At 40.5% G+C, this 281673-nt stretch overlaps 7 protein-coding genes across 19 annotated transcripts; 4 read left to right on the top strand and 3 right to left on the bottom strand.

Annotated features, from left to right (window-relative positions):
- Nucleotides 1-78923: 78923 nt before the first annotated feature.
- On the top strand, nt 78924-83487 carry ELOVL3 (ELOVL fatty acid elongase 3). Its single transcript, XM_051981296.1, has 4 exons — nt 78924-79267; nt 81229-81360; nt 81895-82046; nt 82619-83487. Exons 1-4 carry the CDS (start codon nt 79182-79184, stop codon nt 83041-83043), a joined length of 795 nt encoding a protein of 264 aa, XP_051837256.1. The 5' UTR covers nt 78924-79181; the 3' UTR covers nt 83044-83487.
- A 954-nt stretch (nt 83488-84441) lies between these two features.
- On the bottom strand, nt 84442-88822 carry PITX3 (paired like homeodomain 3). Its single transcript, XM_051981297.1, has 3 exons — nt 86274-88822; nt 85898-86103; nt 84442-85456 (listed from the first exon to the last, which is right to left on the bottom strand). The coding sequence occupies exons 1-3, from the start codon at nt 86389-86391 to the stop codon at nt 84863-84865; spliced, it is 918 nt and encodes a 305-aa protein (XP_051837257.1). The 5' UTR covers nt 86392-88822; the 3' UTR covers nt 84442-84862.
- Nucleotides 88823-108353: 19531 nt separating this feature from the next.
- GBF1 (golgi brefeldin A resistant guanine nucleotide exchange factor 1) lies at nt 108354-235459 on the top strand. 4 transcript variants are annotated; one of them, XM_051981277.1, is made up of 41 exons: nt 108354-108604; nt 129224-129329; nt 132919-132985; nt 201921-202052; nt 205185-205303; nt 206163-206271; nt 206870-206930; nt 208742-208796; nt 209526-209624; nt 213170-213308; nt 213892-214115; nt 215379-215547; nt 216004-216215; nt 216544-216642; nt 217246-217440; nt 217730-217919; nt 219397-219540; nt 220102-220190; nt 221202-221404; nt 222147-222270; nt 222587-222712; nt 225958-226040; nt 226665-226901; nt 227253-227346; nt 227746-227922; nt 228200-228264; nt 228358-228481; nt 228619-228690; nt 228780-228874; nt 229185-229338; nt 229747-229972; nt 230640-230800; nt 230968-231214; nt 231316-231521; nt 231780-231930; nt 232014-232144; nt 232397-232498; nt 232942-233055; nt 233341-233521; nt 233722-233859; nt 234537-235459. In XM_051981277.1, exons 2-41 carry the CDS (start codon nt 129234-129236, stop codon nt 234812-234814), a joined length of 5688 nt encoding a protein of 1895 aa, XP_051837237.1. In that variant the 5' UTR covers nt 108354-108604; nt 129224-129233; the 3' UTR covers nt 234815-235459. The 4 variants fall into 4 exon arrangements, with proteins under 4 accessions (XP_051837237.1, XP_051837234.1, XP_051837235.1 ...); XM_051981274.1 differs by lacking the exon at nt 209526-209624; XM_051981275.1 differs by lacking the exon at nt 209526-209624 and having other exon boundaries at nt 231316-231509.
- Nucleotides 235460-239320: 3861 nt separating this feature from the next.
- Nucleotides 239321-248553, top strand: NFKB2 (nuclear factor kappa B subunit 2). Of its 2 annotated transcripts, none has more exons than XM_051981298.1 (23): nt 239321-239425; nt 240574-240791; nt 241201-241279; nt 241397-241527; nt 241668-241766; nt 241856-242007; nt 242875-242981; nt 243556-243714; nt 243800-243904; nt 244053-244138; nt 244235-244373; nt 244484-244609; nt 244845-245060; nt 245184-245325; nt 245463-245577; nt 245647-245854; nt 246044-246213; nt 247062-247164; nt 247301-247452; nt 247541-247610; nt 247697-247869; nt 247954-248065; nt 248270-248553. In XM_051981298.1, the coding sequence occupies exons 2-23, from the start codon at nt 240771-240773 to the stop codon at nt 248389-248391; spliced, it is 2787 nt and encodes a 928-aa protein (XP_051837258.1). In that variant the 5' UTR covers nt 239321-239425; nt 240574-240770; the 3' UTR covers nt 248392-248553. The 2 variants fall into 2 exon arrangements, with proteins under 2 accessions (XP_051837258.1, XP_051837259.1); XM_051981299.1 differs by having other exon boundaries at nt 239349-239425; nt 240615-240791.
- Nucleotides 248554-249188: 635 nt separating this feature from the next.
- On the bottom strand, nt 249189-268096 carry PSD (pleckstrin and Sec7 domain containing). 5 transcript variants are annotated; one of them, XM_051981300.1, is made up of 18 exons: nt 267514-268096; nt 266612-266659; nt 265229-265991; nt 264878-264980; nt 263636-263984; nt 262630-263076; nt 261162-261356; nt 260747-260827; nt 260320-260432; nt 259833-259891; nt 259608-259697; nt 255919-255962; nt 251780-251970; nt 251494-251564; nt 251142-251299; nt 250871-251015; nt 250469-250618; nt 249189-249925 (listed from the first exon to the last, which is right to left on the bottom strand). In XM_051981300.1, the coding sequence occupies exons 3-18, from the start codon at nt 265892-265894 to the stop codon at nt 249692-249694; spliced, it is 3096 nt and encodes a 1031-aa protein (XP_051837260.1). In that variant the 5' UTR covers nt 265895-265991; nt 266612-266659; nt 267514-268096; the 3' UTR covers nt 249189-249691. The 5 variants fall into 5 exon arrangements, with proteins under 5 accessions (XP_051837260.1, XP_051837261.1, XP_051837264.1 ...); XM_051981301.1 differs by lacking the exon at nt 267514-268096 and adding an exon at nt 266867-266945; XM_051981302.1 differs by lacking the exon at nt 266612-266659 and having other exon boundaries at nt 249190-249925; nt 267514-267700; nt 268022-268071.
- A 2343-nt stretch (nt 268097-270439) lies between these two features.
- FBXL15 (F-box and leucine rich repeat protein 15) lies at nt 270440-273359 on the top strand. Of its 3 annotated transcripts, none has more exons than XM_051981308.1 (4): nt 270440-271333; nt 271643-271796; nt 272011-272545; nt 272922-273083. In XM_051981308.1, exons 1-4 carry the CDS (start codon nt 271293-271295, stop codon nt 272996-272998), a joined length of 807 nt encoding a protein of 268 aa, XP_051837268.1. In that variant the 5' UTR covers nt 270440-271292; the 3' UTR covers nt 272999-273083. The 3 variants fall into 3 exon arrangements, with proteins under 3 accessions (XP_051837268.1, XP_051837265.1, XP_051837266.1); XM_051981305.1 differs by having other exon boundaries at nt 270462-271333; nt 272011-272516; nt 272922-273359; XM_051981306.1 differs by lacking the exon at nt 270440-271333 and adding an exon at nt 271340-271551 and having other exon boundaries at nt 272011-272516; nt 272922-273359.
- A 180-nt stretch (nt 273360-273539) lies between these two features.
- Nucleotides 273540-280506, bottom strand: CUEDC2 (CUE domain containing 2). 3 transcript variants are annotated; one of them, XM_051981311.1, is made up of 10 exons: nt 280376-280506; nt 278872-278991; nt 276271-276358; nt 275654-275797; nt 275359-275420; nt 275112-275206; nt 274507-274686; nt 274240-274301; nt 273991-274051; nt 273540-273909 (listed from the first exon to the last, which is right to left on the bottom strand). In XM_051981311.1, the coding sequence occupies exons 3-10, from the start codon at nt 276342-276344 to the stop codon at nt 273763-273765; spliced, it is 825 nt and encodes a 274-aa protein (XP_051837271.1). In that variant the 5' UTR covers nt 276345-276358; nt 278872-278991; nt 280376-280506; the 3' UTR covers nt 273540-273762. The 3 variants fall into 3 exon arrangements, with proteins under 3 accessions (XP_051837271.1, XP_051837269.1, XP_051837270.1); XM_051981309.1 differs by having other exon boundaries at nt 275112-275254; nt 280376-280505; XM_051981310.1 differs by lacking the exon at nt 280376-280506 and adding an exon at nt 279991-280352 and having other exon boundaries at nt 275112-275254.
- Nucleotides 280507-281673: the final 1167 nt, after the last annotated feature.

Consider the following 281673-nt stretch of genomic DNA (forward strand, 5'->3'; position numbering starts at 1 on the left):
CTTTTCAGGTTTATAAATTCCTTTACGAAGAACCTCTGCGCCGCTAGGAGGGAGTTCCCCCAACTCCTTGCCCTGCGCCGAATCCTAGGGGGATTTAGGGAAGCCAAACTTCTTCATTTGGTTCCCTGAACCCCGAATCTGCTGCTAACCTCATCATTTAACTCCCTGACCACCAAGAACCCTAACGTCATCATTTGGTTCCCTGACTGGGAATCCCGAAATCTAGACCTATCACTATCACAGTATAGAGATTCCAGAGGTTAAAACTTAGATTTTATTATGTTTAAGCATATATTCAGAGTTCAGAAAAATAACTTCTAACAAATATTATGTATTTTCCAATTATATCAGAGAGAATAATTTTTGGTCATACAATAATCTCATACATTGGGTCATAAAAGTCACACAAATCTAGTCAAATAGAATCATAATTGATAAGATCATCACCAAATGATGAGGTTTAGCATCAAATGATGGCACTTGGTAGCAATTCGCATGTGAAGAATTCACAATGGCTTTCTGTTTGTCAAAAGGTACATTTAGTTATTTTTTATTTTTATTTTTTTAATATTTTATTTTATTTAATAATAACTTTATATTGACAGAATCCATGCCAGGGTAATTTTTTTTTAACAACCTTATCCCTTGCACTCGTTTCTGTTCTGATTTTTCCCCTCCCTCCTTCCACCCCCTCCCCTAGATGGCAAGCAGTCCTATATATATGTTAGATATGTTGCAGTATATCCTAGATACAGTATATGTTTGCAGAACCAAACAGTTCTCTTGTTGCACAGGGAGAATTGGATTCAGAAGGTAAAAATAACCCGGGAAGAAAATAAAAAATGCAAATAGTTCATATTTGTTTCCCAGTGTTCTTTCTTTGGGTAAAGCTGCTTCTGTCCATCATTTATCCATTGAAACTGAGTTAGGTCTCTTTGTCAAAGAAATCCACTTCCATCAGAATACATCCTCATACAGTATCGTTGTTGAAGTGTATAATGATCTCCTGGTTCTGCTCATTTCACTTAGCATCAGTTCATGTTAAGTCTCTCCAAGCCTCTCTGTATTCATCCTGCTGGTCATTTCTTACAGAACAATAATATTCCATAACATTCATATACCACAATTTACCCAGCCATTCTCCAATTGGTGGGCATCCATTCAATTTCCAGCTTCTGGCCACTACAAACAGGGCTGCCACATACATTTTGGCACATAACAGGTCCCTTTCCCTTCTTCAGTATCTCTTTGGGTATAAGCCCAGTAGTAGCACTGCTGGATCAAAGGGTATGCACAGTTTGATAACTTTTTGGGCATAATTCCAGATTGCTCTCCAGAATGGTTGGATTCGTTCACAACTCCACCAACAATGCATAGTGTCCCAGTTTTCCCGCATCCCCTCCAACATTCATCATTATTTTTTCCTGTCATCTTAGCCAATCTGACAAGTGTGTAGTGGTACCTCAGAGTTGTCTTAATTTGCATTTCTCTGATCAATAGTGATTTGGAACACTTTCATATGAGTGGTAATAGTTTCAATTTCATCATCTGAAAATTGTCTGTTCATATCCTTTGACCATTTATCAATTGGAGAATGGCTTGATTTCTTATAAATTTGAGTCAGTTCTCTATATATTTTGGAAATGAGGCCTTTATCAGAACCTTTAACTGGTACATTTAGTTATGAGGTTATGGACAAAATGAAGAGGTAAAATAGGCACCAGGAGTGATGAATATGAAATAGATTTGGGAGAGCATATGGTTAGCAAGGAAAGGGGTTTTAACAATTAACGGGGGAAAGACCAGTTCTTCCCACCCCTCACCCCCCACAGTAGATCTCATAATTAACCAGAAGAAAAGGATTATACCATAAAATGAGAATATGCCATTAACTGGCAGATTAGATTTATAGAGGAGTTTAGCAATCTAAAAAGAGTTAATTAGTTATAACACGGAGTAAGACACCATGAGGTGTGGAGGAGAGGATGAGAGGGAAGATTCACAGGACACCATTGCAGAATAACCCAAAAGGCTTCAGCAAAGATGTCATAGACCAGATTTATAGAGGAAATTTAATTTGTGGTGAGGGGCTTGACATCATAACGTGGCTTTCTGATTGGTTACAATAAACCTCCGTGGGAGTTGGGAGTGTAAGACAGAGCTGATCCCTATCAATGTCCTTCCCTGCTTTCCTCATAGAGTATTACAATCTTATCAGTACTTTAGGCTTTCTCTACCAACTTCACTTAATTACCCAGGACCTCATCAATAATCTCAAATATCATCTAAGGAAATAGACCCAGCCTATTTTGATCTGAAAACTCTTTGGGATGATGGGTAGAAACAGGGGTGAAGACTGATTTGATTTTTCCAGAAACAGTTTTTGAATCAAGTCCAACTCTCTGTGACTCCATTTGAGATTTTCTTGGTAAAGATGCCACAGTAGTTTGCTACTTCCTTCTGAAACAAACAGGATCAAGCGACTTGCTCAGGGTCACATAGTTGGTAACTGTCAGAGTGTAGGAGGCCAGATTTTAACTCAAGATGACAAGCCTTAATGACTGCAGCCCAGCATTTTATCCACTGCTCCACCTAACTGCCCTTCCAGAAATATATTATTAATTAGACTATGGTTCCTAGGACAATAGGTGAAATGGACAGGGAAGGGTAGATGAAGAAGACACCCAAGATAAGTAGCCTAATGGGATTTGCAACATAGTTCTGGCTTACATCTGAATCTAACTCAGTCACTAGTCAGAAAATCATGGCTCCAGAGCAGGAATGTTAAAGGAGTTTAGGATTGGAGGGTTGAGTTGCAAAGGTGAAAAACTAGATGAGATTGGTCTCTTTCTCTGGCTAGAGCCCCAACAAAGTGATGAAATAGGATATTTTGGTCCCCTGATGTTAGAAGGGTCCTGGGTCAGGAAACCCTGAATCTTCTGGCTTGAAGTCTGTTTCAGAAAACTCTCCTGATTCTGACTGTTTCTTAGTTTCTAGCCTCAGGAAACTCCTAGGATAATTATCACCCTTAATTCAGCTGGAGATTCCTTAGCCCATCACCCTGCACCTTTAATTCATCTGGAGACTACTTCCTAGTTCACCATCCTTAATCCATCTGGAGATTGCTCCCTAGCCTTGGGTCATAAAATCAATATATATTCCTTAGCTTTAGTCAATAGAAGATTAAAAAGCTGTTCTGTCTCTCAAAGCTTTGCTATTTTCCTGGCCTGCTGAAAATTTTCAGTATCAAAATAGAGTGAGAGAAAGAAAGACACAGACAATTTCACCCTTCTTTCTCCAGAGTGTTCACAGGAATATTCTGAAATATCTGAGAAGTAAAAGCTGTACTATTGTAGCTCTGCAAGGAGCTAGGCAGGCTTAGGCCAGGTATGATCTCTTTTAGCAAGCATCTTGATACCTCCTGAGCCTTCTCAGTCCTGCAGGGAAAAGCTTCTGCTCAATTAGTAAAGATATATTTGGAGTCAGTATAGATGTTCACTTTCATTCCCTTCCCGAGTTCCAAAGCTCTGGTTAGGGCAATGAGTTCAGCTTTCTGTGGAGAAATCCCAGAGGGCAGTGACTTAGCTTCCAGCATGCTACTGAGGGTATGTCTCCCACTAGTAAGCCACTGATGCCCTTTGGCTTCTAAAATGCTCTGGTGTCCTAAGGTAAAATTTGAGGTTTCTTCAATTAAAAGGTTTTGTAGCAGCATTGCTCTAAGGCACTAGAGCCCTTCTAGGAACTGAGTCTAATTCCTTTGAGAAATAGACAACCTGTCTGGCATCAGGTCCAAGAGCCCCCAGGGGCTGGCCCCATCTTTCATCTACATACAGAGTAAAAGGCTTTTCTAAATCAGATAGAGCCAAGGCAAGGGCAGAAGTCAGTTTGGCTTTTAGGGTAAAATGAAGGGTTTTTATGGTTGCATCTAGAAAAGCCTCTGGAGTGGGACTGCAGAGCAAGATAAGATTGCAGTTAAGTGGCTCCAAATCTCTTAACTAAAAGTTAGCTAAAAATTTGTGCTTAAATTTCTCAATCCTGACAGAGGAATTTAATTTCTCCCAGATTTAAGAGGGAATATGGGAGAGCTTTGAGAGAAGCACAAAAAGACTGAAGAAGGGAGCCCTGAAACTCTTTTTCTTTCTCTCTCTCGGACTTTGGGGAGAAAGCTTGGGAACTCTCTCAGAGAAGCCCTCCCCTGAGAGATCTGCCGCAGGAAATCAAGATAAAGTGGTTTCATTCTGTTATCTTGGTGGGACTAGTTGAGTCCAGGACCACTCCCTATTTAGCTCAAATTTAAAATAATTTCATTTAGCTGGAGATCTAGATTTCTATTGACCCTTATTGAGCTGAAAATTGGCTCAAAACCACTTCCAATAAGTGGCCTCATCTAGATCTGGGGGCAGTGACAGCATTGAGGGAATATCATTTGATTGAAACTTCTAGGTCAGATTTCCTTATAAAAACGGCAATTTTTAAACTCATTTCTTTGCAGAGGACCTAACATGCCATGCCAAGGATCCTCTCTCTTCCCTTGGCATAAGCTGCCACCCTCTGCCTGCTGAAATGATATTCTCTTTCAGCATTACTACCTCTTTATTTTTATTTCTTTATTTCCCTAACAAGACCTTATTCACCTCTCTGTTGGGATTTCTCTGATAGAAACTTAATCTTCCTTTGTCGGGACCTTGCTACCAAAGAATTCAGTCTTTCTATTCATGCACAGCAAAGGCTGATTTCCCAATGCCAATAACAAACTTCTTTTTGTCAGATTAGCTTTTTGGGTTCATAAATTCCTTTATGAAGAACCTCTGCTGACCAAAGGGGTTCCCACAACTCCCTCCTCTGCACCAAACCTCATCATTTGGGGACAGAATCCTGAACCTCTTCATTTGGCTCTCTGAAAATTGAGGGGAGCAGAACCTCATCAAGACCATCTAGATATCTGAGAAGAGAAAATTGGGTCCCCAATTTCACTATTAAATCACACCCCAATAAGGGAGCAGGATAGGAGGGAATAACAAGAAATGAATGTTTAAATAACAGGTCACCAAAGGCAGAGGGAAAATCTCAAAACAATTCTTTTAAGTTTCCCTTCAATCCCCATCCTATGGGGGGAGAGATGAGTGAGACCAGAGTGCTAGAGCAAAACAGTGAGAGAAGTCCCTATATCAAAAAGAAATTCAATGGTTTAACCTACCACATCCGGGTTTTGGGCTATGGTGGTAGAATGAGGGGGAGCTTGACCAAGCCTCAAACTCCTGCTGGAGGGTAGGGCCTTGGGGGGCAGCTTGTCCCCTGTAGACAGTCTCTCCTTCAGTGTCCCTCCTAAATGTGATGAGGTTAGCGGCAGTCAGAGAGTTTTTAAAATCCCCTTTTGTTTGGCATAGAGGTTCAATGTGAAAGAATTCATGAAACCTGAAATATTAATTGGCAAAAATGAAAGTTTATTGTTGGATAGGAAGCCAGTTTTGCTAAGAGACTGACTTCTTTCGTGGCAAAGTCCTATTAGGGAAATGGAGGCTGGTACTGAGAAGAGAACGCCTTCTCAGTGGGCAGGGTCCTAGCCACTATGCCAAAGAGGCAAAACAAGTTACTTTGGACCTTCTGCAAAGAATGACTTCAGAAACTGCCCTTTAAAAAGGAATCTTGAGGCTCAGATTTCCAATTGAAAAGAAAGCCAAAATCCCCAGGCCTAGATGCTTATCAATGTCCAGCCCAGATCTCCAATTGCAATTTAAAAGGGTCTGGCATCCTTAAAAGATCAATGGGGTGCCTTTTGACCAAGATTTGTAATTGAATAATGACACTTAACTTATTTGGGGAGATATGCTTTCCGAGGAGTGCCTGAGAAACTGTTTCATAGAAATAATTTTAAAGGGAACACAGTTTCATTCCCCCTTCAGTTGCACTCAGGGCAAGGACTGGGGAATTTCTGAGCACAGTTTCAGCCTGATGGCCCTGTCATGACACCTAAAGCACGAACCGTTATGTTTCCCGGAAACATCAGTAGCCAAAATATGGGACTATTCTCCATTTCTTGCTTTAACTCTGTGGTCTTTTTCCTGCTGCAGTTGCTTCCTATCATTAAAGACTTTAAAAGCTGTTTCTGAGTGGGAGAAGTTTGAGGGCCCAAAGCTAGCTTCTGCAGCTTCCTCTGTATATCTGGGGCAATTGTTTAATATTAACATCTGCCCAAGAAAGATCAAATTGGAGGGCATTGACCTTAGATCCCTTAATAGAATAGATGGGGTTGTCAGAGTAACGGCCAGGTTTTTCCTTAGTCTGGGAGAGATTTGACATTGAAAGAGGCACCTCTGTTCTGAGTGTCTCTCCCTGAGAGTCTGCTGCTTCTCTCAAGGGGCAGAAGTTGGAATCAGTATGTTGAGGAGAAGAAAAAGGGGTCCACTCCTTGTATCAGAGAGATTGAGGAGTGAGGGCTGGGAAGTCTCAGGATCTGGAGATGAGGGGAATAGAGTTAAAGAAATATTGTTGGACATAAGGTCTTGCCTTTGGTAAGGAGGTTGTTTTGAAAGGGATTCAGAGGAATCCTGTGTCCCTAGAGGAGTGGAAAGGAGAGAGCTATTTAAAAGGTTAGTATCTAATTTTGATTTCCCTTCAGCAAATTTAAGCAGCATCTTTCAGTGCTGTTTTAATTTAAGCTTTTTTATTTTGAGATCTCTTAAGCTGAATTTGTCTCTGTTTAAGAAACTTCCTTAAGGAGAATACTTAGTTGTGACGACTGCGCTAGCACCCAGGATATCTCAGAATCAGCCAGAGTCAGGATAAGCAAAAGTCCTTAATCTTTATTCTCATTCCTCAGACTCAGGATTGAACAGGATGGAAGCAGAATCTCCGCCACTGCCTTCTCCCTCGTCTACCGCCAAGAGTATGACCCTGACTAGCTCCATCTCCTCGACCCTCCTACAATCCTCTATACACCAATCATTGAGCTAGTACGGATAGTAGAAAGGACCATTTTCCAAGCATATGCCCATAGAGTATTGTCTAATCAGTAGTTAACTTCAAGCGCTCAGCAGTCCCGACCTCAGTACATCAACCCAATGGTTTCAGCTCTCTACACTTAGGAATAGAGACATAGGCAGATTGTCCCATTTTGCCACAAGTCTTAGATTTTCCTGGATTCTATAGTGCCCTGTCCTCCCAGGCATCCCTGGAGAGGGAGAAAGATGAAAAAAATTCCCCAAGTAAGGGACTCTTGTCAAATATGTAGGAATTTCCATTCTAGGCATCTGCAAGCCAAAGAATTCTGCTGAAGCATGGAGCTCCCGACAGCCCAAACCTTCCCAGGTATTTGGGTGTACCAGCTATAGAATAGACAACAGCAAGAGAAGGCTTACCTTGGCCAAATTTTGGGGATCCTTGTCCCAGGCCACAAAACATTGAGGTGTGAGAAATGAGGGTTGATATATCTCCTGGCCAGTTGCAGGCGATGTCCAGCCCAGATGAATGAGGTTTGTGGCAAAAATGGGTTTTATTAGGCTGAGAAGAAAATATCTTTATCATCAGGCAAAATCCTATTAGGATTATCTGCAAAGGTTTGGGCACATAGCCTTTGATTATATTGGATTTTTTTTGGCTCGGAGCTGGGGACCGTTCAATAGAGGGTGATGATTATGCCCTGGACCAGGATCTCCAATTGAATAGAAGATGACTATTTGGGAATTTTCCCTATGAACAGGAGGGTTTCTATTCAGGATCTTTCCAACCCTTCCCCCTCTCCCCCAAAAGATCAGAGGGACAATTTATATTACTTTCATCATGTGTTGTACCTCATCAATTATATAGTTAATTTTTTTTTTCAAAGCTGTACATAATAGAGATTTGAAGTTCCATAGACTTTTTGTTGTAGCTGGTTGATAGAAATTTGTATATTTGTTTGGATTTGTCAAATTTAGATTAACAAATTATTTTTTAAAAACTAGAAAATCAAGTCATCTTTTCACAAGTAGTCAAAGTATATTAAAAAAGTTGTCAAAAGAATTATAAAAAATTAACTTTTATTTTATTAAAGAATGTTCCAAATCGCTAATGCAAGTGAGAAATGTAAATTAATACAACTCTAAGGTTTCATCTCACTAGCAGAAAATTGACAAAAATAATAAAAGATGGACTTAGTTAATGTTGAAATTTGTGGAAAGAGAGTTATACTACTGCATGTTTAGTGGGGCTATGAATTCGTCCAACTACATTAGAAAGCAATTCCCAGTTATGTTAGAAAACTGACTAAAATGCCCATGTTCTTTTGCCCAAAGGGCCACTGTAGAGGGCCAGAATTCTGGGGAAGTATATTTGAAACAAGCTGTTAACTCAGTGGAACTGATAAGATGATGGTTCTCTAGTTCACCTATACGTAATACTGAGTATGGTGATGTAATGGTTCCCTAGTTCACACATATTCAGTGTGCTGTAATAATGTAATTGCACTAAAATATATAAGGGCTGAAAAGAACTGGAAATGAGACAGTCTATCTTTGACCATCCTTCTGGTGGCTCTCCTATCTCCTGCACTAAGAACAAGGACTCGGGCTGGTTCCAAGATCCTCCAGAAAGCTAGTCTGGACATTACATTTTGGAGCCTAAACATGGGACATTGAAAGAAGCATACTACATTTTGAGGCTCTGGATATGAGGCCCTACACTCAGCAGTTCGACTGATGCGATTGTAAGATCAGTGGAGAAGTCCCTATGTTTTTTCCACCAATGGCCAAGCTGAGACCTGGGCAGTGGATTTATTAAATGATTAACAAAACTTACACTTTCAGTAAAGGCATAAGAATTGTTTTCCCCTCCTCCTCTTCCAAGGAAGATCCTGCTAAAAAGAAGTACTAGAGTGGGGTGTTTGAGGCAGGCAGACAAAAAGACAAACTTCTCACACTTTACACTTGGCTTATTGAAATCCAGGAAGGGAACGAATACTTTCATCTTCATTTTCCTCTGCTCTGAGCTTCTTTCTTCTGTTTCTTTCTTCACTTTCCCCTGTCCCTCAATAGTGTAATGGCCATAACTCTGTACTTGAAACAAGGATTCTTACAAGGTGCTAACTCAGTGGAATTGATAAGACAATGGCTATCTAGTTTAGTATGGTGATTAATAATTCTCTAGTTCAGTATGATTGATTTAACCTTACAACAAATAATGGTTCCCTAGTGATTTAATTATTGGCTTATACTCAGTGTGATGAATAGATTTAATTGTAATAGAGTATTTAAGAGGTCAGAGTCAGACCTAGAGGGACCTGAACAGACTTGGAGAAGGTAGAAGACTGGAAGCTGATCTGTCTTCTTGCTTTCCCCATTGAGATCAAGGCCTGATTGAAGGGCCTCCAGAAAGCTAGTTGAGCCGCAGGCAAGGAGACAAGATTGTGAAGGAGATAATAAAGAATTTGGACTTTATCTCTGGCTATTCTCATGGTGATTACTCTGCTGAAACGTAGGCTGGTCCAAAGACTACAGAAAGCTAAACCAGAACATTGCACAATAGACTCCATCTTTCCCTTTCTTTCAACTTCTACCTTAGTCTCTAAAACAGGTCAGCCAAGTATGCTTCTGGGCTGAGCCCACATCACCCACCCACACCAGAAATCAGGCCCAAAGGAAATTCATAGAGGAGAGGAAGCCAAATACTAGCCTGACCAGGAAGATATTTGATGAGCTTGGCACTGGAAGCTGAGGAATAGCTAGAGTAGTTAAGGAATAATCCATCATCATCAGAGAAAAAAAAAAGATACCACCTTGTAGAACTCATGTAAGGCTAAGTAGCAATTAAAAAAAAAAAAAAAAGAACTCATGTAAAGTTCCACATTCCAGAGTTTCATTATCATTTCCTCCAAAAAATGCTTCTTTTCCTAACTTGCCTGTGTCTGTTTTATGTTTCATTTTGTTTCTAGGTTTCTATAATTTTTTTAATTTTAATTTTTTCAATCAACAAAAAACTGCTTCCTCTCCCTTCTACTTGTTCTTTTCACCTATTGAGAAAGAAAGAAAACAAAAAGAAAAAAAAATGTAGCCAAGCAAAACAAATCCCTTCACTGGCCAGGACCAAAAAAAGTATGTCTCAATCTATATTCTGAGTCCATCAGCTTTCTACGAGAACTGGATAGCATGTTTCATCATGAGTCCTTTTCAAGTGTGGTGAGTCAATGAATTGTTCAGTTACCAAAACTTTTAAACTTTGTCTTTACTAAGACTTTCTTTGTCTGTTATAAATCATTGCCCTGGTTCTTCTAATTGTGCTTGGGATAGGCACTTCTGTCTGCTTCAATTTTCTCAACTGTAAAACGGGGATAATAATAGCACATATCTTCTACAGTTGTTGGAGGACAGGAATAATAAAATACTTGTAAAGTGCTTAGTATAGTGGCTGACCTATAGTAGGCATTAAATAAGTGCTTGTTCCCTTGCTTTTCCATGATTTTTTGAAACTATTCTCTTCAAGATTTCTTTTTTCTTTTTCCTTTTTCTTTTCTTTTCTTTTTGCTGAGGCAAATGGAATTAAGTAACTTGTCCAGAGTCACACAGCTAGGAAGTATTGTGTCTGAGGTTGGATTTGAACTCCTGACTTCAGGGCCAGTGCTTCCTTCATCATTTATTATAGCAAAATAGTTATTTCATCACATTCATATGCCATTACTTGCTTAACTATTCCCCAATTTAAAAAAAAATTTTTAATTTTGAAAAAAATTTGTTTACAACATTATTCCTTGCACTCACTTCTGTTCTGACTTTTCCCCTCTCTCCCTCTACCCCCTCCCCCAGATGGCAAGCAGTTCTATACACGTTAAATATGTCACAGCATATCCTAGATACAATATATGTGTGCAAAACCAAACAGTTCTCTTGTTGCACAGGAAGAATTGGATTCAGAAGGTAAAAATAAACAGGGGAAAAAAACAAAAATGCAAACAGTTTACATTCATTTCCCAGTGTTCTTTCTTTGGGTGTAGCTGCTTCTGTCCATCACTGATCAATTGAAACTGAGTTAGATCTTCTCTTTGTTGAAGAAATCCACTTCCATCAGAATACATCCTCATACAGTATCGTTGTTGAAGTGTATAATGATCTCCTGGTTCTGCTCATTTCACTTAACATCAGTTCATGTAAGTCTCTCCAAGCCTCTCTGTATTCATCCTGCTGGTCATTCCTTACAGAACAATAATATTCCATAACATTCATATACCACAATTTACCCAACCATTCTCCAATTGATGGCATCCATTCATTTTCCAGCTTCTAGCCACTACAAACAGGGCTGCCACAAACATTTTGGCACATACAGGTCCCTTTCCCTTCTTTAGTATCTCTTTGGGGTATAAGCCCAGTAGAAACACTGCTGGATCAAAGGGTATGCACAGTTTGATAACTTTTTGGGCATAATTCCAGATTGCTCTCCAGATCAACCATTCCCCAATTGATGGGTAACCTCTCAATGACCAATTTTTTGATACCACAAAAAGAGATATATAAATATTTTTGAGTTCTTTTTATCTTTCTTTGATCTTTTGGAATATAGACCTAATAATTATTGGGTCAAAGAGTATGCATGATTTCATTCCAAATTGCTGGACCAGTTCATAACTCTACCAGTAAAGTGTCAATATCCCCATTTTCCAATATTCCCTATGGCATTTCTCATTTTCTTTTTAAATTTTCTTTACCAATCTAATAAGTATGAATCAATCAGAGGTGAAATATCAAAGTTGTTTTAATTTGAATTTCTCTAATTATGAATTGTTTACTTTTTATATGGCTATAGATAGCTTGGATTTTTTTCTTTGAAAACTACTTGTTTCTTTGACCTTTTAAACTTGTTGCAAAGGTTGTTTTCACATTTGATTGCTTTTCTCCTAATTTTAGCTATGTTGGTTTGGGCAAAACATTTTTAATTTTCTTAATTAAAATTGTCTTCTTCTGTGATTCTCCCTAACCTTTTTTTGATCTTGAACTCTTTCTCAATTCACATATCTTACAGGTAATTTTTCCTTTTCTAATGTATTTGTGATGTTACCTTTAGGTTGAGTTACATATTCATTTGGATTTTATCTTGGTATACTCTGTGAGATGACACTAGATATTTAGTATCTGTCAGAAAGATTTTCACTTTTCCTAAACATTTTTGTCAAATATTGAGTTCTTATCCTAATAGCTAGGATCTTTGGGTTTATAGAATGCTTGATTATTCTATTTCTTTGTTTTTTATGTTATGTATCCAATATATTTATTGGTGCAACACACAATATATATACACATATACCCCCCCCCCCCACACACACACTACAATCTTTTCGTCCCTTAAGATTGCTTGCTGACATTTATTTTTGTGTGTTTCTCTTGACTACTGTATTTGTATTTCAAAGTTTCTACTTAGCTCTAGTCTTTTTTATCAGGTATTCTTGAATTTTTTTGTGAAAATTATTGAAAATTATTTTATGAAATTTTTATTGAGTAAGTTATTCTTGGTTGTAAGTTTATATCCTATTCCAAGCTCTGTTTCTTTTAAATGGTAGCTGCAAAATCTTGTGTAATTTTGGCTATAGATCCTTGCAATTTGTACTTTTTTCTTCTCTGGCTGCTTGCATTATTTTTTTCTTTGACCTGGAATCTCTGGATTTTTTCTATAATATTCCTAGGAGTGTTCATTTTTGGGTTTCTTTAAGTGACCACTGATTTTTCTATTTTCATTTTATCATCTGTTTCTAAAAGATATGGGAAGTTTTCTTTTATGATTTCTTGAAATATGATGGCTAGGGTCCTTTTTTGGGGGGGAGGGGTCATGGCTTTCAGAAAGCATATTAATATTTAAATTTGCCCTTTTTGATCTGCTTTCCAAGTCAATTATATTTGCTATGAGATACCTTTAATTTTTTTTTTCTATTTTTTTATTCTCTTGACTTTGTTTTAGCATTTCTTGTCATAAAATCATTAACTTCTATTTGGTCCATTCTAATTTTCAAGGACTTTATTGCACACAATCACAGTTTTGTTCTTTTTTTTAGCTGAAGAAAAGATTATCAAATATATTAACAGAAAGGAGGGATGTTAATATAGTACTAACAATGTTAATTTATTTTGCCCAAAATTTTGTTACATTTTTTGTTTACATTGTTTACATTTTTGCCATCATTACATCATTGCTTTTTGCTTCTCCTTTTCTTGCTCTATATTATTCAATGCAATTCTTATATGTTTCTGGAATCTTTGGGTTTAGGATTCTTCAAAGATCTGGAGTTGAAAGTGAACTTGGAGGTTATTACATTCCAATTTCTCACTCTACAGTTGGGGAAACTGAGGCCCAGAAAAATTTGCCCAGGGTTGCAAAGCAAAATCAAAATTCAAATCTTAATTCCTGTGACTCTCAATATTATTGCTGAACACTGACATTCTTATGTAGCAGTTCATTCCATTTATATACCATGTTCATATGGCCATTTCTAAATTGTTGAGTATTTATTTTTTGTATGTAGAAATCTTTTCTTATTGTTAGCCTCTTTGGGTTTGGTTCTAGTAGCAGAAGCTCTGGCTTCAAAGGGCATTTTAAGTTTAAGAAGTTTAGCAACTTCTCACATAATTCTTATTTTTCACAATGTTTGAATCAGTTTACTCTACCAGTAGTGAATTAGCATGCCTATTTTCTTCTAGGCCTTCTGATAGTGAGATTTTTGTTGCTAATTTACAGTCTATATGGTGGTACTTTAATTTGCCCTTTTCTGATTACTAGAGACTTCATTCATTTGAAAATGGGTATTAATGATTTTTATTTCCTCTTTTACAAATTGTTTGTGTCTTGTGCCTGTTTTTTCACAAATAGTGAGTGGATTCACAAAAACATATTTATCTCAATTCCTTATAGATTTTGAATGCCATACTTTTGTCAGAAATATTTAATGAAAATATTTTCTTTATACTTTACTCTGGGTTCTGATTTTGTTGTTATTGTTGTTTTTTTTTTTTAAATCTTATATTCATGCTCTTGGTGTGTTTTTTTTTGGGGGGGAGGGAGGTTGTCCCTCTTTTGCTAAGCTGTTGTCATTCCAAATTACTATATCATATCTCTCATTTGTTTTGCTATTTTTCCCTCTGGAGGTTTCATTTAACTTATAAAAATATTTTCAACTCTTTTTAAAAAACCAAATAACTAAAAAACAAAACAATACAAACAAACAAAACAAATAACTCTTTTCTTCTCTTTCAGGAATTCTAGTTGAACTTGTGCTCTAGGTTTTTCTTTGAGGATTTATTTCTAGATGATTTGGAGCCATTCTTCTGGGTTTATTTATTTATTTTTTTTCGGTGTTCCTATCATCATAATAACTTTTTGTGATGGGACTCTTTTTGTTTCATTTATTTGTTCATTCTTTCAGTGCACTTCTTGATTTCAGACTTCGTGTTGGGATCAAGAAATATGTACTTTGAGAAGGAATGCCTAAATTGGCTCTACTGTTGCTCTCTTGGGGAACTGAGTGCTAAATGCTATTTCACACGTTCTCAGGTGCAGGGCAAAGTCTTATCACTGCTCTATGGTCTAAGCTCTATAAGTTCCTGACCTGGGTTTGTGTTTGAGCAACAGTCCTATAGGCCTCTTCCAGATTCCAATAGATTGCTTCTGGGTTCTATGAGGTGTTCAGTGGAGATTAGCACCTCTGGTAAGAGGATTTACTAAATCTTTTTTCAGACTCAATCGCCTTTGGTGTCCACCATCACCTAATTCTTCCCTGTGACTCCAAAAAGCTGGAGCATGAACAATGAGTTCACTTAAGTAAAACCAGTTCAGCAGATGGGTTAAACCAGGTTGAAGGTAACCAATAGGCCTCAAACCATAAGTGAGGTGGGAGGATGTCTACCCCAAGTACATGAAGACTTTCTCCAAAAGAGTGGGTAGATGGAAATGTTTTGTTCCAATAGCCATGATAGTGGTTGAAGCAGGTGCTGTGGAGCTCTTAGATCTTGGTCAGACATCCAAGACAACCAATGTCATCCACTGTATTCTGGGTCATCGCCAGTAGTCTTAATTTTTGTCTTGTCATTGGGCTTACATTACTATAGAAGAGAGAGCGAGGCTGATGACTTTTGAGACTCTGACGTACTTACATTCAATTCATAGGCAAGTCAAAAAAATCACTCATGATGTCATTGCTCCTCTTTGAAAATGAAGGATAAACAACATCAATAATAACTGGGCTTAGCTGTAATCAGCCATCTGGAAAATTCTGCTGGCCCAGAGTGACAGGATTGTAGACTCCCCATCACTTTGGGATTCCTGTCATATTTATTTTCTGTAGACTTCAGATTGTGCTGGAGATAAATACTGCTATTCTCTTTCATTCCTAGGGTCAGAGTCAAATAACTGCTGCTTGCTTCTGAATTTTCTTCTTGCTCAGTACACAGCCTAGGTCATCTGACTTTTCTTCCCTCTGAAACATCACTTCTAGCTGAAGATCTCCTCAGTCCACTCTGTATCTGCCAAGGTAAGGCTTCTCTTGTGCCAACTTTGGGATCTCTTCTTGCCCTGGTGCAGTTTTTTCTTGTAAGGCTCATTCCTGGCTCAGATAGCATAGCACGTTGTACTATGCATATATATGCACATGAAGAGAGCACACCATACTGGGCAGTCCTGGGCCAGTTCTCCCATGTTGCACAATCAATTCCAAAGTTTTTAGGCACTTGGTTAAATGTTTGTTTTCTTCTCTTCTCTTTCCCTCAAATTACCTTGTATTTACTTTTTAAAAAAGGTACTTTTTATTTTTTATTTATTTTTTTAAATTATAGTTTTTTATTTACAAGATATATGCATGGGTAATTTTTTAGCATTGACAATTGCAAAACCTTTTGTTCCAACTTTTCCCCTTTCCCCTCACCCCTTCCCCCAGATAGCAGGTTGACCAATACATGTTAAATATGTTGAAGTATAAGTTAAATACAATATATGTATACATGTCCAAATAGCTATTCTGCTGTACAAAAAGAATTGGACTTTGAAATAGTGTACAATTAGCCTGTGAAGGAAATCAAAAGTGCATGTGGATAAAAAGAGAGGGATTGGGAATTCTATATAATGGTTCATAGTCATTTCCCAACGTTCTTTCCCTGGGTGTAGCTGGTTCAGTTAATTACTGTTTTTTTGGAACTGATTTGGTTCATCTCATTGCTGGAGATGGCCACGTCCATCAGAATTGATCATCATATAGTATCATTGTTGAAGTATATAATGATCTCCTGGTCCTGTTCATTTTACTCAGCATCCGTTCATGTAAGTCTCTCCAGGCCTTTCTGAAATCATCCTGCTGGTCATTTCTTACAGAACAGTAATATTCCATATTATTCATATACCACAATTTATTCAGCCATTCTCCAACTGATGGGCATCCATTCAGTTTCCAGTTTCTGGCCACTACAAACAGGGCTGCCACAAACATTCTTGCACATACAGGTCCCTTTCCCTTCTTTAGTATCTCTTTGGGATATAAGCCCAGTAGTAACACTGCTGGGTCAAAGGATGTGCACAGTTTGATAACTTTTTGAGCATAGTTCCAAATTGTTCTCCAGAATGGCTGGATGTATTCACAATTCCACCAACAATGTATCAGTGTCCCAGTTTTCCCACATCCCCTCCAACATTCCTCTATTATCTTTCCCTGTCATTCTAGACAATCTGACAGGTGTGTAGTGGTATCTCAGAGTTGTCTTAATTTGCATTTTTCTGATTAATAATGACTTGAAGCATCTTTTCATATGGCTGGAAATAGTTTCAATTTCTTCATCTGAGAATTGTCTGTTCATATCCTTGGAACATTTATCAATTGGAGAATAGCTTGATTTCTTTTTTTCTTTCTTTTTTTTTTTTTACAAATGTAAATTTATTTTATTTTATTTTTTTTAAATTTTTATTTAATAATTACTTTATATTGACAGAATCCATGCCAGGGTAATTTTTTTTTAAACATTATCCCTTGCACTCGTTTCTGTTCCAATTTTTTTTCCCCTCCCTCCCTCCACCCCCTCCCCTAGATGGCAAGTAGTCCTTTATATGTTGGATATGTTGCAGTAAATCCTAGATACAATATATGTTTGCAGAACCGAACAGTTCTCTTGTTGCATAGAGAGAATTGGATTCAGAAGGTAAAAATAACCCAGGAAGAAAAACAAAAATGCAGATAGTTCACATTCGTTTCCCAGTGTTCTTTCTTTGGGTGTAGCTGCTTTTGTCCATCATTTATCAATTGAAACTCAGTTAGGTCTCTTTGTCAAAGAAATCCACTTCCATCAAAATATGTCCTCATACAATATCGTTGTTGAAGTGTATAATGATCTCCTGGTTCTGCTCATTTCACTTAGCATCAGTTCATGTAAGTCTCGCCAGTCCTCTCTGTATTCATCCTGCTGGTCATTTCTTACAGAACAATAATATTCCATAACATTCACATACCACAATTTACCCAGCCATTCTCCAATTGATGGGCATCCATTCATTTTCCAGTTTCTAGCCACTACAACCAGGGCTGCCACAAACATTTTGGCACATACAGGTCCCTTTCCCTTCTTTAGTATTTCTTTGGGATATAAGCCCAGTAGAAACACTGCTGGATCAAAGGGTATGCACAGTTTGATAACTTTTTGAGCATAGTTCCACATTGTTCTCCAGAATGGCTGGATGTATTCACAATTCCACCAACAATGTATCAGTGTCCCAGTTTTCCCACATCCCCTCCAACATTCCTCTATTATCTTTCCCTGTCATTCTAGATAATCTGACAGGTGTGTAGTGGTATCTCAGAGTTGTCTTAATTTGCATTTTTCTGATTAATTATGACTTGAAGCATCTTTTCATATGGCTGGAAATAGTTTCAATTTCTTCATCTGAGAATTGTCTGTTCATATCCTTGGAACATTTATCAATTGGAGAATAGCTTGATTTCTTATAAATTAACTCTTATAAATTAGAGTCAATTATATATTTTAGAAATGAGGCCTTTATCAGAACCTTTGACTGTAGAAATGTTTTCCCAGTTTATTGCTTCCCATCTTGTCTGCATTAGTTTTATTTGTACAAAAACCTTTCAATTTGATATAATCAAAATTTTCTATTTTGTGATCAATAATGATCTCTAGTTCTTCTTTGGTCATAAATTCCTTCCTCTTCCACAAGTCTGAGAGGTAAACTATCCTATGTTCTTCTAATTTATTTATAATCTCATTCTTTATGCCTAGGTCATGAATCCATTTTGACCTTATCTTGGTGTATGGCATTAAGTGTGGGTCAATGCCTAGTTTCTGCCATACTAATTTCTAATTTTCCCAACAATTTTTGTCAAACAGTGAGTTCTTATCCCAAAAGCTGGGGTCTTTGGGTTTGTCAAACACTAGATTATTAAAGTTATTGACTGTTGTGTCCTTTGAACCTAATCTGTTCCACTGATCAACTAGTCTATTTCTTAGTCAATACCAAATGATTTTGGTAACTGCTGCTTTATAATATAATTTTAGATCTGGTACAGCTAGGCTACTTTCATTTAATTTTTTTTTCATTAATTCCCTTGAAATTCTTGACCTTTTGTTTTTCCATATGAACTTTGTTGTTATTTTTTCTAGGTCATTAAAATAGTTTTTTGGGAGTCTGATTGGTATAGTGCAAAATAAATAGATTAGTTTAGGTAGTATTGTCATCTTTACTTTATATATATTTTATGTACATATTGTCTCTCCTGAAAGGATATAAACTTTCATTTTTGTCTTTGTATCACCAGTACCTAGCTTAGTGCTTGATATATGATAGATACTTAATCATAATAATAACCAATAGCTAGCATTTAAATAGTGCCTACTATAGAATCAGATGTATCTGATCAAAAACAAAATGTATCAAGCACTATGTACTAAGGATCTGCATCTGGATTTGGACTCAAGTTTTCTTGGTTAGGTTTCTATCCCTTATACTACTTAGTTGCCTTAAGCAATTATGCCTAGAGATAGAGAACCCATGAACTAACCTCTTCCCCTTCCCAAGAGTGCAAAAAACAGACTCATAATTGGATTCCATCAGCTCTTCTCTGATGAAGTCACTTTTAGATTCACTTCCTCTCTCTGGGTTATATTACCATCTGAAAATTAGCGGTAAAATTTTCAATCTCTTGGGAGAAGGGGGCATTGTCTTAGCACAAACAGAATGGCTGCCTAAGTCCTCACTGGTAGGGATTGGGACTCCTTCAAGGGCTTTCAGTGGACATAGGCCATCCCTGTGGAAGGAAGATTGAGAGGACCCAATAGACTAATAGGAGGTGATGCTTAGTGGATAGGTCTGATCAATTGAAAGAGAATGCCAGAGACCTGTGTCTAATATATCTCAATTGTCCTAAACTAGACCAAGATCGTACTGGTATGGGAACTTGAGCCACCAGGTCCCTGCAAGAAAAAGGGGGAAACTGTCAGTTTGTCAGAACCACCTTAACTTCTTCCTAAGCATATCTGGATTCTTGACTGCTGTGGAATTTAAAGGGGTGTGCCTTTAACTTCCACTTGCCCTCCTCTACTTTTTTAGGAGTTATTTTCTTCAATGAATTTTTCCATTTAGCCAATTCTACTTTTTAAGGATTTCTCTCTAGTGGATTTTTATGCCTCTTTTATCATTTGACCTACACTGTTTTTTAAAGTGTTATTTTCTTAAGTATTTTTTGTGTGTTTTCTTTATCAAATTGTTGACCCTCTTCTTCATGATTTTCTGGTATCACTCATATTTCTTTCCCCAATTATTTCACTATCTCTCTTATTTGATTTTTAAAATCTTATTGGGCTCTTTTAGGAAGTCTTTTTTGGGGGGGAGGGGCTAAGACCAAGTCACATTTTTCTTTGAGGCTTTGTATGTAGTTGTTTTGATTTTGTTGTCTTCTGAGTTTGTGTTTTGATCTTTCCTGTTACCAATTTTCTATAGTTGATTCTTTACTTTTTAATTATTATTTTTTTCTAGCTTATTTCTTGATTATGTTTAAATTGCATTATACTCCTAGTGCGAAGAGGACACTATTTTACTGAAATAATGAATTGTCTATAACTAAGTACTAAGTCATTTCTTCTTAGGGATGATGAAAAATAGATAACACAGTTAACAATGACTACTCTGACCTTTGCCACATGAAAACCAGCTTTCTTATATTTCAACCTATTCCTCCTGGGCTCTCTGTAGTTGTGAAAGTTAATAACTCTATGAGACATCAAGAAACAATAAAATAAAGTTAAAAGACAAATAAGGTAGAAGAAAATATGAAATATTACATTGAAAAAAACAGTGACCTAGAAAATAGATTGAGGAGAGTTGCTGGACTACCTGAAGGCCATGATTAAAAAAAAACAACCTAGACATCATATTTCAAAAAATTATCAAGAAAATCTGCTCTGATATTCTAGAACCAGAGGGTAAAATAGAAATGAAAAGAAATGTTTCCATCTTGAAAGAAATCCCAAAATGAAAACTCAAGGATGAAGAAAACATCCCAGGGATGAAGGTCTAGTTCACACAGAACAGGATATCATGCAGTAAATCGGGTGGGGAAGAGTCATTTTCCCCTGGCATTTAGTCTTTGTGGTCCTAAGAAACAGGCTTGGGTTTTTGTTCTTGTTTTATTTTTATTTTTCAATTTTAATTCAAGGAGCTCATCCCATGGGGATTCCAGGATTCCAGTCCAGCAGGAAAGCCTTGAAAAGGCAGGGTGCTGGAAGGTAAGATGGTGGGAGGAGAGGGGAAAGGTCTTTATATTGGGAACTTTGATGAGACTAACAGCTAATCCTCTTCTTTTCCCTAGAGATTGAGGTAATGTGAGGGTTCAGACTTCAGAATATTTGTGCATTTGTTCTTAGTTATGTTTTTGAAGTAAATATTCTTTTCTAAAAACTAATCTGATTGTAAAGTGGTTAAATGAAACTAGGGTGCTTAGACTCCTAAAAGTTGGGGAACAAAATAGGTGAACTAATGATAGAGAGATCTGTTCTCTTATACGTACCAGAGAACACATTTGATATGGTGTTTGATGCTTGACAACTCCAGAAGAAATGCTGGGAGCAGAACAGAGGTCCATTCACAATGTTTATTAATCTATCTAAGGCCTTTTATACTATCAATTATGAGAGCTTGTGGAAAGTTCTGAAAAAAATTGTTTACCTGGAAAAGCTCATAAGTTTTAGAAATCATTTTTGTGATGGCTTGCTTGCATGGGTTTTGGATAATGGACAATAATACTCTTATGCTTTCCTAGCCATCAGTGGAGTAAACTAGGTTGTGTCTTGTTCTTTTTAGAATGCTTTTTAGAATGACATTTTCAGCAATGCTGTCAGACATCTTCAACTAGCATGAAAATGAGATCATCAAGGTCAGCTACCATATTGATGGTAAATTATTTAACTTGAAAAGGTTACAAGTGAGATTACGTAGAGGGAAAGTTGGTGCATCATTGTTTTTGTTTGTTTGTTTTTTGTTTTTGGTTCATAGATGTACTTAATGGAGCCTCTGAGGCTGAGATGCAGCAGAGTATGGATTGATTCTCTGCTGCTTGTTCTCATTTTAGGCTGACGATACCAAAAACAGAGGTTCACCATTCATATGTGGAAACATTGATTATAGAAATGGAAAAATTTTGTATGCTATAAGTTCACCTACCTTGGCAGTATACTTTTCAGTACACATAATGAGGTTGCTACAGGCATTGCCAGATCTAGATTCTGAAAAGAGATTACCAAATTTGGTTGTTTACCAAAATGAAGTTTAAATAAAACACTACTTATTAGGACTGATTTAAAGACTCCAGTATCTAGCAAATAATCACAGAATGTGTCTTCAACCTTAAGGATGAAATGAAGTTCACTTTGGGAGAGAAAAATGGGTTAGAATAACAGGAACATCAAGTTCTGGAAGTTTCCCTAGAAAACTCCATGGCTATTTTTCTTTTTTACTTCTAAGGTCTTGATTCCCCTCCCTTTCACCCCACTTCTTCCCCCCACTCCCTCCCAGTCTTGGGCAATATAAACTCTTTTGTTACAGTAAGAATACACATGAACTCTGAGGTTTTGTGATTGCCCCTGACATTAACTGTACAAGGGCCTCTGAAACAATTTATAAGGGAGCAAGAAAGATTTAAACTGAAGCTGCCTTCCCTGATGTAATGACAACTTGTTCCTTCTATTTTTCCTGTTTTTTTCCTTCTCTTGTTTTAAGCCAGATATCACAAAAACTAATTGCTTGATTTTAGTCATTCCTGCCTTAGTTGGCAGTTTTCCCTTATTCCATACTTTAAGAAATCTTTCTTTCTAAAAGAGTTCCCTTTTCTATAGTATTTTTGTTCCTGTTAGGTCCCACTATAAAAGAAAAAGAAATTCTTAAATTTGACCATGGAAAATTCATCATTTATATACAAACACACATACACACACACACACACACACACACAGAGCCATAAGATAATACATATGAGGTATCCCTACTAGTGTTAATTTGAAACTTCAGTAGCAGCCTTCTGAATTTTACTTTTCCTTGTCAGGTAAAACACCTCTTCTGTTTGGAAAAGCTAAAAAGATATTTTACTAGTCCAATTTCCACTTGGGTTGCTTAATAGAGCTATAGTCTCTGAGAGTACCTTTCTAAGATTTTAATCATTTTTCAGGAATGTCTCCTGAGAGACCATGTGACTTAGCTGAATAGCCTTGTCAGGGACCTGTTACTCTGTTTATGAATCTAATAGAGATCCAGTAGTCCCTAGCAGTAGTTCAAGGTGTTAAAAACTGGAGTCCTATTTTTAGTACCAGAATTTGTGGTCAGTTAATGGCTAAGGAAAAACTTGCAACTTACTCAGAAATGTCAGTGCTTTTGGTATAAGTGAAACCTCCTGGGTAGATGTAGGACTAATCTATCTCCCCTTCTTTCTACAACTCAGCTCATAATGCCATATTCCCCTATTATTGATCTGGTTGTCAATAGGTTCAGTCTTTGCCTGGGGATCTAGTTCATGAACTAATAGAAGTCAATATTAGGGCCAAACTTGGAGACTGTCTCTTTCTCTACATGAATTAAAGGGACTAACATTGCTTACATCTAAAACAATCAAAACAAAAACCAAGCTTCTTAGTTGTCTTTGATTTGGTCACTAGTTGTCTATAAAGAAAATGTTATATCCCAGGCTGATCAGAGAGTTGGGGATAGGGACAATAATAGCTTGTTTTACACTCACACATATAAAAATAAAAATCACTTTCCAAGCCAAAAGTAAGATATAAATTAATTTGTCCCATATTTTACCTATTTTACCTATTCCCCACCCAACAAGAGGGAAAGAAGGCCTTCCTCAAATCTCAGGCTCTGAGGAACATTGATGGTGTCATGTTATGTAGCACTTTCTCAATTTCTCAGGCTCTGAAGAATGTTGAGAAAATGTTATTCACTACAGAGAGGACTGGCGAGACTTACATGAACTGATGCTGAGTGAAATGAGCAGAACCAGGAGATCATTATATACCTCAACAACGATACTGTTTGAGGATGTATTCTGATGGAAGTGGACCTCTTCGATAAAGAGAGCCTTAATTGATCAAAGATGGACAGAAGCAGCTACACCCAGAGAAAGAACACTGGGAAATTTATATAAACTGCTTGCATTTTTGTTTTTCTTCCCGGGTTATTTATACCTTCTGAATTCAATTCTCCCTGTTTGAAACTGTTCGGTTCTGCACACATATATTGTATCTAGGATATACTGCAACCCATTCAACATGTAAAGGACTCTTGCCATCTGGGGGAAGGGGTGGAGGGAGGGAGGGGAAAAATCGGAACAGAAGTGAATGCAAGGGATAATGCTGTAAAAAATTACCCTGGCATGTGTTCTATCAATAAAAAGTTATTAAAAAAAAAAGAAAAGAAAAAATGTTATTCACACTTTAAATTACGCCCAAGCAGAACAGAGCCAAAAGTCAATTCACAGCAAAGGTCCCTAGAAGAAACCATTTCTTCTGATGAAAAATTCCAAAGGAAAAGGGAGAAGTTCTGCTAAGGATGTTTGGAGTCTCAGGCTCCTTCCCTTGATCTCAATGGAATCTCCAAAACTGTGGCTAGTAAAATGAAACTGAGGCAAATGGGTAGTTTTTTCCTAGTGAGATAATAGTTTATTAATAATAATATGTGAAGTGGGACCTCTCAGTCAGATTAGGGATGTTGATGAAAAAGGAAAAATCTTGGTTTCGGAATATTACAGTTGGTCACCACTGGAGAAAGTAGGTTGGCTTTCAGATGTGGTTGATCAAACCCTTCTATGACAATTAAGGAATGGTAATTATTTTATGGGATTCATCTGCCTCTTAAAATTTTGGCTAGGAGACTGGAAACCAACTAAACCAGGATTACCCAGTTAGTTGTTTGCTTGTTGGAAAATCAAACCACCCTTAATTAGACAAGAACAAGGAAGGACTGAAAAATCATGGGGAATATGGTGGGGAGGGGTTCCAACTTAAGTTTTTTTGTTGTTGTTTTTTGTTGTTCTCAGGTGAAACTGATTAGCAAAAACCCAAAGACTATAACTTCTAGGGTGAAAACTCACTATTTGACAAAAATTTCTGGGACCAATGGAAAATAATGTCAGAAACTCAGCATAGACCTCCATCTCACACCCCATACAAAAATAAGATCAAATTGGGTACATAATTTAGGCATATAGGGTGATACTACAAGCAAATTAGAAGAGCAAGGGATAGTTTATCAATCAAATCTTTGGAGGTGGAAGGAATGTATGGCCAAAAAAAGAACTAGAAAATGTTATGAAGTACAAAATGGATAATTGTGATTATATTAAATCAAAAAGGTTTTGCAGAAACAAAACCAATGCAGCCAAGATTAGAAAGCAGAAAGCTGGGGGGGAATTTTTACAATTAGTGTTTCTGATAAAGACCTCATTTCTAAAATATAAAATTTCTAAAAATACAAGTCATTTCCCAAATGAAAAAAAAATCCAAACTACTGATTAGAGAAATGAAAAGTAAAACAACTCTAAGTTACCATCTCACATCTCTCAGATAGGCTAAGGTGACAGGAAAAGATAATGATAAATACTGGAGGGGATGTGGGAAAACTGGAACACTATTATATTGTTGGTGGAATTGTGAAATGATCCAACTATTCTGGAGAGCAATTTGAAACTATATCCAAAGGGCTATAAAACTGTGTATACCTTTGATCCAGCAGTGTCTCTATTAGATCTATATTCCAAAGAGATCATAAATAAGCAAAAAGGACCCATAGCATCTCTTTTTTTGTAGTGGTAAAGAAATGGAAATTGAGGGGATGCCTATCATTTAGGGAATGGCTAAATAAATTATTATATATGAAGGTAATGGATTATTATTGTTCTATAATAAATAGCTGATTTCAGAAAAGCCTGGAAAGATTTACATGAACTGATGCTGAGTGAAGTGGGCAGAACCAGGACAGAACTGTACATAGTAACAACAAGATTACATGATGATCAACTGTGATGGATGTGGTTCTTTTCAACAATGAGGTGATTCAAGGCAATTCCAATAGATTTGGGATGGAATACACCATTTGCATCCAAAGAGAGAACTATAGAGACTGAATATAGATTAACAGATCCTATTTTCATCTTTTTTCTTTTCTTCTGTTTTTTTCTCAAGGTTTTTCCTTTTGCTCTGATTTTTTTCTCTCAACATGATTAATATGAAAATATGTAAAAAAAAGAATGCACTTGTATAATAAAAAATTTTGTTTTATATGTAAAATTTATATTTTATTTTCTATTTATACTTATATATTTATATTTACATTTTACATATAACTGGAGGGAATAAAAATAATTTTAAATTAAAAAAAGAAAAAGAAAATAAAAGCTGATTAGCAAGCAGTTATCTCACAGACTGTACTATTATTATTATTATGTGTAATAATATTATTCTTTTTCAACAACTTCTTTAAATTCATCCAGTCCTTGGAAAGACCATGTTCTTGAGTTTAACTGAGAAATGTCAAAGAGCCCTTGACAAAATGGGGAATATGATCAATTATAGAACAGAATCAATTATTAAATGATATAGCATAATCTTGATTTCCTCAGGGCAAACTAAGATAACATTTGTAAAGTGTTTAGCATAGTGTCTACTTTATAGTAGGTACAATATTAATATTAGCTATTATTATTCATTTCCCTGATGTATCTAAGGAAAATTTCTGAATATACTTATTTATGTCTAGGTTTCTCTAAATGTGGGTAGCAGAATCTCTAATCCCACACCAGAACACATTTTAACTTCCATGAAAAAGCATAAAATAAGAAATAAAAAAGAAAAAGATATAGCCCATGAAAATATAGCCTATTAGCCTTTCCCCTTTGTGCTCCCCCCCAAAGTAAACAGATAATCTAGGGAACTTTCTTATCTGGCAAACTGGGTAAACACATGCAACAAAATGCTACTGAGGGAGAGGGAGAGAGAGAGAGAGAGGGAGTGGGGACTGGGGAGAGAAGGAGAAAGTCTTCTCTTTCCTTCCCTGCTCCCTCTAACTCTCCACCCCATATGGAATTTTGGGAAAAGGTACAAGGGAAATGTCAGAGAAGTTCCTGGGGGTGGGGGGGCGGAGAAAAAAACACACACACACACACACACACACACACACACAAAGACAGAGAGAGAGATAGAGAAAGCCAGAGAAAGAGAAAGACAAACAGACAGACAGGCACATACACACACACACACACACACACACACAGAGAGAGAGAGAGAGAGAGAGAGAGAGAGAGAGAGAGAGAGAGAGAAACAGGGACAGAGACAGAGACACACACAGAGAGAGAAAGAAACAGGGACAGAGACAGACAGACACATACACACACAGAGAGAGAGAGAGAGAGAGAGAGAGAGAGAGAGAGAGAGAGAGAGAGAGAGAGAAACAGGGACAGAGACAGAGACACACACACACAGAGAGAAAGAAACAGGGACAGAGACAGACAGACAGACACACACACACACACACACACACACAGAAACAGGGACAGAGACAGATAGACAGACGGACAGACACACACACACACACACATGTACACACACAGAGAGATTGAGAGAGAGAGAGAAAGAGAGAAACAGGGATAGAAACAGAGACAGAGACAGACAGACAGACACACACACACACACAGAAACAGGGACAGAGACAGAGACAGACACACACACATGCACACATACACACAGATTGAGAGAGAGAGAGAATATCCGTGAGTCTTCCTGGCAACTATCCTGTTTCTGCAGGAATAAAATTGGGAGACTGAAACCATCCCTTTTCTTTATTTATGACTATAATACTGAAGAGAAATGTGTGATGGATGGCTCTCAGCTACAAATAGCCTCTGGATATGCCAATTGTTTGTTGGAAAATAGAGTTGTGAACTCTGATCTTAATCTATTAATGTTGAGGATTTAGGAGTATAGGTTTCTCCAGAAATGGCAGATTACCAAAGTTTTAATATTCTTTTAAGTTCTGATTTGAATCTTTATACTGACTTAATGAATTATTTGTATGTTAATTATTGTCAATTTGGTTTGAATTCTCTTATCATGGTGTATATATATTAGCATGCTCAGTTCCCTGTGGTACTAACTGGATAGTATTTGCCTTTTCACTTGCTAATTGACAGGATAAGTTGTGAAATTCTTGTTATTTGCAATTGTTTGGTTATAACATGTTGCTTTGTGGTAACACTAATGTTATACACCACCTACATGTGTCCATTACTTTGTTATTGTTTCTTGTTACTGTTTGGTACCATATGTGACCTTTGATTTAACATTATTAGTTTGCTAAATGCAATTTTCAATCATATTTGAACAAAGCATAAGTTATAATTTTGGGAAAGCTTTATGAGACATTGGGTTTAGAAACACAAAGAAGTCTTCCAATTCTAGGAGCAGATCCTGAATGTTTACAAATAATGACATTGTATACAAAGCTATGGGATTCTACCAAAAGGGAGTGCCAAGACCACTTCCACCTTTGGTGCACCGTAAGTTTTTTGCCATGCTGCAGAAATGCCCTTGTTGAGTAAGGAGCAGTGATTTGTGATCATGGGACAGGGATCGGTCTGAGGATCACAGCTTAGTTGCTTGTAAGCAGGGATGCCTGAACAGGGCCTCTCACCTGTGTGCAGGTTGCTGAATTGCTGGATTGTCTCGCCTCCCATTGGTGGATAACATGCATACGCAATGCCCATGAGCTGCTTCTCTGAATGGTGATTGGGGATTGCTTACTGTTCACGGGCTGATCACGCTTTGCAAAAATATATATCAACAAATCTGTACAAAATAACGAATTGGAGCTCTTTTCACACTCTATGAGTCTTCCGCCTCATTCATCTCGCTTCTGAGATCAAAGGGCTCATGTGCTTTGAGCTCTTAAAAGACAGCCGCAACAACTGGTGCCCAAACAGGGCAGGAACCTAAAATGGTGCCAGAGCGAATACTTTGTTTATTTGTTTTTAAATTTTAGTAGCTTTTTATTTACAAGTTATATGCATGGGTAATTTTACAGCATTGACAATTGCCAAACCTTTTGTTCCAATTTTTCCCCTCCTTCTTCCCACTCCCTCCCAAAGATGGCAGGATGACCAATACATGTTAAGTATATTAGAGTATAAATTAAATACAAAATATATATACATGTCCAAACCGTTATTTTGCTATACAAAAAGAATTGGACTCCGAAATATTGTACAGTTAGCCTGTGAAGGAAATCCAAAATGCAGGGGGGCAAAAATATAGGGATTGGGAATTCGATGTAATGGTTCTTAGTCATCTCCCAGAGTTCTTTCCTGGTTCAGTTTATTACTGCTCTTTGGAACTGATTTGGTTCACCTCATTGCTGAGGATGGCCAGGTCCATCAGAATTGATCATGATATGGTATTGTTGTTGAAGTATATAATGATCTCCTGGCCCTGCTCATTTCACTCAGCATCAGTTCTTATAAGTCTCTCCAGGCCTTTCTGAAATCATCTTGTTGGTCATTTCTTACAGAACAATAATATTCCATAACGTTCATATACCACAATTTATTCAGCCTTTCTCCAATTGGGCATCCACTCAGTTTTCAGTTTCTGGCTGCAGAGCGAATATTTTGTGTCAAGCACTGCTAATTAATCAAAACAACCTCTATGAGGACTCCAGAGGGAGAGCCTGCTGAAGTGCTCTGTTTCTGGATCAGGCAGAGTGCAGTGGAGATGGTTAGTAACCTAATGGGGCAGAAAGTAGGCACCTTGCTCCCTTCAGACAGGGAAGCATATGTCAGGACTATATATAAATGATTAAAAGAGCAGGGGTGTACAGTTCAGTTAGGAGACATTAGGAAATTCCTGGACATTGCTTACAAAGTTTCTCCATGGTTACTCAGGAGGGCTGTTATAATTGTGATAGATGGATTGTTTTTGCTGGACAGCTCCGCTTATTATAAACAATGTCCAGGAGAAATACAAAAAAGCCATTTTACTATATATAATCTCATTAAACAAAGTCTGAAATCAGAATCAGAGAAGGAGGTCAGGAAATTGACAGTCAGAGCAAAGACAGGCCCATCTCTTAGCAAGTAGATGTCCTTCTCCTGAGCCTGAGCAGGATAATAATGAATGGCCTCCCCCACCTCCCTCATCTTTGGCCCTGCCCTACTTTTGTGTCTATACGGATCTACAGCCTTTCAAAGGCTCTCCTGTAATGCTGGAGAAACTGAGCAAGATAGAGATTAGAGAGTATTTAATAATTTATTAAATGACACTTCGACAACGATATTGTATGAGGATGTATTCTGATGGAAGTGGATTTCTATGACAAAGAGACCTAACTGAATTTCAATGGATAAATGATGGACAGAAAGAGCTACACCCAAAGAAGGAACACTGGGAAACGAATGTGAACTATTTGCATTTTTTATTTTCTTCCCGAGTTATTTTTACCTTCTGAATCCAATTCTCCCTGTGCAACAGGAGAACTGTTTGGTTCTGCAAATATGTATTATATCTAGGATATACTGCAACATATTTAACATATATAGGACTGCTTGCCATCTTGGGGGGGGCGGTGGAGGGAGGGAGGGGAAAAAAACGAAACATAAGCGAGTGCAAGGGATAATGTTGTAAAAAATTACCCTGGCATGGATTCTGTCAATACAAAGTTATTATTAAATAAAATAAAATTTAAAAAAATAATTTATTAAATGGAGAGATTTACTGGGATCAGATGGATCCATGGTTTGGTCCCAGGGCTGAATGAGACTATCGTCTCCAAGAATCCAGCAAACAATGAGAGTTCTCCATGACATATATACACATTGCTCAGACTCAAGGGGTAGACTGAAGTGAGGGGCAGAGTCAGGGTGCTGAGAGTGGGAACGGGACTCTCACAGGGTGGGGTAAGCCTCCAGAGATGAGATGACATAATCAGGGGAGAGACATCTTGATAAGACAGTATCTGACATTCTGATAGCTTGGGATGGGGAGAAGCATTCTGATATTCTACAACATAAAATCTTTTGTCCTTATCAAGTATTCTGATAAAGAGGGAGGGGAAGTTTTTCAGGACTGAGAAGCAGGGAAACTGAGTCAGGACTGGGTCAGGATAATTATGGAAACTGAGAACTATGGCATAACACTCCTAATGTAAAACATGAAATAAGCATTGAGGAAAAGCAGGATCAGAAATATAAAACAAAGATTGCAGAAATATTTAGCGAACAAAAAACAGCAGGTAATCAATTATATTCTTTATCTTCACTTCAAAAAGTTTTGCAACAGGCTAGAAATCAAGAAGAAGTTACGGAAGAATTATATTCAAGATGCAGATATGAACCACTTCCCTTTAAAGTTCTAACCCAGCTTAAGGACTCAGTTCATAAATATGCCCATAGCACCTTTTGTTATGTTACAACTTGAAACAATGTCATGAGCAATTTTGTGCCCCAATGATTGGAAAGCACTCACATGGGCAGCATTGACTTGAGGCTGGGCAGTGTTCTGGATGACAGAATTTTTAGAACAGACTCAGCTGACTGCCACTCAGGTTGCTCCAAAAGCAAGCATAAAGTTATACTTTGAGCAACATTGGGGCTCATGCAGACACAGACATCAAATTCATTTTACTGAAGAGACATGTCTCTGAATATCCCAATGTTCTAGAATAGCATGGAGTAGGATTCCTGTAGAAAAGGATGAAAAGGAAAACTTTACTCAAATAAGACAAAAAACCGGGGAGCCCTTCACTGATTTTGTTGCTTGATTACAGGATGCTGTAGCTAAGGCCATGGGAAGTAAAAGAGGTATAGATAGGATATTAAAGACTTTGTTACAGGAGAACCGTGATGCAGATTGTTGTAAAGGAATGATTATTACTGTCTACCCCCTCATGTGAAGTGCCCATTCAATAGTATCAAAGAGGAAAATAACTAAAAATCCTTCTTATAAATCCTCCACTACCCCAGTATTCATTAGCTAGCCCAATCATACAAATATATGAAGAAGTGCCTGTGTCTGTAACTATGATTAACACTGACAATATTGAAACACATCTTATCAAGGGAACTTACAGTTAAAACAGAAGATAATAATTGTGAATTAGCCCTACAGATGGGTCCAAATTCAGAGGCCGTTCTACAAATATTTTTTACAAAGGCTATCTCACTCACTTGGCCAATACTGACCCTAACTTTGAATAACCAACAGTTTGAAGGATTAATAGACACTGGAGCTGACTGGGCTGTGGTGGCTGCTTCTCAATGACTCTCTTTGTGGCCTATGACTTCAATTAACAATAGAATGCCAGGAGTAGGAAGTAGTAAGGAGACTTTGATGTCCACTGAACCAATAAATTGGCAAAAAGATGGAAAGACAGGTACCATTTTTCTTTTAATAATAGATGATTTACATATTAACTAATAGGGTAGGGATATATTATATCAATTAGGGATGAAAATCACCACAGATTTTTAGGAGAGATCATTGCTGCTGCAGCTTCCACCACTCCAAAAATGACTTGGACTACCGACACACTGGTGGAACAATGGCCCTTGACCAAAGCAAAAAAAGCCACTCTACATCAATTAGTACAACAATTAGAATTAGGACAGATTGAGGAAACAAATAGCCATGGAACTCCCCTGTATTTGTTATAAAGAAAAGCCTTGACAGCTGAAATAGCAAGGAAAACATTGCTCAGAATAATCCATTTAACAGGAGAAATAGGAATTATTTGGATTAATATAGACAAGGATAGATTAGACTGCATAATAGCTACTTAGGAAATCCAGTTGCCATTCTATGGACAGTGGCAAATTTCCCACAAAAACAAAAATACCTCCACTTAAAGGCCCTAATGTGTTCACTGATGGCACTAAGCAAAATAAAGTGGCCATATACTCCCCACAATTGGGCATCTCTAATGTATTTACTATACCTTACACCTCAACACACATACAACAGTAAAATGAGTTGTATGCCATTATACAAGCATTGAAAACAGACTCATCAATATCATTTCAGATATCACTATGCAGTTGAGGTGATCCAGAGAATGGAGACAGCATATATAAAGGTTCAAACAGGACCTATCTTTTCATTGTTTCAGGAAATATAAGAGATTATATATATATGATTTTAATGAGAGTCCACCTTTTTTATATAATGCACATCCTCTCTCATATGGATGGGCTGGGACCTATATTCGAAGGGAATAAAATAGTGGATGGTCTGCTTACACAATGTATTCTCTGCCCTCTAGAACAATCAATAAAAGCTCATGAACATTTGCATCTATCTGTCAGATTTCTCTGGAGATTGTATGGGGTATTCCTGGCAAGAAGCAACAAGCATAGTAAAAAGATGTGTAGCTTGTGTACCATATTTTCAAAGACTTGTAGGACTGGGGACTAACCCCAGAGATGACAGGCCAAATGATATATGGCAAATGGATGTTACACATTCATGTTACAGTTGACATTTATTCAGGTTTGTATTTTTCCAATGAGAGGAAGCTGCTTCACATATGATAAATCACCCATTTCATTGTTTTGTCTCTATGGGTATCCCACATACCACTAAGACTGATAATGGACCCTCATATCTCAAAAATATTAAAACAGTTCTTACAGGAATTCTTTATACATCATATTTTTGGGATTCCTTACAAGCCTACAGGACAGGCCATTGTAGAAAGGACTAATCAGACCCTCAAAAAATTTATCAAAAAACAAAAAGAGGGAGATGAAGGTAGTGTCACTCAGAAAGATATAAATAAAGCAGTGTACATTACAAATTACTTAAAATTTGATTCAAATGATTTAAGTCCAGCTATGAAATACTCTCTGTTGAACACAGAGAATCACTCAAGGATAATATCCCATCTTCATTAAGAAGACCCCCTAAGAACGAAACCATGGCAATGAAAAAGAGCCTTGAAGGATGGGAGGGACCCTATAGGATTCTAATGTGGGGACCAGCATATGTTTGTATCTCCATAGGAGAAAACCTTCAGCAGTGGATTCCTACCAGATATCTCAAAGTTGTCCATAGGACTGAAGAGAAAAAGAAAAAGGGGCGATTGTTCAACAGGAGGAGAAGATGTGCCCCCAAGACCATTAGCAAGATGTTAATGTCCCATTAGAAAAAAGAGATGTATCAGTTATGTCACATTAGGTATCATTATGTTGGTTTCACTTATAGTTTCATCAGTCTCTCTTGCAATATCCATATCTAATGTATAAAATAGTATAGTACAAGCTAGATATATAGTGGAACTAATTAGGAATGTCTCAGTGGGTTTTGCCCGACAAGCTAAGATAGAAGAACAATTGTATCAGATCATAAAAGATTTAAGAGAAGTATCATTGGAAATAGGAGCAGAAGTGGAGTTATTGAAACTCCAGACAATTACAATACGATTACAGATATACAAAGGTTTGTGTAACCCCTTTGCTATAATCATATAGGTCAAGATTATGATGGGGATAATATCAAGAGGCATTTGAATGGTTTATTTTTCAATAACACAATTGAAGGCAACATAGAAGGTTTATATAAATTAGCATCTGATATAGAGAAAGCTTCTCATGAAGATTTGAATCCAGATAAAGTTGCTGAAAAAGAAATCAAACATTGGTTTGATAATACCTCTTTAATTAGAATCATGGATTGCCTGTATGTTGTTATGTTTTGCTTTGTTGTTGCCCTGTAATTTTAGGATGCTTTATAGATCTGTCTCCATCCTCCTTTCAGAGGTTGCAGCTCAAGAAAGTACTTTTAATCTAAAAGATAAAAAGGGGCAATTACAAAGCTATCGAATTCTACTGAGAGGGAGTATTGAGGCCACCTTGACTATTGGTGCACAATAAGTTTTCTGCCACATTGCAGAAATGCCCTTGTTGAGCAAGGAGCAGTGATTTGTGACCATGGGAAAGGGATTGGCCTGAAGTTGACAGTTTAGTTTGCTTGTAAGTAGGGATGCCTTGACAGGGCCTTTTGCCTGTGAGCAGGTTGCTGAATTGCTGGATTGGCTCTCCTCCCATTGGCTGATACCATGCATCCACAAAGCTTATGAGCTGCTTCTCTGAATAGTGATTGTGGATTGCTTACTGTTCATGAGTTGATCACGCTTGCAAAAATGTATATTAACAAGGCTGTACAAAATAAGGAACTGGAGCTTTTTTCACACTCTATGAGTCTCCTGCCTCATTCATCTCACTTCTGAGATCAAAGGGCTCATAAGTTTTGAGCTCTTAAAAGACAGCTGCAACAATTATAGGATTTTTGAAAAGAGAGATAAAAGATTTGGAAAGATGTATAGTAATTAATAAGGGGGTCAAATCTGGAGATATCATTCAGTCTTTTTGGGGGGAATTATTAGTTTACTCAAAGATTGTGATACCTAGTATCTCTAGGTCAAAGGGTGCACAATTTAATAATTAGGGGGTCATTGTTTCAATTTGGTTTCCAGACTGATTGGACCAATTCATGTTTTACCAACCATATAATAATGTCCCTGTTTTCCCAAAGCCTTTTCAATACTTGTTATTTTCCTTTCTGGCCACTTTGCCACTCTGATTAGTGATTTAGAATACTTGTTCATACAGCTTTTGACAGCTTAAATTTATTTCCTTGAAAACTGCCTGATATATGCACTAATGACATAAAATTGATGGCATCAATGAGATTAGGGTAGCAATTCCTAATTCAAAATAAACGAGATAAATTCACAGTGGCCATCCTCTTTGTGAAAGGGTAAGCTTATTTAGGAGAAGAGGTTACAGACAAAATGAAGAAGTAAAATAGGCAGCAGGAGCAGCAAATATGAAATAGAGTTGGAAAAGCAACAGGGTTATTAAGGAAAAGAGTTTAGAAGAATCCATTAGATGAAAAAATTAAAGCCATTTCTAGTCATATGAAAAGGTGCTCTAAATCACTATTGATCAGAGAAATGCAAATTAAGGCAACTCTTGAGATACCATTATACACCTGTCGGGTTGTATAACATGACAGGAAAAGATAATGCGGAACGTTGGAGGGGATGTGGAAAAACTGGGACACTGAAACATTGTTGGTGGAATTGTGAATACAACCAGCCATTCTGGAAAGCGATCTGGAACAATGCTCAAAAAGTTGTCAAATTGTGCATACCCTTTGATCCAGCAGTGTTTCTACTGGGCTTATACCCCAAAGAGATACTAAAGAAGGGAAGGGAACCTGTATGTGCCAAAATGTTTGTAACACCCTTTTTTGTAGTAGCACCCTGAAAACTGAGTGGATACCCATCAGTTAGAGAATGGCTGAATAAGTTATGAGTTTTGGATGTTATGGAATAATATTGTTCTATAAGAAACGATCAACAGGATGATTTCAGAGAGGCCTGGAGAGACTTACATGAACTGATGCTAAGTGAAATGAGCAGAATCAAGAGATCATTATATATGGCAACAACAAGAATTTATGATGGTCAATTCTAATGGATGTGATTCTTTCTAACAATGAGATGATCCAGGCCAGTTCCAATGATCTTGTGATGAAGAGAGCCATCTACTCCCAGAGAGAGGATTGTGGGAACTGAGTATGGACCACAACATAGCATTTTCACTCTTTTTGTTATTTTTTATTTGCATTTTGTTTTCTTTCTCATTTTTTCCTTTTTGATCTGATTTTTCTTATGTAGCAAGATAGTTTTACATATATATATACATATATATATATATATTAGATTCAACATATATTTTAACATGTTTAACATTGGATTGGATTACTTGCCATCTATGGAGGGAATGGGGGGAAAGATGGGAAATTTTGGAACAAGGTTTTGCAAGGTCAGTGTTGAAAAATTATCTATGCATATGCTTTGAAAATAAAAAGCTTTAATAAAGAGAAAAGAGTTTCATCATTACAATCCCTCTATACCAACAGGATAGTCTGGGACTTGATTATGCCTAATAATCTTCTTCCAGGCTTCTTCCTGGCAAGGGAAGAGAGTAAACTCAAAATCTACATCAGATTGGCAGAGGTCCCCAGTGAGATGATTGCTAATATGAGAGATAAGGGACAGAAAATCCTAAGAAAATACAGAATCTGGACCACTTAGTCAAGTTTTGGGGAATACAGGGAGTAGAAAAATCTACAAGATTCCAGATACATTGCAGAATAAGCTACTGCCATTTGCTTTCCCAGTTTAAGAAATAAACACAGAGATTTATAGCCTTCTCTCTTATAAGTTTTGGATAATCCATAATTCTCACCTAGGTAATTCTGATGCTGCTTATTTACTGATTAGTGATTTAGACCTCCAAGTCTGCTCCTTTTAAATGGGGACAAGAATTGACTATACCCATAAAAGATATAAAACAGGCTGTTCATCAGTGTTTCCTCTTAGATTCTCTTGACCCTGAAAGACTTCATGTTTCTGGAAGTCTCTGGTCTTGCTGAGCAGACATTTTTGAATGGAGTTTTTGGAAGACATTAAGAGGTGACTATAGAATACCATCGTTAAGTTTCTGGAACTCTAAATTCCTCAGAGAACCATTTACTATATTACCTTTGAAATGCATTTATTTACCTACTTATGGGTCCTAGTTGCTACTAAATAAATGACACATAATCATTCTTTGTTCAGTTACCTATTATGGATTGGGTAATACAAAATGAGTAGAGCACAAGAAACTTCAATTGCTAAATGGAAATGGTACATTAAAAAATTATGCTTATCTGTGCCCTTCTGGTGTTAGTTCCCTTCACAGAAAAGTGGTAACTAGAGGAGTCTTGGCTCCTCTGATGTTTTAATGGCCTTCCATTTGATAAGGACTTGTTCCCTGGAGAATGTCATTTTGCATTGATGGTCACTATGACAGAGGCATACATTCAATTGAATTTCAACAGCCACTGATCTGGTAGAAGGGATACGCTAAGAAATGATAGTCTGGGCAAGTCCTTTTAGTGAATTTTCCAATTTCATGTAAAAACTTTTTAACATTTGGGTTTTTTTATATTTTGGGTTCCAAATTCTCTTCCTCCCTTTCCACTCTCCTCCTTCACTGAGAAGGCAAACAATTTGAGATAGGTCATATTTGTCTAGTCACACAAAGCATATTTCCATATTAATCACTTGAGGAAAAAAAAAGAGAGGAAAAAGGAAAAAAAATAAAGTAATAGTATGCTTCAAACTGTATTCAGACTCCAGGAATTCTTTTTCTGTATGTGGATAAATTTTTTCTATCATGAGTCTTTGAATTGTTTTGGATCATTTTATTAGAGAAGAGTTAAGTCAATCACAGTTGATCACTGCAAAATGTTGCTGTTATTGTTTAAAATGTTCTTCTGTTTCTGCTAACTTCACTTTGTATCAGTTCATGTAATTCTTTCCAGGTTTTTCTGAAATCTACCCGTTCATCATTTCTTTTACAATAGTATTCAATTATAGTTATACACCAGAACTTGTTCAACTATTCTCTAATTGATGAGCATATCCTTGATTTCCAATCCTTTGCTACCACAAAAGAGTTTACACACACACACACACACACACACACACACACACACACATGCGTCCTTTTCCTTTAAAAACTTTTTTGAGATACAGACCTACTAGTAGTATTGGTGGGTCAAAGGGTATACACAGTTTTAAAGCCATTTAGACATAGTTCCAAATTGTCTTCTAGAATAGTTAGAGCAGTTCATAATTACAGTAAGTGTTTTGGTGATTTTTTATTTGTCATTTTCCTTTTCTGTCATATTCAATTTCATTGCTATAAGGTGATAACTCAGAGTTCTTTTAAATTGAATTTTTCTAATCAGTAGTGATTTAGAGCATTTTTATATGACCATAGATAGTATTGATTTTTCATCTAAAAACTGTTTGTTCATATCCTTTGATTATTTTCAATTGGGGAATGATTTTTATTCTTATAAATTTGATTCAGTTCTCTATATATTTGAGAAAGAATCCTTTATCAGAGAGATTTATTTGTAAACTTTCTCCCCATCCTATTTTACTCTCTATTTATCCTCTCTTTCTTTTACTCTGTACTTCCTCAAAAGTTCTGCCCTTTTTTTTGTTCCCTTCCATGCCCCTTCCCTGTAGGGTAAGCCCTTTGAGACAATTCCAAGGAGAATAAAGATCAGGTAATATCTACTACTCTTCTCATTTCCCCCTCTACTTTTGCATGTTCTTTATAAGATAATTTATCTCATGCTGCCTCTTACTTTCCTCTTTCTCCCAATACATCCCTCTTTTTCACCCCTTAATTTAATTAAATTTTTTTTAGACATTATCCTATCATAATCAATTCATACTCATTCCTTCTATGTGTACATTTTCTAACTGCCCTAAAAATGATAAATTTCTTAGAACTTATAAGTATCACCTTTCTTTTATTTTCTTTTAATAGCCTTTTATTTACAGGTTATATGTATGGGTAACTATAGCATTGACAAGTATTATCTTTCTATGTAGGAATGTAAACAATTTAACTTTATTGAATCCTTCATGATTTCTCTATTCTGTTTATCTTTTTATGTTTCTTTTTAATCTTATATTTGAAAATCAAATTTTCATTTAGCTCTGGTCTTTTCATCAGGAATGCTTGAAACTCCTCTATTTCATTAAATTTCCATTTACTCTAGAGAGATTATACTTAGTTTTTCTGATAGGTTCCTCTTGGTTATAATCCTAGCTCCTTTGCTCCTTGGAATATCATATCTCAAGCCCTTAATCCTTTAACATAGAAGCTGCTAAATCTTGTGTTATCTTTACTATGGCTCCATAATATTTGAATTATTTCTTCTGTCTCCTGCTGTTTAGTTTCCTGCCTAATTTCCAGCCTTTAAAGGGAATAGGAGTAGTGGAAGAGAGTCAATCATCTAACCATCTGTCTTCCATCTTGTCTCCAGCCTAATTTCTTTTTTTTCCTTTTTTTTAAATTAAGGCTTTTTATTTACAAAGCATATACATAGGTAATTTTCCCAACATTGATACTTGCATAAGCTTTTGTTGCAAATTTTCCCCTTCTTTCCCTCACCTCCTCCCCATTTGGCAGGTAGTCCAATACATGTTAAATATGTTGAAATACATGTTAGATCCAATATGTGTATACATATTTATACAGTTATCTGGTTGCACAAGAAAAATCAGATCAAGAAAGAAGAAAAAAAAAAACTGAGAAAAGAAAAAAAACCCAAAATGCAAGCAAATAACAATAGAGAGAGTAAAAATGCTATGTTGTGTTCCACATTCTGTTCCCATGGTTCTCTTTCTGGATGTAGATGGTTCTCTTCATCACTACACAAGTGGAACTGGTTTGAATCATCGCATTGTTGAAGAGTTCACTTCCATCAGAATTGATCATCGTATAGTCTTGTTGCTGCCGTGTATAATGCTCTCCTGGTTCTGCTCATTTCACTTTGCATCAGTTCATGTAAGTCTTTCCAGGCCTCTCTGAAATCATCCTTCTTGTCATTTTTTACAGAACAATAGTATTCCATAGTATTCACATGCCACAATTTATTCAGCCATTTTCCACTTGATGGGCATCCACTCATTTTCCAGTTTCTTGCAACTACAAAAATGGCTGCCACAAACATTTTTGCACATACAGGTCCCTTTCCCTCCTTTAAGATCTCTTTGGGATATAAGCCCAGTAGTAACACTTCTCTGGCCTAATTTCTAGCCTCCTCTGAGAACAGAAGGTGATTCCTATTCAATTTTCTCTCAGTGTGTCTTTTTCTCTCTTTGGTAGCCTTATATATTTTTTTATTTTTTCATTTATATGTAACTGGGGATTTTTTCCCTTCTTGCTTTTCCACTCCCACCCCATTAAAAAGGCACATTGTGAAATTAAGCTAAACATTTCCATAAAAGTCATGTTGCAAAAGAAAACAGATTTCCTCACCCCCAAGGAAAAAACCCTTGATTAAAAGAAAACGAGAGAGAGAGAGAAAGAGAGAGAGAGAGAGAGAAGGAAAAAGAAGACTTCAGTCTGTATTCAGACACAATCAGTACAATCATTTCTTTCTCTGGGTATGGACATTTAAAAAAAATTTTTTTTATTATAGCTTTTTATATAGAAACATATGCATGGATGATTTTTCAACATTGATCCTTGAAAAAAACTTATGTTTCAGTTTTTCCTCTCCTTCTCTCCACCCTCTACCCTAGATGGCAGGTAGTTCCATACATGTTAAATATGTTAAAGTATATGTTAAATATAATATATGTATACATATTTATACAGTTATTTTGTTGCACAAGAAAGATCAGATTTAGAAAGAAGGTAAAAATAACCTGAGAAAAAAAACAGAACTGCAAGCAAACAATAACAGAAAGAATGGAAATGTGATGTTGTTGTCCGATATGGACATTTTTCATAATAAGTCCTAATGAAGAACATTCTTATCCTATATTAATCACTATTTTCTCTTTTCCCCATCTTGACATTCTCTTTAGTCCCCAACCCCTTTATCATATTGTCTATTTCATCATGCGAAGTCTCAATTTTGGATCACTCCCACCATCCACCAGCTTTGCTTCTACACATATTCTGCTGAATAAAGATGGAAAAAATCATTCAACTGTTCTGATTAGCTTCACTACAAATTTGTGTTATACAGTGTCAATTGGGTCTTTATCACTGCTTGATAATCTTACTATACTTCCCTTATGAATTCGCTATCCCATTCTCTACAGCAGCTCTTTTCATTCATCTTTAAACTTCCTATGGGTCTCTCTCCTTTATCCTATCTCACATGAGGTTATGGCCTTATTTTTTATCAGGCTAATTACTCTATCAGCACAAGTAATCTCATTCCATCTCATCTCCTCCAACATATTGTTTATATTTCATTCCCACTCTATCACTTATTTTTAATCTCTCCCTGGCTCCTTTCCTACTGCCTACCCGCATGACTATGCCTTCCCCATCTTGAAAAAACCCTCATTTGATTCTTCTAACTATGAGAGTTGCTAACTATGAGAGTATATCTCTTTTGCCTTACGTGGCTAAACTCCTTGAAAAGACCATCTAGAATAGGTGTTTCTATTACCTCCTCTCACTCTTTTCTTTTTTCTTTTTTTCACTTAATACATATAAAGATAGTTTTCAATATTCATTTTTATAAGATTTTGAGTTCAAAAATTTTTCTCCCTTATTTTCTTCCTTTCTTCCTTCCCAAGACAGCAATAATCTGATAAAAAAGTTATATATGGGCAAGCATGTATATTAATCCATGAATTTAATTACTATCTCCATATGGAAGATTCCCAAATCTACCAAATCCTGCTCTGATTTCTTTTTTGACCTTTAATCTCACATCTCAAATTGTTTTCCAGAATCTCTAACTGGATGACTTGTAGACACCTTAAACTAAACATGTCTAAAACTGAAGTCATTACCTTTCATCCTCTTTCACTTCCTGCCTTTCCTTTTATTGTAGAGGGAAACATGATCTTGATCTCTTTTAAATCCCAAACAAAATCCCATCTTCTATAGAAAGCCTTTCCCAATTTCTCTGAATTCTAATACCTTCTTTTATTTCCTATTTATTTTGTATATAGCTTATTTGTATATATTTGTTTGTGTCTTATATAATTGATTAAATTGTAAACTCTTCAAGGGAAGGGTATCTTTTCCCTCTTTTTGTATCCCCAAATCTTAGCACTATTCCTAGCACTCAACATTTACTGGCTTCTATACAACTTCTTTTAAGGTCACATAGTATATAATCAAGGAGTAAGCACTGGCCCAGAGGAGCTAGAGTCACTTCTGATTCTCTCAAGTCAAAAACCCTTTAAGATTTAAGGCCTTTTTCGAGATTTGGTATCTGTTATTGTTGGTGAACTTTGTCACTGTTACTAAATCTCTCAATGAATTGGTTTCTGGATATATGGTTGAGGGCAATTGGAAGCAGAAGGACAAGAAAGATTAGTTTGTTTTAAACTCTCTGAACCATTTTGACAACTGTGAATAAGTTTTAAAAACTTAGTCAATTGCCTCATACATGCACTAGCATTGGCTTGTGTAGGACTTTCTTTTTGCTTAGGGATACTATCCTGGAAAGCTTAGAATATTCCTGTACCAATGAGGTCCTGAATGGTGGGTTGGACTGAAAGAAACTAAAGAATTGATCCCTGAGGCAAGCAAGGAGAAGGCACTGATGGAGATCCGTTTAGCTTCATGGTTCCATCCTCTGAGGAGGACCTCTAGTCGAAATCCAAATTATGTCAAATCCCTGAGATCTTCCCTCTAGGTCCTGGTCAGCCTCACCTTGCCCTGCCCTGTGAAATCCCACCGTATCCTGAGGTTAAATTTTCCCTGGGAAATCTACTTATGGGCCATCCCATGGCTGCCGCCCTCCTTTGGGTCAGTCCATCATGACTTGTGGAGTCTTTATCCTCCCCCTTCCCCGCGCTGCATGGTATGTTTCTCACTCTGCTTCCCAACCCCACTTCTTCTCCTTACAGCTAACTAACTCTTTTAGAGTGCTAGGTCTTTCAGGATTTATCCTGCCAGCTAATGGCACGCCCCTCATGGGGTGCTCCCTTTCTCCTGGGTAACTGTGAGTTCCACTAGGAACTGGTCTCTAATATGCTCTCCCGCTTTATTTCATATTTATCATTCCTGGTTTCTATTGTACACCTTCACTTTATGTTGCGGCCATCTTGATTGAGAGCTCAAAGTATATGAGCCCTTTGATCTCAGAGGGGAGATGAATGAGGCGGAGACTCATAGGGTGTGAAAAGAGCTCCAGTTTATTAAGCCTTGTTGATACCCATTTTTGCAAGTGTGATCAGCACGGGGACAGTAGACAATCCCCAATCACCATTCAGGGAAGCAGCTGGTGGGATTTGTGGATGCACCGTTTCTGCCAATGGGAGGAGAGCCAATCGGGCCATTGTAGCCACCTGCTCACAGGCGAGAGGCCCTGTCAAGGCATCCCTGCTTACAAGCAACTACACTGTGACCCTCAGGCCGATCCCTTTCCCATGGTCACAAATCACTGCTCCTTGCTCAACAAGGGCAGAAAACTTATGGTGCACCAAAAGTCGAGGTGGCCTTGGTACTCCCTCTCGGCAGGGTCCCGTAACCTAGCAACTTTATCTGTAACCTATTCTCCTAAATAAATCTGCCTTTTGCCAAAGAGAATAGACATTGTGAATTCTTCACATAACCAAATCCCAAATTCTGAAGCCTACCATCATTCAGTGTCTACATCCTCTACATCAGTTATCAGAAACCTATTGCTTTTACTGAGAGGAATTATTGAGTGAGAGTCTCTATTCCTCTTAAAACTTGTCATTTTGTCAAAGGTCATTCTTGGCCTTGAAGTAGTCGCCCCAGAGAAGTTGAAAGATTATTCATATGGAAGTATTGGAGGCAGTTCTAATACCAGCATTCTCTGAGGTGAAGTTCCACAGCCCCTCTTTGTTCCATATGGAAAGCTGTCTAGTCATCAGAGCAAGATATGGTGACTCCAGTGGTCTTCAGACATTCACCAAGCTGAGAAACGTAGAGGCCAGGTGCATGGGGATTTTTATGCTTTTAAAGTAATCAGGATGCTGAGCCAGGACCAATCAGTTTCTTGGGGAAAGTTTTATCTTATTTTAGGTAAAGCCTTTCCATATTACTGGTGGGAAAGAAGCTCCATCAGGGAAATGCTGGGCTAAATTTCAAGAGTTGACCAACAACATTTGATTTATATTTTAATTCATGCCACGTTGGATGCTACCAGTCAAAGATGGATTGGATAGCAGCACTAGCTAACTGTGAGTTCATCATACATTCTTGGTCAAAGAAAACAATCCTGAATTCAGGCTCTGTGTCACCCTCAGCCTGAGGGAACTTTGATTAAGAAGTATGTATGAATGAAAAGGATGAAGCCTGAGGCAGCCTAATGTTTCTTTTCTGCCTAATGGTTCAGTCATGGAAATCCCCAAGGACCAAGAATACTGAGAGCTTGCTGAGATTATTTACAAGATTAAATTTAAGAAGACAGAGTTGTATGTCCGGAAATGTCAGCAGGTCTTTAACTTGCACTTGCAAAATTGTGGTAGGTGTCTCAAATTCCAAACGAAGAAACAAAGAAACAAAAGTCAAATAGTTTTTCTTTTTTTGCTGAGACAATTGGGATTAAGTGACTTGCCCAGGGTCACACAGCTGGGAAATGTTAAGCGTCTGAGACCAGACTCAGATCCTCTTGATCACCACCCTGATCCCACTGCACCACCTAGCTGCCTCTTCAAATAGTTTTAAACATCATAGTTGTTAAACAATCCTAAAATTCCATAGATATACCTTGTTTCATGTTCTCACACTATTAGGATCCCTCAAATTATTGCTAAATGGATGCCTATGTTCATTGTAGGACTAAGGAATCATGGTTCAACAGCATTGCCATTTCTAGAAAGGCATCCAAAACCAAATTGTTTACGCAGACATCATTCTCTTATGGGCCTTTTTTTAGGAGATACTGCCCTCCCAAGGCATTTGGGTTATGAAGATCATTTGCAGAATAAAAATATCCAGTCCTATTTAGGGGTTGAATATTACTAATTCTTCTGAATTTCTCCACTTTTCTCCATCTTCCAAAATTCAGTCTCTTCATGCTGCTTTGAAGGTAGACTGAGTTCTGAAGAGATTTCTTACTGGAGAAGGCTTATCTTACGAGTCTGGAAAGCCTCACAAAGCTGAAGGATTCCCTTCAGCTCTATTGGGAAAGCACCCCAGAAGGTATTAAGGCATTCTTTCCACAACCCTGATCTTTGAACATACTCTGCTCTCTGGAGTAAATTAAGAAAAGAGAATGTTAAAGAATTGTAGAGAGATTAAAATTCTACCTCACCTGTAGAAATGGGAGAAACAGCAATAGCTGTGAAGACCCCACACAACCTTGTCCAATCACCTCCCCAACTGATGGGGTGAACCCTGAAACTGTCCTCCTTGACTTTTGGGGTGAGTTCTGAAACTCTCTTAACAGAGACCCAACCTTCAGGGCAGTTAAGTGTTCTCATTCAGCTGGAAATCTAGGCCTAGGGGCATTGACTCTCTTTTCAACTGGAACCAAGCTTCAGACTTTTTATAAAAAGACATTTTGAACTCCAAATCTTTGCAGAAGTCTGAAGTAGGAATGATGCTTTGCCAAGGGACCTCTGCTCTTGGCACAGCTGCCTACTAGGACTCTTGCCTGCTGTGAAGATGCCCTCTTCTCAGTGATAACCTCTTGCTATTTCTCTGCCAGGACCTCTTGCCACTCAGAAGTCTGTCTTCTTAGCAAAGCCAGCTTCTCAGCCAACAATAAACTTCCCTTTTGCCAGTCAGACTTTTTGCCAGACTTTTTTTTTCGTGAATTCTTTTACATTAAACCTGCATCGACCAGAGGGGATTCCCACAGCTCTCTGCCCTGCTATGACCCACATCACAACCCAGCTTGGGAGAATGGGGATAGAGTAGGGGTCAGACCCCATGGTCACCATTCTGAGCCCTGCCACCTGAGACTACCATCAAAGGGAGATCCTGGCACAGTCCCCTCAGCCTTCAGCAGGCTCTGTCCAGAACTGCCTGGGAAGAAGCTGGGTGTCCCTGGCAATACCAAGCATGGCAGTGTGAGGTGAGAAAGCCAGTCAGCCTCTGCATTTGGCAAGCCCACCATTCTCTATTTCAGTTGCGGAAATGCATTAGCTTTGTAATTTTTGGCAAATTATTTTATCTCTGTTCAGTTTTCTGATTTGTAAAGAGAAATAAATAATAGTGCTTGTTGTTGTGAAGATCAAAATGCTTAGCATAAAATAAACCCCATATGAATTTAACTGATTTATTGGACTGTTTAGCTATTGCTTATAAAAATTCTAAAATTGTTAACTAAGTTCTTTTGACTTATTGTCATCATGTTAAATCTAAAATCGGTAAGTGCTGTGTGTGGAACAAGAGGGATGAGGTGAAAACCTTATCAGTTTGCCTTCAAGTCTAAGGGTGTGTAGCACCTTTTCCCTTGTTCACAGAGTAGATGGTATCAAACCACACAGCTCCTAGAAGCTGATTAGTTGAAGGCAACAGCAAGCTCGGCTCCTTTCCTGCAGTCTCTGTCAACACCTCTTAAGCTGTAAGCTTGCCAGTTTTCTTAAAACCATCAGGGTAAGCAAGGCCATTAGCCCTGAGAAATGAGTCTGTTTAGGATGTATAGTTCCTAAACAAGGAATGTGTTTATTAAGAATCTACAAGCTTGTTTAATGATTGGTCCTCACACCAAGATGAGTTTAAACTCAAGAAAAAGAAAAGAACACATGTTAAACAAAATCACCTATGTGTATGAGTCCTGATAAACTTTTAAACATAATGTATCTAGGGGCAGCTAGCTGGCACAATGGGTAAGAGCACCAGCTCTGAAGTCAGGAGGACCTGAGTTCAAATCTAGTCTCAGACACTCAACACGTTCTGGCTGTGTGACCCTGGGCAAGTCACTTAACCCCAATTGCCACAACAATAACAGCAAAATATCTAGGATCTAGTATCTAGCTGTGATAAGTAGAATTTGCTATTTGACATAAAATTTTCTTGGGATTGTAACTGATATTCTTTTGAGCTTTCAACTTGAGTATGATTGCCTGAAGAATCATTGTCAGTAACCCACCATTTGAGAGAAGTGCCATAAGTTACTCAGAGGGACACCTTCCTGAACTGATATGTGTAGATGTCTTATCTGGGCAAGAGCTGGGAGGACAACCTTAGCCTGTGCTCAAGGTTGGATCCTTCTGACTCAGTTTCCCAGTTTTGTTTCTTTGTTTCCCACCTGATTATTCCTGAGTCTGGCTATGAGGTGGAATTGACACTGAATAATTGGTTGTCAAACAGTAATACTTTCTCCTGTTAGGTAGGTGTTCTCAAGCTGAAACCTGAAGGACCTGTTTTGATACTATTATAATCACATCCCTGCTTTTTCCTCTTAGAGCAAATTTTTATAATCAGAGCAAGTGGTCAATAGAAGCCATGAGCACAATACAAGTATGTTGATGATATCTTGATCTGCAGCCCAATCCAAGAGGCTTTTCTGGCTGTAGCCATAAAAACTCTTAGTTTTCTGGGGCAATAAATGTTTCTTTGTCAAAGGCCCAAGTTGCCTGTCATCTGTTGAATATTTGGGCCATGAATTAATCCTCCCCCATTTTTGCCCATAGCAGAGAGGAAACAGACAATCCTATAACTTTCTGAACCTGCCTCAAAGAAACAACTGAGAACTTTCCTAGGCATGGCTGAATTTTGTCGGATTCTCAAAGAAACTTGGTGTCTTTCGGGACCCTCCTGCCTCAGAGCAGTGGCTGCCATAGCCTTTTTAATTGAGGAAGCCTTTAAGCTCACCTCAGCTCAACCTTTGGAAGTTTTAACTCCCCACCATGTTTAGAGCATTTTTGCCCTCACCAGAGCTTTAGAATTGGGGAAAGGAAAGAGAGTAAACATTTATACTGACTTCAAATATGCCTTTCACATTTTGCATGCTCTTGGAGCTATGGAAAGAAAGGGGACTTTTGATAGGAAAAAAAAATTCTCGCATTATGTGTGCAAGGAAAATTCTACAATTACTGCAAGCTGTCCATGGACCCAGAGAGGTTTCTGTCATCTTTTGTAAAGGACAACAGAAGGGGGATTCACTTTTGGCCAAGGAAAACAGGCTTGCAGATTCAGCCTCCCGTGCTGCTGCCCATTTGCCCCTCATCATGGCATCTTTAATTCCCCAACTCTCCATATGGGCCACCAAATGTTGAGGTCCAAAAGGAGACCCCAAAATGTTGGGGTTGCAGATCAGTGTCATGTGGTATCTCAAAAGAATTTGTAGGCTTGAACCCATCTCTAAGGCAAGGGCAAAGTTTATTGTAATTCTAACACCAATTGAAGCAAAGAACTAGGAAAAAAAGAAGATAACTTATAAGGCAAAGTTAGACTAAAACTTCAACTTACTTATTTGCTAATTCTATGGCTTACAGGTAGGTTTGAGGGGTGGTCTATTTACTATTGTCTCAGGAACTTGGTTAAGACTGACCAGCAAATTATTTCTCTGATAGTCAGCAATGTTTGTAGGACTATCCTAATGTCAGAAGACTTTAGAATCATTGACAGACAGATTGTTAGAACAATAACTCTCTAAAGTCAGAGGAACTCAGGATTATTGCTGTATCTTCCATAAAATCTAGGGAAAGAAATATATGACTATATTATTATATTTCTAGGACCAGAAGACTTTAGCATCATTGACAGATTGTTACAACAATAGCATTCTAAGGTCAAGGGATCTCAGGATTGCTGCTAGAAGCTGTACCCTATCAATAGGACAGGTATTGAAAATTTGAGTTGGTGCAGTTGAATGAAATCTCCAAACATTTGTAAGCTTCTCCAGCTTCTTGTGACAGTTTTGAATTAGTGAATCAGCCTCAGACAACAAAACCTTGAGGAATGTCTCAATACCTTTTCTTTTCCCCCTTTCCCTCCTCCCCAGTATTTTGCTTCTGACTACCACTTTCCTCAAGTAACCCTCTCCCTTTATAGTCCCTCCCTCTTTCTTATACCTTTACCCTACTATTTCTGTTTTCCCTTCTATTAGCCTCCCCTTTTTCTTTTCCCTTTCCCTTCCCACTTCCCTATAAGGTAAGAGAAGTTTCTCTGTGAAACCAAACATATCTAATATTGTCTCTTGTCTCAATACCTTTTAAGGGAATGAATATTTATTACACACCTTCTGTGTGCCAAACACATAGCTTTATAGCTTTTTAAGTATTATCTCCTTTGAGCTTTACAAGGAGAAAAGGAAAAAGAAGAAAGAAAAGGGGGAAAATGCTTAATAAGTTATGAGATTGGGTAGCATCAAATGATGAGTTTGGGTATCAAATAATGGGGTTTAGATAAGACGAGAAATGGATGAGCATTTGTTTTCTACAATTATTACATCTACAGAATTAATTTGAGAAATGAAACTTAAATTAGAAAACTGAAACCCACAAAGACATCAAGGAATAATCAAGGGTGGAGTTTATCTTCTCCCAAAAGAATGTAAGCTCCTTGGAGGCAGGAACTGACTTTTTAAATCAGGGATGATAGCCTGAGATTTGAAAAGAATATTTTGTTCTTTGCCCTTAGTTCTCTTCTGTTACCTTCATCCCTCTTCTAGAATGGCAGCTCCTTTGGTGCAGGGTCTAGTTATGTAATGAGGGGTGGAGATCCATGCTGTGTAATTTCTGAAACATTCAATTAATGAGGAATCAGGGGAAGGACTTGTGCTTCAGAATAGGAAATAAAATGCTGCCTTTGGAGTTTCAAAGGTGTGTCTACTCACCTAGGCACCTATTTTCTTGCAAAGATGTAAAATAAATCTTTCCTGCATTTGTCAGTGAGTCAGTGGAGTTATTGGTAAGACATTTTGTTTCTTACAGAATACAATCCCTAGTTAAAAATATGAGTGTCAATTGAAGGCACATGTGAAGAATCCACAATGGTTTTCTCTTTGCCAAAAGGTATCTTTATTTATAGGAAGGGTAATGGACAAAATGAAGAGGTAAAATAGATACCTGAAGTGGTAAATATGAAATAATATCAAGAGAGCATGTAATTAGCAAGGAGAGGGATTTTAACAAGTTTACAATGGAAAGGAGAAATTCCCTAGTGGAATACACAGGAGGAGAATATGTCACAACTTGATCCATAGAGGAGTTTAGCACTCTCTTTGAGTTAGTTAGCTATAGGAGAAAGATACCATGAGACATGTGGGAGGGGATGAGAGGAAAGACACTGGGAGACAGAATACTATGGCAGGCTAACCCAAAAAGGGTTCAGCAAAGGTGGCACAGTCCATGGACTTGGCTTATAACTTGGCTTTCACCTTGAATAGGTGAGGTGGAGTGTCCCAAGACTTCCACAGAGTGTGGGGCTGTCAGACTGAGCTCATTCCCATTAATGCCCTTCCCTGCTTGCCTCGAGGAGAATCTTATTAGTACCTCAGGTTTTCTCTGCCAACCCCACATAGTTACCCAGGACCTTATTGCTAAGTATGAAGGGTCTAAAAAAACAGATCCTATAACACTTGCCAGTGGAGAGATTTCTTGTCTACCACTCGATTACCTTTTTTCTATGATATCAGTGAGGGAGGCCATTGGCTCATCAACTAATTGCTATTTATCATTTGCTGTTTACTATGGTTGTTATAATAAAATGAACTGAGTTTAGCAAAAAAAAAATGAACTAAGATAAAGAACTTCAGGGACAAAGAGAGCTCTAGGGAAGAGAAAGAACAAGGTAATGTGATAGTGAGACAGTCCCGTGTTGCTAGGTAGGTTCTGTGATGTAAGAAAAATAGCTGCTAATAAATCTCAATCAATGGTAAATTAGATTGGGACATAGATATCAATATCTTGGTGCTTCCCTTGTTGATTTTTTGAACCCAGGTGGATAAGACAGGGACTTTCCAAGTATCCTCCATCTTCCATTTGTAACTCTGCTTTATTTGAACTCCCCAGAAGATTCCACTTTATTGTTCCTACCCCTCCCTACTTTCCTTTCCAGCTTCCTTTTGTATATTGTCTTCCCCCATTATGTTGTAAGTGCTTTAAAGGCAGGGACTGTCTTTCATTTTTTTTTTTTTTTGTATCTCCAGTGCTTAGCACAGTATCTTGCATACAGTAATAAATGGTTTGAGTTGAATTGAATGGGTATACAGTTGTTCTAGAAAATTCCTGATGAAATCATTTGGAAATCTCTTGAGTTCAGTTCCACCTGTTGGTCAAATTATGCATTACACTCCTTTTGCTGGCTAATTAATATGAATGTTGACAACATGGTTTTCTGTGGGCTTGCAGAAAGGTATAAGCTGCTGCTGTTGCCTCGGCAACAGCTCAGCTGTCATCTGAGATCCCAACCAAGTATATATTTCATCTGTACCACTTTCACATCAGCAAGTACGATCGATTTGTCTATAATGTGGTGGATATCCTTTGAGATATGTGTCTTTTGGGAAGGAGATATCCTTAATGGGAAATGGGGAGCCATTTTTATAAATTTATGAAGTGTTATATCCTGTAGATTTTTACATTTTAATCTTATATCATCCAAGCCAAATTCTTTATAACATAGATAAGCATGAAGATCTTTAGAGTGCTTCTAGTACATGAACATACTTAGGAAGGTAAACTTTTTTTTTTTTTTTCATCTTCAAGGGGCTTGATGGTTTGAGTACAAAGATCCAATTGATGACATACCCAGAGGTTTAATTTCAAATAGATGTTCCGGACCACATCTGTGAGAGACATGTGGACATTAAGGCTCATCCATCCCCCTGTCTTCCTGTGAGGCAAACATGAACTTAATTAGAGGATTCTTCATCTCTAGAATGAAGCTGTCGAATGTAGTGGCCAGTAAGGTCCTATCTATGATTCTATGATCTACTTGTACAATGTCTGGGCTAGCTCTCTGGAGGGCCTCAGGATCAGCTGAGTCAGGATCAGTCAAAGTCCTTGGTCTTTAGGAGGAGAAATGAAGGAGGCAGGCAAGCTGCTACGGGGCTTGCCAAAGATGGAGCCTGGATTCGGGAGTCTGAAGCCTGAAGTCTTCTCTCCTGAGCGTGCTGCGGCAGAGAGACTCTGACCCTCTCCCTCAGCCCTCCAATCCTTGCCTATGGTTACCTCACCACCACACATTCAGCAAGTGCCAATCAGAAGGAGAGCCATCACCTCACCTATCATCTAAGTATGTGCCTATAGAGCCATTATCTCACATTGAGCAAGTAATTAGCCTTAAGTGCTCTGCTATCTTAGATTCAAAACGCCTTTTCCAAGTTCCAGCCTTTTACATACTTGAATCAGATCCAGCAACCTTTTACATTTGAGTGTTCCTTACTTTCAGCCCAAACCTATATAGTATGTATCCAACACTGTTCTCTGAATTTCAAAATACTTGAATCTGAAGGGAGTTCAGGAACCATTTACTTGGAACCATCCCATAGTAAGAATTTTCTCTGTAACATCCCAACTGGGGGGATGCTTGAAAACCTTTAGTAAAAGGGAATCTAAGACATTCTGAACCAGTTGATTCCACTTTGTACAACTTCTCAATTGCTGGCAAGTTTTGCCTTTCAAACCTGTTAAAAAAGGTAAAAACAACATTAGTCCTAGTGAACTTGTCTGTGGCCTGCAGAAAAAGCCTAATCTCCCTGTTATATGATCATATCATGTCCTTTCTAAATCATCTTTTCTCCAAGACAAATAAATTTCCAGTCCTTTAACTGACTTTTATGTGACAGCATTTAGTCCTTTTGCCATCTTGATTATTTTCTGGATGTTCCTCAATTTATAAGTAAGTCTTATAAGTCTTTTAAGTATGCTTTCTTTGCTTTCATTCAAGTAATTGGTTTTAAAAAAACAAGTGTTATAGGGACTAAGGCCAGAGACAAATTCCTGAGATATTCCATTAGAGGATTCCCTCAAAGTTGACATTATTTTTTCAAGACAACTGATTGGGCCCAGTAGTGCAATCAAGTCCATATCCATTTATTTTTTTTTTTAAATCTAGGTCACATCTCTTCACCTTGTCCAACCTGTAGGAGAGATTCTGGTAATTTATATCTGTTTTATTGCCCTGGCCTACCATTATAGTTGCCCTGCTTATTTTTTTTAAAAGGAAAAAATTAGGCTATTTTTGGATGATCTGTTTTTGATGAAGCTATGCTGGTTTTTAGTATTCACAGCATATTTTTCTAGATGTTTATAAACCATTTCTTTAATAACATAAAATATAAATAATAAAAGATGTATATATATAACATTTGTATTATACAATTTATACATCATTATTACATTATTTATGTATGTATACTTTTTTTACACAAATAAAATAAATACTAAAATTTTAGAACTTTATTGGAAAGTGAAGCTCTGAGCTTTTGATCTGTAGATACTACTTCCTTCTCTTTGAAAATCAGGACAATATTGTCCTCCTCCTGCTCTGAAATGCTTTTCCTTCCCCATGTCTCTCAGTAATCATTGACAGTGACTGAATCATCATATCCAATGTTTCCTTTATTACTCTGGAATCTAGTTCTTCTGGACCTAGTGAAGAGACTAAAGAGGGAAACCCAAGTGCTCTCTGGTACCTATTAACTTATCTTGGGTTCCTATTCTCTATTAACTGTTTTTGTTCTATCCTTTCCAATCCAAAGATCATTCTCTGTGGCACAGAAAGCAGGACCAAAACAAGTGTTGAATAGTTCTTCTTCTCTTCATCATCCCCTGTTAGCAGCCTATCTAACTTCAAGCAATGATCTTATCTTTTTGAGCCTTCTCTTTTTCTCAACATATATATTTTTTAATTACTTTTTTGTTACCCCTGGCATCCACTCCTAATCTCATTCTGAACATTAGAACTATTGACACTAAGACCTTTTTACCTTCTATTTGGATTAGCATGCATGGTGGTAGGCCCAGTGCACAGCTGGAACTTCACTGGGCATAGCATAAAAAAACTGAAAAGCCCCTGTTACACAAGCTATTTTTTCCCTAAAAAAAGCATTAAACTAGGGGCAGCTAGTGGTGTAGTAGATAAAGCACCAGCCTTGAAGTTAAGAGGACCTGAGTTCAAATTTGGTCTCAGCCACTTACGACTTAGCTGTGTGACCCTGGGCAAGTCACTCAACTCCAATTGCCCCAGCAAAAAAACAAACAAAACATTAAACCATCTTTCAGATTTAATTTGTCCAGGGGACTACCTTTAACATAACCTTGTCAAAGGCATAAAGCCCAACACTAGAGCAGTAGGGTGTCCTTCCCACTGCTATGTAATCAACACATCTTTCTGATCAGACACATCATCACTGCAAATGTGCACTGAACTGAAATAACATCGCATCTTTACTGAACAGCCCTTTCCATACTATTGCTGGGTCAACCTCCTTTTGGTAAATGTTATGTGCTCTATGAGTTTATCATTTCATGTCAAATCTGAATCTGAACTAGCAGGCTAGGCTAAATCAGGCCTGGCTCAGAATAATTTCCATCCACTTTTTAATGTATTCAGCATTACATTTCCATTTCCATAGAAACCTTACCATCTTCTTGTTAGGCATCTTAGTTGAGAGTATTCTGTCTCTGAGTTTAATTTTTCTATTTCTCTAGCATTTCTTTCAGGCATAGTTAGATTCCCTTTCTCCCATCCCTGCTCATCTCCTGACCCAAGGACTTTGTCTGCTTTCTCCAAAGGCAAGTCACTCCAATTCTACTTTTTCTCAACTCTGAATTTTTGTGTCACTCAGTCTTACTCTTCTAGGATAGCTCCAGTCATTTCTTAAATATCTAAAAGACCAAAGGACAAAGGAAAGAATGGGAATGGGAAGAGGGGAGTGTCTACCTTGGGTTCTCCCAAAGTAAACAGGCTCAATAAATAATTGCCCTTCAGTACATACTAAATTTTAGAATTTAGAATCATTTCATACACGCCCTCATTTTATAGATGAAGAAACCTATGATAAGAAAGGTGAAAATAACTTGGCAAAAGTTACACATTGGTAGCTAAAGACTAGATCTTCTGACTGCCAATTCAGGGCACTTTCTATTGACCTATCTTGTCTTCCTTTGCCCTCAGGGATGCCAGAGACTTATGGGCCAATAATGAAGAAAAAAATCAGGTAAGTAGGTTAACAAGTCTTGCCTCTCAGGGATTAAAGATCAGGCTGGGGAAATTATACAGGATGCAAGAATTGTGTGTATGAAGAAAATTGCCACCTCTCCCCTAGTCACTCTAAGAATGTTTTCGTAAAGGAGGTGGAGAGGTTGTGGCTGGGTGGGGATGTCTCAAAGCTTTTAAATAAAGGCACAGTTTCTTGTGCCTTATACTTTATACACTATAAATTATCGTATACACAGACAATATTACAATTATTGCCTAAAAAGGGGGCAGAGCTTGAGATCACATTCAAAAATGTTCTCTGGTGGCAGAAGACATTGCACAAAAGTAGCATAAACAAGTTGTCATTGAGAGAACAGTCTGGGAAAGAGGACAGAAGATCTGAGGAAGTACTTGGTGCAAGTCCAGTTCCAGACTTCTTGGCTTTTAATTCATAAAATAAGGCTAGATCCAGAATTTCTCAGATAAGAGTCCAATGGGAAGAGAGGAGAATGTGGGTAATATCTGGTGGGTTGCTTTGTGGGAGCAAGAACAATCATTAAAGAAAAAAAGGTTTTGACATAGCAAGAATGAAATTATGTAATCTTGAGCGACAAAGAGATAACAACAACCAGATTCATAATGCCCAAGACTACAAAATCAACAACTATGTCTTCCTTGTGTGGCTCCTTCCTTGTTGTCTATTTTAGGTCTCTTCCCCCTCAATTCTCCTTCCCCAAAGTTTGTATTTATCAATAAATCAAAAAACATCTGCTGAAATCATGTTGAACAATAAGGTGGAAAAGAAGAGAAAAGAATTCCTATCCTTTGGGATGTTATAGTCCACAAAGAAAAACAATAATCATTATGAAACAGTCAAAGAACAATTAAATAATTGTTTGGTACTAGCACTAATGGTTTATAATGTCCCTGGTTCTAACGATTTAGGATTCTAAGCCTTGAAGTGCTTTAGGAACTGGGAGGAGAGAAAAATAAATGAGAGTTGGAGGTTTTGTGGAAGGCATGGAATTTGAGCTAGGCCTTGAAGGGCTTATATAACATTTGGATAAACAGAAAAAAGGAAGAAGGAATTCCAAATAGAGGGAACATGGGCATTTAGACTTTATTTTTATTAGTAGTAGGGAGTTATCGAAGATTTTTACAGGAATGCAAATGGTCTTTTGGATACAGAAGACTGGCTTCAATAAAAATGCATAGTGGGAAATACTTGTGAATATGGTTGGAAAAATAAACAAAATAGGACTAGATTGTAGATAGTGTGGATACTATGGTGAAGATTTGAGATTTCATCCCTAGTCAATGAGAGCCACTCAAGATTTTTTTTTTTTAAATAACTTTTTATTGACAGAACCCATGCCAGGGTAATTTTTTACAGCATTATCCCTTGCACTCACTTCTGTTCCGATTTTTCCCCTCCCTCCCTCCACCCCCTCCCCCAGATGGCAAGTAGTCCTTTACGTTGAATAGGTTACAGTATATCCTAGATACAATATATGTGTGCAGAACCAAACAGTTCTCTTGTTGCACAGGGAGGATTGGATTCAGAAGGTAGAAATAACCCGGGAAGAAAAACAAAAATGCAAGCAGTTTATATTCATTTCCCAGTGTTCTTTCTCTGGGTGTAGCTGCTTCTGTCCATCCTTGATCAATTGAAACTGAATTAGCTCTCTTTATCGAAGAGATCCACTTCCATCAGAATACATCCTCAAACAGTATCTTTGTTGAGGTATATAATGATTTCCTGATTCTGCTCATTTCACTTAGCATCAGTTCATGTAAGTCTCGTCAGTCCTCTCTGTATTCATCCTGCTGGTCATTCCTTACAGAACAATAATATTCCATAACATTCATATACCACAATTTACCCAACCATTCTCCAATTGATGGGCATCCATTCAATTTCCAGTTTCTAGCCACTACAAACAGGGCTGCCACAAACATTTTGGCATATACAGGTCCCTTTCCCTTCTTTAGTATCTCTTTGGGGGCCACTCAAGATTCTTAAAGAAAATGATATAATAAGAAAATGATCAGAATCATTCTCTAGGGAAATTATAGTGGGTTAAAAATATTTTGGAAAAGAAAAAACTGCAACTAGAAATATAAATTTGGAGGCTGCTGCAATAGTGAAAGTGTGAGCATATGAAAGTCTAAACTATTAATGAGGTAGGGAGAATGGAAGAAAAAGGATAAATTTAAGAAAAACTATGAAGGAAGATTTGAAAGAACTTCATGAGTGATGTGAAGTGAGAGAAAAATGTGTCAATTGACTAAAGATTCCAGCCTGAGTCATTGGGAATATAATAGATTCCTCAATGTAAATAGATATTTTGGAAGGAGAACCAGATTTTAAGGGTAAGATATTGAGGTGATACATTGAGTTTAAGGTGCCAGGATAATTCAAAATGTGGAGTCTTCTGATAAGGAGAAAGATTAGAACCAGATAATTGGGATTTATCTGTTATAGTTCCTTTCTCCTTTATGATCCAAGAACTCTGGGCTCACACAAACTGGGTCAGATCCTTGGGGCCTGACTCCAAAGAGTCTCCCTTTGGCTGGAGTTTTATTCTGGAAAAAATCTCAATAAATCTTTGTTATAACATGTCTAAGTCTTCCCAAATGGAGGTAATACAATCCTTATTCCTGACATGTGTTCAAAATATAATATGGATACCAGATGCGGAACAACACTGTATTTCCTTTATCATAGAAAATGGGGACTCACCCAATTAACAAAATACAGAAACATAATAGACTCAAATAGCTCATTATATTTGCTAGACCAAAGCTTCTTAAATTGTAGGTCACTATTATATAACTGAATATGAGGGTCATGAAAAATTTGGTAACAGGAAAAGGTATCAAATATTCCACTAAGATTTAATTCTTTATGTAAAAATAAACAAGCACATCCATCTAATTAGTAAGCATTGTTTTCATCTTTAATAAATGGCAAAATTATATGAATGCTAAAGAATTATTTTAAAATAAATTTCTTTATGATTTCTTTTTATTTTTTCCTAGTAAATTTATTTATTTTTAATACACATTGTTTTATGAACATGTTGGAAGAGAAAAATCAGAGCAAAAGGAAAAACCATAGGAGAGATAAAAAAAAAAACAGGGAAAAAAGTGAACATGGCATATGTTGATTTATATTCAGTCTCTTTAGTTGCAGATGGCATTTTCTATCCAAAGTCTATTGGGATTGCTTTAGATCACTGATCTGCGGAGAAGAACCAAGTCTTTCATAATTGATCATTGCACAATCTTGCTTTTTCTGGGTACAATGTATTCCTGGTTCTACTTGTTTCACTCAGCATCAGTTCGTGTAAATCTTTCCAGGCCTTTCTAAAATCAGCTTGTTCATTATTTTATTTTTATTTTTATTTTATTTTATTTATTTATTTTTAAATAACTTTTTATTGATAGAACCCATGCCAGGGTAATTTTTTACAACATTATCCCTTGCATTCACTTCTGTTCCGATTTTCCCCTTCCCTCCCTTCACCCCCTCCCCCAGATGCCAAGCAGTCCTTTACATGTTGAATAGGTTACAGTATATCCTAGATACAATATATGTGTGCAGAACCAAACAGTTTTCTTGTTGCACAGGGAGAATTGGATTCACAAGGTATAAATAACCCGAGAAGAAAAACAAAAACGCAAGCAGTTTATATTCATTTCCCAGTGTTCTTTCTTTGGGTGTAGCTGCTTCTTGTTCATTATTTTTAATAGTATTCCATTGACTTTATATACTACAACTTGTTCAGCCATTCTCCAATAGATGGCCATCTATTCATTTTCCATTTCTTTGATACTACAAAAAGAGCTGCTACAAACTCTATGTGGGTTCTTTTCCCTCCTTTATGATTTCCTTGGGATACAGACCCAGTAATAGTATATTGCTGGGTCAAAGAGGATGCACAGTTTTATAGTCCTTTAGGCATAGTTCCAAGTTGTTTTTAGGAAACGCTGGATTATCCAACAATGCATTAATGTCCTAGCTTTCCCACATCCCCTCCAACATCTATCATTATCTTTTACTGTCATATGATTTATTTTTAGGGAATGTTTGATTTGTATACCTATTTTATGTATTTAGATATTTGATGTTGCATAAAAATTTCTTGGGCTAAAAGGGGCCACTGGTGGAAAAAATATAAGAAACCCTGCCCTAGATTATTCTTTCACTCCAAGATAAAGAGACATTTTGGTAATGCTTAAGAAACACTTTATTCATCTTCTACCTACAGTGTCAGACAACTCATAGCCATAGGAGGGAAAATTGGTGGCAGTGTTCAGACCTTCTGGTCCCCAGTAATGCAGTTTAAGTCCTCAGCAGTTGCCTTCAGCTACAAGCATACTGTTGAGGAAATCTCTCTCTAGAAGGCAGGTGCTTGACTTGAACTCTGGAACTCATTATCTCTCTCTTTTTTTTTAATTTAAATTTTATTTTATTTAATAATAACTTTGTATTGACAGAATCCATGCCAGGGTAATTTTTTACAACATTATCCCTTGCACTCGCTTATGTTTCGTTTTTTCCCTGCCCTCCCTCCACCCCCCCCCCCCAAGATGGCAAGCAGTCCTATACATGTTAAATATGTTGCAGTATATCCTAGATACAATACATATTTGCAGAACCGAACAGTTCTCCTGTTGCACAGGGAGAATTGGATTCAGAAGGTTAAAAATAACTCGGGAAGAAAATCAAAAATGCAAATAGTTCACATTCGTTTCCCAGTGTTCCTTCTTTGGGTGTAGCTGTTTCTGTCCATCATTTATCCATTGATCATTATCTCTTGAGAACTCTAAAATCTGGGGATCCTCAAATACACAAAGTAATGTTTAGAAGCACCTGTTCTCATTATCATTGATCTTAGAAAAGTAACAGAAAGTCACTTTGTTGCAAGAGAAGCCTTCTCTTGCACAGTGAGGATGGAGGGAGAAAAGTGGGTTATTTAGAAAAGAATATCAATTAACCATTTTTAAAGCCCAGAGAAGAGAGCAAAAGTTGAGACCTACTGAATGAATTTCATCAGTCCTGAGATAATATGTTCAAGTTTGAAAGACAACTCAAGAGTTCATAGCTAACTGATGGTAAAGGGAGTAATCCTTGGCAACTACTCCATCACTCTTGGAATAGATGACAGTATGACAAAGAATACAAACTCTGACTCAACTTTCCAGGAGATATCTATGTTGAGAGTCAAGCTGAAAACCTAATTAGTTATGTAAACTGAGTTCTGTTTTCTCTGACAACTTGCTACATTAGATAAGGAATATATTTTAGCTACTATTCTGTCACATGTTTCAGTTGTTTTGGGCAAATTAGTAGTTTTATAATTATAAATGTTGGAGGGGATATGAGAAAACTGGAATGCTAATGAATTGTTGATGGAGTTATGAAATAATCCAATCATTCTGGAGAGCTATTTGAAACTGTGCCCAAAGGGACTATAAAACTGTTCATACCCTTTGATCCAGCAGTGCCATTTCTGGGTCTATAACCCAAACAGATCATGAAAGAGGGAAAAGGACCCACATGTGCAAAAACATTTGTAGCAACTCTTTTTGTAGCAGCAAGGAACTGGAAATTGAGTGGATGCCCATCAGTTGGATAATGGCTAAATAGGGTATGGTATATGAAGGTAATGGAATATTATTGTTCTATAAGAAATGATAAGCAGACTGATTTCATAAAAGCCTGTAAAGACCTCCATGAACTGATGTTGAGTGAAGTAAACAGAATCAGGAGAGTATTATACACAGTAACAGCAACATTATATGATGATCAACTATGATAGATTTAGCTCTTCTCAGCAATGTGGTGATCCAAGACTATTCCAATAGACACATCCAGAAACAGAGCTATGGAGCCCGAATATGGATTGAAGCATAGTATTTTTACTTTTTTTGTTTGTTTGTTTTTTGTAGTTTTCTTTGTTTCTCCTTTTGGTCTGATTTTTCTTGCACAACATGACAAATATGGAAATATGCTTAAAAGGATTGGACATTTTTAATATTTATCAGATTTCTTGCTATCTTAGGCAGGGGGGAGTAAGGGAAGGGAGGAAAATAATCTGGAATGCAAAGTTTTAGAAAAGTTTGTTAAAAACTATCTTTATATGTATTTGGAAAAATAATATTATTGAGAAAAATGAGTACTTTTGTTGATTTTTTTTGTGTTAAGCAGTGTGCATGAGTGCATGTGTGTGTGTATATTTGGACATGTTTGAGCACACAGCAAATAAATACTTGTCCTATATTTGATTTATATATAATAAATTTCTTTTTACTTTCTACCTTAGGAAGACCCTAGATATGTGCCAAAATTTAAGGTTTAAGTAAATTTTCCTTGGAACATTATAGTGGAAGTGTAATAAGTTTAAGAGTGAGAAAAAAGAACTTAACTCATTAGGGTCCAAGTAACTCAGGTCTGACCACCAGGTTGTGGATCTAGGAGAAAGGAAGAGATTGCCCCAGCCCTTCTTAAAGCTAACAATAGTATATTATTATTAGCTTATCTATCTATTTATCCACTTATTTGCTAATTTATTTATTTATTTTATGGAAAAAAAATTGAAGGCACCCAGGAATTGAAAGTTTAGAAATTTCCCTCTCAGATTCCCCCAGACTATTCACCATAAAGTTCTGCAAATTTCCATTTTCTGCTCCTGAGAGACAAAGGAGTTATTCTTTCCACCCACACTAACCCTCACTCCCACTGCTGCACTTTAGTCTACAAGTCCAAGGGCAGTAAAAGAAAAGGGTGAGATATTTCACAACTCACTTTTATAGAACCACAGAAGGAATGACTTCTCTTCAGTCAAATAATTATCTGTAGGCAGACCCAACCTCTGGAACCCAAGATATTTGGCATCAGTGTTCAAGTCCACTTCTTGGAAGAGATCCTTTAGATACCCATTGCAGGGTCCACATCCTGTAATACATCAAGTTGGTGTGTGTGTGTGTGTGTGTGTATGTTTTGTTGGGATAAGAGAGAACTCTTCAAATTGACCAGGGACTTCTGGATCAATTTCCTATTATAGATATAAATATTGGTTGTAGAAAGTCATAAACATTTTCCCCTCCAATTATGTTAAGGAATTACAGAAGAAAAGTGTCAACTATTATAAAAGATCAGCAGATTTTTTTTTCTCAACAGTATTTTATTTTTCCAAATACATGTAAGGATAGTTTCCAACATTCTTTTTTTTTGGTAGCTTCTCAATTTGTTTTCTTGTTTTTCCCCCTTTCTTTCTTAATAATAGCTTTTTATTTTCACAATATATACAAAGATAGTTTTCAACATTTACCCTTACAAAACCTTGTTTTCCAAGTTTTTCTCCCACCTCCTCCCCTAGACAGCAAGTAATGCAATATATAAACATTCATTTTTGTAAACAAGTCAAATTATTCCAAGGTCATTAATCATTGCCTCAAAGTAATATTTAGAACCAAGAGACTTCAAGGCATCACACCAGATCATTCAACCAGAATGGGATAATGGGGCATTACACTAGTTGTAATACAATGGTAGATTGAAGACTGGCAGTAAACCAAACATGCAGAGATTTGGAGTGGAGGTCACTTTACTTTTTACATAAATGTAGGTGAATTCTCATTTTGGGGGGTATCTAAAGTGTAGGGCTGGCAGTATTCAGGTTGCCTGAGACAGTAGCTAAGGCACAGGGAAAACCGGACCAGAGATAGCCTTGGATGGTAAGCTTATAGCACTAAGTAATGTAGGAAGCTGCAAAGAGAACCTTAATGATTTTCAGACTTCAGAGTTCATTTCCTGGTGATAATGATGACTGAATCTACAGCAGGTGGAATAGATTTGACATTCATCATGCAGAGACACTGTATTATGTCCCCATCTTGGGGTTCTGTAATATTGGGAACAATTCCCTGTTGTTCTTCATTGTAAACAATTCTTGAGTTTTCCTCTTGGAGAAAAATTATAAATTGAGTTGAGTTCAGATCTATTGAGAAGTGTAGTTACCTAGATCTGGGAGTTTTAATGATTTATCTTTTTAATTCTCATTTCATATAGTGAAATTTAAAAAAAATATTTTATTTTTCCCAATTACATGTAAAAGTTAATTTTTAATAGTCATTTGAAAAATTTTGAATTCTCAATTCTCTTTTTCTTTTCTTCTTGTTCCTCTCCCCCTGAGATGGTATATAATTTCATATAGACTATATATGTGCAATCACATAAAATATGTTTCCATATTAGTCATGTTGTAAAAGAAGACACAGACTTTAAAAAAACATAGAAAAATAAAAAGCAATAGTATGCTTCAAACTTCATTCAATCTCCATCAATTCTTTCTCTGGAGGTGGATGACATTTTTCATCATGAATCCTTTGGAAGTGTTTTGGAACATTGTATTGCTGAGAACAGCTAAGCCATTCAAAATCGATCAACATACAGTTCTATTATTACTGTATACAACATTTTCTTGGTTCTGCTCACTTCACTTTGCATTAGTTCACATAAATCTTTCCAGGTTTTTCTGAAATCAACCATGCAATGAATGTCTTAAAAGAGTTTAAGGCATAACTGAGGAGCATCCATAGGGGAATTGGGACACATTCTCTATGGAGCCATATAAACCGAGAGGAGTATCACTCAAGGAGTATCACAATCTTATCAAAAATTAGTACTTCTAGTAGTAAAGAAGAGCTGACTGAATTTAAGAGAGAATTACTGTTGGCCATCAAAAATCTAGTAGTGGTGAATGCTAGAAGCCTATTTAAGTTTACAACAGAGATACTGTGGGGAGGAACCCAAGGAGAAAAAGGACAATAGAGATTTTGTAGTACTGGAGGTGTGAGTGCATCAGCTACATGTATTCTCTCATTATCCATTATTTTCTCAGTTTGTGCCTACTTTTCTTATTTGTGGGAAAGAATACCCCAAATTAATGGAGGGATATTTTATAGCTGCTCTTCTTATTATGCTATATTAGTAAATGCTGCTGCTTTGAATTGTGTCTACTAGCTGTCTACTGTTTCCCTCTGGGGATTCAACTTAGGATTTAGGAGAGTTAGAAGAATATGGATATGGATATGGAAATGTATGCAGGTATCAAAGTATTTCTGTTTTGCATATATATGTATGTGGGACTGACAGATATTATATATATGATAACAATTTAGAATTATGCAAATAAAGTGGCTAAAATATCCATATCCTTTTCCCCAAAGATTCCATTGACAGGCGTATAATTTCTAGAATGTCATTGGTAAGAAGAAAAGCCCCATATACATCCCCAAAATATTTATAGTAGGAATTTTTTTGTGTGTGGTAGCAAAGACCAGGATACAAAATAGATCCTAGTCAAATAAAGAATGGCTAAACACATTGTGATACATGACTGTAATGGAATATCTGTCTGCAATTAAGAATTGACAAATATGTTTAAAAGAATTGTATATGTTTAACCTATATCTGATTGGGGAAAGAGACAAGGGAAGAGAAAAAGAAAAAATTTGGAACACAAAATCTTACAAAAATAAATACTGAAATCTATCTTTCCATGTACTTGAAAAAATAAAATACTATTTAAAAAGAAATTGACAAGTATGGTGAATATAGTGGAGCATGAAAAGATTTACATGGACTGATGCAAAATGAAGCAAACAGAGCCAAAAGAACAACATACACAGTATTCATGGGAAGAACGACAACTTCAAAACAATTGAAAATGAGTTTTGCAAAATTACCAAGAAGGTTGGTCCCAAAATAGAAATATGAACAGACACCTCCTCTTATTCTTTGTAGAGGTATGGATATGGAATATTGCATATGTTATTGGTTTTTTTCAATGTATTGTTAGTTTTGTTTATTTATTTTTCTTTTCTTTCTCTTTTTTCTTTTTAAAAATTTTGTTATATGAGATGAACTCTCTGGGAGGAATAAGAGGAAGGGGATGGATACAGAGGAAAATTAGGTGATATAAAAATGTCTCAATAGAATTTTATTGAAAAAAGTTCTTTTTAGATAGTTGAATAGAAAAGTTGGCAGAATGAGTTTAATCATTTACCCAACAACAAAAATCACAATTTTATAGATTATTTCTCATTATACTATTCATGATGAATAGAAGACTAGAAGACCATAATAAAGATGATTCTAGTTTATGTGCTGATATCTATTTCAAAGAATAAAGTAAAAAAGAATCCTATGATGAATTGAATATCGTCCAAAGTTCATCAACTTTAATAATGATACTATTTCTTTGAATTAAGAAATTAAAAAGTGACTCCGCACATGTGAGATTACTTGGAAGCATCATACCTATGATACATATTGTAAATATCCAAGAAGTGATTTGGAAGATACTGTATGTAGTAAGCAAAAATATTATCATATAAACATATAAAAAGAAAAGAAACTTTCTTGAGAAATAAATAATGGCTTATTATTAATGTAGAAGTCATTTGAGAATGAGTTTTCATTAGCAAAAGCAAAGATCAAATTTACCATCAAATTTGAAGAAAGAAGAAAATAGGGGGAGGAGGGAAGACAGGCTATATTAGAGAAATGTCAATTAAAGCTGCTCTGAAGCTCCATCTTACATGTATTGGAACGGCAAAAATAAAAGCCAATTATTCAGGCACAGGCTAAGCACTGATGAAACAAAAGGAAGCAAAACAATCTCAGCCCTCAAGGACGTCATACTGTAATCTGGGAGACAACATGTAAAAAAAGCAGGTGGACATTAAGGATAAACAGGAAATGAGAAACAGAAGGAACTAGCATTAAGAAAGATTGGGAAAGACTTCTTGTAAAAGAGATTTTAGTTGAGATTTAAAGGAAGCCAGGAAAGCCAGTAGACAGAGAGGAGAGGAGGGTCTTGCATTGATGTGTGTGTTAACAATCACAACATACTGAGATTCATGTGAAAGCCAAGTTTATTACAAGAGAAATAAACATACAAGTGGAAATAAACATACAAAGTTCACAGTCCTTACAAAATTTCCCTATTTTTGATAGAACAACAAAACGAAGAGGAGAAAATGGGAAGGCATGTCACGAGAAGACAAAAATGCAGCAAAAGCAAAAGAAGGACAAAACCCCTCCCAAGTGGGAGGGACAAGGTGATGACAAAAGCTATATTCGTTTTTTTTGGAAACTGCTAGACTATGAAGATAGGATCCTCTTATCTACAAAGGACAACAGTTGCACAAGCTTTTTACCAGCTTGACACAGCCTGGCTGGCTTCTGTCTTGCTTCCCAAGGACACATAGGGAATCCAGTTTGAGGTGCAAAGAACAAATTATGTCATCTTGGGATGAGGGTTGGGGCTTTCTTCCTTGACACATTCAGGACCTCCTGCATGTTTTGGGTCTAGTATTTATGAAAAATATGGCAACTTAAAAGACAAGTTTAGGAGACCCCCTTAACAGCCTTTAATAGATGACAACTAGAGAAAATGTCCAAAGCAGAGATAGCATCTTTTCTTGTTCATGTAATAGCCAGGAAGCCAGTGTTACTAGATTGAGGAGTAAATGTCAGAGAGTAAAGTGTAAGAAGACTAGAAAGACAGGAAGAAACTAACTAGTCTATGAAAATTTTGATAAACAGAAGTTTTTTCCCCTCTTTTAAAATTAATAGCCCTCTTTTTTTCAAAATACATGCAAAGAAAGCCTTCAACATTCACCCCTGCAAAACCATGCGCTCCAAATTTTTCTCCTTCCCCTCTTCCCATCCCCTCTCCTAGACAACAAGCAATCATACATGTACAACTCCAGCAGACATACCTTCACATCCATCATGCTGCACAAGAAAAACCAGATCAAAGAAGGGAAAAAAATGAGAAAGAAGAAAAAAGCGCAAGCAAACAACAGGTGAAAACATGATCTACATTCAATCCCCAAGTCCTCTCTCTGGATGCAGATGGTTCACTCCATCACGAGTCCACTGGAATTGGTCTGAATCACCTCATTGCCAAAAAGAGCTCAGTCCATCACGGTTGATTGTCACAAAATCTTTAAATAGAAAATTTTTTATTTGATCCTGGAAGTGATAGGGAGCCATTGGAGTTTATTGATTAGGAGAGTGATATATTTTTTAGAAAAATCAGGACTGGAGGATGAATTAGAATGGGGAGAGACTTGAGACAGGCAGACTTCTTGGTAAACTATTGCAACAGTGCAATTGTAAGGTGATAAAGACTTGTACTAGAGTGGTGATAGTGTCAGAGTTAAAAAGAGGGCATATTTGAAAAAAATTGCAAAAGTAATATTGATAGACATTGGCAATAGATTGGATATGAGGGGTGAGAAATAGTAAGAATTGAATTGATTCCTAGGTTTCAAGTCTGAGGAACTGGAAGGATGGGAAAAATAATGAGTTCCATTTTAGACATTCTGAGTTTAAGATTTTTTACTGGACATCCAGTTTGAGATGTATAAAAGGCAGTTGGAGATGTAAAACTGGAGTTCAGCAGATTTTAGGATAGGATAGATAAGGGGAAATAGTGTGATCGGATCTCAAATTTTATTATGAAATAGCAGTCATCAACTATCTGGTATTGGTTAAAGAATAGAGATAGATCAGTGGAAAAGAGATCAGTGGAACAGACTAGACAAAGGAGATTGGGAACATTAGAACTCAAAAATTTTACACTTAATAAAGTAGAAAATATTAATTTCTAAGAAAAAAATTTTTATTTGATTAAAAAACAAAAACAAAAGACTTCTGGAAAAACTGGAATTCAACCTGACAGAAATTTAGCTAAAATTAACACCTTACATCATATTATGACATACAATATATTCTAGCTGAAACAGAATCTTAAAGAGAATTTTATTGGAAAAAAAATTAGAAGAGAAATAAATCCTATACTTCTCACAACTATGGACAGAAGATATATTCTCAATCAAATAAGGATAGAAGCAATTACAAAAATTAAAATAAATAACTTTGATTATTTGAAGCTAAAAAGCTTTTGCTCAGACATTAATGTCACTAATGTATCTAGGATAAAAAGGAAGGTGATTGAACAGAAAAACAATCTTTGTATCAAATTCTCTAATAAGACTTTGGTATCCAAAACAACAGTATAGATGTATAGATGTATATATGTACATATGTTTAAATGTACATATATCCATAATAACTAATAACTATTCCATACATAACTAATGACTAATGGTCAAAGGATATGAATAAAGAGTTCTTAAAAAAACTGCAAGGTTTTCACAACTACATAAAGGAATGCTTTAAATCACAACTAATAAGAGAATTGTACATTAAAATAATACTGAGGCAATTAGTGGAAATCAGAAAAAATGGCCATAGTAAATGCTGGAAGGCTTGTAGAAGGATAAGCACACTCATGCATCATTGCTGGAACTGTGAAATGATACAACCATTTTGGAAAGCATTTTGGAATTAGACAAATAAAGTGACATACAAAGTATGTCCACATACTTTGAACCAGAGGTCCAACCAGACTGGGCTTATATCCCAAAGAAGCTATCAATAAGAAGAAAGTCTCCATATAAAATATTTACAGTAGCACTTTTTTCATAGATAAGAATTAGAAACATAGTAGATTTCCTTCAATTGGGGAATAGCTAAACAAAATGTGATACATGAATGTAATAGAATATTACTATGATATAAGAGATGATGTATGCAATGAATTCAAAGAAGCATGGCAAGATATATATGAACTGATGCAGAGTAAATTAAGCAGGGCAATGAAAACAATATATATGATTGTTAGAGTTCAAATGTTGGAGTTTGTTCTCAGAGGACAGCCGGTTTAGAGGCTTAGAGCCCTTCGGATGTCTCCAAATCCAAAGGTTCTGTCCTTCAGCCTCTGCCTCTGCCTTCTTCTGCCTCCAACAGAGATGGAAGATCTCTCTTATCTCCTTCTGGGGAGCCCAGCACCAACTTGCCGCGGAGAGAGGGCTTCTGGCGTAGCTCCACTGAAGTCCGTCAAAAGTGTTCTCTGCAGCAGAGTCGTTTCTCTCGAGTCTAGCGCGATCAGCCAGCCAAGAGGAAAAAGGTGTTCTGGAATGGCTGTCTCGCCTTATATCTGAACCTTCTGAGAGAATGGGATTATGGGTTTTCTCCCATAGTGCTCTCTGGCCCAAAGAGCTTTAAGGTGTGGACTTTGAGTAAAGGTGGGAACACAAGCCTTGTCTTGATTAGTTCTACTTAGTACCTTGTTTCAGGTTCTGGCCAAAACAACTTCTTGTAAGATTAGATCAACTCTAATTACTTAGCAGTTAGTAAGGATTCCAACATCTCCCCCTTTCTTTTGTTTTAAAACATAGGGGGTTTCTGAGGGGGTAGGCGCCAAAATGTTGTGATCTTTTTCTTCTCAAAAAGCAGCCAGGTGATAAAAGTTCAGATCTTTTATTATTTCCAATATAGCCCGGTTAGCTTAGAGGCCTATCTCTCTGCTTGGTTCCAAGAGCTCTCTCCAAATGTCTTTAAATCCAAAGGTCTGGTCCTTCAGCCTCTGCCTCTGCTTTCTTCAGCCTCCAGCCAGCTCCAGTCTTCATGTCATTCCGGTGAAATCTCGACTTGTAGCGTCTTCCTCTCTAGAACTCTCCGACTGGCCCATTGGCCTATTTATGCTCCTTCCAGAGAGAGGGATTATGGGTAGTTCTACTTAGTACCTTGTTTCAGGTTCTGCCCAAAACATCTTTTTGTAAGATTAGATCAACTCTAACTACTTAGCAGTTAGTAAGGATTCCAACATATGATAACTTATACTGTATTTTATTGTATTTAGTAAATGGAAAGGACGATTATGCCCCCCAAAATAAAAAAATAAATGTAATAAAATTATAAAGATCAAGCAGGACTCAAATAAAGGAATATAAGAAGAAATATCCAATCTACCCCTTTGAATAGAGGAGAAGTCCACAGATATTACACATTGTACACATTTTTAGGCTTTTTTAAAATAAATATATTGATTGGCTATACTAATTTTTTTTCCCTTCCTAAAAAATGATATTTGTTACATGGGATGTTACCTCTCTCTGGGAGAGGTTGAGAAAGTAATACTTGGGATAACTATGATAATTTAAAAAAAAAACTCAGAAGATATTAATGAAAAAAATTTAAGTTTGTGTAGAGAAAAGAGAGTCCTGTTCAATCATCTTCACAATTAGTGAATGTAGCATGGAGGAAGACATAGCAAAAAATACAAAAGATTAGTCAGATAGATAGTAAAGAACGAGGAGAGAAGTATCATGAAAAAAAGAATATCCAGAAGAAGATGATCAACAATGCAAAAAGGTCAAAATTAACAAGGATTGAGAAGAACCCATAGATTTAACAAATAGATCATTGTTAACTCTAGAGAGAGTAGTTTTGGTTAAATGATGAGATTAGAAACCAGATTACAGGAGTTTAAGAAGAGAATGAGAGGAAATAGTGAATGTAGATGGCTTTTTCAAGAAGTTTGACTAAATGAGGGAAGAAAAATAAAGCAGATATGATCAGATCAAGTAAGGATTAAGTGAAGTCATGCTCTCTTGCTGAATTGGCTATCAACAAACCAAACATTAAAGAGCTAGCCCGAAAGTCCTATTGGCAATACACAGGCACCTAGAAAATGATGTCCTTGCTTTTATTCCCCTAAATAAACCAAGTTTAGGTCTCAATATCTTTTAAGAAAATTAGCCTAATTTGCACAGTGTAGGGATTCAGATTTTGCTCCTACCATTCTCTGTCCATTAGTGGTAAGGTCCTTAAAATTTTCTAGTCTATGAGTATCAAACTTAAATAGAAACAATCTCTGAATCTGCATGTTGATTTAGAAAAACACTAATTAACATTATCTATGATACATATTTATTTATTTTGTTAAGTATTTCTCAATAACTTTCTGGTATGGCTTCACTCTAAAGTTTTTCTGGCCAACAGGCCGCAAGTTTGACTCCTCTGTTTTGGAGGATCTTCCATTATTTAAATGATTTTAAAATTGTTACTGGCTAGCCCTGACTTGCAAAGATATCTAATCCAGGCTGAAATGAAAGAGGAAGAAAAAAAATCTAAAACAGAAATAAAACAAAAACAAAACAAAACAAAATATCGCTTTCCTGAAGGAGTAACTAAATCTGGAAGGGTTCTATGAAGAACTGAGTACCAAGTCTGAGAAGCAGGCCTATGTGGTGATTAGATGTCAAGACTTTGAATTTACAGAGGATCTTTCAGTATAAAAATATAATCATCAAAGCAAAAATATCAGGAATGCAGTAAAAATGATGACATTTTCTGAAAAATCATCAATCTCATCACAGAATTTCCTGACCTACCAACCAGGACCTTGCCCCATCTTGGGAACCTCTGAGAGCAAATATTATACTATCATATTAATAACCAATTATTAAATTGGGATCCAGCCTTTTCTCCTTTTATTTGCTCATTATAACCCAGTTCTTGTTGTAGTTGATCTCTAAAAGATATGAGTGATTGATGAGTTTACTCCTAGTCATCAAGGAACATGCTTGTCAAACTTGAGTGTGAACTGACCCAACTATGAGACCTAATTTCTATCTAGACTATAAACAGAATCCAATTTGAACAAATCCTTACCCTGGGGAAAGCAGCCCTTGTCCTTGTACCCCTACATTAGAGTTTAGAGTAACCTCACTCATGAAGGAGAAAACCAGGCAGAGAATTCTGGATGTGGATGGGATTTCCCTGTCCATATTGTTGGAAGCTACTGAGTGTCACAATCAAGTCACATTTTCAACAGGAGAAGCTGCAGACTTCTAGTATCTCCTCATTCAATGTCTAACAATCAAGGTTGATTTTCATATGTGAAGAGCATTCCCTTTCAGAAAGGTATTAACAGCTCTCAGGATCTCCAGTGGGGATTTTGGTTACAGAGAAACCACTGACCATCAGTTTATTGATTGCCAGTTAACCTAATTTGCAAATTGATTATTAATTACCAAAAACTCTGTCTCTAGGGTTTTTCATTTGTCTCACTCCCTTCAGAGATAGTACAAAATTTTTGCTCTACAAGAGGACTCTGAGGGACTGCCCCCTTCTTCTGTGTGTTAAGTATTTTTTCTTTCCAACAATGCCATCCCGTTTCTCTCAGCTCTCTCTGGGAAGGAGTTGTACAAAGATCACTGGATATTATACTGGCATCACTGTGGAGGGGTCAATCAGTTTTACATTAGATACAATATTAGTTTCTGGGTGCAGCTAGGTAGATCCAGAGCCAGATGTGAAACCAGGAAGACCTAAGTTCAAATTTTAATTAAGATACTTTCTAGCTATGTGATCTGGGGAAAATCAGAGATTACTGTCTGCCTCAGTTTCCTCATTCATAAAACAGAGTAATAATAATACCTACTTCCCAGGATTATTGAGTATCAAATGATATAACATGTAAACCACTTTGTATACTTCAAGTAGCTGTACAAATGTTGGTCATTATTTCAGTAGGCAGTGGGCTAAAATGAACCTACCTTTTTGCCACTGCATGCACCCATGGACACCCTTCTGCCACTGTACTGTTGAGGGGAATTGATCTACTGTCCATTGCTGCTAAAGGCTTATTCCTGTTCCCTTTAGGGCCCACATCTGTGCTCACTGTCCTTTGGAAGGCACTCCTGGGACCAGAATCTCTGCCTCCTGCCCACTCTGCCAGACTTCAATTATCGAATCCAATAAACATTTATTAAGTGCTTACTGTCTGCTAGACATTCTGCTAGTGCAGGAAAGCTGCCACGAGTAAGGTCTAAGCTCTTCTATTTCATGCTGATCCTTAACAGTACTTTCAGCTTGAGAACCAAGCATTGATCCTGCTGGGGTTTGACTCTCACCACACCCATGGAAGGCATGACTCTGTCCCCCTTTGCAACAGATTGCTGCAAGCAACACTTATCTGTATTTTTCAGGTACATTCTGGAGGTGTTGCTACTTCTGGGCCTGACCCTATCCTCCTATGTTGGGTAAAGGTCATAAAGCAACAAAGTCAGAGACAGCTCACGGCCAAAATGTGTGGTCAATCTGCCACGTACATGCACTAGCCATTTCTGCTGGTGTTGGAAAAGTATGGCTGAGTATGAGCTCTTTGCTCTGCAGTAAGGGACTCCTTACTGAAAATTCAAGAGAGAGCGAGGGCTGCAATTCCTGTAATTTATAGTTTGGGTATAAATGTTATAAGTTGTGTCAGCATCCTTGTTTTTAGCTAACGAAATGGTAGGTAATTGGCACATGTTTACATCCCCAATTCCAGAAACCTTTCTTGACTCCTGGAGAAAATTCAGTTCTGTCCTTTTGAGTGATTCCACCAATGACTTAGAGTAATAGTGTCAAACTCAATTAGAAACAACTAATAAACTGTCTGTGAGGATCTTTGTGGACCACATTCTGACTTAGTGAATCACATATCAACACTCCATTACATTTTAATTTGATTCAGGTCTTGCTAGGGAGTATTACTCCTATTTGATACCTCATGACAAAAAATTACAATAAAATCCATGAAGTTAAAGTCCAGTTGACCTCTCACATTCCAGATTTAAAAATAAATATATAAAGTTCAAATAGTTGTTTTTTTGTTTTGTTTTAAGCAGTTTTCTTGAAGAAACTAAAATTCCATGGATCTGCATTAGTTTGCATTATTTCAGTATTAGGGTCCTTCAAATCACCAGTGAATGGCTGGCTATGTCCATATACAATTATAGAACTTCTCTAGGCTAGTCAAGACTCAAGCCAGTCTCTTGGTATTTTAGGTTTCATGTAAGCACAATGAGGCAATTAAAAATCACTTAACAACTAATAGATTTTCCTAGCTGTAGTGAGTTTCAATTTCTATTGTACTAATTTATTTTATTCAATTAATTTCTATTCAATAAAAATATCCATTGAGCTCTAAATCCCTATTGAGTCAAGAAATGCAAATTAAGACAATTCTGAGAGACATTTCACATACATCCAATTGGGCTAAGATGACAGATAAAGAATGATAAATGTTGAAGAGGATATGGGAAAACTGGGACACTCATACATTGTTGGTGGAGTTGTGAAATGACCTAACTATTCTGGAAAGCAATTTGGAACTATGCCCAAAGGACTATAAAACTGGAGAAAAATTTACCAAACTGATGTTGAGCAAAATAAGCAAAATCAGGAATACATTGTACACAGTAATAGCAAGATTGTGCAGGATCAACTATAAAAGACTTGGTTCTTCTCAGCAGTTCAGTGATCCAAGGCAATCCAAATAAACTTTGGATGAAAAGTGTCATCTGCATCCAAAGAGAGAACTATGGAAACTGAATGTAAATCAACACATGCTACATTAATTTTTTTTTCTTTTTCTTCTTTTTTCCCCTTTTGTTCTGATTTTTCTCTCCCTACAAGATTCATAAGGAAATGGGTTAAAAAATGAATGTATAAGTAATTTTTTTTTAAAGGAAAAAACCCTATGTATAACCTTTGTTCCAGCAGCGCCTCTCCTGGGTCTATATCCCAACTAGATCATAAAAGAGGGAAAAGGACCCACATGTACAAATATATTTGTAGCAACTCTTTTTGGAGTGGCAAGGAACTGGAAATTGAATAGATGCCTATCAGGTGGGTAATAGCTAAGTTAAAGTATATATATATATATATATATATATATATATATATATATATATATATAGTATATAATATAATAGAACATTATTGTTCTGTAGGAAATGATGAGCAGGCTGATTTCAAAAAAGCCTGGAAAGACCTACATGCATTGATGCTGAATGAATGTGTAGAACCAGAAGGTTATTGCACACAGTAATGGTAAGATTATGTGATGATCAACTATAATAGACTTAGCTCTTCTAAGCAATGTGGTGATCTAAGACAATTCCAATAGGTTTCTGTTGGAAAATGTCAATCACATCCAGAGAGAAACTTATGAAGACTGAATATGAACTGAAGCATAGAATTTTTACCTTTTTTCTCTGCTTTTTATTTCTTGTGTTTTTCTCCTTTGGGTCTGATTTTTCATACGCAGCATTTCAAATATGAAAATATGTTTGAAAAGATTATATGTATTTAACATCAACTTGCTTGCTGTTTTGGAGAGGGGAGAAGTAAAGGGAGGGAGGGAGAAAAAATTTGGAACACAAAATCTTACAAAAATTAATCTTGAAAACTATTTTACATGTATTTGGGAAAATCAAATACTAGTAAGGAAAAAATTTGAAAAAAATAGGCATTTATTAATTTATGCCTATTTAATAGGCATTTATATTATGAGTTGACACAGATGAGAAATTTCTTTCCTTTAGTTACTCACTGTGATCCACCAGGTGAGATAACAGAGCCAGCTTGGAGCTCCTTGTGTCTATTTGCTATTCAACCAACTAGAAAAATTATGTCTATAATCTGAACTTTTAGACTCTTGAACTAAGTTTGGAGTATAGTCTTAATATATTTTAAGGAAAAACTACCTTTCATGGAAAAAGGAGTTGGGATAGTGTTCCTACCCAAGGGGATGACAGTTGGGATAATCTCCTATAGAAGATGGGACCAAAGACCTATAGAGCAATTGACCCTGGTGAAGATAAAGTCCTCCTCTTTCTCTTCAGTGACTAAAATAAAAGGGGAAATTATGGAGAAGGAAAGGAGAGAATTTGGGACTCAAAATTTTAAAAAACTTAAAAATAAGTTTTAAAATATTTTCAGATAAGAACAGTTGAAGACGGGAAATATTCTACACATATTTTTGAAGAATATTTTATCTTTTCCCAATTACACATAAAAGCAATTGTTAACATTTGATTTTAAAAAGTGAACTCCAAATTCTCTCCTCCCTCCCCAAGTAAGCAATTTAACATAAATTATATATGTCTGCACATATTTTAAAAGTACCCATCTATGGTTAAGTCACTCCTGAACTTAACCCATAACTATATATTTTCTCCTCACAGGGTCATTGTGATCACATCTGCAACATCTTCAATGAGTCCAAAATTCATAACCTTTTCCCCCAAACCCAATTTTCCCTATTACTGTCAAAGATACCATTATTCTCATAGTCTTACTCTTGGTATCTTCCTTAATCTTCCTTTTCACTCTTTCCACATTTATTCAGATGCAAATCTTGTCCTATTTATCTCCATAACTTCTTTTCTATATGTTCCTTTGTTTTCATTCTCACAACCACCATCTTAGGTCAGTTCCTCATTACCTCTCACCTGGATTACTGCAATAGCCTTCTAATTATCTAACCTGCCTCAAGCCTCTATCCACTCCAATATTCCACATAGTTGCCAAGTACAGGTCATGTCAATTACCCTACCTCAGTCATTAAACTCTAGTTCTTCTCTATTCTCTCTGGAATGAAATATCAACTCTTTTGTCATTTAAAGCTAGATCCTTTCTATCCTTCTAGTCTTCTTATACATTACTCACTTCCATAGACTCTATATTCCAGTTATATTATTCTATCTGCTGTTCTTTACATACAACCTCTCCCTCCTATTTTAATATTTCCTATGTCTGGAATTCTCTCCCACAATCCACTTTCCACAAGAGATCATTCTCTCCCTCTTCCCATTTCCCTTCAACTGCTAGTGCCTTCCTCTCTAAGGTTACTTCCATCTATTCTATATGTAGAGACAGCTAAGTGGTGCAGTAGATAGGATGCTAGCCTTCAAATAAGTAAGAACTAAGTTCAAATCTTACCTCAGACATTTATTAGTTTTATGACCCTGAACAAGTTACTTCACCTGTCTCAGTTTCCTCATCTTTGAAATGAGGATAACAATAATATCTCCCAGGCTGTTGTGAAGATAAAATGAGTTATTTGTAAAAGCACTGTATAAATTCTAAAAGAACTCTTTGTATCTTGATCAAACTTATTTATAAGTATGTTGTCTGCCTATTAAATATAAACTTTTTGAGGGAAGGGACTGTTTTTGCTTTTTCATTGTATCCATAGAGTTTAGCACTAAGCACTTCCTAAATGTTTATCGATCAATTGATCAATTGATTGATTGATTCAAACTTTTTCTGGAATTTCCCTCTAGAGGGAAGAGGAGAGAAGGGAGGGAGCAGGGGTACAAGATTTTCTGTAGTGGAACCACTGTGCACAATGAATCTCTTTTTGCCCCAGTGCCCTGAGCTCTGCTAGGGTGGAGCAGGCTTAACCATTTGGCAATTAATCATCACGGGCCTTGTGTCATGTTTCTTTATTCATCTGATTAAAGTTCTTGAGATTTGTCAGAGAATTGAGCTATAGATTGTCTAATCTAATCTTCTCATTTTATAAATGGAAATAATTGGGGCTCCAGAAAGAGGGTTTCTCAAGAGCTATACTGCAGGTTAGAAGCAAAGAAAAAAGACCAGTCTAGAGATCTAGAGGTGGTAGAGTTTCCACTAAAACTGAAGGGTCCCAATTCCTAGTTTATTATCCTTTCCATTATACTACCCTCTACTACTTCACTATCACTACTACTACCTCTATTTTATGGTAGAAGGAACCCTGGTTTGAGCTATATGACCTTAGTATTTCCTTTACCCTCTTTGGTTTTTTTCTTCTGTATAAGTAAGATAATAAACTGTCTCCCCCCCCCCCCCACAGGACACTGGAAATAATAGATATGATCTAATTTAAAAATAATAGATATGACCTGATTTAGACACTGAAGTTAGGTAGTTAAGGTCATGCAACTTTTCACCTGCTTTCTTAGCATCTTCTTCAGGACCCAAAACCTAATTCAGAATAGCTATGGGGATTAGATTAAATTGGAGTCGACTGGCAGGGTGGGAGCTCACTGAGCTCAGAAGAGATGAGGTAAGAACATCCTATCCTTCCTGGGACCTGGGCCAAGATTGATCCTATTTATCTTCCTTTCCCACTGCCTCCCTCCAAGGAGAGGAAGCTTCAGAAATGATCAAGGAAATATGGAAGCTTCATCAACAATGACCCAAACAACACTGACAACAACCCAGCTATTAGTTGCTTCCTTCTAACCCTTCTTGAACCTTTCAAAAGAAAAACATCTTTAGTGGCCTGTTGTAGGTGACCAGGGAAGAGGTGTAATGAATATAATAAGGGAGCTGAACTAAATGATCTATAAGTCTCTTTCCGATCTAAATCCTAGAATCCTAAGGATTTTTGAGGGGTGTTCTAATGGGCCCTCCAAATTTCAGGTACATATTCGTATTCTGAGTGGGCTCAGCCAGTCCTGATCAGAGATGTTGTTCATTTTGCTTTTCACTTCCCACCTCCTGCCTTTCCCTAGGATGGACGTCTCCATCCCCACAAAGCTCTTAGTCTGGTCCAGGCCACGGGGTTTGCTCACAGAGGCAGAGGCAGCGGCAGCATACCTAGCCTCTACTCTCACTTGCTCTCAGACAGGAAAGGGTTAATTCCTCAAACATTATAAAATAGACCAAGAGGCAGTAATTAACCCGACAGGGGCCCTGGTCAAGGTTTTTGGATGAAAGGGGCAGGCTTGGCCAGGAGGTGTGGGGGTGGGAGAAGGAGAACGCACACACAGACTTTGAGGACCGGCACACGGACGCGGTCCGAATTCCGGGATAGGCCTGGGAACCTCGGGGAGAGACAGGGGAAAGCGGGGGCGGACTAAGAGGAGTCTGTGGCCTCAGACTGCGCCCAGAAGGGGCGTAGCCTAAGTGGTACCCTACTGAGGCAGCCAATCGGAGAACCGGAAGCAGGAGCGGAGCCAGGACAGGACTCCGGCCCACGCGCGGGGATTGGGTAACAGCCGGACTCTGGGTCGCTGTCCAGTTTCTTGGCAAAGCGGGCATATAAACCACTGTGAAGTGTCGCCTGTGGCACGGATTTTGCTGCTCTTAAGTGCTTCGCGGTTGCGAGTCTCCTGCAGTCATCGTCCTAGAGTTCCCGGGGCCATTCCATCTAGGGCACATTCAATACAGTAGAGCGGTTTATCCTTGAGTCATTTCCTCAAGTATCCCTTTCTGCGCAGCTACTCCCTTTCTTTGCTCCTTCAGGTACCGATACAAATAGAAATGAATGAAACGTTCGAAAATACGCTTATCCATAGCTACGAATTCGAGAAGGTGTCGGACTTTCGACCCTTGCTGTCTGAATATTGGTGAGTGAAATCCTCTTGTCCCTGCCCTGGGGCACTCTTTGGACAGGTACAATTGAACAAGAGTTACAATTTTAGTTCTACCTGGATGGTGGGGAGACAGGTTATGGGGCAGAGGAGAGAAAGCTGGGGAATGGGGCAGGAATCTTCAAAGGAACTGTTTGCTCTCTTCCCCACTTAGAGGAAATTCCATACTCAAAAGTGGGAGGGAGGGGAGAGAGAGAGAGAGAGAGAGAGAGAGAGAGAGAGAGAGAGAGAGAGAGAGAGAGAGAGAGAGAGAGAGAGAGAGAGAGAGAGAGAGAGAGAGAGAGAGAGAGAGAGAGAGAGAGAGAGAGAGAGGAGAGAGAGAAGAGAGAGAGAAGAGAGAGAGAAGAGAGAGAGAGAGAGAGAGAGAGAGAGAGAGAGGAGAGAGAGAGAGAGAAGAGAGAGAGAGAGAAGAGAGAGAGAGAGAGAAGAGAGAGAGAGAGAGAGAGAGAGAGAGAGAGAGAGAGAGAGAGAGAGAGAGAGAGAGAGAGAGGAGAATGGAGAAAAAAGAGAGGAGAGAGGGAAGAGAGGAGAGAGGGAGGTAGAGAGTCCGAGTTCAAGATCAGAGTGTTAAATAGAAATAGGAAAGGACTTTATAACTCATTTGGGAAATCAAGTCCCACGGAGTGTGTGGAGAGAGGGAGGCTCTCAAGAGTCCTTCAGTTGTCTTCCAAGGATTGATTAGATGAACATTCCACTCATCCTCAAAAGGATAGAAGTGGAGGTGAAAAGACATCTGGTACTTAAATAGGATGAAAGATGAAATAAAAAGAGAGACACTAAGAGAGCAGCACTAGCTAGTGGAGAATCAGATTGTATTGACCTGTTTCCCCTTTCCAGATCTCTCACCAGGACTAGCTTTAGAGGAAAAGACCCTATCTATTCTATATTCTCTTCTTTTTTTTTGCTGAGGCAATTGACTTGCCCAGGGTCACACAATTAGGAAGCTTTAAGTGCCTGAGGTCATATTTGAACTCAGGTCCTCCTAACTTCAGAACTGGTGCTCTATTCATTGAGCCACTTAGCTGCTATTCCAAACTCTCTTCCTCTCACCTTATTTTCTGGGAGGACCATGTAACACCTTTGTTCAATGAGACCTGTAAGTAGTTCTGGCTCTCAGGTGATGATAATTATGAATCAGGCTTAATACCAATCCTAATGAGGATCTCTTCTTCCTATATTTATTGCCTCTCTCCCTGGCTTTCTAGAATTTTATCCTGGAAAACTAGGAATCGCTAGTCTGACACAGTATGTTTTTCTGTCTATGTGCATGTGTATCTGTATATATCTGCAAATATGTATGTACAGCTGTCTCTTAATCTCTCTGTGTGGAGATAAACATGGGGCTACTAGAACCAGGCTGGGGTTGGCCCCTCTGAGTGAGCAGCCATCTTTCACAATTGGCATTTTATGCCCTGAATACTCTATTGTCCTGGAAACTGGGAAAGGAGGAGATGTCTGCTCTGCTCACTACTTCTCCCTCAATTTTCCTGTCCGAACTGCCCCACACCACACATGTCTGTGCCTGGACAGGGAAGCAGGAAAGACATTCCATTACCAATCAAAATCTCTGAAGCAGATGAGAGGTTGGTCTTGGCCCTGGCAAGGAGGGAGGGAGAAGACTCTGATTATGGAGATAGGGATAGTTTTCAAATCCTAACAGAGTAGAGAACATAGATCACTGGGGACAGCAGGATGTTTGTGAGTGTATAAATGCAAGGGCACAGATGAGGAAGGCACCAGTAATGTTCAGAAAGGTATGAATAAACCTTAAGATTTCTTAGCATCACCCGTTTTCCCTGCCAAATCATTAGGCTACCAAGATTTAGTTGTCTACATTTCCCAAACCTTAAGTGTAGAATTTGGGGGGGGGAAGTCCTTTCTAAACCCCAAAAGATTTCTCACAGTCCCTTAGTAATCCATTTCTCTTATCCTTGCAGGTCACTGGCCATTGTTTTGGCTCTGGTTTACCTCATGTTCATTTTCATGGGGCAGAAATATATGAAGGACCGAAAAGGCTTCAACTTACGATTGCCTCTAGTGACTTGGTCTTTCACCCTTGCCATTTTCAGGTATTGATTCCTACCTTTTTTTCCCAATGTTTTTCCATATCACATGGATTCTAGACTTTCCTAAGGTTTACCACTTCTATGCCTTGGACCTCCAATACCCTAAACTTCTTTAATCACTAGTGGCCTCTAACCATATTTCCCCATTTCTCAGACCATAACAAATGTCAAATTCTCTCACTTCCTGAGTCAATGCCCAACATCTTCCTTAGCATGATTCTACCATGATTCCCCAGAATCTCAAAATCAATTTTCCAGACACCTCCAAACCTACCCACCCTCTAAGTTCTCAATTTCCTGAACCTTCAATGCTTTCTGAGGAATTCCTCATCCCTGGAATCCCCACATTCATATCCTCATGGTCCTTGACACTCTCAAAATCCCTTAGGGCTCTCATGCCTTTCAGGCCTCCCATTCCCTGGGGACTAAAAGGTCTCCCACTCCTTTAAATTGAGACCCCTTTTTAAGTGGGAAGTGGGATCAGGAACACTCAAGGAAAAAGAGCTGATTAGAGGCTTTGGGCTAACCCTATTTCAGCATCCTGGGAGCTGTGAGGACATGGAAATATGGAGGAAATCTACTCATAATGATGGGGCTGAAGAATTCCTTATGCCACCATAGCATCGTCACTAACCCTACTGTGCGCTTCTGGGCCTTCCTTTTTGTACTTAGCAAAATTGTGGAGCTTGGTAAGTTACAGTTTCCACCAGCCAAATTCCCATGAAAGTTGTCCTCTTCCCACCGAGGAAAGGAATTCTCTCCACATTTCCCAGAAATGTTCTTCCCACTCTCAGGAAGCCCTTACTCTGAGGTAAAGTTTCCTATAGTGAAAAGAACGCTGATCTTGAATACAAGATCTGGGTTCAAGTTCAATTGTGTTACATAGAAGCTTCTTATCCATAAACTTAATCTCTTTAAGTTCCAGGTAATTCATCTAAAAATGGAGATAAGAATATCTATCTCACATGACTGTTGTGAGAAAGTGCTTTGTAAATGAAGTGCTACATCAGTGTTACTATTAAGAGTTATGATAATAATAGACCCTCTTCTTCCCTTGGAATCCTCACCCCCCCAGAATTCTTTTTCTTAATCTTTCTTTCTGGGACTTACCCTTTCCTGCTGTTCCCATTCATCAGGTATGGTGTGGGGAAAAGTGGAGCCCAGTGCTATATGGGGAAGGGGGCAAATGTTCTTAATGTTCGATGAACACGAGGATTCCCACTCATGACTCTCATCCTCCCTTTCTTCCCATTCCCCCCAGGGGACACTGCATTCATCATACTTCGGAAGCAGCGGCTCCTGTTCTTGCATTGGTTCCACCATAGCACAGTGCTAGTGTACACATGGTTTGCCTACAAGTATGCTGTGGCAGGTGGTTTCTGGTTCATGACTATGAACTATGGTGTACATGCTTTCATGTATTCTTACTACACAGTGAAGGCCTTGCGTCTAAAGCCCCCCCGAATTCTGCCCATGCTCATCACCACTCTGCAGATCACACAGATGTTTGTTGGGGCTTCTGTCAGCATCCTGAGCTTCCTCTTTCGAAATGACTGTGAGTGCTACACCTCTAAGCAATACCTCTTCTGGACTTTTGCCATGTACTTTGCCTACTTTGCCCTTTTCCTGCACTTCTTTTATAAGGCCTACTTCTCAACTTCTCAAACCAAGGCTAAGAGCCAGTGAAGTCAGAGATCTAAAGAAGTAAGAGAGCCAACTGCTCCTCTCCTTTGGAAGTGGACCTTTCAGGGAGGGGAAAGTCCTGAGGGCAGAGGGAATGAAGCACAGGTCAGGCTCTGGGGATAATTGTGTGGTCCTCTCCTACTCCAATGTGTTCTTGGGGAAATAAGGGAGATTTACCAAGATGCGCTCCCTTCCTTTGTGTGGGGTTAGGACTTGAGAAACCCCCTCCCACACATACACATAGGAAAAAGCCCCATAATTTGATATTTCTGATTTTAACGTGAAGTCCAGAGAGAACGTCCCTTTTTCAGGCCCTTAGGTAAGATGGAGGCTAGTGCTGGTCCTGTCACAGGGAAATAGTCCTGGCCTTCTGAGATTATTTATATTTCTATTGAGAAATCTTAATTCTTCTCGCTATATTTTTAAAAATTAAACATCTAAAAGAAATGTGCCTCCTTTCCCCTACCAGAAGTGTTCCTTGGAGTGGGACCTGCTTTGCCCATATAGCAAGTTTGGCATGAGAATTTGACATGAATGGCTGGGGCAGGAGAGACATGTGGGGGCCAGCCTAGGGGAGGATGTGGAAAGAACCCCCCTCCCCATTTATACGAACAACGACATACATGAAACACAGACAACCCTACAGACTCTGCTGGCCTTTGGCACGCACATGACTGGACTACACAGAAACACTGGCTGAGATGGAGCCTATCGGAGGAAATGCTGGCCAGAGCCCTGCGGACACGGGCGAACACCAACACTGCTAGGGGCTCCCGCACACACAACACAAATAGATGGGTCACTTAAGAAATGTTCTTTATGGACTCATAGAACCTTAGGAGTGGAAGGTAAAATGAGAGAGTGATACCGGGTGAGGAAATGAGTCCAGAGAAGGGAGTGACCCTTGGATAAAATAATTCATCAAATTAGTGATGAATCCAGGACTGGGGACCTAGATCTTCTGCTTCCGGGTCTCGGCCTCTTTCCACTGCACCACACTTCCTCGGTTTATGATGAGGTGACACACAAATGCACACGCCCTCTATCTTCTTATTTCAGCCATCCCCCGGCCCAACCTCTCAGGCCAGACCTGGTGGCAGTTCCCGTCGCGGCCACAAGGTGGCGCCGCGCCCGCGTGATTGTGGGAGGCAGAGTAGGCAGATCTCGCATCTCTTCCCCTCTGCGCTAGCCCTCATTCCCCGGCCTTTTCTCCTACTGAGCCAGAGCTTCTCTTCCCATTCTCCGTAAGCGTAACCTGAAGCTTGGAAAGTGGGGCAGAGAAGTGGGGGCTGAGAGCCTCCCCTAGCGAGGTGGGGGTGGGAGTCCTAGTTAGCGAGGGGGCGGCGGGATGGGAGGCTATGCTCGAGGAGGCTGAACCCCAGACTGAATCAGCAAGTGGCGGGGGAGTCTCCGGTTTATTTGATTTTTTAAAACCGGGATGGGGAGAGAGTCGGAGCTAACTGGAAGGGGCCAAAACGAGCTGGCCGGTGAACGTGGAACGTTTGTCTCCCACTTACATCCCCAGGGGGTTTCACAGCGACCTGGCTCCCTTCCCCCGCCTCGAGCTCGAGGCCGCTGTTTCTGCACCTCCGGGTCCGATTGATCACTCAGGGTACCGTTGAGACCAGGGGGTGGAACAGGGACTGCCCCCCGCCCATTTCTTCCCAGAGGAGGAGGGGTACTCTAGTCCAGACGCTGGGAGAGCTGAGGGGTCAAGCTGAGCAAACCCTGGGGAATTGCAGTCTAAGGCTGGGCTGATCGGTCCGTTGCCCTGCTCCTGGTGGGCGGGTGGGATTGGCTGGGGGGGAGAGGACCGGCCGGCTCATACTGGCCGCTCCACGGCGTACTGGCAGGGGCTGAGGTTGGCTGCGGGGGCCGGACCGGGCACTGCGGAATAACTAAAAGAGGCGTGCTGTTTGGCTTTGAGCCGCAGACTGGCCAGGCTTGAGTTACACGGGTCCCGATATACGTAAGGGGAAGAGGCAGCGGCGGCCGCGGCTGCAGCCGAAGCGTAGGGGCAAGACACCGCCCCCGAAGACACCGCAGCCGGGGCCAGCCCCGCAGGACCCCCGCCCAATCCCTGCAGGCCTCCGGGGCCGGCCACAGCTCCCGCAGCGCCGGCAGCAGCTGTGGGGACCATGGAGGCAGCGGTGGCGATGGAGCCGGGAGGAGAGAACACCGGCTGCGAGGCCAGAGGGCCCACATTGACCGAGTTGAAGGCGAAGGGAAAGGTCTTGGCTGCGAGCGGCGGGGCCAAGGCCTTGGGCGGCCAGTTCCCGTAGGAGTACCCGGGATATAGCTCCTCGTAGGGAGGCACCAGCCCGCCCAGCGACGCCCCGAAGCCACCTTTGCACAACTCGGCTTGCTGGCTCCTCTCCCGCTTCCGCCACTTGGCCCGGCGATTCTTGAACCACACCTGGGAACATGAGCGACCCGGAAGTCAGAAAGGGCAGGCAGCATGGGGGACCCGAAAAAATGAGAAACAGTAGGGGTCAGGTTCAAGGGGATACGGAAAATGAACAGGGCGTTGTTTCTAAGGGAAGACAAGGTAGAGGGAAGCTGTGGGATCTAACTTAGGTGAGACAGGAGCTAGCTGAAGAGGGGGCGGGGGTAGGGAGCAGGGAGACTATTGGCTGGACCAGATAGAGTGGAGCCAAGGGAGGCGGGGCAAAGCTGGCCCTTGGGGGCAAGGTGAGTCCAGGTATGTGTAGGTATTGAGAGGTATTAGTAAGAAGAAATAAGTAACCGGAGGGCTGGGCGGGGGAGAAGGTTAGATAAAGTTATGTAGGATAGGCTAGGGTAGCGTTGGGAAGGGTGCTAGAGAACTTCTGAGGATGGGAAGAGGTGGCTCCCATACCCTAACTCGAGCCTCGGTGAGGTTGGTCCACACTGCAATCTCTTCTCGCGTGCTCATGTCCGGGTAGCGGTTTCGCTGGAAGGTTGCTTCCAGTTCTTGCAGCTGCTGACTGGTGAAATGAGTACGCTGCCGTCTCTGCTTCTTCTTTAGGGAACCATCCTCAGTTGGGGACCCTCCGGGCAATTGAGGCGGAGCTTTCTCCGTGTCTGGATGGGAATGAGGAAGGGCAGATTAACTCTGGCCGGACCCAGGTCCCCCCACTAGGCCACTGTGTCCTCTTCCAATCACTGCAAAGATCAGCTTAGGGGGCCCAGCTAGCCCTTCACCAGGGTCCACCTTCTATTCTAGGCCTCTGAGCCAAGACCCTCTCACTCACCGCTATGCTCCTGGCCCTTGCAGCTGTGCTCCGGGTGAGGGGGGTGGGGAGTGCCGGCATCAGACAGAGACAGTGCAGGGCTTCTGGGTTCAGCTTCACTCAGCAGGGCAAACTCCATGGGGCCTAGAGCAGGATGGCTCTGGAGACGAGGAGGAAAGGTGATCAGCGGGAATCCTTAAATTGGTAATCTAGGCTCTTCCCCAACCCCCACCAGTATTACTTGACTCTTCACTCTCACTCTCATATGCAAACAGTTGCCAAGTGTTATTGATTCTACCTCTACATCTCATACATCTGTTCCCTTCTCTCTACTCTTTCCATACTCACCCTAGTTCAAGCCCTATCACTTATCACCTCATTATTGCAATTGTCAATATATTGGCCCTTTAGATTCTTCCCTTTCCAATCCATCCTCTATGCAACTAACTGCATGGAGGTGTTTCTAAAGCATAGTGACATAAAGCATGTCACTCCTCTGCTCAATAAACTTCAATTACTCCATCAGGATAAAATAATCTCTTCTGGATTCTCTTTCTAAACTATCTTTCCAAGCGGATTACATTCTCCTTCTACTCACACATTCTATGTTACAGCCAGATTGTGCTGTCTTCTGCCTGTGGGCTTTTAAATTAAACTATTCCCCATATACCTGGAATGCTCTTTCTCACCTCTACCTCAAGGTACCCCTAGTTCCCTTTAAAGTTCAGGTCAAGTTATATCTTTTAAGAGGTCTTTCCAGATTCCCCCAGTTATTGCCTTCCTTGGACTTAATGTATATTTATTCTGTAGAGATATTGCGTTTATTTTTTTGAGAATATGTTATATTCACACTGATATCCTATGGAACATAACTTCTTCAAGAGCAAGAACAGTCTCATTTTTGTATCTGATAGTGAGTGCAACTTTTTAAAATGGCTGTTAATTTATTGTTTGCACCAAAGTGGGATGCCTCAATATTCTTTATTGGTTAAATAAGATGAAGACTAATAGCATTGGGAGGCTGTGGCTATAGTTACTTCCATTTATACTAGTGTCCAAATCCAAGAAAGAAAAGTTTATCCTCAGAGGGCTCTCTTTGAACACACATGACACGAACATACACCCACACACAATCTCTCCGACAGACATCTGTTGATAGTCCCTCCTTCCTATATGACTACGTGCACATGCAGACACTAGACTAGACAAATGGTCTCCCTCCTTTATCCACACTTAAAACTCTACCACACACAGCTCACACTCTGTTGTTTGGAACCCTGGTATGATTTTACATCTTATGCAGAACTAAATGCTCTGTAAGTATTATACTGTATTCTCTTCCCAGTGATCTCATAAACACACATTCATAGATACACATGCTACCACAAATATTCACATATATATCCTATACACACCCCTTATCTATGACTCATTTTGGTCTTTTAAAGGCCTGTCTAGCAAGACTAGTAACCTTGGAGAAGCCATTGTCAGGCTCAGTCTAGTGCCATTCAATTCAACTTAACATTTATAAGTACTTGTTATCTACATTGCTATCCTGGAGACTGGAGGACATGATAAACATACTCTGCCCTCAAGGAACTTTTACTGTAAACTTTACATTTAGCTCCTACGGTATTTCTAACCCTAGAACAGATCTCCACATTCACACTGGTATCCCCCTATTTTATATTTTCCTTGATAGTGAACCCCTAAACTCTCATTCCTTAAGGGCCTTGAAGAGTTTATTCTGGGGGGGCTTCCCAAAGGAGTACAGAGATCCCAGCATCTCTTTATGGGAAAGAGAGCTGTCATTTGGACGTGATCCTAACCATAGCAGGAAGTAGGGAAGTGTCCATCTGCCATGTCAGTCCAGAGTAATGGTGGGGTGGAGTTCCATGCAAAATTCTGCATTATAGCATTAATATAGTGGACAAGCCCCAATTAAATCATACTTCACTTTGCTTCCTATGAATCTGTCATGAGTCTTTCTTGGGAAAGAACAAATGGATACTTATTTGCAGATGGTAATGCCCTTTTTCTCTACCCAACTCTAAAAGATCACAGCTGCCCTGTCCCCAACACAGTTACATCCTCTTCCTATCATTCCCTGGGTGTGCCAAGCCAATAAACCTTTTAACCACTAGTGCCAGCTACTAGTCATTCTCTCCAATCACTACCCACCTTATTTAGTCAAAAATCTCTCCCTTGTCTCTCCCCTCAATTTGTCCCTCCAAGACAAGGATTGGGGGCCAGAGTTAAAACCAGTTTTCCTATAGCCAGAGAAAACTTGACTCTTCACTCCACCCTCACCCTCAAATTATCTTTTTCTGAGTCTAGAGAAGTGACTCTGAAACTAGAAGAAAAGAACATGAAAGAACTGTGGAGGCTGAGGAATAATAGAGGTCAGGTAGCACAGAGGCCCATAAAACCCTCCTCTAGGCAGATCAGGTCACCTAGAAAGGATAAAGAGAAACCCCAGAATAGCCAATACATATCAGAGATGAGTCTTCTGGAAGCAGAGTCAATATTTTTTACTCTTTCCCTATTCAACTCTCTTGCCAATTCCTATATATTCACCCATTTTTCCAAGTTTCTAAGTATGAATGTTATCCAGCAAAAAGTAATTTATTCTTCAGAATAGGTTAAAAGTTCTCTTGCCTGGGTACAGATTATCTTTCTGAGAGTGAGGATGTGTAGGGCAGAAGGGTCATACATCTATTTCCTTACCAATTTAGGAGCTGTTCCCCACCACTTGCCCATTTATTATCTGAGTATGAGAATACAAGAGTAAAATAGAACCCAGGACTCCATGTGTTTCTCTCCTACTCCTTGTCTTCCTGATCTATTCCAGAATCTAGACCAGGCCTTCCCTTTCCTGGGTGAGTAGCTAGTAACACACTCCAGGATACTGCTGTAGCCATAAAGAGCAAGGGAGAAGGGTCCAGGGATGCCCCAATCTCATCTTAAATAGTATAGTAGAAGCCTAGATGGCATAGTGGAGAGAGTATAGGACTTGAGTTTGAATCCTTTCTCAGGCCCTTATTATGGGTATAATCCTGGGTAAGACATTTAACCTCTCTGTGCCTTAGTTTCCCTATCAGCAAAATAAGGACAATAGCACCATGTCTCACAGGATATTGTGAGAATCAAACGAGTTAGTGTTTTAAAGCTTATATAGCTTTATAAAAGCTAGCTACTATTAAAGAGACCTCATACTTTTGAGTCTCCCATAGTACCATGGATCTTTGAGTCTAAAATCCTGGGATTTTGTTTCTCTTGGACAATATCTACCTCTATCCGCAATCTTCCAATCTCTGGGCCCTAGTTTCTTCAGATAATTGGGGTGAATATGGTGAACATGTATAAAACTAGCACCCAGAGAAGAAAAAAGATGTGGGAAACCGGGGCTAATATTCACATAACTCAGAGAGTTCGTGTTGCCCATCTTAGCTGTTCATATATTTACATGAAGACAGACATGGTGACATTTGTACACATAACTGCCTCTACACACACTTCTCCAGAGATATAAATACACCCGACTCAAAGAAAAAGGTGCTCACACACAGAAACAATCTCATACGCATCTACTATTACATGCTATCATTCATACACAGAAATACTCACTGAGACACTCAAACTCAGACAGACATACCCACATGGAGACACAGCCTTCTCACCCTTGCCCTGTGACAGTGACAGCTGCTTTGGATGTTTTGGAGTCTGTGACTCTCCCTACTTGGGCCCCTTTCTGCCCCATCCCCCAACCCTTCAGCAGCCCGGCTCCAGGAGCTAACGATTCTCCAAGGGGAAGGGAAACATGGATGTTTTGGATGCTCAATTGGGAGAAAGCCTGCTAGGAGAAGGAATAAGACTCAGGCCTTACCAAGAAACCCAATGAAGGCACAGTACTTTGGCAAGCGAGAAGAAAATAGGATATGAGCCTATTTCATCCCTTGTCTTCCCAAGACTCCCATCCCTCGTTCTCTTAGCTATTACAGCAGCATCCCTGTTCCCAGAGCCCCTGTGGAAGTACAGTCTTACTCTTAATGAGAACAATTATGGGTTTGGGGAGGATACATTAATCTGAGCTCAGCAGTGAATGCGTGGATTCTAGCAAACAATAGACTTAAGTGAGTTGAGAACTACCTCTGGAACCAAGGATGGGTCAGAAGTGGGGTCCAAATGAAGATAACCATTTGTGATCATATCATGGGGAAGGAGGATAACAGGAGAAACAGAAAAGATCCTTATGTTTGGAATAAAAAGGAAGCCAAGAAAAAAGAAAAGATAAGACCACTAAGGTAGGCACCTTGTAAAGAAAAGAACAGATCGCTAAACTAGAAGAGAAGGTTCCTAGAACCGGCCATATCAAAAAGCAAGGAGTACAGGGAGGAACACTGGAGCAGGGAGCAGATGGTAATTAAGCAGAACTGATCAATTGAGTGGCGGCAGTTTATCATTAATCTGAGCTAGACACAGGCTGAATGTGAAAGATCCTGCACTTTATAGAAGTCAGAACAAACCAGGACTCTGGAAGTGAGGGACAGAGAACAGAAACCAGCAGAAGGCAGAATTTAGCAGATAAAAGAAAATGTTGATGTTTGTGAGTTAGTAGGGCTAAGACCCAACAAACAAGTTTTGATGTAACTCAAGATACCACCACAAACATGAACCCAGAATAGGGTATTTATTCTTCCCCTTTTTACTTTTTGGTCAGTGTGGGTGTTTTCTAGCTCTATGGGTCTGTGCAGGAAGAAAGGAGAGCCAGAAGTAGTTGGAAGCCTGTAGGGGGGCTGAGATCCTGCCTGGAGCTAGGATTGCAGGAAAGTTCTAAACAGAGAGGGAAGATCAAAATAGCCAGTACTCAATAAGGAGAGGACCAGACTGTGCTACTGGTCAGGGAGAGAAAAAAGAAAGATGAAATGTTTGGGGAGATGGCACGATGAGGTTGATGCCAAATCCTGTCAAAGCAGGAGGTCCCAGGTCAGGGAAGTTTTGCTCCCAAGCTAGTAGGACAGAGAAAATTTGAATTTGAGCTTGTTTTCAAAAGAAAATAGTCTTTCTTTCCTTGGAGGCCCAAACAGAGTAACCAGAAAGAAATCTAATGACAGGGTTACAGTGTCATTGTCATTTTGACTTGAATCCTGATGGGAAGACTTGAAGTCTAAATTGGAGAGAGACTTCCTCTTTCAGAAACCAAATAGGAGGAGCTCAAGCTGGGCCTGTAGGCAGGTATAAAGGAAGGAGAGAAGAGGTACTTGACTCATACTGTTTTGTGGCACAGCATGGCAAAGAAGTACTGAGAAGTACATGAAAGCAAGGGGCTCATAAAAGATTTGGTCAATACTGTGAGAATAAAACTCTACTATTCCCGGAGGCAGCAGCTTTCATCCCAGAGGCTACAAACACATTCAAATTGTATGACCTGCTGTGTCCTGAAACCCTCTGGATTGAACTGATCCAGGTAGGAATTACCTGGAAAGGAGTATGGGATCCAAAGCCTCAGCCCAGAAAGAACCTCATGTCCTCAAGGTGGTAGCAGTGTGAAACTGGGGAATTTAAGTTACAAAGAAGTAGGTATAAAAGGTTGCGTGTAATTAGATTCACCATTTCATCACACTTTTTATGTAAATCGCATTTATGACAAGAGGCTTTACACATAGTATATGCCATTTGCTGAGGAGGAAATAAGAGATATGTCAGATAATTCTTATCCTGACTTCTAAGAATTTCTAGCATAGATGAGAAGACAAGACTTAGGTAAGCCACAATATAAAACATCATGTAATTAAATTCCTGAATGAGTCTGGAAGATTTGCTGTGGTCTAATATTATCTGATGTGGCTTGAAACTTGATGAAAAAGATAGTGCCTGAACTGAGCCCCTAAAGGCAATGTGAAATTTTGTTAGTTATTGAGTCATTCAGTTGTATCCAACTCTACATGATCTCCATTAGGTTTTCTTGACTAAAGTGGTTTGCCATTTCCTTTCCATTGTGTCTCCATTTTACAGATGACAAATTAAAACAAATAGAGGTTCAGTGACTTTCTCAGAGTCATATACCTAGCATGTGTCTGAGATCCAATTTGAATTCACATCTTCTTGGCTTCCAACCCTGAGTTCTACTGATTGCACCACACTAGCTGCTTGAAATTTAGACAGACAGAGAAAAGTGGAGAGCCTTCCAAAAGAAGAAAGCGAATAAAGAAGAAAATGAATAAAGAAAAAAGTGAATAAAGGTGCTAAGTTGGAAATAAACATGGTTTGTCTGAAGGATAGAGAGAGCCCTAACTTGTCTACATATAGTACACATGATAAAGAAAAGTGTATAAACTGGCAGGGTGGGTGGGGACCAATCCAGGCTAAGATGATGAAGTTTATTCTGTTGAAAATAGTGGAGCCACTGAAGGTTTATGAGGAGAAGAATAGAATAGAAGCTGTAGTGCAGGAAGATTTATCTGGCAACCTAAGCATAATGGACTAGAAGGAGAGAGCGAGTCAGACAAAAAACAAGGAAGTGGGGGAGAGAGAAGAGAGTGAGAGTGAGACCAAGAAAGAGAAACAGAGACAGAGAGACAAGGAGACAGAGACAGATATCAGAGATTGGGAAGAACTATACCAAATCCCTCCAACAAGAATCTGGGACTGTCTTAGGATGAATGACAGATTTTGTCGTGCTGAATAACCGAACTTAGCTAGGGTTCTATTATTTTTTATTGGTAGTGCTTCATTGCTTTGGTTTCAGAAAAAAAAAAAAAAAAAGATGGACAGCAATACACAGGGGAAGTGCAGGGTGTTGTAATTTGGCAGATAGTGGAAAACTTAAAGTAAGAAAAGCAATACATTTTAGGATCAAATATTTAAGTTAACTTATAGAGACTGAACTCACATATTATTTGACTTCCCTTTGCTACAGAGAACTCCTAATAAGGAGACTTCGAATGAAATTTGAAGCTCAACAATATGGGATTGAGAACAAAAGGAGAGGGACTTAAGGCATCCATCTTAATGGGAACTGTGGGTTGACTGAATATTCCTGACTTTTCATTTCATGGATTACACAGTGTGTGGCCATCTCCAAGAAAGTTATTAGAGGTTAAATGTGTGAAATGATTATATTGTATCTCATCTTTTCAGGCTGCTTCTCAATGAATATTAAAAAAAATTCTAGGAAAAACTAGATGGTATTTGTGTTTTTACTTTATTTTGCCCTTTTTCTTCATGATGTTGCTAATAGCTCCATCCAAAGAATTTCTGTATTTGGATCAAAGTGGGAAGTCAAAATGGAATGAGAGACTCTCATGGGGAAAAAAAAGTTAAGAAAAAAGTCTTTATTCTTTAAAATGCTATTTGGTGTAACTTGGCTTTCAACAACCATATGTTCAGTGAAGACCACCTTACCTTAAAATAAAAACCTTTGAAAATTCTTGAGGGGTTGGTGATTTTTTTTTTTTGTTATTGAATAAAAAGTTTGGTTTTGTAAACTTCTTGAGGGGGGAAAATCCCAAGTTTGCTAGTCAATTTTTAAAAAATAATACTATTTTAGTAATAATAGATTATGTTTGAGGTTTATTCAACTTAATTCAAAATCTGTTAGCCAATTTTTCAGTTTGCTGTAGCCTTTCAAGGTTTCTCTGAAATAAGTGGGATTCTAAAAAACAAAATCTATAGATGTGGTGAGGAAATTAGCTCACAAAATATCCCAAGATACACTCAGAAGTGTAGGATATTCAAATCTATTAAACATTTGCAATAATTTTGTTATCTAAAAATATTAATTTGACCAAAATGCTTGATATATGTGATTTAGACTTTTCATAAGCATTTTTGAAATGTTTTGAGTGACAATGAAGACCATATTGGATAATAAGAACAAAGGTAGTCAAGACTTGTGAATAAAAAAGTGAAATTGATTATATTTCCCTCCCCCCAAAAAAGGAGGGAGGGAGGTACAGCCAGGTGGCTCAGAGGATAGAATATCAGCTCTGGAGTCAGAAGAACCTGAGTTCAAATATGGCCTCAGATACTTATTAGATATGTGACTTAGCAAGTTACTTAACTCTTGACTGACCAAAAGAGGGTAGCAGTATGTTGAAATAGTCTGGATGTGAAGTGAGGAAGACTAAAGTAGGGGCATAGCAATGGAAAAAGGGGACAGATCTGAGAGAATCTCTAACCTTTGCCTTTTCCTCATTTTCTATCACCTACCCTTACTATCTCAGGGCTGAATAGATGTAATACCAAAAAGGTGACATGAATTCGAGTCTTTAACCTTGTATATGGGAACCGTGTCATCTCCAGATTACTGGGGGTGACTCACAGGTTAGTTTTAATGTTAATCTTAGTCCTTGACTAGCCTATATTGTCAGTTATGGCACAGAAGGTGCCTGATATAAAGTGGGGGAGGGCAAATAATGGGAATGTGGGTGATTAAAAAAACAAATTAAAAAAAACTAAAAGCCCAGGACCTGACCCTCTCCCCCACCTCTGAGGTTTTGGCCTGCTGCCCTTGTTTTCATTGCACAGGAGTCAGGGCTGGAGGTGAGTTAGAAGTGGGAGGAAAAGATGAACCAGGAGGGATTTTTTAATGTGAGAGAGATTTCCAATCCAAATGTCTCTTAGGAGAATCCAGGGAACATAGGACTAAAACCTAAGTCAATAGTGTCTTCACCATCTTATCAAGGATCAACCAATCTTTAAACATTTAAGTCCCTTCTATGTACCAACCATTGAGCTATGTTCTGAGAATACAAAAATATCAAACCCCTAAGGTTAGGCCCCATGATTCATTTAGATCAGAATTCTGCTGTCAACTGCAGCTCTGAACAACATGTCATGGAGTACAGGTATCATTGATACCAGCTTTCAAATTCAGGCATATTTCACTTCTCTTAATAGTCATCAATTTCTCCCAATCCATTTCATTCCATTTATACCATTTCATTCCACTTATACTTTGTTCCTGAAGCCACCTTTTATGAAAGAGAAATTCCCTAAATTTATTACCTGTATAGGGCTTTCTTTAATTTGCCTTATATTTAAATCACTTAACCTTCAAGGAAATCTTAACTAGTTTTGGGATTTTATCCACAATATTCTTCTTGTTATAAATTTTGATTCTATCCCCTCTCAGACTGTTTTTCCAACTAAATATTTCCAGTTTTTTTCAGTCCTCAGACAGCAAGCAGTCTTTGTCTGTTCCCTATCCCTCAGATAATCCTAGTTGCCATCACTGGGCCTTTACTAGTTCCATTTCATGTTTCTTGAAGAGACCAAAACTGCACACAGAAAACACTGTTGTCTGTAGATAGGCAAAGAGAATGCTAAAGTTGGCTTCTGTGCCCAAAGCAAAGAAATCGATGTTCTGTCCATTCTTTGTGATTTTCAGTGACTGATTCCTGAGTCCTAGTTGAGAGTTTTGAGCTTTACATTTAGAGTTTGGAATTTTTAATCCCTTAAATAGACTTATAGTCTTTGCTTGACCATATGAGGACTCTATATTTATGATTCTATTTCACTTACCTACATCTTTTTCATTTAGTCCACAGATCTTTTCAATCACCTCTCTCTCTACTTTTCTACCCCAACATATGAGTCTCAACAGTGTCTATTTCCAGAAGAGTGAAAAAAGAGCAGGATAGAGGAATCAGAGAATATAAAATGAGTTTGGAGCTCAGAGACAATTTTATAATTCTAGGGGACTTAGGGTAGAGGCATGTAATGGCAATGTAGATGGTAAAATAGAATCCTATAATATACAGACAGCAAACTGAGCCTTACATATTCTCAAACAGACGTTTAAACCCAAAGATCATTCTGCTTCCTCTTCTTTACACCCAGGTTTAGGAGGCTGGGAGTGGGAAGTGAGGTCAAGAGTTAAGGAAAATTCAGAATTCCTATGCTCTATCCATTTTCCAGGGAGGGAGTAAGCCTCACTTGGTCAGTTATGTGGCTCTTTAGTTTTTTTTTTTTTTTTTTTTAAACTCAGTTCCTTTTTCTCTGAATAAGTATAAAAATGAGAAGGAATCATAGGAAGGCTCTGGAGTCTGTACTCATGGAATGAGTGTGTGTGTAGGAAATTATCAGGAAAATGGGAGTCTGAGGGTCAGGGCCATTTGAGTCTCTTTAACAGCTAGAATCTCCAATTTCTCTTTTGTATCCCTTCCTTCCTTCCTTCCTTCCTTCCTTCCTTCCTTCCTTCCTTCCTTCCTTCCTTCCTTCCTTCCTTCCTTCCTTCCTTCCTTCCTTCCTTCTTTCCTTCCTTCTCTCTTCCCTCTGGCTTTTTGGCAGTTCTTTCTCTAGGCTCCACTTAAATGTTCTCTTTCTGCTTCTCTTTTCACCCTATCTCTGGATGACTGTTTACAAATGGGTTAAGGATTATCTTTATTTCCCCCCAGGACAGAAAATGTCAGCATCTCCAGAAATAGAGGTAGGGATCCTCTTTTGGACAAGGGAAAGCACCGAAAAACAAGCGATTGTGCCTGATGATCCAGATTTTCAGGACTCTGCCTATACTCAATCTGTGTGCCTCTCTTTTCCCTTCAGTGAAGTTCTACCCTCTCGGAAACCCATGCAAAGGGCTAATAAGCGTAAGAAGAGCTAAGTTCGATCCCGTCCTGAACGCCCGTGTAGTGTCTAGTACAAACGCATTACACCAACCGGGATGCACAGCCCGGCCCAGTACACAAGAGTCCCCGGCAAGCAGCCGGATCCCGAACCCGAGCCCTCCACCTAACACCTCCAGCCAGGACTTCTGGAACGTTATCTACAATCCTAACTCGAAACACAGAGAGCCCTGTTCTTTCTCCGAGCTCCCAGTTATAAAGCGTTCTGCCCAACGGGCCCCGAGGCTCCGGGTCTTCTCACACAATGCACAGTCCACTTAGCTCTGAACCCACCTCCGTGGATATATAGTCCCATCTGGAGCCCAGAGTTCTGAACACCCCTTTTTCCTGGACCTCCACCCGCCAGTCCCAGGGACATTGCTCGGGAGATTTTGTCCTCCTGGGATTTCTGCTGATCCGTTTACAATGATAAAAGTTGACCTGGACCCCGGGAGAAGTAAGCCCATGATGGAAACATGTCAGGAGAATCTGAGGCTACTTTCCTTTAGGACAATCAGCGCGGCCGCCCCCACGGAGACGACCGCATTGCCTAGGCGCCTCCATTTCTAACTCCTCTAACTCTCTTCACTGTTTCCCCTTCTCCTCATCTGTCCCGTCTCCCCACTCGGTCCCTTTCTCTTATGCCTCGGCCACTTTATCCCGGATACTTCGCGGCAGCCCGGGTACTCGATCCTCACTCAGCTCCCCACTCTCCCACATCCCGGGTCCCGTTTGCTCCTCTTCCAGTCCCCGCTTCCCCTTTGCCCAGCCCTAGTCCCCATGCCTAGTCCCTCAGCCCCTGCAGCAGCAAAGCAGCGCGGGCACTCACAGTGCGTCCAGCGGCGAGCCAATTCCCGACTGTCCCGGGGGACTGGGAACGGAGTGGGGGGGCTCCCCCCAGCTTCAGGGCCGCAGCTCCTCTGGAGCGGTCCGGGACTCACGCAGGGAGTTAGAGAGAGAGACCCGGAGTGGACTGACTCCCCCCCGCCCACGCCCATTCACTTTATGGCAAGTCCCCGGCACCCCCAGCCCGCCCGTAGCATAAGCGCCTTGCCGCCACGCCCCCTTCCAGCTGCGCACCCAGGATCCTGCCCCTTTCCAGCTGTGATTCCTCGGTGCCACCCTCTTGGGGTGGGGCCAGCCTTCCCTTGACCGTTCCGGGGTGACATGAAGTCCCACCTCCTGACCAATGGAAGGCAGCCCTGAGTTATTTAGCCTTGCCCTCTGCCCACGTGGCCTTGCCCAAACCTGATAGAGAGAAGGGACTCCAGCAAAGGCTGACTTTGAAGAGCTGTGGGTGGCGTTGCGGGATGGAGATCGGGAGACCCGGTTGCGGGGGGTCTAGGGGTACAAGCGGAGAGAAGAGGGGAGCCTGAGGGTGACCCTGCAGTTGGGCGGAGGTACAAGAAGAGCTGGCGGACTGAGGGTCAGATCTGGGGATTGAAGGGATGTGGGGGGCGTTTAGAGAAAAAGAAATGAAGATGAACTAATTCTAGAGGCAGTGGAGCTTCAGGGGCAGGGGACAAAGATACAGGGGCACCTTGGTAGCAGCAACTGGGAAGGGACGCTGAGATGCTGAATCCAGATGGAATCGAGCAGATGCAGTAGCCCAGGACTCCAGTTTTTCTTGGGTTCTCACATTTCTCTGATTGTCTTCGTTTCTTTTTTACTCTCTTCTCTCTTGCTCCTTTTGTCCCCTTCTCTATTTTCTTCCTTTCCTAGCCAGCGCCTCTTCCATTTCTTCCCTATATTTCTTTGGAGTTTTTTTTTTTTTCCTTCTTTTCCTCTTTCCCTTTTCTCTTCTTTCTTCTTTCCTTTCTCTCTCTCTCCAGGTCCATTTCTTCCCTCTTTCTTTCTTAAAATAACCCCATCACCATTTAGTGGTCTATCTTCAAAGCTTAATGGAACCACTGGAATGGAGAGTGGGATTAATAACAACCTTTAACATTTATAAAGCTCTCACTCTGTGCCAGGATTCTCATTTGATTCCTGCGAGGTAGGTACTCTTATGATCCCAATTTTTACAGTTAAGGAAACCGAGGCAATGGTTAAGAAACACAGTTTACTATGTCGAAGTCGGAGTGAACTCAAGTTCTCATGCCCGACAGATCTCCACTATGTCACATAATTCTTCTGCTTAAGGATTAAAGAAGAAACCAGGGGGCAGACTCTGAGCTCAACGATTCCCTGAAGTGGAGCACTTTGCTCTAAGTGATAAGAAAGTAATTTAACCCTTTTCGCCTGCAGTTTTTTCATCTATAAAACGAGGTGACTGGACCAAATGGCCTGAAGGTCTCTTCCAGCTCTAAAATCTATAATCTTATGATTCCACAGCTTCAGAAATTGGGAGTCCTGGAGCCAGGGTCAGCAAAAAACAGGCTTTTAGCTCTAGGGCTGGTGATAACTCTCAAGTCATAAGAACATAGCTTAATACCTACAAGGGACCTTAGAGGTCATTTTGTCCAATAACTACATTTTACAAATAAGGAAGAGACCAAACAATGTTAAATGACTAGTTTAAGGTCACACAAGCAGAGCCAAGATTTGAATTTAGGACTTCTAATTCCACATCGAACACTCTTCTTTACTAACCTGGACCATAGGGTCTAAGAGTTGACAATTCCCTCACTCATATTTAATTGTGTGGTCACAGGCATGTCACTTAACTTCCATGGGCCTCAATTTCTTTATCTGTAAAATGGGAATATGTATAATATTTCTTTCATGGAATTTCTCAAGGCTCAAATGAGATGATGAATGAAAGTTTCATAAACATTAAACTGCTATGTAAATTTCAGCAAGTATCATATCTTTTGGGGTTCTACCAGTTTCTTCCAGGAGTGTAGCCACCCTAATCTTTGAAGCTCTGAACATTAAGTAGATTCATATGAGGCTTAGTTTACTAGGTTTGGAGAAGAGAGAGTAGGCACTGACAATGGGGAAAGGAGTCACATTGAACAAAGCTACTCTCAGATCCTCTCAGAATGTGTTCTCCTTTTAGACCCCTGTCTTCTGGTGATAGCCACAGGATTTCCCAACAGGTCTGAGAATTCAGAGGGTCCAGGTAGGACTGAATAGAAGGGCTCTGACTACCTCTTTTCCAAGAAAGGAGATTCCTCCCCATCTCTCTGGATATAGGGATAAGAAAGCATGGAGAAATGTCAGCTATTTCTCTGTTGTTGTCTCTCTGTTGGTAGCCATTTCAATCAGGTCTCGTCTTCCCTGCTCTTCTCATTTCATTCTCTACTTTCTTTAAGGTACTAAGAAGCCCAACATTGCTCTGTTCTCCTCTTGCAAGGAGAATAGGATATGACAGATTGCAAAGGAAATAAATTCAGACCCCCACCCAACTTAATCAGACAGAAAACAGGCAGCTGAGTCCTTTCCTGGCTGGGTGTAGACTCCATTCCTGGTGTCTGTAATTCCCATCAATTCTGGAATTCCACCCAGAGGTAGGGCCAGAGGTTAATGTCCTTTGGATATGTTGGGAAGGAAGATCCAGGGTACCCCCTTCCTTCTCTCTTAGAGCATAGACATAGGTATATCCTTAGGAAGACTAGAACAGTCTGTTTGCCATGTGTCTGTGGGAAGTTTTGAGCTACAGTTCAATTTAATTCCAATCAACAAACATTTATTTAGACCTGCTTCCCAGGAACAAGGAAAGCATGGTGCTTCAGATTTTACTGTAACAGAATGCATGCAACAATTTATTACATAATAAATACTCACATGCCATGGAGAGTAGAATTTCCAGGAATTAAAAATGTGTTTATAAAAAATATTTTTTATTGCACATCCTTATGACAGAGATATGCCAGAACCAGATCTTCAGTGGGAGCACTTCAGAAATATTCGAATACTACAAATCTGGATTTGGTTCATTATTTTGTTGATTGTCTAGTCTTTTTTTAATCTTTTTTTTCCCCTGAGGCAATTGGAGTTAAGTGACTTGCCCAGGATCACACAGCTAGGAAGGGTTAAGTGTCTGAGACAGATTTGAAGTCAGGTCCTACTGATTTCAGGGCTGGTGCTCTATCCATGTGCCACCTCACTGCCCTGCTTGTCTAGGCTTAAGAAATGATGGAGAAAATGTAAATAATATACATTCAACTTGAAAGGTATAGTACATACATTTCTTTCCTACTCCCTCCCCAAGTCAACAATAAATGTTTATTAGCACACCTCTGACCAGTGTGTTACATCCTGGATAGCTGCTTATCTTACATATCACTAGTCTGGGTTCTAGCTGGACATCAGGAGAGGTGGGTAATCCTGAGTGAGAGGGAGGAAATAGTGCACTCTGTTCTTTCAACCAAATAATACAGTGCTCAAAAGAGCACTAGTCTGAAAGTCAGAGCTGGATTCTAGTTCTGACTAATTTGTTATATGAACTGGACTTGTTTCCTCATCTGTAAAAGAGGAGATTGGACTAGCTGAAACTAAAGAACTTTCCAACACTAAAATTTCATTGTTTTAGGTGTCTCCCTGTCAGGTGGCTGTGCCAGATGATTCCTTTCAGAAAGGGAACCGATGACTCTGTGAATTACAGATGGGTATATGTAGCTGTGAGTGGTGAGATATAAAAATAAATATAGAGATGAACTATCATATAAAAGAAACATAAGGACATCTATACTGATAAATACGCATATAGAGAGAGGCAAGTAGACACACACATATATGTTTAAATGTACTGGGAAAAGGAGTAAGTACCATGATATAGGTATTTACTTCAGATATTTGAGGCTAGATTGAACTCAATCCTTTTAGACTCCAGGTCCTCCATTGTGTCATTATACTACCATATGTGCATATACTTATATATGAGGCTGCCTGTTATAGTAAGTAGAAATCTACTGACTTTAAGTTAGAAAAATCTAGGTTTAAAACTTGTCTGTGATACAAGCTACACACTGGCTGTGTGACCTTGGGTTAGGTATTTAACTTCTAAATATCCCAGGCAATTCTTCAAGAACTATAAATTACCCATCTTTAGTGATAGAGGGAGGGCAGCTGGGTGACACAGTGAATAGAGGGCCAGGCCTGGAATTAAGAAAATCTGAGTTCAAATCTGACCTCAAATACATAGCTGGGTGACCCTGGGCAAGTCACTTAACCCTGTTTGCCTCAGTTGCCTCATCTGTAAAATGAACTGGTGAAAGAAATGGCAAATCTTTTTGCTAAGAAAACCTCAAAAAACCTCAAAAGAGGTCACAAAGACAGGAATGAAAATGACTAATACAATATACATACTCTTTCTAGGATTCCATTCAAACCAAAAGCCCCTTTTTATATTTTAATTAAATTTTATTTTTTCAATTGTTAAACATATATTTTTTCTGTCATAGCTTGCCCCCCAAAAAGAGAAACAAAAACATAATCCTTGTAACAAAAAACATAGTCAAACAAAAACAAATTTCCATATTTGAAGGGCTCATTTTTCCCCCAATACTAACAGTCCATCAGTGTTCCCATATGGTAGGGAACCGGTGAGATAAAGCTGCCTCTTAAAAACTAAAATTGAATTTTACACACAAGACAATGGAAAGCCACTTGGTAGGTGTGAGCAATTTGTGATATACAACCAACATGGAATTCTGAAGAACAGGAATAAAAGATTTTATCAAGGAAAAGGATGACAAGGAAGGTCACTAGCAGGTTGGATGGATCCCCTGTGTTGATCTTTTGGAAGAATATGGATAAAAATTCTGTAAAATGGGTAGCATGAATTGGATTATGATGTGCAAGTAAGGAGAGAATTCCCTAATTATTGGGTCAATCAATAGCATTTATTAAACATTACTTTACCCTTGATATAAAGATAAAGCAAAAGCAGCTGTTTCCCTTAAAAAATTATATTCTAATATATATAAATAGGTACATATTATATATATCTACAGAGTAAATAAATAACTTTAGAGGGGAAAGAATTAAGTGGGAATGGGGTTGGAGATGAGGGAGAAACTAGGAAACATCTACAGCAGAAGGCATTTGACTGTCTCAGAGGAAACCAGGAAAAGGTGAGGAGAAAAAGAATATCAGGCATGAAGAGGATGGGAGGAACATCCTTTGCAAAGGCTGAAGGTAGAAGGTGGAATGTAATGTGTGTGTTTTATACTAAACAAGAATACTGGAAAAGAAAGGAAGGGAAAGATATAAAGAACCTTAAACAGAGGTTTGATTTGATTTTAGAAATTAATAGGGAACTACTCTACCCTGGCCACCAATTTGCAACATATTTTGACTTATTAGAATAGAAGTTCCTTGAGGACAGTAATTGTTTGCTTATCTTTATTTGTATCTTAACACATTACTCATTATTCACAGTAGAGAACTGATACATTCAGAGCTGTGTTTTAGGACAATCCCTTTGTATCTGTATGAAGGTTAGATTATAGTGAAAAGACACTAGGCAGACTAGTCAATGAGAAGGTTACTTTAATAAACCAGCTAGAATCATGAGGGCTTGTATTAGAGTAGAAGTACACACATATGAGAGATGTTTTAGATATAAAAGTGACAGAAGACTGGTTGACTAATTGGGAAAATGGGATGAGAGTAAGGAGTTTGGAATGACATTGAAGTTGTGCACCTGAGTATCTGGGAATATGGGGTTACCCCTAACAGTAATAGGAAAGTTGACAGTAATAGGAAAGTTGAAAAGAGAGGAGTGGGGGGCAGCTAGGTGGTACGGTGGATAGAGTTCTAGCCCTGGAGTCAGGAGGATCTGAGTTCAAATTTGACCCCAGACACTTAATACTTCCTATCTGTGTGACCCTGGGCAAGTCACTAAACCCCAATTGCCTCAGCAAAAAAAAAAAAAAAAAAAAAAAAAAAAAAAAAAAGTGGGGGGGAGAAGGGTTTGGGGCGGGGTAAGGAAATTCTCCTTTGGACATGAGTTTGAGATTTCTGTGTGAAATATATCCAATAGGCAATTAAGGAACTGGAGTTTCAGGAGAGAGATTCATATCAGATATATGGACTTGGGAATCTTCTAAAAAGATAGATGAAATTATGAAAATTGATGAATTCAACAGAGAAAAAGTGAAGGAAAAAAAGAGAAGCCCAAGACAAAACCTTGGGATATAGTCACATTTGGTGGTCATGACATAAAGATCCAGCAAAGGAGACTTAGTTAACAACTGAGAGCAGTCACAAAAACCTAGAAAGGAAAGAGTATTAAGGGGGGAAAGATGATCAACAATTATTAAACACATTAATATGTAATTTTTTATAGGTGTTGTGAGCTTCCAGTGAGAGTTCTTTTTTGAATAGTGATATCTTTTCTGCAATTTATAGTCTGAAAAAATCTAATATTTTATTTTACCCAATTACATGGAAAAAGAATTTGTGAATTCATTAAAAAAAAAAAAAACTGAGTTCCAAATTCTCTCCCTCCTTTATGATAAGGTAAGCATTTTGACAGAGGCTACACAGGTGTAGTCATGCAAAATATATTTCCATATTACTCATGTTTTGAAATAAAACAGACCAAAAAAACCCCAAGAAAAATAAAGAGTTTAAAAAATATGCTTTGAACTGTATTCAGATTCCATCAGTTTTTTCCTCTGGAGATAGATAGAATTTTTCATCATAAGTCCTTAGGGATTGTCTTGGATCAATGTATTGCTGAGTTTACTTAAGTTGTTCCCAGTTGATCATTGTACGATACACAAATTATAATCTAAAATAGTTTCCTGGGGCATCAAGATCATTAAGTGACCTCCCAGAATTTTATTCTTGGACTTGGAGATAGGGACAAAACCTGTGATTTCATTGGCATAAAGAACTCTCAGATAAGGACCCTCTCTACCAATGCAATCTCTGCAACTAAGTCTTTTTTTTTTTTTTCCCCTGAGGCAACTGGGGCCAAGTGACTTGCCCAGGATCACATTGCTGGCACATATTGAGTGTCTGAGACCATATTTGAACTTAGGTCCTCCTGACTTCAAGGCTAGTGCTCTATCCACTGTGCCACCTCACTGCTCCTTATGCAACTAAGTCTTAAAAAATTCTCTATACTATAGCACTGAAGTAGTCACTACAATTAATCCCCTTTGCAGGTGAGGAAAATGAGGCTAAGAGAGTCTGAAAGGTTTGTCCATATTTTTACAACTAGAAAAGAAGTGAAACATTAAAATGTGAAAAACTAATAGTTGAATGGTGTCCAGGGTCTCACAAACAGATAAGTGTCAGAGACAAGACTTGGAACTTAGGTCTTCTGATTCCAAAGCTAGTTCTCAAACTACTACATCATGATGTCTCTCTATTTAGAGAGGACCTCACATATATACGCATATAGACAATAAGATAAGCTAATAAGATAATATAGTCCTTTAAAGTTTGTAAAGCAATGTATATGTATGTGTGTGTATATGTGTATATATATACATATATATATATATATATATATATATATATATATATATATATATATATATATATATATATAATGTATATAGAACCCAGGGTCCATGACATCTATCAATCAAACAATAAGTATTTGGTATTTTATTATAGACTACTTATTTTAAGTTATATATTTATATTATCATCTATTCACTACCCCAAGCTGGATATTTATGATCACAGATTGAAAGTGGATGGAAGGACATTCAGACAGATAAACACAGGCAGACAGGTGTACAGACACATCTGGTCAGAAAAAAATGCCATTATTTGACCTCCGCAGTACAATTAAGTTCTTTTTTTTTTTTTTTTTAAAGCAAATGACTAACATTTATTTTCTTTTTAAAAAATTATGTTGAAATACATGTTAGATCCAATATATGTATACATACTTATACAGTTATCTTGTTGCACAAGAAAAATCAGATCAAGAAGGAAGAAAAAGAAAAACTGAGAAAGAAAACAAAATACAAGCAAATAACAACAGAGAATGAGAATGCTATGTTGTGTTCCTCACTCTGTTCCCATTGTTCTCTCTCTGGATGTAGATGACTCTCTTCATCACAGCACAAGTGGAACTGGTTTGAATCATCATAATGTTGAAGAGAGCCACGTCCATCAGAATTGATGTTGTTGTTGCTGTGTATAATGATCTCCTGGTTTTCCTCACTTCATTTAGCATCAGTTCATGTAAGTCTCTCCAAGTCTCTCTGAAATTCTTCTGCTGATCATTTCTTACAGAAAAATAGTATTCTATAAAAATTCATATACATAAGTTATTCAGCCACTCTCCAAATGATGGGCATCCACTCAGTTTCCAGTTTCTTGCCACTACAAACAGGGCTGCCACAAACATTTTGGCACATACAGGTCCCTTTCCCTTTTTTAGTATCTCTTTGGGATATAGGCCCAATAGAAACACTGCTGGATCAAAGGGTATGCACAGTTTGATAACTTTTTGGTCATAATTCCAGATTGCTCTCCAGAATGGTTGGATCTGTTCACAGCTCCACCAACAATGTATCAGTGTCCCAGTTTTCCCACAACCCCTCCAACATTCTGCATTATCTTTTCTTGTCATCTTAGCCAATCTGACAGGTGTGTAGTGGTATCTCAGAGTTATCTTAATTTGCATTTCTCTGATCTATAATGATCTGGAGCACCTTTTCATAGGACTATAGATAGTTTCAATTTCTTCATCTGAAAATTGTCTGTTCATATCATTTGATCATTTATCAATTGGAGAATGGCTTGAATTCTTATAAATTTGAGTCAGTTCTCTATATATTTTAGAAATGAGACCGTTATCAGATCCTTTGGATGTAAAACTGTTTCCCCAGTTTATTGCTTCCCTTCTAATCTTGTCTGCATTAGTTTTGTTTATATAGAAACTTTTTAACTTAATATAATCAAAATTATCTATTTTACGATCAATAATGGTTCTCTAGTTCTTCTTTGGTCACAAATTTCTTCTTCCTCCACAAATCTGAGAGGTAAACTACCCTATGTTCTTCTAATTTGTTTATAATATCATTCTTCATGTCTAGATCATGAACCCATTTTGATCTTATCTTGGTATATGGTGTTAGATGTGGGCCTATGCCTACTTTCTGCCATATTAGTTTTCAATTTTCCCAGAAGTTTTTGTCAAATAATGAATTCCCAAAGCTGGGATCTTTGGGTTTGTCAAATACTAGATTGCTATAGTTGTTGACTATTTTGTCTTGTGAGCCTAACCTATTCCACTGATCAACTTCTCTATTTCTTAGCCAATACCAAATGGTTTGGGTGACTGCTGCTTTATAATAGTTATAGATCTGGTACAGCTAGGCTGCCTTCATTGGCTTTTCTCTTCATTAGTTCCCTCAAAATTCTTGACCTTTTGTTCTTCCAGATGAATTTTGTTATTTTTTCTGGTTCAGTAAAATAGTTTCTCAGGAGTTTGATTGGTATAGCACTAAACAAATAGATTAGTTTAGGGAGTTTATTATATTCGCTTGACCTGTCCACAAGCACTTGATATCTTTCCAATTGTTTAAATCTGACTTTATTTGTGTGGAAAGTGTTCTATAGTTTTGCTCATATAGTTCCTGACTTGCCCTCGGCAGATAGATTCCTAAATATTTTATAACATCGATGGTTATTTTAAATGGAATTTCTCTTTGTATTTCTTGCTGCTGGATTTTGTTAATGATGCTATGATGATTTATGTGGATTTATTTTGTATCCTGCAACTTTGCTAAAGTTGTGGATTATTTCTAATAGTTTTTTAGTTGATTCTCTGGGGTTCTCTAAGTATACCATCATCTCCTCTGCAAAGAGTGATAGTTTGGTCTCCTCATTACTTGATTTCCTCATTACCTACTCACAATTAAGTTGTAACTTAGCTCTTTGTGAAACCATTTTTTTTCCGCCTAATGGATTGTAAACTACCTGCGGGGTCGGAGGCAGGCTGGCTTTATTACGGTGTCCCCAGTAATCAGGCTGTAAATCGCTCGAGTTGGTTGAATTGAATGGACAGGCTGGCTGACAGTATTGCAATATGCAAGTTCAAAGTGAGTTCTGCAGCAGCCTGAAGAATGGCTTTCTCAGTCTTGATTGGGTAGGCCTCGTGGGGGTGTGGTCCTGACTCAAATGCCTCTGATTGGGTGTGGCGAGAAGGCCTGAAGGACTGGGCATCCCAGAATTCGGGTCGCGGGTTGGAGACTGTCCGGATTTGCCAAGAGTTCTAGCCTCAGTCCCTCTTCCCACAATACCCTGCGGTCACAGTCGTCCCGGCGCAGTGCAACCGAACTTGCACTAACTCCACCTCCGTTCCAACCGCCCAAGTACAATTCCTCATTTTCTATTGGTGCTTTCCACTGCTACTCTGTAGCTGATCACTCCCGTTGGATATCTATCACCTATCCTTTTCCAGTTTCTTTTGTAATCCCACCTTCCCCGGAAAGGTTCCCATTCCTAAGGCCAACTCTCCTTCTTTGATTGGATGATCGGTGCCAGACCCGGCGGGGATTGGCTGTGTATACTACTAGACTCGCGCAGTTACCAGGCAGCGGCGTAGGTTGCGCCTGGTTACCACGTCAGTGAACTGACAGGGAAGGGAGCCGGTTCCTCCGCCCGTCCCGGGGCCTGAATCGTCACTGCAGCTGCTATCGCTGGCCCCATCCCACCCTTTTGCTCACCGACTCTTGTCTTTGGTCACCGATTCCCATTCCTTTTCCCTCCTTGTCGCAGAGTCGAGGGAACTGTTTGGGGTCTCCGCCGGCTCCCGGGCCGGACATGAATTGTGGCCGCCGGCCCTGGGACTAGGCCTCGCCATTTTGGATCCGGTGACAGGTCAGCGAGAGCTTTTCCCGGGAAAAGTCCCAGGGTCTCCAGGGCCAAGCCCCTATCGCACCTGGGAGCTAGGGAGGCACAAGGCACCGGTTGGGTGATGGGGAGAAAGAGGGGAATTATGGGAAGGAATTAGGAAGGCAATCGTGGGGGGCAAAGGTTAGCCTGTCAGTCCTGGGAAGGCCTATTTCAACTCTGAGTCCTCCGGCCACTTACAGATTCCTTGAAAGATGCTTGAATGTCTCCTCGGTACGTCCACTCAGCCCTAGGTCCTGTCAGCCCTTTACTAAGTCTTTGCCTCCAGGAAAGAGAGCCTGAGGCAGGGCCTACTCCTCTCCTGGCTCCTCACCAACTTTCAGAGGGTAGCCCCGAGATTCCCGAGTTCATGCAATAAACTGCCGGCCTTGGTGTGCAAGAGAAAGTAGAAGCTGTAGGATCTCCTTTCAGATAGAGAATGGAAACCATGAGATTGCATTGTTTTAAATAGCCTCAGAGTAGATTATTTTGCTGCTTTCATGTGGACAATTTTTTACTTTCTTAGTTTCCCTTTGGTTATTCATATTTCTTCCTGCCACTTGGTTGTTTGAGTAGTGAAGAAGTTTTAACTTCAGAAAAACTCCAAGAGTAATAGAAGGGTTTTCATTCTGGTGTTTGTAGCTGGTGATCCTCTGTTTAGTGAATGAAAGCAAGATGTAGAGAATTTGACAATTTAGACTTGTTGGGGCCAGGGCACAGGACAGTTGATAGAAGGAGGCCTTAGCCCCAGTGAACCAGGCACTGAGGATAGATAGAGTTCAAGTTGTGGTAAGAATTTGGACTGATGGGTTGCGGTTTATTTACAAAGTATATATCATATATATAATCATAAGTATAAGTGTAATCATCCCTATGGTGATAGTGGAAATGCGAATTTAATAAGTCTATTACTCTGTAGAAAGCCTTGAACAGGCCATGAAGAAATGTGCATTTATTAGCAAGGCATTGATCTAGATTCTGTGGGAATTACAGATATTTTTGCATCCCTCTGTCTTGGTTTTTATTCTGACCAGTTTGTGGTATTTCTTTATAAGAGCAGTACAAAACTTGAGAAAGTCTGTAGTAATAATATAACAGGATTTGGGTATGATCAAGAATTGCAACTTTGGCCAATAGAAGTACCAAATCATAATAAAAATATACTGTATACTGGAGGAAATGATCTCTGAGGTTTTGAAGAGATTGGAATCAGGCAGTGACAGATCACAGAATTGGCGAGGACCTTAGAAACCAGTTTATCCAACTGGTACTGAACAAGAAGTTCTACCCATTACTTTGACACCATTTATTTGAAGACCCTCCTTAAAGGGGAAATATCCTAAGCAAGGTTATTCAACTTTGAATAGGTCTTAATTGTTAATTATTTGTTTCTATGTAACTTATATCTTTTGCTTCTATATCTGCCCTCTGGCTCAAACGAACAAACCATTCCACTTACATGGGACAGTTCTTTAAATTCTTGAGGACATCTATCATATCCCTCATCCCACCCCAAAACTTTTCACCAAACTAAGCATTCTTAGCTTCTTCAACAGCTTTTCATATGGGAGGACTTTTGAGACTTCATTATCCTGATCATCCTTCAATTTATCAGTGGCCTTCCTAAAATATGGTGTATACCACTGAACATACATACAATCTGACTAAGGCAAGATAGAATAGAATTATCCCCTTCTTGGACTTAAAAATTCCATACTTATTATATTGTAGCCAAAGGTGGTTATCTTTTTTGGTTGTCATTTTAAGTCATTGCACTCACAGTCTGCTAAAACAAGTCAAATCTTTCTAAGAAAATTTAGCCATGTCTCCCTTTTGTATTTTGTGAAGTTAATTTTACATTTAATAATTAATTTAAATTTCATTTCATTTTTTTAGCCAGTTTTATGTTGTTCCCTGTCATGTTCTTTTTAGATTCTAATTCTGTTCATGTCTATCCCTCATATTCTCTATCCCTCTGAGTTTTGTGTCATCTTCATGTGTGATAATTACATACCTTTTCTCTAAATCATTATTGATTTTAAAAAGAGATTAAACAGCACAGGGCAAAGCATAGATCTCTGTGATACCTTCTTCCAAGGTGACATCTAACCATTGATGATTACTCTTTGTTTACTCATTCAATTAGTTTAGACTCTCTCTTACTGTACTTTTATTATTCCACATCTTTGCATATTGTCCACCAGAGTAAAGTGAGAGACTTTGTAAAATCTAGATAAACTAATATAGTGTTTGATCTACCAGTCTGGTAATCCTGTCAATGGAGAAAATGAGGTTAGTCTGGCATGACCTGTTCTTAATGAAGCTGTGTTGGCTCACTGTAATCACCACTTCCTTTTTTAGATGTTTACTACCCATCCCTTATGTGTTTTAGAATTTTGCCAGGAATTGAAGTCAAGGTCAATAGTTTACAATTCACAGATTCTACTGTTTTGTTTTTAGAAAATTGGAGCCTTATCTTTGGTCCTTTTCTGTTCTTCATAATCTTTCTCTTTTTAAAGTATACATTACATTTAACCTATTATTAACAAATTGCCCTATTTAATTATGTCACTTTATGAACTTTTTGTTTACTATGTTTTAAATGTTTTTCTGATCTTCTTTTCTATCACTATTTTCTAAGTTTTCTCAGCATAATCTTGGGTTATAGTTTATCAAGAACAACTAGGATTTCTCATATAGTCTTACTAATCTTGACTCTCAATTCCTAGTGGTAATTTTTGTTTTGTTCTTTCCTATTCGAAAATCATTATGTTTGTTAAAGAAAATGAAAACGGGGCAGTTAGTTAGTGTAGTGAATAGAATACCAGCCCTGAAGTCAGGAGGACCTGAGTTAAAATCTGACCTCAGACACTTAACACTGTCTATGTGACCTTAGGCAAGTCACTTAACCCCAATTGCCTCAGCCCTCCTCCCCCAAAGAAAAGAAAAGAAAATGAAAACAAATTAAAAGTTGAATAGTTCTCTTTTTTGTTATCTGTTATCATCACTCCATCTACCCTGAGCTACAGTTCAGTTTTCCTCACCAATCTCAGCTCTTTCTGACTTTTAGAAGTCACCATACTCTTTTTATAGGACTTTTGTACTCATTTTCCTTTACTTAGGGTTTTAAAAAAAATTAAGTTCTCTGGATTTCCACGTCAATTTCTTTAAACACAACTTCCTTATCCCTGTCATTGGAATTCTTTCTCTTTGTGTCTTTAAAATTTAATTCCTAAGATCCTTTCCTCTATCTTGGGAAGAGTTCTCTGTAGAATTTTAGTTCCAGGGATCTTATGTATCCTTTCTTTGAATCTTTTGAAATCTCTGTCCCAAAATACAGGGGACATTTGTTTTTACTCCCATTCTGAAATCAGTTTGAAGATAAAGCATTCCCCTAAAAAATTCCTATCATTTCTATCCCCAACAGTCAGTTTTTCTGTAGTATTGAATATTAGGTTCAGTATATCATTTTCTTCTCTTGGTTCTTCTATTTTTGAAAGATAACATCATTAAGTCAAGCCAAGAAATTATTAGCAGCTTTGCTAGAGTAGAGAGAATGGATCAGCAGTTATATCTTAATGGACCATAAAACTCCATACTACGGCTGGAACCAAATTAAAATGTAATTGGAAAATGTTTGGCAAAATAAAAAATAAAACATAGTGTTAATTTGTGGTTTTCCAAGTTAATATGTGGCCTACAGGGATCGTTTTTGATGATATGCTTTGATTAGTAGCTTTGATGCTACTAGCTTATAAAACTGAGGTCCCCTTCACCTACTGTATCATTTTTTTGTTGCCAGGACTGTAATCTTTTTTTGAACTTACCAAATTTTTTTTTCTGAATGACAGACCACCTGTCTGTACATTCTGAGAACAATATCTCTTTTTCTACCTCCATTGATTTTTTTTTTAATTAAAACTTTATTCATGTCTTTTTATCACTATACTTTCTTCTAATATCTGTTCCCCTTGCCCTCCTAGAACAAAGAGTATTTTTTAAAGACAGAAGAAAAAGAAGAGAATAAATCAGCATAGTGGATCTGAAAATACATGCTATGTGTAAACCTTTAAAGATCTCCTTAAAGGGATGGAATGGATGATTTTTTACTTAAATCTCTTCCTTTGAGTCATGCTTGTTTTTCATAGTTTTGCAATATATGCTGTGGATTTTTTTGGGGGTGGTGGTTTTTTCTCTATACTGTTATCATTATGTATATTGTTTTATTGGCTCTACTTAATTTGCTCTGCATGAGACCACCATTAATTTTTTTTAATTAAAATTTTTTTCAATTAGCTAAAATAGATTCTTCCCCCTCCCAGTTCATTTCCCAAACTCCAAATGAAAAAGAAAAAAAAGAAAAAAACAAAACTCCTATTACAAGCATGTATATCCAAGCAAGACAAATTAGCATTTGGCTATGTCAAAAAAAAGTAATTGTTTCATTTTGTATTCTTTGAATCTTTCATTTCTCTGTCAGGAAATTGGCATTACATTTCATCATTAAATCCTCTGAATTCACAATTGGTCATCACACTTATTAGCGTTACTAGTTTTTTCAAAGTAGTTTGTCCTTGTTTGCCATTGTTGCGATTGTATAAATTGTTCTGTTATTGCTCACATCACTTTTAATCTGTTTATACAAGTCTTTCCAGGTTTCCCTGAGGTGTTCTCCATAATTTACTTGTGTTTATATACTATAACTTGTATAAATGTTCCTTTATTGATGGGTTCCTCCTCAATTTCTAATTCTTTGACACTGCAAAAAAAGAGGTATAAATATTTTTGTGTCTCCTTAAAGTTCCATATTTCAAATTGTGAACCAGAAATCTATATAGTCATCTTCTTGCCCAGCAATGTCCAGCAACTAAGTCCAACTAGTTATTATAAAATAGGGAGCATAAAATTTATTAATTTAACAAGTAGGAAAATGGTTATAGGGAACAAATACTTAAATTTTAATTGCTCAACCTGAATATGGCCATTTTCTAAAGAGAGATTTAGATTTAACTAAATTGGAAAATGAAATGATAGCCTATTTTTTTTAGTCCATTAATTGAATGAATTTTTCTCACTTTTCTAGATTATAGCCTTGGTAAAATAGGTATGTGTTTCATAGTAGGCTATCTAGATTATTGAATGAATAGGATCAGTAAATGTAACTTTTTGATAATAGCACACCTTCTAGGTCTGGGCAGGATCTGTTGAAACTGTAGAAGCCTTTTCTTTTCTTTGAGAAAAAATTTCAAATAGGAATAGTTCAGTCCTTTAAAACAGGTGGAACTTGACTCTCCTCTAAGACCTTTGAAGTGCTAGCATGAAAGTAGACTGTATGTTTAGTTCTTGGTTAAAAGTGATGCTCCTTGTTACCCTTGGGTGCCTAGGTGTAGACAGAGTTTCTTTTGAATAGTTTGACATAGCAAAGGACAGCCATATTTAGTGGGCTTAAGGGCGATGAAAAGCCTCCAAAGAAAAAGCCTGGGAAGGAACAATTGGACAAATAGAAAGAGAAACAGAAGAGAGCATTGTCAGAAAAACCTAGAGAGGAAAGAATATCTAGTAGGAGATTCTTAGCAATGTTGCATGCTGAAGAAAGTTCAAGAAGGAAGAAGACTGAGGCCACTAAATTTGATAAGTTTGAAGAGTGTTGTATCAGTGGAATGATAAATTTGAAAGTTAGATTGCAAAGGTTTAGAAATGAATGGGAGGAGAGGAACTAGAGCCATTAAGGGTGGACAGCTGTCTCAAGGAACATAACTATGAAGGGGAAAAGAGTTATAGGGAAGCCAGCAGGAATTATTAAGTAAGGAAGGATTTTTTTTTAATGTCTAAGGAACTTGAACTTATTTATTGATAGAAAGAGTCCGTATATAAGCAATGATTTGGATGCAAGAGGGAGCTTAGGAATGATAATGGGGACAGTTTACTGGAGAATTTAGAAGGAAGGGAATAGGATCAAGGATGCATGTATAGGGGTTGGCTTTGGCAGAGAAGGACATTTTTTAAATTTTAGACGGGAATGTAGGAGAGAATGAGGAAAAGTGCATTAGTGATGTCTTATGAGGGAATATAGGAAAGCATTAGGCAAATTCTATCCATTGAGCCACATTGCTACCTCGGGCGTTGGATGATGGGAATATTTAAAGATTGGGTGTTGGCAAGTGTGATAGCCAATAAGTCTAGGAGGTAAGAGATTCTGATGTAGAATTAAGTTGGTTTACTCAAGCAAGGGGTCATTTTTTTTTTTCCAGTGAAATGTGAGGTCAGAATCTCAGTTGATGGAGTGGCAGAAACAAATACCATGCTAGGTTTAAGGAGAGATGAGTTTTAGAACAGTCTTTGTGGAAAGTGGAAGGGTGAATCAATTAAGATGAATAGAACATTTATCTTGAGGTTCCAATTGAGATTAGATAATATAAATTTGTATTTGACATAGTTATCATAGTATTGTGATTTCCAACCTTGTTCAGTAGTACAAGATTAGGAGTACAAGATTACATTACATTAGTAATGTAATTAGTACATTAGTAGCTAGCATTTATTCAGAGCCTTAAGATTTGCAAAGTGCTTTACATGTTATTTGATCCTCAGGCTAAACCTTTTAGATAAGTGCTATTGTCACTTTTATTTTACAGATGAGGAAACTGAAACTGAGAAGGGTTAAGTGGTAAAGTTTTGAAGCAGAGTTTGTTCTTAGGTTTTGTCTCAGGTGTTGAGTGGTGGGAGTATTTCAAGTTGGGTATTGAGAAGGCATGATAGACAATATATTGGTCCAGGAGGCAAGAGATTCTAATGTAGAATTGAGGGGGCCATGATAATGAAGGAAGGAGAGGATAGTAAAGTGCAAGATTATGACCTGGGAAAGGACAGGGGGATGGAGGAATAGAGTGGTAATCACAACAGGGTTAGGAGTTACAAAGTTTCAGGAAAGATGGAATGATAAAAGATTATGATCAGATAAAGGAATTTTGGAGTTCATGAACCAGGAATAGAATACTTGGGGGTAATGGGCAATATGAAGAATGTGACCATCTCTGTGTTTTTAGGAATTTAGAGTATTAGAAAGAACATTGATATGTATGTTGAAATCCTTTTTATTGAGGACTGGAGTGGAGAGAGCGGGGAGAGAGGGAAAGAAAGACAGTTGTCTATGTCTATATTTCAGGTTTCTTGGAATTGTCTTTCCAACTTACTGTCCCAAGTCTCTGTGTCTTTGTCTATGTCTATATCTTTACATTTGTGTGTTCCAAGTTCCCTTGAGTGGCTTTCTATCCTACTATCTCAGGGTGTGTGTATGTGAGAGAGAAAAAAAAAGAGAGAGAGAGAGTTGGGCAGGGGGGGAGAGGGGGCAGGAATTGTGAACCAAGCACTAAGCTCATTGAGCTAGGAAATGAATGTCATGGAAGTTGATAGATAACTATTAGGATGTGGATTGGGTGATATATTTAGGCATTGTGAATCTTAAAGGAGAGATCATTTAAAATGGGAGAGGGAATGTCTGGAAGTAGAAATGGGGTGCAAGGAGTATATATAGCAATATGGTAACATACTAATCACTGAGCAGTGAGTCCAGAGAGTGTCACTAGAGTCAGGTCTATTGAAAAGAGGCATCTGATTAGATTATTTGAAGTCCTTTCTTGAAGTTCAACCTCTTGGCAGCAGGTATTGATGTTATGTCTTGTGAGGCCCCAATAGACTTGTCTTATAAAAAGTTTTAGCTAACACATAGATGTATAGGAAGCTAGACAAGAGAATGAGTAGAAGGTCCTATGGGACATGAAATAGAAGAGGTCTTGTCCCTAGAGGGCAGCTGAGTACTAGAGATGGTCTTGGGGCAGAATTCCATTAAAGCTGGGGAGATGACAGAGACTAGACCATTTTTCCCCCATGCCCATTATCCTGGGGCAAGATCTTAACTAGAAATTGACATAGTTTGCAATTCTGATAATTGTTCTTATTCTTTGACCACTTATGCATTCATTGGAACATAATTTTTAGTGTTGTATACTTAAAACTTCACTAAAATTTTTGGAACACTGTATATTTGTGTTAGTACCTTATTTATTTTGAATAAATACAAATTACAATTGGAAATATTTGTAAAGATTTTCCAAGTCAAAGTGTTGCTTTTTCCATTCTAGTTGCATTGAATTTGTCTGTGCAGAAGTTTAAAAAATTTTTTTTTGGTAATCAGAATTATTCATTTTATATTTTGTGACAGCCTCCATCTAGTATTTGGATAATATTTCTCCTTTAGTTGTAAGTACCTTATCTGATTTTCTTCAAATATTGTTATGATACATTTATAGTATTTAGGGTCCATTTTGAATTTAATGTATAATATATGATGAAATCTGGGAATTTTTTAAGTCTTGAGTCTTCAAAACTGCTTTGGGCAGTCCAGAAAAAAGCTACTCAGCCATATCCTAGCTATTCAATTCTATAGACCTAGCCACTTCCCCCACCCAGTCAGTCAATCATTTAACTTGAACAATTCATGTTTTTGTGAATATTTGTCTAAATTAGCTTGTCAGTTTTATTGGCAAATACTTGGGCAAAATAATTTTTAGTAACTTATTTCTTCATTGGTTGCAAATTCACCTTTTTCGTTTTTAATACAAGTAATTTGATTTTATTTTTAAAAATTAAGTTAGCTAATGGCTGGTCTTTTCTATTTTTTGTTTTCTAAAAACCAACTCCCAATTTTATTAATTCATTGCTTTTTTGTTCATCTTTTCTTTCATTTTTCAGAATTTATTTGATGTTTATTTTGTTGGCTTTCCAGTTTTTTAAAAATCTCTTTTTCTCTTTTATTGATGAAAGTGTGTAGAGATAACATTTTTCATATAGTGACTGCTTTAGCTACATGTCCAAAATTTTGCTGTCTTGTCTCATTGTTATTTTCTTTAATAAAATATGGATTGGTTCTATGATTTGTCCTTTCTTCCACCTATTCTTTAGGATTTTGATTTATTCACCAATAGGTTTTTAATTGTTTCTTCAGTAGCCTTTTGTTGAACATGTTTTTTATTGTGATCTGTAAAAGTTGAACTTAATATTTCTATTTTTTTTGCATTTTAAGTTTTTTTATTTCCTAATATGTGGTCTGTTTTTTTTTGAAGGTACCATGTACTTTCTGAGAACTGAGAAATTTGGGTGTCTCCTTTTGTTTGTTCCTATTGAGTAATCTCTAGAGGTACTTTGTCTAACTTTTCTAAAATTTTATTCAGGTTCCTCACTTCTTTTTTATTTTATTTTATGGTGGTGAAGTGGATAAAGCTCTTGTTCTATAGTCAGGAAAAACTAAATTCAAATTGGGCCTCATACATTCACTAACTGTGTGAACTTTTGGCAAGTCACTTCACCTGTTTGCCTCCATTTTGTTATATGTAAAATGGAAATAATAGGAATAATATTTCCTAGGATTGTTGTAAGGATCAAATGAGATAATAATTGTAAAGTGCTTAGCACAATGCCTAGCAAGTTCTGTGTAGATGTTTAACTAGATCAGAAAGATGTAAACTCCAGTTCTCAATTATTATAATTGTATTCTTTATTTCTCTCTAGAACTCATTTAACTTTAAGTATTTGATGCTGTGCCCCTTGATGCATATATTTAGTATTGATATTAATTAATAATTGAAATTAATTTTTGATAATAATTGTTTTTCAGTAAAATGGTTTTCTCTTTATCTTTTTAAATTAAATCTATTTTTGCTGTTGTTTACTTCAGATAAAAGATAATATATTTTGCATTTGCTCTTTATCTTAATTTTGTGAGTATCTTTCTATTTCAAGTGTGTTTCTTGTAAATAGCATATTGTCTGATTCTACTTTTTAATCCATTCTGCTCTTTTCCTTTTTTATGGGTGAGTTCATCCCATTCACATTTCATTTTTATGATTGCTCATTTGTATTTCTCTTTATTCTCTTATTATTTTCCTTCTCTTTCTTTCCTCTTTCTTCTTTATAAAGAAGTTGGTTGTGTGGGAGGAGTGAGCACAGCACTAGTATTCTGGATTTGGTATAAACTGCTTCTCTTCCCTTGCCTTTCTTTCCCTCATCCAGGGGGGATGGGGAATAACATTTTTTTCTTTTAAATGCCTCTTCAAAATCCACCCTAGTTAGAGTTCATTTTGCTTGATACTAAACCATTCTTAATCTAGCCTCCTTCATATTTCCCTCTTTCCCCTTTCTCTCCTGTTTCCCTAGTGAGTGAAATGTATTTCTATACCTAACTGTATGTATTCTTCCTTCCTTTAATCAGTTCAGATTAAGATTTAAGTGTTGCCCACTCATTCTTTTATTTTAGAAGACTTCTACTTCTGCATCCCAATTATCGGTGATAATTTTTCCCATCCTTACTCTTTCTTTCTTCCTATAATAGAGTCTTCTCTTCCCTTTCCACTTGTCATCAAGAAACAGAATTAGACTTAGTTTTTCTGTCTGATTAGATTCCTTCCATGACTTTTAATGATAATAGAGTTCAGAGGGGACACATGTATCATGTTACTGTTTTAGAATGAAAACATATTAGTTTTGTTTATTCCCTTATGATGGTTATTCATGTTTATCTTTTTAATCTTTTGTTTTTGACTCAATGTTTATATTTGAGTTCCCCCATCATGAATGCTTAGAAGTTCTTTATTTAATTAAAGACTCCCTCCCCTTTGTTTTTCTTCTGTAGAATTGTACTTGGATTCCTTGGATGACATTCCTAGTTGTAAACCTCTATTTTTTTTCCTTCTGGAATATCATATTCTAAACTTTTCCCTCATTTATAGTGATGATTGCTAAATCTTGTATAATATTGACTTTGGCTCTTCAGTACTTAAATTCTTTCTTTACCTTTTGCAACATTTTTTCTTTGACCTTGACACTGGATTTTGACTGTATTATTCATAGGAGTTTTCATTTTGGGGCTTTTTTTAAAGAAAATGATCAGTTCATTTTTTCTAATTCTATTTTGTCTTCTGGTTCTAAGGGACCTAAATAGTTTTGTTTTAAGATTTCTTGAAATATGATTTTTAGGCTCTTTTTTTTGTTCATGACTTTCAAATAGTCTATTGATTCCTAAATTGTCTCTAATTTCCAGATTAATTGTTTTGGCTAAGACATATCTTATGTTTTCCTCTTTTTTTTCCCCCTAGTCTTTTGATTTTGCTTTAATATTGTGTCATGAAGTAATTGACTTCCATGTAGTCCATTTTCAATTTTCAGGGAGTTTGTTACATGGGCAAGGTTTTGTATTTCTTGTATAAGCTGTAAATTCTCTTTCTTCCATAATTTTCATTTCTTTTCCAATTTTTTTCTCCTATTCTTTCCTTGCACTCATAAAACATTTAAAAACTTTTCATCTCTACTAAGATTTGTTGAATTTGTACATAAACTGTATTTTTCTTTGACTTTATAAATATTTTGGGGTCATCTTCTTTTTCTGGAGTTATGTCCTGAGTTTCTCTGCCACAGTAATAGCTTTTTATTGTGGGATTCTTTTTTTATTTGTTCATTTTTCCAGCCTACTTCCTGACTTTGTACTCATTATTAGGGTTGGACTTTGTACTTCGAGATGGAAAGTCTGGACTAATCATGTTGCCACTTTCTTGGACTGTTGAATGTTGTGTTATTCCAAGATTTTATTTACAGCTTAGGCAGGTAAACCACAAGTTTTCAGTGCTCTTTTCCAGGGTAAAGTCTGATTGTTGTCTCCCTGGTCTGATCTCTGCAAGTTTCTGACTTAAGTTTAGATCTGATCCATAGTCGACTTTTGCTGGATTTAGTCACTATCAACCAGCTGGAAAATATTGCTGGTTCAGAATGACACAATCGTAGTCCCTTTGGTCTGTTTTTGGGATCCAACCATGCTTTTGTTGCTTCCTTTTAAATCTACTCTTTTCTATATCATATCATATCATATCATATCATATCATATCATATCATATCATATCATCTATCTATCTATCTATCTATCTGGACCTACAAAATGCCACCCGTGGATGCAGGTATCTTTCATCAGTCAAAACTCCAGCTTGAACTCTTGTCTTTGAGATAGCTCTGTAAAAAGCACTAGGGAGAGATACAAAAGGAAGTGATGACAGAAGCACTGTTTTCAAGTAATTAAGATCCTAACAGGGAAGTGTATACAAAATAAACATTTTCAAGAGTATTGACCAAAAAGCTGTATACAGTCATGGGAGAGAAAGCAAAAAAATATAGAGACACAAATAAATAATTGAAAACTGATGATATGAAATCAGTCAACAGAGTTTTGTAAAGCATTTCCTATGTGCTGAATGCTTGAAGAAATAACCTATGGAAGGAGAAAAAAAATTATCTATAGAAGAAATGCTCTGTAGAACATGGAAATGCTTTGTAAAAGGAATGAGGAAAGATAAGTGATGGACATTAACTGATTAAGAAGAAGAAGGTGAAGGGACAATTTTGAGGCTCTTATAACTAAGATTAATGCTTAATTCTTAGGTGAGGAAAACAACAATATGCATAAAATGCAGAAGTGATAGGTATAAGAATGATCAGTCTACAGAGATTTTGGGGTGAAGATTTTCTCTGAAAAATTTTTTTAAACAGAGCTTGAGTACCAAATTTGTAGCTTGGCAAGGTGGAGAAAGACACCAATTTTTCTTTGGTCTGTTGTTTTTTTTTTTCCTCTTCCTTTTCTGATAGGTAACATGACATACTTTCTGTCTTTATACAAAACAATCACTGGAATTATGGTACCTATAATATTTAAGTTTAATTTTTTATTGATTTCTTTTTTTTATATTTCCTTTATTTCTGAACATATTTATTCCTTTACCCTCTTCTGCCAATTTAGCAATCCCTTTTATTTATTTATTTATTTTTTTTTAATTTAATTTTATTTAATAATAACTTTGTATTGACAGAATCCATGCCAGGATAATTTTTACACAGCATTATCCCTTGCAATCACTTATGTTTCGTTTTTTCCCCTCCCTCCCTCTTCCCCCCCCCCCCCAGATGGCAAGCAGTCCCATATATGTTAAATATGTTGCAGTATATCCTAGATACAATACACATTTGCAGAACCGAACAGTTCTCCCGCTGCACAGGGAGAATTGGATTCAGAAGGTAAAAATAACTCAGGAAGAAAATCAAAAATCAAATAGTTCACATTCATTTCCCAGTATTCCTTCTTTGGATGTAGCTGTTTCTGTCCATCATTTATCCAATGAAACTCAGTTAAGTCTCTTTGTCAGAGAAATCCATTTCCATCAGAATACATCCTCATACAATATCGTTGTCGAAGTGTATAATGATCTCCTGGTTCTGCTCATCTCACTTAGCATCAGTCCATGTAGGTCTCTCCAAGGCTCTCTGTATTCATCCTGCTGGTCATTCCTTACAGAGCAATAATATTCCATAACATTCATATACCACAATTTACCCAGCCATTCTCCAATTGATGGGCATCCATTCATTTTCCAGTTTCTAGCCACTACAAACAGGGCTGCTACAAACATTTTGGCACATACAGGTCCCTTTCCCTTTTTTAGTATCTCTTTGGGGTATAAGCCCAATAGAAACACTGCTGGATCAAAGGGTAAGCTCAGTTTGATAACTTTTTGGGCATAATTCCAGATTGCTCTCCAGGATGGCTGGATTCGTTCACAACTCCACCAACAATGCATCAGTGTCCCCGTTTTCCCGCATCCCCTCCAACATTCATCATTATTTTTTCCTGTCATCTTAGCCAATCTGACAGGTGTGTAATGATATCTCAGAGTTGTCTTAATTTGCATTTCTCTGATCAATAGTGATTTGGAACACTCTTTCATGTGAGTGGTAATAGTTTCAATTTCTTCATCTGAAAATTGTCTGTTCATATCCTTTGACCATTTATCAATTGGAGAATGGCTTGATTTTTTTATAAATTTGAGTCAGTTCTCTATATATTTTGGAAATGAGGCCTTTATCAGAACCTTTAATTGTAAAGATGTTTTCCCAGTTTGTTGCTTCCCTACTAATCTTGTTTGCATTCCCTACTAAACTAATTCTTCTGTTTGTACAAAGGCTTTTTAATTTGATATAATCAAAATTTTCTATTTTGTGATCAGTAATGGTCTCTAGTTCATCTTTGGTCACAAATTTCTTTCTCCTCCACAAGTCTGAGAGATAAACTATCCTATGTTCCTCTAATTTATTTATAATCTCGTTCTTTATGCCTAGGTCATGGACCCATTTTGATCTTATCTTGGTATGTGGTGTTAAGTGTGGGTCCTTGCCTAATTTCTGCCATACTAATTTCCAGTTATCCCAGCAGTTTTTATCAAATAATGAAATCTTACCCCAAAATTTAGAATCTTTGGGTTTGTCAAACACTAGATTGCTATAGTTGACTATTCTGTCTTGTGAACCTAACCTTTTCCACTGATCAACTAATCTATTTCTAAGATACCAAATGGTTTTGGTGACTGCTGCTTTATAATATAATTTTAGATCAGGTACAGCTAGACCACCTTCATTTGATTTTTTTTTTCATTAATTCCCTTGAGATTCTCGACTTTTTATTGTTCCATATGAATTTTGTTGTTATTTTTTCTAAATCATTAAAATATTTTCTTGGAAGTCTGATTGGTATAGCACTAAATAAATAGATTAGTTTAGGGAATATTGTCATCTTTATTATATTCGCTCGGCCTATCCAAGAGCACTTAATATTTTTCCAATTATTTAAGTCTGACTTTATTTGTGTGAAAACTTTTTTGTAATTTTGCTCATATAATTCCTGACTTTCCTTTGGTAGGTAGATTCCCAAATATTTTATGCTATCAACAGTTATTTTGAATGGAATTTCTCTTTGTATCTCTTGCTCTTGGATTTTGTTGGTGGTGTATAAGAATGCTGAGGATTTATGGGGATTTATTTTGTATCCTGCTACTTTGCTAAAATTATGAATTATTTCTAATAGCTTTTTAGTAGAATCTCTGGGGTTTTCTAGGTATACTATCATATCATTTGCAAAGAGTGATAGTTTGGTTTCCTCATTGCCTACTCTAATTCCTTTAATCTCTTTCTCGACTCTTATTGCGGAGGCTAGTGTTTCTAATACAATATTGTATAATAATGGTGATAGTGGGCAACCTTGTTTCACTCCAGATCTTACTGGGAAAGGTTCCAGTTTTTCCCCATTGCAGATGATGCTTACTGAAGGTTTAAAATATATGCCCCTAGCTATTTTAAGGAAAAGTCCTTTTATTCCTATGCTCTCAAGTGTTTTTATTAGGAATGGCTGTTGGATTTTATCAAATGCTTTTTCTGCATCTATTGAGATGATCATATGGTTTTTGTTTGGTTGGTTGTTGATATAGTCAATTATGTTAATAGTTTTCCTAATATTGAACCAGCCCTGCATTCCTGGTATAAATCCTACTTGGTCATAGTGTATTATCCTGGGGATGATTTTCTGTAATCTTTTTGCTAATATTTTATTTAAGATTTTAGCATCAATATTCATTAAGGAGATTGGTCTATAATTTTCTTTCTCTGTTTTCAGCCTACCTGGTTTAGGTATCAGTACCATATCTGTGTCATAAAAGGAGTTTGGTAGGACTCCTTCAATCCCTACTTCTTCAAATAGTTTATTTAGCATTGGAGTTAATTGATCTTTAAATGTTTGATAGAATTCAGATGTAAATCCATCTGGTCCTGGGGTTTTTTTCTTAGGGAGTTGATTGATAGTTTGTTCTATTTCTTTTTCTGAGATAGGAGTGTTTAGGATATTTACTTCTTCCTCTGTTAGTTTAGGCAAGTTATGTTTTTGGAGGTATTCTTCTATTTCATTTAAGTTGTCGAATTTATTGGCGTAAAGTTGGGCAAAGTAACTCCTAATTATTGCTCTAATTTCCTCTTCGTTAGTGGTGAGTTCTCCCTTTTCATTTTTAAGACTAACAATTTGATTTTCCTCTTTCCTTTTTTTAATCAGATTTACTAAGGGTTTGTCTATTTTGTTGGTTTTTTCATAGAACCAACTCTTAGTTTTATTAATTAATTCAATAGTTTTTTTACTTTCAATTTTATTGATCTCTCCTTTTATTTTTTGAATTTCAAGTTTAGTGTTTGATTGGGGGTTTTTAATTTGTTCCTTTTCTAGCATTTTTAGTTAGCAATCCCTTTTAGTATGCAAAGGAAAAATAAACCATTTAGCAAAACTAAGCAGTATATCAACTGAGTCTGAGAATATCTGCATTTTTCCACATCTATCATAGTCCACCTTCCTTCAATGAAAGGAGAAAGGCATATCGTCTTATCTCTTCTTTAGAACTAGTCTTGGCCATTATAATTACATAGTGTTCAGCATTGTGGAGGCTTTTTTTGTTGTTCTTTGTGTTCTTATTACTTACATTGTTGTAGCCATCATATATATATATAGTTTTCCTAGTTCTACTTGCTTATTTTTGTATTACTTCATATATCTTATGTATCATGTATCATAATTATTTTGCTCTGATTCTTCATTTTCATTATTACTTTTAGTACAGTAATATTCCATTTGTTCTCAGTTAGCACATATCCACTTTGTTACCAAAAAATTCTGCTATAAACATTTCCTTATCTTTAGGGTTGAATCACTATCTCACCAGATAATTTTGCCTTTTCCAACAAAACTACTTTGTATTTATTTTGTGTATGCTTTTATGGGTGCAACTTGTCTTCCCCCAATAGAATGTAAGCTCCTTGAAGGTACGGACTATTTCAATTTTATCTTTATTCCTGCTTAATAATAAGCACTTGATAAATGCTTGTTGCTTAATTGATTTGATTCATCTTTGGGAGGGATACATTATTTTAAACATTTATAATTTCATAAATTTGAGTAATTCTTCCAGTAGCACATATTTTAACCCCTTTATAACCTTAATAGACAGTTTTTGTGATTTGTGCCCCCCAAAAAAGTCATTATCAGGTCTTCAATTATGGGGTGATTAGCCTCTGCAAAATTAGTTGTACTAGTCCTTGGATAATATATTCATATATTTTACATATACCCCCCCACCCTCTTTCCCTTTTTCCTTCATCTCTTCCCTTCCTTCCTCCTTCCTTCTTTTTTTCCCTTCCTTCCTTCTTCCCTTCCTTTTTCCTTCCTTTCCTTCTTTCCTTCCTTCCTATAGACCTGAAACTTGTTTTCTTTCTTAAGAGTGGCAGTCATTGAAGGAGCCATTCTTCTTTGTAGCTGTCCACATCTTTCCTCCTTGGAAGGAGAGAATATGAGAATTTTAGAGTGGCAGTCAAGGTTAGGGACAAATCAGTCTTTATCCTGCATTGAAGAGGAAAAGGAGTCAAGATACTGGATTCTCTCTGTTCTCATCTAGCATAGGAGAGGAGTTTGAGCAAGAATTCAGACACTAATTATTTTCAAACAGACATGATAGAGATTCAGGGTATGGTAAGGGCAGTTCAGGAAAAGCCTAAATCAAAATCTCAGTTCTCTATTGTGTGGGGAAAGGGGAAGAGAGGTATAATATAGGAGTTGGGCTTCATCTGTCCTCAGCTAGTAGAGAAGGGGTAAAACAAAATCTAGATATTAACTACTTTCAAATAGATATCATAAGGATTGTAGGGATCTGGTGAATATTGATTAGGGAAGACATCGGTCCAAGGCTCTGTTCTTGGATTCAGCAGGGTGAAGTCCAAGGATACTGGCCCCGCTCTGCTCATTTCCATGATTCCAGAAGTTATTTCAGGTTCCAAGTGTTAAGGAGAAATGATGCCTATTCTAGTATTAGGTACTTTGAATCAGATCTCATAGGGTTATCTGTGGAAATATCAGTGTCTAGATGGGAACAACCATTGTCCTTTATGGGCCTTTGGCAGTTCTGTCAATTCTGAGCTTCTAGTTGAGAAGATAACTGGTGCCTGCTTTTGGCCCAGGGTGATGTGGCTTCCTCCACTGGCCTTTGTGCTGCCTGAGGGGCTCATGTAACAAATGACATACTCCAGATAGGCAGATGCTCCTCAGATCTCCTCATACATTTCTGTCTCCAGTAGTGCTTGAATGAGTTTTGCTATGGCCATGCTACCTGAGGGGCTAGTGGAGATTGGGAAGGAAGAAGGGGTAGCTCCCAGGGGGCTAGCAGACCCTGAATCTTGTTCTCTGCCTCTTTTTGTCCTAGCAGTCTACTGCCCTGCTTTGTTCCCAAATATTTTTGATAACAGCATTATATATAAAATAGGGAATTAATTAAGATAAATAAATAGTCATGCTTCAATAGTCAAAGTATATAAACAAATAATTCTCCAAAAATTTGCAAATTATTAATACCTATGAAAGATTATCATAGTTTACTTGAAAAGGGAGTAATATTAAATAAGGCTGGAAAGGTAGTTTAGAACTAGATTGTGGTAGATATTAAATGGCCAGACTAAGAATTTGTATTTTATTTTTAGTTCTATGTGGTGTTCTTTTTCTTTTATATATAATATATGAGGGTTCTCTCTGGGAGCAGGTTTCTTGGGGAACTTTTTCTGGAGGCAGCCTTAGTTTCAGTTCAAAGTAATAATCACTTCAAATGCAGCCAGCTGGTAAAATCCAAACATTTATTTTCTTCTTCCGAGTCTTATCTCTTTCCTTGGGCCCTGTTAGCTTTTTTAGAGGCCTCTCTCTCTCCTTGGTTCCAAGAGCTCTTGTAGTTTGTCTTTTAGTTCATCCAGCTTCTGCCTCTAGCTCAAATCTGACTCGTGGCTTCTCTGTCTCCAAATGATGCTCTCACTCTGTCTATCTTCTGAACTGACTGACTTCACTAACTCAGCTCCTTTTTATGCTCTTTTAGAGGTGTGAACTCAAAGATTGACTCCTCCGAGAGTGGGATTATGGGTTTCTGACTTGTGAATCTCATACTGTATTAACTTGTGAATCTCCCCAAAGTGTGAACTCCAATGAGTACATTAGTGAGCTAGAGAATTTGCTAAGTACCATGATATATTAGACAACTGACATTACTTTGTAAGGATTCTAACAGTTCTATTTAAAAAATATTTGCTAAATGCTTGTTACAGAAGGGCCTTTATTCTAGGTGCTGAGAATACCAAGAGGAAATAAAAATAAAAACTTTTTTTCTTTAAGGATTTTCTAGGGGAGATGGAATCAATAGATAAATCAGTCCGGTATAATTTAAGAACAGGAAAAACACAACTATTGGGGATCAGGAAAGGTTTTTGAGCAGGAAGTAGTACCTGAGCTAAAGATTCAAAGATGATGGCCTAAAGAATACTTCCGCACCACTGAGAACACCATATGGAAGTCAGATTGTAAGGAAATTTAGGTTTTCTTAGTGTGCAATTCAGGACATCACTTCTCTCAGCCTCAGTTTCCTTTTTTCTAGAATGGAGATTATTAATATAATAGCGTTAGCATTTTCCCCTCAGTAGTACAAGTAGAAATCCTGCTCTGGAGATAACTTGCTGCTTATAAATGAGGCTCCTTTCAGTCCATTCAATGCAGTTCTTGGTTCCCTTCACTTTGCTATAGGTATACTGGATTTTCAAGTCTTAAGAGAGCTGTATTACTCTGTATCTGTAATCATAGAATGCCAATGTGTTAGAGCTAAGAAGTATCTTAGAGGTTGTGTTGAAGTTCAGCCTTTTCATTTGTGTCAGATGATTAAACAAAGTGACATATAAGGAAGGTATTTACCTTAAGGTCAGCTGGTTAGTAGCAGAACTGGGACCAGGACTTGGGTCTTTTGGCTCTAAGGTCAGTATTCTTTCTATTCTATGACAATATAGATACTTTAAAAAAATGGAAATAAACTCAGTTTCATCATGAAGGACACTCACTTTCCTAATGATCTCTCTAGACTTCTCATTATTTGAGGAAGGACAAAGAGGAATAGTGAGAAAGTTGGAACATTGTCTTTAACAAACCAACATTACTTGTTGTTCTCACAGACATAAAGGCCTCACCAAGTTGTCCATTGAGACTCATTACTTTATGTCCAGAAACAAATGTATCTACTGGAAATTGGCCTTAGGTATATAAATGTCCTATGGGAAACACTTTCTGTTAATACCTGCTGGCTTACAGTGAATCGCTTGAGCTGGGGAGATCTAAGCTGCAATAGGGCTAAAGCTGATTCGATACCTGCATTAAGTCTTGTACCAATATGAAGAATCTTTGGGAGCTGCCTAAAGAGGGGTTACCTCTTTAGAAAATGGAGCAGATCCGTGCTTCTGCCTTTACTCAATAGAAGGGATTTAGCCTGTGAGGGGCTAGTGCTGGACTTCTAGGCTGGGCAAAATATTGAGACCCAATTTCAAAAAACAACCAAAAAAAACTTATTGGCTTAATCTCAGCTTCTGCGATTTTTCAGAAGGAAACAAAATGATTGTGGTCATTAGAAGCAATTAATTTCAATTTGAAAAGGCATTTAATAAGGTGTTTAATAAATATTTGGTATTTAGTAAATATTTGGTGAATTGAATGAAATGTTTATCCCAATTTTAATAATATTAACTCCTGCTTTCCCTATGGGCATGAACTGATGCTTTCCTCATATGATTGGTTGCTCAAGGGACAGGCTAGGAGCAGCCATGCATTAATCAGCTTTCCCTCTTCACTTTTCTTGGCAGGTTTGCCAGAATGGTGGATAAGAGTATTTACATCATCCAAGGGGAGATTAACATTGTGGTAGGAGCCATCAAACGGAATGCCAGATGGAGCACTCACACCCCTGTGGTAAGGAAGGGAACTGGATAGAATTCCAAACTGTGTTGGTTTAATTTGCTAATTTGCCTTAAGGTATTACTAAGCATTTTCTTACAATTAATAAATGTTTGGTGAATTACACTAGTTTCTTCTAGTTGGATTTCCAATAATTGATGAAATATACTTTGTTATATTTTTATAATATATATATTTCTGAAAGTGCTTTCATATACATCATCTCATTGGTTCCTCTCAGCAATCACGTGAAGTAGACAAGTATTATTTCAGCATTCTATAGGCGAGGAACATCAGGCTTAGTGAGTTTAAGTGTATTTTCCACTTCTAGGTGATTCCATTTCTGGAATCTACTCTATGACTACTGAGCCAGCATTAGAATTTAGTATTTATTTTTCCAGAATTCAGGATTTCCCTCTGCATTCTCCCAGGAATCTTTCAATTTCCTTTTAACGAAAATACATGTTTTGTTTTTTTTTTAAACTCATGTTATAAAAGATTTCCCGATTCTTACTGATTTTTCTGGTTTTTCAATCCTCAAATAATCACACTTTTAAGTATATGTACTAATAAATGTACTATGTACTAACTAAATATGTAATAACTAAGGATTTGAACTCCTGTCACTCTTTCTTTTTCTCTGCATTTTCTTACCTTATTGTCTCTGACAGATCTGTAGGTGGCAAGGCCAAGAAAGCATTCTGAGCTCTTGAGTTTTGTTGACTTTAGTACACTCTTCCTTTAGACTTAGCCTGTCAGCCTCTAATGTCCACTGAATTGGTCATCTCAGTGTCCTGTATTATGTAGACTAGACTCTGGGAAAAACTCCTTTTGGCTCTACTTTACACTGGAATCATTTTGGAAAGTTTTGTTTAAAGAACTGAGGCTTAGTGAACAATTTTCTCTGAAGAATGGTATATATCTTGTTATAAGAATACTTGTTAATGTGAAAATTTTACAAAATGGATAAAGTAGGGGGTGAATATTTATATCATGGAAACATTTTTCATTTTGCAATAAGGATTTGCCAAAGGATTCCTTTAAAAGGTAAGTGCTCTTGGTATATCCTTCAAGTAAAGTTTGACTTAATACAAATTTGAATTACACAAAATTTTCTATCTCTTACATAAAGTAAAATATCTGTATTACTTCTGCTTTTCACAATGTTAGTTAGAATACTGCCAAATTATGGAAGGTTCTTTTATTTCTTACAGACTTCACTTCCCCAAAACATTTTTTCCCCAAATGCTTCAAAAAGTTGCGTGTTTATACACATTTCAGACTATTGATTGGGAACCCTTTATGGCACCCATGAGTAGTCGTGGAAGACCTGACTCATTTTGCCATTCTTGTTAACTGTATCTTAAGCTGCCAAATTCACCTAAAGGAGCTTGACTGATTAAATGCCTGGTGATTTGTCTGGAAATGAAAATTGTCTACAAGTGTTCATTTATGCAGTATGTCTTTGTGCTGAAACCTTTTGTTTGCAGATTTCTTTTCCCCTCTAGAAACTTACTGTCAAATCTTGTTAAAGCTAAAATCTTGACTATCTGTAAAGCAACCCTACAAAGAAACTAAGCCAGTTCCAGTCTGATGAATAAACTTTTGTTTAAAAAAAAGGTGGAACTTTTATTTATTCAGAGAAACTATTTAATTCATGGCACATTTGAAGGTTTCTAAACTTGCTGTAACACCCTTTGGAGACTAGAGTGGGGAAAACAGATTGCATGTAGGGAAATTATTAAAATGTAATGTAATGTTGAATGTGTATGTTTAACAATTGTCATGAAAAAGAAAAAAGATAGAAGAGGACAAATATGTAGGAACCATATAGACAACCAAGAGGATAAATATGTAGTGACCAGCAACTATAATGACTCTTGATATGGGCAGAGTTCAGATTAAGAGCCACAGATTTATTATGCTTTGGTCAAGTTCTATACTGGATTTTAAGTTAGGAGGATGGAAATAAATACATTTATTGACAGGAAGAGGGTCAGGAGACATAAGATTTATGGGCAGCAGCAACCCATAGATGATAAAGGAAAAGCGTTTGAGCAGAAAATAGATTTCTGTAATAGAGAGTCACTGTCATACATGGGGAGTCTGTAGTAAGTTAATTGGTATTCTGCATTATGACCTCAAAAACTTTGGTTTGCATTTGAATCATGGTGATTAGTAATAGTCACATTTTGTTTTAGAAAAGGTAGTATGTTATGTAGTGAAACAAGTATTGGACTTAGAGTGAGAAGGCCTATATTTTAAACCTGGTTCTTGTACTTACTAGCATTGTCACCCTAGAGAAATCACTTAAAATCTTTGAGCCTCAGTTTCCTCATATGTAGAATGTGAATAATACTTACTTTACCTATTTCACAGTGCTATTGTGAGGTTCAAATGAGATAATATAAGTGAAAATGTTGTGTAAACTATGAAGTACACTCAAAGGTAAGGGATGATAATCATAATTATTAAGAAAATATTGATATGCCTTCATTTGTTGGTTAAGAACCACAGTACCAGCAGCCTGATTAAGTTTTTAAGGCCCTAAATGACTTCCTTTTAATGTGAAAGACTTAGTTACTTTGCTTAATATCTAGCATATAGCCCAGGAATGATTTACTCTTTTATCTAGATTTTAACCAGTAGTTCTATAATTACACTATTCAATTATTATTTATTGTTTATTATTGTTTAAATTTATGCCTGGATGTTCCAAGGCCTGATAGCATAGTGTCTATCTGTGAGAAGAGATGACTTTTACTATATGAGAGGCAATATAATATAGTAGAGAGTTAGCTTTAGAGTCAGGAATGCATGGGTTTCTCTTATACTGTTGACACAGACCAACTATATGACCATATTACTATCATCGTTCTCTCAGACAACTTTTAAGATTATAAATTGCAGAGATGTTGATCTGTATCATCATATAGTTTCCATAGTAGTAGTTGTAAACATGAATGAAATCATAGAACTTAATCCTCTCTTCCTCTCTCCATTGACTCATATGGTTTCCCAAGCTCAAAGCTGAATTTAAAAAAAAAAAAAAAAGATATTTTCTCCATACAACTTCATGACAGAAGCAATAAGAGCCTCATCTCAGAGCCTGATAAAGCAGTTGAAGAATTGTGAATGATCCCAGTTTTGAAGTTTAAAAACATAATGCTTAGGTGTCATTCATAACTTTTTAATTCATCTTAATAATTCTTTAGAAGTTTAGCCAGAAGAGAAATTATATTGGATCTTGGGGTTCAGGGATAATTTATCTTGTAATAAAATAGTTACTAAAAATGGAAAAGGAAGTGTTAATGAAGTCAATATAAATGTCCCTAGTCAGCCTTAACCCAGTGATCTATTTCTTAAAACTATCTTATAGCCTTTTCCTTTGTATTCTCACATATTTGTTGGTTATTTCTTTATTCAGGACAAATGAGGTGGTGTGAAAGGTGACTAGCTTTCCTTTTATGTTAAGAAGCAAACCTCTGACTAGGTATTCTAATTGGGATCAGAAAAGGAGACCTAGTTTTTGTCTTCTTGATGTATTTTTCATCAGAATTCCCTTTTGGCTCAATAATGACTTCTGTTTCTATGTGATCTACAGGATGAAGAGCGAGATCCCTTGCTTCATAGTTTCAGTCATCTAAAGGAGGTATTAAATAATATAAGAGGTAAGTTTCGCATTATAAAAGGGAACTACTTACCTGAGTCAGAGAATATATATGTACATTTTAGTGTATAATTCATTTCTAATGTCCAATATCTTTGCTAAAGCTCTGACTGTAATGCCACATTCCTAGTGAACATTGATTGTTCATTCATTCCATTCTTTTCCTCACCTTAATATATTCATTTGTACTGTTTAAAAAATAATATACACATCCAGACATGTACACAATTTATCTCTCTGTGTGTCTCTGTCTCTCTTTATCTCTCTGTCTCTCTCTCTCTCTCTCTCTCTCCCATCCACATCCTAGTATACACCAAAGTCCAGAAGTTGCCTGTAGAAGTTGGGTACTTATTGTTCAAGACATTTACATATCTTTGCTTGGAAACTGTTTGCCATTTTTTCCCTCCTAGTGCAGGAATTTTTTTAATCTAGTGTCTTTGAACTTTTTAAAAAATATTTTGATAATTGTATTTTTTTAATAGCTTTTTATTTACAAGATATATGCATAAGTTATTTTTCAGCACTGACAGTTACAAATCTTTTTGTTCCTACTTCTTCTCTCCTTTCCTCCACCCCTTCCACCAGATGGCAGGTTGACCAATAGATGTTAAATATGTTAAAGTATAAAGTTAAATGCAATATATGTATACATATCCAAACAGTTAATTTGCTGTATAAAAAGAGTCAGACTTTGAAATAGTGTACAATTAACCTATGAAGGAAATAAAAAATGCAGGCAGATAAAAATATAGGGATTGGGAATTTTATGTAATGGTTCATAGTCATCTCCCAGAGTTCTTTTGCTGGGTGTAGCTGGTTCTATTCATTGTTGCTCTATTGGAACTGATTTGGTTCTTCTCATTCTGGAGGTGGCCACATCTATCAGAATTGATCATCATATAGTGCTGTTGTTGAAGTATATAATGATCTCCTGGTCCTGCTCATTTCACTCAGCATTAGTTCATGTAAGTCTCTCCAGATCTTTCTGAAATCATCCTGCTGGTCATTTCTTACAGACCAATAATATTCCATAATATTCATATACCACAATTTATTCAGCCATTCTCCAATTGATGGGCATCCACTCAGTTTCCAGTTTCTGGCCACTACAAAGAGGGCTTCCACAAATATTCTTGCACATACAGGCCCCTTTCCCTTCTTTAAAATCTCTTTTATCAAAGGATGTGAACAGACAATTCTCAGACGAAGAAATTAAAACTATTTATAGCCATATGAAAATATGCTCCAAATCATTATTAATCAGAGAAATGCAAATTAAGACAACTCTGAGATACCACTACACACCTGTGAGATTGGCTAGAATGACAGGGAAAGATAATGCGGAATGTTGGAGGGGATGTGGGAAAACAGAGACACTGATACATTGTTGGTGGAATTGTGAATACATCCTGGAGAGCAATTTGGAACTATGCTCAAAAAGTTATCAAACTATGCATAACCTTTGATCCAGCAGCATTTCTACTGGGCTTATACCCCAAAGAGATACTGAAGAAAGGAAAGGGACCTGTATGTGCCAAAATGTTTGTGGCAGCCCTGTTTGTAGTGGCTAGAAGCTGGAAAATGAATGGATGCCCATCAGTTGGAGAATGGTTGAGTAAATTGTGGTATATGAACATTATGGAATATTATTGTTCTGTAAGAAATGACCAGCAGGATGAATACAGAGAGGACTGGTGAGACTTACGTGAACTGATGTTAAGTGAAATGAGCAGGACCAGGAAATCATTATATACCTCAACAACAATACTGTATCAGGATATATTCTGATGGAAGTGGATCTCTTTGATAAAGAGATCTAATTCAGTTTCAATTGATCAAAGATAGACAGAAGCAGCTACATCCAAAGAAAGAACACTGGGAAACGAATGTAAACTGTTTGCATTTTTGTTTTTCTTCCCGGGTTATTTATACCTTCTGAATCCAATTCTCCCTGTGCAATAAGAGAACTGTTCAGTTCTGCACACATATATTGTATCTAGGATATACTGTAACCTATTTAACATGTATAGGACTGCTTGCCATCTAGGGGAGGAGGTGGAGGGAGAGAGGGGAAAAATCGAAGTGAAAAAAACAAGTGAATGCAAGGGATAATGTTGTAAAAAATTACTCTGGCATGGGTTCTGTCAATAAAAAGTTATTTAAAAAAAAAAGAAAAAGAAACTACTAAAATTAAAAAAAATAAAATAAAATCTCTTTGGGATATAAGCCCAGTAGTAACACTGCTGGGTCAAAGGGTATGCATAGTTTGATAACTTTTTGAGCATAGTTCCAAATTGCTCTCCAGAATGGCTGGATGTATTCACAATTGATAATTGTATTTTAATCTACTAGGTCTTCTTTAAAATACTATTTGTTTTATTTTATAAATTTAAAGACATTGTTCTGAGAAGAGGTCCATAAGTTTCACCAGCCTACCAAAGTAGTATGTGACACACACAAAAAGTTTAAGAACAACAGAAACTAATGTCAAGTCTTATTGAAGACAAAGTCTTAGCTATTTGTAATGCAATTTCATTTATCTATGTGCTGCTCAGTGTTTTTATCAGTAATTTGGATGAAGGCATCAGTAATGTACTTATTAAACTTTCAGATAATGCAAAAATGAGAGGGCTAACAAATATTGGATATGGAGTAAGGATTCAAAAACATTGGGATGAGCTATAATTGTGTAGAATATAAAGTTCTATGCTTGTGAAACTAATTATTTTAATCCAAGTATGGATATGAAAAGATCTGTGTTTTAAGTGTTTTGCAGACTCAGTATAAGTCATGAATGTGATTTTGAGGAGACTCTAAGGGGAAGGAACACTACAAGACAAAGAGCTCTGAAGGACCCAAAGTTGGTCCTGGCTCTGCCATTCACTGCCCATATCATCTTGGCAAATCATTTAGCATCTTTGGGCCTCAGTTTCCTCATCTATAATGAGAGAGTTGGACTAAATTAGCTCAAGTTCCCTTTTAACTCCAGTCTATGATTCTAAGTCATTCATGATTAACTAAAAAAAAGTTAAAGCTCTTTTAGACTGTAAAAAGAAAGGAATAATATGTAGTTTGAAGGAAGTAATAATTCTGATATACTCTCTCCTGATCATATGACATCTGGATTACCATATACAGTTCTAGACACTTTATTTTAGAATGAATATCAATAAGCTGGAAAGCATCTAGAAGAGGTCGTTCAGGATAAATGATCTGAAGACCATGGGAACCATATGAAGATTGATAGAAGGAACTGGATTTGTTTAGCCTGGAATAGAAAGATTTGGAGGGGAGTTTGCAATAGTAATTTTCAGATATTTGAAGGTTGGTCACACAGAAGAGAAATTAGATTTTTGTATTTAAAAAAAAGGAAACCTTTTTTAACAATTGGAACTGATTAACAATGGCGTGGGCGACATTATGAAGTTATTAATTCCTGTCCCAATAGGTATTTAGCTGAATGCTGGATGGACAAGTGTTGTGGGTCAAAGAGAGGGATTCATGCAAGAGAGTTGAATAAAATAGTTTCTGTTGGAATCTTTACAAACTGCTAACTCATTAGAGTTGATGTTTTGGGTCCTAACCTGAAACAAGATACTAAGTAGAACTAATTGATACAATGCTTGTGTTTACATCTTTACTCATTGGAATTCACAAGTATGGGAGATTCACAAAGTAAACTTTGTAACTTTGTGAATTCACACCTCCCTTGAAGCTCTTAGGGCCAGAGAGCACTCTGGGAGAAAACCCATAATCCCGCTCTGTGATATATAAGAAGAAAGCAGAGGCCCAGTTGGGGAGAGATTCATTCCATTTTCCACTTGGCTGGCTGATGGCAGAAGGGAGTTCAGCTGAATTACATTTTTGGAGAGGACCACTCTGGGAGAGCCAGAAGCCCTCTCTTGGAGGCAAGAAAGATTCATTACAACTTTTACCTTGGTGCTGGCTGGAGGCAGAGGCATAAGCAAAGGACAAAGCTGCAAGAGCTCTTTGGAGGCAAAACAGATTCAACTTGGTACTTGCTGGAGACTGAAGGAAACAGAGGCAGAAGCAAAGGACAAAGCTGCAAGAGCTCTTAGAACCAAGGAGAGAGAGAGAGAGGCCTCTAAGAAAAGCTAACCAGGCTATATTGGAGACAATAAAAGATCTGAACTTTTATTACCTGGCTGCGTTTTGGGTGATTATTACTCTTAACTGATACTAAGACTGCCTCCAGAAAACCTCCCCAAGAAACCTGCTCTCTCCCAGAGAGAACTATTATGTTAATTTAAAAGAAGAAAATCACCACAGTTTCTAAGGTCCTTCCCAACTTGAGAATTGAATGTTTTTGTGGAACATGTTCACATATGGTTATCACAGTCTTATTTGTACTCCTGCACTTATGTGTGTTATACTTTTTAGTTGTTAAAAATTGGTTTGTTTGGGGAGAAAAAGGATTCCTGGTCAGGTCTGAGGTTTCTTTCAAATCTTAAATTCTGTCATTAGGCAAGTATAATCCTTATTTCACAGATGAAGAAACTGAAGCTACATTTCAAGCTTTTCCCAAGGTTGCATAGCAAGTGAATGACAGAAGCAGGACTAAAACTCAAGTCTTCTGACCCCTCTTTTTACTAAAATAGTATTTTTATAAATGTAGCCAAAGTACATGTATCTGACATACCCTATCCTGCCTGTAATCTAAAAGAGAAGAATTCTGATCTGTATTTCTTTACCAGCTGATAAAGAATTGTAGATAGATAGAAACTTTCTGAAGTCAGTTCTGCTTAGCATTTTTTTTCCAAAAGAAGTTCCTTTGGGGTGATAATTATTAGAAAATTTTAGCCAAAAAAAGGATCAAGTAAAAACAGCCCTGAGAATAATTTTAGTTAATTTGTAATGTCTGTACATAAACTATATTGTGTTTCTATCTAATAAGTAATACTATCATATAGGATCCATTTATTTTATGTGCATAATCCTAAGGAAAAGGAACAAATTTCGTTCTTAGAATGAATCTGAATAGGTTGTGAACAAAAGCTGTTGTGCATGAGTTGGGACCAAGCGTGTACATACCTGCATGGAGCCCTTTATAGAAGCAGAATGATCAAGCTAGGAAACTGACCCAGTTTATCTTTTTGGTGTTTTGAGAATCTTGACTACCAAGAACAATATTTCCCTACTATGGTCTACTTACCTATGGTCTGATTACCGACTATTGTTTTATTACCAATATATATTCCAGATAATGTTTTTATTTCTTCTCTTTCTTACTTGGGCTAAGCTGAAGTGCATGGACCATATGTACAGTGTGGAATACTTCAGTGGTTTAATATGTTTGATATTAGAGCTACTCATGTAAGTCTGCTGTCTAATTTCTTTTTCACCCTTGAACTAGATCTATTTGTCTAGTATAGACAACTAGAAACTAATGAAACCAAAATGTTCTGGGGATTCAGTTCTATTAGATGGCAGAATTGTCAGACTGTTGCAGTGGGGAAGGAGGTGATAGCATCTTCCAGTGGCTAGCAGCTGCAACAGTTAATGACTTCGATTTATGCCAAGGCAACCTTGTTGTTTTGGATTTCTAAAATATTGTACCTGCTTGAGTGAATGATAGATTGTAGCCAAAACAATTCATTTTTTGTGGTCTTTTAGAAAGTAGAATTGGTTCTGTTGGTGATCCCACATACTGTTGGCTCACAGAATCAGGTTTATGGGTCAGCTGCCCCTGTGGTCTTGGATTCTTCAAGCCATGACAAATTTTTTGTTTCTTCTGCTGAAGCAAACAGATTTTTTTGACTGGCAGTGTCAGGAGGGTTGCCTCCCTGCTAATAAGAGGAGCTAGGAAATAGTTCTCAACTTGGAGAAAGGCATTTAAAGGGAATCGTGACTTTTTGCTTGTCTAGAAGTGTTTTGCTTAGTTTGGGACAATAAAGACAATTCTTATACTTTCATTCTGAAGTTGAGCACACTAAGTTAACTTGTACTTCAGCTTCAATACAAAATCCTTGAATGTTTGAATCTGGTTCTGGGCTATAAATGTTTGTTGATTGCTAGCTTTCTGGAGTTGAGGGAGAGAGTAAGATATTTACTATAAGGATAAATTAATTTGTACTATGTTATCAATAAACCAAAGCAAACTGCTGCTTTTTTTTTTTTTAAACAAATGTTCAGAGTAGTTTAATGGGAGAGAGTTTGGGATACATTGGCATCATCTGCTTCTGTCTCATGGAAAGGGATGAACCAGTTAAAAATATAGCTTGGTAATCATCACAGTTCTCTAAATTTGAGACTACATTTGTAATCACTGTTGATGAAAAGAACTGCTTGGTTATTGTATAATCTGTGGAGTTATTGTATAATTGTATAATCTATGGAGTCTTACAAATTAGGATATTGTAATGCAGAAGTCAGAAGGCTTGAACCACCAAAGGTTTAACATGAAAAAAAACCACATTTGACTGAGAGCCCTTTCTCTGATCTTAGTGGCCTAGATGGTTCATATATAAGCAGAGAGTTCTTTTTCAAGACTTGGTGTTAAAAGTCTCTGTCCACATCATCTTCCCGTTAACCCTGTCTAATAGTTGTCCTGAAGAAATTAATGTTATGGCCAGGAGCTGGAATGAATTCATAATGTTTGACTGCAGATTCTGAGGCTAGAATGAGTAACCTCTGGCTAGATTTTCCCACAGTGCTCTGAACCCATTGCCTCCTTCAGGAAGCATGAGGCTCAGTTTAGCCTCCTGGCCCAGTTTGTCTTTTTATGTCTCTCTCATTAACACAAGGAAGCACATGGCTTTTATATTTAAATTTATTCAAGCTGTAATCTTTGACATTTGAGTTAGCTTTTAGTACAGTTTTGCATTTATAGTAATATATATTATGTATTTTCTCCATCCCCAAAGAATCTGTTTTAATCTTTTCCGGATGCAAATTTCATGCTGTCTTGTCCTGTCTCCCCTCTTCTGCTCTCTTTCCCCTCCCCCCATAGACTATGTTTGATCAGGTGTGGCAGGAATATCCACTGTCAAGCTGCGCCCTTTATATTAGTCAATATTATCCTTCTCCCCCCCTCCCTGTCTGCCTGGCCCTTTGGGCTTTCCCAGTTGATTTATAATTTTGGAATTCTCATCGGAGTCTGTAATACAGTTTGTTCATTATTTAACCAAAACCTGTTTAATGAGCAGAGAGAGGCAATGTAAATGTTAGGCATGTTGCAGTGAAGTACCTTTGGGCTCCTCAGGGCTGGTGGACGTTAACTCTGTTGTGCCTGCGGTGCTGGGTGCCCTAACAAGGGTGGGGCTTGGGAAGGAGAAGGGTCATTGCTCCCAACCTCCTTCCTCTTAAGTACAGTCATGGGCACAAATTTCAAGAAGTTATTCTCATCCCACTAGGTGGCCTATTGTGTCCTTTTGAGCTCCTCTTGTTGGAATTGCCCCTGTCACACTAAGACCATGCATAGAATCTATGGTTTGGAGAAAGTAGAGTGCCTAATACTTTCCTTGGTTTCAGACTTGTTTCAGACAGATTGGAAGGGAGATGATCTATGGTCTTGATTATAATTATTTTTTAAATTCCAGACTTTTTGAGTCTGTGTAGGGCTCTGTGGCCATGGGCAGGGAAACTGTGATTTCTGGTAGTTGAATATGTTCAATATCTTTGCTAGTTGATTCTTGAATCCTGATTTTGCCCTGTGGTAGAGGACATTGACCTTTGACCTAGATCACTAAATAGGAATTCCTTTTTTTTTCTTAGTGAGCCATTCAGACTGCCTTTGGAGTTAGAAGCTCAGATGTTTTCTAGTCTTAAAAAAATAGATCCTAGAGGAATAGAATGGGAAGCATGATACTTTATGTGTCTCCTGGGTATTATCAGGCTTTAATGTATCAGTCTATAGGTCCAGGGCTGAAGCAAGAGCCCTCATGATGGTATTTTTGGAAAATAACAGGGTATAAATTGTAATTAAGAATAGAATATTCTGGCACTTCAGAACAGTATCTAAGAGGGAAGATCCACAGAAGGGGAATTGCATGAATGTTTTTTTTTTTTTTTTTTTTCTCTCTTTCACCCTTCTACCCCTTGTTTAGTGTTGGCTCAGTTCCAGGAGTGTAATATGACCTAGGGTCACCTGTTCTCCTGTTATTCCAGATGATTTATGGAATCCACTTTGGATTTTGTGCCTGCTTCTGAATAAGCAGGGTCCCTGCTCAAATCCCTATTTCAACCCTGAACTAATCTAATGCTTGAGTGTATTTACTTTTTGAGAATTTTTTCAGTTAGTTTGACTCCAAGGATTTTTCCTATTTCAGTTAGGTCCAGAGTCATCCCAAAATGCATTCAGATCTTTCTTTCAGGGAGTGGGTCCCTTTGTTCCTAGGAAATTACTTCATAGAAAATAGTTTATGAATGAAAGATTTGCTCCTCAAAAGAAGCACATATAGATTGGTTGTTTTGACAAATAAAGGAGCTATGATCAGAATTGTTTTTCCCAAAGTCATTTGATGGTGTGCAGTTATTTGAGGAAATAAGCAGGTTTTTTAACCCAACTCACCTGCATAGCAGGACTCTTTATTTTAGTGCAAGAGGGAAAAGCAGGTGCCTTGAGAACATATATGTGTCAGTAGTTTATTTAAATTTGATTTATCCTGGGCAAACACACCTGTGTGTCAGTGTCAATTCTGAGTTTGTGGATGCAGAACCAGAAGGTTTAAGTCTATCTAACCCTCCAGAGGTTAGTAGAACATGTTTAAATAGAATCTGAAAATCAGAATGGAGAGGATTATATAATTTATATAATTCAGCACCTGGTCTAAGCCTCTTAGATTCAAGCTTCAGGGTTGAAATGAAACTATTGGGAGTATACTTCTTATCTGATGTTTATTTTATTCCTCCAGGGAGATAAGGAATTGGAAAAAAGAGATTTCAGTGGTCATTGTGGAGACATTGTGTATTTATTTGAATGGTATAGAAGGAGACCATTTTGCATGATACACAAAAATAGTCATACTTTTGATCTTGTGATCTCCTACAAATCCAACACTTTTATGTTCATGAATTTTGAAATTCCTTTATCTAATCATAGTTTGTTCCCATTCTACCTCCCAATCTACTATGAAGCCTTAAAACTTTTTTGTCACTCTGAGCATGCCCTTCAGTCTCTCCCCTTAGTTCTTTACCAGGCCATTGCCTCTGCATTGGTAACACTCTCTTCCTTTCTTCATCTTGACTTTTTGGTGAATCAGTTCCATTCTGTGTTCTCTTCTTCTCTTGAATTTTTTGCTCTTTTGTCCTATTAAAGATTTTTTCCCCATCAGGCTTTAATCTTGAATCATACCCTTCATCTGCTGCTTTCACTTTTACTTGTGGCTGAAAGAAGATGGAAAAGTCACAAATTTATGCAAACAGCCCACTATAAATTTCATGTTATATAATCTCAACCAGGCCCTCACTGTGTCAAGCCAATACTTTATACCTCCCTAATTGACTTATTTTCCCATTAACTAACTGTAAATAGCTATTTCCAATGGTTTTTTTCCTTCAAACTTCTCAGTTCCCCTGCTCCCACAAGCTCAGATTAAAATCTTATCTCTTATTTTATAAATAAGAAAATTAAAGCCATTCACTGAAAACTACCTCTTTTCCCCTCCTCCTTCTCTCACATCATTAAGATGGCCTTCTACTTTCTCCTTCACCCCTTGTCTCACATGAAGAGATGACCCTTTTCCTTGCCAAAATAAGCTTTTCTTTTTTTTTTTAAATTTTTATTTAATGATTACTTTATATTGACAACATTATCCCTTGCACTCGTTTCTTTTCCGATTTTTTTCCCCTCCCTCCCTCCACCCCCTCCCCTAGATGGCAAGCAGTCCTTTATATGTTGGATATGTTGCAGTATATCCTAGATACAATATATGTTTGCAGAACCGAACAGTTCTCTTGTTGTATAGGGAGAATTGGATTTAGAAGGTATAAATAACCCGGGAAGAAAAACAAAGATGCAGATAGTTCACATTCGTTTCCCAGTGTTCTTTCTTTGGGTGTAGCTGCTTTTGTCCATCATTTATCAATTGAAACTCAGTTAGGTCTCTTTGTCAAAGAAATCCACTTCCATCAAAATATGTCCTCATACAATATCGTTGTCGAAGTGTATAATGATCTCCTGGTTCTGCTCATTTCACTTAGCGTCAGTTCATGTAAGTCTCGCCAGTCCTCTCTGTATTCATCCTGCTGGTCCAAAATAAGCTTTTCTACATGCACCAGTCACCTCATTCCATCTTACTTTTTTTTTTTTTTTAGCAGATTGCCTTCTCTCTCATCCCTCTTTTCTCATTAATCTTCAATTACTCTCTATTTACTGTTTCCCTATTATTTACAAACATGTCTCCATCATCCTCAAAATTATTCCCATTTGACCCATCTATACTCGCTAACTGTCATTTTATCTCTTTTGCCTTTTGTTTCTAAATTCCTTAAGAAGGCTGTATATGACCAGTAGCCCCACTTCTCTCTTCTTAACTCCTTAACTTCAGACCTCATAATCTAACTGAAAACTCTTTCTAAAGTTACCAATGATATCTTAATTATCAAATTTACTGTTCTTTTGTAATAACTTCTTTGCAGTCTGTGACAATTGTCAGTCATCCTCTTCTTGATTTTTTCCCATTCTCTAGGTTTTAATGAAACTATTTTCTTTCTACCTGACCATTCTCTTTAAGTCTTACTAGATCTTACTGGATCTTAATTCAGGCTTACCTGGAATCCCCAAGACTTTCTCTTGGACTCTCACTATTTCCCTTGGTGATTTTATCAGCTTCTGTAGTTTCAACTATCATTCTGTGACGATAATTTTCAGATACGTTTATCCCACTTTAACCTTTCTCTTGGCTGTTGTTTCCAACTGCCTTCTTGATATCTTAAACTGGATATCTCATAGACATCTTAAGCTCATAGACAACTTAAAACTGAATTTGATATCTTTCCCCTCAAACCTCTCCTTTTCCTAACTTCTCTACTACTGTAGAGAACACCCCATCCTCAAAGATATCAGGCTCATAACTTAGGTATCATTCTCAACTTCTTTCTCTTCCTCACATTCCATGTCCAATCATCTGTCAAGTTCTGTTATTTCTACTTTTGTAACATCTCATATATATAGCCCTTTTTCTTCTGTGACACTGCCACTGCTACCACCCTGGTGAAAGCCTTCATCACCTCATGCCTGGACTATTGAACAAATCTTTTGGTTAGTTTCTTTGCCTCAAATCTCTTCTTATTCCAGTCTGTCTTCTACTTAGTGGTCAAATTGATCCTCCTAAAATGTAAATATGACCATGTCCACCCTTACCTCACTTCCCCATTCAGGCGATATTGCCTTTAGGATTAAATACAAAATCCTCTGTTTGGCTTATAAAGTCTTCTACAACCTGTCCGGTTCCTGTCTTTCCAGTCTTAGACTTTATTCTCTCCCTATCTCCATCTACATACTTAGTAATCCAGTGGCATTGACTTTCTTGTTGTTCTTGAAACTCTCTTTCTGACTGATTATTTTTACTGGCTGTTTCTTCTGATTGGAATTCTCTTCCTTTTCATTTCTGCCTTGTAGCTTCCTTTAAGTCTCAGTTAAAGTCCCACTTTGTGCAAGAAACTTTTCATGTTCTCTTTTAATGCTAATTTCTCCACTGTTGATTATCTCCAATTTATTCTGTGTATCTAAATCCATCTGTCTATCTATATATCTTGTTTGTACATAGTTTTCTGCTTGCATGTAGTCTCCTCCATTAGATTGTAAGCTTCTTGGGTCTCTAGAGACTTGTCTTTACCCTTCTTTGGATCCTTAGTTCTTAGCACAGGTCCTGTTACAAAATAGGCACTTAATAAATTCAAGCTGACCCATTGGTATTGTCCCCTGCCTAGAAATGAATCATATAGTTGTTTTTGCTTTTGGAAAATGCAGGTGTAAGATAAAGGCTAAGACACTACTTGATATGATATTATGAACCAGAGGAAAGATACATTAAGAAAAGGAGGCAGCTTTTCCAGTAGAAGATATGTTCTTCTAACAGCATAAATAAGCAGATAGTGGAAAATAAGTAAGATAAAAATTAAGGGACAGTTCCTTGAGTGTTGGGAGTTGTGAGGAAGGGCAAACTTGTACAAGTTTCTACTCCTGCTTGTTTTAAAACCTTGTTCTTGTTTAAAAAAATTTTAGAAATTTTTTGGTAATGTTTGAGGATGTAACTAAAGTTTGAGTCAAGAAGTGGTTCTTTCAGGATTCTTAGCAACACTGGGAAAAACTCAATAATTTTAGAAAAAGTGAGGGTGGAATGATTTTCTTCCACGAAAACTTTTATTTGCCACATGGCTTCCAAAGGTTTGCATTTTGATAAATTTTATCTTTTTCCATTGATCTTTCTTCTCAGATGTTTCACTGATTTTTCTTAGTTTGACAGTTTCCAAGAGGAAAGGCGTGTTTGTCCTTGCCTTTTTCTGTAAGAATACAAGGGAGCACAGAACAGTTTGTTTTCTCCTGAGCCTAGATGTTTCTTCTTTTTTTTCTAACATGTAGATATCTTTAGATCTATAGACTTTTAATGTAAGGCGATTTTTTTGTTTGAAGAACTACCTAACATGGTCCTCAAAAGCAAAAGTAAAGGACTATATGATAGTGCCATTTGTGGAAGGTACATAAGTGACTGCCTCCTTTTGGCATTTTCAGTGCCCTCTTTGGCAAGGAAATCTCTTGAGACCTGAAACCTTCTCTCTTTGGTAGTGGGCCAAACTTGCAGTGGCAGCAGTCAAATGAACAAGGAAGGGGAAAGCCAGCTGCTGCTTTGTTTTCCACAAAAAAGCCAGGCAGGCAGAGGATCCCTTTCCACCCACTTAAGCCTGGAGGGATGTGCCAAGAGGGTCTCAGAAGAAACCAACTGTTGTGAATTCCATGTGAATTTGGGGTTGGGAATGAAGGGCTGGGAGAGACAGTGAATGATAAGGTTGTCTTGGTTCCATATCCACAATTCTGTGACATTCTCTTGGCACATAGTTGCTCACCAGCTTTCCTTAATTTGTGGAATGACTTTTGATGTCTTTATGAGAAAGAGGAGTACATTCTCTGGATTTTACCCTTTGTCTTCTATATGCAGTCTTTATAACCTGAAAGTAGAGCTGGAGTTAGATCATAAATGGGGAAGGATGATCTATGCGTAGGTCACCTTATTAAATAAGAGTGGAGAAAAAGAAATGATTTTTTTGCTGCTTTGCTTTTGCTGCTATGCAATACTTTAGAGAGGTGGGGAGGAGGTTTTTGTGGTTCCAGTTGTGGGTCTTTTGTTTCCTGCTCTTTATTCCTTGGGGTCCCAAAGATTTAGATGGACAAGCGCTCCTGGCTGTTTGTTGGCAAGGTTCCAGTTGCATACTTGCACTGTAACACCAGCCCTCTGTTACTACTTCAGGGTTGGGCTGTGAAGAGCTGCCACATGTGCAAAGCTCACAACTGACCCTCTCTTGTTCCACGCTTATTTAGCAATTACTTGCCCACTTGTGGGGTATACCATTATTTCTTTGGATTCCTTGCCTGTGTGAAGTGGGGCCACTAAGGAAATTGCCTGATGGACTGTACATCAGACGGCAATAAATTGGCATTTGATTTGGTGGAAAGGCAAGGCCAGATGCACTGTGGGAGCAAAGGTTCTTCTGTAGTCAATCGTAGCAGCTTGCTTCCAGGTGCTTGTGTGCAGATTTCAGCTTGAGAACTGGAGGTTAGATGGGATACTTATGGTTGTGTGGGTAATGGAGAGAGAACATCAAAGAGATAATAACAACTAACATTTATGTAGTACTTTGAGGTTTTCAAACTGCTTTACACATATTACTTTATTTTATTTTCACAACAATACTGTGAGATAGAGAAGCTGAGGAGAGATAAATTACTTGTCATGTTGCTAATAAGTGAACTGAAACAGGAATGTGACTTAGATTTTTCTATCTCCCAGTCTAGCATGATATCCAGTACACTACCTTAACTGTCTGTTATCTGTACTGGGTCCAAAACTTATAAGGTACAATTACTCTGAAGGATACTTTTTACTGGGTACATCTTGGATGTTAGGAAGATAATACTGAGGGATTGCCTAAAGACAGAAGTCATGTGTAGAACAGGAAAACCTTACTCTTACAGGGCATATGCAAAACTTTTTCAAAAAATAAAAAACAACCCAAATAAAAATTTTCCTCTTTAATCAAACAGTGTATCTTTTTTTTTTAATTTAAGAAAAAAATTATTGAAACATTTTATTTTTGTTATCACTTCCATTCCAGAACTGAACTAAGGAGGTCAGAAAATCTGGGTTTGAGTGCTGATTCTATTATTACCTGTGTAGTAACTGGTAATGACTGGACAAGTCATTTGATTTTATGGATCTTAATTTCCTGTGTAAAATTATGGAAGTGGACAAGATAATTTTTACTACCTCTTCCAACTCTAAATTGTAGTATCCTTAACATAGCATTGTACTTGTTTGTATAGGTATTCTATTACTGTTATTAGATACATAACTGTATAATCTTGTTGAGGAGCAGGGACTGGGTTGTCTTTCATCTTTGTATCTTCAGTGCTCACTTAAACCTTACACATAAAAGTTATTTCATAAATGCTTAATTGAAGAAAGCAAATCAATTATATGTGAGAATTTAAATATTAAGATGTAATTGTCATACATAAAGTCAAAGAGATCCTTTCTGGCTCTTGTTTAAATGTCTTTTCACATTATTGCTGCTTCCTTTTTCCCTCCGCCTCCCACCCCACCCCCCATATTCTTTAAAAAAAATTTTGTTGTGAATTTAAGTTAAATGCTATTTCCATGTACATAGTAGAACAAAAAAGATTTTGTATGAATACTGCAGATAACTTTTATGGACAGCTTTTCTTTAATTTTTATGTATTAAAATTAAAAGAAAAAAGCTTTTCTTTTTAAATATATAATCAATTGATCATATAATTTTAAAAAATTTTGAAAAAAGCTTTTCTTTTTAAATATACAATCAATTGATCATATAATTTTGAAAGCTGTTCAGCTTGTCCGTGATTCTTATTTTCTTTATATTAAACTCTGTGCATATAAAAATACTTGAATGAATCTCTTTAGCTTTTTTTTTTTTAACAACTCCTAACCTTTTCTCATTTTCCAATCCTAATCCTTTTCCTCTTGAAAAATAAACAAGCCCCCCTCACACACACACAAACAAATCCCTTGTTAAAAAAAAAAAAAAAAGCATAGTCAAGCAGTACAGACTCCTACATTGGTCTTGTCTGAAAATTTCTTATTTCTTATCTTCAGTGTATCATCTTTCTGTCAGGAAGTAGATACAATGCTTCATGTTAATGGGCATATGAAATCAGTTTTTTTGTTTGGTCAGTACATTGATCAGAGTACTTAAGACTTTCAAAGTTGTTTGTCTTTTAGTATTTTTTGGTATTGTTTTCATAAAGCATTCTTTTGTTTCTTTTCATTTTACTTCAGATATCTTCCCAAATTGGTCTGAAATTGTCTCGTTATTTCATATGGCATAGTTAAAATATTAATGTACTATAACCATTTGCCTCTTGATGTGTACCTTCTTGATTCTAATTCTTTGCCATAACAAAAATCATTTTCATAAATATTTTTGAATATTTGGACCTTTTTCTTCTTTTTGATTTCTGAGATAGAGGTCTGATAGTAGCATTGTTGGGTCACAAATTATGCTCAATTGCATAGTTTCAGATTTTTTTTAGAATCATAGCTCTGTCAACACTTTATTAATGTGCCTATTTTTCTATAGCTCCTTCAACAATTGTCATTTCTCTTTTTGGGGGGTCAACTTTGCTGATCTGAAGTGGAGTTTTAGAGTTGATTTAATTTTAATTTCTCTGTTACTGATTTGGAATATTTTTCATATGCTTATTGATATCATGGAATCCTTTCTTTGAAAATTTGAAAATTTTTTGAGAATAAGAATCTTCATATTCTTAGATTATTTATCACTCACTTCCTTGTATCCCTTATCAGAGAAACTTCCTGCATAGATTTTCCCCAGATTACTATTTTCTTTCTAATGTTAGCTCTATTAATTTTGCCTGGGCAAAATCTTTTTCATTTTTTTATCTCAAAATGAACTCTTTTTGTTTTCTGTGATTTCTGTTTGGTTATGAAATTCTTCTCCTATTTTAAGATCTAAAAAATAATTTCTTACTACTAGTTTGTTTATGATATCACCTTTTATATCTAAATTATATATCTATTTAGAGCTTATTTTGTTTGTGTATGGAACATGGTGTAAAGTGTTGCTCTGAACCTAATTTTTGTCAAACTATTTTCTAGTTATCTCACCAAGTTAAGATGAATAATGAATTCTTTTCCTAGGAGCTGAAGGCTTTGAATTTATCAAACACTAGACCTTATATGTTTTTCTTCTGTATATACCTGATTTATCTGAACTACCAATCATCCTGTTTTTTAACCATTACCAAATAATTTTGATGATTACTGCTTTGCAGTGGAATTTGTTTGCTAGTATGTGTTATATCTGATATTGCTACACCCATTTTTCCTTTCCTTTTTTCATTATTTCTCTTGAGATTATTTTTTGTTTCTCCAAATTAATTTTATGAATTTTTTTTTTTTAGCTATAGTAAATTTTTGGTAATTTGATTGGCCTGGCACTAAATAAGTCAATCAGTTTAAGTAGTATTTTTTTTTAATCATATTGACTTGGCCTACCCATAAACAATTATTTTTCTCCAATTATTATTGTGTCTTTATCTCCATAAGGAAGTTTCATTCATATAATTCCTTTGTATGTCTTGGTAGATAGACTCCAAGTATTTTATATATTCTGTTATTTTAAATGGAATTTCTCACTCTTCCTTGTGGATTTTGTCAGTAGTACCTTCCAATACTTTGGAAAATTACCTACTGTATCCTACTGTCTTCTCTTCTCTAAGCTAAATATTCTCAGTTTTTTCAGCCATTCCTCAAGTGACATGAACTCAAAAATCCTTTCTCCATACTTGTCCTTATTGGGACATTATCCAGTTTATTGGTATCTTTCCTCACAATATTCCATACTATATTTTGATCAATGTGCTATAATCCTCAGAGTATGATATCTTTGAGAACAAGAACTGTATAATTTTTTCAGTTTGTATCTTGTAATATTTTTTAAAATGTACTCATTTTAATTCAGCCCATCATCAAGCATTTTTTGTTTTGTTTTGTTTTGTTTTGTTTTTTAATGTGCCAGACATGGTGGTAAGAGCTGGAGTTATAGAAGCTCAAAAAGTCTTGTCATCTAGGAGTTCACATTCTAATGGGGAGGACAACATGTAAATAACTATACAGGTACCAAATATATACAGTATAAATGGGGGCGGGTAATCTTAGAAGAAAGGAAGTAGCAGTAGAGGGAAATGAAAAAAGATCTCCTGCAGAAAGTTAGGATTTTTAAATCAGTCTTGAAGGAAGCTGGTAGGAGGAGGTAAAGGAGAAGAGTGTCCTAGACTTTGGGGCAGCCAGGAAAAAAGGATGGAGTCAAGAGATGGAGTCTCTTGCTTGCATACAGTGCCTCTGAAACTGAATTGGAATGTACAAACTCCACAGACTTCCTTTATGGCTTTTGTAAGTAATTAAGTCCTTCAGGATCCTAGAACTGACCTTTTAAAGAACTGAAGGAAAGGCAAAATGGATGCTGTTGTGGGCTCTTCCTCATGCATGGATTGCTCTCTCCTCATCTCTACTTCTAGGCTTCTCTGCCTTCCTTCAAATCCCAGCTAAAATTATTTTACAGAAAGCCTTTCCAATCCATCTTAATTTTAGTGTCTTCTCTCTCTGTTGATATTTTCTTACATCTCCATAGCTTCCAGCAGATCAAAACTGAACTGGTTGAAAGGTACCATAGGAGAAAATATGACTGGCTGATTGTCATTTTCAATCATATTTAACCTTCCATTTGAGGATTCTTAAAATTATGATTTAGTTTTTGCTTGTTTCATTCTTTGACACAGTTGTTAGGATTTTTAAGGCCAGGGATACCTGCTGTTAGTTGCCTATAAGAATCAGGTGCAATATTCTTTGAATCCAATATCTAATAATTAAAATCATTTCATAGATTGCATGAATGTTAAGCAATTTGTCCCAGTATTTCTTTGCATTTATCCCATTTTTCTCCCCCTTTCCAAATCATGTTGGTTAGTGATAACTTACTACCCTTAAAACAAGGCTTCCTACAAAGAGAGGCATGTTGTACATAATTTTAAGGAAATTTAAAGTCAGAAAGTCAGGAGAATGCTCCAAGACAGATTAAAGTTCATGTATTTAACCTGTAGGAGTAGATGTGGCAGAAAGATGGGGCTGAATATGAAGGTTACTTAGCACATGGAAAGATATTAGAAGCATTTTGAGGTAAGAGGAATTGGGAAAGAGTAATTCTTTACTTAGAGCTAGTTTGTTTGATTTTTTAAAAAACTATTTTGATAATTGTATTTAAATATTATTGGTTTCCTCTGTAATCCTATGTCTTTTTAATGTATTTAATTAAACATGAGATGTCCATAGGTTTCACTAGGCTATCAATTATGTTTATGACACAAAAACAGTTAAGACCTCTTGAACTAGGCAGTAGGTAAGAGCTTTCCAGCATTCCAGATTCGAACTTGGAATTGATTTAAGTGAATATTTTCTTTTAAAAAGATCTATGGCCTCTAATTGGTATGCAATTAATTTAATTTAATCCACTGAAGATGAATTTTGTAAGGTTTCTTAACAACATTAAAAGACCTTGTTCTCAGATGTAAGTACAAACTATCTTCTTAGTTTTCAATTCTGCAGTAGAATGTGACTTGCTTTGGAACTAGTTATGAGTTTTTAGGATCTGTATTCTACAGAGACTTTTAAGAATGTGATTTGTTGCAAAGTGTCATGATTGGAAAACTGGGAGGTTTAATTTCAAGCTTTGTCTAAAAAAATCTTGAACTTTTCTCAGGTTTTTCTAGTTTTCTAGAAAGTTGACAATATTATTTAAAAAGAAAAACCAAAAATTTGCCTGCAATACCATTATTAGGCCTTATACCTCCAAAGAAAAAGGAAAAAATATTTATAATAGCTCTTTTTCTGGTGGCAAAGAAGTAGAGACTCAGGGGATTTCAATCCACCTGGGAAATAATTGAACAGATTGTGGTGTATAAATATAATGGAATACTATTGTGCTATAAAAAATGATAAAAGGGCAATTTCAGAGAAACCTGGGAAGACTTATATGAATTGCTGCAGAGTGAAGTGAGCAGAACCAAAAGAAAAAATTATATATACGGTGAACTATCATTTTCTTTATAGCTCACTGTGTTTTGAAGTAAAAATGAATTAAAGTTCTTCCTTTCTTGCTTTTTTTTTCTAGCAAAATTCCACATTAAAGTCACAGCATTGTTCTCATAGCACATAATTATGTTTCACTATGAAAGCTGTCAGAAAAGACTGTCAGAAAACTCTGGTACCTTTGTGGGCTGAGAAGGGCTAAGTTGTTGGTTTAACTCATCTGGACAGAAGTATTTTGGGAAAAGTAATAAAGGGGAAAATTAATTTATGTTGTCAGAATCTAAATATGGCTCATTATTCCTCCGGAGTTGGCCTAAAATTAGCATTTTAAAAACCTAATTTAAGGGACTTTAAAGACTTGTTCTGTTCTTTCTACGTTGAGTGAAAAAGAACATGGATCCTGTTTATTTCAGTAAAATACAGGTATATACACATGTGAAAGAGTTTCCCATACCTTAAATAAGCTACATTTCTTAGCAGCTATCTAAACTGGTCTTCATCACTAATGAATTACTAACCAGGCTTTGAGTAATGTTTGTATAGTAGCTATAACTGTCTTTTTAAAGTTTTGAAGGGAAAGAGAAAGCTGACCATTCTAACATAGTCTATTTTATTGCTAACTAGAATATCACCTCCATTCCCTGTGGTAGAACCCTTGGTTTTTATGTCTGGAAGGCTTCAGATACTTACTAGTTGTGTGGTGGTCCTTGGCAAATCACTTATCCTCTCAGTCTCAGTTCCTTCATCTGTAAAATGGAAATAATAATAGCACCTACTTTACCCTGTTGCTGTAAGGATCAAATATTGTAAGGATAATATTTGTAAAGTACTTTGCTAACCTTAAAGAGTTATTTATATGCCTGCTATTCTTATTCTTACTATATCCAATTGGTATGCAATTAATTTAATTTAATCCACTGATGATGAACTTTGTAACGTTATTTAACAACACTAAAAGTCCCTGCTCTCAGATGTAAGTACAAACTATCTTCTTAGTTTTCAATTCTGCAGTAGAATGTGACTTGCTTTGGAACTAGTTAAAAGTTTTGAAGATCTGTATTCTACAGAGACTTTTAAGAATGTGGTTTGTTGCAAAATGTCATGATTGGAAAACTGGGAGGTTTAATTTCAAACTTTGTCTAAAAAAAGCTTGAACTTTTCTCAGGTTTTTCTAGTTTTCTAGAAAGTTGACAACATTATTTAAAAAGAAAAACCAAAAATTTTTACTAAGTACCTACCACGTGCTTAATAAAATCTTGAGTTCTGAAGGGGGGGGACAGTGATAAATAATATATAATTCCTGCTAGCACAGAATTTATAATTTAGTAGGAGAGATAACAAAGCATTTATATAAATAACTAGAATACTAAAATGACAATAAATGTGTTAATAAATAATTGATAGCAAGTCATTAGAGTGGTTATCCATATTAATAATATCATAGATATGTTTGAGTTTAAGGAAAGCATAAACAAGGGGGGACACCATTTCTGGTGGGGAAAATCAGGCTCCCCTGACTTTGTGGTGTTTGACTTGAACTTAGAAAATGGGGTATGATTTCAGCAAACAGAGTGAGCAGAGATAAGCTGGGAGATGATAACAATGATTATAATTCATATTTATATAGCATTTTGTAGTTTACAAAGTTCTTAATATGAGGTCTTAAAAGTTATAGCTGGAATGGTCCCTAGAGATCACTAAGTTTAATTCCCTCACTTTCTATATATTTGCCCTTCACCCTAGCTCTGTAAAGTAGAGGAGAGTATTAGCACTTCCATTGTGAAGATTAGAATCCCGAGTGTTAATGGTTAAGTGACTTACCTGAGACCCCTAGTTAATGGAAGTGGCTGAGCTGGGAATGGAATTCAGATCCTTCCACTCCACATCCATTGCTTCTTCAGCCCTGCTTCAAGGGCAAAAAGTGGTTTGGAAAAAACAGATAGTCCTATTTGGTTGAAATGTAGTATAGAATGAGTCTGCAGAGATAGCTTGGGGCCACACTGTGGAAAGCCTTTAATGTCAGGAAAGGATTTTGAATTTTATTAAGTAGGGAGCTGCTGAAAATTTTTGAGCACTAGTGTTTGCCCTTCACTCAGGGAACTAGCAGTAGAAATGCTATCTGTCTGGCTTAGTCCTGACAGCCAGCTGACATCTGATTTCCTTTCTGCTTGATCTTAATGATATGAAATTTACTATGAATTCATAATCATATTAATCTGACATATATTTAAAACATTGTACCTTTTCAGAGTTTTCACTTAGATATTTTAAATAAAATATGAAAGGATTGAAAGTACACAATGACTAGTGGTATCAGAGGACATAGATAACTTTTTGAAAAATACCTTTTGAAGATGACAATAAGTATTGGAGAGGTTGTGGGAAAACAGATTCACCAATGCAGTGCTGTTGGAGTTATATATTGGTACAGCCATTTTGGAAAGCAGTTTGGAATTATGCAAGGAAAGTGAAGTATCCTTTTGACTCAGAGATTCCATTGCTAGACATATACACTAAGGTAGTGACAAAAAGAAAGTTATGTATGTCATATGAGAAATATGAGAAAATATTTATAGAGGCATTTTTGTAGTAGTAAGAAACTGGCAACAAAGTTGATACTTTGAATATATGGATTAGTTGATACCCATTGACTGAAGAATGACTAACAAATTATGATACATGAATATAATGTAATATTACTGTGTTGTAAGACACAGTGAATATGATGAATACAGAGAGAAACAAGGAAAGATATGTATGAACTGATAATGCAAAGTGTGAAGCCAGCAAAACCAAGAAATTTATTTATCTATATATATATATATGTGAAATAAACATGTACACGTAAAAAGAAATGTGTATGTCCTCTGCATATGTGTGTGTGTGTGTGTGTGTGTGTGTGTGTGTGTGTGTGTATACTTTTAAAAATAAATTTATTAAAAGAGATGATTGATTAGGCATCTGTAGTGTTGATAGAAGTGAACTATTTAACAATTTCAGAAGAACCATATAAATCAATGAGGCTTATCTGGAAATGAATTTTTCTAGTTGTGATTCTAACTATCTTAATAAGTATTCAAAACAGAACCCATCTCTTTCAAGTTCTTTTCTCTGTCTCCTTTAATTATGTCAGGACACACTTTCTCAAGTGATTTCACATTGCTGATTGTGGTATGTATTTACACCCACATACACAATGACTGCAAAAGTGTGAATACGTAGAACAACAAAACAATCAAAATTGAATGCTATGGAATTACAATGATTTAGCTTAGCCCCCCAAAAGAAATATGAGGAGAAATACTTTTCCCTCTTTTTTTCCAGGATCAGCATACTATGGTTGAGGCATTCTGCATATAATGTTACGCTTTTTTGATCTGTTTAATTTTGCAGAACTTTTTTTCTTCCTTTTTACTTTTTTTTTAGATAGCTATTTAGGCGGTACTATGAGAAAATACAATAGAAGGTGTAGATAATATAAAAAAATAATAATTTTTTAAAAGAAAATCTTCATTCTTTGTGCTTTGTTTTATTTTCTGTTTATTTTCCCTCTATTTTCCTACATAATTCTTTTGCCTTAACTTTCTTTTCCTTCTTTTGCAGTATGTATGATCAAGCTTCTTTGAAAACAAAAGGAGAAAAAGGGAGCACTCTTGCCTTTTGAGTCTTGGACCTTTTGTTATAGTGAAGACGCTACTTGATATGGCTATTGCAAATTACCTTATTAGGTATAACTTCTACTTAGTTGATTCCACATACTTATAAGAAATGGGTAAAAGAAAAGACAGGAAAAGGAGTAATTGGGAAGAGATTATATAGAGAGAAAAAAGTAGGAGGTGTGTTAATGGGAAGTAACCAAGAATAGAAAACTTTTGAGGATAGGAAAAAAATGGGCATTATGTCCAGCAGATCTTGTATTTATTGGCAATATTTGTGCTATTATTTTTCCCTCAAATGTGCTGCTGGAGAAGTTGGGTTGCAGCTAAATAGGGGTAAGTTCAAACATGTCAATAAAAGGCTCAATCCCTGGCTCATCAGATTTCTTTATCCTATGGAGAAAAGGCCTTACCCTGGGATAGGGTGATTTAATGGTCTGATCCTAGCAAGCTGGGTTTGCTAGTTGCTTTTGGTCAGCTAGCATTGATGGAGTTATTTTTAACTATCCATGTCAAATCTTTCATTGTCTAGGTGTCCTCAGTGATGGCCACCATGATTAAAGTTGAAATTAGTATCTATAAACATGAAAGAAAAGTATGAAATTAAAGTTGAACCAGCCACTTGCAAAATAAACAGGGAATAAATACTCTTCTCATTTTGTCTCATTTTACTTCTGAAAGAAAGCAATAAAGGAAGCATGGATTAGTTTGTAGTGATTTCTAGGCTCTGCCCTCTGGATGGATTTCTCTCTATGTGCCTGGACTGAGTGACAGGGCCATGTGGCAGGAGTGCAGCTGGAAGTATATCATTGGCAAATTTGGGTTGGGTAAATATAGCAGGAGCAGGATGTCAGAGTGGGAGATGGATTGTTCTGGGAAAGGAAGTGTTGTCTTTCGTCTGAGAAACAATTTCCTGCACTTCTGGGACTCTTGCTTTCTTCTTTTTTTCAGAGCAGAACAGGAGTTGGCAGCAACTGGGTACACTTGCTATGTTCTATCTCACTGGTCTGCCTGTTCTTACACTTGGGGTTGGAAGCAGAAATCAGATCTATTTCAGCCTGTTAGAAAGAGAGTTGATAGATAACCCTTTCTGTGTCCTGCAACCCACTCTCCAGTGTCTTAAATTACAGCCCATACTTATTTAAGCTTATTTTTTTTTTTAAGTAACTGCTCTCTCAGAGAGTGGGACAGATAGGACAGGAGGGAAAAATTATTTGAAAAAAATTCAATTCTGTTGAAAGTCTAACCTGAGGAACCAGCTGGCAGAGAGCAGCTGGGGTGTTTCTGGGAGCCAGACATTAAGGCCTCCTCTATCGTATTGACAAAACCACCACTATCCCCTCTCTTTATGACCTCAGTAAACTCCAGTGGCTCCCTATTGCCTTTAGGATAAAATATAAACTCACTTGGGAGAAGATAGTTTTTAGCTCAGGTTCTTATGATGAATGGGTATGTTCCCAAGGCCATTGTGAGAGTTCTTATTATATTATCATTGTTGCCCCCTTTCTTTAACTCTGAGAGAAAGGAAAGCTAGATCTCCAAAAAGAAGCACTGAAGGAAGGAATGGTCACTATTTAGACTTCAAAATCATTAAGAGTTGCCTGCAGCCTATTGCTGGAGTAGGGAGAGAAGAAGAAAGAAATTAAAAGCCATTAACCACAAAAAGCACTCTTAAGAAAAAGGAATGAAAAAAGTTGATGGCTTTTCCTGGACTTGAGGGAATATGTGACAACTGGAAAAAGTATAAACTTAACTGCTTTCTTTGAAAAATGGCAGTTCTGCCTCAGTAATACAAACATGTCAATAAAAGAAGAAAGTTTTTGTTTTTGTTTTTTACATAAAGGAGTTTTATCCTTCTTCAAAGAGAACCGTTGACATCATCTTATAATGATGTCTTGATTCATTCATGAATTGGATTTAAATGAGGCATAAAGTCAGCAGTCTCACACTCTTCAGAGTCATCAAAATTCAGTGGCAAGACAAAAATCAAGATGCTTGGTGATGATCTAAGATTCAGGAGATGACCCAGGTGTCTTCACTGTGTGATCAAGCTCTAAGCACTCCACAGCACATGCTTCAGCCACCTTCATGGCCATTGGAACAAATTGTTCTCATTTACCCGTCCTACCAGACGAAGTCTTCACATGCTTGGGATGGACAGCTCCCTAACTCACAGATGGTTTTGAAGCCCCCTGATTAGCCTCAAAAGGTGATAGATAGTGATAAAGGAATGATGGTAATCCAATATGCTAATCCAAACAAATTCTAGACTGTCATGAGAGATAAATGGGAGAGGGAACCCCAAAATTTCTCTCCAAGAGTAGAAAAATGAAATATGTGTATCTTGAAGCAGTATTGTTTGAAGAAGATGATAGAGAAATACATTCCCTTTTCAGGGACACATAATGGAAAATTTTCGTGTCATCTCAACAAAGGTTGTTACATGAAAGGAGAAGGTTTTAACACCCCCAAAGAGCTCAGGTTGTTCAGGCCTAGACTAGGTAATAATGCAAGAAGCCAAATAAAAATAGTTGCTTGACATCTTTTTTGTATCCTTTTAATATCATCTGATTCTGGAGAGCTAGCTAGTTTGTAGGAATCCAAGGCACTCTCCTAGAAAACTGAAATAACTTCTCAACTCTGCAGAAACTATAGAGGAGGCAAGATAGACACAGTTGAAACTTGACTTGTTGGTTTTACTTTGATTTCTTGGAAGGGAAAATCACCTCGTGTTAGAGCACTTGAAAAAATATAAAATAAAATTGGAGATAAGAGAATCTCCCTTAACTTTCATCATTTAAAAGTTTTTGAAGAAGGTCAGGACTTTGATAGTAAAGCTTTTGCAAGCCCACCAGACTCTCCTGACATTCTTGTCTTTGCCCTGTTGTATTTATAGAGCTTTGCTGCACCAAATATGTTACTGGGGGTTAAGCTCATCCTAAATAATGACTTCCTTTTACAATCTGCAATAATCACAACAGACCGAGATTTTCTAGTCAGGGTTGAAATCTATTCTTGTTATAGAAAAGAACTAGCTAGGATTTGAATTTGGGTGTAGACTGGGATGTCTCTGTTTTAATATGCAAGCAAAATACTAAATCAACCAATAGCCTATATCTTAATTTAGAAATTTTATTTTGTTTCCAGATTGCCAGGTTAGCAGGTTACCTGTAGAATATCCTTTTGAACATTATGTTAGATCTTTTTCCTAAAAGATGTACTTTGAGCTGATTTAGTTCTTGATATTTGTGTGGATTAACTTAAGATGTTACTTGGACACTGCCAAAATGACTTCATATACAGATGTTAGAAATAAAACTCTTTTAACTACTTTAATTATTACTGGGTCACTGTTCTATCCCTTTGACATTTGGCATCAACCCCTTCTTTATATATTCTTACTACTGTTGACTTTTTAAGAGTTTTTTTTCCTTGTCTCTTTTCTCTTTCCTATTTATCAATTTTCAGTATTTAGCACTAAAATCTTCTTTTTGTTATGATTTTTCTACTTAGTTCTTTGACGTAATAATTGTTGAAATTCATACTTAATAGGAATTTATCTGTTTCCCCTCACCTTTTTTTTTTTTTTTTTTTTTTTAAATCATGGGCAAGTGAGAAATTACAAAAATAAGACTGAAATTCAGAACTACTTCATCAGAATTTCCCTGAAAATTCAGGCTGATTTAAAAAATTCTCTCTGAGTATTTCCATCTTAGGACTTATCTTTGCTATTTTTCACATTAACTTTTGGTTGCCATTTCTGGAACAAATTTGAACCAGATTTCTAAGTGAATACAGAGTTGTAATATTTTCTGTATTTCCCGAACTAGAACTGGGCCTTTCAAATGCTCCTTCACTATTTTGAGCAGTGAGCACTTTGGATGACTTTATAGCCAGAGGGGACAGATGACAGATGCATCTGGATTTGACTGAAAGATACTTCTGAATTTACAATAAAAGCATACAGGCTTTCTGTTTTTCTTTCTTCCTTCAATAACACTGCAGTTTGTAACAGGTTGAGTTGTAACATTCATTAAAGTACTCCTCACACTCCCTGTTTTCAGAAGCTTATCAGGCCTGCTTTGATTTAGTTATCTGGACCCCAAAAGGCAGTTCGTGGAGCCTGTGCTCAAGCTGTGCAGCAGTAATATATGGGAGATCAGGCTCAGGTCCCCAGTGGATTATTCTTCAGGATTTATTTGTGTGGCAGTATACAGAGGAGCCGAGAAGTATGTATGGAAAGCTTTGCTCAAATGCAAATTGGACCCATTTTGCTCAGACCTGTAGGGGATTTTCACTGCTCCATAATTTTTCAAAGGTTTGTTATACATCAGGCAGTGACTGCCTCTTCTTTAAAGCTTTAAATCCCCCCTCTTTTTCCTGTTGTAAAGGTCAGATTTTTTTTGACAACTGTGTGCAAGAACAAGATTTGCTAAATCCCTTCATTTTTATTCATACAAATATCGGCATTCAGTGAACATTGGTTGTCCCAGCACTGAGAGGCAAAGAAAACTCAGAGAGAGCCTTGTGAATCTCAGCTTAGTGCCCCATACATATCCCTGGAGTTAAGTTTGCTAACCCAACTTTAACCCTTGGCTTTCCTGATTTGGGGAACATGCTCAATGTGTCTGTCCTGTTTTGTAGTCCAGCCCCAATATTCATATACATATTTCCTGGTCTGATAGCTTTCTAGAGGAGAATGGTTGGGAGGTAATTGTCTTAGTTTAAATTCTTGCACTGGGAGCCTCTGGATGAAAAAATATGAAGATTAGAATCAGAAAAGGATTATGGTTCATCCTGTCTTAAAGAGCCACTTTGACCTCAGCACATTTATCTTAGACTATTGAATCACATTCTACTTCTAAAGTACTTTATTTCTTTACCCTAGTAAATGAAATTATGTCTTATATGACACAGATCTCTGAGGATATTTAATTTGATTTTATTTCTTCATGCATGATGTTTGGTTCTTGTCTCTGAAGAAACAAAACAAAAAAATTTTAGATGTTTACTTGGGTTTTATGTGAAGCAGTCTGCTTTTCTTCCCTTTCCCATTGACTTTTGTGTCTTTGAGGTTGTCTAGTGGGATAATAACAATAATTCACATCTGTGTTGCACTTTAAGATTTACAAATTGGTTTACAAATGTCAAAATGTTTTGGATATACCTTGTTTCCCCAGAGCTTAGTACAGCAAGCAGTACATTCCCTGACTGCAGGATGTATCCTGAGCTCATCATAATAGTAATATTTTGTGCTCTGGATGACCTTATCCTCTGACAAAGTGTATATATTTTTTTTTTTTGACCAGCACCAGGTGTTCACCGAGGGATTTAATTCCCCCTATTTCCCAGGGCCACATGTTCACAATCCTTGTTTTTACCAGGTCCTGGTAACTTTTATTCCTATCACAGAAGTCAAGTTCTGTATCCTGTAGAGTAATCATGATCCCCAAGACTTGGGATAATGACTATTTCCAGGAGACCTAAAAACCGATTCCAACTTACAGGTTGAAACTGCTCTTTTTGTACTAGCTAGAGAATCCAGAAAAAGTGATGGAATGAATTGAGCACCATTTGGACTTATTTGTTACTCATCACCTTCCTGCTATAAGTAGGAAGTCGCTAATTGTCCTAACTAGCCAAGGACAGTTGGACCTTGGCCATCCAGCTAATAAACTTATCCCATTTCATTCTATTCCATCTCAATGCTTAATAAACATCCTGGTTGTACTATAGAGATCTCATTTCTCTCTAACTCTTATTCAAAATAGGAGAAGTCTTTGTTATGGGATTAAATATGTTGAACACGCAGGCTTAAAAGGATGGGTAGAGACTGTTTTCAAACTGCAATGGCTTTTTCCTACTACTTGGGGAATAGATTGAAATTATTATGGGAACTTTGTCTTCTAGTTCCTATCATCCTTGACTGAGCTAGAAATCACTTTGGTAAATACAGTTGCTATGTTTTAGGTATAAGTTTGTGCTGAAGGTATCATTTTAAAATTTTTATCGTTATATTTATTTGTTTTTATATCATATTTATTTCCTAACCAATTCCTTACATAAAGCATCCATTTTAAGGCAAGAGGCTATATAAAAGAACAACAGTGTCTTTGATTTTTACATAGTTATAAATTTATTTATAAAAGGGAAATTTTTGGAAATGAGTTCTTGACTTTGTGTGTGTATGTTTGTGTGTTTATGTGTATTTTTACTATTTAGAGAATAGGTAGGAGGCAATATTTAGATAAGCTACAACTCACTTATAAATAACCTAAGGTTTAATTGTACTTTGAAATAGACCATTTCTATTGTAGATATGGTTGTATTTGTCTTTTCTCCCCTACTTTACTATAATTATTCTCCACGAAGGTAGATACCATCTTTTATTCAGCAGACAAGAGATTCCTATGTTGCTGTTTTGTCTGCCTTAGAGAATGACCTTTTCCCTAGAAATGATAAAACAAAAAATGAAAAATGGAATTGATACTTGAGAGAAGTAAGAGAGCATGTAACTGCTCTTCCTGAATCCAAATCACTTGGCCCAGATGTATTACTTTAGGTATTGGAAGAACTGGCTAACATGATTGCGGAACAACTGTCATGATATTTGAAAGATGATGGAAAATGGGAGAAGTTTTGCAAGACTGGAGATTGGTAAATGTTATAATTTTCAAAAAGGAGAACAAAGTCTGAAAACTATAGACAATGAGATTAACTTTAAGGCTTTGGAAATTCTAAAACAAATCATCTATAAGAGTAACAGTAATTACAAAGAATCAGCATAACTTTGTTAAAAACAGGTCATACCAGGATAAATTTATTTTTCTTATGACAGAATTACTTAACTTATTTGTGAGGTAAATGCTGTGGATATAGTTTACCTAGATTTTAACAAACCTTTGATAAAATATTTCATTCTGTTCTTGTGGGAAATATGGAAACAAAAAATCCAATTGAAAAAAATAAAATAATACTTTTTTTAAAAATTGAGGTGAATGCTGTGGATATAGTTTACCTAGATTTTAACAAACCTTTGATAAAGTATTTCATTCTGTTCTTGTGGGAAAGATGGAAACATCAAATCCAGCTGAAAAATAAAATAATACTTTTAAAAATTTGATACTTGATTTCAGGTACCTACCATGAATGTACTTACTGTGTACTTTATGTTATATTTTTATTTCCTGTTTTTACTTAGTATATACACCACGAGTTGATAACTATTTTTATGTTATGGATTCTTTTAGCTGTATAATCATACCTACAATTAATCCCTTCTGAGAATAATGATAGATTATAGCTAATGATCAGTAACATTTATATAGAGTTTTAACATTTGCAAAGCACTTTACAAATATTATTCATTTCTTGTTCATAACAACTTTGAGAAGTAGGTATTATTATTATCCTCATTTTACAGATGAGGAAATCGAGGCAGAAATAAGTAAAATTACTTTCTCAGGATCACAGAGCTAGTAAGTGTCTAAGACTGGATTGAACTCAGATCTTCCTAACTCCCAAGTTTTATATACTAATTCCACTATTAATTTTTAAAATCCTACTTACCATAATGACTATTCCAGATTTTATCTTTTCTCTTCAAGTCTCTCATATTACTCCCTCTCTCTACTCTTTCTGCTGAGGACTTCATTTTAAATTTTACAGAGAAAATCAGTCGTTTTATGTACATGCCTTCTTTCCCCCTTTTCCTCATCCCATAACACCTGAGCATTGCTTCTTCAACCTCTATTCATTCCAGTCTCTCCTCAAAAGGTTTTCTTCCCTCTTGATAAGGTTAACTGGTTTATGTGTAACTTTTTTCCCTGAACTTAACAAAAATCAACTAAAACACTTTCACAAACACATTGAAACACATTAACAAAGTGTACATGAAATTCTGAATCCTCTCCTGTGTAGCTGACTTTTCTTTTAAATATGTATTTAGCTATATTAAGTAACATGTAACAAATCAACATGTTACATGCTTCAACATCTATCTTTTGTAATCATGGTTGGTCATTTCAATAATCAGAATTAAGTCTTTCAAAGTTGTTTGTCTTTATGGTATTTTTTTTTATAAATTGTTTTTCTGATTCCATTAACTTCTTACTTCACTTCAGATAGGGTTTGTTTTTTTTCCCCCCTGAAATGGTCTCTTTAGACTATAATTTGTTTAGTCATTCATCCCTTTTGCTTGACCTGATTGATACCCCTTTTGCCTTTTTTTTTTTTTTAATGGAGAGTAACTATAAATATTATTGTATGGGTGGGCCTTTTTTTTCTCTCTTTGATATCTTTGAGGTATAGGACTAGTAGTGAGTCAAAAGGGATGTACAATTTAGTGATTGAACACAGTTCCAAATTGATTTACAGAATGACTGGATCAATTCACCGTTCTGCCAACAGTACATTAGTGAGTCTGTCTTCTCACAGTTCCTCCAACAATTGTCATTTTCCCACTCGTTCATTCATTTATAATCATTTATTTTCTATCTTTGCCAGTCAGATGAGTATGAGATAAAAACCTCTGAGTTATTTTTTCTTTTTCTGATAATTAGTGATTGGAACATTTTTGTTCATATACTTGCATAGATTTCTTCCTCTTTTTTTTTTTTTTTTGGCAAGTCTGCATAGATTTCTGCTTTGAAAGTTATGTGTTTACATTCTTTAACCATTTGTTGATTATGGAATGACTCTTACAAACTTGAATTGGAATCTAAGTCGGCCAAGAATAAGCTAATTCTTTTCTATCTGAATTTTTCCTCTTTGACCATTCATTCCCTCTATTTCTTAGTCTCCTTTACAGTATCATTGGCTTCATCATTCTTTGAATGGCTTTGCCTTTGCTCTTCTTCTTTATATTTTCTTAACTTGGTTGGCCTTATCTGCTACTATAGGTTCAATTATGATCTCTGTGTAGATGATTCCTTTATCTGTACATTTAGTCCTAGTTTTTATCCTGAGCTCTAGTCCTGCATCTCCAATTGCTTTTTAGATATTTCCAGTTGGTTGGCCCCTAGACATAAGACTATTAGAAATAGAATTTGTTATCTTTTCTCAAAAACTACTCCTCTTCTGAACTTCCCTATTTTTGTTGGGAGGTTTTTCAGTATAATCTTACATATAACCTTTCCCACTTTCCATTCACATAACTACTACTTTGGGTCCACATCTCCTCTTTCCTAAACTACTGTGTTCTTCTCAGTTTCCTACTGGAACCACCTGGATTTTTGATAGTAGAGCTTTCAAGTTATATTGCCCAGAACTCACTTCTCACCTATTTTCACCAGGAATGTAATCTCTTCTCTCCATACCCAGCTTTCTAACTCCCCTTTATATATTATTTTCCCCCATTAGAATGTAAGCTCCACAGGGGTAGAAACCCTCTTACTTGCTCACATTTTGTACTCTCAGAACTTAACCTGATGCTTGGTACATAGTAAGTACTTAACAAATTCCATGTAATAAATCATTCAAATAGTATTCTGTGAATGGCAATTGGTGTCTTTACCACTCCACTCCAGTCCTTATTCTACACACCTGCCACAGGGATTTTCCTAAATCACAGATCTTACTATGTTATCCCAGTTCTTAATAAATACCAGTCCTCCTTTTTAACACTATTGGGGGAAAAATTAATTCCCTTTTTTTTTTTTTTTGGCATTTAAAACTCTTCCTAAGTAAACAGAGTCAAGAAAACAACATATATGTAATGGCTACAGCAATATAAATTAAAAGGTCATCCACAAAGAATTGAAAATATATGGTACAGAATTACAGTTTATAAACTTAGCCCTCCAAAAAGAATATGACAGGACTCCTCCCTTCATTTTTTTGTAGAGAGAGGGGTAGGGTGTGGTGTGAAGTATACATGTGGAACATTGCATTTATAAGATTTTTTTTTTTTGTTATATTTATTAGTAATTTTGCTGATTTCTTTTTGAAAAATTTCTTTGTTAGAAGGTAAAGCTCTGGGAGCAGCTAGATGGCGCAGTGAATAGAGCACCAGCTCTGAAGTCAGGAGGACCTGAGTTCAAATGTGGTCTCAGACACTTAACACTTCCTGGATGTGTGATCCTGGGCAAGTCACTTAACTCCAATTGCCTCAGCAAAAAAAAAAAAAAAGAAAAGAAAAGAAAGAAAGAAAAAGAAAGAAGTTAAAGCTCTGGGAGGGAATCGGAGAATGCTGCAGAAAAAAGTTTAGCCAGTATAAAAACATAAGATAATTTTTAAAATTTATTATCTTTACATTAGCACAACTTGGTCTCAACTCACCTTTCAACCTGATTACACTTCCATACTCTACAACATGAGCCAAACTAGATCTTTTGCTATCCCTTATAATATTCCATTTCTTTACTTTTGTCCTAAATGTCCTTCATGGCTAGGAATGTATTTCCTCCTCATTTTTGCCTCTTAGAATCTTTAGTTTCTTTCATGACTCAATTAAGTGACATATTTTGCATGAGATTTTTCCTGGACTCCTAGTTGTTAGTGCCCTCTTTCCCAAACTTACCTTGTGTTCTCTTTTGCATCTCTCATTTTATGTGCCTGTTGTCGCTGACATTAGAATGTAAATTCCTTGAGAATAAAGACTGCTTCACATATTCCTTTGTTTCCTATTGCCTAACAGAGGAGTTAAATGTTTACTGATTAATTATGTCACAGTAGTACTTTTTGTGATAATGGAAAAAAATGGTACCTATAGGTCTAGAAATGACTAAACAAATCAAATATAATAGAAATGTAAGAAATGGAAAATATAAGGAATTAAGAGAAATATGAAACAACTTGTATAAATTGATGCATAGTAAGGAGAAAATCAAGATAACAATATATATGATGCATAAAGAAATATGTATTTTAAAAGTTAATGTAACGTAGAATCATAACCCAATTTTTTTTTATTATAGCTTTTTATTTACAAAACATATGCATGGGTAATTTTTCAACATTGATCCTTAAAAAAACTTCATACAGTATCGTTGTTGAGGTGTATAATGATCTCCTGGTTCTGCTCATTTCACTTAACATCAGTTCATGTAAGTCTCGCCAGTCCTCTCTGTATTCATCCTGCTGGACATTTCTTACAGAACAATAATATTCCATAATGTTCATATGCCACAATTTACTCAACCATTCTCCAATTGATGGGCATCTATTCATTTTCCAGCTTCTAGCCACTACAAACAGGGCTGCCACAAATATTTTGGCACATACAGGTCCCTTTCCCTTCTTTAGTGGCTCTTTGGGGTATAAACCCGGTAGAAATACTGCTGGATCAAAGGGTATGCACAGTTTGATAACTTTTTGAGCATAGTTCCTAATTGCTCTCCAGAATGGCTGGATGTGTTCACAATTCCACCAAAAATGTATCAGTGTCCCTGTTTTCCCACATCCCCTCCAACATTCCTCATTATCTTTCCCTGTCATTCTAGCCAGTCTGACAGGTGTGTAGTGGTATCTCAGAGTTGTCTTAATTTGCATTTCTCTGATTAATAATGATTTGGAGCATATTTTCATATGGCTATAAATAGTTTTAATTTCTTCGTCTGAGAATTGTCTGTTCATATCCTTTGATCAAAGAGATTTTAAAGAAGGGAAAGGGGCCTGTATGTGCAAGAATATTTGTGGAAGCCCTCTTTGTAGTGGCCAGAAACTGGAAACTGAGTGGATGCCCATCAATTGGAGAGTGGCTGAATAAATTGTGGTATAGGAATATTATGGAATATTATTGGTCTGTAAGAAATGACCAGCAGGATGATTTCAGAAAGGCCTGGAGAGACTTACATAAACTAATGCTGAGTGAAATGAGCAGGACCAGGAGATCATTATATACTTCAACAACAGCACTATATGATGATCAATTCTGATAGATGTGGCCACCTCCAGAATGAGAAGAACCAAATCAGTTCCAATAGAGCAACAATCAATAGAACCAGCTACACCCAGCAAAAGAACTCTGGGAGATGACTATGAACTATTACATAAAATTCCCAATTCCTATATTTTTATCTGCCTGCATTTTTGATTTCCTTCACAGGCTAATTGTACACTATTTCAAAGTCTGACTCTTTTTATGCAGCAAATTAACTGTTTGGATATGTATACATATATAGTATTTAATTTATACTTTAACATATTTAACATGTATTGGTCAACCTGCCATCTGGGGGAAGGGGTGGAGGAAAAGAGGGAAAAAGTTGGAACAAAAGGATTTGCAACTGTCAGTGCTGAAAAATAACCTATGCATATATCTTGTAAATAAAAAGCTATTAAAAAAATACAATTATCAAAATATTTTTTTAAAAGTTCAAAGACACTAGATTAAAAAAATTGTTCTCCAGAATGGTTGGATTTGTTCACAATTCCACCATCATTGTATCAGTGTCCGAGGAAAAAATAAAACAATTAATAGAAAATATATGTACATGATAATCAACATTGTAAGTGAAAATATCTCTAAAATGCCATTAAACTTAGGTTAATTGAATTAATAGTGAATCCCACAGAAAGAGGAAGTAACAGATATTTCCCTTATCTTGATAGAAAATTGAATGCAGGAGTAAAATCTTGACTTCCAGGTATAGTTGCTTTCTTGATTAAGTTTTATTCATATTTTTCTTTGTGAGCATTCAGGAAGGAAGAGAAGTAAATAGACTGAGAAACAATGTTTAAAAAGGAATAATTAAAATATATTAATTAGGAAAAAAAACTTAAAGTGACTCATTTGTCATTTGAACTATATAGCATTAAATCTTTGTTTTAATTTGGAAAATCTTAACTTTTTTTGCATTAGCTTGACCAGTTCAAAGGTTCTCTCTCCATTTAAGTTCTTGTTTCTTTTCCATCAAAATTATTTTAAAGTTGTCTTGATGTTGAGCAGTGATGTCAGACTCAAATAGAAAAGGATACAGGCTACATATTGGTTTAGAAAACCACATCTCTGGTTTTTTTGTATTTTATTTATTTCGTTAAACTTTTCCCTATTACATTTTAATCTAGTTTGTGTCACATTGGTCCTGCAAGTTTGACACCTCTAATGTAGAGTTTGTGTGTTTTGGTTGGTAATATTTAAATATTTAATGCATTTTTGTCATCATTGTAAGTGACCTTTTTCTTTACCAATTTTCTCTGATTTTTGCTAGTAATAAGATAAAAGTGTGCATTATTTTGGGGTTATCTTATATACTGCTTCCTTACTAAAATATCACTTGGATTTTTAAAATATGCAATTGTATTTCTTTTAAATATAATTTAAATACATATATTTTAACTTTTTATTTTCATTCCTTTTTTTTTTTCAATTTCTTTTTTTCATTCCTTATTGATATAGTTCCCTCACTAAAATGTTACTTTGCTGCCTCACTATGGCATAGAAATAGCCCTGGAATTTTTGGTTTTCTTCAAGAACCAACTCAAGTGCTACCATTTATATGAAGTTTTTTCTGATCAATATCCTCCTCTTATCTCTTCCCCTCAACTGCTAGTCCCTCTCCTCCCAAAACTGCATTATTTTTAATCAGTATATATTTATATGTGTACATGTTATCTCATTAAAATGTAAGCTCCTTGAAGGCAGGGACTATTTTATTTTTGTATTTGTCTTCACATTACTTAGAATAATTTTTGGTAAATGCTTATTTTTTTTTTTTTTTGATCTTGGTGCTATGCCAACTACATTAATGTAGAGTTCATTATCTGTCTTCAGTTAATTTTTGTGAAGGCATGTTTATTCATGTTTTTCTATGGGCCAGGTAACCCAATCTGGATTTATCTTGATAACATAAAAGGAAGTTTCTATTCTTTAACACAAGATAGTAGGAAAACTTCTTGCTAAGCAGGATCTATGCTATGGAGTCCCGCGTTGAGTGAAGTTATCAGTAACTAACTTTCTTTGTTTTTTTTTTACCAGTTTAGTATTAAAATCTGGTGTGTTGACAAGTAGTCTCTTAAGAATAATAAGAATAGCTAACATTTATATGATACATTAAGGTTTTGAAAGAGCAGCAATAGATGCTTTGCCTTAAGTTTTCTGCTTAGCCTATTTCTTCTCTTGCTTTACTTAAAGCCCAGTCCATTTTCTTGAATAGTTGTCTTATGATAAAGCTTGAATGAACTGGTAAATTGCTATTGGCACCAATATTTATAATATTTACATGTTTGACCTGAAATCATGTATTGGTGCCATTTGGCAAAGTAGGCAGGGTGCTTTTTAGGTTTGCTATCAGGACTGATGTTAAGAATGATATCTACATTCTTGGGCAATTATTAGACAAAAAATTGACCACTTTTATTGCCTCTGCTTCTTAATGGCTAGAACATGGACCACCTTCCCCTCCCTTAACCTTTTCTCTTTTAGCATCCATCAGGATGACAAAACATGTCTTTAATGGTTTTAGAGAACCTGAATCCAGGATCCCAAGAATTTGTTGTTGAAGAAGTTTCTAGATATCAATAAGAATCTAGAAAATCCTATTACTTTCAGTAATTTAGGGTAATTTGACAAACTTACATGATACATAGTATTATTAAAGCCATGTAGTACAAGTCAGAATCATATTGGTTGTTACACATTGTGCTATACAGAAATCAAGCTGAAATAAAGAATTCTTTGGAAGTGGAATTTGTATGAGAAATAATGGTGAACAATACAGATATTCTGGACCAGATTAGCCAAAATAGCTTAAAGAATTCAAAGTTATAATAAAAAGAAGTCCCTCACTGCTACCTCTTGGCTTCTGGCTTCCTTGAATTTCTATCTAGAATTTTACCTGCAAGAAACCTGTCCTAGTACTCTTCAGTGTTAGTGTCTTCCTTCTGAGATTATATACAATTTATCTTTTTTGTGCCTTTTTTGGTACATCATTGTCTGTATGTTGTCTCACTATTAAGATGTGCGCTTCTAGAAAGCAGGGAGTGTTTTGGCCTTTAAATTTCAGTGATTAACAAAGTGCCTGGCATATAGTGAGCACTTAATAAATGATTGCCAACTTGACTAGTAACCTTATGAAACTCAATATAGCAAATGAATTGAATAAATTCAAAATATTCCAGGTAACATTCATAATACGTTATTTAAAGAAAATCAAGGATATTTGAGATCAATTTTTAAGGTTGATGTTATAAAGGAAAATGATATTTCAAAACTATCCAATAGGTGCCATTCACAGAAACAGAATTCTGAATTGTTTGGACTTTATTGCTGATTTAATCTGGCCATTCTTTTGTTTTTATATTTATGTCCACTGTTTCTTACTGATCTAAAATAGTCAGTGACATAGACATAGAGCATGGTCTGTACCAAACCTCCAATGAAACACTACAGGGAAATTAAAGTAGAATTAGGAGCTTTTTAAAAAACAGTACCCCTTACCCTGCCCATTTTCCATTTTTCACATTTTCATGTTTAATTTTCAAATTAGTGTGGCTATAGTAGGTAGGTAGCCAACCCCAAAGCCAGGAAGACCTGAGTTCAAGTCTTACCTTGGACACATTTAGCAGTGTGACCTAGGGTACTTAATCTCTTGGTGTTTTAAGCATCTTTCTAAGACTATAAATTGCAGAAAAAGTGCTAACCTGACTTGACAAATCATGAAAGTTTCCTCATCCAGAAGTTCCCTCTATCAATTAATAAATAGGTCCAGTCTTATTTTATCTCACTCCATGTGCATTTGTTTGTTGTACATGATTTAGATCAGGGTCTGAGGCTTTACAAGATGGAATGGAAAAAAGTCTTTCACAGAACATTACCCAGTTATGACTAAAATGTGTATCCTACCAAATATCTTTTTGAGGATGAGATGAAAGTGAATTACCAGTTTTCTCAGGATTTCCTAGGAAATATTTACTTTGTAATTGGGAGTGTCAATGATGTAGCCAGCAAACTTAGAAGGATAGTATCTTATAGCCAGGATGATGATTTGAGATACCACAGCTATTATTTTGAGTAATAGTAATAAAAACAGTTCACATTTATATAGCATTTTGAGATTTACAAAGCATTTCCCTCACAAAAACTATGAGGTAGTACTAGCATTACTTCCATTTTGAGATGACAAAATTAAAGTTGAGAAGTGAATGTTAGATATTGACTTAAATGCAAGTCAGACTCTCCCAGTCTTATGCTGCTGTTTGGAGAGAGATTGCCACAGTTTTTGCTGTGGTCAAATTGGATATCTTATTGAAATCATGGGGTCTGCCAGAGGTCTAACTAGCACTCAAGTCAAATATGGGAAATAAAGTAATCTCCTTTATTTCTACACCTTATCAGGCTCTGACTAATGTCCTGAGCCATGTGTCTAGAATATGGTAGCAAGTAATTGCTGACATTTTGATTAACTGTGCCATGTTTCTGAGACTGACAAGAATGCCAGTAATTATGAAGGAAAGCCAGCCAAGAATCTCCTTGCCTTAGATAAATGGGAATAATTACTAAGTTTAGTTGATATTAAGGTATACATTATTTGAATGGTAGAATATTCAAAGTTCACATAGAATTTCCATTTATAAAGGAAACACTTACCTAGAGAGTCCTTATTTCCTTTTCTTTCTTTTGCCTTCTTTTTTGTTGCTGATTTTTCATGTTTTATGAGGAGCCTAAAATTTTAATGCATCTTACTATTCTCATGTTTGTTTATTTTTAAGGGTTTTGTTTTTAATTTTAGTTTTCAGTTCGAATTCTCTCGCTCCATCTACTCCCTCTTCACATATGTGAAGTTATGCATATCATATTTCTACATTAGCCATATTGCTAAGGAAACAAAGAAAAATAAAGTGGAAAAAAAATATGCTTCAATTTTACTCATAGTTCATCATTACTCTCCCAAAAGGAAAATAGCACTTTTCTTCTTGAGTACTTTGGAATTTTTATGGTTTATTATAGAGTAGCTAAGAATTGATTGTTGTTAAATATTGCTATTTCTATGCATCAACTGGTAAAAGTCTTCCCAGGTGTTTTCTTTTAAACCATCCCCCTCATCATTTCTGGTAGCACAATAATATTCCATCACAATCATATGCCACAATTTGTTTAGCTGTTCTCCAATTGATGGACAACCTCTCAGCACCCAATTCTTTACCAATACAAAAAGAAGCCTATAAATATTTTTGAATATATTAGTTCTTTTCCTTTGATCTTTTTGGGATATAGACTACCCTGCTATTTTTAAAGACTGTAGAGCTAAGGACCCTGAAAAAGGTATCTGGAGCTGCTTGGTAGAGAGGTCATATGGTGATAATTTTGTCTAGAGGACCACTGGAGAAGAGATGAAGATACTTTAATCCTCTATACTGATTAGTTGTTAAGGCTTTGGGAAGTATTGAAAGATGGAGCAACAGAAAACATGATGAGTAGAAGAATCTACTCCACTTACTAATGGTGATTTTCCTATGGAACATGCCTGTTTGATTACTTGTGCTTTCTCAAATTCAGATTTTACTTTTAAAATACAGTTTATTTCTTTCCTTTCAGAGACCCCCTTTGTACCTCCTTGATGTCACAGCCAGAAGTGCTTTATTAGTCATCCTGGAGAGATAACTGAGACTAAGTAGGCAATACTCTCTCTCTAGCTTTGATCAGGCCTACTACTTCTCATTGGCTTATTATTAGTTTAAGACTCTTCCATGCTGAGAAATTCAGTGGGCTTTTATATGAAAAACCTGCACACTGCTTGATTAAATTGTGTGTTTAATTTCTGATTTTAGACTGTAGCAATCAAAGGAGAATTTGACCAACTGGACTAAAGTTGTAAATTGACTTCTTAGCCTGGAAGGTATAGTGTAATAAGGAGAAGACTGCTTTTAGACCATAGTGGTATTTGGGTTGATTCTTAATAATGAAAGTTATAAATTGAGAAATCTGGTTCTAATTTAACCTAGTATGTTTGGTGTCAGATTGAAGAGTGTTTCTGTGACTTAGGGAAAGACAAGAGAATTTACTGAGGGTGGGAAAAGTTGTATCTTGTGCATCCTGATGGCTAAGCATGAACTTTATTTTCAATTCAGCAAACATTAAGCAGGCACTATGCCAAATACTGGTGATAAAACACAAAAATGAAATAACTCCTGCTTATTTTTCTAAAAATATTAATATCATACTCCTGCCCTTCTAGAGGGTTTTCTTAGCTTTAACCTTGATTTTTCAAATTTTCCCATTCAAAATACATATCAGATTAAACATTTCAGGGTCCCTCTACCACACTTGTTTTTGTTGAGGTTCTCTCTTGCTATTCTGTATTGGATTTCTAGATTAAATTGGGTAGTTCTATATAATCTGTTTTCCATACTACAGAGATGCTGCCAAGCAAGGTAGTTGCTGATAAGTCTATCCAAAGAGCTGGTGTAGCACTAATTGGAACGTGATTGAGGGATTACTGGAGCCTTGGGCAATTAATCAATGGGGGTGTACTCTGATGTCTTTCCCTTCCTCCTTTTTTTTGATTTGCCAGTCCCAGTCCTCTATTAAAGACTCTGTGTGTGTGTGTGTGTGTGTGTGTGTGTGTGTGTGTGTGTGCATGTGCATGTGTTAGGGTGGGGGTGGAGGTGGAGTTTCCCAATTGCTGCAGGGGGTGCATAGGAGTTGGGGGGATTTTGATTGTTGTCTATTTATTAGAGGTGACATGAGCAGTGGGGCATCGGCAGAGAGGCTGTGTTGCTATTGCTAAATATACATCCCTGACAGTTGGATAATAGGTTCCAGGAAGTTCAGTGGAAAATTAAAACAAAGCAACATTTATAGCTGATTGAACTTGAAAAGCCATTTTGGTGTTGAATGGCAAATATGTGGACTTCAGCATTCCAGGAGCCTGATGCACCACTAGATGGGCCTGGCCTTGTGAGTTTGATGGCCTGGGGATACAACAGTATGCAGGATTTTTTCCTTTAGAGAGCACTTTAAGGGGAAGAAAAATGTGTTCCCTTTAACAAAAGCCCCTTCCCACAGAGCTTTATGACATTAGTTCTCCATGTCCAGAAAGCATCTTTCTTCTGATGGTTTATAGTCTGTTAGTAGTTTGTAATACAAAAATATCTGGCAAGTGACAGTTTAGCTCCTAAGTACTGAAAATATTCCCTTTCAATCTACACTGGTGCTGAAGCAGAGACTCTGCTGAAGTATGTAATATATTAGTATGTATATGTATATAGTAGTATGTAGTATAGTAGTATATAATCTGACCATAGTGTAGTTTGTTACTTGTGATTCAAGTTAGTAGGTTTACATTTTTATAGAGAGAGCTTTGGATCCTATGTATAGGAAATGATTAAGGTACCTTGTACCGAAAGATTCCATAGAGTTTGAGGACTTTTGGAACTGTGTTATATGTAGAGCTTCATGTTCCCTTTTCTCTCCAAAATAATCATGCTGCTGTTCTGTAAGTGTCCAGTGAAAAATATGAGGGGTGTACCCAATTTGAGTGTTTTGCTGGCAAGAATGACTTGACTATGGCACTTCAGAAAGCAAAACTAAAGATAGTTTAGACTTGCCAGCCTTTATCAGCTTATTTGATGTTTCCCTGAAGCCTAATATTTAGGGAAATGTGCTTTTTTCTTCTTATTGATCCATAGACTATTCATTGGTTACTCATTCAAAGATTCCACAACTTTTTTCAATTGAAAGGTTTTATTTTTTGCTTTGCCAACTAACTAAAGGTTTGATTATGAGGTTTCTCTATTGGCACTTATGTGGAAATTGTTTTCAAAATCTCCTGGGTCAAAATCCTTTCTAGGTGCTGGCAACTTCGTGCATGTGACTGTGCACATGGAAATGAGTGGTTTTGTCTGTTTGAAAATTTTTTCCAAAAGAAAAACTCATCTCACATTTTTCAAATCTTTTCCTATTCTAATCCATATTCTACACAGATGCCAAAGTTCTTGTCCTAAAGCACAGGAATGACTTTGTCATTCCCCTACTCAGTAAAGTCCAGTTGCTCCCTATGACCTCTAAAACCAAATATAAACTGTTCTGGTTGGGGTATAAAATTTTTCACATCTTGGTCCTAACCTACCTTTCCAGCTTTATTTACATCACTCCCCTTCACATACTTTAAAGTCTCAGTCTAGCCATACTGGTCCTCTTACTCTTCCAAACCATACTATCCATATTCTGCCAAGCTTTGTCTTCTTTTCTCTTCTCTCTGGAAACTGGACTTTACCCCTGAGACCCGGGGCTCTCATGGACAAGCTTTTACCTTGTGTTTATATCCAGGCCTTTATATCACTTATCTGCAATTTCTAAATCATGCACCTGCACATGTACCCCTCCTCTTCTCTAACTTGACTTTTCTGTATTGTTTTCCCTCTTTAGAATGTAAGCTTTTTGAGGTCTGTGATTGTTTTGCTTCTTTGAATTTGTATCCCTAGCACTTAAGAGAGGTACCTGGCACCTAATAAGGACTGAATAATTGCATTTTCATTCACACAGTCCTCATATATAATTTCATCTCCTGCCACTATGCACTGGTGCCTTCTATTGCTGAAATGCATTTCCTCTTCACCTCTACTTCTTAGAATCCCTAATTTCTTTCAAGACTCATTCAGGTATCACCTTACGCATAAAACCTTTCCTGATACTTCTCCTTCAGTTGAGATTGCCTTCCCTCCAACTCTCTCCCCATTACCTTCTGTACATTTTGTATATCTCTCTTTATGTGAAGCTCTTCTTTCTTGAGAAAATGTATGTGGCTAGAGGGTATGAACTATTTCCCGTTTGTCTTTGTATCTCTGGTGCCTAGTACAGTGCCTGGTATAAAAATACTTATTAACTGATTGATCTTTTCCCATCTGCTCCCCTATTGCTATGGCAACTCCACACTCGGTCTACTGCTCCACAGACTCAAGCTACTCACTAACATTAGCTCATGTACTTTAGCTAACATGGCACTAGGCTGTCAGCTTAGTTAAATTTTCTAGTTCTTGAAGTTTGGCTTTTTATTCAGTGCCATTAACTTGAAGCAGTTGATAATTACTTTGCTTTTTTAATTGAGGAGCTCTGTCCTTTGACAAAGGTTCTAAGTGGCTGATCTTTCTGACTGACTTTTTTTTAGGAATAGTTATTGAGAACACTTAATCTTTGCTTATTTATTATTCAGGACATACCTATATTTTATACTCTCGTAAACTGTGATCTTGTCATGTGGAAGGGGCTGCTTTAAGTCTGATTTAAATTCTTCATAAAAGTTTATCTAGAAAAATCATTATTTTCTCAAGAAACTCTGGTTGTGATGTTTTTTTTTTTTTTTTTTTCCTGGATATGAAGTCCTTTAGCGTCAAAGCTGTGTCCCCTGTCAGCTAAAAATCTCACCCAAGGCTAGGTTTAACTAGATACTCTACTTGAAAAATTAAGGCTCAGAGGCCATAGAAAATGTTTGTTCCTCTTCTCTCTTTAGTTCTAACCATTAATCCTTCCTAGTGTGTATTCATAGGTAGGTAAATGAACTCTGGAGAGTAACATCTGGATATGTATATTCTGTAGAGATCTAGCACATTCTGTTTGCTATTTGAATAGGAATTAAGTATTGTATTAATTGTAACAATTGTATTGTAATTAAGTATGAATAATTAATGAAGGTGAAGAAAAGTTTCCTGATTTGAATATAAGTTATATTGGTGCAGCTTGGTCATATTTATAATTTTAAAAGAGTGAATCCACTGCTTTTATATTGAATCAAGGAGTCTTGTATTCCTTTGAGCACATACCTTCAACAAGGCAGTTAATACTCTCCTCTTATTGAAAATAAAAAGTGATTTATGAGATTTGTGCCTTTATTTGGAAGAAAACAAAATCAGTTGATAGGGGGAGGGACCTGTAAATTCCTCCTTCATATTGATGGTATGTATTACAGATAATGAGTACAAACTTTCTCTTTCTGGGGCTCAGCTACCTCAAATACTTGTGATATTGTGTGTTATTTATGAGTCTGGGATTCACTTCCCTATCCCATGCTAGGTAAAGATGTACAGGCAGAATGTGGAAGTCCTTATTAATCTTCTTGTTCTAACTTAGGATTTCTCACTCGCTTTGGCTTCTGTTGAAACAGACACTGGCCTTTCCCTCTGAACTGCAACAGCCCAGATTAATATTAATCCTTTTAATACGGTAGCTCATGATATAGTCATTAGGTGACTTGGAACTAATCCTGCCCACCTAACTAGTGTGATTTATTAAATACACATGGAGGATTGAGTCTGAATGCAGCCAGACAGAATCAGCAGCAAATAAATACCTCTGTGTATCTGTGTTAATACTGGTCGATTGGGAAACAATTGCAGGCTGAATTGGGGAGAAATAGGGGTGAAAAGAGGCTTATGTTTTTATTTTTTTTAATCCTTCGAGTAAGTGGGATTGAAGTTGCATGAGTATTTGGGTATTCTGGAATCAGAAATATTTGATTCAAAATAAGGAAGATAATCCTTCAGATGCATTTATTCTTTAATAGTTTTCCTTCTCTAAGAATAACTGTTCCACTCCCCCCAAATAACATTTTTTTAACAGCCTAACTTCAGCAGGTTACTTAAAGTTCTTCATCTGAAAACTCCTTCCACTCAATTAAGTCAGACTGAGAAGCTAGGTAATGGATGCCCTTATTTTTCCTTAGTCATGAGGATCTTGTTTTCGGGGAGAAGTGAAATAGCCTGCTGGGGACCTACATGGAATGATAACAGCTTCCTTTTACCAACATGTCAGTCCCAACTAGAAAACTTACTGTCTTTCATAAATATCACATTTTCTCTCTTATTATTTCCTCAACCCTTCCCCTACTTCCTCAGTCTGCTCTTTCAGCAAAAGAGGGATGGCATTAGTATGAAAAACATTTACCTTGTTGGAGAACTTTAATAAACCATCTGATATTTGGGAAACCTTCCATCAATATTTTCCTGCAAAACACAGTAGAGAGCCTCTGCTTCTTTTTCCTAAGAACAACTATCTCAAGGTTTATACCACTTCTCTTCACCTTTGGTAAATTGGCAATGTTTTCAGAGATATTATTTCTTTCTTAATGATCAATACTGGCCAACAACTACTGAACATGTGGAATTGAGAAAGATGTTAATTTTCTTTCTAGAGTTATCCTATTCCTTAGTTAAACTCTTTGCCCATAAAACCATATTTTGTAGCAAAGATTTTTTTTAAAAGCAGTTAAGCATAACCAATCAATTCATTGATTATGTCTGATAACATACACTGCATACCTTAGACCCCCACCTTTGCAATGAAGGGAAGGAAAGAGCTATATTTTCTTAACTTTTCTGAACTAAGCTGGGTCATTATGATTACATAGTGTTCAATTTTATTGGATTTTGTTGTTCTATTAGTATACATTGTTATAGTTGATATTATATATCATTCTGAATCAATTCATACAAGTCTTCCCATGTTTTTCTAAATTCTTCATATTTGTCATTTCTTATGCGAGTGATACTCCATTACATTCATGTATCACAATTTGTTTAGTCATTCCACAGTCAATGGGCAACTATTTTGCTAATAGTTACTTGATACTTTCAAAAAACCCACAGTGAATATGTTGGTATATTTTTCTATCTTTCTATCTTTGATCTATTTGGGGAATATATTTAGTAATAGAATCAAATGGCATAGGCATTTTAATCACTTTTTAACAGAATTCCAAATTGTTTTTCAGAATGGTTAGACCACTTATAGTTCCAACAACAGTATATTCAGACAGTGAGCCTGTCTATATCAAAGACTTTCCAAAATCGAATGTTTCCATTTTTCATCCTCTTTGTCCAATTGTTTACATGTGATATGAACCCTCACAATTGCTTTGATGTACATTTATCACATTATTTATTGTTTGGAGCATTCTTTTTTGTGGTTAATAGTTTACAGCCCTTTTGAGAACTCTTTCATATTTTTTTTGATCACTGTTACTGAGGAATGGCATTTGATTTTATATATGTTGTTTATTACTTATATATCTTAATACTAAACTCTTTTCAGATTAATTTGATGTAAAGATTTTTTTTTTCCATTTGACCACTTAACCTTTTTTTAAAAAAGCCTTTTTTTTTTCCCAAAATATATGCAAGGATAGTTTTCAACATGTACCCTTGCAAAACCTTGCATTCCAAATTTTTCTCCCTCCCTCTCCTGACCCCCTGTTCTAGACAGCAAATAATCCAATGTAGGTTAAATACGTGCAATTCTTCTAAACATATTTCCACATTTATCACGCTGCACAAGGAAAATCAGATCAAAAGGAAAAAAATGAGAGAAAAAAAGCAAGTAAGCAAACAACAACAATAACAAAGGTGAAAATACTATGTTGCGATCCCCATAGTCCTCTCTGGATACAGATGTCTCTCTCCATCACAAGTCTATTGGAATTGGCCTGAATCACCTCATTGTTGAAAAGAGCCACATTCATTATGGTTCATCATCACATAATCTTGTTGTTGTATACAATGTTCTCTTGGTTCTACTTATTTCACTTAGCATCAGTTCATGTAGTGTCTCCAGGCCTCTCTGAAATCATCCTGCTGATTATAGAACAATAATATTCCATTACATTCATATACCATAACTTATTTCAGCCATTCCCCAACTGATGGACATCCACTCATTGTCCAGTTCCTTGCCACTACAAAAAAGGCTGTTGTTAACAAACATTTGTAACTTGTCTTTTGAATTCCTCTAATTTAAAATCTGACTTTAACCTATCTTTCCAGATTTTGTATGTGTGTATGTCATGCCTTTTCACTTTCTGATGTTATCAGTCCTGCTCCTGAAAACACTTTCCCCTATGGTATTAAAAAACTTTAGTGAAGGATCCTAGGTATAGAAGCAGCAAGCAGTGAGTAACTGAGAATTTTCCATATTCTTATTTTCTGTATATATTCTATGTAGTCTCTTCCCTTCCCTTGATTCCACCCAATAGTCTTCTCTTGAACAATATCTGGAGTTAACATGTTTATCAGTCAGTCAACATTTATTAAACAACCATGATGTAATAGGCAATGTCCTTTTTTTTTTTTTAATAACTTTTTATTGACAGAATTCATGCCAGGATAATTTTTTACAGCATTATCCCTTGCACTCACTTCTGTTCTGATTTTTCCCCTCCCTCCCTCCACCCCCTCCCCCAGATGACAAGCAGTCCTTTACATGTTGAATAGGTTACAGTATATCCTAGATACACTATATGTGTGCAGAACCGAACAGTTTTCTTGTTGCACAGGGAGAATTGGATTCACAAGGTATAAATAACCCGGGAAGAAAAACAAACATGCAAGCAGTTTATATTCATTTCCCAGTGTTCTTTCTTTGGGTGTAGCTGCTTCTGTCCATCCTTGATCAATTGAAACTGAATTATCTCTCTTTATCGAAGAGATTCACTTCCATCAGAATACATCCTCAAACAGTATCGTTGTTGAGGTATATAATGATCTCCTGGTTCTGCTCATTTCACTTAGCATCAGTTCATGTAAGTCTTGCCAGTCCTCTCTGTATTCATCCTGCTGGTCATTCCCTACAGAACAATAATATTCCATAACGTTCATATACCACAATTTACTCAACCTTTCTCCAATTGATGGGCATCCATTCATTTTCCAACTTCTAGATAGGCAATGTCCTAACACCAAGGACACAAAGACAAAATGAAACAGTCCCTGTACTCAAGGAGCATACATTTCTGTTGGGGAAACATGTAGACATATAAGTATATACGGTATATGTGCAAATAGTTTGGAGGGAGGCACTAGTGGCTGAAGCAAAAGTCTCATGTAGGAGGTGGCATTCAACCTGAGCTTTGAAGGAGGCTAGAGATTTTAGTTGGTTCCAGTCTTATTATCCTAAGTTCTTCCTTTCCTCAGGGAGCATTGCCCTATCATTTCTGCTTCCTGATGGAAGTCCCAACAGAATGTTTCTTTAAGCATAATTTGCCTAAAGCAGTGACTTAGGCCATCAGACCTGATGGGAAAGAGGACAAATTGCTACTTTTTTCTCTCTCCCTCTCTCTATATTCTTGTTCTTACCACCTTTTCTGGTTTCTGGCATCAAATGTACAATGAGCAAAGACTATTGTCTGCATCTCTTCATTCCCTTCTCCCTAGAGCTTAGATGCCTGGGTATGAAGGAAAGTAGCAGGTGGGGGAATACATAAAGGATGTGGGAAGGCGGGGTGGGGAAGCTTTTCACTTAAACTCTGGATGTTGCTCAACAGAATGGGTGTGAAATTTAGTCAGAGCCACAGCATGTGTTACAACTTTTCAAATACTCCTCCCCTCCTCAAAGTATGTTTAACCCTTTCTTTTCATGTATCTTCCTTCTTCCATAACTGCCATATAATCTCCCATAATTGCCTGAGCAATCTAAAATGAGTTGTGAGATGGGTATTGTTATTTACTTGTTCCCACTTTGGGAGTTAAGATCTCTCTGTTTCATTTCTAGTCTGCTGTAGAGACTGCTAATATTTCTGCTCTTATGCTTTTCCAGTTATGACTTGTTTAGACTTTTACTTCTCAAATTTGTGGATTTCTCTGAAACTAACAATACCTATACATCTGGGAGGAGTATAATATTTAGTGCTAATATGAATAGACTGTTTTGGGGTTATTAACTTCCATGGATATTGATGGGGGAAGAGGGAGGAGTTCAAAGATTGCTTTCCCCCATATACCTTAGGGAGCTAGTTTAGCTCATAGGAACACTTAGCCCCATGTTAGGTCAATTATACATGATTCTCTTAAATTAATGCTTTGGGCTTAATACCTACCACTGTCTGGATTTCCTTTAGAGAGGTACAACTACATTGTCATATATCAGTGTATTAAAAAAAGGACCTTTCTCTCTTTGAGAATTGTCCCATGGGCAAAAGCCAACTTAAGACAATATGTAGCCTGGCTTGATACTTTTACTGCCCTGGGAATGGAATGGGCTGCTAGCCTTGCCTGCCAGTAAGATGAATTGAGAAATTAAGCTTCCATGGAATGCAGGCAGTGTTGGCTCTCATATATGGGTCATGAAGCCTCCTCCTTTAGCCCACTGCATTTTGATCCTCTGTGGGCCTAGTTTTTTCAACCTGAAACTTTGGCAAGAAAAGATATCCACATCACTAGATTCTCTGCTGTCACATCATACTGGCCTCTATTGCATACTTGAAAAGCTGGAGCAGGTGGTGGAAATCCTACTCCAACCTTCTTTCTTTGTGCCAACACTCTGAGAGGTTTGGCCAGCAGGATTTGGGGTTAGTTTAATAGATGGTGGATTAGGAACATTTTCAAGACAGAGAATCATTGGATTATTGTAATATGTACATGGGGTAATATATGTGTTACCTTTGGAACAAAGAAATGGATTATTTGTTAGAGTGTAGTTGACTGACTTTTAGTAGCCCTGAATCTTCTTGAACAAGGTGCTGTTAGGTTATATAGACTAGCAGCTTTTCTCCCATTTATCATATTTTAACCCTTAAATTTGTGGGCAATGGCATCCAATTGTTCCCCTTTTCCCTTTGAATGAAGAGTGGCTTAGTGGCTTTTGTCAACTAGGATTTAGCATTTTATGTAGTTAATTATATGCATATAAACTGACTCTTGCTTCCTTGTGATTACATTGTCTAGATCTTTTCCAGTTTGGGGAGTCAATCTCTATTTTTTTTAAGAGTTTAAATCAAAAAACTAAATTACAAGTCTTTAGTTTTCCAAAGCCAAATGGACAAAAAGTCTAAGTCAGTGACTTCTCTGTCAGTAGCATAGGCTGTCCCCCTGATTTGTGATCATTGAGTTAATTGAATATGAAGCCCCAACTTCACCTTCAGAAGAGGACTCCCCAGAAGAATGCTTTGTTGCTCAGAATGCATTATTGAAGTTCCAAATTGCTATTGGCTTAATTAGACAATGTTGCAGGAAAATATAATGGAAGAGGGGGAGCTTACTATATGGATGATGCCAGTCTCTGCATACATTTCTGAAATATGAGAATTCACTAAGAACCTACCATAGACTAGGCACTATGTTAAGATCTGGGGATACAAAGAGAAAAGAATGAAACAGTTCTTTCTTTAAAGATTACATTTTTTTCCCATAGGAGATGGCACATACAAATATAATAATACAGAAAATTATACAAATTAAATACCAAGTTATGGGAGAGGCACTAACAGCTGGGGGATTAAGAAAGGCTTCATGTAAAGATAGCACTTAGGCTGAATTTTTAAGGAAACTAGGGATTCTTAAGAAAAAAAGATAAGCCAAAAAAAAAAAAAAGTCATTTAGAGGATAGACAGTGCAAAGGCATAGAGATAGAAAAAGTATCAGGGGTGAAAAACAGTAAGAAGGCCAGTTTAGTCAGATCATAGTGTGTGCAAAAGGTGGCAGTATAAAACAAAACCAGAAAGGTCATTGTGAAGGTCTTTAAATACCAAATAGAGAAGTTTATATTTGATCATAGAAGTAATAAACAGTCATGGGAACTTACCAAATTAAGGGACTGATATAGTCAGACTTGTTCTTTAGGAACTTCTCTTTAGAATATGGAGGATGGGTTATAGTGAGGAGAAATATGAGGCAGGAGATAAATTAGTATGCCCACTATAATAGGCAATGAGCACCTCAACTAGGGCGGTAGCTTTGTGAGTAGGGAGAAAGGAGTGAATGTGTGAGATGAGTGTGCCTCCAGAGTGATGGGGAAATTTGGAAGAAATCTGAATTTGGTTGAGAGATGAGTTCTATTTAGGATATGGGGAATGCCTATGCAACATCACATTCAAAATGGTCGGTAGATTTTTGGTAATGCAAGACTAGAACTCAGGAGAGCCACTGAAACTAGATAGATAAAGGAGAAATTGCCATTAAATGATGATGAAAACCTTGGGGATTAATGCATTTATCAAGTTAAAGAGAAGAAAGTCCAAGACTAAACCATGGGGTTCACCCACGGTGAGGGAACTGTTATATTGATGTTCCAAGAAAGAAGACAGAGAAGGAGCTGTCAGGTAGGAGGAGAACCAAGAGAGACCAATGTTATGAAAACCCAGAGAAATGAAAATATCGTGAAAGAGAGTAGCCAAGAGTGTCATGCTGCAGAGAGGTTAAAAAGGATTAGGACTGAGAACAAGCCATCACTTTTGGCAATCAAGACATCACTGGTTTTGGAGGGAGAGTTGTGAGAAAGGGAGGGAGATAATGTTAAAGAAAAAAATAATACACATTTTAAACTTGAAAGAAGGAAGTTAAGAAAGACAGAGACAAGCAAGTCAGTGTTGTTAACACTTTTTTTTAAAAAAAAAGAATCATAGATTTTATTTAAGTTTATGTTTAATAGATGAGTTTTATTCTTAACTCATTGATTTTTCAGTATATCTATCCCAACTCCCTCATCCATTGAGCCTTCCCTTATAAAACTTTTGAAAAGTTTAGTTAAGTTGGTGAATGATCCAATCCAATCAATATGTATTAAATACCTGCTATGTGTCAGATGTTGTGCATTAATTGTTTGGGATACTGTTAAAAAAAAAAAATGACAGCCCCAAGGAGCTTACTGTTGAAAGGGAGAGACACACAAAATGGGCAAGAAGAGGGCATAGTGAAATGATGCTCAGTGGAGTGAGCTGAGATCAATTTCTGCTCTTTATAAAGGAAATTATTGGGAGAAATTTGATACTTAGCCTTCCAATCAGAGCGAAGAGAAGATGGTATCAATCAAAGCTCGAGTTAGCAGTAGGGTGGTGAGTTTTATATGTGATGAGTTTGAAGTTGAAACCAGGTATGGTAGCAGATGCAAAATGCAGTGAATTATTATTTGATCATATCTGACAGTACGTACAGCATTCCATATGTATTCTCCTGCCTCCTTTTTAAAATTGAATTTAATTTTTTTAGTTATCAAAAATCTACTTTTTCTCGCTCCAAATTTCCCTCATTAAAAATAAAGAAAAACAAACCCTTTGTGGGGGTAAATTTAATAATTTTTTTTGAAAATACCAAAGCATATTTAATGTAGATATACTACATTATTCTAGTAATTGCATTCCAGTTCAGGGTGCATCTATATTCTTCATATATACTCCTTTTCTATTCTTTGAAATGTAGAGAATTTTAGGGGAAAGATCCTTAAGTAGTTTCAGTTGAAAGATATGGATATCTCAGATAGTAATCCAGCTTCATTAAAGTCTGGATGTTCCCATTAAATACAATCTACATGTGTCATCAAATACTTTCCTTGGAAATTCCAGTTCTGGTTTCATGTAGATTCAGTCAATTAAGTAAGAGTGAGACTGAAACTTACTGGCTTCTCAGATACTAATTTATCCTTTGGGGCTCTGGTCAGGGTATGAACTGGTCAGAGTTCACTTCCTCTGATGCTCTTTCTCTTTCCAAGAATTATCATAGCTGTTTCCACTATTCTTCTCTGGGTTTTTTGAATTTGGAGTATGTTTTAGTGTCCTGTGAATGAAACACACATTATTTGAAAGTTGATTGAGCATAAAGTATTTCATTATTAAGTGGCCATCCATCACAAGGAGGCATGTAGGCTGTGAAAAACATTAACCTTGCACCCTGGACTGGAATGCAGTTACTAGAATAATGTAGTGTCTGTGTTAAGTTTTAGGAGAGTGTCTATTCAGGGAAACAGGTGCTGATTGGGCTAAGGCTTGAGAAGTTATTCCTAAGTTAGGTCTAGTACCATTAGAATCAGCTGTCTTAAAAATTCTCTGGAGACCAATCCCTGGCACTGTGATTCTGTGTATCTTTCAAAATAAGAATGTACTATTGTATTCTTAGGAGAATTCTTCTTTTTGTCCTTTGTTTCAGAATATATCTTTTTAAGAACAGCAGTGTCTAGTGATTATATTGTTTCTGTGCTCTTTGAACTAAAGTTTGGTGCCTTGATTTCCCTAAATAGTTCCATTAAAAAAAAAATGTGTCGAGTAACTACTGTGTGCAAATCACTTACATTTGCTAGGGATAAAAAGGCAAAAGGAAAAAGAGTCCATGCTTTCTATTAGCTTACATTCTACTAGTTAGCAATAAAATTGGAGAAATTTATTTATCTTTTCTTCATATAAAAACACTGATCCTGTAAGTAAATAAGTGGGTAAAAATTTGGATTGTTCTGAATCTTCAATGTATTTGTTAGATTTCTGCTCTTACCAGCTTTTGTTCCTATTTTGTACTATTTTTACTTCTTAGATAAGGTCAAGTTGACAGGATGCCAGCTAAGGGATCCTACAGATTAGGGAGTAGATATTTGGTGGCCACCACATATCAGGCTCATCTTCTGAATACTCTGGCCCCAAAGCCCCAAGAATACTCTGGACTTTCCTTGTCATTCCTCAGGGATTTTTTGGCATTGAATTTTCTCTTTGAGGATCTTTTGTAATTTGTGGATCTTTTCAGTGCAGAATTAGAATCTTGTTCTATTTTATTATCTTTCGTTTACTTTTCTTGTTTTCTTGGATTCCTGGAAGGATGGGGAAACCAAAAAGGGGAACAGTTAAGGAAGTAATTAATATTAAAACTATAGTTACTCTCTTCTTCAGATGTATAAATGTGGAGGTTTTCGTTAGTCTGTGTAAGGAATTTTCAATGAGGAAAGCTATTCCACATAGAACAACCATGTAAATCTAAAAAGAATAATTTTGCTTTCAAAGCATAACAGCTGAAGTTATTTGTCTGCTTCATTTTGGACCCACCCCTGTTCAGGGCATGCAGAAAATGCTATGATGTAGGGAGGACCACAACTGCTTCAGCTTTGGCAGCAAGTTACAGCCTAATTGCTCTGCTTTTGATATGTGCCAATTTCCTTTAGAAGGAAGAGAACTAGTGCTTAGAGTTGACATGCATCAAACATGGGTTGTCAGTAAGACAGATGGATCAGTCTGTCCTCAGGGCTCCGTGATATTTTTTAAACCAATCCCTAAGGGCTTCATTTAGCCCAGCAAGCCTTGTTAAAGAGGCGTTTTTCCCCCTACTTGGATTAGGAAGGAACATGGGCAAACCCAAAACTAACTCTAATTTGTAGTAGCACTGAAATCAGTTAACTAACCTTGTTCAATGGAAGGAGAGGAGGCAGGGCCTGGCTGGGACAGTGGCCCCCAGGGGTGGTTTTACTCTAGGTTATTTAGGCTAGATAATTTAATTTGCCATTTAAATTTTGGAAAACTACATGACCCTGGAACTGACTACTGAGGCAAGTCAGAGCCATCTGTATGTTGTTCTGGCTTATCCTTTGGTCTCAAAGATGACCATAACATGGATGATGGCATGACATGCAACTGAATTGGATTTCAGTGAGGGAGGGTTATGTAAAGTTACCAGCTTCAACTTTATCCGTTGGAATTCTCTGGGTCCAGTGGCAAGATATTGAGCAGGATGACAAGAAATGGTTCTGGTTGAACTGGGAGACCTTGATCTTTTTAAGCTAAGATCTTTAACAGGTCTTAATTTGACTGGGGTAATGTCTAATCAGTAATTAAGACTAGGTAAGAAAGGCATATGCTCCTAGCTGAAGATTGGGAGGCTACTGCTAATAGAGTTTGGGCTATTTTTTTTAAACCTTATTATAGTAGTAAGGTGCTATTGTTATCCCCATTTAAAAGATGAGGAAACTGAAGCTGAGCAAGGTTATATTTGCACAGTCACACATCGAGTATCTAAGCAAGGATCTGAACTTAGATCTTAAGTCCAATTCCTGTACCATATCCACTACGCCATCTAGCTGTTGTAAAACGCAGGAACAATCTAAATGGGAAACTCCTTTCTCCAAACCAAATCTATCCTTCAAATCAGCTTTAGCAATCTGTTAAGACTTTTGTAGATGCTGTTTTTGTTGTCTATCTTGACCTATGACATAAAAATAAGGATTTTAGGAACTTCACCAAAAGGAGTTTGTTCCCTGCCCCATACAGAAATTCAAGGCTAAAAAAAAACATATTTCATTTATTGAATCCAATTGATCCCTGAAAAAAAAAATGTTCCCCTCTACAATATACCCAAGTGAGTATTTAGCTTTTTCTTGCAGATTTTCAAAGAAAAGGAGTCTTCTACCTTCTGAGACAGCCCGTTTCACCATCAAATACCTATAATTGTTAGATTTTATTGATATCAGATCTTTGCTACTTTAACCCATTAGCCCTAGTTTTGCCCTCTTGATCCAAAAAGAACAAGTCTAGTCTTTCCTTCAAATATATGAAGATAACTATCATGCTCCTCTTTCATCCTACCAATCTTCTGGTCTGGTCCAGTCTTCTTTTCTCCAAATTAAATCTTCCCAATTCTTTCAACATATTTTTATATTGCCTGATCTCAAAACCCTTCACCATTCTGGTTGTGAACATTATATAACTTACATATAGCCTCTGATTGAAGTAAAAATTACCTTTACTAATTTCAAAGAAGATTGTTGGTGATTAAAGTCCTTGCTATTGCCTTCTATACGTAAGCCCTATGTTCATTTTGTTCTTCAATCTTTTTTCTCTTTTTTCCTTCAATATATCTTCTGAGTAACTTAGTAGACATAATGCTAGCTTTGCATCTGAAGGTCTTGAATTACTTCCTAGCTGTGTGACCTAGCCAAGTCATCCAGTCTCTCCTGGGCCTCTGTTTCCTCATCTGTAAAATGAGGAGATTGGATTCAATGATATCCAAAATCCCTTTTTAGTTCTAAAGCTGTTATTTTCCTAATGTAATAGTTGAGAAATAGTGTAACCCTAGTACAGAAGAGTCCTTTTCCTGGAAACTATGTCTCTCAATACATACCAACATTAAGTTAGATTTTTTTTTTTTTTTATTGTTGCTGTATTGACATTGACTTTGCTATCCTCTAAAACCTAGCGGATTGTTTTTTGGTGTGTGTGTGTTTGTTTTTTTCAGATAAACTTATCTAATCATGTTATCCAATCCCCAGCTTGTATTTTTGAAGCTGATTTTACTTTATTTGATTCTGCACAGTATTCTTGTTTGTTGAGATCTTTCTGGATCTTTATCCTCATCTATTGGATTAGCTGTCTCCCTTTACTTTCTGTCATCAGCAAATCTGATAGAAATTTAGTCTGTTCTTTTATCCAAGTCATTAATCAAAACAATGAACAGCTCAGGACCAAGTACAGATTCTTAGGAGAATACTGGATCCTTTCTGTCAGGTTGACATCAGACCATTAATGACTATTTTTTGAGTCTGGCCATGCAACCACTTTTGAATCTATCCAGTTTTACTTCTCCACATCTCTCTGTCTTTTGTACAAAACAACATGAATTATCAAGGGCCTTACCAAAATATAGGCAAGATATATACATATATTTAATATTGTCATGATCTACCAGTTTAATAGCCCTATCAAAAAAAATCTTAGTCTGTCATGATCTGTTCTTGATGAAGCTATGCTTTCAGTAATCTTTGCTACATTTTCTAGATATTCACTAACTATCTCTTCAATTACTTGTAGAATTCTGAGATGTTTTAAGTTCAAACTTGTTGGTAAACATTGCAAACTCTGTTCTCATCTATATTTTGAAAATTGGGACAAAATCTGCCTTTTTTCTAATATTAAGGTACCTCTCTTATTTTACTGCCAAGTACTCTGAGAACAGGCAGAAAGAAAGAAAGAAAGGCCTTTTCTTCTTTTCTCCAAGAAATGTCTGGTTAAGAGTTTTAGTCCAGAGAGTACCTAGATGCCTAATACCATTGGAAAGCTTTTTCCAGGTGACCTTTGGCCATTTGCACACCAACTATTTAGGCAGTTGGATTCTCATGTCATTTCCAGTCTGAGTTGAGCCTTCCTAGACATGACCCTTTGATAATTACTTGTCAGTGAAAGTTTAAAAGAAATTTTGTCATTCTTAATTTCTAGTGTTCTCAGGTTTCTGGCAAATGAAAAACATTTTCAGGTCGGAATATCTTATGTTTGGTCAAATAGGCAAATAATCAGGGTTTAGTGTTCCAATTCATGAAAAGCAGGCTCTTTTCTTTCTTGAGGGAGAGTAAAATGAATGTAAAGTTTTGAAAAGTTTAGTTATAAATAATTACTTTTATTACTATAAGTGAATGGCAGAATTATCTTTGACTGCTTATCCCAGATAGAACTAGATTCTGTGGGCTTTATTTGATCTACTGCTAAACCTTGACTCTAATGGACCCAGAGTCCTAGAATCTCTTTAGATCTGCCACCAGTAAAGTAGTTATTGGGGAAAACATCTGAATGATAACTGAAAACAGTAAGGTTATTTTTAGAGATTCAGGTAATCTTACAAGGCTGGTCTTCCCAGAGGTTTCCTTTCAAGTTAACTCTTGCTGTTGTTTCTGTGAAGTTAGGCTAATTCCCAAGTGGCAGGTCGACTGAAAAACTTGGTTTTATCCAGTTGATCAGTTTTCATTTTATAATGAGATGAATTCACTTGCAGACAGACAGTCCTATAGCAAGTTAGTGGCACTAGAGTAACTATAGGTCTCCTGCCTCATATCCAGTATATAGCACTTGTCCTCATGGGTGTAGTTGTGCTTCAGAAAGCCAGAGCAAATGCCTGAGGAAGCTGCTTTTTTGGGGGAGGGTTATTAAATCTTTTCCCCCAGCCTGAATCTCTCTGGGAGCAGCCACATGTTAGGCCCCTTATTTAGAATTAGTTTCCTTACTTGCTACTCACAAGTCTGAAAAATTTGGAAGCTATGAAACAGAGCTGATAGCAGATGGAGCAGATGTCCCCACGTGATCCCAATTGGAGTGAGCCAGACTGCAGACTTTTCCCAAACTTAGTTCCATTCATCTGTTTGACCTTGTGTTTTTCTCCAACATATATGAAGTTGTTTTGATTGCCATGGGGTAAGGAATTCCTGGGTATTCTGCATAAACCTGATTGGGGGGGGGGGAATGATTGTGCTTTTATTTGGCAGTGGACCTCCTCATGAGCAAGAAATAGACAAAGTGTTCAAAAACCCAGGAAGTGGAGACTTCTGCTTTCAGATAAAATGTTAAAAAAAAAAAAAAGCTGAAGAGTGAAGAATTCATCCTGTATAAGGCTATTTAATAGTTTAGATTTCGATATGCTATAGAAAAGTCAGGAAAGCCAGATTTCTTAGTACTTTATGATTACCATGCAGTACATGATTAATAGATATTGACTAATTTATTGGTTACTCTATAAGTCGAGGACTTTTAGTCAATTCTCCGCCTCTTACTAGCTCTGAGACCTTGGACAAGTCACCCTCTGGACCTCAGTTTCCTTCTCCATAGGATGTAGGCTGTACAAAGTGACTCTAAACATCAAATAAAAGAATTTATTAAAAGGTTTAGACACAGAAAAGCATGTGCAAGTTGTAGCATAAACATCTGAGATTTAGAGCTAGAAAAGATAACAGCACTATTTTTGTAGAGTAAGATAATCGGTGATCGTAGTTTCCCTCTAATAAACCTGAGTCTGGATTTTCAGAGGAAAGAGCCTAAAAAGAAGCTGAAAAGGGATATTATTGTGCCTTTCCTGAGACAGTGAGAGGTTGGGGGTAGGTGAAAGGACACTTGGTTCCTTGGTGTGTGAAAGGAATGAGGTAGGCATTAGTAGGGCAAAATAGTGTTGAAATAACATGTCACACGCCTTTTTCCTAGTCTGTATAATCCAATTGAGAACGCCTAACCGCCCTTGATAAGATTCATTCAGGAGTGAAGAGCTTTTACTACCAGGGAAAGTAGCTTATGTGGGCATTTTGGCTCAGGAATGTGCCAGCTGGGTGCTGGTCAAGAGAGAAGGGGCTGCTACAGGCAGAAAGGACACAACTCTCCTGAAAAGGTGGGAACTATTCCTTTATAGGCAATGGGACTTCTGCCTGACCTAGGACAAAGAAGCCTGCAGGCCGTCCTGCTAATAGAAGGCATCACATGGTGTGTATGCAGAAAGAAGTCAGAACAGTTAGCTACAGAGAACAAGGAAAGAATATAAATAATCCAAGGATTTCCATTTAGCCATTGTTGTTGTTTAGTAGTTTTAATTGTGTCTGACTTTTTGTGACTACTTTTTGGGTTTTTTTTGCTATAGGTACTGAAATGGTTTACCATTTCCTTCTCTAGTTCATTTTACTGATGAGGAAACATGCAAATGGTGGGATTAAGTAATTTGCACACAGCTAGTGTCAGATTTGAATTTGGGTCTTCCTGACTCTAGGCCTAGAATTCTAACTATTGCACCACCTACCTGCCCCATTGGACATGGCTTTATATATAATGTCTGAGGTTTCTTATATTATTTGTGATTGTTAAGGTGACTATCTGCTGAATTTGGAATTTCTTTACCTCATTATCTTTACCTATAATAAGGGGAAAGTTGAACACCTCTCACCATCCCAAGTAAGAGACAGAGGAAAGGGGTAGTGCTTAGTAAGCGAGAACAATTCTAAAATACTGCCTTTTACTTAGGGTTGATCTGCATTGTGGATTTCTCCAGTCTCTTCAGCCATTGGCTAACTGAAGGGTGAATCTGGGCTGGGCCTTTGAAGCAGATGACCTACCGTGTTTCCCTGATAATAAGACGCTGTCCTATTATTTTTTTTGGACAGAAAAACACTAGAGGGCTTATTTTCAGGGGAGGGCTTATTTTAATGAACACTGACAGCAATTTTAATAAACAGGTAAATGTGAACAAAAAAAAGTACCTTTATTCAATAATGATCATGTCATCTTCTTCAACAACATCGTCATAAGTGTCCGTACCCTGAATTCCGTCCTGGATGTCTTGCGCCTCTATTTCCTTCAGAAGAAGTGGACCCAATCTGTCATGTCCAGCAATATAGCTCTCTTTAAATGAATATGTCTTGTCCAGGTAACCTGCTCGTAGTGCCTTGGCGACACAGCTGTCAGTAATTTTATCCCATGACTTCTTCACCCAAGTCACAACTTCTTGCAGACAGGGCTTCACAAAGTTTCCACGCTGATTTCTTTCCATTCTATTTTCAATGTAGTCATTGACTTCCATGCGCAAATGGTCCTTGAATGGCTTGTTTATTGCAATATCAAGGGTCTGGAGATAGGCAGTCATTCCTGCAGGAATCATTACTTGATCTATTCTTCTCTCTGCAAGGAAGTTCTTCATTTCTTTAGTGAGGTGAGTGCTGGCTGAATCCCAGATTATCAGACCTCTTTGGTTACCTCGCATAACAAGTGGCAGCATTAAATCAATCCACTTTCTTATAACGGCCTGTGTACACCAGGCTTTTTCAGTTTCAAGAACGTAAATGCCTGATACACGGTCAATCTTATCTTTCTTGCCCTTGCTGATGATTAGAGGTGTGGCTTTCTTTCCATCTGAATGAATTGCCAAAACACAGGTGACCCGTGCACTTTCATAGCCAGTGGTGGGAATGTAGATTGACGTTGCATCCCTGTGATGAATTGTTGTTTGAGATCCTTGTTTCATAAACACTACAGTTTCATCCATAGCAATCATATTGCAGGTTTGGTACTTGAAAATGTCGATCCTATCAATAAAGGACTTGAATGCAAGTGCACGTTTAATAACTTCAGCATCTTCCAGCTTAAACAATGTTGTTGATCTTCTTAGGTACAGTTCATACCGTTGAAGGAAACTGTCCAACCAGTGTTGTGATGCTTTGAATCTTTCTGAGACCATTTCAAACTCTGGTGCCATTAAAAGGGCAAATGCTTGAATATCAGCCCTGTGTACAACCAAGGCCTTTGCTCTCCTGTCAGCAATCCATTCACCAATGAGGATCTCCAAGTCAGGATATAAGGGTTGCTGACCTGATCCACACCTGCGCTTTTTCCCTTTTCCCTAATCCACCTGTTGATTGAGGTTATTATAATCTGCTCTCCATTTTCTGACCATTCAAAGATCCAAAAGTTTTTCTTTACAGAAAACTGCAAGATTCTTGGCATGTGACTCCTCTACAATTGCTTTCTTGTACTCAACAGTATAGCTCTCATGTCTGGGGGTCAAAACAGACAGAATAATAATATTATGACCATCAGTCTTTCTTTTCACTCCATCATGTCCCTCAATAATGTTTTAACCCCATCATGCTCCCTGAGTGCTCCTTCTATCCTCCATGATGCCCCCTGAGTTCTTCTTTTATCCTTCATCCTGCCCCCTGAGTTCTTCTTTTATCCTCCATCATGCCCCTTTTATCCTCCATCATGCCTCCTCACTCCTGCTTACATACTGGGGTTTTATGTTGTCCTGCCTCAGCTCTCCTCTGCGGCACTGCTCTCAATGGCACCAGCAAGCAAATCACTGGGGAAGAACAGGATGATGCGCTCACTGCTGCAGCTCTGATTGGATGCAGCTCAGAGCACGGCATGTGTTTCACCCTGGGGAAGGGAGGGGGGGCGGGGGACGGTGCATACAGAGGGTACCGTAATGTAGCGTGTAGCGCAGGAGATCATCTTCACTACAGCAGCAATCTCAATAGGGCTTATTTTCGGGGGAAGGCTTATTTTAGAGGAATCTTACACAGTAAGAGGAGGGCTTATTTTCAGGATAGGTCTTATTATCGGGGAAAACACTATAGTAGTAAAGAGATCTTATGCTTTTCTATTCTAGCAGTAGTTTAAGTTTCTTCATTGCTCTTTTTTTTCCTACCCCAGGAATATTAACCAATTGCCTACAGAGCAACCTTTCACCTGTAATTTATTTACTGGACTGTTTGTACTTTGAGGTTGACAGTTTTCCAGAAAGATTTGGCATCTTTGTTGAGGTTGTCATATCTTCTCAGTTGTTAAATGCCTCTGTCTGGTCCACTTGAGGGTCACCATTGCACTTTTTGCCTTCTGAACCCAAGTAATCTTCCATACTATTCACATTGAACTTTACAATTCCTAGGCAAGCAAGGCCAAGAATTATGAACTCCTATTCAAACTGCTCTTGTAGGGCATCTTTTCTAAAAAAGCATAGTAAGATTTTTTTTTAATAGTTTAAAAGTTTATTTTGGTATATTCTTCTTAGTTTAAAAAAAAAAAAAAAAGCAGCAGCAACAGCAGCTCCATTCTCTGTAACTCATGTTCTGCTCACTTTGGAGAAAGCAGGCCTCAAGAGGTCAAGCAGATCCCTAAAGTTGGCCCAGATATAAGAAGAAATTTTCAAGGGGCTTCATGCTTGATAATCTATTCCTTTGCTGGTTGAATAATAAATGATTCAAGAATTAACCTTGCATTTTAAAAAAATATTCACTCTAACTTCATTAATGGGGGTAATTTAAAAAATATACCCACCATTGAATTTGGGAGGAAAAAAGTCAAAGGTGTGATTTTTCCAGTAGCAATACATGGCTGTGAGAGTTGGACTATAAGAAAAAGTTGTGTCACAAAAGAGGAGGTTAGCCCAGATAACTCCTCTTTCAACTCTAAAAACCTATGACTGCGTGATTTAGGTGAGTTTAGAGATAGCAATAAGACTGCTGCTCCTTGTAAGAAATTAAATAAAAACTACAAAAGGCTGGTACCTTTTAAAAAGAAAAAAAAGGCAAGTATGGTACTATTGCTTTGTCTTGTTCAACTCTTCAAGACCCCTTTATCTTCCACTATCTCTCCAAATCTGTCCAAATTCACTTATAGTTTCTATGATATAGATTCTATGATATGAAAAAAACTTTCAAAGAAGATTTTAAAAGCCCTTAAAAAGGTCAAGTTCAGTACTTAAATAAATTAATTCAGGTTATTCATTGCAAGGTCAAATACTGAAGCTAAAGTTTAAATATTTTGACTATGATATTATGAGAAGATGAGACTCATTGGAAAAGACCATAAAGCTGAGAAAGATTGAAGGCAAAAAGAAAAAGGGATGGCAGAGGATAAGCTAGAGTATCATAGAAACTATAAGTGAATTTGGACAGATTTGGAGAGATAGTGGAAGATAAAGGGGTCTTTTTTTTTTTTTTTAAATTTTATTTTATTTAATAATAACTTTGTATTGACAGAATCCATGCCAGGATAATTTTTACACGACATTATCCCTTGCAATCACTTATGTTTCGTTTTTTCCCCTCCCTCCCTCCTCCCCCCCCCCCCCCCCCAGGATGGCAAGCAGTCCTAGATATGTTAACTATGTTGCAGTATATCTAGATACAATACATATTTGCAGAACCGAACAGTTCTCTTGTTGCACAGGGAGAATTGGATTCAGAAGGTAAAAATAACTCGGGAAGAAAATCAAAAATGCAAATAGTTCACATTCATTTCCCAGTATTCCTTCTTTGGGTGTAGCTGTTTCTGTCCATCATTTCTCCAATGAAACTCAGTTAAGTCTCTTTGTCAGAGAAATCCACTTCCATCAGAATACATCCTCACACAATATCGTTGTCGAAGTGTATAATGATCTCCTGGTTCTGCTCATCTCACTCAGCATCAGTCCATGTAGGTCTCTCCAAGCCTCTCTGTATTCATCCTGCTGGTCATTCCTTACAGAGCAATAATATTCCATAACATTCATATACCACAATTTACCCAGCCATTCTCCAATTGATGGGCATCCATTCATTTTCCAGTTTCTAGCCACTACAAACAGGGCTGCTACAAACATTTTGGCACATACAGGTCCCCTTCCCTTTTTTAGTATCTCTTTGGGGTATAAGCCCAATAGAAACACTGCTGGATCAAAGGGTATGCACAGTTTGATAACTTTTTGGGCATAATTCCAGATCGCTCTCCAGAATGGCTGGATTCGTTCACAACTCCACCAACAATGCATCAGTGTCCCCGTTTTCCCGCATCCCCTCCAACATTCATCATTATTTTTTCCTGTCATCTTAGCCAATCTGACAGGTGTGTAGTGATATCTCAGAGTTGTCTTAATTTGCATTTCTCTGATCAATAGTGATTTGGAACACTCTTTCATGTGAGTGGTAATAGTTTCAATTTCTTCATCTGAAAATTGTCTGTTCATATCCTGATAAAGGGGTCTTGAAGAGTTGAACAAGACAAAGCAATAGTACCGTACTTGCCTTTTTTTCTTTTTAAAAGGTACCAGCCTTTTGTAGTTTTTATTTAATTTCTTACAAGCAGTCTTATTGCTATCTCTAAACTCACCTAAATCACGCAGTCATAGGTTTTTAGAGTTGAAAGAGGAGTTATCTGGGCTAACCTCCTCTTTTGACAGATAATTCATTACTTTCAGGACTTTACTTTGGAGTTGCCTGAGTGTAAATTCAGAGATTCTATATAAATGAGTTTGGAAGGACATTAAGTATACTCACTTACGCATTCTAGAATCACTTTGAACTCTGTGGTTTTTGTCTAGATCCCTTGTTGAGCACCTTACTTATTCCTTCTAAGGTCTCTTAATGTTCATTTGACTATAGTTCTTAAGAAAAATAGACCTACCTGGAGCTGTTCCTTTCACCTTGATAGCCTAATTCTGTACTTTCCCAGTGAGGGAAATACTTTGAGTAGAGATATAGGTGTTAGTATCTCAGGATAGATCAAAGTGTGGAGAGATGTCTTTCTAGAAATATGAATTTGAAAATTGGCAATGTTCTTTGTTTCTTTTCTAATGATTTTGTTGAGTTTTTATGAGGGGAAAAAAAACAACAAAGCAATATAAGTAACATTTTTACCTAATTTTTCCTAGGTTTCCCCCTACTTAACCTTCCTATCTCTATTTAAGATGTTTATAAATAAATTATACATGTTTTAAGATTGTTATATTCTATTTTTTTGTTATTCCTCCAAAAAGAGATTTCTTCAGGCTTTTAAAAGTTAAGTAGTGACTATAAGAAAAAGAAACATTTCATACAGCTGATGAAATCATTGTAGAGTCAGTCTTGGAAATACTTTGGGAGCTAGTTAACTTAAAGCATTAATCTGAGGAGCAGTAGAACCCAGTTATACAATGAAGGCTGGAGGAAAAGAATGTGATCAGAGATGGGGATCTTCCTGTATAGCAACAATTATACAAGAAACTCAGCTTCCTTTGGTCTGTAGCAGTTGTGGAGCTGCCGTTTCAGATTCTTGCAAATTTTCATGCTTGTCTGAGAAATCAAAACAGGTCAGAGTTTACACCTTAGAAACAGATGGAGAAGAGGTCTATCAGGTTGGGTTGGTTGCTTGGATCACTGGTAAAACTCTTCGGTCTTGAAGTCTCTTCCTTTTTACAAGTGAGAGAAACTAAATAGAAACTGTATAGTCTCAGTGTAAACTGTATAGTTTCTCAATGACTTTTTGAGAGAGTAGTCTCATGATCTGGCCTTTCATTTGCAGAAGACTTGAAACTGAATGGGATAGTATTTGTCACATTGTGGGACAAAGTTAGGATCCAAAAAGATCTTGGAGACTCTTGAGCCAAATCTAATAACATCTTAGTTTCAATAATCAACTATGCCAAGTACAAAATAGAGAAGATTGGGGATGGTTTGATGGCTTGACGCTAATTCCTTGGAGAAAAAGAAGTCTTTGAACACTGTGAAATTATAATTACCAAATTTCATCTTAGAAAAGAATGATATATTTGATTTTTATGTATGTGTGTGTGTGTATTTTAACATGTTTAACATGTTTAACATATATTGGATTACTTGCCATGGGTGGGGGAAGGGGGGAGGAAGGGGGGAAAATTTGGAACATAAGGTTTTTGCAAGGGTCAATGCTGAAAAATTATCCATGCATATGTTTTGAAAATAAAAAGCATTAATTAAAAAAAGAGAAAAGAATGAGACAATTTACCTCTCCATTCATTGGAGATAAAAAGACTATAATATGAAATATTGCATATACTGTCAGTTGTGTTAATTTTCTTGAACTGATTTTGTTTTCCATTTTGTTTTTCAATCTGTATTATAAGAGGTTGTTACTGAATAGGACTAGGAACAAAGGATTTATTTGGAAATGTGATTTTAAAAATCGATAAAAATAAAATAACTTTTTTAAAATCTTAAGTTTTAATGAAGTATAAGATAAATAGTGTGACAAGATAATTTAAAAAGCCAAATTGATCATAGGTTGCATTAATAGAAGCATGGTGAACACTGCATATGGTGTCAGATTTTTAAAAATGTATTTATTGATCATATGGCTGAATTTTTTCTCATTTAAAAAATTATTATAAAGGATGGCTTTTTATGGAAGAAAATGGAGAAGCATACAAAGTAAAATCTAGGTGATGAAAAAATATCAATGAAAATGTTTTACAAACAAAATATAAGAGTACAGAGTACTATAGGGAGGGAGATGATAGCACCACTATACTCCATCCTCATCATATTGTGTTTGATTTTAGAGGCCACAGTCTTGGATGGAGCAATTATAACAGAGAAAACATTTAGAAGAGGGCACCCAGTTCTAGTGAGGAAACTGAAAACCAACTATATGAGTATTAGTTGAAAGAAATGGAGATATTGTTTATCCTGGAAAAGGGAGATCAGAGAAGACATGATAACCCCTTTTAGGTGTTTGAATAGCTATTTTTTAAGAGGAAGGATTAGATTTATTCTTGGTCCCAGAAGACAAAATTAGGAATAATGGATAGAAACTGCAGAGAAGCAGATTTAGACTTAGCGTAAGGAAAATTTTGAGGTATCTGAAAGTGAATATCAAAGCAGTTAGTGAGGTTTTCAAATAAAGGCTGAATAACCATTTATTGGGGTGATATTATAGAGGAAATTCATGTTCAGTTGAGTAAGTCCATGATAAATTAGGTGACTTCTAAGAGGCATCCCTCTAACTTAAAGATTTGTAATTATTAAATTCTCTAGGCAGGGCTCCACAGATTATAAACTAAGTTAATGAGTGGGAAATGCAAGTAGCTTTATCCTTTCTTTCTTTCTTTTTTACTAAAGCTTTTTATTTTTTAAAACATAAGCATGACCATGGGAACAAAAGGTTTTGTAAGGGTTAATGTTGAAAAAATTACCCATACATATATTTTGTAAATAAAAAGCTTTAATAATTTTTTTAAAAGGATAAAAAATAAAATATATGCATAGATAATTCTGCAACATTAGCCCTTGCAAAACCTTACGTTCTAGCTTCCCCCCACTACCATCCCTCTCCCCTAGATGTCAAGTAGTTCAATATATATTAATCACAGTAGAAATATATGTTAAATCCAATACATGCATAGATATTCATACAGTTATCTTGCTGTACAAGAAAAATCAAATCAAACCAGAAAAAAAAAATGATGAAGAAAATAAAATGCAAGCAAAAAGCAAGAAAAAGAGTGAGAATGCTATGTTGTGAACCACACTCAGTTCCCACAGTCCTCTCTGGGTGTAGATGGCTCTTTTGATCACAAGAATATTGGAACTGGCCTGAATCATCTTATTGTTGAAAAGAGCCACATCCATCAGAACTGATCATTGTATAATCTTTTTGTTGCCATGTACAGTAATCTGTTCTGCTCATTTCACTTAGCATCAGTTCATGCAAGTCTCTCCAGGCCTTTCTGAAATCATCCTCCTGATCATTTCTTACAGAACAATAATATTCCATAACATTCATGTATCATAACTTGTTTAGCCATTCTCCACTCAGTTTCCAGTTTTTAGCTACTACAAAAAGGGCTGCCACGAACATTTTTGCACATGTGAGTCTCTTTAAGATCTATTTGGGATGTAAGCCCAGTAGAAATACTGCTGAGTCAAAGCATACACACAGTTTGATAACTCTTTATAGCCCTATCCTTTCCATCCATTCTTTCCTTCCTCATTAAAGAACTGCAGATCTCAGAGGACAGGCATACTTTGATTAGAGACAGACCACTTTGAGTGTAAAGGCTAAAGACCCAGTCAGAGGGCCGATTCTGCTTAGCATCCCAACTTTAGGCCTCATAACTAGGTAGCAGCTGGCTCTTCTTGTCCAGATTGCCAAGATCTGTTGGGAATGTGGAAGTGGGGGAAGTAATGAAAGATGGAGTTTGCCAGAGATTTAGGGATCTGATTTTTCATTGACCTAACAACTATGGCCTTTGGCTAAATATAATAGCAAGAAAAGTTTGTTTATAAGGAGAAGGAACTGTGCCTATCAAGCAGTATCTCTTCATGGACTCATTTCTTCCTCTATAGATCTCTCTGAGATTGAGCCTAATGTTTTCCTTCGACCATTCCTGGAAGTTATTCGCTCTGAAGACACTACAGGTCCCATCACTGGACTAGCACTTACCTCTGTCAACAAGTTTCTGTCGTACTCACTCATAGGTAAGATTTTAGATCCTCTTTGGGCAACCAAACTCGATAACTTAAGGATTGTCATGAGAAGTAGTATCCTGCTGTTTCCACAATCCCTTTCTTATAAGAGATAAAGTTATTATTTTTCAGTGCTAATTGCATACAGGGTAATGGGAAAAATGGAAGGGCTGGAACACTCAGAGCCCTTTGCCCTTTTCTTTTATTCAGTAAGTTTAAGGGTTAAAAATGCAAGGTCTTTTCATTTAATTGGATTCATTAAAATTATTTAAGTCTTTGTTAATAGGTCTCTTTCCTTAACCCATATTCAGGGATTAACCAGATATTTACCTTTGTTGCCATATAGACGGATTACAGGAAAAGAGATACTATTCATGTCTCAGCCAATTAGAAAAGAAAATAAGGAGGAAGAGTATAAGACTGAGATGAGACCCAGCTCCCCAGAAGCTGGCTTTTTTGAACCTTCCCTGAGCTTAAAATTACCTCCAAACACCTAGCTTCCTGAATAAGGTTTCTGGGTACTTCCTAAGGTGTGTTCCAGAAGCATCAGGTTCCCCTAAGTACTGTAGCCCTTATCTCACATTTGGATCCTTTCTCTACAACAAATTGAACCTAGGCAGCTCCTTCTTTGCCCTCAGCACCACCTGCAGGCTATTCTTCTGCACAACTTCTGACTGTTTGTACCATCTGTCACTGTCTTTTGATGATCTCTATACCTTACAAGCTTCTTTGATCAGCAAGCTATTCAAGCCTTTGTCAGGAAAGAGAGCCCATTCTTGGCCCACCATAGAGGTGGTTTCTGGTTGTGCAAGAGATTTTGCTAAATATAGTTATAATGGGGATGAAAGTGGAGCTGGAGGGGAATATAGAATGATAAGTGAATGCAAGAGTATCCACAGACATGAAGAAGTCACAGGTTTTCCTTGGGATTTAACATGAATTTCTTCCCACTGCCATTCTAGACCTGTGTGGGCTGGGGGAAATGGTAAGCAAAAGTTCAGAAAGGACTTGGGAAGACTAAGGAAAGCCCTAAATGGCAGGAAAAAACCTCCCTACCTGCTCATGTGAGAACCCAAAAGGACTTTCATTTGGCCTGCAGTTCTGTAAGAAATCCTGATGTAATAGTTTTGGAGGTGGCCATAGGTCCCAATTACAGGATCAGCCTTTTGTTTAACTCTACATATTGCCTGGACCAAAATTTATATCGATTATTGCATGCTACCTTAGTGGACCTCCTAATGATTGCTGAAATTCTTTTACATAGCTTTTGGGAAAATTAATATTTTATTCAGTCTTGAGTATTACGTGTTTTAAAGTAAAAAGCAGAGCTAAAGAAGTTTTTAACAAAGGAGTTTTGCCCAGATGACCTATAAAAAGAAATCATTTGTCCTCCCACATCTTTCCATTTATCCTCTTATCAGTCCTCTTCCCTTTCCCTCAACAATATGAGGATGGGATTTAGGAATACCAGTTCTGGAATTGGAAAGACCTGAGTTCAAATCTGGACTTAGACACTTACTATGATCCTGGGCAGTTAGTTCACTTAGTGTTTCCTCAGGTTCCTCATCTGCAAAATGGGAATAATAATAGCATCTACCTCTCAGAATTGTTGTAAGGATTAAATGAGAGAATCGTTATAAAGCACTTAGTATAGTCCTGGCACAACATAAACATTATATAAATGTTAATGATCATTATCATTAACCTTGATCATCACCTAGAGCTAAAAGGAAACCATAATCCCAGTGGAAGAATGAAATTCTTAGGGAATTGTGCAAAAGGATGCTCAACAGTAATTCAGGGCTAAGACATGGAGAATTGAGGAAACCTATAAGGATCATAATTCCAACAGCTCACAGCTCACATGCTGGCATGAAAGATAACCTCTTCACTGCTATAATTTGGCCTTTGGCCTTTCCCTGTGCCTCGTGAGAGGGCTATTGGACAGGGAATAAATAGCCTTCAGTGAATTTTGCTGGGAAGGATCCCAGGGCAGAGAGGAAAGAAGATTTCTAACAAAGGTCATCTTAACTCAGATGCCTGTTAGAAACCCTTCTCTCTCACAGTTCAGAGTACTCATTTAGTTCTAGGTAGCAAACCCATAGAGAAGCCACTTTTCTTATAAGTCTCTGAATTCTAGCACCACTCTGTACTGGTTTTCTAAGAGTAGGCCCTTGTTTAAACACTAGGTGCTTCATAAACGTAATGATCTGAATTGTTGAGGAGTTCCTCCTGTTCTCTACTCATTCTTACCTTGTCCGGCCTCACTTCTTCCAGTGTCCTCTAACTCCTATCTTAATAATACTTATTAATTTCCTCATCACTTTCAATCATTTTTTTCCCTTTTCAGCACCAAGCAGCCATGATACAGGACTTAGAGCAGGTCCATGAAACTTGGCACTAGGGTAATACTTTGCCTTAATAGTGACAGTTTCCTTTCCTTTTTCCTTTTTTTTTTTTTTCTTTTTTCTTGCTTTTACTTTACAGATGTCATAGAACTCACTATCCTGGATCTTAGTCTAGCTTCAACTTTATTTTTTTATTCTGAATGGAGTCAAGAGATCCTGTTCTCTCCCACCCCACTAATGAGCTACATCTTACTCTTGTTTCATGTTTGTTCCCTTCTAATAACTGTTTAGTTAAAATAGCAATAGGAACCACAGTCAGTGCAGTATTGTATTAAAGAAGATTGAAACCAAACCAGAATAAGGATTCTGTGGCACCAGATATGATTACTGGCAGCAGTTTCTGTCCAGGCCACCCTCCAACCCTCCCAGGCTCAGCTGTGCCTGCCTTGAAGCTTCAAAAAAGCCTGAGAAAAAGCTGTGTTGAAAGATGTAAAGGAAAAGGCTACAGATTTGGCACCCTTAACTTAGTTCTTACTCATTTCTTTTCCTGGGAGAAGCCCAAAACAGGAGTTCTGAGCTTCTTCTTGTCCAGCATTTCCTGGCCAAAAGGAATAACCCTACCTATTGAAGTTTGTTCCAGGGCACTTAATCCATAGAGCCATTTATAGGCAGAAATTCCCAGAGGAAGCTGGAGCAGGACAAAAAAGTTGGAATCCTAGAGAGATGCAGCCTCTAGAAAAGATGACCATGCTTTTGTCCTCCACTTGACTCAATCTCTCCTTTGTTGGTGGAGCAGATCCTACTCATGAGGGCACAGCAGAAGGAATGGAGAACATGGCAGATGCCGTCACTCATGCCCGTTTTGTGGGTACAGACCCTGCCAGTGATGAAGTTGTCCTGATGAAAATCCTTCAGGTAAGTAAAGGAAAGAGTAATTAGGCTAATAGTGCCACTTGATCTAGTTAATCAGGACTCTGAGTAGAAGAGGACTGAGTTGAGTCTGTAAGAGCTTCCTCGTCCTCTTTATTTTCAAACAGGCAGATCAGGTACCCTAAATAATAGGAGGTGAATAAAGATTGCAATAGCAAATATAGGCAGTTGCGACAGGAAGCCAGCTAAGAGAGAGCGACGCGAGCCGAGCCAACCGTGGCAATGGCAATCCCAAAAAGTCTCTCCTCCCCTTCCTTTTCCACTCCCCTGCCTCCACCCACCAAAATCGTCATTTCCTATACAACACATCAGGACTTGCACAAAGAGTGGGTGGGGGCCATTCTTTCTCCAAGCTTATCTATTAATAGAGTATGGTCCAATTACTATTTAGCCTCATGTGCTTGGGACCTCAGTGCATCAACTCAAGCCTCAGCCCATTACAGAAAGCTTTTAATAAATTGATTTCAAGTGCCAGAAGCCCTTGATACATTATAGATGTGACAAGTCAGATCTGTGCTGACCATCTGCTGAGCTCTGGAGAGGACCATGAAAGAGATTCGGCTTTTCATTTGGACTTACTGGGTCACAAAATAGAGAAGTGGTTCCTATATTAAGGTCCTTAGGAGTCCAACAAAATGAAACCTGGGCTCTTTAGGTTTCGGTTTCCTTATCCATAAAATGAGATGGTTGGACTAGATGACTCCTTTCCAACTTCAGAGCTGTGATCTTACAAGCTCTTAGGCCCTCAGAGACAAGTTGTGTGAGAGCATCTTTGGAGTTCTCAGGCCCAGCCCTTCCCAGGGTACCTCGTATTATCTTCTTTGAAAATTCCTTCTTCTTTCAGGTTCTCCGGACTCTGCTGCTAACCCCTGTGGGTGCCCATCTGACCAACGAGTCAGTGTGTGAGATTATGCAGTCTTGCTTCAGGATCTGCTTTGAGATGAGGCTCAGTGGTAGGTGGCTTTTATATCAGGCTAGGACCTCTGGTCAGTTCCATCGAGACTGACATTAGCTAGCATTCATATAATATTTTATGGTTCACAGAGCATTTTACATAGGTCATCTTGTCTGCCCAAGCATTGGAGAGAACAAAAACTCAGAGCTTTTCCATTTCACTTTGGCATAGGTGAGGCTGATCAGAGGCCTCCTACATTAGGCAGCCTTGGCTAAAGACCTCAGCTCTTTCTGAATAAACAGAGAAGTCTAAATGAATCCCACTCTGTCTTTTGCTAAGCCATTGGTCACCCTCAAGGTTTCTTGGGCTCCTGCTTGCCCCTCAGGTCTGTTGTGGGATGGAGGCGTATGATTCAAGGTGGAGTAGAAGTTATCCATGTCTGCCCAACCTTCCCCCCCCCATTTTTTTCCCATGACTCAGTGCTGCCACCTTGTGTCTGAGTGCTGGCATGGTTGCAAAGCTACAGTGGAGCTGGTTTTAATAAGTTTGGTGTAATCCTTGGTAAACAAGGTTTGGAGGGGAGTCTGCTCAGAGAAGCCTCCTGATAATAGCACAGCAAGTAATGACACCTGTGTTATTTGTTTTTGTCTGTGCAGAGTTATTGAGAAAATCCGCAGAGCACACTCTCGTCGACATGGTGCAGCTGCTCTTCACAAGGTAAACCTGCTCATGTTTGCCTCGGCTGGGCTGCCCTGGCCCCCTGAGCCTGCCTGCTTTTCCACCGCCACTTCAGGGACCCAGCTAGCCTTACAGCCACATCAGATGCCACTTGAATTGATGATGGGGGCAGTTCTCTGAGCTTAGGGTTACAGAGAAGAGGGAATAAAGAACTGGCCTGACTTACAAGAGAAGGGAGGGTTTTATTTGTTCGAGACAGATGGAGATGATTCTGCTTCCTAGGCCAATGTCTGTTTCTATACAGGTAACAGCTGGGAAGGGCAATCCATTGAGAGAATTGAGCAGAAGATAGGTTTCCAGACTTTGGCTTGATTTCTAAGGGAGAGGGATAAGACATTCAAGTCTAGGCTTCCCCGGGTCCCTGGTTGTGGCCCAGGAATCCCTGCTGAGGTGGACAAAGCAGTATCCTTCTTACAGCTCTCCTTAGTAGTTGTAACTTTGGGGGAACTAAGGAGATTGCCTTTGTTCAATATATTCTTGACCTTCCTGGTTTAATAAATAATAATGATTGGGCATATTTCCAGACCTGCTATGAAATAAAGGCACCTTATATTTAGTCTAGGATCATTTATTGATTCCTAACTTGAATATTTCCCCTTTTTCTCCCTATTGGATTCTTAGAACATCTCATTGGGATGTGATATGTGACTCTCATGTCATCTCCCACGTAACACCAATCTCAGCCAGGTTGATACTAGTATAAATTAGGTCAGGAAACAAAAGGACTTTTAAGCTCTTAAAGCATCACTCTTGTGCTTCAAAAACTTCAGTGGCTATTTACTACTTATGCAGACTTCTTTGTTTAATCTTTAAAGGCCTTCACAATGTCACTCAGCCTATCTTTCTAAACTGGTTCACATTATTATACCACAAACACTGTATGTTCCAGTCAGCTGGCTTATTTGTTGATCCCCATATATAGCATTCCATTCCTGGCCTCTGGGGCTTTTGCATAGCTTGTTCCCCGTGTCTGGAATGTATTTTCTCCTCACCTCTACTCTCAGAATCCCCATCTTCCCTCAAGGCTTAGCTCAGGTGCCCTTTTTCCTTTAGTTGATGAAGCCTTTCATTTTCCTACAGTTGTTAGTACTACCATACCTCCCTCTACCCAAGAGAACACTGTGTACTAACTTTTGTATGTTTAGTATTTTGTACTTAAGTATTCATGTACATGTTGTTTCTCTATCCTCCCTCTCCTGGAGCAGATACCATTTTGTTTTTGTCTTTCTATGCACAATACCTGGCACATAGTAGGCACTTAATAAACACTTACTGAATTGAATCTCCTTGACTCCATGTCGTCACCGTTTCTTTCTGGAAGTGCCTATAACGGGTACATCCCAGTCCCCGAGAAGGTCTCAGCTGTGCTGTTGCAGGAAAGAGGAAGGGCATGGTTATTATAGTCCTTAAAGCTATAGAACTATCATATTAAAGATGGAGTGAGTTCCTTATTTTATAGATGAAGGTACTAAAAGAGAAATGAAATAACTTGATTAAAGACACACAATGAATTAGTGACTGGAAACCTAGAATAAATTCTAGCTCATATTTCTAGTCTAATCCTTTTCCCACTGTTCCATTCCTTGATGAGATAAAGCACATGGTCATTTGTGTCTAGGTTGAATGGGGCAGAGATCTATGAGACTTCAGCCAGTTCTTCTCAATCTTTTCTGGGGAATAGGCAGACTGAATCATTACAACACTGAATGCAAGCCAGCCTGCAGGAGGACATTTTTCCTTTTACTCTACTAAATCTTTGTATTCCTTGGGGCTGGCTTTCTATCTTATAGGTTACCTCAGTTTAAAGAAGAACCGAAGAACTATGTAGGGACAAATATGAAGAAGGTAAGCCTTGACTCATGCCTTCTGCCTAGCTTTCTTTTCCCCTCAGTGCACCAGGTATTTTCTTGGAACAACTTTATTCTGTAGAGATGTGTTTTTGTTTGGAGAGATCTGCTTAGAGTCTAAGAATAACTATCACATACATGGGCTCTGAATACCATTGGAAACACTTTGCTACCCCTGATGCTTCTCCCTTCCCTGCTCTTCCATTCTGACCCATTTTTATTCCATTATATTGGCAAGGACTTACGACCTGGGCTTTCCTTCCATAAACTAGGAAGATGATCTCTTCAGGATCCTTGTAAAGGTTTTAAAGGCCATGCTGAATGGTGTGTGGGCAGAAATAAAAATTGCTACTTCTCCATAAGGCTGAGTGCTTCATTTCAGATCAAGATGGACCCTGCTATGTTGCTGGACTTATGCTCTCCCCTCTGGAAAGTTCAGAAGTACCTGACCTATTAAGGGTCTGCAGGTCATCAGACCCCTGACCTTCTGCTGCTTAGACCTGAGAAACTGGACTTCCCAGAACTCACTCCTGGGTCTCTAAGGGGCACACAGGAATAATAATGGCAACTCTCGGCCTCATGAGACTCTGCCTATCAGGCCTGGACAGCAGTGCCCATCTGTTTGGTGCATGTCCCTCCCTGCCCAAAATACTGCCCTGGATCCTGTTGCTATGTCTCTGGGTTGATTTCACTTTGTTAAAACCGTGCATTTGCCTGTCTTTCACAGATTTCTCCATGTCTCCTCAACAAACTGGAACTAAGTAGTGGGGAACAGCCCAAAGCCCTGAACCAGTTAGAGAGGGTACTGCTCTTTAAGAACCTCAAGGTCTCTCTCTCTCCCTTTCCATTCCCTTCCTCTTCTTTTTTTTGCAAGCACCACCTGGGTCCTGGTCCTTTTGTGTGAAACAAAATTTCCCCTTCCCTGGTAACACAGCACGGCTTGGGAAGGTGCATGCAGTTGTTGCTTTGCAATGTTGGGAATCTGCCTGGATCAAGAGAAGAACTAGTAGAGAAGGTAGTGGAATTGTGCCTAGGCCTGCAGAAAGAGAGCTAGCCCCGCTAGCTCATCTCATCTTCCAAGGAGTCAAGCACAGATATCGCTAGGAAAGTGGGAAAGACCTCAAGATAGAAACCTCTCCTCTCCTCCCTTTCTCTCTCCTCTTCCTTTTTACTGTCATAACTGACAACAGAATCCAGGCAATGTCCCTTGTTTCCTTCTGATTGATTAAGCTGGATTTGGAAGAGGTGGGGGAATTATTAGACTTGGAGTCACCTGAAGTGCCATGACTTGGGGTGATTTAGGCTGCTGGGAAGTAACAGGGTGGTGCCCCAGCTCCCTTATATAGCTGATGTCTTTGAATATCTACTCTTATTACTTAAGGCATAAGATACAAAACCAGAGAGATGAATAGGTTTAAGATGAAACCAGAGAGAATAGATTTAAGAAACCTTGTTTCATGACTTAATTTTCCTCTGCTTCCATAAGCCAAAGAAATAATGTTTCTATCCCTTGATGAAGAATTTTCCCACTAAAGAAAAGGTACATGAAGCTGTGAGAAACTACGTGACTGGTGGGCTTGGGACACAAACCTATTTTCTCAGCATGCTGTTGTCTCTTGAATGCTAACTGGTCTGCTTATCCAATCTTGAGTGCCATCTCCCTCAATTAGCCAAACTTGGTATATAGCCATCGTCATTGATATTGTACCCTACCCTTCCTCCTCCCTCCTCCCCCCAAATATCACACTAATCTCTATAAACACAAAAGTAAACAAGTATGGTGATTTGAGATTCCTCAGCTCACTTAAACCCTGAGGTGAATAGCATCACCACCACTATCTTGGGACCTTCTCCTTCTGCTAGTAGAGGATTTCCTTTCCTTTCCTGCCCCAAAACAATCTGAGAAGAATCTCTTCCTTTGCTAAGAATTATCCTTATCACACTTTTATTCCTAAATTTGTAGATTCTTCCCTTAAACCAAGTGTTTATTTGACTACTTAGATGTTATAATTAAAATACTAAGGCTCTCTTAGCACCCACCCCAGCTAGAAATCAAAGAGGGCCTATAGAAGTAGGTGAAGCTGTAATTGTTGAGAATCCAGAAGAAGGCAGTTTAGTGTAACTGGTCTCACTGTGGGAAGGTATCAATGCAGTAACAATAAAACTAGGCTCCTGACAAGATGGGAGTTTACTGAAGAGAAAGGAGATAGACCAAGAAAAATTAGGCCAGGATCTCGGTACTTTTTAGCGATTGATGGCAAGTAGATCATTAGTTCTCTCTCAACAAACTGCGCAGTTGGCAACTTGTCAGCGCAGCTTACAGGACTTTGACTTCTTCCAATGATTCTTGTATATCTTACTGGAGGGATGGAGGGAGCTTTGGATGACTTTTCTGTGTAGTCTTCCTGCTTCTACAGGGAAGTCTCTTCTAATTTATCTATAAATACCAATTCTGGTAGACAACTTCCTGGGAGAGAAATCTCCCTACCTTACTGAGATGTTCAAAACCCTAAAGGTGTTTCTGACATAGGCAGGAGGGCTCTAGGAGTTTCAATATCATGTTTCAGAGAACTGTGGGCTGTTTCCTAAAGTTCTCTCACTTTGGAGGGTTATAAGTAGGGAACTGGATAATCTGTTGTTTCTCAATAAAGTGCATTAAGCAACCTTTACTCAGTTATTTCAAAACCCTCCTTAAAAAAGAAACTATATATATCTATGGAAGAACATTGGTTGCCCTGCCCAAATCAGGTGATAGGGTCATAGATTTAGAGCTAAAAAAAAAAGACCTTAGGAATCACCAGATTTACTTCTCTCATTTTATAAACAAGAAAACTGAGTACCAGTAAGGTTTACTGATTTGCCCAAAATCAAATAAATGATACAGGCAACTCGACTCCAAATTCAATGTTCTTTCCATCATTCCACTGTTATTTCTCAGTTGTTCAAAAGTCTTAGAGAAATTAGAGAAATGAAATCTGATAGGAGTGAGGAAAGAACAAGGCAAGGATAGTATCATCTTATCTGCTCAGCCCTTGGGAAATAGAAAAGTTTTCTCTTCAAATTGATAGGCTCTAGGAGAAAGAAAATTGGCCTCTAGGAGGGCCAATTTGAGAAAGGTCAGTCAGGGAATAAATTATTTGGGGTTACATTGGGGTACAGTTTACAATGAGGAAGGTATCTGAGTTTGGGAAGAAATGAGCCTGGATGGAATAAATGAGTTCATAGTAAAGAGAAGATCAATAAACCTAATATTAAGGACTCATGGTAATCAACAGGCAGCCAAATTAGAAACCCACTTTGACTAAAAAGAGGCTATGAGAACAGCATTCTAGCACTTTGGGTGACTTAACAGGATGGAATAAGGTTTAGGGAAATAAATTGATTTGGGGGAATGCAAAAGTGTACTGAAAGAGGCAAGATCTAAGATATGACAGGAATGGTGAACTGGTGCATCCATTCAGCAAATAGCAATTGCATTGGGATTGGAAGAATTTTGAGTAGTCATGGGGCACAGTTTTAGCTGGTATGCTCTTCCATTTTTACAGAGGAGATCCAGTCTCATGCAAAAAGCCAGGGAATAAGGAGGAATGCTTGTTTGGGATCAGAAATAGAGAGCCCTGAGAAAAGCTTGAGTGGGAAGAGTACAAGAACTTTCCACCTCAGGAATCTCCCCAAGGTTGGATTTAGTAAGACAGTTGAGGGAAAAAAGTTCCTGAGGTTCTGGACTATTGGGTCTGGAGAATGCTTCCTGGCAAGGTGGTCACTACTAATGATTTCCTGACCCCTTTCTGCATGCCCACTTCATGCACTATATAGCTTGAAGCAAACTTCTGCTAGAAGACCTTGGTCCTGTTGCCTAAGCCAGTTATCCCTAGGAATTGTATAAATATCTGCACTGCTCTACCAAAGTCCAGTGCTAGTAGACTTGTCTGACTAAATGCAAAGATTGAGGAATGAAGCATAGGAACAGCCAAATGTTCATGAAATTTTTGATTCCCAATTATGTAGTCTCAAGCTGTAGTCCAAAAAAGGTTTGGGACGGGGAATTAGAGACCCATAATCTTCCGACTATAGAGTTCTTCAGATTTAAGAGTGGTTGCTGAGATGAGGCTGCCTCCTGTATTTTAGGAGTGGGCTAGCCTGTTTGGTGTGAGCAAAGACATTTGGTAGAATAATCAGGTTAGGATGAGAATGTGACCCACTGATTTAGGTGATTGTCACATGGCCATGGGTAGGGAAATGGATGGACTGGGGAGAAGATGCTTTAGGCTGCTTCCTGTGGTCAAATGGGGCTGCCCCTGAGGGGCGGGAAGGGTTCTAACAACTGAATCCTAGTTCAGATGACAATTCAATGAGGTATGATATTTACAGCTAAAAATGAGAGCAGGAGGCATGAGTGATTCATCCAAATGGAAAAAGCAGAAGAGGTCTCCACGACCCCCACGGCATGTCACCAAAGTCACAGAGTCACCCACTTCCAATGGAGCCACACTGTCCTCCAACTTTACAGGTAAATTTCCTTCTAGCTCAGGCTACACTTTGGTGAGAGGTTTCTGAATTGCTTTTGAATAGGATAGCATAGGATGATGGTTTCTACAAAGAAGACATTCTTTTCTTGATGGAGTAGGGGACTAGTGACATCATAATAACCATGATCTATGTGCTGAGAACAGATGCTTTCATTTTAATCAAATGGAGTATAAAATCTCTGAGCTCTTGTGTGCTGCACAATTTCAACAGTGACTAAGTTCTTTGGAGGTAGGATTTGTCCTGTATTATTAGAAACTCTATAAGGGACTTGTTATTTTAATCAAATGGGGTATAAAAATCTCTGAGCTCTTGTGTGCTGTACAATTTCAACTGTGACTTCCAGTATTTTGTGACCTTTTGGCAACAATGCATCAGTTTTTCAGTTCTCTTGTGCCAAAGAGAACCCTGGATACCTATTGTGCTGAGACAATAACTTTTTAAAGAGTATTGAGATCAACACACAGAATCAGAGATGAAGAAGTTATGACTTTCCACAACTTTTGGAATTACTGCATTTCTTCCCTTCTAGTATATATTCATTTTCCAAGGGACTCTCTTTGCAGGTGCTGTGCCCTTCATAGATGCCTCCATGCCTAGCTCCTCCACAAGTTCTGAAGCCACTTCCACAGCTGTTAGCCTCTCAACAGACAGTGGTCTTGATCTCTCCTCCCAGACCACATCCAAGGAAGACCTCACTGATTTGGAGCAGGCTGGTTCCCTGGGATCCAACACAGCCATAGTGCCTATAAACAGCGAACTGAGCTCCCCTGAACAGTCAGACCCCCAGGTGTAGTATCTCTCAAGATCCCTAGCTTTCTCTTTGAGTACTGGCCACTTTCTTTGATCCTTTGCAGTTTTTTCCAAGCCATGGCTGATGGAAAAGGATAGGAAGCCTTTTTCCCTGCTGGTGACATGGTAGATGGAGTCAGAAAGATGCCTCTTAAGTTCAAATCCATTCTCAGATACCAGCTATGTGACCCTGGACAAGTCACTTAACTTTTGTTTTCTAATCTGCAAAATGAAAATATTTATAGTCTCCCAGGTGGTTGTAAGGATCAAATGAGATAATAATCATAATGTGCTTAACAAAGTGGCTGGCACTTAATAAGAGCTGTATTTGTGGTTCAGTTGTTTCAGTCATGTCCAACTCTTTGTATCCCCATTTGGGGTTCTCTTGACTAAGATATTTGAGTGATTTGTCATTTCCTTCTCCAACTCATTTTATAGATGAAGAAACTGAGGCAAACAGGGTTAAATGACTTGTGCAGAATCAACAGCTAATAAGTGTCTAAGGTTTGATTTGAATTTAGGTCTTTCTGACAACAGGTCTGCTACTTTACCTGCTGTACCACCTACCTGCTTTTAAGAGCTATATAAATTTCAGTATTATTACCTCTTTATCCCAATTATATTTTTTAAAAGGCTTGGCTTATTTGGAAAGGAGTGGACTAGTTACTCTGTATCCCAGGATAGTGGGGGTGAGGAAGCCAGGCAAGACCCCAGCTGCTTAGTAGAAGGTTCTGAACTCAGATTCAATGAAAGCTATTACTACTTCCATCTTTCCATACGTACTATTTACTGCATCATGAGAAATTTGTCATGGCCCTTCATCCCTCAGAAGTTAAAAATGGGGCCTTGGCATAGTTAGCACTCAAATGTTGAATGAGAAAATTTTACAAATAATATAGTTTTCATATAAACTCATAGAGTTAATAAAAACTTGAGATGTAAGGGACAAAAAAGTTTCATGTTTGTAAATCCCCCTTTTTAACAAATGAGGAAACTGAGGCTCAGAAATGTGAAATGGTCACCCAGCTTCAAAACCAAAGGGTCCCTCACAGACCATTTCATTTGAAAAGAATGAGAAGAGTCTTAATACCTCCTGTATATATTCCAAAGGAGGACATTTTTAGAACTCAGCCTTTCAGGATGAAACTCTTTGGCTTCACTGGATCTCCTCACTTCAGCTTATTGTAAAATAAAAGGCTTGTCCTGGATGAACTTTCACTTCCATTTCAATTCTTAAGAATTCTGTAATCCTGTGCCATAGCCTGAAATGTCCCAAGTGGAAAAGGTCCAGTCAGCATCAGTGGAATCCATCCCTGAGGTGTTAGAAGAGTGTACTTCTCTAGCTGACCATTCAGATACAGCCTCTGTCCATGACATGGATTATGTCAACCCCCGTGGTGTTCGCTTCACACAATCTTCCCAGAAAGAAGGTAAGTATTGCCAGGCTAGTTCTTCTTTTTCTTCTCTTTCTCCTCTTCCCACCTTCCCAAACTCTAATTTATTAAACTGCCCAGGAGGCTCAAGATTTTCGAGTAATAATCACTTGCTAAGCTAAATTCTCTACCCATCTTTGCTCTAATCATCAGAGATTTGAAATTGTTAGAAAGCCGTTCAGTCCATAGAACTGAGGGGATCAAATTTTGAAAAGCAAGGTTTTTGTTTTCCTGTTAAAAAATAAATTTTTTTGTCTTGTTTTTAATGTCATATCCATTCCTTCATGTATTCTTTCCCTTCCCCTACCCAGCAGGCCCTCTCTTGAAACAAAAATTTTAAAAGAAAAAGAAAAATGCAATTTGTATAAGTTCTTTGGAGATAGGATTTGTCCCTGTATTATTAGCAAATATATAAGGAACTTGTTATTTCTTTTTCCTCCCTGTCTTTTCTAGGTACAGCATTGGTTCCTTATGGCCTTCCCTGTATCCGTGAGCTCTTCCGCTTCCTTATCTCTCTTACCAATCCTCATGACAGACACAACTCAGAGGTCATGATCCACATGGGATTGCAGCTACTGACTGTGGCCCTTGAGTCTGCCCCTGTGGCCCAGTGCCAGACCTTGTTGGGCCTCATCAAGGATGAAATGTGCCGTCACCTATTCCAGGTGAAAATGGGAATAATTGAGAGTGTGGGAGATAAAATTTCATTAGCAAATGTGTCAATATATGACAAAGGTGATAGAGTATGGAGCACTGGGAAAGAAAAGTTTGGATTATCTATGAGAAGGATGGGTGGGACTTCCTGCCCATTGCCATCCAACTCAGCCTCACGGTTCCCTAGTCATCATCAGTAATGCTAGCGCAGGGAAGAAGTGTGAGAATTGCCAAGTACAGGCAACTCTTAGAACCCTGCACTTGAAGTAAAGCTTTCTTATGGCTAAGCAGTGGCAAATGTCAGAAAAATTCCTGACTTTTGCTACTTTTTTTCTCTAGCTGCTAAGTGTGGAGCGACTAAGCTTATATGCAGCCTCCCTCAGGGTGTGCTTCCTGCTTTTTGAGAGCATGCGAGAACATCTCAAATTCCAAATGGAGGTGAGTCGTCTGAGCCTCTTAGGGTGAGAAACATAGGGCACTGGAACTGGAAACTTTGCTCCTTCTTGAGTGGGATTCAGGAATTTGTAGGTTGACCCTCTAAGAAAGAGTTCGTTGTAGAATAGCTGTCATTTCCTTTGGGTAGGGCACAATTCCAGAAAAGAATCAAGGGAATGCTCTTATAAAATGGAGACTACAGTGGTGGGTAGGGGGTCTTCCAACTTTGAGACTAGCTTGTTTACCTTGCAGTCCCTTTCAAACCCAAGCAGGTTGGAGGAAGGAACTGAAAACAAGACTAGATCATATCATCAGCTATTTGATAAGATAATCAGCTCAATTGAATAGGCAACTTTGGGCTATAAAACCAGAGGTTGAAAAATCACAGTTCATTCCTGAGTAAAGTTGTCATGGTGTGTGCCTGGAGTTTGGGAGCAAGAGATGAGGTTCCCTAAGATGAGTTTCCATAATACTCGATACTCAGTCTTGATAAGCAATAAAATGCTTACTAATATAGTGCCTTCCCCTCTCATTATTGTTTTTTCTATCTTACTAATTTTTTTTTTCCTTTGTTCTGTTCTGTTGGAAATCTGTGATTGCTTTTAGATGTACATCAAAAAACTCATGGAGATAATCACTGTGGAGAATCCTAAGATGCCTTATGAAATGAAGGAGATGGCACTAGAAGCTATTGTCCAGCTCTGGAGAATCCCCAGCTTTGTTACTGAGCTCTACATAAACTATGACTGTGACTACTACTGCTCCAACCTCTTTGAAGACCTCACAAAGCTGCTGTCCAAGGTGCTGAGGGCTTCTAAAGTAGAAAGATCAGAAAATATTGAAGAGGGGAAATTTGTTGGGGATAGGACAGGGAGGGAGAAACAGGTCACAGAAGATGGAAGGAACGTTTGCTAGGGAAATATGGGAAATTGCAAGATTAAAGGTGTGTGTGTGTGTGTGTGTGTGTGTGTGTGTGTGCTCAATGGCAGTTAAGATTGGGTTAAAATATAAGGGATGTCCCTCTACATTAGGTAACAACTTTGGAAAGTATGTTGGATCAGGCTCTTACCTTTCACTATTTATTTTCCAGAATGCCTTCCCTGTTTCTGGGCAGCTTTATACAACCCATCTGCTCTCTCTTGATGCATTGTTGACAGTAATTGACAGTACTGAGGCCCATTGTCAGGCCAAAGTTTTGAACAGCCTCATCCAACAGGAGAAGAAAGAGGCAACTAAGCCCAGTCCTGAGATGGTGGATGGCACTAAAGAAGTCAGCTGCAGTGAGAGGCCTTTTTCTTTCTTAGACCCCTAGACCCCAATAGCTTGAGTTCCTTGCCCCCATCCTACTTTACCCAGTGTATAGTTTCAGGGTTTGAAACTCTTGAGTCATCTCCTCAGGCAGAATGTTTGCTCTGTAGTATTCATCTTCCATTCTCCTAGAGGTCCCCGACTTTGTTTCTTTGATATTTTTTGACTCAACTGATGTGAGCCATTATGTATCTGTTATGAACTTAAGTTTCTGCTTCTCTGGGAATGCCTCTCCATTAGGGATCATTGTAGCCTTCCTGGCATGGGAGTCTAGTGGAATCCTCCCTGTTCCTCTTTGCTTTCCTCCTGCAGCTCTTCTCTACTGTCCTCCCCCCTTTGCTGAATTTTTCTTACCACTTTTAAAGAAAATTCCTAAGGACTCTGCCATACCCCATGATTTTCCTAAGGTATGAAATCAAACTTAAGTCCACTCCAAGGAAGAAACCTGATTCCAGGGTCAACTCTTTATTTGTGATTATTTAGCCACAAAGCCAATTGAAACTTCAATTCTCTCATCCTTAGTTTACTTTCCTAAACCCCAAGCTGCTGCAGATACCTGTAGATCCTCTTACAATATTTAATCTCCCTGCCTTTTTACAACCAAGTAAATGTAGGAAATTTTTTGTTTCAATCTAGATAATTAAAAAATAATATAAAAGGAATATGAAATCAGACTATGTAACAAGTGATCTGGCCAGAACTGAGCTGTTTGGCATTAAACTTGCTCACAGAAACAAAAATAGAATTTTCAATAAACTACTGGAATTTTATTGGTATAGAGAACTCCCCAGTAAGAAAAACCCCTCCTTCTTTAGGTCTGTACCATCTCTGTAACTCATAGCCTTAGAGAATTTCCTAGATCACTGACAGGTAAGTGATTTGTCCAAGGTCATACAGCCAGTATGTGTCAGAGATGGGTCTTCCTGAATTCCAATCTGACTCTTGATCCACTATACCATGCTACTATAGAAATGTTAAATATTATGATCATTTTTATTTTTATTGCTCAGCACATAGCAGGCACTCAATAAATGCTTGTTAACTTGACAGGAATGTGACACTCTTGGATTAAAGGAAAGTCACAACCTAAAAACTGCATTCTTTTAGTGTCTGGCTAAAATGATGGAGGTTCTTCCCAACAGTTTCTGTACTGAATGTTTCTCTCCCCATAACCCTATCCCCCTTCTCCTCCCCATCCCAACTTCTGGTCTTTGTGTTTTGCCCATTGGTAGTATTTAACTAGTGACTACCACTAGTTGAGTCTTTGCTTCATTTGGGCATTTACTCAGACATACTTTACCTGTCTTTCCTTTACCTAGCAAGTGGGAAGAGGTAAAGGAGCATCATATCCATATTCATATAGATAATTTTCCTTCAACCAAAAAAGAACAGTTCATCCAAAAATTCACGTTGAACTCTGATTCTTCACACTTTTTCTCTCACCTACAGGCAGTGATCAAGCAGCCACTGATGGAAAACACCCAGGGACAAACCCAGATCATCTGGGGTTGCATCCACCTGGGGGAGGGCAGCTGCTGGCTGAGCAGGGAAAATTGGGCTGCAGTGACCTGGAGGAAGGTGGTGATGCAGGTGGTGGGTGTTGGGTCCCAAAGGGCCTTCTTGGGTAGAGGGCTTCTCAGGAAAAGACAGAAAGAGAAAGAAAATGTTTGTTGATTGATTGAAAAATAGAAAGCTTGGGAATTATCTTACTGGGCCTTGGCTTCTCATCATCCCCTCAGACTCTTGAAGAAAGGGAGCTCAGGATCTTAAGGAGTTGCTGAAGGCTACTGTAAGACTTCTTTACATTTTTCAAAAGGAAGGCATTATTACGAAGAAGAAGCAGTCTAGGAGTAGCATATACTTGTGAGAATTAGAAGAAAGGGAAAAAAAAAAAGAAGGAAAAAGTCATTGATTTGCTGGGCACTAGAAAAGTTAAGTGGGAAATTTTAGGATTGTAGAAAAGGGTGTTTATGTAGGTGGGATAATGAAAAGTTATATTTGGATTCTACAAGAGAAATAGAAGAAATTAAAGCAGGAGAACTGGAGAGAACCAGGAAGTCCTGGAGGCATCTTCAGCTCTCCCAAAGGAACAAATCAATTCTAGGGCCTAGAAAAGGGAAATGAAAGAGGTTCTCATATTCTTTTTCTCCTTAGCTGACAAAAAATCTCCCCGGAAGCCTCCTCGATTTTCCTGTCTCCTTCCAAATCCTCAGGAACTGATTGAGATTAAGAGCAAAAAAAAGGTATAAAAATCAATTATATTGTTTCCAATTGTTCTTACTGTAATGGTTCATGGAGGATTTAGCAGTTCATTCAGATCATTGAAGGAAACCTGTTAAGATTCCTTAATTATTATCTCCTTAGGACTTCAGTAACTTCAAGTTCCTTTTGGGTCTTCCCCCCATTTCCTGAGACACTTATGTTTGGGCACAATAACTAGGACTAGATTATTTGCCAAAACCCAAAGTCTATCCCTTCACCTATGTCTGTAAGCAAGAGATAGACTGAGTTGGAAGAATGGGAGTTGATGAAAATAGTAGGAACCAAGATTGCTAATATTATCTTGGTCCCAAAGAAGGTTCAGTAGGTCATTTCTATGATTGTGGGAGCTACAGGGAGTTGACATTTATTCTGGTGCTTTAGTAAAGTTCATGTAGATGTTTGTGCTTTTGAGTTTCTTAATGAAATGGAAACCTTTTTTAAAACACTTCTGCTGTCCTCTCTCACCCTCTTCCCCTCCTCCCCGCCAATTGTCTGCTTTGTCCCAGTGGCAGACTGGTATATTTGGTTTGTCTGTTCCTGCTCATACTTGATAGAACTGACTCTCCACATGCATCCATCCCCAACCCTCAACAGGAGGGCACAAGACAAGCAGCACCCAGGGAGGACAGGTGAAAATAAGTTGGAATATAATAGGCTGTCATGCTGCTAAGAAAGCCAAGGGAAAGAGTTAAGGCTAGAGAGCTAAGAAATTTTCTTTTGGCCCCTTTTTCAACTGTTTCAAGGGTCATACCCACTATATCATGGACATTTATTTAGTACATGGGATATTCATCCCATTCCCTTTAGAGAAGGCAGTTGAAGTTAAGAGACTAGATGATCTCTTAAGGCTTTGTTTTTGGAGCTTTTTATCCTAAGAAAATAGGATACTACCTGACTGAAGGACACAGAAGCCATGAGAAGACAAGAAGAGAGCCTGACCATTTATGGGAATGGAAGCAGAGGGATCTAATGCCTTGAACCTTTTCTCACAGCTACTGATCACAGGCACAGAACAGTTCAACCAGAAACCAAAGAAAGGGATTCAGTTTCTACAGGAGAAAGGACTTCTGACTATCCCCATGGACAACAACGAAGTTGCCCAGTGGCTCCGAGAGAACCCCCGTTTGGACAAAAAGATGATTGGGGAGTTTGTGAGTGACCGAAAGAATCTTGACCTGCTGGAGAGCTTTGTGGGGTGAGTCTACAGTGGGCACAGCCTCCTAGGCAGTGAGGAGCAACCTGACCTGGGATGAAGCAAGTTGCTGACTTTCCCCATTGCACTCTTCAGTTCACAGGGATCAGTATGGGGTCCTCACTTGAAGCTTTCCCTTTTGGGGAAGTGGTTCCTTTTTTGGCTAGAGCCCCCGACAGTGCTCTTTGCATTTCTTACCACTCCTTGGCTGTGTCACATGATGCCCAAGGCAATCTTAAGTGCAAGATGGGTCAGATACACCCCATTCCTCTGTCTGTTGAGGCCTCACTTGGAAGTGAAAGAGGAGGGTCCTTTCGCTTCAAATTGGATAGGAATGGTATTAAAGCACTAGAACAGGGATTCTTTACCTTTTTTGTGTCAAGCTTCTTTGGCAACCTGTTCAAACCTTTGAATCTTTTTCTCTGAACCATTTTTGAATGCATAAAATAAAATATATAGGATTGCAAAGGAAAACAATTATATTGAAATACAATTGTCAAAATATGGGGGAGATGGAATTTACTAACTCCAGATTAAGAGCCACCATGCCTAGAGGTGGATGACTATGGATACAAAGTACCAGGAGTTTGGGGCTAGAAGTTATTAATATGATGGGGAGGACTAAGATGTTTCCTCACTTATCTTGGGAGAGCAAATTAGAAGACCTGAAGCATATGGAAAGGCAGATCTTTTGCTCCACAGTCAGCTGCTTACTAACTTTATTGCCTTTCCTTCCCCCATTCAGCACCTTCAGTTTCCAAGGCCTACGACTAGATGAAGCTTTACGCCTCTATCTGGAAGCCTTTCGCTTGCCAGGAGAAGCTCCAGTGATTCAGAGACTACTGGAAGCCTTTACAGAGCATTGGATGGTAGGTTTGTTTGTTGGGGATCAGAGGAGGGTCTATTTGGGGAAACAAGCTTGTAATTTCAAGTGTGACTGAGAAACCATTGCCCCCAATACTATCTCCTGGATAAGTTGAAAATCTTGTGGCATTGGCTAACAATCCCTGTGGAAAAGGAGGCATAGACTTCTACCCAGGAGTTGACAGGAATTTTATATGTTTTGTCTGGGCACTTACTGGCTTCTATGTAAGCACCAGCCAGTGGGTTAGGGGTTAGACAGAGGTTAACTGCAGAAAGGACAGAGACTTGGACACTGATAGTTGTGGGTTTTCTGCTTTTCAGAAGTGTAATGGCTCCCCATTTGCAAATAGTGATGCCTGCTTTGCCCTGGCCTATGCTGTTATCATGCTCAACACTGACCAGCACAACCACAATGTCCGCAAACAGAATGTACCCATGACCCTGGAGGTGAGTATGTATCCTTACCTAGGCATGACTACCCCGACATCAGATTTCAGAGGGAAAAACATGGAAATCCTGATTCAGAATGGGGTAGTGACAGAACCCATCTAAGGTCATTCCAAGTTAGGGGTTACTAATATATTAATCCTCTCCTGAGTGGGTTAGATGAAAAGTGTTAATAGCTTTTCTTTCATTCAACAAGCATTTATTAAGTACTTATTAGATGCAGAACACTCTACAAGAATCAGAAAGTTATAGTTTTTGGCTAAATCAGTCTTTACCTTCTATTAGTAGGAGATTACAATCCAAATGTAAACATTATAATATTCATTATTTCTTGATAAGTGTTAGCAAAGCCTTTTGTGAAGTTATCATAACTATTTTGGAGGGATCAGAAGGTTAGACCGTTTAAGTTAGGTTTTACAGGATGGGTAAAATTAAATTCAAGGACTAAGAGTAAGGAAGAGCATTCTGGGCATAGATGATGATGTGAGCATGGTCATAGAGATAGGAGGCACAATAGACAAGAGGCAGAGAATAGTTCCTTTAGACTAGAACATAGAATACGTGTTGGGAAGATAAAGATAGAATGGTTCTAGATTATAGAAGACCTTAAATTACATGTGAGCACTATATGCTTAGCATAGGCAATGATTGACTCTGTGTATAAGAAAGAAGAAAAATTGGAGTGGGAAAAAGAGAAGTCAGGAAGTTCTGCTAGGATGTTATTCCAGTATTCCAGATTTGTGTTAAGGAGAGCCTTTGAGAGTGAGAATAAAGATGAAGACATATTTCAGAAATGCATTTAGCAAGATTTGATCACTGATCGTAGGTAAAAAAAGAAAAGAATCAAATGTAACCTGAAGGCTACAAATACAGGAAACAGAATGAATAGTGGTGTCACATTCAGAAATAATGAAGTCAGATGGAGGAATAGATTTAGAGTGAAAGAATTTAACCTTTATTTTTGATATGATGTATTTAAGATGCTAGTGAGATATCCAAGTAAAGGTAGGCAGTTGGAGATAAGGGATTTTAGTTAATAAGAGATGTCAGGATTAATGATGTAGAGATGGAAGTCATCTGCATAAAAGTAATGAAGCAAAATTGAGTGAACAAGATTACTAAGGGAAAGTTTTCTGGAGAGACAGGAATAGACTCTGGAAGAACATCTACATAAAGGGGTTGATTAAAAGATGAAGAGCCAGTGAAGAAGATAGAGGAGCAGTTTTCAACATGGGAATAAAATCAGGACAGAGAGATGTCTCTGAAGCTGGGGGGCACAGAGAGTGAGGGGTGGTAGTGGTGATAGATAGGTGGTAGGAAATGGCACCAGTATTAAAATCTAGAAGGAGGTCAAGGAGAATGAGAACTTTTAAAAATACCATTACAAATAAATAAATAAAATACCATTGTATTTGCTAGTCTTGAAATCATTGATAGTCTTGAGAATTGAGTTCTGGTAGAGTGGTGGGAGCTAACTAGATAATTTTTGATAGAATTGAGAATGCTGTGTAGAATGAGATAAGGAGTTGATTAGGGCAAAGTAAAAAAATTTTCAGTAGCAATAGCCCAGCTGAAGTACAAAACACAAATTTGGGAATGAAGGCAGCTCATTTTCTTTTTTCTTTTTTTTTTTTTTAATAACTTTTTATTGATAGAACCCATGCCAGGGTAATTTTTTACATCATTATCCCTTGCATTCACTTCTGTTCCGATTTTTCCCCTCCTTCCCTCCACCCCCTCCCTCAGATGGCAAGCAGTCCTTTACATGTTGAATAGGTTACAGTATGTCCTAGATACAATATATGTGTGCAGAACCGAACAGTTTTCTTGTTGTACAGGGAGAATTGGATTCAGAAGGTATAAATAACCCGGGAAGAAAAACAAACATGCAAGCAGTTTATATCCACTTCCCAGTGTTCTTTCTTTGGGTGTAGGTGCTTCTGTCCATCCTTGATCATTTGAAACTGAATTAGCTCTCTTTATCGAAGAGATCCACTTCCATCAGAATACATCCTCAAACAGTATTGTTGTTGAGGTATATAATGATCTCCTGGTTCTGCTCATTTCAGTTAGCATCAGTTCATGTAAGTCTCGCCAGTCCTCTCTGTATTCATCCCGCTGGTCATTCCTTACAGAACAGTAATATTCCATAACGTTCATATACCACAATTTACTCAACCATTCTCCAATTGATGGGCATCCATTCATTTTCCAGCTTCTAGCCACTACAACCAGGGCTGCCACAAACATTTTGGCACATACAGGTCCCTTTCCCTTCTCTAGTATCTCTTTGGGGTATAAGCCCAGTAGAAACACTGCTGGATTAAAGGGTATGCACAGTTTGATAGCTTTTTGAGCATAGTTCCAAATTAAGGCAGCTCATTTTCATGATTTTCACAGTTCAGATGTGTGGTTTATTTGCATCAGTATTGAACAGCTCAAGCAGAGAATTCAAATGGCGATGCTATTATATCATTTTTTTTGGATGATGATACAAGCAGCAGTTGTGCAGTGGATAGCCCTGGATCTGAGTTCAAACCCAGATCCAGATACTTACTAGCTATGTTACTTCTGGACAAGTAACTTAATCTTTTTATGCCTTAGTTTCTTCATCTGTAAAATGAGGATAATATTTGCATCTATTTGTCAGAGTTGTTAGGAGAATAAAATAAAATAACATTTGTAAATAGCTTTGCAAACCTTTAGGTTCTATATAAGTGCTAGCGATGATGATGCTGATGATGAAGAAGAAGAAGAAGAAGAAGGATTAGCAATGGTAGAAGGTCACTACAGTAAAGGATTCTAAGATTCAAGTTAATGGCATATTTTCAGTGGATAACCATGGTGTTAAGGCTGGGTAGATGGGTAAAAAAGTGAAGCCAAAATAAAGGAAATGGACTTAGATAATGGGGAAAAGGGACCAAAGGTCACAATGAAAATAAAGATGAGAATTTATAATGGAAGGTGACAGACATGGGAGGAAATCCACTGGAAAGTGGAATTCCAAGGTTCTGATTTGCAATTTAAAAAAAAAAATGGTGAAATCCTATCATATATGACTGAAGTGGGTTAAAGAAGGAAGTCAGTGGAGTTGAGAGTGTTAAGAAAGTGGAAAGAGGGAGTTGTTTTCCAAGCTCTTTCTGTACTGAGCAACCCTGCTAGGGTCTAGAAATACCTGGGGCAGAGGTAGGAGGAGGCCTTCATCTTGGGAGCAAGGAGACAAGAAGCTCATTGAACTGTTCTAGGAGTTCCGAAAAAACCTGAAGGGCGTGAATGGAGGAAAAGATTTCGAGCAAGACATCCTAGAGGACATGTACCATGCTATCAAGTGAGTTTTTAATGAGGAATGAGGGGTTCAGGCTTTTAGATTGAGAGAACCCATCTCCATTCCCATCCCTATCTCTTCCCACTGTCTCTTGTACAGTGTGTGGCTCACCTCCCAGATGAGAACTAGTTCTCTGCCAACACTTCCCTTCCTTGGATAAAACCTTCTAGGACCTCAAAGGCTGAAGGATTCTAACTGCTCCTCTAGAAGGGATCTCCTGATAACCTGTAGACGGCCTACAAAGAAGGCCAGCAAGCTCGAGGTGGGGACCTGGGTCAGAATTAGGCCTAATTGATGGCCTCTTGATCCAGGCAGCTGTTTGTAAATGAGAAGAAGTAGAGAACTCTTCTCTTAACAGTCAGATTTCTAGAAACTATTGGGCCTAAGACCCAAGAGTACAAGGGCTTCAAAATCATGAGATAAAATAGATTATGGGGGTAACCTTCTTTTCCTTACTATCTAGTGTCTCAGTGAGCAGTCAGAAAAGTTGCAATATGATGATTGTACTGGTGTGAGATGAAACTGGGAGGGGAATTAGAATCCCTTGAATTCACTAGAGGTGCTGAATCTACCGACAGGTTTGCCATCTTGACCTTGTCATTGTACTCATTCCCCACTGGATTATAGGAATGATGAGATTGTGATGCCTGAAGAGCAGACTGGTCTGGTGAGGGAGAACTATGTATGGAATGTCCTACTGCATCGAGGTGCAACCCCTGAAGGCATATTCTTGCTGGTTCCTGCTGGCACCTATGATCATGACCTCTTCACCATGACCTGGGGTCCTACCATCGCTGCCCTCTCTTATGTCTTTGACAAGAGTCTAGAAGAAACAATCATCCAGAAGGCCATTTCGGGCTTCAGGTAATCCAATTTGTCTTTTGTCTTAACCCTGAAATCCTTCCCAATCTCTTGGTAGTACCCATTTCCTTATTGTTCTCACCTTGATTTTCCCTGGAATAGGACACTTTAAGCTATTTCTGAGCCCATGCCTGGGAATCTCTGACCTGTCTCTGTACTACTAGAAACTCAATTTATTTTTCCAGAGTAGGGATTCTTTGGGTGGGAAACTGAGGCTTGGGGGGAATCCACCTTGTAAGGACCAATGTGGGAAAGGTAACATCGGGAGAAAACTCTGAGAAGGATCTTTTATGCTATTTGGAAAGGCAGCTGGCCTTTCCAGTGACTCTGTTCCCTGGGGAATGGGGCTTTTAGGAAATGTGCCATGATCTCCGCCCACTATGGCCTGAGTGACGTGTTTGACAATCTCATCATCTCTCTCTGCAAATTTACAGCCCTTAGTAGTGAGGTGAGTAAGGATAGCATGCCTCTTGGAGGCATCATAGACACTTAAACAATAATTGGGATTCCATTGAAGGCTTAATTTTGTCTAAGTGATGTTCTTCATTCAGCTTTGTCTCCATAGTAGTCCTATCTTTCACTGGTTTACTGCAGAGTCTTCAGGAGGGGAGGAGAGAAGACTGGGTCTAGCCCTCTGTTTCCAGTGTACTTTGAGAGGGAAGTTTGGATCACTGTTGCTTAAATGAAGATTGGGGGAAGGAGGAAGGAATAGACCTGAGAATTTTGAATACCTGGGGAGTTCCATGGTAGCCTTAGAACTAAGGACCCAAAGGAGAGATTAGCAGGAACTTAAGATGCTCCCTAGATTGTTGCTAGGCCCTAGACTTCATTTTCTCTACCTCTTCAGTCCATTGAGAATCTGCCCAGTGTGTTTGGGAGCAACCCTAAAGCTCACATTGCAGCCAAGACTGTTTTCCATCTGGCCCACCGCCATGGCGACATCCTTCGGGAGGGCTGGAAGAACATCATGGAGGCCATGCTGCAGCTGTTCCGAGCCCAGCTACTGCCCAAGGCCATGATAGAGGTAACGGGGTGAGGGACAAAAGTTGAGCATAAATTGCAACTTTGGGGAAGGCAGAGCTTAGGACTGGTGCCTTACCTTGGCCCAGTCCTTGTCTAGTAGGTTTCAATATTCAGGGACCATCAGTATGATATTCCTCAGGAGGATATCTGGCAGAGGCATTGGAAGTCAGTTGTTCAGTAGAATAGTAACTGTACAAAAGGCTGTCAGAAATAAAACCAGAGTAGATTGGGACTGAATAATAAGTAAGGGTCATGTTAAGAAAAGCTGCCTTTCCTAGGTGGAAGATTTTGTGGATCCCAATGGAAAGATCTCTCTGCAGCGGGAGGAAACACCATCTAATCGGTGAGGATAGGCCAGAAGTTCTGGGCCATGGGAAAGGAATACCAAGAATTTGGGATTAACCTGAATATGTCCCATCTCTCCATCCCTTTCCAGAGGAGAATCAACTGTGTTGAGCTTTGTGAGCTGGTTGACACTAAGTGGTCCTGAACAATCCAGCATGCGAGGTCCATCTACTGAGAATCAAGAAGCCAAGCGCATGGCGCTGGACTGTATCAAGGTAACTGTCCCAACTCTCTAACTACTCTTTTCTTCAGTGATCAGGTCTCAACTTCCTGCAGGGTAGGATTCTGGCTTTGTGGGATTTTTTTCCTCACTCCAACTCAGGCCACTGATTCCCTCCTCCTGCCACTGTAGCAATGTGACCCAGAGAAGATGATCACAGAAAGCAAATTCCTCCAGCTGGAGTCCTTACAAGAGTTAATGAAGGTATGAAGCAGAAGGACAGTGGGAGGAGCTAGACAAGGTGGACCAGATGGTGATGGCATGGTAGCAGTATGCTGTCTACTCTTCTGTAGGCTCTGATATCGGTGACACCAGATGAAGAGACTTATGATGAGGAAGATGCTGCGTTCTGCCTGGAAATGCTTCTGCGGATTGTGCTGGAGAACAGGTAAGATAAGGAGAAGGTTTGAATCATGAATATAAGGCTGCGTCCTGCATCCATACCGAGGTCCTTTGGGCAAACCCACTGTGCCTAGAACTAGTACCAAGAGAACATCAGTATTTAAGCAAGCAGGAGGGCCTGTCACTTTCCTGATTATACCATTATACCAGAGGAACAGGACTCACAGTAGCCCTATGATCAACATCAATACCAAGGGACCCTAAAGGGATTAAGATGGTACTAGGGCACTGGAGGGATGGCCTTTGGGCCTTGCCTCACTAGCTCTCTTTCTTCTCCCCTTCTTCTTGCCATGTAGGGACCGTGTAGGCTGTGTATGGCAAACAGTGCGTGATCATCTGTACCACCTATGTGTCCAGGCGCTGGATTTCTGCTTCCTGGTGGAACGGGCTGTGGTGGGCCTCCTGCGCCTGGCCATACGGTTGCTAAGGAGAGAAGAAATCAGTGGCCAGGTGAAGGATTTTTAGCCATCTGGGAAAACAGACCAAAGGTCAAGTGTCATCCATGGGACTGTCTGTAGTAAAGACTACACTCAGTGCCGTACTTCAAAGGGTTTAGAGATGATGGAAACATAGACTCCTTCCTAAATGACATGAGAGGACCCTAGCAAGAATTCTTATCTAGAAATGGGCAGGGGGTAGGGAGGAGGAGATGTCTAGAATGGCCTCCATCATCCAGACCACCACTGTGCCTCTTGGGATCCTGGACTTCTTGCTTTCTCTGACCACAAAAGGCCAGAGGAAGTAGCAGGGTACCCCACGGGCAAACCATTATCACAATTCTGTTCCCAGGATGGGCAAGGCAAGCAGGGAAGTAAGAGGGTGAGTGGTGAGCCCTGTGCTCACTTCCTACCATTCTAGGTGCTGCTGTCCCTTCGTATCCTACTACTGATGAAACCTAGTGTGCTGTCTCGTGTCAGCCACCAGGTTGCCTATGGCCTCCATGAACTACTCAAGACCAATGCAGCAAACATCCACTCTGGGGATGACTGGGCCACCCTCTTTACCCTCCTGGAGTGCATCGGCTCAGGGGTGAAGCCTCCCCCCTCTCTGCAGGCCACAGCCAGGGCAGATACCACTGATACTGGTGAGCCTTCCCCTGGGGAAACCGAACACTTACCCCACATAAGCAGCTGATTTTCCACTTTTGCAGTCTTCCATGGGTCAGAGAGAACAAGTCTAAAGAAGGAAAAGAAAGGTCAGAGATTGCATTAAGCAAATTAAATTCTTGCATCTGCTGCTAAACTCCCCAGTGTCCTTAGATAAAGTTCCAATGGGAGCCCAGAAAATATAGAAACAGCTGGAAAGATAACCTTAGAGATCACCCATTCCAATCCCTTGTATTATAGATGAGGGAACTGAGGCTCAGAGAGGTTAAGGTTCCTGTCTTTGGTCACATAGCTAGCAATAGTTTAAACAAGAGTTGAACTCAAATCTTCCAGACTCCAAGTCTGGTTATCTATCCACTACCTCATTTGGTTGTCACATATCAAGGAATGATACCAACTCTCCTTCAGTCCCTCCAGTGGTAACCCTTGTCAAAAGGAGCCTGAGTCTATTACCTCAAGGACTACAGTCAAGGTTATCTGGTCTGTGCTTTTGTCTTGTGGTAAGGACTAAGCTGAACCAGACAGAGGAGAATCCTTCCTTTCGTGGGAAATGAGCCCATAGTGTCCGTTAGTAATTTCTTTCAACATCTTTCAACTGTAGCCCCGTTTCCACCCTTACTCTGCTCACATTCTCACTTGGCTCAGGTGCTCAGTCAGACAGTGAAATCTCCTCCTACCACCCCAGTGACGTCAGCTTGGACCGAGGCTACACCTCGGACTCAGAGGTCTACACTGACCACGGTAGACCAGGCAAGATGCACCGCTCAGCTACTGATGCCGACGTGGTCAACAGTGGTTGGCTCGTGGTGAGAAAGCAAGGGCAGTGGGCAGTGGGCTATAGGAGTCCCCATCCTGGTCTAGATGGCTTCCTGGTTTTCTTGGAGCATGTGAAGGGGACAAGTAGAGCCAAGTCGTGTGAACTTTGTGCCAGGTCCATCATCCAACTTGCTACCCACCTTCATATTCTGGACAGGTTGGAAAGGATGACATAGATAGCTCCAAGCCAGCCCCGGGACCAAACCGGCTTGGCCCTTCTCCTCTGGTGAATCAGTACAGCCTTACTGTAGGGTTGGATCTGGGTCCTCATGACACAAAGTCCCTGCTCAAATGTGTGGAGTCACTATCTTTCATCGTGCGTGATGCTGCTCATATTACCCCAGACAATTTTGAGCTCTGTGTCAAGACTATCCGAATTTTTGTGGAGGCCAGTCTGAATGGTGGTAAGTGGGTGGAAAAGGTCAAAAAGGTCACTGGCTGGAAAGGAGACAGAGGGGAGGGAAGAATTCATGTAAAAACGGAAATATGGCCTGGGTCTCCACAGGATGCAAATCTCAGGAAAAACGGAGCAAATGCCACAAATACGACAGCAAAGGGAACCGCTTCAAGAAGAAGTCGAAGGATGGCTCAGTGCTTCGTCGACCCCGGGCATCCAGCCAGCACACAACTCGTGGCGGACACAGTGATGATGAAGACGATGAAGGAGTACCTGCTAGCTACCACACGGTGTCTTTACAGGTCAGTCAGGACGTAAGTATGGCACCATTTATTTCCTTTTCTCCCTGCGCCTGGCTGTTGGGGAATCCAGCTGGGGCCAGGGTAGGCAGGCTCAGGCTGGAATGGGAATCTGGGGAGCCTAAACATAGGATTTGGATGGTGGCCTTGTCCTGGGAATAGGATGATTGATGGGATATATGTTGTTCTTGAGGGAACTGGGTCTGGGGCTGGAAGGTGAAATAGTCTGAGCTCCTCGGACCCTTGTCACAACTCCTTCTTTTGGGATCCCAGCTGCTGGACTTGATGCATACCCTGCACACACGGGCAGCAACTATTTACAGCTCATGGGCTGAGGAGCAGCGTCACTTGGAGACGGGGGGCAAGAAGATTGAAGCCGACTCCCGAACTCTCTGGGCTCATTGCTGGTGTCCACTGCTTCAGGGTAATTCCCAAGAACATGAGTGGTGGGACTGAGGAAGTAGATTGGAATGACAACAGTCACTGTGATCCTTCTGTCCTGCTCAGGTATTGCCTGGCTCTGCTGCGATGCCCGGCGTCAGGTCCGTATGCAGGCACTCACTTATCTGCAAAGGGCACTATTAGTACATGACTTGCAGAAGCTAGATGCCCTGGAATGGGAGTCCTGTTTTAATAAGGTAATGGAATGGAGAAGAAAGCCTGGGCAGCTTGAGGCAGGGATAATTAATATTCATATTATATTTATATTTATATATATAAATTTATATAATTATATTAATCATCTGTATTAATATTCATCTTGTGCCCCAGCCTATCCCCATGATGTGTTTCCCTTCCTCCATTCCCCCAGCCATTTTCCTGGCTCTTTGGGAGCCAAGCTTACCAATGACCTTACTGGTGGGGTGGGATGTGGGGTGATTGACCACCAGGTGCTGTTTCCTCTGCTGACCAAGCTTTTGGAGAACATCAGTCCCGCAGATTTGGTTGGCATGGAAGAGACACGGATGAGGGCTTCTACACTACTCTCCAAGGTATGTACCAGACCCTCTTCCCACACTTTTAGCTCTGCCCAAACAGCAGCTTCTGGCAGATAGGAAAGGCAGGGAAAACAGTATCCCCCAATGTCCTGTGGCAAAGTTTCTTTTGGGTTGTGATGTAGCCACATGTAACTGAATGTGGGAGGTCACAAAATTGGGATTTATTATCAGTAAATGTTTGATTTGTATATTTTATATATCTGTATCCCTGGGGTCATGTAAAAATTTCTCAATTGAAAAGGGAGTAGTAAGTGGGAAAAGTTTAAGAAGCCCTGCTTTATGGAACCTGTGGACCCAGAAGAATCCTGAGCCTCTGGGGAGTTACCCAAATCAAAGGCCTATAAGGGAAACAGGCTAGACAAGGATTCTTCCCATCCCTAGAACTAGGGATGAGTAGGGTATCTTCAATCATCTAATAAGCCTCTGGTGGGCTACAGGTATTCCTGCAGCACCTGTCCCCACTGCTGTCACTTCCAACCTTTGCTGCACTCTGGCTGACCATTCTGGATTTCATGGACAAGTATATGCATGCGGGTTCCAGTGACTTACTGGTAGGGTTCCCTACGGTTCCCCAAACTGTGCTCCCTCTCCATTAAACTTGGTTTCTATCCACGAGCCTCCTTCCTGGCTTATCCTCAGTGTGGCCTCTTTACCTATGCTCCTTCCACCTCTCCCACTCCCAGTTACATTGCCTCTCCCCTGCTAAGCTGTAAATTCCCAACTTCCTCACGCGTTTGGAAAGTGTTGTCCAGTTTCCTTGTCTGAGGACTGTTCTTCCTTGCCTCTCTCCCATCTATTCAGTTTCACCCCTTCCAATATGCACTTCTCTCCCCCAGTTTGAGGCCATCCCTGAGTCCTTGAAGAACATGCTGCTAGTGATGGATACTGCGGAGATCTTTCACAATGCAGACACAAGGGGAAGTGGCTCCTCTGCTCTCTGGGAGATCACCTGGGAGCGTATTGACTGTTTTCTTCCCCATCTACGAGATGAACTCTTCAAGCAGACAGTCATCCCTGGTAAGGAACTTGGGGGAAGATATTCCTATGCACTTTTTCCTGGCTTCAGCATAAAGAACCCTATAGTTCTGAGAAAGCCTAGAAGTAAATTTGGATTCAGTACCATGGGTTGGTGCATGGCACACTGGCCATTGGGAGGAGGCAAAACTATTCCTTTACAGAAAGCTAAGAGAGACTATCTGAACTATCACTTTACTCAGACCCCCTGCCACCTGTGCCTACTGAACCACATTCCCAGAAGTCCTTGGCCTCTGCCCATTTGGCTCCTGCTGCCAGTGACACAAGGATGCCCAGTCACATATATACGCCAGAAATGCCCTCAGAGCCGGGGGCCTATGGTGAGTAGCCTTTTTCTGCACTTCTAAATGTTAAAGGTGAGGGGAAAAAGGAGAAGAGAACAAGCATTTATTAAGCACCTACTATATGCCAGACACTGTACTTTACAGATATTCAGATTTAATCCTCACACCTTACGAGGTAGGTAATATTATTTCCCATTTTACACTTGAGGAAACTGAGGGAGACAGGTTAAGTGACTTGCCTAGAATTAGTATCTGGAGCTGGATTTGAAATCTGGTTTTTTGGACTCCGAGCCCAGCATTCTATCTATTTCACTACCCAGCTGCCCCAGGGAACCAGAACACTATATGCTGCATCAGCCAAGATACAGCCAGGGCGCCTATCCTGAAGTGTTAGTGAGGGGAAGGGGCTATAATCAGAGAGTACTGCTGTCCTTCTGTACCCATGAGGAATGGGAGGACTTGGGGAAGCACCAGCAAAACATGAAGATTATAATTTGGGCTTCTCTTTTTTAATTGGTCTAGAACTGAAGGTGAAAGAGTAGGGATTAAGCCTAGGTGTAAAATGAAAGAGATGATTGAAGGAGATTGTTGAATGGCCGAAACATTCACGCTTGTGCGCGCTGAGGCAAGGCTACCTGATCCAGGTGTAGGGAAGGAAAGTTTGAGGGACGGGCCAGAAGTGGGAACTGAATATTTCTACCTTTTCCCCACAGACCCCGAGAAGCCCGAGGTGTCTGGAGTAACCTCCAGTAGTTCTGGTTCTTCTGCAGTTTTGACACCTAGCAAGTTGAGTCCCAGCACAGAGGGGCCTGCACCCTTGGCCCAGCCCCCCCTGATCCTACAGCCCCTGGCCTCCCCACTGCAGGTGGGTGTGCCACCCATGACATTGCCTATCATTCTCAATCCAGCCCTAATTGAGGCTACTTCACCTGTGCCTCTGCTAACTGCCCCTCGCCCCACTGACTCTTTGCCCACTTCTGAAGTCAACTAAGACATGTCTTTGAAGACTGGGCCTCTCCCTCCCACCACACCACTGAGGGCTTCTCCCCCCTCCCTCTTCTGGTTGCACACTATGTTGATGCCGCCCCTGGGCCCGGCCCAGCCTCTGCTGCTGCTCTCGTCAGAGCCAAATTGGGAGATTGCCGAAGGGAATGAGGGCAGTGCTCTCTAGAGACATCATCCAGAGAGAAGGGACTAGGCTTCTGCTCATCATTTCTGGGAGGCCTTGCTGAGAGCTGAGAAATCAGACTTGGGGCTCAGCTAGCTCTGGTCTCTTAGGAGTCCTGGGCTGACCTTGAGGGAAAGATTTCTGGGCATCAGTGCCAACCAGCCCTGCCCGTGTTGCTTCTTGGCATTGGAAGGGCCCCTTCTTTGCCCTTATCCTGCGGTCCTAGCTCTGAGAGCTATACTCCAACCACATTGCACTTTGCTTCCCTTTCCTCAGACCTCTCCTCCCCCTATCAGCCCTGAGCTACCTCCTCCAGTTCTTCCTCCTTTATCAAAAGAATTGGCTTAATTTGGGGAGTCGATTAGGGCCAGGGGACAGAGGTAACAAGGGGAATTGCCTACAGGAGCATGTACATATGAAGAAGTTAACAATTGACTTTTTACAATGTAATAAATATAATAAAACCCACATGCCAGCCTCCCTTTCCCTTCTACTTTACCTTCTCCCCTTCTCAACACTTCCTTTTCTGAGCTTGTGATGTAATAGAGAAGAGACTAGTCCTAATACACAGGATCCTTGGGGTGAAGGGGGGAAGAGAAGAAATAAAAGGGGACACGACTGCTTTCTGACCCCACACTTTGGAAGGAGTTGGATTCAAGGACAAGTCGTCTTTGTTGCACCAGTCACATTGCCCAACCACCCTCCTGCCTAGAGGAAGGTATCACTAAGGGCAGCTGCACAGTCTAAAACTCATGACGAGGCTGGAACAGAGTTCATAAAGAACTGTAGCTCCCAGATGTTACTTTCCACCAGTCAGTTTTCTTGCTGTAAGGAGAAATAAGACGACGAACTGAAATTGGGACTTGTGTTGCACAAGCATTACTAGGTAGAACTAGACCTTAATTTTTGCAATCTACCATCACTAGGGACCCAAAAGCTTAAGTCTAAGAACTAAGTCATAGCATCATAAGATGTCAAGTATGAAGAAGCATTAGAGCCCACATCCTCCCTGCCTCCTCAGAATTGCCTCCTGGGGAGACCTAGAAAGCTTTCTTGACTTGCCAGTCCTATGACTCCCAACTTATCTCCTTGCAGAGGAAACAGAGGACCAGATGGTATATAGATGAATATTCCTGAAGACTTCCCTCAGCCCTCCAAGTTCTAGCCTCATGCCTATGGGGCTTGGGCTTCCCATCATCATACCCACTACCATAGATTAAGGGCTCACTTGTAAATTGCCAAGCTCTGTTCCTGGTCCTCCTCTGTCAGCGGCTCCAGGGAGGAGAGGGACAAGGACCTCTGGAGTTGCCTCTACATTCTTGTTAATTTATGCCATTTTCCTGCATCACTGCCCATTTTCCTCAAGGAGCACAGAAGTCAACAGCCCTCTGAGGGAAACCATATGCCTCAGTTACACCTGTACTGCCCTGGGGACACTACCTCTCTCTGATTGCTACTTCTAAGGAGCAGCAATTCCGAATGCCCAGAACATTCTCCTCTGGGAGGTTGTTAATGAGGGGAAGGGGCCAGAGGATACTGCCGACCCTCAGTACCTGTGAGGAATGGGAGTGCTTGGGGAAGCACCAGCAAAACATAGGGACTATAATTTGGGCTTTAAAATATACGTGGCAGAGAAGAGCTAGAATAGAGTATTGCCTAGAAAAGTTGTAGCTATACTTATCCAGGGCCTTTCCTTTGGCCTTAAGGATCCTCTGATCGCAGATGCTTTAATTAGCCATAGGGGGAGAAAACAAGGACTTGGGCTATGTGGCTGCCAAGGGAAGAACTTTAAGGTAATACCTTAAGGAGATGGTGATAAAAATCTTAGAATTCAAGTTCTGAGAAGTTCAACAAGAACAGGGAACTAATAAGTGAGTAGAACCAAGGAATCATTGTATACAGCAACAAGATTATCCAATGATCAATTCTGATGGACGCAGCTCTCTTCAACAGTGAGATGATTCAGCCCAGTTCCAATGGTCTTGTGATGCAAAGAGCCATCTACACCAGAGAAAGGACTGTGGGAACTGAGTGTGGTTCACAACATAGCATTTTTACTCTTTAAAAAAAAAATAGGGATCTAAGTTGTAGAATTTGGCTGTTTTCTTGCCTGGCATTCAATTAACAAACATTAAATGCTTACTATATGCCAAGCCCTGTTAATCACAGGATACAAAGACAAAAACACTTAGCTCTTACCTAAAAGAAGTCACATTCTAATGGGGGAGACAACATGCAAACAGATACATATAGATGATAAAACTAAATAGTAGATGGGATTTTAGCTGGAGAGCATTGCAGGCACTGGAAACAGTGCAAAAGGCTAAACCCAGATGGAGGATTATCATGTATGAGGAATATCAAGTGGGCTGGTGCAGCTGGGTCAGAGTAAATGGAGGGAAAGAAAGGATAAAAAGATGGGGAAAGAGGTAGCAAGTTTGTGAAGGGCTCTCAATGCCAAACAGATTTTATATTGATCCAGCAAATTGGATCATGGAGTTCATGGGACCAGAGGGACCAGAGATCATGGTCAAACCTACTTTAGGAAAATCACTTTGGCAATTGACTAGAGGATGGATTGAAAAGTCAGGTAGACTAGTTATAAGGCTATATCAATATTTTAAGCAAGAGATGATAAAGATGTAGTTACAAGTAAAGGACACATGGGAAATGAATACTAGTGAGCACAAATCAAGGAATGATACAGGTGTCAAGCCTGGGTGACTGAAAGGATGGTGGTGTCATAGTAATAAATTTGGGAAGAGTGGGTTGAAACAAGTTGAGTATGAAGTACCTATTTGACATTCAATTCAGGATGTCCAAAAGTCAGTTGGTGTGGAATTGGAGCTCAGGAGAAAGACTAGGGAATCATAGGAACTGAGATTGCTAAGTAATATGGGTAAGAAAGAAGGGCAGCCTTAGGGGATACTCAGGATTAGTGGAAACGACCTGCATAAAGAGCCAGAAAAAAAGAGAAAGGAAATACGGAGGGAGGACAGATCTGTGTTGCTAACCTTCCCAGCAACTTGAAACTTCGTCCCTGTCCTCCCTGCTCTGGCCCAAACCACTGGGGCTTTCTATGGCCACTGGTCTTTGGATCCTTGACTGGCAAATAACAAAGATCAAAGCCTAGAGGATATGGGTGATATCCGACATTTTGTAGACTATAATTTTACTTATATTGTTGAACTCAAGCCTCATCGCCCTGTGAGAAAGGTACCTTAGGCACTATTCCCATTTTAAAACATCAGGTCATGGGGTTTGTATTGGGTGTCATTTAAACTCGGGTCTTCCCGACTCTAACTGTCCAGTAAGTGGGACGGGTTGATCCGGCCTTTTCCTCTCATCCTCTCTTGGACCATAGTTATCCACCAACCTCTGGATACTTGCCCTTTTCCCCAACAATGAAGCTTTTTTCTTTTTTTTTTCTTTTTTGCTGAGACAATTGGGGTTAAGTGACTTGCCCAGGGTCACCCTGCCAGGAAGTGTTAAGTGACTGAGACCAAATTTGAACTCAGGTCCTCCTGACTTTAGGGCTGGTGCTCTAGCCACTGCACCACCTAGCTGCCCCGAAGCATTTCTGAAGAGCCTATTACACACTAGAGTAGAGGACCGAAGGTAAACGAAACAATGCTGGGCATCCTCCAGAAGTTTACAATAGGGCATCTGGAGGTGGGGAGGAAGGGGGGATGGCGGGGGAGAACGAGTCTGTACATAGGCTTGAACTACTCGTCACACAATCTATCGAAACTTCATTTAGAAGATCCCCGTGACCCCACCTCCTCCACAGAGACCACGCTCAGGCTAGGGATGGGCCGGACAGTGCGGACCCGATCTGGTCAGAGCCCAGGAAACGAAGCAAACGAGGGTCGCACCCTTCAGTCCCTCTCCCCGACAGATGGTGCCCTGGGAGCTGCGGTGGGACTCACTTCTCCGCTCTCGGGTTCTTCCGAGCCGAGGGGCTCGGGACCCCGAGAGGGGGAGGGGACCAAGGCCTCCCTCGGAATCCCCTGGGACGAGGAGGGCCTTGGCTCCCAAACAGCTCCATCTCCACTGCTCGGGGCTGGCCGCCCTCAGCCCAGGCCCCGGGTGCGAGCACGCTGACTGCGCCCCAGGGGCCCACCTTCCCGGATCCCGCCACGGGGAAGAGAGGGTACTTTTTCCTGGCCGGGCGGCGGAGATAAAACCGGAGGGGGCGGTGCTCTACAATCAGTCCTCATTGGCTGCGCCCGCCACAGACTAAAACTTTAAGCCAATGGAAAAGAGGCCATGGCGTGACGTGACGTGACGTTATGGGAATTCCCCGGGGAGGGCGGAAAAGGGGCTTTCCCGGTTGGGGCTGCAGGTGGCCGAGTGGCACTGGGGTCGGAAGGCTAGCGAAGGCAGAACTAGCCGGTAGCGGAGCCGGAGCCGGAGCCGGAGCTGCAGCCGCAAGTGAGTGGCCAGGATCATGCACCTGGGTTCCCTCAGAGCACAGGGAGAGGGGCGGGGGCGGGACCCCCACTTAGCACTGAGAGTAAAGAACACCGATCCACACGTGGGCACGATCACAGGCATGTATGCACACGCCGCACACGTCGCCGCGTAGATTCATAGAACGTTAGAGCTGCGAGGGAGCGCGGTCCTAGGCACACAGGTGTCCCCTGCACATCCCACATGCCCGAAGATGCGCAGAAACCTGCGCCGCACACGGGTGCCCAGTTGTGTTGTCACGCACACCCACTCGCTGGCGCGAGCGCGCCGGCACACAAAACCGTAGAACTTTAGCACGGTTACACAGACACGCACGCAGGCAGACGGACAAAGAGTTACGGCGACAACTGGACAGAAGGGGCCTTGGTCTCAGGCTTTCCTGGACGTAGGGAAGAGCGGGGAGACGAGACCCCTAGGCCCAGAGCTGGCCGGAGGCAGCTACTGGCTTCCAAAGTCCGCCGGAAGAGTGGAGGGGGCTGTATCCCCAGGGACCTAGAGCAGGAGGCCCCCCTACCAGAGGAATCCCCCCCAAAAGCCCCAAAGGTTGAATCAGCAGTCTCCCTCCCTCCCAAGCCCTAAATGATGACCCACGGAAAATCCCAGGGGAGCCCCGGCCGTGGGAGGGGAAAGGAATGAAGGCTAGAGGGCTAGAAGGAAGGGCAGGTTTGAATAGCCTAGGAGGTGGTAGGAGCTAAGACAGGGGGATCTCTCTACTTCCAAACACCACCGCTGGCCTTGAAAGGTGAGCTCTAGAGCAGCCCCCAGGGGTCCCCCACTCACAGCCCCCCCCCCCCATCCTCTGCTTTCTCTTGCCCTAGACTTCTCCCGCCTGTCCCCAGCGATCAGCCCCTCAGACTTGGGGTCAGGGGAAGACGTGTTCCTGTGATAGGGGATGCGGCTTCCAGATCCCACGGCATGGAGCCAGGCTCGGGTCTGGGAGTGGGCAAGAAAAAGCCGAGAAGGGCGGGCCACCTCCAACTCCTGACTGGGCCCTCCCTCTCTGGGCTGGGCAAGGACGTCATTTCCAGGCCCACCCCCTCCCTTGGCCCCTCCTCTCTCTGGTATTTTCGGGACTTTCCTAAGCTGCTCTAACTTTCCTGCCCTCCCAGCCCCCGCCTGCCCACAGCTCTCTGGCTTTCGCCCATTCCAGCCTGGCAGGAGGAGGGACCCTCTGTCCCCCACCCTCAGGCTCCTGGCTACTTCCCATAGACCTGGCCTGAGGGGTGCCCCTCCACACCCACAAGCGCAGGTAGGAGCCTTGGCGGTACAGCGGCAGCAGAAGCTGGACAGAGCCCAGCTCTAAAACATGGACGATTGCTATGGCCCAGTGAGTGCTAGCCCAAGTGTCTCTCTTTGTGACCCTCCTTATCCCCTACCCTTCCCGTCTGACGCCCCCGGCCCTCTGTCCGTCTGACCATCTGGAGTCCTCCCTGTTTGGCTAATCCTCCAGACCCTGTCTGTCGGGGCTCCCCTCCCCCCACGGTCTTGGCTGTATAACAGCACAGCCAAGCCTAAATCTGTCAGCCCCCCCCTCCCCGACCCCGGGTCATCCATCCGTCCAAACCACTGTTTCCCGGGGCCTTTGTGATGGGAGCTGCTCCCCCCGTCTCTCTGGGTCTGTCTGACCACAGGCTCTTCTCTTATGCATCAGTCTTCTATTTGTCTCTGAGTTGGGGGGGGGAGGGAATAGTGATTTGGTGGGAGCGGTCACGTCCCCCTATTTCTATCCGCACCAGGGTCTGGATGGCATCGATTATGATGATTTCCAATTCAACTCCCCAGTGGTGGATCGAAGAGAACCCCCAGAGGAGACAGGTCAGTGGGTCTCGGCAGCTCCTCCCCTTTTCCTCCCTCTGTTCCCAAGGACTCCATTTTCCTTCATCTCCCACCTCGCCTATCCCCACTCCTGACAGCCAGGTGTTTGTTCCTCAGGCAGCAGAAATATAGGACCTTCTGCCAGAATTGGGGTGGGTCTGAAGGGAGAGCTCAAGACCCCTGGCTCAGACATCTCTCCATGCACAGGCGAGGGCCCCTACCTGGTCATCGTAGAGCAGCCCAAGCAGGTGAGGGCAGGAAGGGGCACCGGGAAGGGGCCGGGCGGGAGTGTTCCTTAGTGGTTAGAGAGAGCACTGGGGGGCGGGGGGGGGGGGTCATTGCAGATTGGGATCGTTGTTCCTGATGATGGCTATTTTCTGATCCTCAGCGCGGCTTCCGCTTTCGCTATGGTTGTGAGGGCCCCTCCCATGGGGGGCTTCCCGGAGCCTCCAGTGAAAAGGGTCGTAAGACATATCCTACAGTTAAGGTGAGCGGAAGGGGGGGCGTGGGATGGAGAAGAGGGCCGGAGAGCCTGGGAGGGAGGTGACTGTCCCTCTGTGGCAAATATCCCTCCAGATCTGTAACTACGTGGGACCAGCCAAGATTGAAGTGGACCTGGTCACACACAGTGACCCGCCCCGTGCCCATGCCCACAGCCTGGTTGGGAAACAGTGCACGGAGCTGGGTGTCTGCGTGGTGTCTGTGGGACCCAAGGACATGACGGCTCAGTATGATGTCCCCATTATCCCCATCCCCAAGCTTCTCTGACCCCGCAGGCCTCAGGTCACCCTGTGCTGCTCCCAGTGCGTTTGATCACTTCTGTTCTCTTCTCTCCCCCTTTCCTTTCTCCTGCCTATGTCTGTCTTTCCTCTCTGTCTCTCATCCGTCTTTTTCTCTCTCTGTCTCTTCTGTATCTCTCTCCCTCCCTCTCTTCTCTCTCTCATCTTTGCCTCTATGTCTGTTTCTCATCCCTGTCTCTGTCTCTCTTCCTCTCTCTGTTTCTCATCTGTCTCTGTCTTTCTGTCTCTGTCATCTCGGGCTCTCTCTCATTTCTGTTTCTGTCTCTCCTCTGTCTCTCAACTGTTTCTCCCCTTGTTCTTTGTGCTCTTCCTCTTTGCCCTCTCTGTCCCCCCTCTCTCCCGTCTCTTTTTCTTTCCCTCTTTCTCTTTCTCAGTCTTCCCCCTCTTCCTCCCTCCCAGACCCCCCCACCTTACCTCTAGCTCCTTTTGCCCCCTACCTCTATTTCCATGGTTATTGAACCTTCTTCCTCATAGGCTTAATTCGCATGCTTAACTGCCCTAGAGGGAAGAAGTGGGGAACAAAAGGGGACTCAAGCCTTGATTTGGGGAGATGGGGTCTTGGTAGGAATAAGAGAAGGACCAAATTGAAACCCTTCACCAAGAACAGTTTGGGGGGCACAGGGGGGATACTTGACCCGCACCCCCCGGTCACTCATGGCTTGGCCAAGGAGTTGAGCTTCACTCCTAGTAATACAGTGAGACAGGGCAGGGGATGCTCTGGGGGCGAGAGGAAGCAACTTGAGCCCCCACTCTTTTTCTTCTCCATTTCTGACTCCTCATCCTGACCCCTTACAGGTTTAACAACCTGGGAGTCTTGCATGTGACCAAAAAGAACATGATGGAGATCATGATACAGAAGCTTCAGAAGCAACGACTCCGCTCCAGGCCCCAAGGCCTCACAGGTAGGGGCACCACGGCGGGGAATGCACGTCTGGGATGTGGGAGGGAGGAGAGAGGGAAGCGGGGAGGCAGAGTCAGAGACACGGATGAAGAGATACAGAGACAGACAGAGAGAAGGGAGGAAGGACCGAGAGAGGGGAGAGGGAGACACAGAAAGAGAGAAACAGAGAGGGAGGGGAGAGAGGGGAAAGAAGGAAGGGGGACAAAGCGGAAGAAGGAGGGAGGGGAGGAGACAAGGGGGGAGAAGGAGGGAGGGAGGGGGAGAGAGATAGAGGACAAGGAAAGAAGAAAGAAAAGGAGAGATGGAGGAAGGGAGGGAGAGGGGAAAAAGGGAGGGAGAGAGGGGAGAGAGGAAGGAAGAAAAGGGAAAAAGGGAGGGAGAGGGGAAAAAGGGAGGGAAAGGGGGGGAAAGGGAGGGAAAGGGGGGGAAAGGGAGGGAGAGGGGGAGAAAGGGAGGGAGAGGGGGAGAAAGGGAGGAAGAGGGGGGAAAGGGAGGGCATCTAAGGTGACCCAAGGACTGAGGGGTCAGACAGTGGCTTGGGATCCACTGGCTCCACGTGCCCCTCTGCCCCGCAGAGGCCGAGCGTCGGGAGCTGGAACAAGAAGCCAAAGAACTGAAGAAGGTGATGGACCTGAGCATCGTCCGGCTGCGCTTCTCTGCCTTCCTCAGGGCTAGCGACGGCTCCTTCTCCCTGCCCCTTCCCCCAGTCATCTCCCAGCCCATCCACGACAGCAGTGAGTGGCCGGAGCACCGTGGGGGGGGGGGGGTGGGGAGGGGGGAGGCTGCTGCAGTCCTTGAAGGCATCGGTGGTTCCCGTAGAATCCCCCGGGGCCTCAAACCTGAAGATCTCCAGAATGGACAAGACGGCGGGATCTGTTCGGGGCGGGGATGAGGTGTACCTTCTGTGCGACAAGGTGCAGAAAGGTGAGGGCTCGGAGCCGGCCGAGGCTTTGGGCAGGGCTGTCAGCCGGGGTGGGTGGGGGAGAAGGAGGAAGAGGGGGGGAGATGGGGGGGAGAGGCCGGGCCGCCGGCTGGTTCGGACCAGAAACCCTCCCTTCCCGCCGCCCCACAGATGACATCGAAGTCCGGTTCTACGAGGACGATGAGAACGGCTGGCAGGCCTTTGGAGACTTCTCTCCCACCGATGTCCACAAGCAGGTGCCAGGGCTGAGGGCCCGGGGCGAGGGGGCGGCCGGGGCTGGGAGGGGGTGCAGGCCGTGCTGAGAGCCTGGGCCTCCCTCCCTCCCACCCCAGTACGCCATCGTGTTCCGGACCCCCCCCTATCACAAGATGAAGATCGAGCGGCCTGTGACGGTCTTCTTGCAGCTAAAGAGGAAGCGGGGAGGGGATGTTTCTGACTCCAAGCAGTTCACCTACTACCCCATGGTGGAAGGTAGGGAGGCTGGGGAGGGGGGGAGCAGAGGCTGCTTCGGGTGGGGGAAGGGGGCTCTGGGCTGGAGAGAGGAGCGGCTGTGGCCCTGACCGTCCCCCCTCGCCCCACAGACAAGGAGGAGGTTCAGCGCAAGCGGAGGAAGGCCCTGCCGGCCTTTTCCCAGCACTTTGGAGATGGCTCCCACATGGGTGGGGCTGGGGGGGGTTCTGCTGGAGGTTATGGAAACGGAGGAGGAGGTGAGAAGGACGAGAGCTTTCGGGGGACGGGGAGGTCCTGAAAGGTGGCGGGCAGAGGGGTCTGGTGGGCTCTGGCACCAGGACCTAGGAAGGGAAGCTTGGGGGGAGCCCCCTGTGGCAGCGTTCCCAGCATTTGGCCTCCACGTCCCCCCACTGATCACTGGTCCCAGGTTCCTTCCCGGGCTGCCCCCTCCCAGCTGCCCCACGCTGAAGGTCGCTCTTTCTCCTCCCTCAGGCGGTGGGCTCAGCTTCTTCCCCACCTCCTCCCTCAACTACGGCCTGTACTCTCCGGGGGCCGCCCCGGTGGGCAGTTACTCTGGGGGGGCAGGAGTCCAGATGTCTGGAGAGAGTGAGTGTGCAGCCGACGGTGAGGGGGGGAAGCAGACGGCCCCCGATCCCTCTGCCCGGCCCCCACCCCAGGGACCCCAGGCCTTAAAGATGCTGCAGGAAGGTACGGCTCCCACCCCCCAACACACTCCGGGGGGGGAGGGCAGGACTCGGGTCTCTCATCGCGGAGGACTGGATGGGCCCCGCGCCCCCTTCCATCTCCCTGACCTTCCCCCCTTCCCCCCAGCCCGGCAGTACAACCTCCGCATGTTTGGGCTCGCCCAGCGCAGCGCCCGGGCCCTGCTGGACTACGGGGCCACGGCGGACGCCCGAACCCTTCTGGCCGGGCAGTGCCACCTGCTGAGGGCCCAGGATGAAAACGGAGACACGTAGGAAGCTGGGGCGCGGGGGGGCGGGGGCGGGCGCAGACTGGGTCCCGGTCCCACAGCGAGGCCGGGCCGAGGGCCTGAGACGGGGCTGGGCGGTCTGGCTCGGCCCAGTTCTAGCTCCCTTCTGTGCCCGCCAGGCCCCTCCATTTGGCCATCATCCACGGGCAGACGAGTGTCATCGAGCAGATGGCTCACGTCATCTTCCGGGTGCCCCACCTCGGCATCGTCAACCTCGCCAACCACTTACAGCAGGTAGGCCCGGCGCCGGCGGGGGGGCAGCCCCGGCCCCGAGGCCGCCCTGACTCACTCTTACGCTCCTAGACGCCCCTTCACCTGGCCGTGATCACAGGGCAGAGCCGAGTGGTCAGCTTCCTGCTGAACATGGGCGCCGACCCAACCCTGCTGGACCGCCACGGAGACTCCGCCCTGCACCTGGCGCTGCGGGCGGGGAACCCCGGCCTTCTGCAGGCCCTCCTGGGCCACGCGGGGCCCGCCCTGCCCCAGCTGCTCCTCATGCCCGATTACGAGGGTGAGCGCCCGGGGGAGGGGGGAGGCCGGGGGACGTCGGGGGCCATGTGGGAGGCCGGGGAGAGGGGGGAGGCCGGGGGAAGGGGGGGGTGGGGGGTGTGTGCGGGGAGGGCCGAGGCCGGGGGGAGGGGGGAGGCCGGGGGAAGGGGGTGCCCGCCGGAGGCGGGTTCTGAGCCGTGCCTCCCCACAGGCCTCTACCCGGTGCACCTGGCGGTGCGTGCCCACAGCCCCGAGTGCCTGGACCTGCTGGTGGGCAGCGGGGCCGACGTGGAGCTGGCCGAGCGGCAAGGAGGGCGCACCGCCTTACACCTGGCCACCGAGGCCGAGGAGCTGGGGCTCGTCAGCCACCTCATCACCAAGGTCAGTGGGCCGCGGCCTGGCCCAGAAAGGCTCCCCTTCCTGGGGCTTCCCCTCCCCGGAGATGGCCTGGGAGGGGGCTGGGGGAGGGTGGGCAGGCCTGGAGGCGCCCTGGGGGGGCTGGGGGAGGGTGGGCAGGCCCGGAGGCGCCCTGGGGGGGCAGTGGGGGGGGGGCCCAGAGGTGGCCGGGGGGGGGGCCTGGAGAAGACGGGGGGGGCTGGGGGAGGGGGGGCAGGCCCAGAGGTGCCCTGGGGGGGCAGTGAGGGGGGAGGCCCAGAGGTGCCCTGGGGGGGCTGGGGGAGGGTGGGCAGGCCCAGAGGCGCCCGGGGGGGGGGGGCCTGGAGAAGACGGGGGGGGGGGGGGCGGGGGGAGGGGCCGCCCCGAGCTGGGGCCAGAAGGCCGGTGAGGAGGAGACGGCACAGTCCGAAGGGCCACATTAGGAAGGAGCTAGTTTGGAGGGGCAGCTAGGGGGCGCAGTGGGTCGAGCACCGGCCCTGAAGTCAGGAGGACCCGAGTTCAAATCTGCCCTCAGAAGCCTAACACTTCCTAGCTGTGTGACCCTGGGCAAGTCCCTTCCCCGTAGTTTGGAGTAAAGACCCTAATTCCAGCCCCACACAGCTACTTCCTCCCTCTTGGGCAGGAGGCTTGAGGCACTTAGGGAGCAGCCCAGTGGGCGAATGGTGGGGCCTGAGGCCCCAGAGCCTCGGCGCTGCCTCGGAAGCCGCCCGCTGGGGGCCCCCCAGGAGCCAAGACTCGGGCCCCGCGGACCCCCGGCCGGCCCCTCTGTCTGCTTCTCATGTGCGCAATGGGGAGCGGGCGGCATAAGCCTCAGCTGTTCTTCTCCTCACCAGCTTGGTGCCAACGTGAATGCCCAGACTTTTGCCGGAAACACACCCTTGCACCTGGCGGCCGGCCTGGGCTCCCCCACCCTCACCCGCCTGCTGCTCAAGGCTGGTGAGTGCCCTTGACCCGGGGCCCCAGAAACTGCTTCCGGCCAGTTTGCCCCTCCTGGCGGGGTGAGGTCCTTTTCCTGGCCTTGGGGACGGCGGGCTTCTCGCCCTTCCCACTGATTACGCCCCCTCACTGCCAGGAGCCGATGTGCAGGCTGAGAATGGGGAGCCCCTCTGTCCGCTGCCCTCACCCCCAAACTCAGGCAGCGACTCCGAGTCAGACGGGGCAGAGGAGGGAAGCGGAAGGAAACACCGGGGTCACACCCCCCTGGACCTTACCCGCAGTGCAAAGGTATGAGCTGCAAGGGCCGGGATGCTTGAGGGTCTGGCAGCTGGGGTTGCGATGCACAGCGGCCTTTCTGAGATACCCGCCCCCCTAGGTTAGGACCCTGCTGCTGAAGGCTGCTCAGGACACCGCAGAGCCCCCCCTGACTCCCCCCAGCCCCACAGGTAAGACCCACGCTGCCCCCACCCCCCAGCCTGGGAAGGGCTGTGAGCCCCCCACTGGGTCACTGCCCCGTGTCTGTCTGCCGCAGGCCCCGGCCTGTCCCTGGGGGCCGCCGCGCTGCAGGGCCTGGAGCGGCTGTTGGACGGACCCGGCGGCGGGGGAGATTGGGCTGAGCTAGCCGAGCGGCTGGGACTGCGCAGCCTGGTGGACACCTACCGCAGCACGGCCTCCCCCAGCGGCAGCCTGATCCGAAGCTACCAGGTCAGTGTCTGAGCTCTGGGCCCCGCCCCCCGCCCCCACCCCCCGCTCCGCCCCGACCCTCTCTCCCTTTGCCTCTCCCCATAGCTGGCCGGAGGAGACTTAGCGGGCCTGATAGACGCTCTGGCCGCCATGGGCCTGGATGAGGGAGTGCGGCTCCTGCAGGGAACGGAGCCCAGGGACAAGCTTCCGAGCACGGGTGAGAAGCACGAGGGCTCCGAGGAGTCCGAGCCGGGGAGGCCCCGGGGACTCTGGCTGGGGGCCACCGGCTCTGAGCCCGGACTCTCACGGTGACCCCGGCAGCAGGCCTGGGATGCCCTTAGCCCACCCTGTCGGGAGGTTCTGGGCTCTGGGCTCGGGGAGGGACGAGACCCTGAGCCCTTCTTCCTCCTTCCCTCCCCAGAAGTCAAGGAGGACAGCGCCTACGGCAGCCAGTCGGTAGAGGAGGAGCAGGAGAAGATGAGCACGGTCCCCACGCCTGCTGGGGAGCTCTCCCACAGGCACCCCCAGGAGCAGGTGCACTGACGCCAACCTTGCCCACAGTATGGGCCCCGTGCCTGCCCCTGGAGGTGCCCGCTGTACAGATACCCCCACCTGTGCCCATGCCCTTATTTAATGCCCTGATTGGTCCTTTGGTTTTGGTGAATAAAGGTATGTGGGGGCTGGGGACCCAACCACCCCACCCTATGATGTAGACTCTGCTTGTCTGTTCTCACCCCCACCCCGTGGATCCTGTGGCATATCTGTACCAGCTCCACGGAGGCAGTGCCATATGGACCCAGGAAAGAGTCAGGATGTAGCCGGGGGCTCCAGAGCAGGTTTTAATTGCGTCAGGGACTATACAGAAAGATGGGGTTGGGAGGGACAAATGTACCAGGAGAGGGGCTTTTGGGTCACTGCCCCTCCTCCAGCACCCCTGCCACAGGTCTTATATACAGGGGGCATTGAGGCCCTGCCAGAAACTGCATTGTCTGGGGACCCTGTGTCCACCCCACCCCACTCCAGCTCCAGGATGAGAAGAAAGCCCTTGTGGGTGAGAGAGAGAAAGAAGGAGGAGGGAAGAGGAGAGAAAAGACAGAGAGAGAAGGGGGAGAGAGACAAGAGAGAGAGACAGAGACAGAGAGACAGACAGAGATATGGAGGCAAAGAAGAGAGGGAGAGAGAGAGAAGAAGAGAGAGAGACAGAGAGAGACAGAGACAGAGAGAAACAGAGAGGAAGAGAGACAGAGAGAGAGAGAGAGAGACAGACAGACAAACAGAGAGAGACAGAGAGAGAGAGAGGAAGAGAGACAGAGAGAGAGGAAGAGAAACAGAGAGAGAGAGAGGGGAAGAGAGACAGAGACAGAGAGAGAGGAAGAGAGACAGAGAGAGAGAGAGAACCAGCTCGGCCTACAACTGAGGGCCCAGAGAGAGGAAAACCTGAGAGACTCAGGCCTCTCTTACCCCTGGGGATGCCCACCATCCCCCCAGGACAAGGCCCGAGACAGGGGGGATTGCTGGTGTCTGGAAGAGGGGTCCAGGAGGTCCAAATAGAAAGCAGGAAAGTAGGGCCTCCCAGCATGTGCCCTCCCCCCCAAAAAAATGTCATTGAAAGGTCCCTCCCTCAACCCTCCCACCACTGAATAAGAAAAAGTGCAAAATGGTATCACAAAATGGGGAGCCTGGTGGATGGCCCCAGCCCCTGGGGCTTAGCTTGGGCAGTGTCCACGGTGCCTTCGGGGCCCCGCGTCCGGCGCAGTCAGGCCCTGGTTGGGGCAGGGTCAGAGGTCATGCAGGTGGCCGGCTGGCGGTCGCTGTCCCCTCCCTCCTGGCCCCTCCCCACGGGTCAGGGTTTCTGCCGCCCACTTCCCCCTGCCCGGGATTCAGGACCAGAGCGGTGTGGCCTGGTGTGTGGAGGTGGCTCGGGCTGCAGAGTGGGGCTGGAGCAGGACGCGGGGAGCCCGTCCTCAATGTCCCCTGGCACAGCCTGGCACAGCACAGCCTCCACAGCCTCAAGCTCCTCACTACCCGCCTTCAGCTTGGCCCGCAGCAGTGCCGCGTAGGTGCCATAGCGAGATTTCTGGGAGGAATAGAGAGAGAGGAGATGGGCCTGTGAGGGCCAGCCCTCGGCCTCCCCTGGCCCCAGAAGGAGGTCAGAGAGTGGGGCCCGAGGCTGCTCACAGCCAGAGGCCCTCCTCTCGGGGGCTTCCTCCCCACTTGGTTCTAAGCTGGGAAGGACTCAGTGGGAAGGACCCCGAGGAAGGCCGGGGTCTCTCCAATCTGAGGCTCTAGAACTCACTGTACTAGAAAGGGAAACCCTGCCAGTCTGTTGGGCACAGAGAGAAGGGCTAAGGGGGTGAGCCACGCCTCGCTGGGGGGAGCTGGGGCCGGGCCGAGGGCTCACAGAATGTCCCCGAGAGGCCGTTCGAGCCCAGTCCCCGTCTCTGAAGCCCCAGTTCCAATTTGTCTAGGTTCCCACGCTCCTCCAGGCCAAGGGTGGGGCTCGAGTCCCTCCTTCCTTCAGCAAATGCTCCACTCCCCCCTGAGCTGAGAGGGAGTGGGCTGGAGCGGCCGGGCTGGGGCGAGCCCCCGTGGAACTCTGGGCTCCTTTGTCTCCCCACACCTCAAACTCCAAGTAGGCCTCCTTCTGCCGCTGCTCCTCGGCCTCCTTGCTCTTCCCTTTCCTGTCCGGATGCTGCTGGCTTGCCCGGTGCTCCCGAAGCTCGGACACCATGGCCCTCAGTTTGGCTTCGTGCGTCCTCACCTGCTCCTCCTGCCAGGAGACCGGAAGGAAGACTGGATCCGGGGCCCAGCCCCCACGTCCCCCCGCTGCCCCGTGGCCCAGGCTGCCGTCCCGAGGAGAGCGCCTGCATCCGGGTATTTCCCAGAAGGCTACAGAACTTAGAGCTCATTGAGTCCAAAAGCCCCTTGCCTTAGGGCCAGAGACGGGGAGACCTTCACCCAGCGAGCGTTCAAACCTCGGGCTCCGGCTCTGAGGAGAAAAAGGCGGGGAGGGGGGTATTACCTGGGAGAGGCGGGTGGCAGAACTGGGCAGCAGAGGGCGGCTGAATTTCTTCTGAGAACTGATGGCCGCTGGAAAGGGGGGGGCAGAGAACATGGCCGCCACCACGTTGATGCGGGTGATCCAGGAATGCATCTGCTCCAAGCTCCTGGGGTGGGGGCACAGGTCTCTAAGGCCCATGGAGGAGTCCCCCCTCCCCACTTCATCCTAAGCTGGGGCTGCCCTGGCTCGGCGGGCCGCATTCCGGGCTCAGGGCTCTAGAACCGGGACTCACTGGGCCTGGAAAAGGAAGACTCTCCAGTCGGCCGTGCGCAGGTAGAACACGTGCGGCCGCTTGCTGTAGTCACTGGCGCGGGTGGCCAGGGCGTGGTGGATGCTGATGGCGTTCTTCAGCTCCTCCTCCACCAGGGCCGTGCCGGGCTGGTACTCCTCCTGCCAAGGCAGACAGCCATCCCCAGGCACAGACTCGGCTCAGGCCCGCCCCCAGCCCCCATGGACCCTCAGCCCGGCCCACTCAGCTTGCTCCCTCCCTGTTCTGAGTAGACTCTAGGGCAAGGTTTGGGGACCATGGATGTACTCCGGCTCTCCCCCATCCTCCAACCCTGGTCCCCCCCATGCCCTGGCACCTTCTGCAAGTAGAGGATCATTCCCTTCAGAATGCCGTGGAAAGCCTTCCAGCCACGCTTCCCCCGGGGTGCTGGGGGAGGGTTAGGAAGGAGAGAGTCACGGATACAGCCATGGGAGAGGGGAGTGACGTCACCCAACCCATCCTGTTCCCCCCTCATTCAGCTCGACTGGCTGAAACCCAGAAAAAGGGGCCCACAGGAGACCTCAGGGTCCCCACCCTGGTCCAGTGTTCTCCCTCTCCTCACAGCGGGGATCACTGCCCAGTCCTCTCCCCCCAGCACGTACTCTTCCTGCAGTCAGGGTCCGCGTGCACCTTGCGCACCAGGGGGCCGTGTTTGTAAATGGCAGCACCGGGCTCTGGGGACAGGTCCAGGAAAGGGCTGGAGCCACCACCACTGCCACCACTGACCCTCTTGATGACCTTGGGGTTTGGGTCAGCCAATTCAGACAGGGAGCGGCGGAGCTCCTCTTCATCACTGCAGAACAGTTGGCTCAGTCTGGGAAGTATCTCTCGGGGCACCCGCCACCCTCCAGGCTCTCCAGGTTCCTCCCAACTCAAGCTATGAGCTCTTTCTCCTCCTCTGACCGTAGTCAAGGCTTTCCCCTTAAACCAGGGACTGTCAGAGGGCAGGGGCTGAGCCTCCTTCTTTAATCTGAAACCTCACTACCTGTAGAACAAGGCCTTACATAGAGAGACTGTGCTCAAGAAATTTAGAATAAACAAATAATATAATAAAACAAATTTAGAATAAAACCTTGCTATTGCAAGAGCCTAATTGTGGATTCTCCAGCTCTAGTCTTTCTCTCTCCAAACCATCCTGCACAAACTGATTGAGTTGTCTTTAAAACATTTGCATCATGTCATTCTTCTGCTCAAGAATGTTCAATGGCTCCCTACCACTTATTACATCAAGCCCAAACTTCTCTGACAGTTTGAAGCCCTTTACAAGCTGACCAACCAAGTTCATAACCACTATACCAATTACCATCTCCCTAATAACCATACTGAAGGATCTGTGAACAGCCACAAAGTCTCCTATTCATCCCCTGACCAATTACTTCAAAGATGGTAAAGGAAACACCAAACAACAGTCTGAGGAGTCGGTTATGTTTCTATATACTGTGCATCCACACTACTATCGGGGACCTCTTTTCTTTTCCTTCCTTCCCTCTCTCCCTCCTTTCCCTCCCTCCCTTCCTCCCTTCCTTCCTTCTTTCCTTCCTTCCTTCTTTCCTTCCTCCCTCCCTCCCTCCCTCCCTCCCTCCCTTCCTTCCTTTCTTCTTTCCTTCCTTTCTTTCTATGATACATGAGCAAAAGAGAGGGGGAGGAAAAGGACAGGCCCAGAATCCTTGTAGTCACTATGACTGACTGGCTAAGCTGTCAGTGAGCATTAGTTCAGTCAGAAACACCAATTAAAATGATTAAATCTACAGCACTGCCAACCAATGACAACACAGGAAGACTAGAGGATTCTAGACAAGACTTCCTCCTCCTCCTTCCTATCAGAGGAGGAGGCAGTAAAGTTAGAAGGAAGCAATAATCTGATGTATGGCAATAGTCATCTGGGGTCCAGAGCAACCAGTGAGAGACATTAGGGGCTGTAAGAAATAAAGAGCTTATGGTCTCTGGCCCCTTCAGTGAGAGATACTTATTTATAGACCTACCAAATTATTCCATTTTAATCCCTTTTCTTGACTCTCTTTACTTCTATCCCTTCCTTTTCTCCAAAGGCCAGCCCTTCTCCTCCAGGTATCCTAAAGTAACATATCCTTCAAGACAAAAGCTCAAAAGTTACCTCTAGGAATACTGGGAAGACCCCCAGTGATTCTGGCTTACAGTGATTCCCCTGAGCTTGTTGATACTGACTTCACCACATAAATGAGTAAACTCAAATACTTTATTCTTTACTGATTCATGTTCATTCTTTCCCTCAACAAATGTTTATTGTGTACTCATTATGTGCAGGATAAGTAAATTCAAGGAAGTAGAAAACACAGTTCTTGGCAAGATTAATACCAAACAAATCAAAATATAATACTTAAAGCAATAAAGAGATTATTTCCATCTGGGCTGAATTAGTTTAAGTAGAATTAGTTTTATATAAGCAGGGATGGGAGGAATGGCATTCCAGACCATGAGTACAGAACTGAGAAAGCAAGGATTGTGTTGGGAGATAGAGTGGTTACAATAATGATGGGAGGTAAAAACTGGAAAGACAGATTAGGACCAAATTAGGAAGAGTTCTCAATGCCATGCTAAATAGTCTAATCTACATCCTATAGAAATGAAGATATAATGAAGATTTTTGACCACAGGAATGGGAGCACATGACCAGACAGAGCTATGTTTAAAGAGATTTGTAAGTTGGATTGCAGGAGGGATAATTTGAAAAGCTACTTCAATAATTTCGGTGAGAGATCTATGAGTTGTCTGGGTAATGGCATTAGAAATAAAAGAGGGAACAAACAAATCTAAGAGTTGTTGAGGTCTATTTGGATAAAATATCAAGGAAGAGGGAGAAGTCAAAGATGACTGAGGTTTTGAACCCAAGTGACTAAAATAGTGGTGCTATTGACAAAAATAAGGAAATCAGGGCTGAAGTATGAACTACTTTTCTAGGTGGAAGATATTGAGTTTGGTTCTGGATATGCTGAACTGTTTAATTGTAAACTTTTTGAAGGCAGGAATTATATTTCATTATTGGTATCCTCAGCAACTAACAGTTAGAAATGTATAGCTAGGAGGTTGGGGCTAGAGATATACATTTGAAAATTAAGAAATCAAAGTCACAGGAATATAAGAGATCACCAGGAGATGAGTATATACAGAGAGAAGAGGGGAAGATCATGAGATCCTGGGGTCCTGGAAGAGGAAGAGAAGGAGAAGGACCAAGCAAAGGAATGGTCAGAAAGGCAGAGAAAGAAGCAAGCCACATAGGATTACAGAAGCCAAAGGAAAAAAATATAAAAAATAGATTGGTCAACAGTGTCAATGGCACACATACACACCCACGCTCATATTCATACCCGCCACATACACACATAAATAAAAGGTCAAGGAAGAAAAGAACCAAGAAGATGTCAGTGGATTAGGCAATAAGGGGGTAGGAAAAGACACTTTCTGTTGACTGCTGGAGATTGAGAGTAAGTTGCATGGTTAAATTGCTGAGTGGATAGGAAGTAAGAACAGTGAATACAGACCATTTCTTTCAAAAATATGCCAGTAAAAGGAGAAGAGAGAGAGGACACAATAAATTTGAGGATATAGTAGTATCAGGAAAATGATTTAGTTTTATTTTTGAAGAGGGAAGACCTGAACATGTCTTAGGCAGAAGGTAAGGAAGTAAAATAGAAGAGACTCATTCATTCAATAAGTATTTATTAAGCACCTCCTATGTTCAAGGTACTGTGTTAGTGAGTATTACGTATTACAAAGAGAAAAACAAAAACAGTCCCCCTGAGAATTATTATTCGATGGACTGAAGATAAAAGAGCAATAGGTATTGAAAGTGGCAGAGAGGTAGACAGGCTCACTTTCTAAGGACTAGAACTGTTCAAAAATGGAATAGGTTGCCTCCAGAAAAAGTACCTTCTCCCCCACAGCCCTGAAAAGATCCCATATAAAGAAAGCTGGATGAATGCTTTGTTGAGGATGTTTGGGGGGAATTCCTGTGCAAGCAAAACTTGGATTAGATGGTCTTGACTTTTGAGATACCTTCCAACTAAGATTCAATTATTCTAAAAGAAGATAATATCGTAAAATCCTGAGGAATGAGGGGATTGGAATTAAGGGCCCAGAGAAAGGAGTTATATTCTTCCAAAGTGGGGTTTTAAGGTATAGATGAAGTAAACTGAGGGAGCTCATGCATGAGTCTTGCTTTCCCAGCTGAACTGTGGGGGAACACACCTCCTTCACGAGCACATTGTACCACAGAACTGGCCATCAGTAAATTAAGCAACGGAGAGGACTGAACAAAGACAGTTCCTTTTAATGGTGGGGACCACATCGCCTTCCTCAGTTAATATCCCCTTTCCTCTGAAGATCCTAAGATCCTCAAGAAGGGCCTCTACATGTGTGTGTGTGTGGAGGGGAGTGATCACATTAAATTCACTGCCTAAATGCCCCAGTTCTATGCTAGACTTATCTCAGCACCCTTTGTGGGTTCCTGTCCTCTCTAATCCCTTCACATGTCCAACATTTTCCTATTCTGTCTCCCTCAAGACCTCCCATTTTTGGAGTGGAAATCCAACCCCCTCCTTCCAGGAAACTTCCACTGATGCTGTCATAACAGACTGGAGATGAGAGGCAGAGCCTGGCGTGGCTAGCACCAAAGAAGGAAGTGAGGAGCTGAAGAGGGTAAAGGGGCCCATCACCCAGCTACCCAGTCTCGTCCTCCCTCAACCCCATCTCCCCAGTAACTCACATGGCCCACTGAAGCTTCTCATTCTTGATGGAACTGTACAGAGCCTAGGAGGAGGAGGGGAAGAGATATGGTTGAGAGGCAGGCACAGGCACGGAGGCCAAGGCTACTAACTGCAGTGCCTCCTCCCCCCAGAGTACAACCAGATCCTCCTCCCCACCCCCACCCCCACCTCCCCAGGCCTCAGAGCTACTGAAGAGACAGGACAAGCTAGGGAGAACACCAATGTCTTTGGCTCAAACTCCCATTAACGGATAAAATGAATAAAGGCTCAGTTAGGTGACTACATCCTGGGAAGAACTCCAGAACCTTGCTTCCTAATCTCTCCCCTTTGCTACCAATGTCGAGAAAGAGAGAATCTCTAAACACATGAGCCTGGGACAGGCTTGGACATCTCCGCCAATGTCTAAAACAGCATTCTACATACAGTGGATGTTTTAATCCGTGTTCGATAAATTGGGCAGAAATGCCCAGGGGAGAAATGAACAGGAAATTTGGTAGATGGGAAGGTAAGGAGTGGGAATCTCTCCTCTTCTTCCTATTTCTGTCATCCCTCCTTCAGGGGAAATGGCACCAGCCAGATTTGTAAGTTTAGGGAAGGAAAGAAGAGACTTCTGGAGCTGGGACCCCTACACTCATTAATGGAGGGTGTGAGTATGTGTCTGCCTGTGGGGGTGTCTCCGCATGAGTGTGTGCCTTCCTTGCTTGTGTTAGTGACTGTGGGGGTGTTTCTTCTGTCAAATTGCCTTGTGGAGGAATGGTGGTTTGTAATGTGAGCATGTGAATTAATGTGAGGCTGTGTACATGTGAGTTGTGTACAGATGGGAGGTGTGGATGCAAGTGCACAGGTAATGTCCTTGTGAGGGGTGGGGGTCCTGGTGGCTCCCCGTGTGCCCTGACGTCTGAGCACAAGCAGCCCTGGTGTCTCCTGCTCAAGCACTCGGGCCCACGACCTTCATGTACACAACGTGCACTCGGGCACGACCCTCAGCTATGCTACATCCAGTTCTCGTCCCCAACGCTCACACACACATCTTGGATATACACTCACAACTTGGCTCCCCCCACAGCCAATCCTAACGCCCTCATCAAAAGGACCACGGCTCCATCACTGGCTACCTCCCTCCACAGACACTATTCCAGCCTCCCCGCCACGCAAGAAGCCCCAGCCCCCGGAGCAGCCACGAGCAGAGTCCCTCTTGGATCCCCCTCTTCCCACCCCATCCATTACCCCGGTCCCCTTCCTCGTCCCCGAGGTCGGGAGGGAGTAGCTGGCCCGGAGCTGGCCCGGCCGCCTCCTCTCCCTTCTCGAAATCTGCCTGTCCGGCCGCTGCTCGCTCCTTCCCCCGTCCCTGCGGGGGCGCGTCAGTCCCGTCCGGCGGTGGCATCGGCCGGTGCCCGGCAGGGCGAGACGCCGGGTCCACCCCCTGCCCTTACCGTCTTCTTCTTCTTGCGGCTCTGCAGGCGGCTGACCACCAGGTCGGTGTAGAGCACGGGCTTTAGGCTGCGCGAGCGCTGGGGCCAGCCATAGCAGAAGGTCTCGCCTCCGCGGTAATTGCGCCCGTAGCGCACGGAGCAGAGCGAGCGGGAGCGCAGCCGCCCGGCGCTGCTGTGAATGCTGTTGACGCCGATCATGCTGCTCCCCGGCCAGCCCGGCCCCGGCCCTCAGCGACCCCGGGTCCCTCCTGTCGCTGCCGCCATCCCCGGGCCCTGCGCCCCCGGCCCTCCTTCCACCCCCACCGTACGCTCGGCGCCGGGGACCCGGGCTGGGGCCGGGGCCGCAGAGGTTCAACACCCCCTCCCCCTCCCCGGCACGCCCCCAGCCCCTTCTGGCCTTGACGCGGACCCAAGGGAGCAGGAGAGAAAGAGGGAGACCCGCGGAGGGATAGGGGAGAGATTCAGAAAGGAATGGACCACGGCGGCGGCGGCGGCGGCGGCGGCGCTGGTGCTCTCAGCTCTGCAGCAAACGAAGAGGGAGGCGGCGGGGAGGGGGAGAGTAGAAGGAGGGGGAATGGAAGGAGGAGGGGGAGAAGGAGAAGGGAGGAGAGTCCCAGGCAGGGAGTGGGGGAGCGCTAAAGAAGGGGGGGTACTGTGAGAGGAGGACAAGGAAATATAGAGGGAGAGAAGAGGGCAGTGGGAGAAAAGGGGCTTGGGGAGGGTGTGAAAGGAGAGACAAAGCTAAGAGAATGAGAGGAGGGGAAGGAGAGGAGAACTGGGCGGGGGCTCCTCGACCGGATGGGGCTGGGGGAGGAAAATGGAGAAAGCCTGGAGTGGGGGATCTATCTAGGAGACAAGAAGCCTGACATCAAAATTAGAATGAGACTTGCAGATAGTAACCACAAGTCTCATTCTAATTTTGATGTCAGGCTTTCCCAGCCTACCATATTGAACTTCATAGTTGGAAATAGGATGGGAGGAAGGAGGGGAATGGATTCGATGATCAAAATAATCCTACCTAAGAAGAGTTGGGCTAGGAAGAACCCGGGTATACCCAACCCCAATCCAGACCACAAACAACACAGAACGGGCCCAGCTCACACCTCACTGGAGCTGGAAGACAGATCTGCTCCACTCAGACACACCCCCTGCTCACACAGTCTCACAATCATGCCCCCGTGGCCGGTGTGCGGTGTATGTCGGTGTGAGAGGAGGATGTAGGTCAGGCTACAAGTGTCAGGATCTAGGATGTGGGGTCTGAGCTTAATGTTTAAATATGCCCGCCTTCCTCGCCCTCCAACCCAGCCCGCAGCCCCACAGCTTGGAGGTCCTTAACCTTCAGTTCCTCCTTAGTCCTTCCACCAAAAGCCAAGGACACAAAGGAGAGTTAAGGGAATTGGGGCGGGGGTCAGGGAGAGAGAGAGACAGGAAAAGTATGCTCCACTCTCTCCTCTTCCTTTGTTCTGCCCTGACCCAGGGCCTTGTTCTGGTCTAGGTCTGTATGCCTGTAAAACTGCTAGAGTGAAAAAAACACTAGCCCCAAAGTCAGGAGATCATCTAGATTAGGGTCTCTTGGCTCTTTCTCCCATTTAACCTTCTCCCTTCCGCTATTTCCTCTGGGTTTGCTCAGAGTATATTAGAAGACAAATGACAAAGCTCAGTGCTGTGCAGTTAGGAAATCAGGTCTAGTCTGGCTCTATCACTGTCTCAGTTTATAGCCTTTGGACTTCCTTTCTCTGGATTGTTCCCTCAGTTGTAAAATAAGGTGATTTCCTTGGGTGCTTTCTCCAGTCTCTTTTCCAGTTCTACACACAGAGTCACTCTAGGGGCCCAGCAGTATATGAATGTGCTCCCTCCGCCCTTCCTCCCCCAGGGATACAATGATTGGATCCAGGGAAGGAAAAACAATAAGTATATATGAGAGCCTTTGGGGGGGGGGTGTATCTTTCCTCCTCCCCTTCACTAGTGACTCTCAGAGAGCTCTGCAGACTTCATAGTTAAGACACAGACTCTCAGGCAGAGGGCTCAGCATTTGCGTGACTAGTAGGGAAGGGGAGGAGCTCAGGATCTGAGTCACAAGAGCATAGATTCCATGTAGTCAGAAACAACCCCCCCCAATGTGTGTGGGGGGGTTGTGGTTAGAATCTTCAGGCTGGTTTCAAATGTGAACCAGCTCTTCCCCAGATGTGATCCACCTCCTCCCACAAATGTAGCCCCAGTTTCCTCTCCAGATGGTAGCCCAATTCTGCCCCTACCTTGAGCAACTCTCTGGGGAAGTCACCCCCCTGGTTGAGGCCCTCTAGGTTCCCAATGAAGTCCCCACATGTCATTCTTTTCCCAATGTTCTAAAAGATAGATAGGGGATATAGAGAAGCCCATGAGTTGTGGGTAATTCAGCCCAACCCTCTTCCCTCTGCCCTTCCCTGTGCCTTTAATACCCTGAACCCCACAGTTCCTGCACCGGCAACCTCTCCACTCACGTGGCCGTGAAGATCCGTGTTCAGCAGCATGAGAGCACAGGTTAGAGTGTGGGCTCCATCTGGGGAGGGGGGGAGCTAGTCAGTCTATCCCCCCTCTGTCTCCTTCATTCCCCAGCCCCCCACTTTTGGCTTTTTCTGTTACCCTTGTGGTGGTTGTCTGGTACCCCAGGATTCCATCCACAAAATGTAGAAGCCTGACTCAAGCAACAGACACTCAACTAAATGAGTACAACAGCAAAATGACTAAATGTGCTGCTAAGCTTTCAACATTACAAAAGCATGACTTTTCCCACTGAAGTTACACATCACACCCATAGATTGGTAAATACATGCATGTGTGTGTGCATTTCAGCATGTCTGCACCCAAGGAGTGTCCATTCACTCTTAAGCATACCCAGATGCCTAAGGGACTGCATCCTTCTGAATATCCTGTGAGAACAGGGCCCATTCCCCACTCCCTCACCCCCAAGCTCCCCAATCCCCTCACCCTCAGAAGACAGGGCCCCAGGGTTACATTGATGGTAGCGCTGGGAGAAATGAGCCAGGACCCGCTCCCGCTCCTGGGTTTCCCCCATCAGAGCTAGCTCCTTCAGAAACACCCTGGGGAGAAGGAGAGCCATGAAGAGATGGCCATTATCACAAGCAAGGAACTTCCTTGCAGCTCTCTGATTTCTGGCCCATACCTGAGCCCCCATGCTACCTTGAATGGCACAGGAAGACCCTGGGAAGGGGAGACAGAGTGTAACACTCTGTCCTAGGTGGAGGTGGAGCTGAAACCTGGCATTTAAACATTATTCACAGTCTACTTTTGTCTGGCTGCTTGGGGCTGGGTCCAGCTGGCACGTGATGTATGTATTAAATTGGGGTATCCTCTCCTGGATCCAGCAGATGCTTTGAAGAGTGAAAAAACCCACCTAAGAGCTTGATCCAGACTCATTCCAGTGAAGACAAAGAATTTGAGGTACTCTCCAGCCACCAGCTTACTGAAGTCATTGCTGGGGGGACAAGGAAGAAATGGAAGTTATGCTGGGGGCCGGGGAGGGAGTGGCCCACTCGTGCTGCCCCACACCCAGATGGACATCCCAAGTGCCCAGCTCAGTCAGTAAAATGGATGGTTGGTCAACCAAAAAAAGAGAGGAAGAGGTTAGGGCTGGGAACAACTTTGGGGCCAAGACAGGATACAGGGCAGGGACCTTTTCAAGGGCTAGGGATGGTAAGGGCACACCCTCAGGAGCCAAGACACCCTTAAGGCCAGGACATCCCCAAGGCCAGGACATCCCCAGGGCCAGGACATTCTTATGACTGGGCCCTCCCTCCTCATCTCCATACTTCTTCCCCAAATGTCGGGCCACATCAGCCTTCTTAAAGCCATCCAGATTGTAGAGACGCTTGGCTAGCCTCTGAGCAGCTTCCAGGTCAGCCTTCTGCCCATTGGACAGGGTATCAGTGCTACCCAAGGCTAGCTGCTCTGTGCTGTCCAACTCCGAGTCAGAATCCGACACCAACTGGCTCAGAGGGGGGTCACTGCAGGGGAATGGCAATGGGGCTAAGAGTGGGCTGAGGAAGGAACAGCCCTGAGTCTCCTGGAGTTCTCTAAAAAAACCATCCTGGCCATCCCCCTGCCTCCATCCCAGACAAAAGTGGGGAGGGAAAGGGCCATGTTCGGTGCCTCGGCTCTTTCCTGGAAGTTTTTTCTCAAAATTATCCCCCATCTTTGTCTAAGCTCTGATTCCATTTTCTAATCTCTCAGGAGTCTTGGGGCTGGGCTGGGCTATTGGGAGCAGGCCAGCAGAGAAGAGAAAAATGTGCTTTTCTAGGCCCTTGATCTTATTTATCCCTTCTCTCGTTCTAGGGTTAGAGGGTATAGAAAAATAGTGCTCTCCTAGCCTTCCCTTCCTCCTCCACCCCCCCTCCCATTCATCCCACCTCCCTGGGCCACCTGGCCCCAGAGACAGAAGCTGGAAACTCCTGGTTGCCTAGCAACTTTGTCTCCCAGGCCACCCCCTCCTGTTGCTATAGAAACCATACTTCAAGGGTAGCAAGGGGTGGGGCAGAAGCCTTTTTCAGCAGAGGGCAACATTTCCCCCTCCTCATCTCCCTGCCAAAAGATGGTCTCCCTAAACCCTTGGAGAAGGTGGGGGGAGAAAGATATGCAAATTCCAGAGATTTTCACACATACACACACACACACACACACACACTCAGTTCCTAGCAGAAATGCCCTTCCTAGGGAAATAGGATAGAGATTAGACTAACCAGGAAGAAAGGCTACGATAGTAAGGGTCATGAGGGGTTAGAAAATGGCACTGCAATTGCAGGGTTTGGGGTACCAGCGTCATCCTGGTTAGAGGATGATTTTCTAGGGAATAGGGCTTCCTTAAGCGCGCGTGCGTGCACACACACACACACACACACACACACACACATCTCTATGGCTATATCTGTTCCTCCAGTCACACTCTCCAGCCTCCCAAGGGACTCAGGCATAGATTTGATTTGCTGATTCCATGAGGACTAAAGAGGGGAAAGGAAAATTAGGGGATGGAATAGGATAAAGATGTTTTTATTAACACCCATCCCCAAAAGCAGAACCTCTGTTCTAAAAACAAAACAAAACCAAAATACACTCTACCCCAAAGTAAGGAAGACAAAATTGAACCAGCGGAGTTGCCCCCTTTCTGCCCTCCCCACCCATCGTTCCTGCATTACCCCGCTCGAGGATCCTCTCTAGGCCAGAGTGGTGTCTCAGGAGTGTTTGAGGTTAAGGTAGGGCTCGAGAGTCGGTGCAGTCACTCACCTGCCCACAGGCGGAGGTCCTAAACCAAAGCTGTCTTCAGAGTGACAAGGGCTAGCTGGAGCCCTGTCGGGAGCTGAATTGACCACTCTCCTAGTCACTTCCTCCTCCTCTTCACGTTCTGTCCATGGCCCATCAGCAGCTGAGCTGGTCCCTGAGTCAGGTTCCAGTGGCGCTAATGGGGCTGGCAGCTGGGGATCGGGATCAAGCTGGGGGCCCAGATGATTGGGGGGCAGTTCAAAGGTGAAAAAGGGACTCTGGGTGGGGCCTGGTGAGGCGAGGGCCTCCAGGGAGGCCAGGCTGGTGTAGGATGTGCCTTTGGCCCTGTGTGACTCTAGGATGGCTTCAAAGATGCAGCTGAACGAGTCGGGACCGTCTGCAGATGGGCTGGAGCCTGGCAGGAAGGGCAGTGGGGACTTGAGGGGCCCACAGGGACTCATAGCCACTGGCCTAGTCAGTGAATGAATACATGGAGAATAAGAAGTCAGAGCTGGCCCAGCTGCCCTAGGGTTCTGCCTTCTCCACCCCAATCCCCAAAACGGCAAGGATTAGCTTCTGTCCATCGTTCCTCTTTAGTTACCCCAGATCACACAGGCACAGGCTGCATTTCCCCCCCCCCCAAAAAAAAAATCTCAGTTTCTCCCAAACCCATCTCTGGCCTAGTCTCACCCTGTCCTGTTCATATTTATGCCCTTCCCCCCTCTTCTCCCTTCCCTGCTAATCTCACTCTCCATGATCCTCCACCCTCCTCTTGCCATTCTATTTTTGTCATCATCTTAGGAAAGGAGATGAAGCTTCAGAAAGGACCCTGGGGCCAGGGAAAAGGGGTCCCTCTCCATCTCCATATGCTGCCCTGCCTTTCCCACGATATTTTCCTGGCTCTCTCAGCCCCCAGTTCTACCTCCTCTGACCTTCTACAACAGGATATCCCATTGCATTCTCTCTCAGCCCCAACCCACTGCCCCCGACCCAGTCCTCTGCCCTTGGCCCCCAGCCCTGGCCTGCTCACTGGGCCCCTTCTGAGGCCTCGAACACCTCGTCGTCCACCTCCTCCTCAGCTTCTTCCTCCTCGCTGGCACTGTCCAGGCTGGGGACTGGCCGAGGGGCAGGCTGAGGGACCCTGGCGACCCCCAGTGGCTCTGAGCTGGGTTGGCTCTCAATAGCTGAGTCAGCCTCCTCTCGCTCAGCCAGAACCTCATCGATGTCTGTCTCCCGGTAGCACCGAAGGGGCACTGTGTCCAGGTCGGTTTCTGAATATTTCGTCACCCGTCCTGTGGTCACCTGTGGGCCATGCCCCATCCCCTCCCTGGGGACTCCAGCTGGTGCTTGTTCCCACTCCCGATCCCGAGGTTGGGAACCTGCAGCACAGATCAAAGGAAGGCATAGGTGTCAGGGGAGGCCATTCCAGCTATCCTCCGGCCTCCAGCAAGGGCAACTGATCCCCTAGCCCTCCATCCTTTTATCTTATCCACCTCTTAGATTACTGGAGTCAGCCTCCCACTAGCACCACCATCATGGGCTAGAAGTTTGTTTTTGTTTTTCTCTTCAGTGTCTGAGTTCCAACCTTCTGCTGCAAGTTGAGCTCAGTATCCTTAGATAGTCCTGAGCCCCGAGCAGAACCAGCCTTCCCATCCCTGGATCTTCTGATCTCCACAGCCTTAGATTGAGCAGGCTGGGCCAAAAGGAGGCAAGAAGCATTTCTCCCTGCCAGCCTCCTGCCTCCGGGCAGGACCCCAGGACCTCCTTGATAGCACTGCCTATCCTCACCCAGGTGCTGAGATCAGCCTGAAATGATTACACATGGGAGCAGTGAGAGCTGAAGAAGTATCAGGGCTCCTCACTATAGATGAAGGGACAAGAACAGTCTCCCCTTCCGATCCTTCAGAAACAACAGTGCTTCCAGAGGCATTGGGCTCCAGGGTCACCAGGAGGTACCTGTGTGGCAAGTCACTTCCCTGAGTTTCTTCAACTGAAAACGAGCTTCTAGACTACAGGTTTCATTCTAGGTCAAGAATTATGTTCCTGACAACAAAGTAGATGCCTAATAAATGCTTCTTGACTGACTGATTATGACCCGATTTAGAGAATGCTGGCTCTTCCATCTTTTAAAACTGGGTCTCAGGTAAAAAGAAGTTGAACTAGATGGACTTCTACGATGCTTTCTACTTCTAAATCTACGATCAGGCCTGAGCACCCTATTTGGGTTTCTTTCCCCTGCTTCCCTTCTGTTCTAGCCCAGCCCCTTCATTACCTGAGCTGGGGGGATCCAGAGAGCCAAAGAAGAATTCCCACTTGGCCCGGGCAATCCGCTGGGCATGAGCAGACACTTCCCGGGCAGAGGAGCAGCAGTCCCCCTGGGACAAGGAGATGAGACACAGACACATACATGCAGATAGAGACCGAGACACCGAGCGAGATTATCCAATATACAGAGACAGACCCATGGAGAGAGGGGGGAAGAAAAGAAAGAAGAGATTCAGCAGGGACACAAGGACGGTGGGACTGCTCACAGGGAAAGCCCAGACTTCTGGCTCCAGTGCCTCTCAGCACCTCCGGAGGGGTCTGGGGCAAGGGTAGGAAAGGAGCAGCAGCGGGTCCATACCTGGTTCTGGCAGTTAATGCCTGAGGGCCCTTGGAGCAGAGTGGTCAGGTCCTCTGGAGGCCCACCCAGACCATTTGGGAGGGAGGAATAGAGGTTATCTCCACCTGTGGATGGCTGGGCTGGGGATCCAGGCAGGGGGCAGCATCGGGCAGTGAGGAGAGCTGAATTCCCTCCAGCAGGTAGTGGGTCTGAGGTGGAAGCCTCCAGCCGGAGCTTCCGGCCCAAGCCAGAACTGGAACCAGAACTAGGGGCTAGGGTGGGGGCAAGTCGCTGGGGGGGGGATGAGGTACCAGGGGAGGGAGACCCAAGGTCCAGGCTTCTGCTGAGGCCCCCATTCACTGTCCTCACATTGGCCTTTTCCACAAAGCGGAAGATGACCACTGAGCTTTGGGGGGGGCCAGCGGGTGAAGGGGGGGTCTGGGGAGCAGGCGTACACCGTAGTGGCGTACAGGGTGCTGTCACCCGCCCCAGCTCCCTGCTCCCACCACTGGGACACACCACACGTCGAACTAGGGAGCCCATACTGCCATACATGCCCAGTTGGGCCCTCCCACCCCCGGGGGGGCTCTCAGGCATAGGGCCCCCTGGAAGCCATCTTCGAGGGCACCGAGGGGGTGAGATGGCACAGTCTCCCTCAGAGCAGAAGCGCATGGTTCCTTGGGCCATGCTGAGGGGAGGCCGGGGATTGAACAGGTCAGGCAGGGGAAGCCAGGAGGGGGAGGCCAGCAGTGGGATTGGGGGAAGGCATGCTCCTCAAACAGGCCTAGAGGAGGAGGAAGACAAGGGTGAGTTGAATAGAGGAACCTAAGAAAAGACAGTCAATAATCATATCTGTTTGAGGCTCATTTGAATCTCTCCCTTCCACCCTCCCCCACAAGTAAGATGGGGACCACCCTCCTAAACAGTCCCACAAGTCTGGGAGAAACCTCAGGATCCTGGGCTTCAATTTAGTTTTCTGCCCCATACAAAGTCTGCCCCCCAAAAAAAAGAAAAACAATTGGTCTGGATGGGGAGGTAAGATTGGGGGGAGAATAGAAGCTATTTCAGGAGGTATGTGGGCCTGAGCTCTAGGTGTCCCCATGGCAACCAGGAGCAACTCATTGGGGTAAGGGGGACTGGAAGGGGAGAGGACTGTAATTCAGGGACCGAATCCCCTCAACTGAATCCCTTCTGGGTCCTGCTGAGGAGGATCCATAGTAATAGGAGTGGGGGTGGGTAGGGAAGAGGTTACCCAAGGACAGGCAGAAGGAAAAGAACTTGGGTGCTGAGGGGAAGAAGGGTCTGAATAAAGAAGCACACACATGGATTAGCACACAGGCACACACACCTCAGCGCCACTGCTCCCCACCTCCCCCACCCGGAATAGCTCTGGGGTAAATGTACCTTAACACAGACAAGACTAGGCTGAGCCCCTGATTCTGGTCCAGGCATCTAGATGGCCCAGAGAATGGGGCAAAGGTCAGGGTGGACCCTGAGGGTCCTGACTGGTGTGTGTTGGGGTGGGGACCACTGTGCTCCTGCTTTCACTGGGTCATATCCCTCCCCCCCTCTTTCCCCTTCCCATCTTTTACTCCCCTAAGGTGATGTTACCGCCCACCCAATCACCTCCCCCAAACACAGGCCACTCCATGCACTCACCGCTGCTGCAGGCCAAGCAACCAGGGCCAGCCAGAGCGTGATGAGGCTTCCTGCTACCTCGCTGCTCCAGCATCTCCCTCCACCCTGAGCTGGTCCCGCCTCCCTCCCCTCCTTCCTCCAGCTCAGCTAATCCCCCTACACACACACACACACACACACACACACACACACACACACACACACACTCCAAGACCCCGGGAGGAGGAGGAGACCGAACCCACCCCCTCCACACGCAGCGGATTCTGAGGGTCTGGGAGGGGGCGGCTTCTGCCCTTCTTAGAGAGGGCCCATGTGGCTGGCCACACGCCCCACGCCGGACAGGCCCTCCCTAACACACACAGCGCCCCCCCAGCGGCGCATGCTGCTGGGTCGCAGCCCTTCATGCATCGCTCTGTGCCGCACGTTTCCCACTGCATGCCATGGATGCCAGCCGTTAACGGCCCGGGGGCTCTGCTGCAGGCTACACCAGCCCCACCACACACACATGTTCCATGTTCCATGCATGTCTAGCTACTCATTAGCTTCATGCACCACCACACACTCCGTGTCCTTGCTATAAGCCACACATAGGACTACATGCTGCACACGTATGTATTTACATGCTGTGCACTGGGCCTGTCTACATACCATATACATGTCCTACTTACACAGCACATGTGTGCGCCCTGGATTTGCTCCCTGAGGCCACTTTTCCAATGAGCAGGAGGTGAATTCCCTCCGGGAATGGAGGGAAAACTGAGGCTGGGATAACCCGCCCCAAACTGTAGAATTGAGACTGGAACCCAGGAGTCCAGGATCACAAAGGAATACAGGATGCCCCCCACACCTAAGCTCCTGAAGGCACAGAAAAAGGGGCAGAGACTAGACTGTGGGAGGAACTTCCCAGAGGCCCCAGTAGGAGTCTGGAGGATCAGAGCAGAATGAGGAAATGGAGCCTTAAGCTCGGAGGCAGGGGACAGGATGGGGTGACCCCAGGGGGTGACCTTGTCTGGGCAGGGGCGGGGTCTATTTTAGGGGCGGGTGGCCCAGTGTTACCATAGTAACGCGGCGAGGAAGGGGAAAGGCAAGGGCTGCAGAGCACAGGGCAGTGGGTAGTAAAGGGGACCAAGGGGTTGAACTAAGGGAAGGGGTGCTATGGGGACGGTCGGGGCTCACCGCGGGAAGGGGAGGGGGCTGCACGGGTTCCGCGTGGTGCTGAAAGGGACAGCGCCCGGCGGGGGCCTCACTGCGCAGGCGCCTTGACTGCCCCGAACAAAGGGGGGGCGGGGAGGAGGGGGATTGCGCGGGGGGCGGGGCCACATGAAGGACGGCATCCTTGTGCCAACCCCCTGTCTCCCTGCAGTCCCAGGTTTCCAGACTCCTTCCAATCCTTTCTCAGGTGTAACGTCTAGTCCCTCCAACCTCCTTCTGCCCTTATACAGGAACCCAATCCCCCAAAACAATTCCACAAACATTTATTAAGCACCTACTAGATACCAGGTACAATGCAGACCAAGCTAGGAAAAGAAACATCAGGGGTTCTAGTTCCCCGTGGCTTGCTATGTGATCCTTAAAGTTATTTTCCCATTATGAATGTTTCTTCCTCTGTAAAATGAAATTAAACCAATGTGTTTTACTTCCAGATTCCTCCCAGTCCTGATAGTCTATGGTTCAAAATCAGGTTCTATTGAGGAACATGGGACTCTGGTCAAGTTATCAACTTGATCTAGATCAAAATTTCCTTATCTGAACAATGAGGACAGCAATACCTGTCCAGTGTTCCTCGTAGGGCTGTCCTAAGGATCTAATGAGATCACGAAAGTGTATTTGCATTCCACACAGCTTTTTTGGAATCTATGTGTGCAAAGCCTCATTCCAAGCTAGATCCTGAAGAGGAGACACATTTTATGCTTCAACAGACATTTATTAAATGCCTATTATGTGGAAGACACTATACTAGACACTCAGAATAAAAAGACCAAGTGAAAAAAGTCACTTCCCTCAAGAAACTTACATTTAACTGGAGAGGTAGGAATATAATATTTAAAGTGATAAATACAATATAATTTTGAGGATGGTGAGGCCATTAACGAGAAAAAAAGCTTCTTATGGGAGCTGCATCTTGAGTTGATCCTTGAAGGAAGATAAGGACTCTTAAGAAGCAGAGATAAAGAGGGAGTAAATTCCAGGCAAGCAGGGCAGCCCATGTAAAAAGCATGGAGGTTAAAGATGGAATGTCGAATTCAAAGAAGTATATTAGTTAGACTGGAACATAAGAAGTGCCTAAAGGGGAATAATGTGAAATAGCACACAAGAGATGTTCCTAGACCTCAGGAAACTGGGAGGAGAGGAAGAAATAAAAGTCTTATAAAAGTCCTGAAAATGCTTAATAATTTCCATAAACTATTAATCCAATGATCATTATTTAGTACTTTTCAGTGTATTTTCTATATAACTGTCCTGTGAATTGTGTGCCACAAGTATTATCCCCACTATTCAAATGAGGACCAGTCAAGAGAGTGTGACTAACCCAATGAAACTCATAGGTATGTGTCCCAGCTAGGTCTCAAACCCAGGGCATCTGATGATATGACATTGTAATGCATTTTAATGGCACAAGAATTTTGTGCCCTTTTGAAGCCCTATAAAGTCCAAATTATACTGTTCCTTGCCCACTGTCAATTTCTGCTCTCCATTCTCCAATCTATAAATAGTTGGGAAGGCTCTGAAGACCCCAAACCAGCCCTAGGTTATTAATTTTGTTTGAGCAAAAGCTTCAAAGTGATCAGAATATAAAAGAGCAGGATTAGTTGGAAGGAACTTTCAACTTTGTAGAAATTTGTAGACTTCATTCCTCTCCCAGCTGTCTTCCTGCAATTTTTCCATCCTTACCCACACTCCCACTTTGGAACAGAATAGGACTAGGTTGCCCTGCAGAAGATGGAATAAGGTTTTGGTTCTGTTTGTCCCACAAGTGTCTCAGCATGGCCACCTGAGATATCCTGAACAGTGAGAGTGCAAAGATCTGTGGACACATGCTTTCCACCTCCCAATGTTGTTATCCAAAAGTAAAATGGTACAGTCAAAAATATTGACATACGGGCGAGAACATGCCCTTGAGAAAGAAGTGTGACTCAGTGAGGAGAGAAAAGAGCCAGCATTGTGCATCAGGAGGACAGTCTTGGCTCTTTCCACTCATTCAATCAGAGTGGACACTTACGAAATGTCCTCATCTCTTGTGGTGCTGTAAGGACCAAGAGCTGCTAAAATGTGATTCCCATACTTTAGAGAAGGCAGATAGATGCAAGAGCATTTGCTCTATCTTAATAGTGCCCTGTAATATGTTCGGTTGTTATACTAATGGAGATATAGAGAAGGGAAATAACATGGGGGTAGCAAAAGATCCTAAATCTAACAGTCATTACATCTCATCTCAGCTGTGATTCGAATTTGACTTTGAGAATCACTTCAAATGAAATGAAAATTTTATTAAGTCCTTACTAGTTCTAGGCTAGGAATACAAATACAAAAGTAAAACAATCCCTAACCTAAAATTGGAGGACACAACATACTTAAGGGACTCTAAAAGTCATTTATCTACTTAAAGGTTATTTGACCAGTAAATACCCTTCCAACTCAGAAATTGGGTGGTAGAAAGAAAGGTTACGGAGAGGCAAGTCTCAGCTTTTTGCCTTGGGGAATGTGCCCAGGGGACTTCAAAGTCTGACTTTCTATATGAGCCCCCTCCTCCCTTGCTTGCTAACTCCTCGACAGCGATAAAAGTAGGGGATGTGGGGAAGGAGACAGTATTCTACCATTCAGCCTGACTTTTCTAGCCACTACTAATTCATACGATAGAATTTTGAGCCATACGGGTCCTTGTGGATCGTTTAATCCACCCAGCCTCTGTTCTATAGGCTGGAAAACTGAGGCTCTAAGAAGGGGAAATATCTTGTCTAACGCCAGCTAGCTAGGTAAAGCAGAACTAGATGGCAAATGACAAGGGGATGGAGAGTGTACACAAGTTTAAGATCTTGCTCCTCTCCCAACGACCTCTGCTAAGTCGTGGGCTGGGACACAGGGCTCCAGACCCGTAAGGGCTGTGCTCCTTTTCCCCGGACTAAGTCGGCTCCTGGATCGTTCCAGCCTCGAATCTCTTTGGACCAACTACCTGCGGGACGTGCACTCTCGCATTCGCCCCCCGCAAGTTCAGGAACCGCAGTAACTCGTCATCTCTTTGCCGTTCCTTCCTAAAACCATCGGACCGGCCCTCTGGGCCTCTAGCTCAGGGTTCTGCCGGGAGATTTTGAGTATAGGACGCTCTGGGAGACGGCGATCGATTGAGCCGGTCTGACGGCTTTGCTAGGCGGCTCCTTAGCCTTCGTAGCTGCCGGAGGAGAGCACTGCGCAGGCGCAACGAAGACTGGCAGAGACTTCGGGGCTACAGATGGAGCCGTCCGGGGGGGAGCAAGAGCCGGGGGCCGTCAGGTACCGAGGACGGGAGGGGCCCAGGAAAGGAGACACCCCTCCCTCCTTCCTCCCTCTGCTAGGTCAGGCAGGCTGGGGAAGGGAAGAATGATGAAAGGAAAGGTCCCCAGGGAGAGAGTCCTATAGCCCCACACCAAAGGAATCTGGAGGAGACCACCGAGGGACACTCGTGGGGATATGGACGGGGGAGATGGAGGAACTATGGGGTCACGCGTGGGGTGAGGAGGTTTGTGGGACCCTGCCCAAACCTGGGGGACTGCGTGAGGCGGGGGGGTAGGCAGGGTACAGACCCTTTCTGCCCCGCCCCAGGCTCCTGGACCTGCCGTGGGAGGACGTCCTACTCCCGCACATCCTCAGCCGCGTCCCCCTGCGGCAGCTGCTCCACCTGCAGCGCGTCAGCAAAGCTTTCCAGGCGCTCGTGCAACTGCACCTGGCGCGCCTGCGCAGTTTCGACTCGGCACAGGTGACTCCGCCCCTCCCTGCGGCCTCGGGGCGGGGCCTCGGGGCGGGGCCTGGAGGGGCGGGATGTGCGGGCGGAGGCGGGAAGGAGCACATCCCCTAGTCAGAACCTGGGTTGGGGTGTTGGGAATAAGGGGAGAGGAGGTGGGCGGGCTAGCGATGGAGGCCGGGTGCCCAACCCGGGGCCCAGGTGTGAGCCCCGTGGGCACCTCCCCCAGGTGGGCCCCCAGGTTCCCAGGGCAGCCCTGGGCCGGCTGCTAGGTGACTCGGAGGGGCTCCAAGAGCTGTGTCTGGAGTCGTGCCGTGACTGGCTGTCCGATGAGGACCTGGAGCCGGTGCTGAGCCGGAACCCTGGGCTGCGGCGCGTGGGGCTGGCGGGCTGCGGGCGGCTCAGCCGCAGGGCCCTGGTGACGCTGTCCCTGAGCTGCTCGCAGCTGCGTTGCCTCTCACTTGCCCATTGCGACTGGGTGGATGGCCTGGCACTGCGAGGCCTCGCGGATCGTTGCCCGTGCCTAGAAGCCCTGGACCTCACGGCATGCCGGCAGCTCCGGGATACGGCTGTGGCCTACCTGGCCCAGCGCCGCGGGGCCCAGCTCCGATCCCTCTCCCTGGCAGTCAACGCGAACGTGGGGGACGCCACTGTGCAGGAGCTAGCCCGGTGCTGCCCGCAGCTCGAACACCTGGACCTCACCGGCTGTCTCCGAGTGCGGAGTGACGCCATCAGGTGCTGGGCCCAGGGACTGGGGCTACAAGGTGGGCAACACAGGGAACTTGATAAAGGACCAGGCTAACCACTAGACTGTCCAAAGTAGTGCAAGCCACCTCCCGTCAGGGGGTGTTGCAACAGGTGGAAGGGACCACCCTAGAGGGTACTCTCCTAGCAAGGAGATGGTGCTTTTTGAGGTGAGGCTTGTCTATGGTCATGTTATGAAGAGGCTAGACCTAGTGCAAAGTTCCAGAATAGCTCTACTATCTTTTGAGGGCTCTTAAAAGGAGTCTCTGTCTCTCCCTGGGCCTGTTAAACAGGGGGACTGGGCTTGATGACCCCAAAACCCCTCCTCTCTGTCAGGAGAGGCCACACATCCTGGCCCTCACAGACCCCCTTTACCTGCCCCCCCCCCCCCCTCAGGACCCTGGCAGAGTATTGCCCTCGGCTGCGCTCACTTCGAGTACGTCACTGTCATGATGTGGCTGAGTCTAGCCTGAGTGCCCTGAGGAAACGTGGTGTGGACATTGACGTGGAACCACCCCTGCAGCGGGCCCTGGTCCTGTTACAGGATGTTGTGGGCTTTGCTCCCTTTGTCAACCTGCAAATCTGACCAATCAGTGACAGGTGGAGGATTGGGGATTTGGTGAACACAGCTGGACTGTGGATCTGGAAACAACCTGTGCTGGAGGGCTCCACCTTTGTCTCCTTATCCCTCCCTGGGACCAGAGCCTGGACAGTATCACCATTTTAGAAAGGAGGGGAAAAAGGGAAAAAGAAAGTGTTTGACTGAGCCTGGGGAGAGGGGTAGATAGCTCTCTCTGGGGAAAGATAGAAATAAAAAACTCTACTTGAATCTGACCCAACTCTGCTGCTGTGGGGGAGAGGATATGGAGAACAGGACAATCCCAGTGTGTGTTCCCAGACCTGGGTGGGTTGGGAAGGGTGAGGGAAATCAGATGACAGTCTTGCCAGTTGATGAGAAATAAGAGGCCCATGCTACCACATTCCATGACCACCCCCTTGAAGACAAATAAACAGTTCTCATGCTTCACTCCTGCCACTTTACTCAAATGAAGGAGTTTCAGAAGAGACTTTGAAACTAAGCTTGGCTTGGGAAGAACAAGCTTCATAAACTCCTAGCCAAGAAGACCTTGGTGACAGAACTAACCCAGCCATCTTATTTTGGCTTGTCAGACCATTATCCCCAACTCCTTTAGACTCCCCTGGCCCACAGTCCTCAACTTCCCCAGAGTGGGGATACTCAGTGGAACTTGTACTTCCGGGCTGGTTTGAGGCTGATGTAAGTGGACTTCATCCCTTCAGGTTCTGGCTTCCGAATGTCCTTGTAACGTTCACCCTTGGTACTCACCACTTGATTGTCAATGTATCGGATCAGCTTCTTAGGAGCCTGTTAAGAGTACGGGGAGTGAGCATGAGGCCTTGGCCAGAAAAGGGAGTCCTTGTTATCCCTCATACCCAACCTACTCACCTCCTTGGGGGCCACAGGCCGATGAGTTTTCTGATCTTCTTCGCTGTCCACCATCATATACCTGCCATGATGGAGCCCAGTTTAGTATGCCTCTTCAGACCCCCTAGGGGGAAGGTCAGAGGCACTTGGGGTAAAACCAGGAGTCCCAATGCAGGCCTTCTAAGTGGAAAGATTCTAACTGGCTGCTTAGCTAAGTCCTGTAGGACTACTTTATCCTATATAACCATCTCCCTTTCCCCCCAAACTCACTTTTGTAGAATGAAGGATTTCACTTCTTCCTTCTTGGGAACGCCCTGTAACCTTGACGTGTCCTGGAAGGAAAAGCAAAATGAGACAGCAGATGTGGGCCCATATCTCCATTTATCTGGGGTTTCCTTTGGCATTCCCCACACTCAGCCCTGGTTGGTTCTATATCCATCTCTCCTCATCTATCCCAGTTCTTTGTATCCCTTCCATCTTTGGCCAGAATAAGGAAGGAAGTCTGAAGAACCATTTTTGATGGTCTGTGGCAAATACCTTTGAGTTGCTGCCAAAGGCTTGGGGTTCTGCTTTCTCCTCTACCATGATGTGAACAGCCTCTTCCAGGTCCCCCCGAGCCATGGCCAGTGCTCGCTCTGCCCTCCCCACCGTGCAGGTTGGGAACATTTCCAGTAGCAGTTGTATCCCAGCCTGTAGCTCATCGGTTTCAGACATCTCCTGTAAGACAGGCTCAGGTGATGAGTCCCAGAAGCTGGTCACATAATCTCTCCCCAACATCACATAGACATATAAGCACACGACTCCAAAAGGTGTAAGACTGGGGGCACTTGTTCTATCCACCTACATCCATTACTTAATACCAATGTAGTACATTGTTAACTGTCTATCCATAAGAGCAATAACTCACAATATATGGTAAGTATTACAAGAACAGAAGAGGAATCTGAAGTTAAGAAAGGTGAACTCCCTTGCCCAAGGTCTCACAATCAGTAAATATCACAGATGGGATTTGACTCCAGGTCTTTCTTGGGTCCACATCCCTTTTTAGGCTGCACTTGACTGCCCACTAAAAAGCCACCTTCTCTTTCCACCATTCAGGGTATAACCTCACTGCTTTCTACCCACTCCCATCCATCTCATACCTCAGCCTTTGTGCCTTCTCCCAAGACTGGGGGAGAGGTATGTGCCTGAGACTTTCTTATTTCTTGGGTGCCTTCCTCCAGGCTCTGGAGATGTTCTGGAGAAGTGGGAACATTATCCTCCTGGCTCTTGGGACACACATTTTCTTAAAGGTACAGAGTACACGGTTTTCAATCAGACCCGGGGATGCAGGGCCAAGTTCCAGATAAGTGCTCTAAAACCCATTCCCTTTCCCAATCCAGAACTCACCCTTGTTCCTTGCATCACTCAGGCGGCCTGAGAGGTCGAACATCATTTCACAAACTGTCCCACTGAGAAGGAAGCAGGACCAGGGATGAGAGCCTTTCTGTCCTCCCCTCAGAGCCCCACCCCAGTGAACCTGAAATTATCATCTGATTGTCCTTTCTTTGCCTTCCCAGCCAAGTTCTTCCAATTCTACCCTCTCCCATCCCAAGATAGGTGAGCATGATAGCCCCAGCATGCCCAGGAAAGATCTGGAAAGAAAAGGGCTGAATCAAGGAGGTTACAAGAAAGCCCAGCACACCTAGGGATCTTGGCAAAGCCAGGCACGTAGGCATCCATCATCTCTGCAAAAGCTTCCATGTCAAAGTTCTCATCCGATGCCCCTGGAGAACCCAAGTCCTCCAGGACCCCAGTTATGTAGGAGAAGACAACTTCATCCAAACCACTGTAAGGAATGGAGAGAGAGAGATGGAGGATCAGACAAGAACAACTCCATACTTGCTCCCAGCTCTGGTCCCCAACTCCTGAGACTTGTTCTCTCACCAAATTGAAGGAGCATTTAGATAAGGCTGAATTCATCTCCCCAGTGATTTTGGATGAGGAGAGCTTATGGCTATGTAATCCTTATCCTTGACTCCAAGTTCATTCTGTCACTTTAGGCAGATAATTCACATTGAAGCTCAGTCTATGTATCTTTCCAATGAACTAAAAGGCAAGCATTCTGGTAGAAATTCCACAATACGATTATCCTTCCCTTCAGAGAAGGACTCCTTAGGAGGACCTGGGGAGGTACCCAGAGGGCATGTTAAGCTATCCAGTCCTTTCTCCATTCCCCAAATGCCTTCTCAGAGAGATCACTGCAGAGCTCATAAAAGAAGTGCTAACCACTAGAGAAGTAGTCAAGGAGCCAGCACATACCTGAGATCAGCATCTGGGACATGAGTTTGGGCAAAGCTGATTAGGGTATCTCGAATGATCCTCTCGAGTTCCATTGCTCTCTCCTTTCCTGAAGGGGCAGAGAATATATGAGGCCCTCATTGGTTTTTTCCATCCTTGCTTCTGCTCACAAACCTCACTTGTATTGGGGAACACTGTCAGTCTTTTCCTAAGCCTTTATCATTAAACTGTCTGTCAGTTAGATGACTTTGCCAAATTTTGCTCTCAGAGACTCAGCCCCCCAATCCCTGCTTCCCTATAGACTGAATCCCTGGGTCCATATAAGATCCCTAAAGTTCTCCCACCTTTCTCCTTTTCTTCAGAGATGAATAGTGGGGGAAGCCCAGTCTGTGGGTAAAAGAGGTCTGAGGGACAGTGGGCCCCTCCTCCAGACCAGCCCTCAGAAGGGACCCTTCTGGCTAGAATCCCAGAGGCCCCAGGGTCAAATGCTTCAGAGCTGGTGGAATCCCAGCCCTTTAAAACCCATCTGGCTGAGAGCCTGATCACAAGTGTCCCCATTGTCTGGCCCCCCAGTGGGGGAGAGCTCAGAGTCACAGACCCACCCACAACAGAATCCCAGAGCCACCCACCTGTTCATTCAGACAAAGGGGCTTTTCTAGAAGGCAGAGGATGGGATAGATTGGAAAAGTTATTTCACAATTTCTCTTCTTCACCATAATACCCCTTTACCCATCCCACCAGTCTGGGCCTTTGACTTTTGAATTTCTTCTCTCTCTACTCCAGAGGGATTCCTCAGCTGAGGCCTCAGACTGGGTCTACCATCCTTTATTAAGACTTAGTCCCTAGAGAGAGGCTAAGAGAAGATCATCATGACATCCATGGGTCAACCAATCTATGTCAACTGACTAACAGTCAAACACTAAGGTCACTCAGTCACCACCCTGTTCTCTGGGAGGGGCAATTAACAGTTTTATCAATGGCAAAGTCTTCATGAAAGCACCCCCTATTACACTTGAGTGATCAGCTACAGTTTTCTGAGACAGAAAAAAGAAATCACAGTTCTAGATCCCACAGTCTGGTTGAGGAGACACAATCAATTTCCACGTTATTTGCAGAGCAATGAAAACGTGAGGCAATGAAGTATGGTGGAAAGTGCTAGCTATGGAGTCAAATCCTGCCTGAGACTTATTCCTTCTGAGACCTTGGAAAAATCATTTCTCTGAGCCCCAGTTTCCTTATGCATAAAATGAGAAGGTTGAGCTGGATGACCACTAGGGCCCTGTGTGGTCATGCGATCGTATCTGAGAATCAGTAATCTCGTCAGGATAGTCAAATGACAATAGCTTTTCTTTAAGAGTTGCTCTCAAAAAAAAAAAAAAAAAAAAAAAAAGCAACAACTGCATTTTGGCCAGACTGGGCCTAAACTTGGCTCAGGGGAGGCCTGAAGCTGAGGGGAAGAGTCCTGAGACAACAGATTTTACAGGTGTGAGAACTAGAACATCACAGGAGACTCAGTTGAGTCCCCCCATGTCACAGTTCAGGAAACTGACTCACTGTAGGAAAGGCTGACTGGGACTATGGTGCCACCATGAGATGCTCCTGGGGAAACCAAGGAGCCGAGCTCAGGCCCTGAACAACGAGGTGTCCCCCTGCAAGCTTTCGAAGTACCTAGCCTGAGCCCTCAAAGCTCCTTCTCTTAGCCTCTTCCTCTGGAAGCTCCCAGCAACAAATAAGCAACTTATGCTGTTTCTGAAGAGAAAAATGGTTTTTCTCTTCCCGGCCTCCAAGGCCCTGAAAAATAGCATGGTATCAATGGAAAGAGCACCAGACCAGAGTAAGGAAACCTGGGTTCTAGAAATGCTTCTGTTCTAACTTACTGTGATCTTTGAAAGTTGTTTCTTTTAAAAATAGTAATAACAAAAGGAACTTTATTCCTCCTGGGCCTCAATTTTCTCATCTGTAAAATGAAGAGATTGGAATAAAAACCAGCTCTATTCCCCTCTCTTTTTATTCATTTTTCTGATTGTTTTCTTCAACATTAAAATGGGTTTAGGATGGAAAGACAGGGCCTTACTTGCTGAAGACAGGAGTCAAGATAGAGACACAGAGAGAACGAGAGAGGAAAGGAAAGGTAAAAAGAGAAAAATGAAGACCTAGTGGTTCTCAACTTGTTAGCTAAGAATCTCTTGAAGTTGTGAAGATTTATTGTAAGGAGTCTGTGAATATATAAATAAGCATACAGAATATATAATGTACATGTTTTTCAAGTGTACATCATAGGAATAATAAAGTATAACATTACTCTAAAGTCTTACTGAATTTGTAGCATTTTTTTATCTGTCTTCATAGACTTTTCCAAGGAGATAAAACTATTTATAGTTATGTATGTAGGTACTACAACATTAAAAACGGTTACTTGTATCCTCAAAAGGTTGGAAAGCACTCCACACAGATATGAGCAGTGTGGTGGAGTAAATGAATGATTTGAAGTAGGAGAAACTTAGCCTCAAATGTTGATTTACATATTTATTAGCTGTAAGTTTAGGAATAAATCCCATCAATGTAAGCTTCACTTTTACCTTCTGTAAAAAAAAAAAGGATTAATTATACTGTAATACTTACTTCACAGAGTTGGGAGGATCAAATGTACATAAATTACTAGAGTTATTCTCATAGTCCTGTGAAATTGTCAGCTCTTAGGTTTTCCCCAAATGTCCCAGCAGAGGGCCTAAAAAAGTATTCCTGGGGGAAAAAAAAAGAAAAATAGTTTGCTTAATGTGAATTTTCTTTAAAAATCTATCCCATACACTCCCTCAGATTTTCTCCCTTTTCCTTCTTTCCCAACCAGCCTCTCCTAGAAAGCCTTTCCTGATCATGACAGCTCACACTACTGACCCCCTCACCACATGGGAGCTGATGTGGATCTCCTTGGCCAGAAGAAATTCCCCCGGGGCTAAGCCCCAGCTCCCCTCCCCCACAGCCAACGAGCAAAAGGACTAGAATGGAAAGAGGCCAGGGAGATAAATTAGGAGAGATGGGGATGAGGATGGGGATGGAGACAAGGATAAGGATCCCGATTAGGGTGGAGAGGAGGGGGGAAAAAGAAAAAAGAGGGAGATAATGATTTGTATAAGACTATCATCCAATAAGGGCTAGAATTCACATCGAATTTTAAAGTTTGCAAATTGCTTTATATACATTAGATCCTCACAACCTCACTTTATGAGGCAGGTGCTATTATCACTTCTATTTTACAGGTAAGGAAACTGAGGATAATAGATTTAGTGATGGAGGATGGAGATCGAGAGGAAGATGGAAGTGACCAGGACAATAATAATGATAATAGCAATTTAAGATTCGCATCTTAATTTAAGATGCCCTATACAAGCGTTCTCAGTTGGTCCTCACAATGACCTTATGAGGCAGACGCTATTATCACTTCTATTTTACAGATAAGGAAACTGAGGCTAATGGATTAAGTGATAGGAGGATGGAGGTGACTGGAATAATAATAAAGATAAATAGCAATTTAAGGTTCGAAAATTGCTTTATGCAAGTCATTTCGTTTGATCCTCACAACCACCTTATAAGGCAGGTGCTATTATCACCTCTCTTTTACAGGTAAGGAAACTGAGGCTAATAGATTAAGTGATGGAGGATTGAGGTGACTGGAATAATAATGAGAAAAGCAATTTAAGGTTTACAAACTGCTTTACAAAAGTTATCTCATTAGATCCTCACCTCGTGAGGTTGTAGCTCTTATCACCCCATTTTACAGATGAAGAAACTGAGGCTAAGAGAGATGACGGGCCGGAGAATGGAGGGGAGGGGGCTGGAAATGGGAGCCAGGAGAGGTGGGGATGGGCACAGTTTGGGGGCGGAGGGGTGCAGGGGCAGCGGAGGAAAGAGGCAGGCGACGCGGGCCTGCAGGCCCCAAGACCGCGCTCGCGCAGCGCAGAACGGGGGTCTCGGGCTCGCCGCCCATAGAATTTCGGGTCTCCCCGACCCCGGGCCCAGGCCTGGACTCCCGCCTCCGCTCTCGACGCGGTCTCCGGGTCACTGGGTCGGGTTTGGCCCCGCGGAACAGCGGGAACGAGACAGATTGGGGAAGGAAGGGGGAGGTCACCTGCTTTCCCGGCGCTGGCGCAGGCAGCCGCTCGTCCCGCGCAGCAGCGCAGTTCCCGCGCGCACCACCGAGAGAAGCGCGTCGTGGCCTAGAGCGGCCCCGTGTCGGCCATCTTTGATAAGGGAAGGGGGAGGGGGGCGAATGCAGGGGGAGAGGGCTATCCTGAGTCTGACGTTATGGACTCAGACTTAGCCACCTAGTGCAATCCGTCCAATTGAACGCGGGAAAACTGAGGTTCAGCCAGAGCAACAATGGTCCCCAGAGGTCAACACCCCCATTTGACATAGGGATACTGAGGCCCAAAGAGTAGTTCGATGGCTTAAGGTCACACAGGATGCTGAAAACACGCGAGATTAGAAGCCAGTTTTAAGACTCCAGATCCAGGGCCTGTTCCCTCAGGTCGTCTAGGCTGCCCCCCATCTCTGAGCCTCCGCTCCTCTCCTCTTTGTACTTAAAGTCCTTGGTGCTTGTTTTTCTGTCGTGTCTAACTCTTCGCCGCCCCATTTGGGGCTCCCATGGCAAAGCTGCTGGAGAGGTCCGCCATTTCCTTCTCCAGCTCATTTGACAGATGAGGAAACTGAGGCAGGCCACAGCTAGGAAGCGGGTGAGGCCGTTCCGTACCGGCCGCGCCGCCTCAGTGCCCGAAGGCGCCAAATCAAATCCAATTCCACGGATACCGGTTACTCGGCTGCTGTTTTGTCCCTGGTTCTACATAAGATAAGGAAGCTGGGCCAAAAACCTGGGGTTCGTGTTGATGGGATCTATGGGGTGGGGAGCAGATGACGGCAGGCAGGCACCAAAAGCTGGGGCTCGGTCCGGGGAAGGAGCTTCCTCGAGGGTCTGGGCCAGAGGACGTAGGGAAAGTACTTTATTAATAATGTCTGAATCTAGCATTTGGGGTAGAAATTAACTCAAGCTGACCCCAGGGATCCTCCAAGGAAGCTAGAGATTCGTGCAAGGAATCGGTGGGACTTGCCCAATAGCTTGTGTTTTGGCACCCACTCAAATGTTATTGAATGTTTCTATTATCTCCTGATATTCCTAAGGAACCTAAAAATACCGACTTTGGGGGAAACTGCCTACGTGCAGATCAACCAACTTGTACCCTTGTTTGAACACCTGCAAAGACTAGGAGTAAGGGGTGCCAGCCACACTTATTTCTGGCTCTGTGTCGCTTCACTCTGTTTGCCTCAGTTTCCTTATCTGTAAAATGAGCTAAAGAAGGAAAAGGCAAACTAATGCAGTATCTCTGCTACACAAAGCCCAAATAGCGTAATATATAACTGAAACAACCAAAC

This window comes from Antechinus flavipes, chromosome 2 (genome assembly GCF_016432865.1).
Source record: "Antechinus flavipes isolate AdamAnt ecotype Samford, QLD, Australia chromosome 2, AdamAnt_v2, whole genome shotgun sequence".
NCBI classification, from domain to species: domain Eukaryota; kingdom Metazoa; phylum Chordata; class Mammalia; order Dasyuromorphia; family Dasyuridae; genus Antechinus; species Antechinus flavipes.

Coding starts and splice junctions, on each gene's coding strand:
- FBXL15 (XM_051981305.1), top strand. CDS start 271,293: ATGGAGCCGTCCGGGGGGGAGCAAGAGCCGGGGGCCGTCAG. Junction 271,797..272,010: donor GCAGTTTCGACTCGGCACAG/GTGACTCCGCCC, acceptor CACCTCCCCCAG/GTGGGCCCCCAGGTTCCCAG. Junction 272,517..272,921: donor GTGCGGAGTGACGCCATCAG/GTGCTGGGCCCA, acceptor CCCCCCCCTCAG/GACCCTGGCAGAGTATTGCC.
- PSD (XM_051981300.1), bottom strand. CDS start 265,894: ATGGCCCAAGGAACCATGCGCTTCTGCTCTGAGGGAGACTGTGCCATC. Junction 260,433..260,746: donor AGTCTGGATCAAGCTCTTAG/GTGGGTTTTTTC, acceptor CCTTCTCCCCAG/GGTGTTTCTGAAGGAGCTAG. Junction 251,016..251,141: donor GTCTTCCTTTTCCAGGCCCA/GTGAGTCCCGGT, acceptor CCCCCACCCCAG/GAGCTTGGAGCAGATGCATT.
- GBF1 (XM_051981277.1), top strand. CDS start 129,234: ATGGTGGATAAGAGTATTTACATCATCCAAGGGGAGATTAACATTGTG. Junction 232,499..232,941: donor CTTCTACACTACTCTCCAAG/GTATGTACCAGA, acceptor GGTGGGCTACAG/GTATTCCTGCAGCACCTGTC. Junction 233,056..233,340: donor CGGGTTCCAGTGACTTACTG/GTAGGGTTCCCT, acceptor TCTCTCCCCCAG/TTTGAGGCCATCCCTGAGTC.
- CUEDC2 (XM_051981309.1), bottom strand. CDS start 276,344: ATGGAACTCGAGAGGATCATTCGAGATACCCTAATCAGCTTTGCCCAA. Junction 275,421..275,653: donor GGCTTTGCCAAGATCCCTAG/GTGTGCTGGGCT, acceptor CTTCCTTCTCAG/TGGGACAGTTTGTGAAATGA. Junction 274,052..274,239: donor AAATCCTTCATTCTACAAAA/GTGAGTTTGGGG, acceptor CCATCATGGCAG/GTATATGATGGTGGACAGCG.
- PITX3 (XM_051981297.1), bottom strand. CDS start 86,391: ATGGAGTTTGCCCTGCTGAGTGAAGCTGAACCCAGAAGCCCTGCACTG. Junction 86,104..86,273: donor CAAGGGCCAGGAGCATAGCG/GTGAGTGAGAGG, acceptor ATTCCCATCCAG/ACACGGAGAAAGCTCCGCCT. Junction 85,457..85,897: donor TCACCGAGGCTCGAGTTAGG/GTATGGGAGCCA, acceptor TCATGTTCCCAG/GTGTGGTTCAAGAATCGCCG.
- ELOVL3 (XM_051981296.1), top strand. CDS start 79,182: ATGAATGAAACGTTCGAAAATACGCTTATCCATAGCTACGAATTCGAG. Junction 79,268..81,228: donor CCCTTGCTGTCTGAATATTG/GTGAGTGAAATC, acceptor TTATCCTTGCAG/GTCACTGGCCATTGTTTTGG. Junction 82,047..82,618: donor TAGCAAAATTGTGGAGCTTG/GTAAGTTACAGT, acceptor CATTCCCCCCAG/GGGACACTGCATTCATCATA.
- NFKB2 (XM_051981298.1), top strand. CDS start 240,771: ATGGACGATTGCTATGGCCCA. Junction 242,982..243,555: donor CAGGCCCCAAGGCCTCACAG/GTAGGGGCACCA, acceptor TCTGCCCCGCAG/AGGCCGAGCGTCGGGAGCTG. Junction 246,214..247,061: donor TCAGCCACCTCATCACCAAG/GTCAGTGGGCCG, acceptor TCTCCTCACCAG/CTTGGTGCCAACGTGAATGC.